Source organism: Leuresthes tenuis, unplaced genomic scaffold (assembly GCF_036924035.1).
Source record: "Leuresthes tenuis unplaced genomic scaffold, fLeuTen1.0.hap1 SCAF_16, whole genome shotgun sequence".
NCBI classification, from domain to species: domain Eukaryota; kingdom Metazoa; phylum Chordata; class Actinopteri; order Atheriniformes; family Atherinopsidae; genus Leuresthes; species Leuresthes tenuis.
The window spans coordinates 20,185,006-20,447,480 of NW_027325370.1; the positions used below are offsets into that span (position 1 = coordinate 20,185,006).

The window sequence follows — 262,475 nt, forward strand, 5'->3', positions numbered from 1 at the left end:
TTTTTTTAGGTGGAATGAAGATAAATACACAAAACTGAATGTGAGCAGAAGCCCCACCTATGCAAGAATGATGTTAATGATGTTAAAGTGTTCATGATAATGTAGTAGCGCAGTCAGAATTTGTGGCTGGACTCTTTGTATTCATGACAGAGCTCCGGGAGGCTTTACGTGACACTGATTTGGAAGAAGTGAATTCTTATTTTTTACTTGTAATGAATGTACATCAAATACTGAAAATCTGTTTTTTTATATGTATATATATATATATATATTAAATTTACTCTGATTTAATGTCATAGAAGATGCCCATTTCTAGCAAGCGCACCAAGCAATGAACTCAAATACATCTCCACCACATATCTGCCTTTGGACCAATAGCTACTAATTGTTTTATGGAATTCTCCTAAACATTTGGAAAAAAAAAAAGGAGGTGATATTTATGTCCAAATCAGAATTAATTGTTAACATCCTGCCCCTCTTCATCCAACGCCCATGTCTAAATCCAATGTTCTCGTTTGCCGCGTCGGATTGTTGAACCCTGCAGAAGGACTGTAACTACAGAACAAATGTAATGAAACAGAGTGAGAAGATACTAGAGAGTTTGTGTGTATGCAAGCTCCTCGGATGAATAACGTCGACATTTTTTATGTTTAGACAGCATCCTTTAAAATTCCAACTTTGTGCTAAAAAGACAATGATATCCCAAGTTTTGTGGGGCGTCTTTTTTAAAGACGACGGAGATGTGGTGGTAACAGTAGGAGCCGATATCTGAAACAGGATTTCCGTAGGAAAAGAAAAAAAAAAAAAAAGATCTTCTGTGTAAAGTGTGCTCTGCTGAAACCACAGCCTCATGTTTATCAGCGGCTTCCACAGAAGTCGAGTGTTGCAAAGGAAACCCAACGTCTTCACTGAGAGGGATGGTTATCTCAGCTGCAAGTGCAAATAAAAACAAAAAAAACAAAGAGTTTGTGGTGTGTGTGGGTGCTCATTTTGGGTCTTTATCATTTCTGGAACCAGTGATCAGAAACTGATTTCGGTGGAGGGCGCATTCACATTAGATTCACTTGACAGCACAGCCCATCGTGTGGCTTAAATGGTTACACTTTCAGATAAAGTTCCGAGGTATTGATCATGAAAACTGATTAACACGCCGTTGATATCCTGCTGAATAAAACGTGACCAACATGCTGACGTTTTTCGCCTCGTGCATGTCACACATGGCATGTCACACTTGCAGCCACACCGACGTAAGATACCCGTGGGATGATTTTTTTTTCTTTTGTAAAAGCTGTTTGGCAAGTAATGACTGCGCCTTGCATGCTGTGAAATCGAGCAGAGGGCAGATAACCTGCAGAGCCACTTCAAGGCTTTTCGATGGCTGCAACTGTACGCTGTCAGGTGAGCCCTTCTGAGTGCTTTGAGCTCGGTAAAAGAGAGTCGAGGGTGAACTGCAACTCCCGTTTGTTTGCACTGCCACAACTTTTCTCAGGTACATCGGGGAGAGCTTACGAGTTAAGCAGAGTGCCATCAAAACGAAAAGGCTGCACAGAAGAACAGACGCAAGGCACGTAGTTATTGGCAGCGTTTAAAAAAAAAATGGCGAGAAACCCGACTGGCAGGAAAAACTTAAAGAACACTGACGGACAACAGTGACTACAACACGACCCAGGATTTAAAAAAAAAAATCATTTTTCTTTTTTATTAAACTTGGTTTTGTTTTTTGTTTATCTGCATATATAAAAGTTCTAAAGCCATCAGCCTGAAACTAACACAGACAGTGAGGCAATCGTGTTTCAGTTAAGTCCTCATTATTGACTGACTAGTGGCCCGTGTGACAGGTATATGTTAACAAAGGCATCAACAAAAAAACAAAAAAAAAACAACACGGACTGACAGACAAAAAAACCAAAAAAAAAACACCGCACAACAACATCTTGTGCAGTCGGAGTGATTAGAAGTAGTCCATGATGAGACAATTGTGTGGATCTTGTTATCAAGAAGTCATTGGAATAAATTACAGTAACGTTGGTTCGCCCACATTCAGGCTGCAACAGTCTTTCTTTGTGCTCCTCTGACAAGAGATTAGACACTAGCACCAGGCCTTTCTTTTTTTCTTTAATTTCTTCCTTTTGGAGAGAGGGGGGGGTGAAGAAGATGTGCTGGTGAGGTGGCATTTCACAGCCATGCCGACAGTGTGTGCCTTTAACACGCCACACATGCATTTCCCTGTTCAAACGTACGCTGACACGTGTGACTGTGTGAGGAGGACGGGGCGAGGCAGACTTGTGTATGCATCATGGTGTAATGCTCTGCTCTTTTTTTTTGTTGTTTGTGTTTTTTGAGTCAGTATAACATTACCTCATTTCATCTTATTAAACATATATCGACCACATACAAAGGACTGTTTTGATTCATGATTCCAAACACAGCATATCGTCCACCATTATTATCAATATCGCTTTTTTTCTCTTCAATTTTCTTAAATACAATATTTTACACATCAGATTAAATAGGGCTTAGTGTGCATGGGCGTGCGAATCTTGGGGCCAAAGTAGTAGCTGCTTTTTCTCACTGGCACGGTTTTCTTTGCGATCCTGGACACGTGCCGAGGACCCGGATATCGTTTTTGTGCGCACGTGTGTTTGTGTTCAGTCGCTGTCACTGGTTTCGCTGCTGGGGTCTCCCTGCACTTTGCTGCGGTGCTGCATGGCGCGGTGATAGGCCACCTGCACAGACTTGCGAATGTTGGATTTCCTCCCCTCCAGCATCTTCTCCTTGTCCAGCTCCTGGTCCACGCCGAGCGGCACCAGCTTCGACCGCGGCAGCCACTGCCTGTGAGAGCACAAACACACTCGCTCGTTACCGCCTTAACATTTCCAAGCAAAAGGTAGAATGCACGTAATATTGCCATGAAATTTAGAAGCAAAAGCCCAAAGACAACAAACGCATATCAGGCAGTACGTGGAAAAAGGAGTCAATATTTTGTTAAAGTGTAATAAAATCTTCTCTGAAGGCACAGCATTGTTTCCTGTTGCATGTAGCGCTCCTGATTCCTGCACAGTGTTATATGATCAAACTTCTGATAATCCCCTTAGGGGAGCATGAAGAATGCAATAAGCACCTGCTGTTGGCATCAAGTTTCCCACACCCCCCCACTTCAGAGTTAGCAAACCTTGAGCATAAGTCACGCACAGCACATGATGACCTAAAATGCTACGTGTTCTTTCCATCCTCTTCAGTTCTCAAAAACCACGTCTGCCCTATTTCTGCTCAATGTTCTGTCATCTTGCGCTTCGGCACAAGTGCTGCAGCTGTCTTTGAAGTTCTGCCTCTCACTTATTTGTGTGCCGACATCCAGTAACATCAATAGCCTATTTTGCTTGCGTCGTGTATTTTTTTCTGTACATCGCTCAATGGTTTTGGGAGACGAGCACAGAAAGTCGGCACAAATAAACACAAGAGAAAAAAAATGAAGCGAGTCTTAAATCTATCAAACATGGGATCTGGTGCACCCACGTGCTGCATGAGGTTTTTTATGGGTTAAGAAGGATTGCTGACAACGCAATCTGAAAAGAAAAGAAAGATAAAAGATCCAGAGCACTGACCAAGTTCTCTTGTTGTCAAAGAAGAGGACAAGGAACAGGTGCTCCCTGGCCTCCTGGGTCATCTGCTCCCCAAGTTTCAGCACATCCAAAGGAGGAACGGGGATCGGGACGCCCCGGTGAAACACCCCCTCCCTGGGCATCTTTGGGTCGATTATCTGCAGACAAACGGTGGCATTAAGAGGATTATACACGCATCCAAGAAGAAAAGAAAATAACTATGCTCACATGGCTGCAGTCTGCCACAGCTGGAACTAAAATGGTGCGTCTCACCAGAGCCGGATATGAGGGATAACCTCTGCACTTGGCCCACACCAGGTCCAGAGCTTCCAAAGAAGAGTAGTCATCAGATGTCATCCAGCATCCGGACCGTTCCCGGCCACGCACCACTGACGACGAAGGAAATAAGTCACTATTATACAATCTCACTCTCTGCCAAAGAGTGGCTGGTTACGTCATTACATTGTTTGAAACTTTGTATCTTTCATTTGAAATTTGTCAGTCACTGAGAGGTTTTTTGTTTGTTTTTTTTCCCCATCAAAGTAGTTCCGGTTCTGGCTCAGAGCCTTACTATGAATCAGTTCTTTCTGTTTCAACCACCAAAGCTCTGGCTCCAGCACCATAAAAAACCTGCGCTACACTGGCACCACTCTTTTTGGGTGGGATTGTGGAGACCTGCCGGAGAAACTGAAATGTTGTGACCGGGGCTAAAAAACAAACCGATTCAGTCCAGCATGTAGTCCGCTTCATTCAAGAGAGAACAACAACAATCTGAGCCTCAGCATGTGAAGCCAAAGCAGCAGCGAGTGCACATGAGATCAGTGTTCCTCTCATGTTCCTGCTGCTGTCTGAGGTCCTTTTATACCGCTCAAAATATCTGGTATAAATCCACAAACTGACACTTGCAAAGAGGGTCCAAAACAGAAAGCAGCTGCTTAAAATGGTTTTCAAAAACTAGACCAGTGATATGAAGTCATATGTTTGCTGGGAAGCTGTTGTTATTTTTAGAAGGTTAAACGGTTTTCTCAAACTGTGGCCTTCCACAGAAACACACAGGGGGGGGGGACAAACATGCACTGGGAGAGACGTTTAAAGTAACGCAAGAACATGGGTCCGTTGTGGCCTATCTGGCCGGTTTAAAAATCAAGCCGGTTCATACCAAGAATCAAGTTAGAACCGGTTTTAGCACCAGCCCAACCAAAACTTTATCCACCTGGTCAAAAAAAAAAGGGGGAGTAAATCCGTGTCCGGTTAAACCGGGCTTGTTGGGCAGCTACTTAATTGTTTTGACCAGTGTTTTACAGTCATTTTAACTACACAAGCCAGGTTTTGTCACGATGAATAAGATCTCTTTATTTTCTCTTAGCACATCTCATTTCCCCTTCATGCAGTCTGGTGGCTTCATCAGCCTCCAGTCAAAACATGAAGCGAAAATGTAAACATTTTTTTTACCGACTGCTTTTGAACCACCAGCCACAGAGTGGGGAACTGTATCTCAGCGCTACATCTTTTACTCGCTGCAGTTCTGTTTTGATATCTTGTATTATATTTTGCATTTTGGAATCCATTCCGATTGATCTGTTCACCAAGACGAAGATGTGCTTTTAGTCCCGGTTGTCTGTCATTTGCATTATGCAGAAACCTCTGCTTTTGAATTTGATGAAAGTAGCACAGGCAAACGTAGAAACTATCAAATTTGGGCGAGGGTCCCCGCTGGTTTCTTGAGAACAGCAAAAAGGGATTGGGAAATCTTGCTCTCCGAGTGCCCTTCTGGCTCGTTTATTTGAGGTAGAAATGAGAAGGTCGAGCTCTCCAAAGATGGTTGCTTTCACAAACCCTTACATTCTTTTGATAAAAATCAGCTCTGGACAAATTACAAAATGATTAAGAACAAAGTTCCGGTGACTAAAAATGTTGATTCTTGGTGATCTAAATCCTGCAGTTACACCAGCCTTGTTACAGAAACCACGATAGTAACAAAAAGATGAATTAGGAAATCATTCTGAGAACAGTCGGTGTGGAGATAAACAGAAATGAAACACACACACACATCGTGGCGGTTTCAGTGGATAAGAATGTGCTTACAATGTGAAACACTCCGCGATCCTCCAACTGAGTAGGAATCATTCTCTGTGCCTGATGTTTCCTCACTGCTGTCCTCGTGAAAGGCGGAGCGAGAGAAAGAAGCCTTTCCTCTGCCCTGCTTCGAGGGAGTTGTGCTGAAAAAATAAATGCGTAAAAATTAAAACCCGAATATTAGGACGCAGGGCTTTATTACAAGTATTCGGGGGTTAAAACGGATGAGTTTGCTTCAAGTGCTGGCATTGAACTACGTATCTCTTCAGTGAAACTACAACAGAGATAGCTGTCAAGTCTGTGGCTTTGTTACCGCAGATGCCAACTTTTACTTTTCAGAAGGTTCTTTGTTTTGCTGATAACACAGTTTGTGTGAAGTAATCACCTGGTCCTGTCAGAGGCTGCACTGCTGCTGCTGCTGGTTGTGGACTCAGAGTCTGAGCTTGAACGAGGGAGACGAGACTCACTTCTGTACACACGGAAGCTTTCGGTTACTGGCTGGTTTCCTGTATCAAAACCATTGCTTGGCAACCCTGAGGGTAGGAGACAGAAAAAAAGTGAGTGAGCCTGCGACTTGGACTGAGAAAGTCCATATTATTAGCATTGCACTGTGCGCTGCCTTCTGCACCTGGCAGCAGGTCGTCATTGTCGCTGTCGCTGTCAGAACTGGAGCTGGTGTGAGGGCTGCGGGGCCTCTTCCTCGGCCTGCTTGGCGACAGCAGGGCCAGTTGTGGGGGACCGATTGGGCTTTGGCTCACCCCTGCTCCGGCATAACCAGCATCCCGGTTCTTTGGAGGGCGTCCGGGCCGCTTGGGGGGTCCGGATATTTTTGGGTTCTTCTTGGAGAAAAGGACTGATGTCCGACGGCCAACTTCTGGTGCTGGGGCAGATGAGGACACACGGAAGTTTTAATGGAGAGAGATTTAGGGTGTTCCTTTCCTTTTACAGCCAGAAACATTCACATCAAGCACAAAATGATATAAATAATTTTTTCAGGACACACCCTTTCCACCAATCTCCTGGCTGCTGCTCTCGCCCCCCTCGTCGTGGTGCCCTGCAGATGATGAGTGATGAGGAAGCGAGGAACCCCGGTCTCCCACAGACTCCCGGCTCCCTATGCTGGAGCCTCCCTCTCGCTGGTGCGCAAGTTTCCTCTTGATCACGCTGATCTCCTTTCTCAGAGCTTTGGCTCTGCGGGACTGACCAATACTGTGCTTCCCTGAGCTGACCTCATCGAGACGTGCCTGCAGGTAATGCAGCTGCTCTTCCAGAGGCAGCTGCCGCCTGTTCTCCAGCAGGAGCAGCTCTGTGAGAGGCAGGGAGAGCAAGTTCTTTAAGTACTTTAAACAGAGACAAGAAGGGGCGTTAAATCATTGTAAAATCTGTCAAAAATGACTGGAAGCAAGCCAGTGGTGTCGTGTGGGCTAGTTCCAAGTGGCTAATAGTTTTGACTGATGAAAAAGAAAGACAGTTGTTATATAATTACCTTTACTACCAGAAAATATGCCTGAATAAGTGCATCTACGAGAACATATCATACGATATATTTGCATGTCATTTATTCTTTCTGTCATGCTAAAAATGTTTTGGCATGCAAAAAAACTTCCAAAAACCAATGAAAGAGGACCACTTACCATCTTCATTAGAAGACAACGGCCGGTCTCGGTCTCGGTCTCGGTCTCTATCTCTGTCTCTGTCCCGGTCTCGGTCTCGGTCTCGGTCTCTGTCCCGGTCCCGGTCTCTGTCTCTGTCTCTGTCTCTGTCCCGGTCTCTATCTCGGTCTCTATCTCGGTCTCTGTCTCTGTCTCGGTCTCTGTCACGTTCCCTCTCCCGCTCTCTGTCTCTCTCTTGGTCACGTTGACTGTCTGGGCTTGGCTCACGATGGAGGTGCATGCCAGTCTCGTAATCGAATCCTATCCGCTCAGCTTGGCGCCTGGCCGTTCTCATGACGGCACCGCCCATCTCTCGGAGCCGCAAGGCAGCACGATAAAACACCGTGTCCTTGGCGTTGTACTTGAGGCAGTTGTTGACAATGAGGCCAAAGTCGGACTCAAAGGCCTCGAAAGTGAGGTAGTGATGGGACTCCAGCAAATTCCACATGGTCTGAAAGTCCATAGGAGTGTCGATGTGCTCCAGGTAGTCTGGTACCTGGGAGCAGAGTGAAGCAATCACATAAGATGCATGACATCAAATTATGGCTGCAGGTTTGACTATATGGGAAAAGTTTCCTTCAGCATAATGTCAATGTACCATCATTAATCTATGAGATGGGCTGTAATTTAAAAAAATCATTTAGGTTCTATTGTAAATAGGACACAAACACATGGCATACATTTACCTGCATTATCAGATTTAATTTCTAAAAATGAATGAATCTAAACAAAAAAAACTAATGACAGTAATTTAACAAACTGTCCAAGATGAATTTGTAAATGTCTTATGTGTTCAGTCACCTCCTCAAGCGGTACGGGCTCAGTGAAAAAGTTGTTTGTGTCTCTTTCCTGTAACTGTTCTAACGTGCTCCTCAGAAGAACCAGAAAGGGAGTCAGCTGCATCTCCAGCGCCATCTGCTGCACTTTAATCTAAACACAGACACAACTCTTTAAACAGCGTACACCTGTCAGCTGAACAAATACACAGAGAAATGTGTGTAGTAACACAAAGGTGTGCTTGTAATATGACCCACTCCAACAGAAATAAAAGAGATGAAGAATAAACACTCTTCTATATCTCACACCGACAATTGCCATTTTAATTGTCAAAATCTTTGCAGTACTATTTCTATTACTAGTATCTATTTTGCCTCACCGTCTCCCTCTTGAGTTTTTCTCTCTTGCGGATGAGCTCCACCAGCAGCCTCGCTCTTTCCAGGTCGTGCCTCAGTCTCTGCCATGCCTTCAGTTGCTCCTTTAAGGCCGTCTGTTTCTCCTCGCTGTCCCTCTGAAACAAATACAGGACAAACCCATCACCATGCTGGGACACATCCACGGACGTCGGAACGATTTTCTGAGATCTGAGGCATCTTTATTGTAACTAAATCAAGCCATATAAGGAACATAACAGCATTATTTGTAACCCTGAATGTGTCGATTATTCAGCAGCGATACTTAACATACCCAGGCATAGCACATAAAATACACCACAAATGAAAAAAAGAAAAGTCTGCACTCATGACTCAGGGCTTTCGTGCATTTCCAAAAGTGAACCGTCTCTCAGTTGACCTACTGATGAAAATTTTAAGCAGGGTCAAGACATCGCTTTCATCCATAAGGCCACTGTGAGCGTTCATAATGGCCAAATGTGTTAGTCTCTTCTCTTCATGGTGCTGCACAGCCAGGATTTCAGCCTGCACAAGGCTGAGAAAGAGCGCTCGGATGCAGACGGCAGATATGGGCAGGGCCAGACAGAGCTTAATGAGCTTCTCCACCTCGGACAGCATGGAGCGGGTTTGGGGCTGCAAGGTTTACAGGATGGACACAACATCCTGGATAACTTCTCGTCCCCTACACACATCCCTCAGTATGTCCAGCTCAAGCCTTAGCTGCTCTAGTGGAAAAGGGGTCATTCTGGGGAACCCACATCCACTCGTTTCCCCTGAGCGGTGGATATGGAGGCTGATTGGGTGGGGTGTGTGTGTGTGTGTGTGTGTAAATAAATATCGTGCTCAAGCTGTTGAGATAAATGAAGGTGATGAGTAGAAATGTACAGATACGAGTGCAAAGATTTACCAAAGGAAGTTGCGTGGTGGGCTGAGGTGGATGGGGGTCAACGTGTCGTTGTGACGGCAGGTGGGTTTGCAGCCGCCGCAGGAGAGGCACACCGTTGCGACTTTGCCTTTTCAGAGTCCAGTAGCTGTGAAGTCGCTGCATGAACTGACTTTTCCTCGGTACAGTCAAGTTGCTTGTAATTTTGCTGAGCCTGGAAAAAAGCAAAATGTGATAAGATACAATGCCTCCTTTTTTTTTTTGTCCAAGAGCATGTTTGCCCTGCCTGGACTGGACAGAGGTACGCAAAACCTGCTGTTCCACACAGCTCTGGCCTGACCGTTAAATAAACACGCTGTTTGGATCTGTAGGCCCACGCAGATGTAGTGCATGCCTACCTGTGGGGGGGTATGCAGGGCACAGACACCACTGGCGCCGCAGCTCTCCTCTCAGCTAAGATCTTTCTTGCCCTTTTCATCTTCAGCCTGGATTTGGCCTTCGCCCTCTTTGCTCGTTCAGAGCTCCAGCCCTTGGAGTCTTCGTCATGGCCGATGCTGGGCTCATCATCTTCCTCCAGCTCTCCTTCGCTGTTAGATGACCCCATGCTGGCCCCGCCCACTCCCCCTAAAGGTCGGGCTGATCCTGGAGGAGTGTGGATGTCGCAGTATGCGGTCTTCCGGACGCTGAAAGATGTGCCGTTGGCCCCGGTCTCTCTGACAGGCTCCATTTTCATATAGAGGCCAGCTTGCTGAGCGCAGGTGACGTGGAAAGCCGTGTAACAGTTGGCTTTGTGACACTGGATACAGGCGCCGGAGCCACGCTGTTTACAGATGTAGCAGGTGAGCTTCCAGCGCGCGGGAGGGATGTGCTCGATACTATCGATCGGCTCCAGGAAGACTGTGTTTGCGAAGCAGACCTGAGAAATGGCAGCAGGAATCACTTTATTGTGATATTATATATCACATATTACATATATATTATTATTGATATTGTGAGCGAATGAGACAACAGAGAGGCTGAGCCTATTGAGACACTGAGCTCAGCATTCTCACAGTCAGAGTGCCTCAATGGCACCATGATATGTATGCAGTAGTGTATGGATTTACCTCTGGGATCCAGAGGGCGCACACAACATGAGCCCAGCGTGCATCATCAGTCTGTTTAAAAGCTCCTCCCTTGTTTGGACACAGAGCACAGTCCACAGCTCTACTTGGCGACTGCAGGCAGCGACGACATAACCACTGACCCTCTGGGATATAAGGCACACCATAGCACTCTTGGTGTACTGCCAGATTGCACATGTCACAAAACAGTATCACATTGCTGTTCTGACACTCTCCATCGTTACAGATGCAGCAGACAGCATCCTCGTCAATTAGGGTGCTGGGATCTGCCTGAGACGAACACGACATACCAGAGCAGAATAAATATGTGTATGTTTCAGTGTGAGAATGTCAAACTTTCCTCTGTATATGAGTTCAGGTACCTTGTTGTGGCTCTCAAAGTAAGACTCCTTCTCTAAGCGGTCCATGAGGTACTCAAAGACCTCCTGAGGAATGGGTGGCACGCCGTCACGCCGTCGCTTGTCGTTCATGATGCCGAGCCAGATGTAGTCCTCCTCGTCGATGTCGTACTCTACCTCCTCATCCAGCTCCTCCACTGACTTATCAATATACCTGACGTTCCGAATGGGACAGAGGAGTAAAATGTGGGTACACAATGAGTAATGGGAACAAACAGAAATGTAATTAATTAGGCGTGTCGGAGTGGTTCTTATTTTAGCATTCGGTAGAAGAGTGAAATAAAGAGAGAAGAGCATTAGGAATCAGATTCAATTTACTCACATATGCAGCACTGAAAGTAGGTTTTTTGAACTACTGTCAACTATGTATGTATGCGTCAATACATTTCTTTTGGATACATAAATATAAATGAACCAAATAACAATTCTACTCCCTAACCTGTAGTAAGATGATGGCCGAGGAGGGGCATCGGGTCTCTCTTGGTCCAGTTCTCTAAACACTGCCTCTGGGAGCTTGACTCCAGGACCAGACTGGCTGTTGTGATGATGAGATAAGCCATCCTTCTTCTTTTCTTTACTCTTATGCTTCCCAGTCTTCGGCGTGGCCTTTCCTCCATTAGAGGATGGGATATCTGAACGGTCCTTTCCACTTCCTACTAATTCACCGCCTCCAGCTCCACCGTCGCTACCATTACACACCCCACCTCCACAACTACCCGTCCCAGACGCCGGAGCATCGTCTGCATCGCTATCTTCCTCTGACACCACATCAATGTTCTCAAAGATGCTAATGCGGTGAATACGACCCTGGAACTCCAGCTCCACCATGCTCTGTGCCTGAGCGTAGGTCATGGTCTCTCTCCCCGGAGAGTGAGAGCGGTCTGACCGGTTGGGGCTGCCAGGTGTGTTCCCTTCATGACCAAGTCCTCCTCCTCCTCCATTACCTCCACCGTCATCCGTATCCCCCGAACAAGCCAGCGAGGCGCGAGGAGGTCGCCCCTTTCTCTTCTTTTGGGGTATCATCTGTGCAGGTGTTGGGTTGTCATGGTCATAGTGGTAGAGGTGATACTCAATGCCGCTGTAGCTCTTGTAGACCTTACGACAAGACTCCACGGGGCACTCGTATGGGGGCTTGGTGGCCCGCAGATTGTGACAGAATGTTTTTACATCAAAATCTAGCCCCATTGTGCCAACAGCAGCTGCTGGGACAGACAGTGTTTCAAGTTTACATCTGAAACAGGAAAACGAAAAGGGAGAAGCATGATTTAAAAATGCAATACAGCACAATACTGAGATACCTGGTTGTGTCATTTAATTGTTGCAGTTCAAAAACACCAGTGTGGATAAGACGCACCCGCATGTTGTGCGCATCACCTAAATACTGTGCTTACTTAATTTGAGTATTTCCATTGTATGCTGATTAGTACCTCCACTCCATAACAGGTCAGGGAGAAGTATAGAAAGTTCTCCATCCACTGCATTTGTTTGACTCTTGTGTACAAATTACTTTTAAGATGAGGCTTTGACACCATAAATACTAAAATGAGCTTTCCAAATACAATATTGTCGATAACAAATCCATACTTAAACCCAAAGTTGCGGCTACATCTAGTATTTTTCATGCAATACTTCACTTGGAGTATCCCCCCCATCGCCGTATTGGTATTTTTTTGTTTATGTACAGGAGCTGAATATTTCTTACAACAGTGGTTATGGTCTAACCACGTGATCATGCCCGCCCCCCCTTCTCCCAATGGGAGACAAATTATTATGTTTTGTCTCCAAGTAGCAGGTGCAATTCAGGTCAACAGTTATGATATTTACTAAGTTTAACCATGTTGGGCTAACAGGCGAGGGAACGGTCACACAGCTGACTGTACGTTGGCGCTCGTTCACGTCCCATGACTTAAGAAAAAAGGAAGCAGCAGAAAACAACTTAACAAACAGAGCAACATTGCACTGGCTTGGAACCTCTCGGGACAACCACATAACACATATTTTAAACCAGCTAGCGTCAGCGTTAGCATTTTGCTGTTGTTTACCTCACACAATGAAATACTGCAGCAAACGCTATTAGCCAACATGCTAACAGCAGCTAGCAAACAACAACAACATTAAGTCTCTTTCCAAAAAACACAGCTAAACATAACTTGGCCACTACACACATACACACGAAGTCATTTTATTGCCCTTTTTTCAATCTTCACTGTCGCTCAGTGTTTCACTTATTTCAGTAGACGTGTAATGCGCTTGCTAAACTGTAGCTGTGTTGACGGGTAAACGTTAGCTAAACAAAGACATATATAACGTAAATGTTACAAAGCATTTTGATATTAGTAATAATAAATAGCACGAATAAAGAGCATTTGAAGTTACATACACTACAGCCTGACTGTAACCATTCAGCCCCAGTGTTTCCCTCCATAATGACCTCACCCTGTGAATCCCAGCTACTGTTCAGCAAAATGTCAGTTTAATGCATGATTGCATGACTACGGTATGATGTGTGTTCAGATCTAGCACTCAAATTGAGACCCATTAACCAGCTAACGTTAGTTCTCCATCCCCGCAACGATAAATCTATGTGATGTTTTGCAGTATGATGAAAATCTCCAGGCTTGCTTGTTTTGCATAAGGGCTCTACTAACGTCACTTTGTGTTTTCAGGGCACAGTGGGTTAAGATGGAGAATTAGAATTACCACAGAATCACGCCTGCAAATAGTCCTCAATAGTCAAAATGTGAACGGAATTCTAACAAAAGTAACGTTCAACGTTAACATTAGAGTTCATGGCTGACGTTTTAAACACTTACTACTCCACGTTCCTCAAGAAAGACTGCGTGCTTCGGAAACCTCACAGCAGCTCAGGAGGGTTGCAGTTCGATTTTTAATTCATTAGATAATCCCAGAGGAGACCACAGGAAGCGTAAGTACAGTGAGATGTTTTTTTTATGAAACAGTATACTATCCAGATCATTTCATTGTGAGTGGAATAATTCAGGAACTCGGTCAGACAAAAGGGGCAACCATTGCTGTAACGCTGCGCCGTAGACTCGGTTGACACATTCGCCACGCAAAGCAAGAGCTCATTCAACGCATTTTACATTGGATCAAATGGAGGGACGCAGTGGGCGGGACAACCCACTCTGATTGGTGTTTGAAGTTGGGCTGAGTTAGGGGATTGGTTTGTAGAATTAGGATGGGCTGGGTCAGTTTTTGGAGCTGATCCAATCCAGCACAACCTATTTCTCAGCTTTGGTACTAAAATAGAGCCTATGGTTAAATTTTAACAAAGTTTTTAGAATCCCAAAGATATCCTTGTTGCACCGATTCATAGAGTCTCCCCCAAAAAAATTTCTATTAACTACCAAGGTAGCTCCTTAATGTTGCGAATCTGTGAATTTGTAATAAAATGTCCGTAGTGCGGAAGGGTCTGGCCCTGTATGGTCAGCGGGCTTACCTTCTCGTTTATTCAAAGAGATAACAACTCTTCATCAGGAATTAAATGTTTCAGAGTTTTTAAAAGTTCCATGCAATATTAATCTGTAATCGTGAGTAATGGTACTATTAGTTATATAGACCATCCTAACAGGGGGCGCAACAGGTGAACAGGGGTTAAAAACAACAACTTATGGATATCACATTAAAACTACTCCCTGGTGAGTTAAAACCCATTCTTTTTAACAAACCCAAGGTTTTTTCAAATGTTTGAATATTTTTTGTCACAAAAGTCTTCCAATGTTTTTGAAAAAAATAATAATAATAATTCCATCCAGCAATCTGAAAGAAAAAGGAGAACAGTACAAATACTGAGAAGAAAAAAAAAGGGTTTTATGTGTTGAAATAAAACAGACATACCATCAAGGACAAAATATTTATTTCTCTCTCAACATACAGTCTGTGATAAGAGTGCAGCAGGACAAGGTGGGGTAATGCAGTGGGACATACAGCAGGCAAAAGCAATCCCACACAGTTTAAATACAAGCCTTTGACAATCGTAGCATATTCATCAGGATGCAGAGAGAAGTGATATGTGAAGAGGAAACCGAGTTTGGACTGCTCCCTCCTCCGTGCATTTCAGCTCTCTTTTTTCTCACTGCATCTAAATGAGTGTGCCGGGGATGGTTGTTCCCACCTTTGCTCTCCACTCAGTAGCAGCAAAGGGAGGTTGAATATAACAGACCGGATACAAGTGACAGAGAACAGAAATCTCTTACTATTGGAAGTATTTCACCAAAGCAGAAGACTCTGCATAATATCCTATAAAAGTCCAATTCAAACCGAATTGATGGAATAATATACATCAAAGCAACCCCTCATCCATCACCATTACCCCCTAAACAATCAAAAACAAAATATACAAATACAAGCTACAAGAAAACTATACAATTCACAGCTTTGGCAGGACCGGGGTGCGAGAACCTTGGTAATGCGTTGTAAAGATGTGAGGTTGCCAACCATAATATCTGTACTGATTCGTTGCTTTGTGGAACATTAAAGTTTGGCCATGCTTGTCAGTGATTTGAAGAAAAGACAAAACAAGTACAGGCGGGTGAAACCCACTTATATACACAGTGCAACTCCAACATAGAATAAAGACAGACAGTATTATTGTGCAAATCCCCCACATCAAGTTTTATTTTAACTTTGCGATACGTTACTGAAAATAAATGGGATAAAACAAGGCGGTCATCAAAAGCAACCTGTGAAATCAACACATCAATCTTTCAGCAAGGCAATAACGCAGCTTTTACAAGCATGTCTTTTGTTCATTTGTACCGTCTTAGAGGAACAAAATGCTTAACTGTACAGAGAATCATCTGGAAGAAATAGCAGCAACCCCCCCCAAAAAAAAAATATATTACACAAGTTAGAAACATCAGACTTAAGTGGTAATTGCACTGAACATTTCACATATGCTGAGTGCTAGCTAAGTTGAAGACATATTTATCAGTGGTGAATTCGGAGTTTGCCAGGTGGTTTGTAGTATTGATACTTCGCTTGGTAACGTCTTACTGTTGCTTGGTGATTTGTGACTTTGCTCAACTTTGCAGCTTTCTCCTGTTGCACACGTCAAAGATAAGGCTTGTGGCAAGGCCACGGTCAAAGCTTTATGGAGGGGTTTAAATTGCACTTTTGAGCCTCAAGCCTTCACGTATCGATTGCTACATTCTCATCAAAACACTCCCAGAGGCATATACTGTAGAAACAACTATGTACAGTATATGTATGGCTCCCGACGCTGCCGTTCCTCTACAGCACTGCCAGCTCTCGCGCTGTCCAATGCATTGGTTGTCGAATCAAAACAAAACAAAACAAAACAAAAAAAAAAAAAAAAAAAGGAGGCTGTGTCCAGCTGAACCATTTGACCTGAATGAGGGGATTTTGGCTGCTGGCGTATATATATATATATATATTAATTATTTCCCCGCGTCCCTCATCAGTCACACTTTTACAATTTGTTTCTGCAAGGCATCAGAACATCTCACCACTATGGCATTCCATCTGTCACAGGGGTGAAAAGTAAACAAGAGTTAAAACATGATTCTACTTTTTAAATAAGAATATATGCTGTGTTAACAGTGCAGGACAATAAGGGCATTCGTATGTAAACCAAAACATTTTCTGTAATGCGTTAAAAAAAAAAAAAAACAAGACCGCACTCAAACTACCTTTAAAGAAAATATCTTGGATGCAAAAGTGATTTCTTTCAAAGAAAGAGAAAATAAATCAAATCAATGTTCAAGGCACTACATTCCTGCAAACATTTTACTTGTAAATACTGCTCTGTTTTTGAATACCAAGACAATGGTACTTTGATTCCAATGTAGTGTTTAAAGTGTACACAAAACAAAAAAGGCAAAAAGCAATGTGGAAAGTAACAAAGAACAGAATGAAATGGGTTTTTTTGTGACTGAATATAAAATGTCTTGTATGGCTGAGTTTAGTTAAGACCAAAGCCAAAAAGCACGGGGCATTCAGACATACTTAACATGTACCGTATAGTATTCACACGCACGCACACACAGTTTACTACAGATATATGTGTTGTGCAAAGAATACCAACACTTCATCATGTTATTTACAGCAGACTATGTATAAGTGTGACTCTGGTGAGAAAAACAGCAGAGTGGAGTTGGACTATCCAGCAAACGCAAACAAAATTTAGAAAGCAGATCAGGTAGTCCTAGTGGTTTTTGGAGAGGAACCATTGTTGGGGTTGTGTATGACCAAAGGGAATGCTTGGATTCCTGGGTTTGCCATAGTGGTGTAGGGCATCACTCTCGGAGCCCCAAGCAAGCCTACAGGAACCGAAGAGCTTACGGGACTAGGCATGCCAGGCCATTGCTGGGGGTAAGGAGGACCGGGAACCCTCCCACCATAGGAGCCTGATGGCACAAGGTAACCAGGAGGAAGCATTGCAGAGGAATTCGGTGCTAGGGTAGCGGGCAAACTGGGGCTTAAAGCAGCAGTCATTGGGCATGAGAGGGGCAGCTGGAACTTGTTGGGAACAGCATGGCTTTTTATCTGGAATAGAAGGCAGTTGTAGAAAATAATGCACACACCGATTCATACTTGCATATAATACGTAAAATAGAAAATACACTTAAACTAACAGATCCCCTAATCACTGATTGGAAAGTTGAAATTTAATACCTCATGTGTAACTGTTCCCATCGGCGACAGCCTGCCCTCCAGGCTCTGCTGGAACCTCTGCTGTTTCATCTGGTTCAGGGAGAGTCGGGGTTGACTGGCCGCCGCTACAGTCTCCTTTGTCCAGTCATCGACCAGTTTGTGGAGGTCGTCGGTAAATGTTCCTCTCTTGTTGTTGCTGTTGTTGGTCTGGACCTGAGCGAGCCGTGTGAATGGCTGATGAGAGGGTGAGGCTGTGCCCGCGGTGACTGCTGGCTGTGTCTGACTGGAGGCCGTCTGTGCTGCAGTGGTGTTGAGAGACGACCCTGGAAGAACAAAAAGACTTACAAATCTGCCAGGATCGTCCAAATTTCAAAAAGGAAAAAAAAAAAGTGACGACTTTCGACTGTCAAATCAATTGGCTGCTTGGGGGCAGTTTTAACTAAATTAACCTATATCACAGACATGAAAGCCTCTTTTTAGTGAGGCCAGATAAGTACAGCGCTACAACTGACGTGTTCTGCCGACAAAGCAGCCAAAAGATTACAAAACGCATGGCTTCCATGAAATAATAAAGAAGAAATTAAATGTGTGATTTGCAAGCGGTGACAAATTCCACATTCAAGACACATAGGTACATCGGCATGCAAAACAAAAAGAAAAGGCAAGTGCAACAGTCTGAAGTGTCAGGGACAACGTCTTCCACAAGTGGCTCCACATTTTCAAGTGCCAAAACAATAAAGACCAAAGTGTACATTACAAACATGAAGACTAAAGAGGTTAGACTTAGAAATACATAGAAAAATAGTAAATCAGATAGTTACTACTACTGCGCTCTTTGCCTAGACATAGTCGTTTCAGAGTGGACCCTATAAGAAGGTAAAACAGCACAAGACAGAAACAGTTAGGTCGGGACACACTGCACACCACATGTATGTGGACAAGCTGCTTCAAAAGCACAATCAGCTATCAAAACAATCGGGGAGAGAGAAAGAGGAAAAAGGAGGACAAGGGTTTTAAAAAAAATAATAAAATCTGTGAGGAAGACTGGAAAAACGGAACCTAGGTGCCCCTTTTATTACTTATACAAGCTGGCTGCTAAAAAGTGTACCTGGCAAGCATTAAAGGAAGCACACTTTGCTTTGGATTGTGATGTTGCAATGTTATCCAGCTCCTGCTCCTTCTCAGGATGAAGACATTTATGGTGAATGTAACACTTGTCTGACAGTGTTTTCTGGTCTTTATTTAACAGGGTTGAAAGGAAATTGGGTGAAATGAATCTCAACTGTCTCTCCAAATAGAGAGGACTTCAATCATTTAGCTTTATTGGTCTGCAAGCTTCTGTATGAATTATTGGCTCACTAGCTGGCGGGCAGACAGAGAGGAAAACTGTTTTCTAAGGGAGGAAGGCTGGAGGCTGGATTGAAAACAATGATCCCTTTGTCCATGTGAGAAAGCCTGTGAAGCAAAATGTGAAACCTAAGTAAATAAAATGTCAAACTGAAAGAGACACACAGAAACTAGCTGGAGCTTGTCTAAGTAAGCGCTAGTAAACATGCGGGAGAGGTGAACTGGAAATAAAACAAAACAGTAATATTGATGATACAGCCCTTCATATGGTGGAGCGTGTCTCCATCAGTGCCCTGCCTGGCGCCTGCACCATGCACGTCTTCTCCATCCAAACATGAGGGACAGATAGAGCAAAGGGCCCTGCCTACCAGGGACAGGTTGGGGAGGGGGGGGGGGGGGGGGGGGGGGGGGTTCTCTTGTACACAGGATTGCAGATGTGGGCAAAGTGCCTCAACTTGTAAGATGTTATACAATAAAAATTAACAGTGGATGGAAACACACAACAAATTAAGAGGGTATAAAGACAGTCATTCTCAATAGAACATGTACACGCACACAGTCACACTATTGTTTTAGATCTGACCACAGGCCCATGTTTGGACTCGACCAGCATTTCACAAGCCCAAATGTGCTTTAATTATTATTTTTTTTCTCCCCAAAAGCCATAAGCTCTGCATTAAGCAACTGTATGAGGGGAAGGAAGCAATATGTCAAAAAACTAAATGATTATGAATGTCGCGGGTTAAAAGATAAGAGAAAAAGAAAAACTGTACACTGACACATGTACTTATTTAAAGTCACTTGCAGCCTGGCCACTGAAGACCACACGTGAATGTATAAGAGGCAATGCAGCTCAGAAATGTAAATATTAGCAAATATCAGCTCCGGTTGAATTTGATGGAAGCAATGTTTTTTTAAGAAGAAAAAAGCTCAACAGGGGCAACAAACGCCTGGAGAAGTGGTACTGAGAAGAAACAGCAGGGGGGACATATTGCCACCAATTATGTTAATTAATAACACAACAGTAACATGTCTGGGTATAAAAAGAGCACCTTAGAGAGGCAGAGTCTCTCAGAAGTAAAGATGGGCTGAGGCTGCAACAGTCTAGAAGTTGTGAGGCAAGAACAGAATAATGTTCTTCAACGTCTAGTAAAAATAAGTAAGATTCTGTAATGGATATGACTGCATAGGCTCAGAAACACTTCCAGAGATCATTATCCTCTAATGTAGTGGTTGGGCCTTATAGGCTAAAAAGAGAAATCCTCCTTAACCTATCGTGGTTTCAAAGTTCATTTAAAATAGACACCAGCTAAATGGAAAACTGCTCCGTGGTCAGACAGACAAATTAAAATAGCAAAATGCTTCTTGGAAACATTTGACCCTGCATCCTCTGGACTAAAGGAGATAACTGCTTGTTATCAGCACTCAGTTCAGAAAACTGCATCTCTGATGACATGGGGGTGCATTAATGCCTATCGAACAACCTGCACATCTGGAAAGCCGCCATCAATGCTGAAAGGTACATACAGGTTTTAGTGCAACAGTCCTCTCCCAAAGGTCCAGGAACTGGTGTCATCTGTTCCCAAATATTTCTGGACCGCTATTAAAAGAAGAGAGGATGCTACACAGTGGTAAACGTGACCCTGTTTACCTTTTGTAAACGTGTTGCTGCCATCAAATTCAAGATGAGCAAATATCTTTCCGTAAAATAGCAAAATGTCTCCCGTTAAAGACAGTTTTAATGTGAATTAAAAATAAAAGCAATTTTGGGTTAAAGACATTTACAAATGACTGTTTTAGAATGACCTGCTTCAGTGACCGAACTTTTGTTTTGGTAGCGTGTGCCTTCATTAGGCTACTGTTAGTTCATTTAGCAGATATACAGCAACTAAATTACTAACTTCAAGTTTGCATGTGGCTATTATCCCTCTGGCTGTCAGCAAAAAATATAAATATATCATATGGAACACAATCTTTGAGGGTGTTGATGTTCAGTATGAGTCGTAGGAAGAAAATAAATGTTTGTAACGAGTGAAATTTATGTGAGAAGTCTTGCCAGGAGGGTGAATAATAGTATCCATAGAACGTAGAAACAAACAAAAAAAAAAAAACAGAAAACAAGGTTGGTTAAACAAAAAGTATGGAAATGAGCAAGGGGAAATAGAAAAGAACAAATACAAACAGATGGACAGAGACACAGGTCCACTGAGGAATCTAGTGCGTGGTTTGCTACTAGATTTATAGGTGACTCTCTCTGAAGTTTGGTGGTAAACCGTCCAGCCTGTAAAAATGAATATAAGAGGGAAGAAGAGAAGAAACAAGAGAAGAGACACTTTGTAAAAGTGCACAGAGACTGGGATGAGAAACCCTCAACATCAAAAGCACCAGAAAAGGAAACTGAGAAGGATAGATGGATCAAAATACCATTATGTGTGTCATTCTACCAATTTAGCAGAAGCCTTTTGGCAAACTACTTAGGAGTAAGAAAAAGTTTCATTTAAAACGTACAACTAATCACAGTCTAATCAGGGGTGATTGGAAGAAAAACTTTCAAATGTTGTGCGGGATTTATCATATTTACCAGGTTACCTGCTCAGATTAATATGGACTAAATTAAATAGTCAAATGTAGTAACAAATGAATCTGATAAAAAAAAAAAAAAGAATACTTCATGAACCAGTTAGACAAAGACCTGAAGGCTCAAAAGATGACTGAGGCTAATGTTTAATAAAACGCTTCCTCATACACATCCACATTTAACAGCAGCAGGAGGCTGTTGACCTCTTGATATAGTTTCAGACGTTTAAAAATGTTCCCTCTCGTTGCTTCAAAGATCAGCAGATAGAAAAAAAGTCATGTTTTATCATCTATATGTCGTGAAGAAGTTTTATTTACCGGTCGACTGAAGACAGCTCAAGAGTAGTGAAAACCTTTTGGTCTTTTGCAGTCATCTAACATTTCAACCACTGAGTAAATTTCATATAACAGGTTTTGTTTGATAGGTTTAGGTTGGTTACCATGACCGGATGGGAGGGGTCTAACCTCTGGTGATGTTTTTAGGTATGTTCTTATGTATTTCACAGTTTTTCATGTCATATTATTGCATAAACAGAAAATTCGCACCACAGAAAGACTGCAGACTTGTTTTTAAAACCTGCTAAACGATTAAAGTGCAGGACAACCTTGGTTTCTCTTTACTAACTAAGAAATTCCACAACAGTGAATCTGTATCATTTGCAGAGGAGATGATGAATGTAAGGATACGATGCGATTTTGCATTGCTTACATTGCTACTTTTCCCAAATGGCACCCATCTGGTTGCTTTAAAAAATAAAAAAAAAGAATCTGTATATCCTGGCGTGACTTTAATGCTGCTGGGAATATGTGGTGTAAAATGCTTCGACAGTACATACAGTGTATGTTAAACAGTTGACAGTGAGGTGGCTCTTCATCCTCTAGTTTGCAAAACATGAACCATGAAGAATATGAACAACATGAGCAACTCTTAGTAGTTAACATGGCCCTAATGCTGCTTTTGTAGATGAATGCCATTTCTGTGCAATAACAGTAGCATTAACATGAATCTGTAAAGAGTACCTTGGCCAGTGCCAGCTTGGTTGGCCATTCCATCAGCATGTCGCCCGGCGTAGATGTTATCCGAGGAGAACGAGCCCTTCAACGAACAGGGTTGCTGGGTGTGGACCTGCTCGAGGACTGTGCCAGGCTGCGTGCTGGAGCTGCCACTGGAGTGGGCAGAACCCTCTGATAGAAGGGAACTTTTAGCTGGTGAGCTGGATGAACTGGCAGCACTTTCACCTTGATTACAAAAAAAAAAAAAAAAAAAAAGTGTGAGCCAGTGTGAGTCACTGATTCACACACTCCCACAGCTTTCTAAAAACTGATGCCATTATGGCGTTTTCCAATACAAAATAGGCCTTTCTGATTGAAAATTCTCTTATCACCCCACCATCCCAACCCACACACCTTTCTTCTCAGCACTGGTGGTGTTGAGATTATTTCTGAGCTGCTGCACCATCGGGTTGAGCAGTTTTCCAGCTTTCAGCTTGTGCTTGCTGGTTCTGCGCCGTCGGCCGGTTGGTGGAACGGCATGAAGCAGGCTGACATTGGGAGGCAGAGATTTTCCCAGCTCATTGTACAGACGCTCAATCTCACTCCTCTGGAATGCCTGCAGCTCAGAGATCTCCTTCATGTGTCTATTAACCAGTCACAGGAAGAGAAGAAAGAAATAAGCTTCAAATGTTGTGAATGGCTTACTGACATATACCAAACCCATGATCATTATGCATGGAAGTTACATCCTACATCTCCTGAAGAGAGTCTAATTAACAAGTCATTAACACATAATCCATCAGAAATAAACCAAAATACATAAAATTACAACTGTATGGCATCTTGTTTGCGTCTTCCATTTGGTCATTAATGCTACAAAGAATACTAAGAAAAGACAGTAATCTGTCTGTGCTAAGGTCAGTGGACAAAACTGGATTAAACATGTTCTGACATCCTGCTAAACTCTTGCATTAATACATGTCCAGTGACGGGTTTGCTCTGCTCTGGATAATGTTATGACATTTTCAGCTTAAATCAGTTGATACGGTTGTGATGATACAATCTGTTCATACTGGCAGAGCACTCCTGATGTTCGGATGACCGTAACAGAAAAGAGCCGATATCAAAATTATTTAAATCATTAGTTCAAAAGACAAGCTTCGCTATGCCAAGATAACAACACAAAGTAAAAATTGCCATGACAACCAAATCAGCTTTGTTATCTGGAGGTCAAAGAAAAATATTAAGTATGGATGGTTTGGGCTTTCATGGAACAGCTACTTATTTCTAAAGCAAAAAAAGTAGTTCTGACTGTATGTAGGAGGAAGTTACTTTACTTTTCTCTAAGTTTCTGTAGTTCTTTCTTCATATCTGCATCCTCAAACTCCGAGTCATTATCGCTGCTGATGTAAGATGAGTGGGCATGTCCTGCAGCAGGCGAGGGAGTGTGACCATTCATTACCACAGGCTGTCTGCTTGGTGAATCAGAGCTCTGTTCACTTTTGCTTCTACCAGAGCGCCGCAGGAATGCGACTGCCCTCTTCACAAGGTCACTTCCACTGTGCTCAGACAGGGTATGAGGTGGGGGAGCGGCGTGAGCTGGAGGAAGCGCCATGCTGCTGCTGTCCTCGTCGGCTGAGTCAGAGTAGAGTTGAGACGAGTTTTTACTGTGATGATGGGTTGTACTGTCAATAGTCTGGGCTCTAGGAATGCGGCGTGGGGTGGCTTCGGGGCTGGAAGTGGGGGTGACTTGGTAGAAGTTTGGGGGGGCGGAGTAACGGTTACCACTGTGGTGTTCAGAGGTTTCTGCATACTCATCAGCCTCAGCGGTCCCAGATGACCTGCAAGCTGACGCACAGCTTTTCCCTTTCCTCTCCATGCTGTGGGTATGGCTCTGGGACCCTCCAGAACCACTAGAGGGTGCTGTGGAACCGCATGTGCTGTGGCTCGTCTTCGTTTTCTCTGAAGGATAAATGACATCCTGTGGAGTGGGGATGATCTGGGAGGCAGACAAACCCATTTTTATAAACAAAGTTTAGGCCTATAAACATCATCGACTAATGCAGAGATTAAGCAATAACTGGAACGAGAACAAACACTGACATAAGTCATGACCTAAAATACAATTTATTTCAGTCAAATGACATTTATATTGAGCAGATTTTCTCTGTAAGAGCTTGAAAGTAGCTTCTTACTTGAAAACGGCTTTTGGAGCTGTATGAGCTGGTGCTGGCAGTCGCATCTTTTTTCTTCAAAATCCTGTTCGAGGCTACGGAAGCAGTAATGGGAACTTTCAAAATAAACAAAACCATTTTCAAACTATAAAGTGATATGGGCATTCCATAGATAAAGTTATCTACCTGCCACTGCAGAGTCACTTAACGTGCCCACACTATCCGCACGTTCAGGAATCTGTGGCTAACAGAGAAAGAGAGAAGTGTGTGTGTATGTGGGTGTTTGCGTTTATTTGGGTTGTGACACAACATTAAAACATCAGTGGGGTAAGGCTAGTTATGACCCTCCGCTCAATGAGTCACAACCTGGGATGATTTGGCATTATTTATACATACAAAATAAGAAGAGGTGGCACTGCACTAGTCCCCATGAGAGGATAAATCATCATGGTATATGCAGTCATTTTGTTATCCACTGCTGCCTCTACACTCTGTATAGATCGTGCTTTTCAACAGTACAGCGCTGGGAAACACCAACCGATATGGTCATCAATACAGCTCCAAATCCAAATGCTCACATTTCTGTCATTCACAGGCACAAAACAGTGCATCTTACCAGTTGTTCCATCTTTTTCTTTGCGAGTGGTGCCTCGGTGCTCTGGCTGTCTGAGACTGCAGGGGAGCTCGGCCCCTCTGTGCTGGAGGCATGAGGTTCAGACACGGTGCTTGAGGGCTGGGAGGGAGCGTGCTCCTGGTACAACAGGTTCCTGAGCTTCTCGTCCAAAGTCTTAATAGTACGATCAACGAACTCCACCCTGCGTGGCCCCTCACTGTCTGACTCTCCTTGTCCCCCACACTGCTGCTGGCTGGATGACTGGGAGCTCTGATGTGCGGGACTCTGAGGCTGGGAGGTTACTGTGCCAGGCTGCATAGGTGTGGCATATGGCTGCTGCAGCACCACAGACTGGTGGCTGACCAACTGAGGTGGTAGTTCTCCAGTTGGGCTGGCTTTCTGATTTGGTTGATTGGCTTGTGATGAGGCACCAGCTCCTGCTCCTTTATCGGTGGTATTAACATCCAGAGATACAGGCGGCACAATAGCGCAGCATGGCATATCCGCCACCATAGAGACAGCAGAAATGCAAGGTTCTTCAGCAGGTTGGGAGTTGTGAAGATCAATGCTCCCAGCAGCAAGGGCATTCTTATTAACACTGGGCTGGGTTTGCTGGACCTGGGATTTGCCAGTGATCTGGTCGGGAAGTTGAACCGAGGTGGGTAAAGAGGAGGAGGAGGATGGGCTTTGGGAAGATAAAGAGGTGGCTGGTGTAGTCACAGCAGCTGCGTTGCTGTTGGGCCTGACAGGCAATGACTTCTCATATTCTGAGGAAATGAAAAGATCAGTGTTAATGAGAATGAGAACAGACAGAGTTAATCAGCTAAGGCTATGAGGCAAAGGAGCTAGGTGCTTTGTCTGCCCAAGTGTTACATCATCGCTCGGATTCCCCCATCAGCTTCAGTCAGCTGGAGTAAAATCCTGCACTTCATTTCAGCCCAAAGTCAATGCTCTTATGTATCTGATCCAGTCACACAAAAAACACACAGAAGCACAATCAATTGCATGTGCTGCGTCTTCACCAACAACAGCAAGAAAGACATTTGTTATCAGCCAAGTCCGCCAGAAGTTATGCTGGATATCCACCTGCGAGGCACTACTGCTGCAAAAGCAGTATGCGTTTATACTTCCTGGACATCCTGCGTTTAGACATCCCGGCTGATTTCCTGATACTGATTTCGGAATCAGTCATTATTATAGTCTCATAGTTGCTGTTTTTGCTGCGAAGCGGCAAGTCACGGTTGATCAGCCGCAGGTTACACCTGGCAGCCACACTGCACGCAGTTACGCGGAGCAACACAGATATTTTTCAGTTGAGAAAACTGAAAAATATCCGCTTTCAGTAGCGGTCAGATTGGCTCCCCAATGAGAAGACCCACCAGCTTCTCCAAACAGAGAGTGCTCTGACCGGTGCCAACTACTCCTATACGTCACACAACATTCATTAAAAAAATCCAAACTATCCCTTTAATCTTAAATTTTAACTCAGGCCGGGTGCAAAACAAATCCTTTCTATTAACTAAAAAGAAACTAAGAAATTTGAAGTCACAGGGGAGGCATCAGTAACAGGAAGTGTGCAGCTTACCTTGAGCTGTAGAGGTGTGTGATGAAGTATTATCTTTGTCTTGCACAGGTGTCTCAGCAACAGGGCAGATAATAAACCAGCGCTTGCCAGTGTGAAGGACTGTCGAGGACAGAGACAGATAATCTCATTTATCCATATTGATTTAAAAAAAAAAAAAAACTTCCCTTTTTGTCTTTAAACCAGAAAATATTTGCTTTCATTACAATGAACGAGAACATAACTAGATACTTTCACAACTTACCATTTTGTTGGTACACTAGGTGTGGGGTGCGGGGTTCTGAGGTCTTTAAAGAAAAGGAGAGAGCGGATACATGTGCATCAGTTTGATGAGACATTTTTAAAAGTATAAAAAGATTGCGCCCAACAAGCCAATAAACTGAAAGAAATAAATCCAGTTAGTTCAAAAATGCCACATCAGCAAGGCTGGTAATTTTTTGGCATCGCTGCGAGCGAAGTCATCTTGAGAGTGCTGTCAGGATGGTGTATCCAAGGCAGAGGCACTCGTAGACAGATTGCACCATTGCAACTATTAACTGTCAACAGTTTCTCACCTCTGCTCCCAGTGCGCCAGCTCCTTCACTCGGTTTAGGGCTGCATCCCTGGTCAGAGTTCCTCTCACCCTCCGTGTCCTCACTCAGCATGTCCTCAGCCTTGTCCACAATGTCTTTCAGCTGTTCAATGAAGACCTCTTTTTCCGGGGGCAGAATGAAATCGTTCTCCACCTGAAGAGAAGCGTGGAGAAAAGGAAATCACAGAAGCATTTCACCTGAATAAATACAGGTTTGAATAACAGTGTTTATAGCTTTGAAATTAACTGATATGCTTTACAAGACCATTAAAGGACAAAGAGAAAACAGAAAGTCACTTGAAAAATTCAGGTATACTCTCATCATGCCACGAAAAAGCAAATGTTATCGTCATGGCCTATCGTTTATGGCCTTAAGTTAATCAACCTTTTTTTTTTTTTAGGCAAATGCCTTGGACCATGATGAGTTAGAAGAGCAGCTATACCATTCAATTTCTATCTCTCACTAAACATATTCAGTACAAGTTAGCTCAGCTTTAGAGAAGCGAGAAAGTTTTGAAGGAAGACTGATTTTTTTTTTTTCCCTTTCTTCTTCTTCTTCATTTTGCTGCATTGCAGCTGAAACCAACAGGGAGCTTCTGAACTGAGATCTGAGACTAAATCTTTGACACCATGCTTCCAAAAACTCCTGCAACAACTGGCGTGGCAGCAACACATTTCTCTGACATACCATGTAAGTAGCTATCTCTTCTGGTGCGTCTCCATCCAGGTCAAATTTAAAAGTGACCATTTTATGGTTGTGAGTCTCCAGCTGACACTCTACCATCTTATCCCCAGTGTTACACACCTGCAACATAAGCAAAAGCAACACGTTCATTGTTTACTGTTGGAGTTTTCTTTTCTTTTTGACACGGGCCATGTGTTTGTTGCAATATATGGGTCACCCACGTTGAGCATGTTGAGCTTAGGTCTGTTAATCTTCTCCTGTCGAGAACGGGTGCGCGTGGACCTGCGGTGGTGCTTGCGCACTTTCCCGTCACCCTTGCCTCCATGTGTCCCTTCGTAACCGTCGCTCATCTCCTTTCCTGACGTGGCATCAGAGTTGACACTGTTTTTGGGGAAAGTTGAGCAGTTGCAGTAATCAGTAAAATCAGTCTGGTGTTGTTAGCTTAACACCTAAACACATAATTGGCAGCTGTTAGGTTAAGGTTTCAAGTTTAAAACGTACCCGCAGCGGTTTATAATACTTAAACAGAAACTAAGAAGCTAAAAGAACGCCCGAACGTGTTCAAAACACGCCCTAAATACCTTAATGTGGGAAAGTGATAAAGGGAGATATGGTTGATAAGATAAGGAATAAATGAGAAGGAATAACCTCCTGAACTGAGAAACACAAGGAGGTCTATTATCGCACAACTTGTAATAAGAAGGAGTCTTTAACTCCACCTCGCTGATCAGGATTAGTTATAAGGTTTTGTATGGTTTATCTCTCCTGGAATGCCTGGAGGATTCCAGGAGAGTGATGGCCATGGGTGATGCTGAGCTGCACATGACCTGCACATGACTTTAACGGGCATATAGATTTGTGGGAGATTAACTGTCTGCTGAAAGCGCAGAAGTAAAACTGGTCACCTGTAAGATTAACAAATGCAGTTCAAGTTTTATTCACAGGCTACTTTAGACAACTTGACTTTACATTCACAACATTGACAAACGAGTTGAGTGCTGTTCCATCATTTGTAAGTCATTCTGAATTGAGAGGTCCTAAAACTATTGAAAGACCATTAGCTTGAAAACAACGCTGTTCTTCTGTAAAGATGCTTTTTCAATGATCCTTTTAACCGAATATCTTGGCTGAGGAGAAATAAGCTTACCTGTCATAGCTCTGTCCTCTGGAGTGTTTCTCAGCAGCTTGATCCTACAGATGACAAATTCCAAAAATAAACCAGAGAAAATAATAAAAAACGTAGAAGAGCCTTGCATCTACTGGTATTGCATTAACATTTTATTCTGACAGCAGCTTTAAACAAGGTATAGTGATGCCACATATTAGTAGGCTGGCATCTATGTGGAGCGCTGTAAGACATTAGTAAAGAGAACTTGTAAGTAATTCAGTCAAGGATGCATCCATACCTCAACATTAACCTCTGATGGACCTTGACCTGCAGCTCCTGCAACATTGCTGAGCATTTTCTGCTGAGGAAGAGTGGAACTAGCAGACCCAGATGAAGCTCTCTGTGAGTCAGAGGATTGCAGCACAGGAATTTGGCTTTGAACCCGACTCTGGTTCTGGGCCTGTAGGGGCAACTGGCATGACTTCATATTGTCCAGCTGGGATGCTGCAGTGGCTGTGCGCAGGTCTGCCCCATTCTGCACCGGTGAGGAGAAGACTGCAGGTTGTGTGAGCTGAGCAGGCTGGACGGGCTGAGCACTGGGGACAGGCTCGGGATGGCTGCCGTAGGCTTGCTGAGTAATCTGCAATAAAACATGAAGACATAATCAGTTTTTATAGTTTTTTTTTTGTAGTTGCATCTTTAAAGATTCCGAATCCCATTTAATTGTGTTTTTTTCTTGATTTGAAAAAAATATTCTAGATCTAGGAAGCAGAATATTAAAAATACCCTGAATCAACAAAGACGACACTTTTCTATTTGAATTACTCAATCTGACTGACACATCAAACATAAACTTTGTTTCCTTGTTTCCTCTGAAAACAAAACATTTATGTGTTGTGCAACACTGGCAAAAGAAATATCCGACAGATTCATGTGATCAAAAGTTCTCTTCAGAAACCCACCTTAAACATACAATCAATCAAATTTCACTCCACACCTTTTTAGCAAAATGTGCTTCGTTGCAGCTGTCATAATTACCTGTATCAGAGTCTGAGTGCTGCCATTTATGGGAAGGTGTGTGCTCAGGCACGGCGCAATGTGTGTGTGTATGGGGTGGGTAGCCAGTGCCGATGTAAATGCATATTGTGTATGAGAGGCTTCAGATTTAGCAGTTTGCTGTAGAGCAATGGTGGGTTGGTGCTGTGGGGATGTGGGTTCCACCCTCCCCAGCATATGTGAGGAGGATGGTATGAAGGACACTGGGATGGGTGAAGCTAATGCGTTTTCAACGTGCAGGGGAGAAAGAGGAGAGACCGAGGGAGTGACAGGGAGCGCATGTCCAGGAGAAAGAAAGACATGACTTAGGGAAGAGGAGACTGAAAGGTGAGGATCAGTGCAGGACTGAGGGTAGGAAGAGTCACAGTCAATCACAGTCGTCATCACCTGGACTGTGGGATACTGTGAAGGAAACTGAAGGAAACAGGAAGAGAGAGGAAAATCATATAATCTAGAAAGTTTAAATGAAGAGGGGTGATGCATTAAAATATCTTCCAACTCTTGTGATTGGTCTTCAAATACAGTGTAAGCCAAGAAAAAAAAGAAAAACATCACCTTAAACATGAAAAAAATATATATACATTTGACTAAAAACTGACAATACCTGGGATGGTTGTGATTGTTGGAGTGAGGTTGAAATCTGCAGAGGTTGGAGTTGTTGGTGGACAGTCTGAGCCATTGGCTGCTGAGGAGGAAGTGCCTGGTTTAGTGCAGCTGACTGGTTGAGATTCTGCCCATGGCTTTGTCCATCTTGTCCAAGCTGTGAAATGCTCTGACCAGTGAGATTATTCTACAGTACGAAACACACAAAAAAGGATTACTTGCAAGGATCGCACTTTAATCCCTCATTTCAACTGATTTCCTGCTCTTGAACAAGACAAGTTTGGTCATTTTCCTTCCTGTTCTTATGTCTGGACCTCGTCTGAATCTTTGCACAAACAGACCACACAAGCCTGGGAGGGGTAAAGCATCCAGTGACTAAAAGCCACGATTATTGCTTTCATTACCGTTTCCATTATCTACCAGCTGGCAGGCATCTGAGGAAACTCCTGTTTATTGTTCGATTTTTCATTCAGTTACTGTTCACCAACACAACCGTTTCCATTTCAGCCGAATCACAACACAACCAGGCAACACAGCACAAGTAGTATCAAGCTGACAATAACCCAAATATATGTTTTTTCTCACGTTGATGAAGTGTGCAGAGACAAAAGAGGGAGATCAAATGTAAGAAAGAAATGAAGCAAAGATAGCATTGAAATTTACGGGAAGAAAAAAAGAACTGGTCATCAGTATGGGAGAAAAAAAACAAGACATTCTGCCATTTCACTAGAATGCGCTGAATTATGATCGTCACACAGGAAACTCACCTGCTGGGTAATATGTGCAGCATGGCTTTGCTGGGAAGCAACAGGGAAGCTCTGAGGAGCTACCGCCTGGTTAGTTCCTCCGTAACCCTGTGTTACAGCAACGGACTGTGCCAGCAGGTACTGGTTCTGGCCTGCTGCAGTCTGCTGGGGGGCAGTATGTGCATAACTCTGAGAGACGACATCGGGTTGACCTGGTGTGAAGTAACTTTGATGTTCGGTGGCAACCTGTACAAATGGAGCTGCTGTTGGATGGGGCTGAGACTGGGACACATCCTGGCTCTGTTGTGAAACTGTCTGCAGGACTTTTTGACTGTGTTGCTGAGGAGTTGCAGTGTGTACTTGTTGCTGTGAAGGACACTGAAGACTCTGAGATGGGGGTGTGTGCTGTGGTGCCATTTGATTGTGTAGCTTATGCAACGTTTCCTGGTTATGCTGGTTATAAGTCTGTCCAGCATTTAGTGTCTGTTGTACACCTGATTGAGGATTTTGTGTCGAGGGTAAAGGGTAAAGTGCTGGTGTGGGGAGGTTCAGAGGAGGCTGCTGACTGGGATGTTTAACTGAGACGACTTGAGCCTGCTGAAGTGTGCTAGGAGCATGTGCAGACTGACACTGGATTGTGGCTGTCATGGCTGGGGCACCTGATGCAAGAGGACAGCTTTGGGGTGGCTGCTGTGCTGGCACGGTGGCTGCTGCAGTTCGATGCTGAACTGACGCAGCGTATCCTGTTGCAGACTGAGCCTGCTGCTGAGCTGATGCCACAGAGTGCCCAGAACTTTGCTGGATTTGCAAAGGAAAAGTCAAAGAGCTTGCTGCTGTTGCCTGCTGCTGTTGGTGTCCTGGAGCTTGGTAGCTCTGTGCAACATGTTGTGGCAATGCTGACGTTGCAATATTTACTGCAGCTTGAGTTTGCTGCTGAACGTTTATTGAGCACAGGCTGGCTGGAGCTGGTGTTGCAGCACTGTGCTGGCCAACATATAGAGCAGCAGGGGGGTAACTCTGTTCATGCTGAACGTACTGCTGTGGTGCATGTACAGCTGTGCTTGAGGAGGGCAGGCCCTGGACAGATGGCTGATTCTGGTGACTTGCAGAATTGGCCTGAAGACACATAGGAGAGCAAAGTTAGACTCTCATGGGAATGCATTTATTTTCTGGACAATGATAGAAATCTCACAAAAGCCACATGTACCATTTACATTAAGTAACACCAGATGCAAGTATAATGAAAGGATGAGGACTAAAACTAAGTTGATGGAACATCGGTTTCAACATTGAGCAGACATCGACAGGTATGAGTTGGACACAAAGAAGAAACGGGAAAGATCAAAAAGGATCAAAATCACCCCCCCTCTTCTCCTTGAAATATCTATCCATGGCAAGCTAAGGAGAAAGTCAGCTGTTGCATTAGCCCAGCAAAGCACAAAGGAAAAAGTTCAAATCTAGGTTGTAGAATAGGTTGGTTAAGGTTAATCAGAAGGGAAATGTAGTCTGTTAGAGGTTGCACCATTCTCCCCCGACAGTAGCAAGCTTCTAATTTCTAAGCTGGTCAGCGCTCAAGGTCTTTGAAGGCAACTACGACAGGAGATCGGCCCGGCTCCATGCAGAATAAAGCTACATTTCCTACAGGTTGGGAGAAATTTGTGAAGCAAGATTTGGCTCCAAAACAGGAAGCTAAAGCAACTTGTTTGCTACTGTGACCTACCACTCCCACAGCAGTGGTAGTTGTCTGCTCTCTGGAAAAGTATCCATCTTCACACTTCTGGGGTGATTCTCGATCCTCAAAAAAACTGCCAAACTGGGAATGACTCCTGAGGCCACAGTCTCCATCACCGTGGGCGGGTCTTTGGGCTGCTGAGGAGTGCAACACGGAGGTGTGGCTGGATGTGGTGTGACAAGGAGCTGGTCTGCGGCTGATTATATTAAAGAGGGACTGCTGCAGCATGAAGAAGTTTGAATAATCACTTGAACCTTTTGGTTGTCCATGACCAGTGGTGCTCATTTTTCCACCTGATACCGAGTGGTGTCTTAAGTCACATGGACACTGATGTTTCGGCATGACAGATGGATGACGGTGGTTCCCATCTTGTGACTTTAACAGAAGCAAACAGAGGCAGGCCTGGCACATGGAACTTCTATGCATTGCAGAAAGGTGCGTGTGATTTGATGTTAGACTCAGAAGACTACTGAGGTCAGAGTGTCTGCGTCCACTTGGCCCAGGGAGAGCTAATTTCTCACTGTTGGCCCCTGACGACGGTCTGATGCAGGTATCACTAAGGCGGCGAAACTCAGAAGGTGAAGAAACAGGGGAGACTTGAAGCAATGGCACAGACCTCTGGGAGGGAAACCCATCCTTGGTCTCAGAGTGCGGCTCTGTGGGGCTGAGTTCCAACTCGGTCTCTGTTACCACGAGGGTGGGACTGATTGATCTATGAGACTGAATACAAGCATGGAGTTGAGCAATTTGGGCTGCCCTTTGAGTATCGATAACAGGGGCACTTCCCCTCCGTCCTCCAGTTCCCAATCGAGTCCTGATCGGTGGACTCAGCGTTGCCCCCCAGACTTCACCATTTTCACAGGAATGAGGTCTTTCGGTCAGATAAGAGCTACCACTCTGGCACTGATCAAGGAACAAGCCAAAAGCAGAACATGTTACTCAAATGAACAGGGTATAACCAAAAAAAATTGAGGACAAACAAACTTGTACATATTTGCATTCACGTTGGAGGACTAATCTGTGTGTATGCATGTCGACCGCTTTAGTTTGAGAAGGCAGGTTCAGCTCAGAGCTCATGAGCATATTAGCGAGTCTGGAAGAGTATGTGCATATGTGTTTGTGTGCGAGCGTATCTTAATAAATCTGAATGTGCATCGTCTACTACGATGTGTAAACTCCTGATACAGACCTGTTGTGTTGCCATAGCAATAGGTTCCAGCAGGGACTGGTAGAGGACACTCTGCTGGCTGCTGTGGGAATCTGAGTACACAGTGGAGCCCACACCACTGTCAAGTGTGCTGTCTGCTGCAGAGACACAAATTATGTACTCATAAAAAAGTCAAAGATTCAGGTGGGTGTTCTGAGTGGGCAAGAACAGAATCTCTTACATGTCACTGAGGTGGCACTGGTTGGCAGATTATGCAGTCTGGTGTGCTGGTCCACCTCGAGCTCTTCTGGTTCCAGCAAAAGGGGCTGTCCCACATGTGGCACCCCAACAGAGGGGCCCTCAGGTGGTGCCATCTTGATCCTGTGTCCTTCAGTCTGATCCACTGGAACTGCAATAGAAGCTGCTCTCCCTCTTCTCCATTTGATCAGTGCAACGCGGTCCTTGATGGACTTTCCCACCGTCTTAGCGTCGCTCTCCTGGAAAAAGCCCGACTCCACCTGACAAAAAAAAAGGGGGGGGGTTGGAATGAATTTTCAGGATATTTTTAGCACTGAGTATGTGAGAAAAGAGAGGGTGCATTAAAAAGGGGGAGTGTGAGCAGCAGACAGAGAGAGCAAGGAAAGGAAAAAAAGAACAAAAAGGAAAGAAGAGAAAATCTATTTAAAGAGGTCAGGGCTGTGGGGAATAATTCTCTGTCAGCAGCTTGGTTCATTGCTCACAACACAACTGGCTAGAATGTGTCTACTTCACATAAAGATGAAGAAAATGCACCAAACACCTGATTTTCAATCTAAAACATAAAAAGGATAGAGAGAATTAGCAGTGCATGTTAGAACTAAAGATATCTAAATAGAATACAAGTCAGTATGGTGTAAATTTAGTTCAATTAAAACAAAGAGTAAAGTAATTCATCATGTTTTGTACAGAAAACAGATTTAACAACTCAAAAGGAGATCAGAGCTCCTTTCATCTTGGATGTGGTTAGGGTTATGGTGTGACACAAGGGCATGCTGGACATACAGCCTCTTTGTGTCTAATATCATCCTGCATGATCAGGGCTGAAATGACACGGACGATTTGAGGAGAAGAAAGCAGACACGCACCAGACTGCTCAATGAAAGGAAAACAGTGGTCATGCAAGTTGGTTATATGGTTAAATGGTTGGTTATTCTCCTAAACAGCGCATATTTTAGCAAAACTCAATGTTCACGTTCTCTGTCTGAAGTTTTCCCAACAGAATTCATCCAATAACTGTGTAAAAGACATTTTAATGATGATGACAAATGCTGAGAGTTATAGATCAAAACCAAAGTCGCTGGTATCTCAGGCCCAGGAATGTGCATAACAAAAGTTGATGTACATCGAAACAAGTCAGAAGCACATCGTTCAAAGATTCAGAAACTTCTCCAGTGTTGCTTTGTTCTGCATCAAATTTTTATGCCTGGTACTGCGAGTATCTCATCTGCTGAGACATACCGATGAAAACCATGTAAACAAAAGCAAAAAAACAACAACCAAAAGATCAAAACTTAATAACTGGATTCCTGAAACAGAACTGGAAGTTATCACCAGCAATCCAGCCAGATATGAGCACTGCCTCAGCTTGAACACATTTAGCCCCTGAGACACACGAAGCGTGATAAACTGTAATTAGCAGGGGTTCAAACTAAGTCCTAAAGCAGGAACACAGCGCATTTGGAAATGGTCACTCTTGTCTACATGACATTTCAGTGTCCTTAAGACACACAAAACAATGGTAATTATGGCACAGTATTCCCTCTCCCGCTCCTCCTCGAATGAGCAAGTTGTTTTAAGCAGAGTATGACTGTTACTATGAATAATTTACTCACCATCTCTTGTGCCACAACGTCCGGAACCTCCTTCTCCAAGTCAAAAGTGAACTCGATGGCTCCACTCTCCTTGTACTTTCCTTTTAACTTCTTGTGGTCCTCCACCCACAGTTTGAGAGCTATGGAGGTCTTTTGTCCATCGTCCTCCTCGGCGAGCTCCACCCTCACACCCGTGTCCTCGGCAAAGAAAGCGTGGTTCAACAGGTCCTTGATGGTGTAGCTGGGCGAAAGAACAGGGAAGCTCAGACTCCGGCACGGAAGAGATACAGACGATGCAGTGCTGCCACTTAAATTACTGTAATGTAAAATGTTTGCAATAGCAGTAGCTGCAGCTATCTCGATCAAATATTTTGAGCTAGACTTAGTAACTGGGATTATTACCTGTGCTACCCTATAATGACTTATTAAATAAGTCATAGTCTGCAGAAGCTTGTCATGGTCCATTTCCCCCTTGTACACAAAGTCATTATATAACAGATCTAAAAGATTCCCAGCAGATATAGAGGGAGACTGCAGTGCTGCTGAGATTCCAACTGTCAGCGCCACCGCAATGAAGCAGGGGAGGCGAGACAAGGCATGAAAGATGAGAGGGCACCTTGCGGGCCTTTTTTGGCTGGATGCTGGACAATAAAGGGGGGCAGTCACTCACCGCTCCGCTTTCTTTTGGCAGATACATTCACCAATGATCTCCTTGATTTCAGGATCCATGACCTTGTTGTAGCTGGCTGGCTTCACTCCCTGAGGAGATGGAAATATAAACAAAACGCACAATCAGAGGATACTGAGCCGATGACAAATATTGAAAGAAAAACAGAGTGTGTGGGTGTGCTTGTGTTTTGATTTTTTTTTTTTTTTGGCTTATTTCCTTGATACCCAGTCCTCAACGGTTTTATCTTTAAGTATGTCAGGCACACCCTCTGGTCAGTTATAGAATTTATAATCATAAGCTATAATTCTTGTCAGACTCCAAAGAGCATAAAGTCGTCCATAGAAACCTCTCAAACAGCCTTTAGCATTTCCACTTCTAATGAAGACCAGTTCTGTGCCTTTTTTCCCAGATCGCTTTGCTTTTTATTTGAGCTGCTGCTGCAAATGCTCCCATTTGAAAGCCTCTAGACTTTTCAGCAAGGCGCTGGTTGAATCACAGTCGACACTTTTAAGGAACCCAATCAAACGGGGGGGGGGGGGGATTGCCAATTCCCGTAAAAGGAACTTGTACGATTTGTAAAACGGAAATGATCACAACAAGCACAGAAAAAGCCCAGAATATCAATGCTGCTGGTGAGCGCCGTGCTCTTATCGTAAAAGCGACGCTTCAGAGCAGCAAATGCGCAGCATCACTGATAACTTCATTCCACTTGGGGACGGTCCTGCTCTTGTGCATGCTGGTTCACCGTTTACAGCAGCACTACAAAAGGAAATTTGTTGGAGATTTCATGTTGTACCAAGTCAAAATGTCTGCTATGGAAAAACCGATCCTCTCAAATTATTATTATTTTTTTTAAATAAAGGTACATTTTTATCCTTTTGAAGCATCAAATGTGGCACTTTTTAAAATCTGTTAAATCATCAATTCTTGAAACAGGACTATTTCTACATCCAAAGTATGGATTTACACGGCAAGCATCACCTCTTCCGATTTACTTTTCCTCAGAATTACGCAGCCGGACACCGTCTCTATTCACAAGTAGTATAACGGTATCAGAATTTCTTTTTGATTAATTTCCTATTAATACCCTGCAGTGGTATGCAGAAGCAGCAGGTAGAGACAGCTGCTCACGTGATTTATAACCATCGATACGGGATTAGAGCCCCTCGCCATTACCGGCACGTGAGATGATCATCTTTTATCGTCTAACCCCGACAAGTCCCAAGACAGGGGGTAAAATCAATACTTCTCATCAAATCAGGAAGTCCATCATGACTTCAGACACCCCTAATCAGATAATAGTTGGCAGTATGTTTTACCAGGAGAGGAAGACAAAGTTAAATGGCATCTCTACCCTCTCCACCTGGGAATCTAAGACTGAGGATCAGTCTATGTGAAGACAACGCAGATCCTGTGTTCTGAAACTCTCTGAAACAGTTACTGTGTGAAATACTAACTAAAAACATCCAAAAGTCCACCAAAAAAACTCACGTTGATACTAAATAAATGCCATCAGCAAGGTTAATTAATGTTTTGCTGACAGTTTTTGTATCCGAATTCTAGAGATATATTGCATTCAATGTGTGAAAGTTTTTATGTAAAAAAGGACCAGAAAGTTGTACGCAGTACTGATGAACACGAATGAGCCATTAGTGTGACCCCTTTGTTTTGTTATTGCATCATTTCTTCCCTAGAAAACGCAGGAGCAGAGCTGAGGGTATGCGTTCAGTCCAGTTTTGTAGCAGGACAACAAAAAATAAAAAAAACTACCAAGATTAATTTCACAAAAATGGAACAACATGAACCAGTGTTTCAGATAAATGATGGCAATAATGTGCATACGCAGCCATGAAGACAGAACAGTGACGCCTGAACTACAACATACAGAGAATGTGGCCATTCTTCAGTATGGGCAGCATTGTACCTTTATATCGTCTGATAAACCCTTGTTTGCTGTTTAATTCATGTTGAAAATCCTTCCAAGCTGAACCTTAAACCCCCCAGATCCAGTATTGGTCACCTGCTCTCTAAAGACCCTTCTAGTTTGTATTATATTGTCACTCATCTTATCTCTATAAACATCTTGATGAAACTGCAACCTAAAACCACCCAGCACAAAATGTCCTTTTTGGAATTAGATAATTATCTCAATTCATGATTTAATCCGACTTTACTTTTCTTCTAATTCCTCAATATATGTCAAAACAACTGCAGGACTTCTGGGTTGATCCCAGCCAGGGACTTTGATAATTGCAAAATAATCGCAAACTGATTGGCTGGTGGACTCACACTCGTCACTTTGCGGTAAATCTGAGCAGCATTTTGACACTCGGAGTAGGGATATTCTGAGGTGGCCATCTCAAGCATACACATGCCAAAGGCGTAGACGTCCACGGCCTCGTCATAATGCTCCTCATACATCTCTGGAGCCATGAACTCTGGAGTACCTACAGAGAGAGAGTGTGCCCAATGACCCGAATGAATCATAAATCTGCAAAACCACACGGTTAAGTCTCATGCTTAAGTTTCATACCTATGACGCTCTTTGCAAATGAAGCCGCTTTAAGTGTTGCCAATCCTAAGTCCCCAATCTTGACTGACCCTGTAGGTCCAGTTATAAAAATGTTGTCACATTTGAGGTCTCTGTGGATGATAGGAGGTGTCCTGGTGTGAAGAAAGTGAAGGCCTTTCAGGATCTGCCTACACCAGCTTCTCAGCACTTTGGGCTTCATCACCTTGAACCGCTTTAGGTAACTGTATGAAGGAAAGGGAGAGGTGTTAACATGACAATTAAAAAAAAAGGCACAGACCACTCTTATCTTTATACGTACGTTTTCAGTGTTCCTGACGTCATGAGCTCCGTTACTAAAACAATGCACTTCTTCCCTTTAACAGGTGACTCCCAGAAGTCATAGAAGCGAACGATGTTGGGATGTTGAAGACCCTTCAACATTTCTGCCTCCTCCTTAAAGCGCTGACGTTCCATTTTGGACAGCTTACGGTCCTAAAGGAAATGGCATTTGCAAAAGAAATATTCAATACTGAGTGGCAACAATAAATGCTCATCGGGTGTGCTTTTGCAAGTGGAAAGAAGTGAGAAGTGAGAGAGAGGGTGTGTGTCAGTCCATATGCACACCTCTAATTAGAACATATGTATAATCAAAGCTCAGTATGCCGTCAGTATGTGGAAAAACAAACAAAAAAAAAACATCCCGACGAGTGACAGACAAAAGTTGAGCCTGAATATTTTCCATCTGCGTGACATTTAACATACACATATATGTCATATCCAGCAGAGATAGAGGGGCGATAAACAGTGAGACAATGAACCCAGATACAAGCACGGTCACACCCACAACACGCTGCAGCTTAAGGTTATGTCACTGATCTCTTCCATTTTTCTCAGTCTCCTTCGTATGCGCGCTCGCTCTCCCAACCAATACCTTTAGCTTCTTTCTCCCCTCCCCCTACATCTGCAACCCATCCCTTTCTCTGCACCCCTCGCATCAACCACTCCCTTCTCCAACACCATATATTCCCCACATACGCAGAAACATCTTCAGTCACCCCAACCTCTCCCTGCTGTTGCTCTGCTGTTCACGACAACACTGACCCCACTCTGGCAGCACATTGCTTTATGTGGTGCTAAGTAGAGTTAATTCTTTGCAACATCTTATATATGTAAAAAAAACAAAACAAAAAAAAAAAAACAACATTAACACCTTGCATAACAGACACAAAAGCACTCAATGCAGGACACTGACAAGAAGCAACCCCCCCCCACCCCTCACAGAGACTGGCAACGCTGTTGGAGGAATCAGATGAACACAACCCAGTGGGATCTCATCTATGCAATCATTAACCAAAGTTAATCAAAATAAGCCTGCGCAACCTGAAAAATATAACAAGGAGGCAAAATGTGTACAGAAGTGGAGGGATATGGTGATAAAGCATGGAGAGTGTGTGAGAATGTGGCATATTAGGTTTTGTGTGCAAGCATGTGGGGGGTGGGGATTTTCACTGCACTCTTCTGAAGCTCCATGAATAATTCAGTTCTGCAGAGAACTCTTTCTACAGAGACGGGCTGAGCAAAGGAGGGCTGGGTCCCAAGTTGGGCTGGGTTATCCCAGAGTGCTCTTTACTTGCACAGATGCAACACATAGTCTGATGTATGCCGGAAACATCTCTCAAAGAGGACACAGTGAAGCACTTTTAGGCAATGAACGCTGCAGCTCTCCCTTTAGGCAATGCACTTTTTTGTTTTCTCAGTCTCTTGCCTCCTTTCGTCACCTATGCTGTCATCTTTTAGAAGTCATGCTGCGTTTATTAACCCTCAACTCAGAGTGTTCCGTAAGTCCCAGTCACACTCTCCTCACACCCAACACTTACTCCCTCACTTCTGTTTCCCTCTTAGCAGACGTCAAGGCATCTCCATTATTCAGAGGCCACGTGTACTGAAGACTCACATTCATTGCATGGCAAGATGCACACACACACACACACACACACAGACACACACAGTGCAGCCTACAACAGGAAAAGCATTCTTATCATGCCTGTGTTGTTTGAGGGGAAAAAAGACTCGGGTTTAACATGGCAGAGTTTCTAACTGCCCAGGCAAGGTTAAACACACGTGTGTTTACACACACACACACAGAGAAATAAATAGTGGGCAGCGAGGACAGGAAAATGGATAGTGACATTAGCAGGACACAATCCTTAAAGCTGTGTTCCACACTGCTGCCACCCACTACATCAGTGTGCTGCGCTCTATTAGCTCTTCCAGCTCATACAACACAGACAAAGTAGAATAAGACGTCACAGCAGTGTTTCCCCATGCAGCTGCGGGACCGTGTATTAGCTTAAAATATTAGTTCTGGGAACTTTTCTGGACGATATAGCATGTAACTGCAAAACAGAGTCAGAATCACGTCTCCCGTACTGCATACGGTTTATTTAAGAGGGACCATCAGCCCAGCTAATTCACCAGAAGATTTAGGGCTAAATAAAGCAAAGCTGCTAAATTATTTTACATTAAAGACTGTAGCCATCTCCCTGTCAGCTACTGAAGTCTGCTTAATCTTTAGGCAGAGCGGGGATACTGCTGTAGGATTTGTTTGTCAGTTACAATGAAGCCATCTATCCAAAAGAATGTACAGTATGCACTCATAGATGGTATCGCTCTAGATGCCTTACAGTGCCATCAAAATGGATTCCTGGGTAAGTATACATTGATGTAGGGGTGAGGGACTCTGCAAAGAAGCAGGCTTTCTCCAAACTAACTGCTTAGACTGAAAACTAATGGAGCCTGACCAAAGCAATCATGCCTATGAACAGCCTTCGTTGGCAAAATGCTAAGTGCCATTTCTCATCTTTTGTCTACATCTGTGACTCTTATTTATTATGCCATCTCTGCATGAAAAAAAAAACAACCAATGTCGATCAGACTAAACCTTTTTTTTCTACCACCACAATGCCTTTGCCAAATTAGATTATAAAAAAAATAAAACTACTCTGAAAGTACTCTTATGGCCTTTATAGTCAAGAAGCAACCGGTCCATCTGGTTAGTCAGTTAGATGTGCAGAAAGTGCGCATGCCGCAAATCTATCAGTATAAAGAAAAGATTGTGCAGGGGCTCAAAAAAGAAAAGTAAGCTTTAATTAAAAAGAAAAAAAAAAGGGTCAGTGCACTTTTACACAGGTTTTATGAGCTTTCCTCCACAAAAAACAGCTGAGCAGCTGCACTCATTTAGTTTCTACAGTGGAAAATTCAGCTTTTGACAGATCAGCCAGATATGTTGAGCTTAATTTAGAGCTCACTTTCAAAGGTGGCTCTAACCAGACCAGATCACCTCCGTGGTATCCGATGGTCGACAGAAGCTCTGCTCTGGAGAGGATTACCTTCAGGGTGCTGGATTAAATCCTTTGTAAAGAGTAGCAGCCTTTCGCTAATTCTGCTCCTTATTATACAACAGATCGCAAAGTCGGATAAAAGCCACATTAAAATGTCCTCAGCAGAGTCCTGTCTTTGAAACCAAGTTCAGATATTATTACTTATCGAGACTTTGAGTAAACATCAACTACGAATCGCATAAAACCTATTTTATGATACAGCCATCAAACTGTAAAATCTGTTTTGCTCTGCCACAAAAACCAATGCATTCAGAGAAATGTTCTCAATTTGCTGACTGTTCCCTTTCTCACTCCTAATACTGCAGCGGCAGACACTTTAGAATCTGTTCAGCCATCATCACAGAGAATAATAAATCAATAAAACGACTTTCAAACGAAAAAAACAAAACTGTCCTCGTCACATATCCTTCACCGCGGGACAATGTCAGACCTTAAGGCATTTATTGAAGATTAAGTTTCTTTGTAGCTTTCCTCTTTTGCAGCAGTGTTGCTGCAGGCAGTTTTTTCACAACTCTCTATTCCTCACCCGTGCCATAATTAAGTGAGAAGGTAGAGATGTCACAAAACGTCAAATTAAGACACACGTCTGTACTGTCCATCCATGTGTTAATGTGACTGCATGCAGTCACAGTCTGTAAGGCTGTAGCCGACTTAAGACCCCATTTAAATCGCCATAGTTAAATATGTGAGATCAGTGAACTAATGAGATCCACATCACAAGCACCAGTGCATTAAAAGTTTGGCATCTTTCGGCGGTTAATCTCGTTACGTTAGCTAAGCTACACACACACACACACACACACAACCCCGTCTGGATGGTCCACAGCTGTGTTCCTAATCACAATTTCCGCTTTCCCTGACCAACTTGACCTCATCTTGATCCTTTGTTAACAAGCAGATTAGCAAAGTTTGGACTCGGTAATAGTGTGACAGGGATTTATATTCAAAGTTGTCAACAATTTCTACCATTAAATAAAGAAGCGCACTTAGTGTACTCACAGTGTCACAACATGTGGTTAAGAAGATTAAGATTAAGAAATTTCCCCTGTGGATGTACGGGATTTGAACTATAAACTAACACCACACTAACACACTGAAACCACTGAGCTAATGAGTCCGACTAAAGCTTTCCCAACTCTGCAATGAAGGCCAGGTTCATTCTTAGTCTCAATAACAATGAGTACCTTTCTCAATCTATACCTTTTGCTGGAGGTCAGAGTGCTGCAGAACACCTCTCTAACAGCCATATCTTTCTCAGTTATAGACATAACAACAAGGATGTTTGGGATCATGGAAATCAAACCCTGCCTGCCAGATGGAAGAAAGTTTGATCATTCACTTGGCAACAGCATGCGCCCAAATGATGGTTGCAGTGCTTTCCGTTTCTGTAACAAAAGCTGGTGCAGGGCGAGCCATGAGCCAGCAGACTGCCAGCAGATGACTTCTGGCCCATCGTTCAGGACTGCAGGAGGCTTTGACCGGCAGTGGAGCGAGTTGCTAAAGGAAAAAGAAATATGTGCATCGTCCAGCTTTGTCAAGATAAAGCAAAAAAACAAAAAAAAAAACAACACAGTAATCCCATCCATGATGGCATGGAGATGGTGAAACAATAAGCAAACAGTTCCCTGTTTGGGCATGAAAAGAGTAAGCCAAGAAAACAAAAGGGAAGAAACTAGAGGGATCCGTGGAGGAAGGCATGCATGACAGACACTTTCAGCACGGGCTGAGAAAGCAATTAGGTCACTGCTGCGTCAGCGAGCAGAATAAACTGTACGGGAATTAGAAAGATATTTCAATGTTGCATGGGTGTTAAAACATGATTTCGTTAACCCAAATTGTAAACATGAGTTAAGCCAACGTAGACTCTATTTTTGTTTCACACCAAGTGCCTGGGCTGCATCTGGCACACACCTTTGTTTACAGCGACATCTTTTCACCACTCCAGCACCATTTGTTTTAAGTTGGTTTCCAATCACATATTTATCCGGCTATATTCATTTTGCTACATAAACCAAACAGAGCATTTCTAGAAAGGTCCTTTTCAAAGAAATGCAACAATAAAAAGGTGAAGAAAACTATCTCAAATTGCTAAAATATGAGAAACCAGGAGAAAAAATAAAAAGTACAGTAAAAAGAACAGGCAAAAACTGTCATTAAAATAAATCATATGCGTGTCTACTATTCCCTGATAAACTTCGTTTCTTTGCTTTGACATTTCTTGGGGTTTATCTATTCATTTATCCATTTCTTTCCAGGACAAGTTGCAGCATTAGTCCAGCAGAACATGAGGCATGACAGCTGGCGGGGGACATCCTAAACACACACTCTTACATAGACTCCAAACATCCATGCTTTACGATAAACAAAGCCCCATTGTAAAAATAATAGGGTAACTAATACAATCAGCAACAAATCGCTGTGGTGCTGTAACAGCCATGGCAGCAATTCTACCCATCTACTCTCAACTTGAAACAAATATTGGAAAATGCTTAATATCCATGTAAATGCCTGAAACCTCATGACGCCAGTTTGGACTGGCCAAAACGTAAGGGGTGGTCATTTTGAATTTTCATAGATCACTGATGATGATGGGTGGTGTGCCAAACAGAAATGTCCTGACTTGAACTGGGTGACCCCTCTGCCCATTGTAACAAGCGCTGCTGTGTGTGAGAACACAGGCAGAGACAGCCTTGACTCAGCATAATAAAGCAACACGACTAAACACTACACAGGAGGAAAACAAGCGCTTGTGTTTTTATTCATGGAGGATTTAAATACATCTACTTCCCTAGATCTCATGTGTATTCATCAAAATCAATTGAAAGACCAGCGCACTTATATTAAATGCTGCAACTACTTAAAGATGGATGTATGCAGTCATCATAACCCGGCAGACTTTTTTTATTTTAGACATATTGGATTAATTTTTTTTTTTTAAAATACTACTGGGGCATTATCTCACAGTATTTGCTGACTTGCTCCGTGTCTCCTCGTGCTTCGTAATGACAACTTTTTACTGTTGTTAAGCACCGGCATGCGAGTTTGTTGCTGTTGAAGTGCAGCAGAGATTTCAGACACTATTGGCTTCTGCGACAGCAGAAACAGATGATCTCTGCATCAGCTTCCAAAGGCCGTTATCGACGTGAAGCAGCGAGAGATGCAGCACGAAATGCAACCAGTTCCATTTTCTGCAAAGGCTTTCTGGCACAGTTTAGAATCTCTCTTGTTCCAGGGAAGAGGGAGTCGGACACAACTCAATTAATATGCAGGGTTTGCTCAGTGGAAGCCGTGTACTTTAGGAACGCCACAAGATACCATGGCTGACATCTGCCATCAACCAGAGTTGGAAAAAAAAAAAAAAAAAAAAAAAAAAATGGTTGAGCGAGTTAAATATTCAGCTGCTCACCAACACGGTGCCAAAAACAAATACCCATAACTTGCTTCATCTTAAGATCTACAGCTTTACAACAAAGGCTTGGATTTACGATACAAAGCATGTCATGCTATCATGTCAATGTTACTGAGAAAGCTACATCTACACTATACATTTCACCTATGGTGAAGTTGAGGAAGCCTTGGTTTTTTGGTTTTTTTGGAAGAAGTATACATGTTTGGGCTGCATTTCGGGCACTTTACATTTCACCTAACAGAGTTTAACAAAATGTCACTTCAGTGTAATAGGGTATACATTTAGCACATGGCGAGGAAGCCTCGTTCATAAATAGACAACAGTGTCATTTTGATTCAATTTGACTGGGAATTTTAGACGTTTATGCAGATTTTCTTATGATGTCTTGTTTTTTTGGACGAGCCTGTATCAGTACCGTTGGATAGACTATGCCTTTTTTTCCCCATAAACCCTATAAATACAATATTTCCAGAAGCTACACATGCACTTCACTCTGCATTTTTCTGTCATCAAATACATATTGAAATGAATACTCTTCTGTACTAAACCAAGATAGTTTTGTATCGAATCAGGTGACCTTAAGATTTAAAACCCTATGCGTCGATTCGCATCAAAAGTTCAACGGAAAAAGATGTAGTCATACAAGCTCTTACATGTGTTTCTTAGAAGGTTTCTTTCCACTTATCTGAAGGGAAACCTGTCACGGAAGCATAACAGTGAGCATTACATAAAAAGCTTATTGACTTAGAGGTCAAGTAGAGTGGATAAAAAGTAACCCTTGTTTTCACCCCACAGAGCCTAAGCAGGAGGCCTGGACAGGATACAGAGGTGCGTTGGTTTGCTCATAAAAATAACCCTCTTAAATTCCAAAAGGGATTATTACTCCTAATGGGCTGACATTTTCTATTGTAGGGCGGATGAAACAGGGAGGTTAAGGGGCCTCTTGGCTGAATCTTCAACTGTACGGTGCAATGCTGAAAGTTGCTCACTTAATCCTGGTATGATCAATGAAGACAGTGTTGTTGCTATCGGTTCCATTATAGGAAGTGAGATTTTTGGCCACAAGATAGAAACTTTAGGGCTAGCACTCTCACCGTCTGACAGCTTGAATAATAGTCTGACCACTGGTGTATTCAGGGGAAAACATGGACAAAAGAGATCAAACAGAAAGCTTACATTTGCTGGGATATTTTATTGTAGCCAAATAATTTAGAAGTGCCACTTCTTGTCGATTGACAAACCAATCGAAAATTACTCTATTAAATAGGCAATGAATTGCCCAAGTAAATGAAATGCAAAGCTTTAGACAACGATACAGTGTAGCCAGTGAGTGGAGCAAAGAGAGAATTCATTAAGCTTGTATCATTGCTTACCCCCATTGTGTTATTACTGCTGTGTGTGTTGGTGAACACAAGTACCATATCGTAGGATGGCTCAGACGCTATTACCTCGGCTAACGGCAAAGTAATTATTTCACTTCAGCAGGTAAAATCAATGCCATCTCCCAAGCAGAAACATCACGAGATTCTGCAGTCTCAGTATCTCAGTAATAAGGCATCATAGTCGCCAGTATTTGACCAACAGTCTTGTTACAGTCTCAGACAATTCAATCCAGTGGGATATTTAGTCCATAAAACATCATAATATTGATAGATATGAGCTAAATGCTGCTTCCATTACTGGCATGAAGTTAGCCAGTTTTCAAAGCCTTGTCCACAGGCTACAACAGCTAACGCGAGTGTTGTTGGGGAGCACATGTTTCTCTCCCTCCACAATCCAAATGACATCTGACAAATCAAATGACCAATGTGACTCATGTTTACTTTGTCTGAGCGTTGTTATAAGTTACCCCCAATGGAGGAAAACAGTCATTCAAAGGCAGTCGGACATGTCACGCTCTGAAGTGTCACTCAGGTGTAGCAGAGCGCCACAGATGTCCTGCTCGCCAGTTTGAGCTCCTCTTCGTGTACTCGGCATTCTTCTGCGCTCTCAGATTGTTTCCCTAAAAATTCCCTGAATTCACATTATTAAACAAACAAATATCTATGTGCGCTGTTTAACTCCCTTCCATGTGAATTCAGTGCAAGTGTGATTGGTTGCAGCCCAATTTGGATGCACACATTGATAAAAGTACGTATTTTGGACATGGAACAAATATTGTGACGAGCACAGGGCTTAGTGGCAGAAAACACATCTTTATGAATTCCTCTCAGCATTGGTTGTTCACACATGAACAGAGATTTTTGCCATTCGCACTGGTCACGGAATCACATGAGCTCTCCGATGCCATATTATGTCCAGAATCCATTAATCCCTTAACCGACTCATTAACCAGCAGTCGGGTGCGGAAATCAGAGTCTTCCCCCAAGTACTTCAGCTACTTATCGGCTAAGTATTGTTCTATAATGGCGTTGGCTGCTGATAACTTTATGTCGTCACTGAATCACACGATCATTTTGTAATTCATGGGAATAATTAAGAGTTGTGCATTTAAGAGTTTATCAACTAAACATCTTGCTATACGTTCCTGGGAAGTTTCTATTTCAGAAACCACCACAACAGAAATTTGAGCAGCAAACGACTGTAATCACCGTTTCTTTTAGGTCTTAAAAACAGCATACAAGTGACGTGAAACCGCACCCTTTCTCTTTCCCGACAGAGCAAAAAGAATCAACGCAGGCCTGCAATCATGCGTCTTATGCATTGCACCTAGATTTTGTTAACCAGCCACTTGCGACTGTGCCTGCTGCAGCTATACCACAGGCAGCATTGCTGTGCCTCCACAACAGGCTTGTCCTTCTTTCTTTATGCTCTTCTGTTGTCGAGGTGACACGGGAACTGAAGATGGAGCCACTGATAAGGCATTGTTCGCTGTAGTCAGCGGTCAGGCTGGTCAGGCTGTCCTGGGCAGCTCATTACAAAACAGACCTTAACCAATGAAGCCAACTTGAGTATCCCCAATTTTGTTTGATGTTTTTCCCCCATACGAGCAGCCGAAAAGGGGATGTGGTTGTTATTTTCTAATCAAAAGAGAAAGCCCTATGCTACAGTACAACACAAAGCACGTTGGACTCTCCCAACATGGCCAAAACAAAAAAATCTATGCTTCGAATCAAGAGACTGACCGAGTGATTCCAGGTCATGGGTTTGGTTTGTTTGGTTCTAGAAACTCTAAATTTCTAGCAAAGACCAGCGGCATGATATCACTTCAACGGCATCATCAACAGCTCCGCATTCACAATCAACTTGATTTTATCTGCAGAAAAACAAGCCCTCTGCCAAATACCACAGCAAAGTCTCCAATGAGTCAGAGGTTAAGTGTGTGTGCACGAGGGACAGAGCCCCTAACACAGCAAATACAAGAACACGTTGAAAATCGATCCACAGAGCCAGAGGTTTCTAAATTTTAAGATAAAATCTATAATAAACAAAGACACGATAATATGCCACGCAGACAGCGATAAAATGCCACATCCCGCTCTCAGATTAACAGCACTGCCTGAGCCGGAGCCGTCTGTGTTACGCCAGAAGCCTGGCACAGAAAGGGAGATGTGGGGGAGACGGGCCTGGAAGAAGGTTTGGACGAGGGGAGAAAAAAAATTTAAGGGAAAAAACCCCCACACACACAATATTAGATTTAAAAATTTCAAGACAAGAGAATGATGTGACCATGGGAGGGAGGGAACATAGTGGGAAATCATAGAGTCCAGTTTCACAACACCTCATCCTCCACAGAAATCTCAAAATCTCATCATTTGCTGGGCAAGACGAAGCTGGCATCGTGGACATGCAAAACCTAAGCGTACACATGCATAACAGGAATTAAATCTTCTTTGGGCGCAGTCTTAGGACCTGTTGTTACCTGTGCTTGACAATGTTGTTGAATATGACCGAGATCTAGTGTGATTGTAGGCAGCGCGGGTTGCTTTTAGCTCAGACAACCAGTCGGAACAGCGACTTAAAATACTACCGAGTGCACTTCCTCTGATAGCAGTGAGACAGACAATGCAAAGCATTCCAATAAGCCAAAGTGGAGAAACTCAAGTCTCTCATTAAAACACAGCAGTTCATTTGGTGAGCTGCAGAATGCTGGCAAAGCTTCTTATAACTACTCAGATTTTAAAACAAGTTCAATGTACACAACCACACAATGAACGGCTTTAAATACAGTGTTAACGACTTGACACTAATACCACATTCAGACATACAAAGTGGGGTATTTCTGCGGTGGCCAAACCTACGTCACGTCCCTCCTTTACAATAAGGTTGGACGCTGCCCTGCTGTGGTAACCCGACAGCTTTCAAGACCTGAAAATTCATTTCACCAACATTCAAAAAGGTTATCCAACTATCTGAGAAAAAAAAAGTTACAGAAAAAAGGGCAACACGAGTGTCACTCAAGTTGTGCCTCTGCACACTGCGATGGCTTAAATAACGCACCGAATTACCCACAGTCAAGCGTAAACAATTCCATCATTTCTAAAGGTCAACTTAAAAATAACACATGGAGTGATAGATATTTGCCCGAACTCTATCCGTGACTGACACGCACTGAACCACTTGTCACAAACTGCTCAGGTAGTTCAAATTCATAAAAGGCAGGATAAACAAATGCCACTTTGAAAACTGTAGTGATTCAGACACACAAGCACTCGTTTGCTTGCATTTTCAGGGTTTTGATCGATTCAGCAAACCGATTATCTAAAGGGTAAATGACCAAACACATTGATGAGCTCTGCATAATAAATATATTATATTTTCAATCCAACAGTTTACCATGCAAGACTAAGCGTAAAAGCTAGTCCTGCATAGGAGATATGACAATAGATTACATCCTTACTTATCAGACATTCACTCTGACTCAGCTTTGCCGTTATCCTGACAACTCTCTTCTTTGCAACTAATTACTTATCGCTTACAGTTCTGACACAACCATCTTAGGAGGGAGGGTTTATTATGGAGTTTGTTCCCATTTGTTGGTGAGTTTTTAAGTGACCGCTCACCACCGAATATAGCTAGCAGACGTTCCAGGGTTCTTTTGGTGGACACGTCACTCGGACATCTCCTCAGCTATCAACAAGCTGTACCGGATTCCTACAAGATAGAAATCAGGGAGTATTTCTGAGTTCACAGGCAGGCCCAGTATAGGTGCGTTTCTTACTATCATGGCCCCATCTTCATTCCTGGTTAGATAGGCAAGTGCATGTTATTGCAGGTTTTGTTAGCATGCTGATGAGTCATACGAATCAGAGGAGACTGAGGGAGCCATTCACCAAAAGAACTGCTAACCTATCAGTCTTTTATTTATCATCCAACTCTCTGTGGAGCGATACAACACTGTCGGACCTGAAAAGGACCCGAACAAACTTCAGCTCACCATTTAAATCTTGTAGGATTACAATACAAGTAGTTGATGGGTTAATAGAGCTCGAAGTTGGGTGGAAAACAATAAAGAAATAGTGATGTGAACATTATTTGACTTTAGTTTCAACCAGTTGTTTATATACATGCGAATACAAATGTTTGTAATAATTATACAAAATGACTGTGGTTCAATAAAAAAAGCAACAACAATCAGGCAATTAAGTAAAAAGGATGTTAAGTCCAATGCTTAAGACCATAATTGAAGCAGACATCCGCTACTGAACTAAAATACAGTGAACTGCCTCCAGTTCTACTTTCTAGCCTTCACAGAGTTCCACTGCAGCTCTGTGTTGTCAAGATAAAGAAGACATGGAATTGCTCACAAGCCGTCGACATGACATCATCCAAACTCAAGCTACACAGCTATTGTAACCTGACTCACTCGTATGCAAAGGTATCGTCAGAGCTCTTCCAAGTAATGAGATGCATCACTGCCCTGCAATGCTGCAGTTATACATAACAGGTTTAGTTCTTTTCAAGGGAAGCAGTTTGCATGCTTTCATCTTACAGATTACTGACATTGCATGTTTTCAGTTCCCCAAGCAAAGTATGGAGGCCACTGGCTGCCACACGGTTCCCAGCAGGCAACTGCGCACTTTCAGCTGCTTCCTGTCTCTCTACCTCCTGTTGCATAGAGGGAGGGATGCAGGGAGTAACACCACTCGTGATTTTGCAGGCAAACTGCTGGGAGAGAGAGTGCACACATGCATCTCCTGCTCTGTCCACTCCAATAACTGCTCAATGTCATTACACTGTCAAGTGGCCAAATCATTACAGTGAAAAAAATAATACATATATATATATGTATTTATATATCAAGGTTGGTGGAACATAACTACTGGAAATGAATCCTTCCCAAATGGTGGAAAACTAACATGCTGTACAGGTTCACTTTCTTTGAGGGGTCAGTCATGCTTACTACAGTTCCCATTAAGCCTCCTGGGAGACAGAGGGAGAGAGAGAGATAATCCCTGCTGCAGTATCCAAAGGACAGAAATAATTAGTTAATACCTTTGCACAGTCATAAGCTTGTGATTTTCCTGTCTGTATAATGAGGAAAACAGAATCTCCCCAGAGTATTTGCAAACCTGCAAATTACTATACATTAATGGTAGTGGTGCCTCCACACCAATCAATTTTTCTTGTGAGAACCATTTAAAATTCGTGCGTAAATCCATTTGCCACGTTGAGCACTCATGCTCAATGATAGCTCCCTAAAGACATCTTTGTCACACAAGCATGCAATGAGAAAATAGAGGAAAAATATGAAGAGCTTCCTACGGGAGTCAGGCATTCTTCCATTCACTTACAATTTATGCATATTGCCAATAGATGTAAAAGAAATTGTAGCTGATTAAAGATATACCTGAAAAAGAACGTTAAAAGTTTAAGCGTCTTCACCAGACAGATCTTCTTCGTTTACTGCTAACTGACGCAGAGCTTCTGAAAGCGATGGACAATTTTATTACTTTACCTGCAGTTCACACCAGGCCACCTCCACCCAGGTCTCAGTATCCAGGCCTTTGTAGACCGTTTTGAAGGACCCTCTTCCCAGCTCAATGTCAAACTTAAGGAACCTTCCTCCTGGTGATGTAGATACTGCTTTCATCTCTGCTTCCTCCTCATTTTCTTCACTGGCTGCCTTTAAGGCAACTTTACCACCATCACTGCAAGTAACGTTCAACGAATTTCCACCTCTGTCCTTGTCCTCATCAGCACTGGCGCTCTCTGTTGCACTGTCTTTGTGTCCACTTTGACTTTCAGTGCTGGAACTCTCTTGTATCCCACAAGCAGTTCCACGCGTCCTGTCCACTATTGTTCTCAAGTTAATGTTTAGGACCTTACTCCTGTTTTCGCCTTCAGGTGCTTCAAAGGCCTGATCATCCGTGTCTGAAAACCACAGACTTCTCCTGATGAATCTCTGATGCACATTCCTCTGATAACTGGAAGATGGGTATGCGCTGGGGTCACTCCCACCTCTCACAACAGAGTCCACAGGATTAACACTTCCATCACCCATGGCCTCGTACATATTCATGCTCAGTTCACACTGAGATTTGGGTACAGATGTATATTTGTGCTCTTGATGGACCTCGGAGTTTGAATTATCCTTTGGCTCCATGGTGATTTAAAAGTTCAGTCACTTTGGTTTCCAGGTCACTCGTGCCATGGCTTCACTTTCCAAATGCAGATTTACAGATGAATACCTGCAGCGCCCACCCGGTGACGCAGTTTGCCAGCAAAGGCCCTTAACTGCACGGGGATGGATGACATAGGCGAGATTTCAGATACAAGAACTGCAAAAGAGACGTTACCAGTTAGACAAACAAAAATCCAACGGTTTCTAATGTTTAGGGCAAAGCTGAAGCCATCTACTGCCATGATGCGTGCCGATCATTTCAAAGACGAAGTTAGCTGGTGTCAATAAATGCGGGTGGGTGACAAGCAAGACAAGCCCGTTAATTAACAACAATATTGTTTGCAGAAGCCGTGGACGACATACTAGCAAGCTAGTTGTGGCGACACAACTTAAGTTGAAAACAAGCTAATGTTCGCTAGCGTGAAATTACACTCAGCACACTCGTATTAATTGCTCCCCTGTCACCAATATTACAATTACACCAAATGAAAGAAAAAAAACATGACATACCTTGCTCAAAAAGAGGAGAAAGCTGGGCAAACCACCCAGGTTAAACTTGTGCTAACGATACACACCAGAGGCGAACCTGTCGGGTCCAGTATTAGAAAAACCTCGCTAACGTTAGCCGACTGTCCACGACAAAAGGTGGACTTTAAAAACGCCCTGTCTGAATATCATCCCCATTTCCACGCACAGGGGCGACCGCAATCACGGCAAAACAAATCCAGCTTCAGTTAGGGCTTTGCAAACTGAACACAGACCCCACACTGAAGGGGGGAAATGTCACGAATGTGTTGTATTTATCTCATGTCAAGTCCTCGCATCCCTTTTTGCAGACCCAAATACATACGTCCCTCCACTGCTTCTTCTTCTTCGTGGGTGCTGCGTGCAGAGCGAGTAGTTAAATACTACACAGGTCGCTTGAATACGCGGGGATTTTTTGTTTCCTTGTTGTCCCCTCGGCAATTAACTTAAACAGACAACTGTTTTCGCTTGTCATCGGCTCTCTCCATAAGGTTTGTGAGCCGGTGAGGCTCTCAAATGTTTCCCATTCAGTTTGCTCGGCTCCACGCCCCTGGTAACGACTGAAAGTACTGTCCAATCACACGGCGCGCTGGGACACCACAGAGAGCCGACTCATCTTATTGTTGCAGCGTGCAATCCAGAGATTGACACATATCTCAAATTAAAAGACAAAATCTATGCTGAATGGAGACAAATAAATCAGTTACAAAGCCAACGATTATACCTCGTTAAATCTAAAAGTGTCTGAGAAATGTTTCTCACGCCTATGTCTATCCCACTGTGATAGAAGTGTTTCCAAAAAAATATTTTAAATTGAATTTGATAAAAATCTAATAAAAATTCACCTATGCTGTGTCACCAAAGTAGAACACGTGCAACTGTTTCTTTCTCAAATACATGCAAGTCCTGTTTTCCCTGTCTAGTCAGCATTACACTTGGTGGCAGTTAGAGCTGCAGCCTGCAGCTGAGGTGCACGAGCTCACTCGTGGAAAAATGATGAACAACAGCAGCGGCAACAGAGGAAGTGGGGCTGAGGTAAGGGTAATATATATTTTTTTATGACAAAGAAACACGAGGCTTTATGTGTCATTTTCTCAACCACCATTGTCGTGACTATTGCTGCATAGCTCACAACTGCAAAAATCAAAGCAATACTAGAAGTATATCTTGATGGAATATGTTCTCCCAAACAAATGTTTCTCATTCTTGTTTTCTGGCAATCCCTTTTACAGTGAAGAATGGGTATATATATGTGTATAATATGCATTGGAGATGTGATTATATTCATTAGCCACAAAGAAGTCTAAAATAGTTCTAAATCGCTTGGATAAATAAAGCAGCACTTAAAAATGGGGCTAAATTCAATGCAGGAGTCATGCAGTGAATGTTTGTAAGCTATTAGCGTTAAATTAATGCCAAGTGTATAGTTAGTTCACTCTCTGTAACCGATATTTGTCAGGGTGATTCTTTTGTGTAAGCTGATGATGTTCAACTATCCACCACCTGTGGTTTCTGCATTTTCATTCCACTTCGTATTTCAGCCCATATGATTTATAAGAAATGGGGAACTTTATGAGCTCTGCAGTACAGACGTGATGTTTACTGATTTCATGTCCACACAGAAGCAGATCAATCTGCAAAAAACATTTAAACAGAGATCCTCACGTCTGCTGAAGGCACGCTGGGTCAGATGACATTCCGGTCCATCTGAGGAGTGAAGTATTGTTGACACCTAAGTGGCCTTATAAATAAAGAATGGCCTCCTTTGTTTCCACTTCACCAGCCTAAATATATACATGTAGACACACACACACATACACACACAGTCTTACCTTTATATAATGTCAACTTCATGCCACAACTAGAGTGCTGCAGGATAACTGTGATGCTGTAAGAGTGTTTATTAGGCCAATGGTTTATGTGGCAATTTAAGTTTCCATTTGATAAGTAATAACAAAATGCTGTCGCTCAGAGCCACATCCTGTGTGCAATATCAAGTTTTACAATGTAACGGAATGGACTGGGGGGAATTCACTTTGTCATTCCCCCCAGTTAATGTCTCAATAGCGCTATTTAATTTCAGGTGGATGGATGTGTGCATGCGTTTGTGTGTGTGTGATTGTGGAAGTAGGGAGGAGGAAGGGAGATCCTGGCTTCCAGAGATACTTCCATGTGACTGTCAGAGCTCAGCCAACAGATACAAAGTGTAACACCCTTACGCTCGATAAAATGGACGATCTCATTTACAATGTCTCCTCCCGCCCACCCCCCACACTCAGCATGTACCGATGTGCCAGGAATTAATTCATGGTCGCTTTGTGGAATGACAATCTTATCTGCAGATGTTCCACAAGCTTTTAATATCCTGATCTGTTTTACACTGAAATCCAACACCAATTGGATTCTGTGTCAGATTTCCATACAGAGCTGGAACAATCTTGTGCTTTTGGTCTTTTTTTTTGTCATAGGTTTTACAAAGCAGCCCTTTCTAGAACAAAAGTGTGTGTCATTCTTTAAGTGCCATAGCTGAATGGATCCCCTTCTGAAACAACCATGTTTGCTTTGCTCTGTGTGAGGCTGTAAAACTAAAAGCTCTACAGAGAATCATGGAAATTAGATTTACAGTTTGGTCGATCCTCATCTGGAAGACTGCCAGAGTTTGAGGTGAGTGAGAAGAGAGGAGTGCTGATGCAACATGATGGATAGAAAGCAAAGAAGTGCTTATGTGTGAGAGGGGGGGTGGGTAGGAAGAGACACCCATCAAGTTACAGAGTTAATTTGGTCTTTCGACAGCTAGATTATTCAAGTACATAATAAATGCAGGGTCCTAGAATGTCTTAAGTGCATCACATTGTTGCTGTAAAGAGCCCTCTACATTTCAGATACAGAGCTTAGTGGTACAAAGCAGTAGCTGCAGCATGGTCTCTCTGTAAGTGACATGGAGGTATTTAGCTTACGGTGCTGTATTCTGTGTGGGAACAACGTGGGAAACGGGACAGGTTTAGGATTAGGTGTGGGAGTTGAATGAGTTCAATTCTTTTGCTAGGAGGTTAGCCAAAACTAGATGGCCTCTGAATACACAAAGAAAATACAGTTTTTAATAGATTTAAAGGTTTTGGTTCAATCTCAGGTATTTACAGACTGCAAAATTCTCACTGTTGTGCAGCTATAGGAACAAAATATGTTAAACTTTCAATCCACTCATGTGTGAAAATGAGTGTAAAGACACAGTATATATTCATTTCTCTGCCTAACTTGATGTCAGTGTTTCCTTGTCAATGTTTTCTGAAATAGCCTAACCTTATCCTTGATTTCTTATAATGGTATTTTGTTATTAAATTGATCAAAGTTCAGTTTTATGTGTTTTTTAAACTTGCTTTTGATTATTTGTTTTTGAATTGAAAATGCTATATTAGAAAATTAGATTATATTTGATACCTTTAATGGATGAAAAGACTATTTATTGATGATTTTACAACAATAAAAGTGTATATTTTTCCTTTTGGTTCACTTTTATCACTTTAAAAGGTCTTACAGCACATAAGTGAATTACTGAACGTCCTTTTTCCTTTCTCAGGAACAGCCACTGCAATGTCAGTGACATCTGATCTGACTTTACAGAAAGAAGGACGTGTTAAATATCATTTCATGAATCCATCTGTTATTCCACTGTGAGGCACAACTGGGAGTTCAGTCTCGTTCAAACAACTTTTTGCCTCTCCCAGCCCTCCCTCCTTGCTTTCATCTCCCTCACCGTCCTTTCCCTCGTTGTGTCTTCTCCTGAGCCTGATTCGGATAAGAAATGCTGTGTGAATAATTCATCACAAAATAAGCATTGAGCCTAGAACCACAACAGAGCAACCGATTTAACAAGAACCTTTCTTTTGTTTTACATAACAATAGATGTGAAATGGCTGGTCTGCCAACAAGCACATTACTTTATTTGGGAATCAGAAGTCTTCTTTCTTAATTCATTTTTTCATATTGAAGTGAAATTAAAACTTGCATCAGATGCATCCTTTTTTATTATTTTTTGCTAGTCTAGCAAGGTTTACTCCCCAAATGGCAATTCAAAATAACAAAACATGTCCTGCACTCAGTGTTTTTTTGTTTAACGTCTCCTTTTCTGCCGTTAGTTATCAACCTTTGCTCTCAGCCTTATGAGCCAAGTAGACAGATGACAAAAAGCTCAGCCTTACAGGTCTGGTGTCAGTAAGTCTCTTCACTGAATCCACATAAGGAGGTCGTTATATTCATGGGTGATTTTTAGAGAAAAGTCAGCTGCTATGTTTCTAGACACAGTGACTCCATGTTTCAAACCTGTGATCTCACAACAAGCATTATCTCACTGTGGTCTGTTGACTCGAGGATAAAGGGCTGTCTTTGAAAAGCCTCTGTCAGTGTTTGAGAGCAGAATGGCTGACCCCGACACGTCATGACAGTGTACCATTTGTGGCGTTTGGCCCAAATCACAGTCACATTGAGACTAGACCACACTGCTTTCCAGTGGAATGTAGGGAAACATGTTTTGAGGAGTTGCGATGAGTTGTAGCACGAGTTATTATGACTAGGAGTGAAAAGGATTTTGAGTAAGCCAGTGGAGGGTTTTTTTTTTTTTTCAAGGTCTGTTGGATGTTTTTGAGGATGTCTTTTTCATCAAGCTAAGCCAAATTATAAACTCTAAACTAAACGGTACGCTGCCAGATGAAGAACTTGGCTAGTGACACATGTAATCCATGTCCCAAAAAGCAAAGGTTTATTATGAGCATTAAACATGGCTCGAAATAAAACTCAATCAAAATAATTGCTGCTGCATAGCTTTAGCTCTTCTCTAACCCCAATAGCCACTCCTTCTGCTCAGTTTGTACTTCCCCTAAAACATCAACTTAACCCATGCCAGCTGATTGTTGTGAATATCCTAAAGACACTGTAATTCAGCTGTTGCCTATTCTGTGGCAAATTAAAGGGTGCAGCTCTTCTTTTCTCTTCTCTTGTCTCCGTCCCTGTGGCAGAGGGAAGACAGCTCATAGCAGCTCAGTGGTTTGGTTAATCTCTGACAAGCTATGCTCATTGCACCTACAGGAGTGTGTTGTGAGAAAAAAAGGGGGAGTTTTTGGGACTCCGGAAGAGGCTGCTGATTATTACCGAATGCTCACAGAAAGTGTCCAGGCTTTGACCTTGACACCATTTAGCCTTCAGAAGCATTGCTCTGAGGTTTGCCAGGCAACACTGAATGAAATTCAGCAACAGCGCTCTAAATGAAAATCATTATTCCACATTTCAGAAGGTGGAGATTTCTTAGTTATCAATAAGCAAACTATTTCTCCAGCACCTGCAATGCCCAGCTCGAGATTGACTTCATATGGTACAGAGTCCACTGGGATACAGTGGACACACACACAAAACCAAGCCAGTGATTTGTTACATAATCGTCACCCACACATTAGTCAATTCTCTGTAATACTGAGTTGTTGTTTTTTATTCTTTAAGTTGCTATTACTTCCTGATGATTCATATAGATCTGCGTTTTACTTAGGCTTATTCTGTAACTAGAAGATTCTGTGCTAGAAGAGACTGAGATATGACTGAACAGTCACCGTATCACTCCACACGACCAACATGATTACAGTCGCAGGACAGTCAATCATCGCTGCTTTGATTTGTAAAATCAACAAATTGTGGAAGAGAGGAGGGCAGCCCAGGCTTACGGGAAACAGTGCAACATGCCCGGAGGTCATAATAAGATCTGACCCTCGGGGGAAAAAAAACCAAAAACATGAAAATATGCAGACTGAAAGAGATTGTTTCAAACCATAGGTACAAAATGCACATGCTGACTTGTTAATCTTCACTAGCTTGCCATATTCTTATAGCTGTATGAATGTTCTCTTTTCAAGGGTCACTCCTCGGTAATGCTTGCTCGATGTGCTAATTAGTTCAGAATGGCAAACAGATCCTCACCATCCGTGCACAGGAAGCACAAAATTACTGCTTGTCTCATCAACATGCTGCTTTGTTCAGCTGGGAGAACAAAACACAGCAAAGACTATGCTTTTCTGTTTATTTCCAGGCATTCTTCTCTCAGGCACTATCTCCAAGCCATAAACATTTTTTTTTCTGTGCCAATTACATTCTTCTCTTTTCACAGGCCACCCATCCAGATGCTCATCCCAGCAGCCCAGCCCTTCTCAACATGAACCACTATACCAATAAGAAGAGTGCAGCTGAGAGCATGCTGGATGTGGCTCTACTGATGGCCAATGCCTCCCAGTTAAAGGCAGTGCTGGATCAGGGGCCAAACTCTTCGTTCTACGCCCCCACCCTCACTCTAATCGGCATTTCTATCTGTCTGCAGGTCACAGTTGGGGTCCTGCTTATATTCATAGGTGAGAAAATTAACACAGCCTGAGCTCTCACAACCTTCAAGTTTAATACTATTCACCCTGCCCCTCAGTAAGATTGCTGCTTACTTTTTTCCACATTTTGCCCATAAATTGAATGCCCCCGTCACCAAACAACCCCTGAAAAACAACCCATTACCTACCAGACTTTTGCTGTAACCATGGCAACCAGGTCAGAGTTCACCAGGTTTTAGTTTGTCAGCACGTATGAGAGTCAATGGAGGGAGGTCACTTAAATTGTCTGCAGTGTACGTGTGAAAACATTTCAATATGTGTCTATGAACGTGTTGGAATCAGCAAAAGTCATCAAAAGGAGAATAAAGTCAATGTAAAAGTACCATCTATTAGTTAGGATGAGATGAAGCAGTGCAGGTTAGACTCAATATTTTTTGACAGGGTGAACAACAGGTTGGTGAACTCTGGCCAGGGTCATGCTGATGAGTAAATACAGGGAGGTATGTAGTTATTTTCCATATCTGGAAACATTTATATCTCTCTCCCCTCTGAATGTATAATTGTGATCATTTGAAATGATTTGAAAGAGTGTTTCTCGGGGAGCCCCAAGTGAGTGTTGGATTGATTTTTTTCCTTTTTCACAAAAGATACCTCTTATGAGTTAAAAATTGTCAAAACTCTTATTTTTCTTCACTTTTATACTCGGGGCTCTTGTGTTTATATACTTGTAAATTTCAACAGATTGCCAGAGAGAACTTTGATAATCATGTGACAGTCATCACACACTTATTAGGTCTTTCACCTCTCCTCCGTCCACTCGAACAGCCAGAATAGCACCCGCCCACCCCCACATCGCCCCTGCATCACCCTTTGATTCAGCTCTGTTTAATGGAGGCAGTGGTGCGAAATGTGAGTGGCCTACATGCTGCTCCCACAGCCCCCTTCCAGCCCTACCCATGGAAATCAGACGTACACACACAGGTTCAGGCTGGGTACCTGCACCATTTGACCTTTGGTAGTCGTCTACAAATACACACACACACACCCTGTACCCCCACGCACTCAAATTTTTAGAAAAGCACATTCATTTGAGCATTATTCATCGACCAGTCCCTGTGATGATGAAGATCCCATGTTGTCATGTCATTGTCGGAATGTGGATTAGTGTCAATTTGTTTTGATTGAGGTCTTTAAAAAGCATATTATGAACGGAAGCTGTGTAATGTAGGAAATGCAAGCTTCCCATCGTTAGTTTTTATTCTTTACCAGTATTGTTCTGTCTGTGTGCTGTGAATCTGACGGCTGCTTCCTTAGTCTTCTTAGTATATGTGGCATCCGCCATCTATATTTGTTGAATATACATGGAGTTTCTAAAAAAAAACAACACAGTTCATCACATCAGATTTGCTCCATTACGTCACTTTTTTGGTTTGACTTAAGATGCCTTTGTAATTGCAAATTCACTTGCCTGAAATGGCCCTTTGAGGCCAAAATAAAAGCATTTTGAACTTAAATGAATTGAATAAGAAATGTGAGATGTTGTGCAACATTTTGGACCACTGGTAATCAGATTTTTAACAAACAAACAAAAAGTGAAACAACAAGAAGCAAGGACAAAATTGTTAAGGATTTCTTATATCTTTTATAAAGGTTTTTGACTAATAGACTGAACAGCATTTCCTCTGGCTTCAGCGAAAAGCTGAATAATTTACTCCTTTTCTTCACATTTTCTCTTGTCACTTACAGACATATGAACTCTCTGAACCCAGAATCAAGTATAAATAGATATGTGCTTGACAGTAAGCCATAATGAGTTGGCGTAGTTCCCAGAATAAATTAGATAGCTTCTGTTTGATTAGACATTTGCTGAGTGTGTGTTGTGAAAATGTGTTTCCTGGCCCTGTCCACAGTGCGATGGAACCTGAATGATGAGCACAAACACTGGAGGCTTAACTTCATGGAAAACTTGGCCACTGGCCTGGTTTTTATCATTGTGGTGGTCAATGTCTTCATCACAGCCTTTGGAGTCCACCGACCAAACCGCAGCGACTGACCAAGAACACACGCAGGTATTCTTGCGTATTGTTAAACGCATATGTGTGACAAATCAGAGAGAGGAAAAATAAAACATTTACGTGTGGGCCCTGATGGCACATTAACACTGAGGCTACGTGTCTCTATGTAAACTCTAATAATGTTGGGGTGGAACAGCATTCTTCTATGAAATTTTCTCTCATATGGTGTCTCTAAGGTGTTGGTGGAGAATTGCTCTGAAAGTGTCCCTGGATTGAGATTTGGCTTAAAGACATTAGCCTTGGATTTCCATCATTTTTATACTCATTGAACCATTAAGGAGCATATCCCTTACCCGTCGGAGTATATATCACACATATATTGACTCTTTTCACTGTTTCACCTGTTTCATTGTGGAGTTTGCTCCTGAACACATCCATGTGGTCAGCATGTTTTTGGCCCTCGACTCTTCTGACCTGGCCGGCACAATCCCCAACCTGGCCTAGAAACACACCGATCTCTCCAGGCTCTCACAGATGTTTCCACCAGAAAACAACTCAAACAAATTCCAGCCTCTGTCCATTTACCAGAGAATCATTGTCCTGCTCTGCTGCAGGCCCAGCGAGAGAACAGTGAACCTGGGAGAAACAGCCGTGGTGGCAAAGAGGTCTGGCGAAGAGAAAATAAATGTGTTTCTCATGGACAAACAGGAAAGTGGAGACAACAGCAGTGAGTCACGTGTGACCTCGCACTGTCTGTCTCCTCTGCTGTCCTGCAGTGACCCCAAGCACCGGCCGGACACAGATGCTTTGTATCGCTCTCAAATATGAACACAGCTCAGTTTTTAATTGCGCGTTTTGTTCCAGACAGCTCGGACCAGAAGGTTTCGATGGGTCTGCTGAACACGTGGATGCAGAACAGGGTGCGCCTCATCTGTCAAAAAAGCGTCTGACCCACCTCTGCAGACACATCTGTGCCACAGGCATCATACCTACCCAATATTCAATTATAACATTTGGTTTTGCCATGAATCTTTCTGCTATGGGCAAAGCTGGACTGTGTCTGTGGTTTTCTGGTCTGGCAGCAGCTGGTGAGTCAGAGTCGACACAGCAAGGACCCCAGCAAAACCGCTTGTTAAAATGGAAGCTTTAATTAGACTGTGTTTCAGTTATGTCACTTAAACCGCAATTAGAGCCCAAGCCAATATTCATTTTGTACACTTCAGTGTCTTAAACGGAAGGATACAAAAGCTGTTTGAGTCTAATTTTATATATATATTTATAAAATACCTGAATTGTATGCATGCTTGTATGTGTCTATTTCTGCAATATGACAGTGATAAAGCACTTTTCAGCAGACAAACCAACATCACAATCTTATCCGTTTTCCTCCTCCACAACTGTCACTGGTAACCGTGGAAACAGCAAGAGCCAGATTGATGATACACACGGCATCACTCAGGGCAGATCTGTGACTGATATTCATATATATACATTATGTAAACTTATGGCACCTACTTTTCCAGTTCCGTCCCAATCATAAACAAAGTGACTCTGTGGGGGTCGAAGATCAGAGGATGCTGATGATCAACGAGAAGCTTTGGCTCTTGTGAAGCAAGGTTATTAGTAGCTCTCTCGTGGGAATGCGGATGCCAGTTTAACAAACTCAACAATCGCTCATGGTGACATTTCCAAAGCCCTTCAGCACCTCCTCGTCCCTCCTCCCTTTCTCTGACTCCCCTCTCTCTCATGGATTGCAGAAAAGTGCTGCTCAGAGAGGCAGATCTCCCAAGTTCACACACCTGAGGTCCTCTCCACATCTTTGATGGGACTTTGCCTCTACAGACTATTTATTACAAGAATGTGATAAAAGCATTCCAGGGCATTTAAACTGTATCCATTCTGCATATCTCTTTCTTGAGCAGTCAAGTAAATGGCATATATCATTCCATTAAATTAGCTTTACCCAGTCATTCAATTTGTCATTATTAATTAATGTGAGCAGCCTGCAGCTTCTGATGATCATTGATTTAATACAGCAGAACATTTTCCATCACCTTGTACCAAGTGAGGGAGTAGTGCCCTCTAGTGTACATTTTGATGTTAAGTCGGTGACACAAATTAGCTATGTGTTCATGTTAACAGTACTGGTGACTGGCAGACTCAACAGTGACAGACAAGTCCTAGAAAATCAGTTCACTTTACTCATCATTACCCCCAATTTCCCTTTGTAACTAAATTACCACACAGTATATGATGTCAGATATTAATGATAAACAGATTTCTATGAATATCTGTCATTTGTTCTACTAGATAAGAAATATGATGCAACCCAAGGTGATGTTAGTTTTCATGCTTTATTTGAAGAAAAGAAAACATTTTCAAGGTGCACTTCATTCAGTGGCTGGTCGGCAGTCTATCCAAGAGACTATCAGAAGGCACCGGGAATAAGTTAAGGTGTTATTGTGCATTTAAGAGACTGTTACGTAGGATGTGTTAATATATGTAGTGCTGAAAAATTCAAGTTATTTTGTTAGCACACGAGCACACGAACAGTGAACCCACATGGGTCCTTAAACTTTGTGCCCAAACAGTGTCAGTGTGCACAGACCACACTTGGTTTGGTTGTTCCTGGCAACATTTTTCCGGTGACAGTTACATAAAAAAAAGGACACAATCTAGAGTTATGGGAAACAGCTTTGCTTGTGTGCAGATGTGGATATCCATGCTTCAAGTGAGCTTTCAAAAAGATATTTCTACCTGTACATTTACGAGAACTCCGACACATGTTACATGTCTTAAGACATATCTTATTCAATTCTTCAAGTGACAGGTGAGAGCTGAAGGAATTCCTGATAGAGTGAGTCATGTAAATCTCCCGTCTTAAGCATTTAAACATGTCGGTTGGTTCCTCATATTTTAAATACGGTCATGTAAAACACAAAGTACATCCTCTTTAAATTCCAAGGTTTCACTAATCAGGTAATTGAAAAAAACACGTGGTCGTTTCCACGTCTAAAAATGTTGTAAATATAACCTCAGATGAACAACAACACATAACATGTTACACTGCCATACTATTTGTTTAACAAAAAACAAGCAAAATGCAGAAACTCTGTGTGAACAACTAAGTACATCCTATCATTCAACAGCTTGTAGAACCACCTTTAGCAGCAATATCTTGAAGTAGTCGTTTTCTGTATGACATCAGTCTCTCACATCATGGAGAAACTTTGTTCCTATCAGTTAAGCAACAACTGCCTCTCCAAGATCAGTGCTGACGTCTTTCCTCCTTGGGTTAACACACAGCTGAATGCCTCAGACCAGCAAAATTTCAAAACTTCTGCTTTTACAGAGGTGGCCACACATGCTGATGATCAATTAATCAAGTGCATTTGATTTGCAACATCTGGCAGCTACTTAACCTCTTAATTCCTATGGAAGCAGTAAGGGTGGACTTCATTTTTCACACACTGCTTCTGCATTTTGGCTTAGTTATTGTTCAATTAATAAGGTAATGGTGAAATATTCCATGTTGTTATTCATCTGATGTGTTATTTACCTAATACTAAGACCTAATAAGGACCAAATTTTTTATTATGTCCTAAAATGTATAACCTTAAAATTGAAAGAAACTGTGCACTTTCTCTATCACATGACTGTAGTTGGAGGAAATTGCTCCTCAGCTTTCACACTTTAGACCTCTACCTTAAAAACATCCCCAAATTCAGTAAGCAACAGCTCCACAAGTGTAAGGCTGACAGCTGGGAGAAACCTCGTGAAATGAAGACTCCCTTATCACTAGAGCAGAGTGACATATTTGAAAATGTCCATTAAAACATTGTTCTTTACATTTCCACCAAAACAAAACTTTAAATTTGAGCAAATAACCGCCTTACTAACAGTAGTAAGTCAATAATACCAATGTTATGAGCCTGCTTTCAAAAAGTGCAGATCTGCCATATTTGTTGTATAGAAAATAAGCACACTAAATGTTTAATTCAAATTAGTCATTGAACTACTGGTCAAACTCATCAATCTGAACATGACATGCTTAGACAACTTATCTTTGTATAATTAACAGATGCCCCACAGAGGAGGATGTTAAATTGGTTTGGCACAGCAAAGAGGCAGGTTCCATCGCTGGTTCTTCTCTTAGAGCGATTTTCTGAAGCATTTCGGCACCTTAATGGCCTCATTATTTCTACTTTCCAACCTCTGCATAGGAAATGAAAACATCCTGAGCATCCTTACTAAGTCTTGCTGCAGAGCAGGGAAGAAGCTCTCCAGTGCATCTCAATGTCTCACCCTCTGTGTGCAGAAAGAGGGGTGAAAAAGAGTTCAAAGAAATACACAAGAGAGTGTGTGGAAACAAAAAACATGAAAAGTCTTCAGTTGCACCACGACTCTGAACGACTCACCTCCATAATAGTAGAGAACTGCAATGCCAACTGCAAAACTGAAACAGCACAGGAAGAACATTGGTCCTGCGGAAGCAAAGAAAAGAAATTAATTACTCTTGATTGACTACTGACATCAAAATGAGTATACGGAAAGGCCAGAGTCAAGAGTCCAAAGGTACTCTGGGAAAATTGCTATCCTGTTCAGCGACTAAATAAGTCCTTGTTTCATTGTATGACGAATGATTGAGAGTCATTGATGACCCCGATGACCCATTTCCCCACTGCCATACGTTTGACCTAGAGGCTGAATCCCTGACAGTTGAAAAGAATGCAGAACTGAGGAAGCCGTTTTCAAAACTGACCCACAAAGCCACAGCCCTGGATGTAATGGGACGATGAATGGTGGAGCAGCACAGAGCAGTGGGGCCCACATTCTGCCATAGGGGTTAAAAGGCTCAGCAGACCACTACCTCTGCTGAAGAGCAAAGATTAGACGAGCTTAAGGCTTATCCGTTGATCAGTGAGGGATACAGAGGCACACCGATTCACACTCACACAAACAGTAAGCCTGAGACATTTAAAAAAACATTGTAGCTAGTTTTGTTCTTATTTAAACTCTCTCTGTAATAGGTATCCTCCAACTTTAGTTTTCTGTCAATGCCAGTAATTAATACCTCAGTCCAGTCTCAGCAGAAAACCTGTACTAAAGAGGTTTTCTTACATGTCAAAAAACACAGCGCTTTCAAAATCCATGGTTGTAAACACTGAGAAATGGCAACATAACAGCCTGTTGTTTTCAGCAGCATTAATAGGACATGACCGTAACCTATGAATAGTGAAATATGCAAGTGCTAAGCCTTTATATTTTGTAATATGTAAACCATACCATAGAAATGTATTCAAATCCTAACCATGTACTTTTAAGTCCTAACCCTTATCATTTAGGGACGAGAGCACAGTAGAAAATATGGGAATCACGAGTGGGCAGGAGGTAAAAAAGTGCCATAACTGTAAAAAAAGATTGTGCAGAACAAGTCTGGAACTTCTTTAGATTAGCATCTTTCGCCATTCAAGCCTTCATCTTGAAAAGAGCTTGTGGTCAAATGTATGTTACTGTTGCCTTATATGTGGACACCCTCAGGTGGAGGAACTTATGGAGACCTAGCACCCTGATGTCTTGATAAAAATCCAAACATAAGCCGCATCTGTGTATAAAATGGAGTAAGAAAAGTACAGAAATGAGAAAACTGCCAGCATTTATTGTCAAACTTCAGCGTTTTTAAGATATGGATCAAACTCTTTCATGTTATGTCGTGAGACCAAGCTGAATTTGTAGAGCTTTGAGAAGGAAAATAAATGAACATAAAAACAACTAAATAAATGTATCCAATGTATTTTGTAATGTATTTATGCTATCTGCAGTATTCCTTGACGCACTAGGGAGGAAGCCTATTAGCTCTTAGTGGCAGCTGTATCTCTCATGAGGGCATCATAAACTTAATAATAACTAAAGCGGCTTAGTTGCCTGCACATGGATTACCCATCGAAACAAAGTTTAAATAATGTTTTATTGTTGTGTCAGAATAAAAAAAAAAATTGTCTAATTATTAAACTTGGGGATGTGAAACAGAGAACCCGTTATTGTTCAACTGCAATCAGCTCTCAGATGAAGGTAAGATTTACCTTTGTCATTAAGTACTTGTCGCTCTTGGAAGATTGTCACATTGTTAGTCCATTTAGCATCTGCCGTCTCTATAACAGAGAGTCAAAGTGGTTAAATGGCAACAGCAACACACTTGAACAAAACTGCCAGCAGTCCTAGCTTCACACCAGCTGCTCTCTGCCACTAAAACAGGATAAGCCTGCAGCTCACTTCAAACATATGGGATAAACTGGGAACATTACACATTTAAACACAATAGACATCGGACATCTCTAAGTTAGAGAAACTAAGAAATCCACAAGATGTGTTTGAACACTGGGGTGGGACTGTGACACATTTTTGTCATTTTCTGGTTATTGATGGATGTCCCACAAGTAGCTCCCAAAGTGTGCCCTTATTGACATCTTAAACATAAATCAATCTAAATTGGTCTAAAACGACCTGAGTGTTTTACCTCTTCGCCTGACTCTGGTAGGCAGGCTAGCATAGACTTCCTCAGCATGGATGTGAAGTGCTCGGTAGAATTCATGACATGCATCTTCACCTTTTGCACGCAGGTGCTTCAACAACTCAGGTAGCCGCATGCTAGTGGGCACACTCAGTCTCCTGAACTGCAGGGAGACAGAGGCTGAGTTGAGTCCCTATATGTGCAGTTGAAAGAAATGTGAACTTTTAAGAATGATCAGGGTTTCTGCACTGATGTTTCACACACTGTGCTTTGATTATATGAGCTTACTAACCAGTAGTAACACAGCCTTTCTGCATCAGTTCAACTTAAATCGAGTTTTAATTTGGTTCCTTTTTGTTTTATAATGTGAATCAATATTGAATGTTGGAATTGAGAAAGGCTAAATGTTCTACATGAGGGGAGGAAAACGTCTTCTTTTCCAGAGGGCCGTATTGGCGTTGATCGAAGGGTCACACGGTAGACGATGGAACTGAAACATGGGCACGGTCTTCCAAAGATTCAGTCACAGAAAGGCTCGGCCTATTTCGCGAGCTTGAATGACATCACGTAACTAACTCTTGTTTCGATTCTAGGATGTTTGACTTGACTGGAAATAAAAATTGGGAGACAATTTCAAGACTTTTTTGTCGCTTTCAAGACTCAGTGGCAAGATTTATGCATAGTTTAGCAACATACATATCGCCTTTAAACAGACACTACATATATTAACAGATTTCATGTTCCCTCTTGGGTAAAAGCGTATCATTCAAAGCCAGCCCTTCTCTCTTTTTAAGCCTTCAACCTTAATCTGATTCTGCCATTATAACTGCCAAGGTCACTGGCAGATACTAATTTTAGTAAAACCTTTAATCAACTGTAACTTCGTGGCTTGTACTTTGTTTTTACACCTTATTCAGGATTGCATATTGTGCTCCTGGTGTGATCAGCGCAGGACATCGACTCCTGAGGAGAGTAACTCCTAAAATTGTTCCAATTGCAGAAGAATGGTGGGAACGTGGACTGATGGAGCGCAAGGTCTTCACATAGGTTTTTGTACAGTAGCTATACAGATAGGTCTATTTGTCCTTCTCCATAGGTTCTCTGGGAGTTTTTTTAAGTAGGTAACAGTTGCCATCTTACTTGGTAAAAGAAAACTTTGTCAAAAACAAGACTTTGTTTGCCTTTATCTTTAGGGAGGGCATCTCTACAACCTGTTCTTCCAATCTCATGTCCTCAACATGAACATCTGACTCCCACTAACTTCAGAAGAAGAGTTTCATGCTGAGTTTCACTTCTATTGTCCAACCTGGAGTTTCAATGATTACATAGACACAGACTAATGTTGGTTTTAAAGTTGTTGCCAGACTATGGTTGTCTGTAATTATGACTTAGACGGAGATTTAATCAGTAATATCAGTAATCAGTGCAGTATTCACGCACTTCATTTTGCACCTGTATCTGCAGGATGTGCTTCTGCTCCAAACTTAATTTAACTAAATCAAGTCCCCCAAAAAAATAAAGATGAGACTAAAATCTGGATTTTTCATTTCTCTCTTTTGTCTGTGCCCCATGTAATCTGTGGTGACCTTGCAGGCTTCCTTGTCACAGAGTATCTGGGGGTGGATCCTGTTGAGCTGCAGCACCAGTCTGTCAACCAGCTCAGTGTTCATCCTCTGATCTGAGCACAGGAACGGGGCGTCGCTCTGGAGCTGCTCATCGTAACCTTCAAAATCTGATGGAGAAAGATTGAAGAGACGGCGTTACTCACCTCAGCTGATCTAAAAGCTGCTGCACTGTAATAGTGCAGACGCGAGGTCACAAATAGGTTATGACTCTGATAGCGTGCAACAAAGCTCTAATTGATGCCGTGCAGATTTCATGTCTCGTCTTAAGTAGTTTCTTAGTAAGCTGGCCTTGGCATTAGCTGTGCTCTGAAAATAAATTACTAAGAGGTTTATTGCCCCTGTTTGTGGGGGTGAATGCGAATGCAGCAGATTTGTAAGGCCACACTTTTCTATGGATGCATGTTATCAAAGCCTGCAGTCTGGAGGTGAGCGATGAGGCAAATAACGTTGCTGCTGTGTATCCTTAAAGCAGCTAACATTAGCAGTGCTTAATGGTAAGAAACAGATTCTGTGTTACAATGTTTGATCCAGCAGTTCCACAACATTTCAGAGGGCGTAATTGTCCCTCTTACACAGCTATAGTCGGCCTATTACTATTACTTAAGAGATAAAGATATTACACAATGGATAAGATAAAAAAAAAGTTTAAATACTAAACATTCTGATTAAACATTAATTTATTGCTTTCCTGTCTTTTTAGCCACCCACATTATACTAGAATCAAAGTATAGTTAAGACAACCTTTGCAGATTTCTGCAAATCAATTCAATAATCAATACACATTTATCTGGTGTCTCCTTGTATATAAAACTGTATGTACATTAGTTTCAGCTGCAGCAGCTACAGAAATGATGTGGTTTCAATAGAATATTTTGGCAATGTAATTGTGTTATACATATTGCTATACCAGTAAAAGGGACCGGACAAGTAATTTTACATTAATAAAATAATCTTTCTCTATTTCCATGTCTGTAATTATCTCTAATGCTATCACTTATGCAATGTCTGGTTTGTGAGAAAAGGTAAACATAACTTAATTAAATAACCTTCTCAGTGAGTCTGTACCCAGAACAGATTTTGAGATGTGAGTGACAGAAGCAGCAGTGCCACCTTACATCTCTTTAATAAACGGCTAGATGGGCTCTGATGGGAATCATAGTTAACTTAGAAACAGAAAGTGTGTCTAACAAACAGCCCCCAGTCTTGTTAATAAAAATATATTTGGACAGTACATGCAATTATTTCAAGATAATTAGAATTATTTCGGACTCGGACTCATTACTTTCTGCAACAAGTTGCGCACCCACACAGCGCAGCCTGCATATTCGAGCAAAATGTCCCAGAAAGTAAACTATCCACAAGGCAAAAAAAAACTTCTTACCCTTAAATGCCATTGCAAATACACTCCGTGTGGGAGTCGCCAAGAGAGTCCTGGTGCAGCCGGTATCAGCTGCCCGGTCCCGCGAGCGCACTCCCATACAGAGCCGCCACACTACTGACCGAAGGACCACGTGACGACGGCCGGAAGACAGTGACGAGAGATAAGCGCGGACTAGTAGCAGCAACACTAAATCACAGAGGTGCTAAGCGGAATGTAAAGGCAATTACACCGTTTATCTCTGCACACTTCAGTGTATCACTCATTAGAAGTAGAACTCAATTTATTTAGATTTCTTAAATCTGATATTTACATACAGGCCTATGGCCTTGAAAGCAGTTTCACAGTTTAATACAATGTGTTGTGGCTCAATAAACACCTCAAATGTTTCTCTTAATCATTAGGCTACATTTTCATTCAAGCACAAATTTTTCCACCATTCAATTACACGTGCTGCTTTCCACATCACGGCTGGTGTCCTGAAAGTGCAACGGCTCGTCTTTTCCGCCAGAGGGCAGTGTGCCATTGCAGTTCACGCAAGGCACATGCAGTAATCCTGTCAGATCAATGTGTCTATACAGTTGTCATACTTTGTAGCACTGCAGACAATATAAAAAAAAAAGAAAAGAAAGAACCTGACAAGACATGCTGATATGGTTATTACAAACCCACGATCCTCATGCTGGACAGATTTGGCCAGTAAACAAGATCTTGATGGATGGTTTTTCCCTTTGTGGGCAATATGTTCTCACACTGATATAATCCTTATGGAAAGTTCTTTGGGGTTTATATTCCTGTTTGAGTTTGCATTCTTCATGCTGGAGTCTGTGGTTGGTGGGGTGGCTTCTGATAGTCTGCTGTGATGTCCTCCATACTGCCACACCAATCCAGACCCTGCTGCTGAGACCTGGACCAGGTCCGGGCTGATAGTTTGACAGGGGGACAGAGGAGGTCCAGGGTACTGAGGTGGATGAGAATCCAGGTTTCGGGGTAGAAGAGGCCGGTCATAGTCATGTCCAGGAAGAGCACCAAGAGGAGGTTGGGGGCCATAGGTGCAAGCAGGAGGACCATAGGCGTACTGCTGCTGACATCTGTAGAGGAAAAGACAGAAAGGTGTATTGTCAATGTTTACATGCAAGTTAGAATTTTTACCCTTTTAGGAGCATTTTGGTGAAAAATAGTCCACACCTGCAGGGTCGCATGTTTTCACACAGGGCTGGGTTACCGGTGTCCCACAGAGGAAGCACCTGCTCCTGGGCGTTGTTGTTATTGTTGTTCCGACCTTTATGACTGTAGTGATTTCTGTTGTCGACCTGATGTCGTTCCTGCTCCTCCAACTGCCACACATCTGATTCTCTGGCATAAAAATGAATTGAGACCTGAACGTCAGAAGTTCAGTATGAAATGCAGCAAAGGAAACTGGCTGATCTGAGCCTTTACATTCGCTCACGTTTCATCCTGAGGTACAATTTGTAGTAGTTGTGCTTTACTGAGGCCATTTTACTCTTGTTTCACTCCAATTCAGTGGAAAATATGGTATAATGTTTAAAATATGATACTTGGGTAACATATATATATATATATATATATATATATATATATATATATATATATATACATTGTGTGACATATTTTTCCAAGGTTAAACAAGTGACTCTCAAGCTTTCTGGCTTGTCATTCTGAACAGCAACAAAAAAAAAGTGCTTAACTGGGGACCCCTTGTCATGTTTCTGTATATCTTTGTTTTTTTTTTTTGTTTTTTTTTTTAACTTCCTCCCTACTCCCACTCCATCTGCACCAATTTTCCCTTATGATCCTCTTGAGCGTCCCCGCAGCTAGACTAGACGTGACTACAAAACACATTTCTAAGAAAGTACTTCCATTTCAGCCTCAACCGCTACTTATGTAGGATGCATTTGATAAACTGAAAGTGAGTGAAAAAAATGTTTTGTACATGAGTGCTTTTGTTCAAGAACACGCACATATTCAGTTCAGTAGAGTTAAAAGAAGAATGCTTTTGTGTTCTACAAAAGTAGAACCTTTTCCATCTCGCCTTCACTCACCTCTCCTTCGTTTTCCTTTCGTCCTCCTTGATGCAGTCCAGCAAACAGCAGGTGATGAAGGCAACGGACATGAGCAAGATGATGCCCGAGCTTACAATGGATGCCAGGACAGCCACTTGGAAACCATAGTCCTCGTAGGAAGACAGAGCTGGAGTGAGACAGAGAAGGAGAATCAACGCATTTATTGACTTTTTTATGCACTCCGCAAATTAGATGTCATTCGTGATTCTGCTAAATCTGTGTAAAACCATTCCTAATCTGACACAAAATAAAACATAACACGGTTATCGGTTTATAGATATGATGTGCCACCTGGACTGCTCAAAAATGTCACAAATCCTTCACTGTCATAATCAAGAACAGACTGGCAGGAATAAAAAAAGTCATTTTGAAAGAAGGCGCTCTTGCCAGCTCGTCATGGAAAGGTTAAAAACTCAACTTTTACTTAATTTCAGTTTAACATCAGACGGTTTATTCTGTTCCCTCAGGATTGATTCTGAAATATAGTTAAAAGCCTGCTCTCTGTTTTTCCACCGACAAACTGTGCACCTGTGACTCTGAATATATTAGAATTAATACGATCATTTAATGAGCTCCATCCACAAGCAGCAAAATATGTTGTTTCTCCTCAACGTGTTTTCACACAATTTAAAGTAAATATAATTTTTGAGGACAAGTACTACTTTAAGTGTCTTCTCATAACTTTGTTTGCACCTATTGCATATTTAATGTTCTATATGTCCTCTTTTTCAGAATAATGGGCTGACAGTTCACAGAAAGTTTTGCAGCCTCTACAGTCTACATCTGCACACACACTCACACACACACGCACAAACATGTTGGTGAATAAGAATGAATGAACAAATAGTTGCATGAGGTGGCAAGACTACAGCCATTAGAAGGTCCCCAATACCTTCTTATAGCTGTACTCTCATTTAAGGTCCCAGTTTGAGGTCTCAGTTTCTGTTTTTCTACTTACGTTTACAGTAGGTCTCCCCCACCCAGTGGGTGCTGTTGTTGTCCATGACACACCTAAGGTCTTTGCCCACCAGTGTGTGTTTGGCTGGGCACTGTAGGGAAATGACCGTGCCCACATTAGTCCCATTGCCTTGGATGATCCTTTGGGTGCCCAGGGCTGGCAGGGATACAGGGGTGCACTGAGCCTGCGGATGACCTGAAGCAGAAGGCTGGTGGTCACATGTTGAGGAATCAGATTGTGTACAACAAATACAGCTGTTGTAGCCGAACTGCTGTATGTTGCAATATTGTGCATAAAGATCACCAAAATGTTGGATACATGTAGAATTCACGCATCTTTAGGGGAAACTTGTATTCTCAGAGATAAGACGACTGTCCAGTCATGCTCTCTTTGGCAGCGTTTCAGGGCCAAAACGTGAACAAAAAAATCAACAAGAGAGTAATGCAGAGAAGAATGGGACAGTCATTCCAAAGCTATCAGCACTGAACTCCTGGTGGGCTGCATAACACTGCGTGACAAAACGCAGCCTCCCTCTAACATCCTTGTGCACGCTGCATTGAGTGCAACAGTATCGAAGCAGGATACGTGACAAATCAATAAAGAAAAGGCCTGCAAGGTTTGTGGGAGCTCACAGGTCATCTGGAACCAAACTGAACAACCGGCTATCATTCAGAACAGCACCGTGCTGAGCATATTACAGTAGACGAGGACACTCACTGTGTGAGCTCAGTGCACCAGCAGTCTGGCACGATGAGCATACAACACCAGAGAGTGGCCTCACAGTGAAACAAGCTGTTCCAAGGGAAACAAAGACACTGATATGAATTTGCTGGTTTCCTGTAGAATTATGCAAGATTACATGATCTGGTCCTGGAGAAGTCAAAGCTATTTTGTTTCCTGTGGGAGAATATATTTTGGTTTACAGCTGCTAGGCTAGTAAAAGAATTTCATCTGTGTATTAATGCAATTAAGGAAAATATGAAAGGGAGCGTGTACTGCGTAAAACCACGTGGTGGACTTAATCACCACAAGATACATTAAAACTTATTGGTTTAATTGTCAGATCCAGGAAAAAAAATACATTATCAAACGAAAGATGATGCTACTAAGGCAAGAAAATACATATGACTCCTCTACCGCTCAAAACTTATTACAGGCAATTGGGTGACTCCCTTGTGATGAAGATCTTCAGCATCGTCTCACCACATTAACATTTATGTAACACAAGGACACATTTCAGTGCAAATAACAGGGCGCACTTTATGTAACGCGCGCGTAATTTGCGTGAGCTTGTTGTCCAGCTGTGCATCAGCCTCTGGCATTAAAAAAAGGACAACAGTTTCACTTCCTCTTTCTTTCTTAAATAATAAAATGTAGAATAATTCTGATTTAACCCAACTGATCTTACCTAATCCAATAAGTAGCTTTGCATGCTTTGTGAAAAAATATAATTGATATCACACACACTTGAAAGAAAGGCAGTTATCCATTTAATCACATTCCATATCTTGACAATTAATCCTAATGCAGTTGTTGGGAAACTGCTTGCAGAGCAAGTACTGTAAGTCCCTGAGAGGATATTGCAGGTGGAGAAAGTCATCATTAACTCTGTCTTTCACTCACACAACACACTACATCTTTACTAAGGTTGCAGTGGTGTCTCAGAGGCAATGTTTGAACAAGAGGCAGGACTTAATTGAGCTGGCATGAGTGCAGAGTGCCAAAAACAAATCTCCCACACAGCTAACACGTTGGATTGGAGGATGAATTAAGCACCATTTTGTTCGGTTACTCGTTCATCTATCTTACCTGAGTTTTTCCGGACATCTTTATTCGTAAGCTCAGTCCTGGACACGTCCGCTACAGAAGCTGTTGCCGCGGACATGGTGGTGACAGACAGACTCTCCCTCTGTCAGCTCTTTTGGTTGTGCGTAAAGACAGCGCGCCTGTACTTCTATGTGCCCGGTAGGCTACAGGATAAACAAAACGGGGACCGGTTAGGGGTTTGCGCTTCTCTGTGCGATGATCCTCACCTCTCTACCTTCGAGCTAACAGCGTATCAGTCACAGAGTCCTCCCACAATCCCTCCTCGCCTCAATTAATCGGTCTGGGTTTCGCGCTGCTGTCGCGCAAGCGGATGAGCACTCGACAGGACTGATGAAGTGAACAGTCGAGACCTTGTCGAGCAAAGCAGAAATGACTTTGTGGATTAAATCCGGTCAGCAACGAATCCTGTGCAAAAATCCTTGTGCAACGAGAGCAAGATGCGGAAAAGTGTGCAACCGCAGCACAAAACAGTTCTAGTGGGCACAATGCCGCGCGGTTGAAGTCAGTATTTGCTGCTGCAGGGTTGAAAACTTGAAAAACGTGAATATAATCCATGGCGTAAATCTAATCTTTAATGTGTGGGGTCATCAAGACATATAGGCTGTGTTTACAATTGTCACTGCACAGCTTCAAGAAGCCATAACCTGCGTTTGCAATTAAGCTCACCGAAACCGCGAATTAAGTCCCCTTGAAAAGTTATTCTAATCTATTTATTTTTGTCTTAATTAGGCCTAATATTACCCTTCCGTAACCTCACAAGTATGGATATGAACATTTGATTAAATAATCAAACTGGAAAAATCGACAACCACTGAAGAATTCGTGGTTTCTTTCACCGTCAAATCATAAAAGTCATTATGTTTTCTAAAAGTTAGTTAGTGTTTCCAAATTGATGAGTTTATTGTGACCATCGCTGCTGCTTGTGCGTCACAACATCACTTCTGTTTCTCCAAAAATAACCACAGTAAACGATACTGAACATCAGTGTACCTCTGACTGAGGTAGAAGCTTCTCGCTTCCTCTCTGACTGAACCCTTCAGGCTGACCACATAAACCTGTTCAGCACAAAATGTTGACTAAGTTAATCTAACTGAAGCTTCCTGTGGAGCGGGTTATAAAATGCAAGCGCAAAGCTGTGAATGGCATGAAGTTACAGACCCTCAGGAAGTACGTAACACATAAGTGTACTTAGACATGAGGAAAATCTTAAAGTTCCAGCGAACACACAATGATGTTGTATGTTCACAAAAACGCCATAAAACACACGTACACGTACACACACAGCACGCAGTTCCTTTTCTCATTTTGCGTTCACATCACAAGGCAGAGGCGTTCTCTTTCCTCAACCGCAGATGGGTCTAAGGTCATTAAGTATTCTGGACATGCAGACTTTTTCTGCTGTGGGTCATAAGTGTCTCCACGGGCACAGCCCTGTCCACCTGAGCAAACCCTCTCACACCTTCTCAGACACATTTGGGAGTCTTTTCCCAAACTGCAGGTTTCTTCATCACTAATAAGTACTCTTCTACTTAGTGAAAACAGTTAGGAGATGCTGATACTGTCTGTCTTGTGAGTAATGATGTTGCATTCTAAAAAGATGTTGCTTAAAGCAGAGAGTAGTGTCTGAGCTGCATGCTTCAGAATTCAAGAATATTTTACCTTCAGCGGAATCATTTTCAGAAATGAGTCTGCTGAAAGTGTTCAAGTTGTTCTCTGATTTGGTTTCTACAGCAACAGTTAATGTGTTCTGGCAGTGGGTACAGTTTGGACTCCCAGTGCCTTCCACTTTATTCTCCAACTGGGCTTGAGTTCTCTGTTCTCTGCACAATCCAATACACAGCCAGGGGGCTCACTAATTAGGATCAGGACCGCCAGTTATGCCTCTTTTTTTCTGTATTAAAGAGGGATAAAGCAGATATTTTGTATTTTGCCTACCAAGTGGCATGACTGAATTTCTATGTCGAAAGAAGAGCAGCACAGAAATGTGACAGAGAAAGTCAGAGGCCAAAAAAAAGAGGAGGTGAAAAGACCAGAAATGAGCAAAAATAGAAATGGAAATTAATCTGAGTTGACAAGAGAGACAGGTAGAGGTGAGGCAGGTGAGACTGGTCAGCTCAGAGTGTCCGCCCCGCCCCTGACACAGTGTGACACAGTGGCTCTGCTGGGGGGGACCACTCCATCACACAGGTAATTAAGTAGAACAGGAGGGGGATCATCTCACAGTGCCAGCAGCCCCATCAACACTGCTGCTCTAACCAGGCCACATATGGCTGGAGGTCTGGGTGGAGGAAACTGAAGGTGACCTCTCTTTGTCTTTGGCTGGCTCCTAAAACAAACGGCTAGTGAGTTGTTGATTTTAATAGCTTGGCTACTCTAAAGTTACAAGTATGAGTCACACAAAACAGTGAAAACAAATTCTAGTTGAGATAACTGAGTTTTCTAAATTAAGGAGGTGTTTCAAGGAACCATCTAATCCTAACATCTGAGCCTCGTGGCTGAGAAATGCATGGGGTTCACTATACTTCACAGACATAGAGGAGACAACTTCAAAGAGGACACCCAGCTTCTCTCTCAGTCTCTCACACACTGATGAGCCATCTATCACATCATTAATGCACATTTTTCTGTTGTCTATCTCTGTATTCTCTGAATTGATTGCTTTTTCAGGCTGGACTGTGGCCATAAGCAACTGAGCCGCTTCATAAATCTGCACCTCCCGAAGAGTCACTGAGAGAAAGAGGGTGAAATAGGAAGAAAATGGAATGGGAAAGTAGCAGCAGGTAAAAAGGATGAGATGTTATGGGGAAATTGGGTTGATCAAGCCTTTCTTTGGCACAGAGCAACCTGAGACGTGCGCGGCTTGTAAGGCAGGGGATACGGACGCACAGCTCAGAAAACACAGAAGCTGTATTACTGTGGTACAGGTGAGGATTCGGGCCAGTAAGGTAGGGTGATGCTACCTTAAAAATCCATAGACTTATATGTGCCCTGTTTAATGATCCAATGAGTGACCAGTTTTCAGGATACTGTGTGTACAAAATTATTAGGAAAATTACATTTATCAGGATTTCATTGTTGAACAGACACGGTGCTCTAAGTTAGTCCAAAATGTTTTTGCACTTACAATATGAACGCTTTACAAAGTAAAGGTGTTTTTTTCTAGTATTTTTCAGGTGAATACATAAGCTTGAACATTTATTAGCAACTGCAAATAAAAAGTACATTTCCTAATTTCTAGTTCACTCTCAATTTTCACTTGACTGTTTTTTTATATATATACTTTTGCACATTATTTCACATCTCAGAAGTCCAGCTCCAGTTTTAAGAATGTTGTATCGAAATGGCATTTTACAATTTCTTACTTTTTATTGTAAGCTAAACCTAATTTTCTGGCACATTTTACATGGAGTAATGGTGCTGCCTAATGATAATGAACTTCTTTCCTGCCTTTCTCGTCACTTTAAAATGATTAAATCAAGTAAGATATCAAGTTTGTGTGTTTTGTGTGCATTACTCCATTACTGCCACACTTTTAAACTCAATACATCAACCAACAGCTCAATAGCTCCCCTAAAGCCTTAAATCCAAAGCTTTCACCCCCGCTGATTATAGAGCGGAGAAAAACACAAAAGTCATCAGCAGTGAGGGAGAAAGTGAAGGAAAAGATGAAATATAGCACGGGAATTGCATAATTTTCTCTGTGTCAGCAACACTGCAGGTGGAAATGCTTCAACGTCACGTTTGCCAAGCAGTTTCCAAATAACTGTGCTAATCTGGGAAAAATTCCCACTGAGGCATCGTCAGAAAGTGAACAACACAACAGTGCTTCAAACGACAAATTTAAGATGAAAGAATCGTGACGGTGGCAGAAAGATTTGTATTGGCCAAAAGAAAACGGTAAGGCAGCTCGGCCTGAACAGAACATGACAAATCAGCATCTTTAAAGTAAGGTGAAGTGTTGCATGAAAAGCTGTTCATTTAGAAAATAACAACAAAAAAAAACCCCAAACAAACACAAAAGGTTTCTCAATTTCATTTTGTAAACTCATCTCAGACAGGGACCAGCTACTACACCAAGTCTGATAACAGAGAAACACTTATATCAGGGTCTGGTGGCGTCACTGTGACGTCCATCTTCTTCTTATCTCCAGCCTGGTTCTGTGTGTGTTAATTTCCCTCCATTCACAGACCAAAATATGATCACTACACATTATTATTGATAATGTGGCTGCACTACTGCTCTCACTTAAACATCCTCATGCTAAAGGTCCCCTTTTGTCATTCCAAATAACTATTCTCTTTCAGTGTGCTTTAAATTTAGCCCCTTGTCATTTCACAATGTGTTATACAAGGTGATGGGATGTTGGGTGTTCTGTATCGCACAATAACAATCTACTGTTTCCCAATATCATTTGTTCAATGGCCCCGGAGAAGACATTGTTCAGTTATGAATGGCGTTTTCTTCATTAGACATGCTCACCCAAGCAGCGGTGTAATTTAATTTAGTGTAAGTGTGGGAATTCATGCATATTTGTGAGGCTTTCAGAATTAGAACAGTTGTGTGAAGCTTGGAATAACAAATGAGATCTGAGGTTTACTAGAGAATAAAGAGAGAAATACTGTATTAAATGATGTTGTTTTGTCTTGTGGGAGGGTGTTGCAAGAAGGAAGAAGAGAGGCAAAGTTATGGTGCTCTAGCTAATGGAGCTATAGATGATACAGCTATTCTGAGGCCTTTATGGTCATTTGCTTAAATAGAGCTCAATTCATCATTATCAAATCCATCTTAACGATTTCTAATTATAATATAATGGAAGGATGACCAGTCCTCTCAAGTGGCTGTGAATCTGAAGAAGCATCCTTTTTTTACCCTGACGGCCATTCAGGCTACAAATGAGACAAAGAATGATGTTGCCTCTGGTGATGAGGAGTTACTTCTAGGACATTTCATCACCATGAAGTAAATCTTTATTACTGACCTTTAGATGGTTTATTATAAGCAGGACATTTCCTCAGGGAACCTGCACTGTAATTTTTGTCTCAGACTGGAAGAAGGATATATAATATGTAATGTAATGTTAAACAAGAGGCCTCCATTACATTGCTGTACTAACAGAAGCAAGAAGAAATCATTGATCTGGAAGTAAATTAAGATAGTGGATAAAACCATGAGATATTAAGAAATTAAGGATACACAATCTCAAAGTTATCAGCCCCTTTAAAAACATATCCATGCTCCACTAAAATGTATATTTCAAAGTTAACATGTCAATATGTTAATAAGGTAATGTGCCTGCATCTTAATAGGAACAGTGTTTATGGAAATCTATGCAATGTGTTTTTACCCTTCAGAAAGTAATTTGTTAGTTTGTGGTGAAATATGTTGTCCACCTGCTATCATCTGCACTTTTTAGTGTAGTTTCACCCGCAGGTGTACGTTTTCCTGTTTCAGAGATTTTTGAAAATAACACAGACGACGAAACCGGGGAGTGGTAGTGGTACACAGAGAAATTAAAACACAAGAGTGGCAGGAAACTCTTACCACGGCTTCCTGTACCAGAATGGAGAACTGTCTACAAGTGTTATCAGACAACGCAAAGAAGAGGTTTCATCATTTGCATCCGCGTGGGTGTTGCTGCAGATAGGATTGCAAAGTGCAACATGATGCAATGCATACCGACGATGGTGCGTATTTGACCCTTGATTATCCAGTGCCTACTTTCTGAGTGAAAGTTCAGAGTGGGAAAACAGACAAATATAAACGGAAAGAAATTATGCTTTTTGTTTTATTTTACTAGTGGCGACAAAAAAAGTTAGGTTTGACTTAATGGTGATGCCAGCAGTAAAGTATTTGTTTCAGTCTTCCCCAGGCAAAATTCTTCAGTCAAAAAGCACCAAAAAAAACCCTTTGCACTACCTGCTTAGCACTACATTACAGACGGACACAGTTTACAAGCAGCTGGTTGATTTAATGGAGCATTTAACAGAAATCATATCTGAATGAATAACAACATTCTTCTATGATTTATATAGCAAATAGGCCTCAGCAGCTGTTTACAAATAGGTCATATAAACTTTTCAAATCCCGAGGCCTGTGTTTTCAAAGTTTTTTTTGACACATTTCAGAGCACTATATTGCAAGTCGTCTAATTATCTCAGACTGCATAAAATCTGTAAGAATAACCAGTGCGTCACATAAGTCAGAGAGTTCAGAAAAGAAGTATAAATTGACCAAATAGAAGAGAAATATATAGTGTAGGATAGGCAGATGGTCATCTATTCTTCCTGCTTTCCCTGAATTGGTCAGAAATGGTGTGTGTTCATATGTTTGGCAATGTAAAATGCAAATGTTTCTGGGCCACACAGATGCATATACACACACATAAACATGCACACGCGCACACAAACAGCTGGTAAGAGGCTTACGCTCCAGTAGCACATAACAGCTTTCCCATTAAATGCATTCTCCTCCGTTGTTGTGGGAGAGCTGTGCAGATTTGTGGCCACAACCTGAAACGCGGAACAAATATCAAATACTAGTGCTGGTACAAATCAACCACTGCTGCCTTTTGTGCTCATTCAAAGAGGAGTCTGCCCTTGGTGAATTTGCGTGGTTAAGAGAAGCCTTTGGGGCCACTGGCAGAGGTCAGTTTGATATGTTTCCACTCCACTGCAACCTTGGTAGAGTCAGCCGTTACTGGCAAACACATCAGAGAGAGACGCTTGAGACACAGGGATGTACACGTCTGAAAATGTTTCATAAACAATGAAGCAGAACCTTGTTGTCAGATGAAATTTCCCATTCTGGTTTTGTGAGAGGAGAGGAAAAAAAAAAAGTTCAATGTTAGTTTGAAAGAAAGCAAGAAAGCAGAGACTTGAGTTTTCTTGGAGAGAACTCTGGTAAGATGATGAAAGCTTATCTCAGCAGGGTCAGCTCCTCATCTTGCAGCAGACACAGTACCCACCCTGCTCCTCTCTGCTCTGGGTGTGCAGCTTGTAAAACTACGGCAGAAGGCGGCAGTCAGCACTTTGCACCACGGCTCATAGCTCTACAGAGACACCGGCCTTCCAATTCATCATTTTGACACTTCGTGTTGACTTGCTAAATAAAGAAGTTATGGTTCATCCCAACCATCAATAGCTGTCCGCTTTCTGCTTTTTTTTTTTGTAAATGTGCACATCAATAAATGTATGCCAGCTAGAACTGCAAAAAGTATGTGCAATTCTAGCACAGCTGCAAAATACAGGCATAACACGGGAAGAAGGATAATACTGAATGACATCAAGATGTAGAGAAATGAACTCTAGGCAGCTGCAGCAGCATTCCACACCTTTGATATACGCATACATATCTATGAGTTGAAATCACACAGTTCCCAACTCTTGTATCAAGTTAGATTTTCCTAATCAGATTCTTTTCTGTCTTGATTTTAATTCTGTTTTGTTTTTACGACGCCTACATAAATTCAATAACCATAATTTGTTGATGTTAAGAGTGTTTTGACCATGCAATCACCCTTTACCTTCTGTTAAGGTTAAACTGTATTGTTTAGATGACACACTTACTACAAAACCCTCCACCCCATGACACACACAGGCAGCTGTGGTTGTCTGGAATCATTATCTTCTGACTACAGGCTGAAACAGCAGTAAAGAGATGACCGGAAAGTGCTCTGCCTGTCTTGTTCAGCCCTTGATAAGATTGTCATTTGTTGCTACAGAATGGGGAATTTCAGGGCAGTTATCATGGTGACAGCTGGTAACACTGAGGCAACACCGCAGGCTGTTTTTTTTTCTAAGAAACAGAGCACTTGACTTCATGTCTGGCTTTTGTTCCAGCAGTTGATGGAGACGTATTTTGCTCAACACTTTACACCAGACTTTTAAACCAGCTCTCGTGGCAACTTGACAATGCACGGAACGAAGAAACTGAAAAGCGTGACATCTAAACTGAACACATCGCTTCATTTACAGGAACAGCACATGTTCCACAGAAGACAATCCGGTTTCATATGTGGTTTTGAGTTGAACAAATGTCTTCACAACTGTTGGTGGACTGTCATTAAATGTGCAACTTCTCCTATTCAAAGTTTTCAGTGCTCCGTTTGTGAGGAAGTTGCACTCCTACAAGTGTAAATGATCTCACATTAGCTTGTCAGATAGAGTCTGTTTAGAAATACTTTAGATAGCATCCAAAATGATTAAAAAGTAAGCACATCAAAAAAATACTAAAAATAAAAACGTACGCAAGACTAAATTATACGTGCCCTTAAGACTGAATGAAATGAGATCCTCAAACAAAATGGTTGACGAGTAAAACTCACTATGGCTTAAACTTCAGCTCCAACATGATCTGAATGACTTGACAAAAATGGCTGATGGTAAGTCTTTTTCAGAAATATAAAAAAAAAAAGAAAAAGAATTCCAAAGGCTAAAAAGAAATTTACGTAAGTTATAACAGACTGTTCCTATCAAAACTGCTTCAATAATGTAGCTCTGAGAAGAGACGCATTGAAAGAGTGATGATCTCCAGGTTGACCTGGAGCAATCTGGTGTGGTGGTTTCAGACTGTGCCAAATCCTGCACAAATCCTGAAACAGAGCGAAGGCCAAAGACAGCCCCAATAATCAAGAGGCAAACAAAAAAGCAAGGCTAATGATTGAAGAGTTACAGTCTGTTCTAGTAAGAGAGATGGGGGGGGGGGGATTCCTTTAGGAATGCTGTGCATCGTTTTGTTTATGGCTGATAAAATTAAGATCATCTAGGAAATAACCTAATAACTACGGGGAAACTGCTGAGTGGTTTTGTTTCGTTGTCTCTGGTACTGGTGCCACTGAAAGTATCACAGAAATGAGAACAATGGTCTGCGGCACCCACCCATCTGCATAAAATAAATGGTTAAAACAAAAAGAAAAAGACGGGTTGTTTCCAGAAAGTGAGAAATAGGCCTTTCAAAGCACAGGAACTTTGTCATAGTTTCTATAATTGTCGGGGAGGAAACGCACTCTTTTTTTCCTTTTAACACTACGACTCTACTTAAAATTAAAAAGTGCTTCATACTGAAGTTGACCTAACATTTTAAATGTAAAAACAAAAAAAAAACTGAAATGAAAACAATGGTCACAAAAAATTGGAACCAAAACTTATCCATAGTAACTCTGGCAGCGTTTCATTTGTTTGACATCACTCACATTATATCTCTAGTTTTTCATTAGACGAAGACTTACTTGTAAATAGAAACTCAAGACATGCAACGGTCTCATTGGACTGTGTGGCGCCGAATGAGCCACACTTGTTTATTGATGATATGCTTGACTGCTTTTCCACCGTGCACAATCCACTCAGTGGCGACTCTGCTCACTTACAGTACAACTTGAATGAATTCTGGAGCATAAAAAGAGGGACGATGGCAAGATTTCATAGCATGGTGTACAAATGTGAGTGAGTTTACGTGCACAAAGAGATCCAATGACAAGTTTATTTGCTACTTTTGTTTCAAGGCTGGTGCTGATAAGAGAAAGGTACGGAGGGGGGCAAGGCAGTATAAACAGTTTTACAGTACAGTACTTGGTTTCCATCACATCACCAAAGGGAGAGAAGCAGGCTGCTATGCTGAGAAATAGGACTAGAAAGAACCGGCTTATTTAGCATGTGCACAAGTGGAGATTTTGAGACCGCAGCACAGGCTCAGAACTAAAGCCAAGTGGTGGCATTCTGGCTCTGACAAGTAAAAACAACGAGAGTGGAAATGTGGCAGATCAAACTTAGATTAAAGGTCTCAGACTCTAACAGCAATGATAGCGAGGGAATCAGTACCAATGTACTTGAGTTTGAGACGACAGGGACCGTAAGATGGGTGCTATAACTGGGAGCATCAGGTGGCCAGCCACAAATGTACACATTTTCTTTGTCTTTTTAAGTTAAATGTCTTTTATCTTTGTTTCCTTACATCACACTATAGTATACATACTGTACAAGACCCACTGAGCCACCACTGTGTCCCCAGTCAGAGTGAAAACACCAGAAAGGTGCCTCGGGTTTCTTACACTAACATTCAATACTTAATAAAACACGGAGGGGACTCGCACTGAATCACATACATACGTACGCACACTTCCACACTAATGGAAACACAAACAAACAAAGAATTAATGCTTCACAACAACATGGAATAATATACAAGAACTTCATCTTACAAAAGAAAAAAAGAAGAAAAAAAATCATACAGGAACTTTCTTCAGTTATATTACAAATAAAGGTTCTTCAAAGATTTGCTCCAGCTGTTGAAAACACTGAGGAATAAAATATACTGACAAGTGGCATTGGTAGCTTGGTAGCATTGTTCTCGTTTGTTTGAGAGACGGAAAAAAAATAAAGAAAAAAGGTCGTTGTGTGGGCATTAGGACAAGATTGAAGTGGGATAGGCAAGATTGAAAGTCCTTTCAAAAGGAGGGGGAAAAAAAAAGTGCCAAGGTAAAGTGAATTCAAGTAATGTGTGCTCTATACACAGGACAGAGGGAGGGGGAGCGAAACCTGTGGCTCCAACATGGCCACTACTGGCTCTTCCTGTGTTCAGTCACGCTCGTCGATGCCTCTGTGGGCGTTTCTCCACGAGCAGCTTTGGAGAGGATGTCCACCCACTTGGCCTGGAGTTCTGCATCTTGGGCACTTAAGAGCAAAGTTTGCTGCGTGTGACTGAGCCGGAACACGTGCTTGACGTCAGACTTGTCAGCTGATGGTACCGTGCTCACCTCAAACCCAGGGAGAGGTACTGTCCGCGACCCTTTGGAATCCTACAGAAAAGTAAATGTAAAAGAAAATTTTTTTAAAAAAAAGAAGAAGAAAAAAAGGCTTTTTCAAGTGATTTGTACGAGAAAGGAAAGAAAAAAAAAAAAACAAATGATGAAAGTGACAGCTTGTCTCATCAGCTGCTGGAGAATAAATTCCATGAGGAATGTACAATAAACCCTGCCCTCTTCTCCCCCCCCCCCCACCCTCTTTCTTTCTGTATAATCAGAAAATGCTCATCCAACTCCCATTAATCCTAATCTTTGGAATGGCAGCTCTCTGCAGTGGGATTGGAATATTAGTCTTGGAAATTAAACCTGGGGAGTCTTTAACAGAGTTTCTTCACCAACCTTTTAAATTTAAACAAGACTCAGTGAAAATCTAGTATGTGGGTGGAACCTTTACAGTTATGATATGAAAGTGTGAACAGTTTGTCGCAGGGATAGTTCATGTCTGTAATGTGAAATCCTGGATATTCATATGCCGATTCTCTGCCAGTATGCTGGCATGCAATCGGAACAGACAAACAGAGAGGGTATTATCGAGAATCTAATCTACTTTGTTTGGTTCTGTGTTGCGGGACCTTTGTTAGGCATGGTAAATGGTACTGCTACTCTTACCAATACAGTGTGTAAGAGGGTTTACTATCAATATTTATCTGTTCTTTTCATCATTAAAAAACTGAATAATTGTTGTGTTGCAACTGCAATTTTAGGAGTGGGTTTCTACATATTCAAATAGGTAAATTCAGTTTGAACTTTTATCTCAAATCAGTGCACAGTGTGTCACAGATTTTACTTGGAAAATATCACGAACGAATGTGGGGCAATAGTACTCAACTGAGTTCCCTACATTATATAAGAATCTAAAGCTCCATGCGGATCAGATGGTAAGCACAATTAAGCTCATAGTGCTGATAATACTGCTCTGCCATTCTGAAAACCTGAATGCAGGACTTTTTCTGAGACAGTGTTTTCACTGTGCTGAATTCATCGCACTTAAGAAAAAGGTTTTGAGCTCTTCTTCCATCACTGCTAATGTTCAGGTAGAGAAAGGCTGAACATCAGCTTTTAACTGCAAGCCCCAAATCACTAAATCCTCTCAGTTCTGAGCGCTCTGACACCCAGTTTCTGAAGGAACGCTCAGATGACGCTGTGATCATTTCAGACAAAATCCTGACTCCTGGGCAGCCAGCATCCATATTTCACCTGGGATATTGAGTGATATTCATGTGCAGCTTTCCATATACAAGTGATGAAGGTTCAACATAAGCTTCAGCTTTTGTTTCAGGCAGAAGACATTTATCCCTCTCCACCATTAACCCAAAAGAGTCTCCCTCTCCGTGTGTACGTGTGTGTGTGTGTGTGTGTGTGTGCAGATGCAGTGCTGCCCCTCACCTCACATGCAAGCTCAGAGAGATCGAACGAAAACATTTTGAAAGAGCAACAGCAAATGGGACAAATCCAACATTCTGCTGCTTGTCAAGTGGTCAGACAGACAGTGGCATTCAAAGCTATTTGTGACTCACATCTCAGAATGTGATGAGCACATTTACTGCTAAGGGGAAAGATTTTAAGGGTCAAAAGGAAATCCAAGTTGTTACTTTATCTGATCAGATCACACTGAAACACAGCAGCACTGACAGCAGCTACGCCTGAGGTCAGATTCAGGATAACAAAATCCGCCTGGTCTAAATCTACAGAACGCAGACACAACTTGACACAGGCAGGCTTAGATTTGACATACACACACAGTCGGTGAGATGTCCAGGTACAGCACCGCACAAATCTTCCTCCTCAACAAATAGAACATAAAGGAGGGGCTATTTTAGTTTTAATCTCACCACCAAAGCTAAAGGTTCACAATTATAATATTTTTGTCTCATGTATTTAACCGCGTTCTTATTGTCTACTTTCAGAACTTGCGTGAAACACTGATGACATTTGGAGCCCGATTTGCCAAAAAATTAAAAAAAAGGAATTCTGCATGGGATCCCAAACCTTTGAGGATCACTTTAAAGCAAGATCAGGACACTACGCAGAGAGAATGTATGTGTGTTCAATGGTTACCTGTCCACTGCCTTGCAAATACAGCACCAGTGGCTCAGCCTTGGTTACAGCCATCCACATCTTGGTCCAGCTCTTTCCCTTCTCCTGCACTTGGAGGTAGCCACACAGCAGGCAGTTTTCCCCCGTTAGAGATATCTGTTTCTGAGAAAGAAAAACAGAAAAATAAATACAAAAAGAAAAGGGTAACAAGAAAAGCAGTGGTCACTGGATATCTTATTGGAAAACTTTTAGATTAATATTCAAGTGCGTTATTGTAACATTTTGGGGGTTGGAATTTGAGGAGACAATGACAGTGCAGATCTGCAGATCTTTCACTGTTCACCATTACGTAACAACAATGTAGGACACAAGGAGATTTGTACATGTACAGGTGCTTAAGCTCCTGTACACTTCGTGTAAATGCTGCATAGCCTACAGCTCCCCCTTGTGGAGGTTATTCTTACTGCATGTGCGTTTGCTCCATGCCTCACAATTCTGATACCGAGACAGTATGAGCAGGTAAAATCATAATGGGACCTTTTAAAATAGCACCATATGTAGTCAATGTTCTCCGGTCAGGTTTACAGTGTAAGCAGAGTCAACTACACATCCAACAGACAGACAGACAAGAGGCAAAGACATCTAAGGCCACCAGACTGTTGGGTCAGCAGAGACGGCTGGTCCTCCTTAAGCTGAAATCTCATTATGATATTAGTCATCACAGAGGGATGAGCTGATCTTTCAATGTGAAGATGTTCATTAACAAGTGCACATAGACTGTATGTGTACAATGTGTGTTTTCAATTCTGCAAAAAGACATTACAGGATATAAATGACCTCTTCTGTTTCTTTGTTTCTATTTTGCAGCCAGCTGTGCAGTGTGGGAGACGACACTGCTGTCTGTCTGGCCTTAATCGCTACGATTCGATGTGCTGTTCTATCTCTTTTGTGTTTTTAAAAAGACTTGCTTCACCTCAAGTGCAGCTTTCCTTCTCTGTTCACCACCGCAGAGACTCTCCAAGCTGAGGCTGGCTTCAAAACATTCAGGGCACACTCTGCTTGTTTTGTTGTCCAAGGTCTTTGAACACTTTGCACAGATGGCCTGCAGAAGGACACACAGAGCATAAGACAGTTAGATGTCTAGTGTGATTTTCCACTTGTTCCCTCACTTCATCCAAATCTCGTTCCATCTGTGCTCACCGCTCCGCAGGACTTGCAGTGATGTTTGCGCTTGGTGAAATTGAAGCTCTCATTGCAGCCTTTGCACGTTTGTTTCTCTTTCTCCTTTTTCCTGGAACTCTTCTGAAAGTAAAAACAACAGAAGGTGCATCAAGGTCTTCAGTCCGTTCAAGTTTAAGTGAAGCAGAATAATGTCTGACAGCTTGTTTTGTTTAGTCCTTTGTTTGTCCGTCTGTCTTTTCTCATTTCTATTAGCAGACACAAATATCCACACTATTTCCTGTCTGATCGTCGTTGTGGATATGTGTGTGGAAAAACAGTCATACTAATCTCATCTTTCAATGCAGTCTGTCCCAGAAATGTGGATCAGTGGCTACCATCAGGCAAACATTATCAAGATCACAATCATCCAGCCTTAAAATCATTATATCTGTCAGTATAACCACAAAAATGTTGACAACAAAACCATAAACATAAGAAACAAACATAAAAAAACCCAACTTTATTTGTTTTTTAGCACACAGGTGCAATAAAGACTGAAAGAAAATATGGAGAAAGAGAGCAGGGGATTGGTATGCAGCAAAAATATTTCTTAGTCTGGATTTCAAAATAATTCCCTGTGGTATACAACATAACTGCATGGTCTTTGGATCCCCCACCAGAGAAGAATCCATATATTTCACTTACTTCAAAAAGGACCAACATGCTTGAGCTCACACTTTTGTTTTTCCTGACTTAGTCCTGGTTAGTCAGTTTTTTTATGGCATGCAGACATGCAGGCAGGCAGACATGCAGGCGGGCAGCATGCCGACTGTTACAACCATGTATCCAAAGTATTTGGGGCAATGTGTAATATAAAAATTACCAACACAAAACTTATATTTAACTGAAAGAGGTACAAACACTCCGTGGGAAATTGTTAAACGCTACCCATAAAGTTGCGGCTGGGGCAGCAGAAGACTGAGTTGATACAGAAGTTGCGTAATGCAAACGCTTGGTTGAACATCTCACAGCTAATTAGGTAAGCACCTTTGGGTGAAAAGATCATTCCAGGTGGACTGTATTTTAGAAGTAAAGATAGGGAGATGTACGAATGAGCAATTCACTGAATTACGTTAAAATTAAAGGTTCAGAGAATTCAGAGAAATCTGTGCACGCAGGGGACAAGGACAAAAACTAATATCAAATGGCCATGAACTTTACAGCCTCAGGTGGCACTGCATTAAAGTGCAGAGTGGTGGTTATCAATGCATGGACTCAGGAGCACTTTAATCTCCCTCTGCATTCATGAATGCCAGCTGAACCTCTACTGAGCAAAAAAAAAAAAAAGAAATATATAAGCAAGACCCAGAAATGTTAAAATCCTTTTCTGAGTACAAGCTGATTCAAGATAGACTAAGACAAAGCGAAAAAACATCTGAGAAACTGTTAAAGCTGGTCTCCAAAATACTTAGAGTGTTGTGAAAAGACGAGGTGTTGCAACACAGCGTAAACATGCACCTGTCCCAATCTGTTATCCCATTTTAATTTAAGTTTAATGTAACCGTCCCAAATGATATTAATCTGGTGATCACTGACTCTGTGAAGCATCATCATGCCAGAGACAATAAGTCAGTATTTTACCCTTTCATGTAGTCTTTCACCATCTGAGTCAATGGAAGTGTTGGACCAGGGACCCTGAGAAGAAGAACAAACAAGCTAATCAACAGCAGCCTCCTCCTGCAGTAATGCCCCTCCACCGCTAGGTGTCAGTATAGACAATCTGAACCTGGTCCTCTGGCTTGTGTCAAGCAACTGCTTGGCTGGGGTCCAACTCAGGCCAGCCCAAAGTGGGTCAAAGCAGACGTGTAATAGTTCTGTATAAACTTTGACTTGGGCTCTCCCTATTAGGTCATGAGAGAGCTCTGGGAGAAGAGACTCACAGACACTACATGTGGAAATAAAGAGCTTCTGTCTGTCAGTGTTTTGTCTGTATGATACTATCACATCCATAGATGGAGAGCTGTTCAGGCAGACAAAGGCCAGACTATGAAAAAGATGTTTGGTGTTCCTGTAGTCTCCCATGATTCATTGCGCAGCATGACCCGCCAAGTGACCTGTCAACGAAGTGAGTGGTTAAATGAGAGTAATACTGACCGGTGACTCAGGCACATGGTCATCTTCACGGGAGAAGGAGCTGTTGAAAGCTTTATTGAACGTTTCGCTGTTTTGTTTGTGGCGTTCAATAGTGGCCTTGATCACCTGAGAAACACAAGAGATTTAGGGAGGAAAGAAAAAGAAAACTGATCAGACATGTCAGCATATGGATAATGTACAAGTGTGAGATCTTACATGCCCTACAGAGTATGTTTCTGAGCTAATGATAGGGCTCTTTCTATCTCTTTCTGAAGGGTGAGCCAAGAAAGCCATTGCACCATGCTGACGGGCATGCAATTTACAAAAAAACTGCTAATGAATGACGACGGCCATGACATCAGTGCTCCAAAAGAATCCTGGTCTGACTGCTGCAGCTTTCTTTTTACTTTCCACCATTCGTCAGCCTTTAGAAAACGCTACCTCTGTTACGTTCTGCTCCTTTTTCATGATGACATGCCAGCTCAAATCCCCCAAGCTCTCTGTGTTAAATGGCCACCCCCTCTAGTCCGAAATGCTTTAATCAGCTTAACTCTGTTTAATGGGTTAAATGAGCAATAATGATGGGAATTAATCAGTGTAAACTAAATATACTCAAACACTGAATGAAAGTGTGGAGGACATTTTTGCCAATTCCATTTCCCAATTAACTGTAATGACCTAAGGCATAGGCCCACAGAGTTGCATTATAGACTCAGACCGTGTGTACATATATGTGTAGGTATGCTATTGTGTGATCCTTGCCTGAATCCAATCCTCCTTCTCCTCTGCTGTCCTATAGGGGGACACAAGATAAGCATAATAAAATCATTTCATGTTCACAAAAAATAGTATTAATAATAACAAAAAAAATGACATCACCATGAAATGGCTTAGTCCTGAAAAACAAATTCATGTAGGGCTTAAATAATCCCATATTCAAGATAAAATTACAGGTCCTAACCCAACTTCGTAAACCAGTTTTGTTCACCGTTAGGTGGATAGCATGTGCTGCATCGCAAAGCTAGCTATGCAGAGATGTAAAATGTGTTATCGTTTACTAGTAGTTCATTTAAAGCAGCAGCTTGCGGGTTCAATAAGAAACATGTTAAGAATTATTATGCATTAGTTAACAAAAACTAACTGGCTTGTTTGGCTTGATGCTAACAAGCAAAATAACCAAGGTAATTAGCCAACTAGGTTTGTGGGTTAGGGCTGTTTTTCAGTGGGTATTGGTGTTATGAAACAGATATGAATTACAATGAAAATAATTAAAAAAAAAATGTGATAAACATTAGTCGAACTGTGACACTTCCAATCTTGTAAAATTTCACAATTAATCTATACAATTAGATGAAATACTGTGTTTGCTCTTAAAAAACGTATCACTCTAATATGGACCAAACTCCAGTTTAAAGTCAAGTGTGTCAGTCTTAGATCTCTTTACCTGGCCTGCAGCTCCAGTGAACGCTGTTTACCGATGATGGCAAATGTGTGCGGCAGGTTCTGTTTCACATTCTCCTGCACCTGTAACGAATAAGTGGAGGAAATGTGATTTGCAGTCAGGAGAATAAACCAAAGAGGAAAACAAAAGACATGTAAAGGAGAACCAGAACCATACCTCCATGCCAGCAATGTCAATCCTCTCTCTGACACTAAACTTTTGCCCCATCAGTCTGAGTTTAGGCACACAGTATAGCACCATATTGTTGAACTACATAAAAGAAAGAGATAAAGTAATTAATAAACCATACAGATATAAAAACACCCCTCCTGTGTGATATTTCTCAGATTTCACAACCCTCTCACCAGGTAGAGGTATCGGTCTTGTGCTGTTCCATTTTTGGCTGACATCTTCTTGATATGTCCTTCTTTGATGAGCTCATTGGCTGGGTTAACTATGTCCTCCTCTCCACCGAGCCTTTCATAAACCTCTAACAGCTTGTGCATCTTCTCCTGAGATATGATAAAAGAGGATAAGAGAAGGGAGTGACAGAAAGTCTGTGAGGACACTGAAGTCAGAAGACAGATGGAGCTCCACTCTAAACTCTCTCAATAAGTGTTGCTGAGTTTGACTCTCATTCATTCATGAGCTTTTTCAGCAAAGCAGAAAACGGCTCTTATATTTCTTTATTGGTTCATAGACACATTTGTCTGTTTAAGTTTCTTTGAAGAACACATAAGGAACAGGTATCATGGCCAGACAGGTAAAAGAGATGAGGAGGATAAGTGTTAAAGAGATACAGTCAGGCATGACATTCGAGGCAGGAAACAGCAGCTTCCTGTCTGTCTTAATGTTTTGTTGCTGACTGGGAGGCAGTATCAGCAAGTCTTTGGTTGGGTAACAGAGTGCTGGTTCTTACAAAGCTCAGAAAGGGGTGGAGAGATGAGAGTTAAAATAAAAAACCAAAAAAAAAAAAACCAGAGCCGTGAATTTTTGTGTTTCTCAGAGGATTTTACCATTTTCCTGATTGCTGCATTGGAGTGGTTGGCTGCAGTAGAGATCAGCTCCAATGCTTCTGTAATACACACAGACAGGTACAAAGACGTGAGCAAAAAGTCCCGAGCTGACAAAAAACGTCATCTTACCGATAATATGATCAGAAATTCAAACAGTGACTGATAATAATCCATCTTTTACATAAACATAGGTGTATCTAGAGTTCTGTTGTTCACAGAAGATTAATCAATGAGTGTTACAATAATTACGTTACACAGGTTCACTGAGGTCAAAGACTAAACATGTGCACTACAAATATGAACTGCATTAAACCATTCCAACTAATAGTGAGTGTAACACAAATGGCTGATAGCACCTGAGTAAGCTGTATTAATCATAACCTACATAAACAGAAGTGACACACAGAAGGGGGGAAGTGAGGCCCAAGCAGCTGGGATGAATTGCTTTTCAGCACGAGTGGATGAGAAACTCCCTCCCAGACTCCAAACAACACGGTGTGGTAAATTTAAGGCTTAGGTAACTGGACACAGGGATGTAGGAGGACATAAGATCATGTGAAACGTGTAATTTGTCTCTTCCAGGGTGCATAATGTGCAATCCAAGTTTATTTTTATCGTGCACCAGCAGAAATATCTGTATTTCAGTATATAATGTTTTTTTTGTTGTAAATTGCATGCAAAACCAGGCTAAAAGTTCTGGTTACTTTACCTCACTGAGTGTAGTTTACAATTTGTCATTCATGTGACTTACTGCCCTCAGTTACCCTCTGGGTTAAATATTCATGACCTTTTTCATTACAAAGTTAAATCAAGGCATCATACTAAAAGCTTTGTAACAAAAGTCTACTGACTGTCCTACTTTTATCGTTATATTTACAGTACCTGAAGGAGACATTACTTAGGCTGCTCCCAAACGTCACAAGAAATTATTATCATTTAGAGGAACTCCTGAACCTGTTTTGTTGCTTTTAGAGCTTAATACATACTCACATTCTGGCTGTTGTGTTATTCAAAGAGATGATTGTTTTTCTCATCATTTCCTGGAAAAAGCATTTGCTTCTTTGTATCCGACTGGTCAGATAAGCCAAGCTCCCCCCCCGCAATGTTCCACAATATTCTATCTGAGAGGAGCAAACTTGGATGCTGTACAAAGGCATAAGTGTGGAGGAGGCATTACAAAGCTCAAGTTTCTGCTAAGTAATTCTGAATCCAATCCTGAAATCAAGTTTTCAGTTTGTATCACATGACTTAATATTTTTAAACAAAGTGTGATGATTTGCATCACAAAGTCAAATGTGAATTATAGTAGAACATGTTGGTGAAAGTTAAAAGACTGATTAACACTAACGGAGTGAAGTCAAAGCAGAACAGCATGTAACTCATAGCTCAGAGACTTAAGCGTCACATACAACACAGGTGAATTTATGGCTCCTTCTAACCTCAGGAGCGCTTCTACAGTTTGTGCCTCTAAGCTGTGAACACTCCCATGGGGGGGGGGAGTTTGATGTGACAACTGATACACCAGTTCTGAGTATAAAAACTCAAACATTGACAGTTTGGCCCAGACTTTCCACTTCTTCTCATACAGCAATTGTAGTCACAAGGCATGCAACTACCTGGCTCTGCCATGATTCAAGTTCTTTCAAGGCGCTCTATCAATGCCTAATTATTCCATAAATATCAGTTGAATAGCAGCTGTGAGAGGATGATTAATATTCAATGGGTTAGCAATTTGATTCCCAGCCTGTCCACATGCTGACGTGTCCCTGAGTTTTTCCCAGTGGCAGTGAGTGTGCCGATAACAAATACACTGTATGGAAAAGGGCATCGTGGTACTAGTTTAAAGGAATTACAGGTGAGATCTCAGACACAACAGGCTCACAGGAAGGCACACATGGATGATTTCTTTACAACCTGCAATTAACCAATTGAAACAGCAGTGTGAGTGTGTGTTGCAGTCAAAACAGTGGCTTTCATGTCTCACTTTCTGCGTCTTTTCGATCAAGGGCATCATCAGGCAGCTTCTTTAGGTAGTCTTTGAGCAACAGCTCGTATCGAGGAATCCTTTGGACCGGCTCCAGCATGTGGTGCTGCAACGTCAGGTTCCCACAAACATCCTGTTTCTGTTGATTCAAAGACAAGTATAATAAACAAGAATTAGATTTTGTCCAAAATATCATTTTGGTGTTGGAAAATGGAGAGATGGTTTCAAAAGGACATTCAATAAAAGAGCTTTTGAAATAAACTTATTCTTGGACAAACAGCAGGGGACGAGACATACAAACACACACACAAACCTGTATGTTCTGGACAACACTCTTGAACTGTGAAGACCTCTGTGTCCAGGTGTTGACCAAGTCCATGGCTCGGTCAAAGTTCTTCACATATTCTCCATACATCTTCATGAACGGAGCCAGTTTCTGGAGAATATCTCCAATGCGGGGTTTTAAATCCCTACAGAAAAAGAAAAAAACTTTAGCACTTTAGTGCCCAAGAGCATCGACTTTTAAAAATCTTTATCCATTTCAAAGACACAAAAGGAGAGTCATTCATTTGTTTTTTTTAAATAACCCCCTGCAAGCTTTTACTTCCATCTAAATCGAGCCCTGTTTAAAGGAATTACAAGTGAGATCTCAGATACAATATTCTCACAGGAAAGGCACGCATCGATGATTTCCTTACAACCTCTAATGACTCAGTTGTAACAGCAGTGTGTACGTGTGTGTATCACATACATAGGTGACTCTATATTCCGTCACCTATGTATGTGATAGGAGTGGAAGCTTTGGAGAAAAAATACATTTTCCAGCACACAACATGTGACTGGTAGTTTAATGTTTGCTTTGTCTGATTATTTTAGATATTTCCCCCTGAGAAGACAAAAAAAGAAAAAGAAAAAACACTTCTATTTGTAATATTTGCAATGTATTTTGTATGATAAGTTAATATGCGTGCTTATCAGTCAGAAGCAGTAAGAAAAAAAGGTTAATAAAAGATGAACACTTTTGGCCCAATGCATAAATTAATCCCAATGACTTTCTCTCTGAGGTGCCCTTTTCCAAAGTCTCCTGGTAGCGTGTTATTATTTTTTCTTTCCATCTGAAAAAAACTGAGCCGGTGAATTTTAATGAGTTCCAGAAAATAATGTGAACGGGACCATTAAGTGACAGGTGATGTCCCCGAACACAGCCCTCCAGAGGAGTCATTATCAACTAAGGATGGCTGATGTTGGCACAACGTCCCACACCAGAGATACATTTCCTGCTTACTGTGAAAAACAGACTGTGACCTCGATCTGCAACTCTGACATAAACAAAGATACACAACCTTGCAATACGACACCACCTAGAGCCTGGCAATAATGCCCCCCACTGCCACCCTGCTGTCCTAAAATATCACAGCCAGCATTAACAGCTTAACTGGTCTCTACAGGCTAAACTATCTCTTGAATAACTTTACACCAAACCTGAGCAAGTCCAGCGAGTCTATGAAACTACTCACCATTCTCCAGTAATCCGTGTTTTGAGCTCAGGGAGCAGGAACTTATCGTGGAAGCAGTAGATGGAGGAGATGTTTGAGAAGATCCCTGTAATGACGTCCTGAGGGATTCCAGCCTCTGTGAGCTTAGTGCAAAATACCTGCAGGGAAAACATGTGCACAAAAAATAATGTGAAAACTAGAGCAGCCTCAAACTCAGGGTGCAGACACATGGACAGATGAATTTCCATCCTATGTTGATCAAAAGGAATGTTTTGACTTCACACCTGTGATGAGCAACAATAAGCACTAAGATGACATTTATGCTAAACTAAATGTAAACATGGCTGCTGTATCTCATCAAGTTCATTTTGGCTGACAGAGCAACTATAGAAGATTGTCAATGACAAGCTGAGAATCATCTCAATACTTTTATATATTGTACAGGTTGCAATTATTCCATCACCGTCACTAAACAGCCAGTTCCCGCTGCCCAAAGCCTGTTTTCCACCTTACTACGCAACAAATGGTTAGATCTGAGATAGTGGAACCAGGAAATTTCTCCAATAAATCACTTGTCTAACCAGTCAAAATATATTTGCTAGTCAACTTTACTCCGGCTGTGTGGCCATGTTGGATTTTGAGAACTGCCTGGCTTCGAATTTTCCCACTCCAAAGACAGAAATTCCTACTTCCCTGTTCAACCTGGAAGGCACTGTAGTTTGGACTTGGAGGTTTCAAATAGAAAAAGAAAGAAAAAGGTAAAAGCAAACAGCATCAAAACCTACAGATGTGTAACTTCAACGATATAGAGACAGGAAGGAGGGAGAAAAGCTTTTATGCTTGGGTTTTGAGTGTCAGTAAAAGATCACTGTTATAACTGATCTTTTAGTTTTAAGTTGTTACAGCGTTTTCTGGTGTTTATTGCTGTCGCAAGTCTGGCTTTTTGAATATGTTTTTAAGGCCAAGCTCAAATAGTCTTTAGAGGAACTTTAGAGTTTTGTCACTTCTGCATTGGCTTAATTTCTCAGCCAAAATCAATTACTACTTGTTTAAGCTACGCAATAGGAAATGCACGATCCAGTGTTAATGGACCTTAAGGAAAACCAGGGGTTACATTTGGGATATTATAGTGTCTGCAGGCAGGTTAGACTTTTATAATTGTATGTCTGATTTGTCATGACTACTGCGACCAACTTAACACTCATGCCCTTGTCAGTCACAATCACAGGTGGGACAATAGGAACCATTGAAACAAGTGCAGCAGCACTCAGACAAAAACAGGAAGCTAACTATGAGGGTTTTCTGCCCTCAGTAGCAAATAAACCAGAGCTGCTCTGTGATAGGGCAGCTGTTTATCTCCTCTACCACATGAGCTGAGCAAAGAGGAAGAAGACTCAACCACTGACAGAGCATTATCATCACAAACACCAGTCAACATGATAACACTGTAGGTGCAAAAAAAAAAAGAAGAAGAAGAAGAAAGTCAAACTACTATCCATCGACTTGGTCGCTGACTGTAAATGGTTACATGCATCAATTACATTGGAGAGAAAAAATAAAAACACTTCTATCTGAGTGTTCTGATATTCTATAGATCCATTTGATGCATTTAGACAATATTTCTGTAAATCCGAACCCACTATTTAATGCCTGTTTAGTAGTATTGTTTTAAGGTCTCACAAAGAATTAACATGGAACTGAACAGTGCCTTTTGATTTGCGCTGTAAAATGTGTTCGTAAAAAGCAGAAGCAGGTCTGTGTCATTAAACCCAAAATGTTAATCAAGGATGCTTTCCAATTATAAACCCAGCGGAAAGCTGGAAAACACATCTTTAATTCATAAGATTCACGCACACACACAGATTCTAGACTGTGGGAGGGTATGATACTAAAGCACATACACACAAATAATGTGTGCCTCACACCAGACACAAGTTCATGCTCAGGTTTGCGGTGACAAGTTCATGTTTTGCTGAACGTGTATAAATATACTTCCCATACACACACAAAAAAAAAAGTCTCTCACACACTTATGCTTACACGACTTTCAGTAATCCAGTCAGAGTTCGATGGGTGTGAAGTGGATCACAGCGCTAGTCGTAATCCAGCTCAGCACCGATCTTGATCACTAACACCACTGACACAGTTCAGTGAACCATATTTAATCTAATGGCACCCAAACACGCCATCACCGTCACAGATAAAGAGACAGACGCTGAGCGTTACCTGGTCGAGGAGGTTGAGTCTTTTTACGTAGGCCTCTTCAGTCTGGAGAAGCTCTTTGGCAATGTTCAACAGCTTCTGAGCCTCTGAGCACTGGGGAAGACAGACAATCACCGTCAGACAAGCAGGTAACATTTGAGGCATGAAAGCAAAAAGAAAAAAACAACAAGGCTTTAAACCAGCTCTCCATAAATACGTTATTTCCCACACAACTGGCCCCTTCTCCCTGCAGCTGTTTATCTGTAGACACCCAACTTCTAATTATCATCTGACTACAATCCAGTGAGCATTGACATTAAAGTCAGAATAAAGCTGCTTCAGAGATTTGCAAAGAAACATGTTATAGACAGCAGTTGCTTAAAGCATGTTAAAAGCCAGAGAACTGCCTTTTACTGAATTGAAACTGTGATCAGCTCCGGATTATTAGGGCTGGTCTAAAAATCCCAATTCCACGACACGGTGGGATTGTATTTATAAAGCAAGCAAAAGTCGACACAATGTCTAACACTTTAAATGTGTTAAAAGGCATACTACGATGCTTCAGTGTTGGATGAATAACCAGCTAGCTAACTGTTCGCCTTCATCACAGAAATGTTTCTTCCCTGGATGTCAGAATTGGTAGAACTTGTACTGTCAACTTAAGTAGCAGTGGAATAATGAGAATAAGAAAAACTGGATTGATTTTTTTAAGAGAGGGGCTTAAATACAATAATATGCACCAACGTAGACCTGGCAACACACCAGCTGTGCCAGCAACACACCCCAGAGGTTTGAGGGGAGCACACCTACTGAGAGAACCAAACTTTTAGGAGTAAAAATGAGCAATCAGTGGACACACTATGGATTAACTGTGTGCAAACTGAAAAAATAGAGAATTCTGAATCACCGCCAACATGCCCCTGTTTTTCCCTCTGGTACTTTTGAAAACTTTGACAGGAGATAGCCGGTATTAATGCGAATGCTGGACTGTCTTGCTTATAGCCTGAATCCTTACCAGCTTTTTTTTTTTTTAACCAATGCTGATTACTTATTCCATAGCTGGAAGGTCAATAAAATATCAAATATCTGCAGCAGGCAATTACGGTTGAAATTAACTCAGCAAGTCTTGCTGATCTCTTGCTGAGCTGTGATCTGTCAGTCAGGATGTTTTGCAGACACAACCTGAGCATCCAAGAGCAGGGAGGGCTGCTCACTGTCCTGCAGTATAAAGACCTAATTCTATTTACTTGGTGATTGTTTTAGTCATTCGTATTTGGCTGGGTTGTTAGCAAAAACTAATTCAGAACACAGATTTATTATTATTATTATTTTTGCTTGACTCGTGGACTCGGTTAAGCAGTAAAGCAATACCTAAGCATTGCTGATAGAAAATTTGGATTTTAAGAACTATATAAAAAGAGAGACTTCTATTTGCACCAAAAATAAGGTGATGGTCAAAGGCGATAATGCCACTAATAAAAAAAAAAGACATACTAGTTAAATTCAATCTCTGTGACATATGAAATAATAAATGCACAAAATCATATAATTCTCAAACTCACTCTCATTTAATTTTTTTCTTATTCCTCTGCTATAGAGAAGAACATTACTTGTGTTTTTCTTAACCTCCGTTTAAAGGTGTCATGTGCAATCTTAGAAAACCAGTGGGTGTCGCATTAGAGCAGCAGACTCTAACAAACTGAGCTTAAACTGAGAGAAAGCCAACTTGGAGCTCATAAACAGCTCATAGACCTTTATAACCTGGTTAAAACCAACCTACAGGTATATGGACTTTTAAATCAAAAAGGTTGCAGCCAAGAAAAAGCTAAGTTTTCGACTCATGTGCAGGAATACATCTGCATGACCCTATTAAAGACTAACAACATCAATACGCCAACATATCTTCACATACTAAGCGGTGATTTGCAGCTGCACAATGGCTTAAAATATGAAATGTTTGAATTTTGGGGAAAAAACAATTGAAAGGTATCCTGGTTCATTCTGCAATATCTTCTCTCAACACCTCTCACACCCTCTCAACTGCTCCAACCCCCCCAAATCCTCTACAGATCAAGATAACAGAGTTTTTTTTGTTTGTTTGTTTGGTGAGGTAAAACAGTAACTATGATTATAAGAATTTTAAAACTTCTTTTTTTTTTTTTGTGGGAAAAGCCTGTGAGAACAATGTCCTACAGCAAGCCTGGGAGGGATATCTGACTTCAATAAATACTCAAAATGTTTACGAGTGTGGCTGAGTTAACAGCATCAGCAGCAGATTACTGTAAAGCGATGTGCATAACACTCTTCTCACGGTTTAATTTTAGCAATAACCTGTGAAACTGATGAGATATGTTACTCGCTGCTGGGGTGAGAATGAAGAGATGCTATTTCTCTTTCTTGCGTTCTGACTTTTGGTAGCCAAGATGACATTATAAACACGTTTGAGTGAACATTATCGACTGCGTTACCGATAAAGTGACTTAACGCGCATTTGGGTCATGAAGCATGTGGGTTTCACAACAGCTCTCTCCCATCTACACAAGCAAACCTGCAGACACATTTCATCATTTTACGTCACCACGATGTAGTTTGACATCAACCAAAATTTCCCCTTTATCGGGAGTTTTGAGAACTTGCTATTTTGTCCTCAAAAGGAAGTTGTGTCCCTGCAACGTAAACAGATTGGTACTAGTACAAACACACACATTTGTGTACACAGCTACTTAGACACATGAGAGATGGAACTTTCCCCACACATTTTACAACGTAAGAAAATCTGGCATTACCAGCTCCTATAACGCTAACAAAACTAAAACTCAGAAATATTCTGCGTTTGCAAGGTGGATGCCACTCAGCAGTCAGCTAAACTTGTTTTCAGTCGTCCTCCTGCAGTGCGCATCACTAAAAAAAAAACTAAAAAAAACCAACCACATCCTCTGGCTGCCATTATACAGCCATCAACATGTCAGATGCTGTGTGAGACTCACTCGCACATATACAGACAGACCGGCAAGCACGGACACACACATATCACAACACACCCTTCCTCTGCGCAGCAGTTTCGGGATCAGGAAGCGCTGAAGAGAAGAGATACCTTCCCCTAAAACTCTGAGGGTGTGGACAGACACCAGCGTCTGTGTTGGTGCTTTCATATGACTTGCTAGAGATTGGTGTGTGTTTCACAGCATTGAAACTATCTAAGGAAGAATTTTCTCCAAACAACTGTGACAGCAATTTGTTTGCTCTTAGTCTGATTTTTTTTGTCTTTGAAAGCTCCTCTAATTGGACCTAGTTCAATCTTGTCTTTCTACGGATAGTAGATAAAGTTTAGCCTGCATCAACAGGAAAAAGGTATGCTGGTGTGAGTGTTGTTTACAATCAATAGCCAAGCTGAAATCTTAGCTCAGCTGTGGGAAGACTTGAGTCTGTGGACTCTCATCTAGCAATAAGCAGCAGCTCCAGTTACAGCTTCTGGGCAGGTATTCATCCTTTTATGTATGGGAAAAGCTGCTTTTAGATACCAGTCAGTCACTTGTGACCAGCAAACTGAGGCTATAATAGTGTCTTATGTTTCATGCAGAAGCATTCTTTGAAACTGCTCACCCAAGCTGAGATAATAATAGACACATGCTACTTTTTCCATTACATGAAAGGCAGTCTGAGTGTCTGAGATGAAGCTTTTAAACTTGCAGCATGAAAATTATTGAAAATTACCACACAACATGAAAATTAAATAGTGAAGGTTGTACAGAGCCAGACTTGAAAATTATGGCTTTTCAGGTTTATGGGAATGACTGGCTGAGGATGAGTATGTGTGGTACTCACTTTGTGTGCCTCTGAGTGTGTATCTGTCAGATAGCCAGTTTGTGTGTCTGTCAAAGAGTGTATCTCGCCACTGCTGCCCTCGTCTAAGTCACTGTCCTCGTCCTGCGTTGAGTCTCTCTTGTTGTCCAAGGTTACACAGCAAGATACACTCTCTGTTTCAGTGACGCTGTCGTAATGATCCTCCTCGTCGATGGCATCCTCGTTGGGGAATACCTCCCCTTCAACGGTGCACGACGGGCTGTCAATGCCGCTGTCCCGGTTGGGAATCTTCCCATTCTGCTCCGAGGAGTCAGGATTGTCCAGGAGTTTATGGGAAGAGCCTTCCTCGCGCTCTGCGTTATCGAGGCAACCGACCCGGTGCGTGATGCCATCCTCCACGCCATTGTCCAGCGTAGCGTCGTCCGAGCCGTCGATATGCATGGAAGCCAGGCAGGAAAGTTCAGACACTTCGTCTGTCTGTTCAGAGGTGCCAAGTGCAAGTTTGTCCACAGCAGAGGAGTCTTCTGCAACCTGTGCAGTGGAGTCTGAGCCGCAGGGGGGAGGGATGTCAGAAGCAGTGTCCATTGTTAGGCACAGATGCAGCTGTGATCGTGGAAGCACCCCCAGGATGGGGACCCTAGGAAAACAAAATGTGCATTATGAATCATAACCAAAGAAGAACTCATAATTTGGACTAGATGGTAGAAACTGAAAAGAAGAAACAAGATTTTTTTTCTTTTAAATTATCCCACCAGCTCACATATCCATGAAACAGGCATGATTATCAGTCTGCTAACAAATTCTATATGAGAAATTAATCAATCTAGACTCCAAAATGGCTTTTTTTCCCCCCCTTACCTTGAGTTCTCAAATCTCTCGATGAGAAGTCCAACTTTCTGGGCCTCTCTTTGTGGCTGTGCTCCCAGGCCAGGAGCAGTTAAACAGGGCTTTGGTTTGGGTGGAGGAGGAGGTGCAGGTAGAGGTCTTGAGGGCGCTGGGGGTATCCTCTTAGGTTTCTTGTCTTGCCCGAGGGCGAGCAGGTGCGCAGGTTTAGGGGGCACTACAGACGCACCGGCCCAGGCAAAGCAAGAACAGCAAAGCAAGAGAGACGCGTAAGGCTGCTGACACTTACAGAAACAATCAGGTAACACCAATAAATCCAAGAGAAAAAACCTCCATGGCTGAGTCCATGCGTTTAACTTGCAAAACCTCAACACAAAACTTTAAGAAGGAAAAAAGATCATTGAAATTATAGCAGCACGGCAGAGCAAGATCGACCGTGAGCGTCAGCTATCTGCCAACTTCCTTATTACAGAACAGGATGCTGAGGCCACTGCGTGCGTAAGTCACCACACTTCCAGACAAATTAAAAAAAAGAAAAACTAACACAAACGGCACAGCCTCTAAAAAGCAACACTGCCCCCATGGATGCTTGCACACCTTACACTTAAAGAAAAAATAAATCAACTCTCGAGGCCTGTATATTTACATATATCTCATTTTAGGAAATGCACTCGTTTGAAAGCAGGAAATACGGTGTCATGTCACGGTGGTTCGTTTGAGCACTTCCTCTGCCTGTCTTTGTGACTGACGCAGGACAACCAGAAGATCTCCACACATGTTATGATACAGATGTGCAAACGACATGTTCGTCTCAGCTGTCGCCAGAGTGAAAATGATGTTTTAGTTTGAAAAGCTCCATATGTTATCAAGACAAACGCGGTTTCAAACAATGGAAGCACAAACATTGCATCAAAAAGTTATTTTGTGATTGAGGAATAAGTGGTTCAAGGTTTTCGACACCACAGAGACCTTTCCGGGAATCTTTTGATGGGCTTCATGAAAATGATTGAACCTGGATTTTGATCAGACAAACTCGGATCCAATCAGACAATTAAAGTAGTCGTCCCTTACTGCAGGTACTATTACTGACCTGTCAGTGCTCTCAAATAGTAACTCCCTGTGGATAACATCTTGATTCAGATTTTCCACTTTTAAATCTATTTTTTTTTATCTTTAAAGAGCAGAAACTGTTTGAATTCCACGTGCATTTGCACCTTTTTCCGTTTTCTATTAGGAGGACTGAATTTTCCGTTTTCACTTCTGCTTATTTGTCTGTCTGTCTGTCTGTCTGTCTGTCTGCCGGGATTACACAAAATCTGTTTCATTGAACTGAACTAACCTTGGTGGAGAGATGGAGTATGGGCGAAGAAGAAAGATAATAAATATCGGTGCTGATCCAGATTAGCTGCTTTAAAACTGTGGCATTCAGCAAAGCATTGCATTTGAGCACTGGGCTGAATAAGTGAATAACTCTCAAAGCCCCCTCTATGTTAAACCACAGACAGGAAACACAATTTAAGCACATAGAACAAATGAGCACTGAACTTAGTTTCAGCCATTTTCAAAACATATGGTTCTGGCTCCTCATTGTTTAAGACCTTTTGCTTTTCTATACTTCATATAATTCTAAAATGGACACCTTTGGGTGTCTGAATGTAAAAGAAAACACGAATTGCATGAATTAAAATACTAATCATGGCTCGATAATTGTGATCAGTAGGGATTACTCCTTCAGATAATTTGGAATAGTTATAAACCTTTTGAATATTTGGGCCAAGTCTGTAGTGTAATGTCCTAGTATGCTACTAGGTTAACTCCCTGAGCGTAGCACATGTTGTTCCTATTTAGCATTCTTCAAATGGAGCCCAAACAACAAACACTTGGGAACCGCTGGCCTCCTTTACACCAGCAGCTTCTGCAGAGGTGACCTACAAAGCCGTGCGAGTGGCAGAGTGAGGCCAGGCGGCCGGCATGTACCACGTTGTAGAAAAGCGTTTGTCAGAGCAGAATCAATGTCAGCTTAATAGCAGGGGTCTGATTCTGCTGCACCTTTCAATTATAATGACAGCACCAATGTCAACGGGGCAACACTGTGTCACAGGATTTCACCTTGAGGTTTCTGCGCAGTTGGTGGCCTGGGCGAGGTGGAGGGCTGGGGCCGCGGTTTGATGGCCGGCCTGTCGTGACATGGTCTGGGGGTCGGACCTTTCTTTACCAGCCGTGGAGAGCACAGATAATCCACTGATCCACACGGGTACTGCAGAGAAGAGGCGGCCAGATCTGCAGAGGAAGAAATGTATAAAGGAAAACAATATTTATTTTGAGTCATTGATCACTTTAAAAAGATTATTCTAAACACACATCTGAATCCCAAAATAATCCTGCCATCGTAATGCAGTGGTGTGCAGCGAGAGGATGGCCGGTGAATGACCTTGAGAGCAGTGTGTTTCAGGCTGTCGACCTCAGAGAGGAGAAGACGGCAAGCTCTGAAGCATCAGTCCTGCAGAGAGCTGCGGGACGCATATTAGTTTCTCTCACACTCAGGCCTGACTGAGTACATCTGATCTGCTCTGAACATGGTCTGGAAATAGATATGCGTGTGTGAGAATGTGAGAAAGAGAGAGCACGCCGATTAGAAGAGCGTCCTTTTGGAGAGCATGTTTTTCATGCGTCTTCGATAAGAAGCACATTTGATTATAGGAATAGCATGATGGTTCCATATATTTGTTTGTCCACTAAATTCCATGACAGGTCCTCAACAAACATCCATCCCAGTTGCCAGAATAAATTGTTTTAATTTTTCATTTCTAGTAACCATGAAAATATGTACAATCTCTGCTATTCTGAGCTAAAATACCCTGGCAGTTCTCCCTGTGTCATACTTTGTAAGGAATGTGCTTGGCTTTGAGAGGCTGTGTTTAACGCCAAACGATGATTTTCCTTCCAAAGCAGTTTTCCTGTCTAAACTTATCGGAGAAAATAAAAACAAACAGCTGTCTCGCATTTGACTTTCAACAGAAGGAAGCTCAACTGCTCAAGAGAAACTATCTGCCTTTTCACACCTGGCATCAACACGCACCTGATTACAGACCGACGGGTGAACACATGCGGTACAGACCGAGGACGCAGTGCGATTAAATCTTCTGTCATCATTTTGCAAAATCATACGATCATAACCGATGTCATAACCGATGCCCTTTTATTGATCACCACTTGATGTGTGTCATGTGAACCGAGTGTTTATTCACCCAGTGTAAGGAAGTAAGAAACATTAATCCCTCAGACTTTAATACCAGGTGTGTTCCGATCATGTGCCAGTAATAAACAGGGTTCAGCTGAAAAGAGGTCTGATAGCTGCATTTGTTGAAGGGTTGATAAGACATGTGCACAAGCAACCTGCAAGAGCATTTGCTGAGAAATGAAGAGATATGTGGCCCACAGAGTATTATTCTGGTAACTAAACTAAAAGTGCTTAAATCAGACAAATGAAAACGATTTTTAATGAGGTTTCTTCATTTAAAAAAAACTAAGAAATATGTACCATCTCTAAAATGCACTGTAGTTTTTAACACACATTCCCCAAAAATCCTCAGGATTTGGATTTGTTGCAGTAGTATTTTTGCTATATGGATGGTATATTCAGGATGACCTCTAACCAAGAAACAATTTAGTTTATCGATGTGTTTTTACGTCCCAAACCTGGACAACAAAAGGGGCTTAAGTATTTTCTTTTTGGCTGAGGCAACACAGCCAGTTGGATCAGCTAACTGCTAAAAACAGAACGATTTTAAACTTATCAGCACAGTCAGCGACAGTCAGCATGGTTACATTTTACATCAGAACTATGTACTTTCACACAGGTTTGAAGTTTCAGAAGTGTTACGGAGGAAATATGGCAGTGACCACACACAGGTCTGCTCTTCAATGGTTTAATTTGCAGCGTATACCACAGCAGGGGGAAGCTCGTAGTCACCGATGTGCCTGTTCATTCAAACAAAGCGATGTCCCTCAGCAGATTATAATAACTGCAGACCACCATCACATAAGCTCTGTTCTCGATTCGATCGCGTCACACCAACTCTTGCTCAAAACTGCTGGCACATCTAATTTGATTTTTCTTTTTTTTTTTTTAGATGTGCTCCCGGCAGTGAAAGGAGAAAATTCAGTCAGTAATTAGTCCTGTTACGCAGCCTGCTCCATATGGCACACTGGAGGCTTTTCCACCATCTCTGCACAACAGCAGAATAAGAACAAGGCAAAGGGAAGAGTTCCCCGGCTCTATAGAATCCAGACAAGAAGAAAAATGTTCTCCACAATGACGCTCACAAATCTACCTTTGGCAGGCTAACTAGGTGATGTCATGTGAGGTGAGACAGAGTGAAAGCTTGACCTATGATCAAGGGAGCAAACACGTCCAACAACCATACTGCCAAGAGAAGAACATTTTGACCCAGGATTGGTCATGGTCTCTCCTGGGAAAAACAAATAGCAGTGGAAGACTGAGGCACACGGGCTGGTACCTATGGAAACACAGTGTGGTCATGGCTACCTGAGAGGGCAATCTGGCCCTCATACCAAACTGCTTTACACCACACAGGAACTTGATGAGACAGCAGTAAGAAAGTAGCTAACATCGACAGTTTTTCTTTATGAAAATCACCACAAAGCAACGATCAAGTGACACAGCTCAAACATGGTTTCTGTCAAATCTGTTAGCAAATAAATGAATCATACTTATTATTCTGAGAAAGGAGCCTGTTGAAAAAAAAAAAAACATTACCTTGTGTCCTGTCTTTCAGGTTTGTATACCCAAAGTCCAAAGAGTAAGTGAATGGAAAACTCTGCCACACAACTCAGCAACAGTCAGTATCACAATAAATCCTGCCCTCCCCATTTTCCAAAGTTCAGAGACTAGCTTTTGTGGCGCACAAACAAACGCACACACCCTAAAAAGTCCTTCAAAGCTCAGGCCTGCATTGTACCCAAACACGCACATTTACCTCTCTGTTCCCAGCTGTATTCTAAGAACTGCACCTGTCTGCTCACCTGTTAAACTTGATCCAAGTACCTCCCCTCCTGGGGCCTGAGTGACAAGAGTGCGTGTCACTGTGGAGCCTGGAAATCCCAGGGCAGCCTCACAGCCTGCCCGTAATAAGTGAACTTTGCCCGTGACACACAGCAACTTAAAAGACACTTGAAGAACTAACAATTATCAAAGCAGCGTTTGTAGTGTTTGATCCAAGAGATGGAAAAGTTCAAACTATGAGTGTATTCTTACAGAGCTTTTGGATAGAAACTAAGAAAACGTATCCGAGTTCATTTGTTTTTCGTCTGTTCACTTCCAGTTACTGACAGACAAATAAATAGGACAATCAGCCAGACAGTACACGTCTGAGAACATTCTTGTCAGAGCACCCGTTAGGGTGTGCACTATCACCTTAACCTTCCTCTAAAGAGACAACAAATAACATCCCTTTCAGTGGATGAACAAGGCAACAAATAATCTCCTGTCTTACCCGTCTATTCATGGCCGTAGTGTGACTCACTTTCCAGAAGTGAAAAAGAACCCCGAGAGCACTGCAAATATTTTTAGTTAAAACCTGAAAGACTGCATTACAGTGAACTGTTGTGTACATGACTGGCAGAAATATCCAGAAGCCTTAAGGCATTTCAAAAGGGACAAAGAGTAAACACAGAGACGCTCTTTCTCAAATCTGTGGTTATATAATGCCGTCATGGGAGAAAAACCTAAGGAACGTTCCTCTTATGTTTCATAATAGTAACAATATGTATGACTGAGTACATTGACATTTGTGCTACAGAAATAACATATGGCATGAAATAAAGCAAAATTAGATTGGTTTAATAACATGTTAATGCCTCATTTTGGAAAAAAACTCCACACTGTTCGTCTTTTCATTTCCCCAAACACCCAAAATACACAGACTTCAAACAAGAAGCTGCCTGTCAATCACTGTCAGCCCTGAGGCGACCCCCCCCCACAGTCATTTATCACCCATCATCCCCTGAGTACAGTCCTCTCGCCTCAGCGCAGTCTGGGTGACAGATCACTCAGACTCAGCAGAGTCTCCCCACTCTGCCAGCCAGTCAATCGGGCCGCCCGCCTGCAAACCGAGCCTCGGCAAAGACGAGCTGACAGCCGCGCTCCGATAACTTCAACAACCCATCCTACCCGACTACGCACCAGGACATCACTTCCTCCTGAGTGTGGCACCTCATTATTCCCACATCATCATCACATTTCCCAGTTTCTCTCCCCTCATTACACCTGCTCGACTCTTTTCATTCCGTCTGTGTCCACGTATCTCTCTGCTCTGAATCAGATTTATCTGATTTCCACAGCGTTTTGCCCTGAAAGGAAAAAAAAAAGGGGGGGGGGGTTCTTATCTAGAGGCTCTCAGATTTGTTAACGGTCACTGAACCACAAAGCAAGTTCTCCTCTAAAATCTGACAGACATACATGGAGCCTTTTTGTTTGTTTTACAAGATTAAGCAAACAAAGAGAGATGACAGGGAAATCAATCCAAACTATCATTTTTAGAATCATTTCATCAACTGCTACATACTGTACATCCAATCCTCATATCCTCCTCCTTTCCCTCACTGTGCAGCAGACAGTAATGGGTGCTCTGACCTTGTTCCACAACAGTTACTGCATCACCCTGACGGTTTAAAGCCAGACAGAGAAATCCACACAGAAATACAACTATTTGAATACATATAAACCATATAGAGGCAATGGTATAAAGACACAGCTGATGAAGCAGAGAAGCAATATGTAGATGCAATGCATGTATCAGTGCATTCTAACGCTTTCAGACTCAGATTTACTTTATTTGTTGCCATGGTGGCATAGCAAGACAGGCAAATTCCCAATATTCATACCCCACAAAGGGTGGAGCTTCCCTTTAAGAGGATCATTACCACACACACGCACAAAAATGGAAGAAAAAAGAAAAAAAAAAAGAAAAGAGGAAATATTGGTGTCGACAATGTACAGCAGCTGTTGTAGGATCTACAGTAGGACAGAGCCTCCACTCTCGCAATAAGCAGATTTACTCCATAAACGAACAAAGCTTCTACTCCCAGTTCACTTCAGGGTTAGACAACACACACGCACGCACATGCAGTCATGCACGTACACAAATACAGAAGAATCAACAGCTATCCAATCATCTACAGTATGTAGCAGCAGATTACAAATCTGTAACCATCCATTTCTCTTTGGGCTTTGTTATACAGCTATTTGTTACAACTAAGTCCTTTTGTCAACACATCCAATACCGTGGAGCCTTCTGTGGAAAAAAAACTTATTGTGCTGTTTAATAATTAGTGGCGCCTGAAGTTTCACTGGTATCAGGGCTTCCCAGGCGCTGGGTGCAAACGGGGGGGGAGGCGAGTCATCTTGTTAGGTCTGTCCTCTCCCCATAATTCAGGTCAGCAGGCACAGCAAGCTCAGTGACATGTCTCCCACACTAACTGGAAAGATTTCAGCAGCTCCCATAGATTAGTACCATGCGATTTTCAGAGGTGGGGGGCGGATAAGAGAGGAAGAGGCTAAGAGGATGAGGGGGCAGCAGATGGCTGGAAAGTGTTAATGAAAGTTATAGCCTACTCCAGCGGAGGAACATAACAAATACAGAAATGCAACGGACTGAAAAAATAGGGAAACAATTTAGAGTCTGAAGCGCGAAAGAGCCACACGCAGCAGTAATGAGTTGTGTTAGCGTGTATGTATGAGGCCCGAGCTGTAAACATTTGCTTCCACTTCCTGTATTGATGAACTGCAACTGTCAACAAGTGGAGAAAGCTAAACATAACCAGTGACTGGCAAGTTAATCACAGTGGCACCCCCATGTATGTCCCAGACTAAATGAAGTCACTCTTCAGTGCTCCAGTGTGCCCTGAGAAACCGAAGAAGAGACTATTGCCATGGCAACAGTGCTGATTTATACTACTAATATAGCCGGTAGGTCGTGGTTTACTATAAAAAACCTTACCTTTGAGTAGAAGCACAATGAGTAGAGGAAAAAGCACACCAACGTGTGTAGAAGCAAGCAGAGAGAAAACGCCACACAGCAATCTGTGAATCTACTGAACATGTGCACAGGTCAGACAGTATCTTTCATTTAACAGACACAACTGTGCCCTTGGTGGCTGGTTGTAGGAAAAGCAGAGGAAGAGATATGACAAACTAACTGACCTTTTCCCTACAGCATGAGTCAAGGCCTTCACAATCAGCAGTCAATCACACAAAGTATTAGTCACAGGAAAACACTCAGTCTACAGTAAGTGGCAAAATTATGTCTGGACAGAAAAAAAATGAGAGTGATTAAAATTGGACTTTTTTTTTTTTTTTATATATCAAAAAGTGTTTTGAAACAAAACGGCTGCTCTGCTAAACCACAACAACGGGACTTTTAAGAGCCTCTGACTAATGAATACACCACCCCTTTATTCAAGACCCGTACTGAAAGAAAAAAAGAAAAAAGACTGCCACAGAATGACAATTAGGACAACACAAATACGCACAGACAGGCACACACACACACACACAAATGAAGACAAACCTGCCTGTGGTGATGACTGGCCAACTGTCCCAGAAACCACTGAAGCCTTACTGAAATCAACTGTAGCAGCTCTCAATGGTGGCTTTTCACTGTGTAACAGAAAGACCCAACTGGACTCTGTAACAGCAAATAGGGCAGAGCTACACAGGGGAGCCCATCTTCTCCTCTGCTGGTGCTGGAAAATAATACTCCAGCTCTTTCCATTCCCATAGGGGGTGGGGGAGGTTGTAACAAACACAGGTCTGCTCCATGAGTCATCAGCACCCAAAGCCTGAAATAGCAATTTCAAAACAATTTTCAATCATTCGTCATCCTTGGAAGGGCATATGGTAATGAGTATAATGCAGGTTAATCTTCTGGATTGAGGCTTGATCACTCCTCATACTGACTAAGGATTTTTGAAGTGTGAACGCATTGATCATTTTACCATATATTGACAGCTGGGATTAACCAATCATTGTGGTGGACAGGACCAGCCAAAAACTGCCTCAGTGGCTGACTGCATGATTGATTATATGCTGACTGTTTGAATTGACAAGTCTCCGAGAGCTAACACACACACACACACACACACTAATCACACGTTTATGCATGTCAACATGCACACATTTACTTATATATGTCACAGAGCCCAGTCTGAATTTATAGCAAGCCAATACAGACCAAAAAAAAACAAAAAACTAAAATCCCTCTGAAGTAAACACTGTAATTATCCCACTGTGACATGTTAACACTTCACATCAGGCTGCAAAGTGTTTCGCTGCGGCCACAGAAAAACATTCGGCAGCCACCAAAATCACAGCCGACCAAATTATTCCCTTTTTCCGAACAACGTGCAAACCCACGCTGAGAGAACACATCCCAGGCAACCCAAAAACACACCTCGTGTGGCTGCAGAATTACACCTCTGGAAGAGCCAGTCTCCTCCCAGCAGAGCAAGAGTGCACTGAACCCAGCTTTTCCAGCACACAACAGTTTTAAGTAGGAGAAAGTAGGAAAAAAAAAAAGATTCACACAATTAAAGAGTATATTTTGGCTAAGTAAGTGTGACCAAAGGTTACAACCATTTTACTTACTGGGTGAAATGAGCTTTTTTTTCTTCTTTTTTCCTTTTTTTTTTTTTTTTGCTGAGCTGAAGCTTGAAGTCGTTTCACGGAGCGACAGGAAGAGTCTGCAACTGTTCTGAATGCTGAATAACTGCTTTAGTTATTTTTAGGCCAAAATGACAAGCAAGAAAAAAAAAAACTGTCAACATTTCTTTGCCACATTTTTATCAATTTATGGACACAAGATACAATCTCTTTCCGAGTTTTGCTAAATTCACTCATGTGAGAGAAGTATACATTCAGAGAGAAAGCATAAAACAGAGGCCATTCTCCAGGAAGTGAACAGCACACTCTTCCACTTAATAACAGATTCAAACCTCAGACATAAGGAACATAAATGGAGCAAAACATTGTTCAAATCCAAAGAAGACACATCTCATTTTTATCATGAGAAATTTCTAATTCACAAACTCTCACAAAGCAGTTCATGGTTTGTATTCTAAGGGGTTCAGTGTCACGGCCGAGGACCCTTTGGTACGTGGAGTGGCTGGGGATTGAACCTTCAACTTTCAGGAGGACAACAACTCTATCAGCACCAGTAACATCACTTACTCGTTAGTAAATCCACTCTTCCGAGGTGTCACGACAGGATCTCAGACATCAGTCAGTGGGTCAACATGATGAGATTAACTCGATTATAGCTATAGTTGGGTTATGCTCCTTATCTGAACAAAGGTAATTATCCTTGGATATATGGCGGTGAATGAATCGAATCACTGGCACAAAGCATGCAATACCCCGGTACGACAGGCGGCGCTGTACCCATTTCAACTATCGCTAATAGAGCCACTTCCTGACGTCTTCATCACCAACAACAAAACTAAGGCATTCGAGAAAGATGGTGAACGAAGAGCAAGATGAAGCTACGTCCCTCTACATTTATGATGAGCTGGTTATGGCACAAACACGATGCACAACGGCGCATTCTCCATCGCGTTGTTTGTTTCTTTCCGACAGCGGCGACAACGACAGTAATATCGTCTCTTTCGACTTCCGGGTGACGATACTGAGAACAGTAAGAAAACGATCCATTAACTTCACCAAAATAAGAGGAGTTGTGTGCAGTACTTCATGTCACTCAATGCAGAAAAAAAAACACTGCTTCAAACACTGTTTTTTCTACTTGGCCATACATTTTTGTCATTTTTAGCTACGTTTTGGTGAGAAAACACTTGTGTTTAAAGATGAATAGAAATATACTGGACTCTCTCAAAACAGACGAAATTCTCTTTTTAATACCTTTTTTAAATTCTCTCTCTCTTTTTTTTATTTTACTAACTCGATCCAGGTGTTGAATGTTCTTTTTCTGTGTTTTTGTCCCCTGACACAGCCTCCTTTCTCAGAGCCGTGTGCTAGGTGAGGTGGAAGGATGCCCAACACACCGCCCTGCATCTGCTCCAGGCAGGATGGATGTCAGCATGTGCAGAGGAGTGTCTGTGAAGCTGCTGACAGTCAAACAGTCCCAGAGCGAGCGAACCCTGCCCAGCACAGGTCAGCATGTTGCCCATTCCAGTCTGGTTCATTCCAGTCGGGTTGGTGAAATCCAGAAAGGGTGTGTGTGTGGATGTGAAGGGCTGGGTTAATGAAAAAGAAAGGTTGAGGGTGAGGAACTGGGTTGCTGCTCCTCTGTGCTGATACACATTGGACTCATACCAACATACACAGAGAGAGAGTGAGAGAGAAAGGTCATCCACTCTCAACAAAGATGGATGTTTTTTTTACGTCAGAATCGTTTTCAGAGTGTCACTTGGCTCCTGAGAGGCTGAGTCAGCAATGAGATCCTCCAGCAAGGAGCATCTGAGGCAAGCAGCTCCTGTCAGCCTGTCTGAACTCGGAACAAAGTGCCTGACACGAGCTCACTGCAGTTTCAGGATGAGTCACTCAAAGTTTGAAAGCTGAGAATACCTTTAATTGCCAGTGGGGGAGATGCCTAAATAAACGTTTTGTGCAGAAACAGCCTTGAATAGACGCAACTGAAACCTTTTCCAAGCTGAGGTTTGTGGAGGGCAGAATTAGCCAAAGCACGAGAGCACAAAGCCAAGACGTACAAAGAAACATGAGAAAACACTTGCATACAAATCACGGCACAAGGAGAGGCTTGTTATAGGAGCCAGGTGTACAGTAGACAGCCTAATAAAGGTGCCTGCTTCCTCTCTAATGGCTCCAGCACTTCTCCTTACAGCACCTCAGCTCAGACACGTTCACATTCTCACATTAGAGACAGAGGTACTGCCAGAGTTGTTGTCCACTGGTCAACATCCTGGGATGTACAGAAGCAGCTAGCTCTTTCTGTATTTCCCTGGATGGATGTGAGGCAGTATTTCATACACTTCCTCGAGTGCTGTTAAACCCCAGCTGACTTGACCTCACTCGTAAATGCCACAAGATAATAATTTTCTTCCTTTCTTCCCCATTTCCTCGCTCCCCTGTGTCTGCAGCTCAGAAACATGAGTCAAGCTGTGCGAGGAACAAAACGGGGAGATCACGAAGAACAGATTACCGTTCCTGAAATTTACCATTTATGGTAGCTCCCTACAAGCAGCTGTATGTGTGCACAGGTAGTGACTTTCTACTTTATGAGGAGACATCAAAGTCCCCTCCAAACCTACCACGATGTGTACATGGTAGAAAATGATGCACCATTCGAGATTCTTCATGGAAAACATATTTTCAAAAACTGCCTGGTGATTCACAGGCACACAGGCAAGTATGTATGCAGGGATATAAACACACCTTCACTGTGCACACACACCATGCCCTGCAGCAGAAAATCATTAAACATCTTGTTACTGGCCTCTGGAAGCCATCCCTCGTCCTCTCCACAGCAGCAGGACACAACTACAAAGCAACTTTTAACACTGGAACCCTCTTAGCTTTTGAAGTAAGCTGTGATTTTACAACGGGAGGCCACAATTAGAGCCAAATGGCTTCCCCCTCACATTAAAAAGATGCAAATGTTGCTCCTGAGTCTGACTGGCTTTGGCAGGGCGGGGAGTGCCGCTTGTGAACGCTCATGTTTGCGTGTGATTTTTCTATTCCTCCCGTCTGATGCCAAAGTCTTGTACAAAGACAACACACATGCTTCAGTGGAGACAAGAGAGCACCTAACACTTTCCGACTGACTGCTCAGACCAAATGGAGAAGAAAAAAGATAGACACACAAATATGCACGCAAAGATGCACGGACACACACACACACACACACACGGTACAAAGTTAAAACTGGATGATCAATATCACCAAAATCCCACAGGAAGCGTGCTTTATTTAGAAGGCAGAAAGATGAGATTTTTGTTTAACAAACAAAAACTTAAGTCAGTGGCAGCAGAGACTCTGGTTCCGTTGTTATTTAAGCCTGTTATTATAATTATCAACACAAAATGCCATCACTAGCTCCAGGTGGAGGAAGAACCTTGGCGCCCTGGGTTCATTTCAAGAATGGAGCACACTAATCAGGCAGACTGTTGAACATGGTGTCCGTACAAGAGTGCATTTTCCTGTTTGTGTGCGTCTTGGTCAGTGCCACCACAAGTTCTCCATCATCTCTGACCAATATGAAGAACTTCCTTCCTCTTGAATTCAACCGAGGAATGGCGAGAAAACCACAAGCGTGACTTTGAGGAATTTCTGTCCACATAGGTGGACGAAATAAGGAGAGCGACCTCGCACAAGCTTCTTTCCATATAAGGGGAAAAGTTTCAAAGAATTGCACAGATCTAAAAACAGATCAAACAACAATGCTGACAAAGTGTATCAGATAACACCGCATCAGCTGTTTCATCCTCCGTGTATGAGCACGCTTTTTGAAAGTTGCAGTCAGCAGAAATGTTCCCACCAAATTGTCTAGTAAATGTTTGAAACGTTGACGAATAGAAAATGTCCGTTAGGCACATGGCCAATCGTTAGCTTGGATTAAATAAAGGCTCCAAGCAATGGCATTGCTGTTGTAAATAAAGCTTTTTTTAAAAAAAAAAAAAAAGAGAGACATAAACAAAAACAATTGAGTTTGCCACAAGTTCAAAACACGTCGTTTAAGCCCTTTACATGGATGTTTTACCACATAGCAGCCATGTGAGCTCCCAGATGGACATTACCCAGCAAACCCGAGCCCTTTTCACACAGACGTTGCAGCTCACCGGCACAAAAAGACGTCCTCTTTAAGCGGCTGCTGTTCTTCCTCAGCAATTCACACATATTAGAGAGCGGCAGATCAACTTGTGCTCATAAACAGCACGCCGGTGTTGCGGAATCAGCTGAGCGATGACTGTGTTGTTGGTAGGGGTGCAGTGTAATGCCGTAGTCACTATCAAACGTGGTCATTATTGTGATCTTTTCAAACTCAAAGACGTTTTTCCTCCGACTCAAACGGCAAATTAAAATGAGATTTCCTTACAGCTCCAACCCTTAACGCAGGCTTTGCAGCTCTTTCTGATGGCAGATATTGCTGTCAGTGTTGGTTCAGAACCTAAAGGATTGTTTGGATTTGATCTTTTCCTTTTGTGTTCCATTCAAAATGACAAAGATGAGTAACTGGAGGGTCTCTGAGATTTTCAACTTGAACTTATCAACATACCAAGACAAAAAAGGTTAAGAAACGTAAAGTTTCTAGGTGATTAACTTTCTTTCAACACCACAGAATTGCTTCTCTCATGAATTACAGACCCACCCCTGTATTAAATACTTGTGGACACTGTGGGCTACAGACATCCTTTCCTTTGGCTTCCTCTAAAAGTCAACCTGCCCAGACACAGGGAAATTGGTGCAATATGACTAACTACTTTTTCCACTGCCCAGGGGTTCTGGGACTTTGCCTTTCACACAGGGTTACTGTGTAGGTCTTGTTGGCCTTGAGTACGGGCGGTTTCTACAACATAAGCTTCACCATAAGTAACAGCTTATGGTGTTCCTGGCTCGTCTTAAAATCTCATGGTTACATGTTTGTGTTGAGTCTGTGTCAGAGAGAAGCTGATTCAGGTTTTATCCTGAAAAACAAACAAAAAAAAAAAAAAAAAAACGCTTGCACTGAACCTCCAGTAGGAGTTTCTTACTTTAAGAAACTGTAAAACAGGCATTTAAAATGTCATCATGTATTTGCTTGGCTTTTATTTTTTCTTTCTTCATTTCTTTGTCCATTCAAAAAGCTTGTGTGATATTAGCCACTTTAAGGACGGTAAAAATCAGGAGATCCACATACTCTGAGCTTACAAGCCCTTTAATTACACTTAAAATGAATCCATCTACTGCACGTGATTATGTTGATACTTTGCATAGAAATCCTGCCTCTGCACTAACGCCAGTCTAAGAGGATCATACCACTCCGAGCCAGAGAAGCTTGAGGTGATCCAGGCAATCTAAGCAGCTGTAACACACCAGTGTCTTCTTACAGCATACAGTATAGGAAATATATGCCAGATTCTGTGGGTGCTTGGCTCTCCATCCTCCCATTGATCTGGGTCAAAAGGTTGTTGATTAGGCCGAGTCTTGCAGTCTCTAGGCAATGCCATAATGTCTGCCACACATTCGGCTTCAGCTCGCACAGCTGCTGCCGGTCGTCATGGAAACACTCAGACTCCCCTCTCCTAAAGACGACTCCCTCGTCAGCTACATTATAGTGTGCCAAAAGAAACCAAAAGACACTGAACACAAACACTAACATATCGGCGGTAGATAACCAACAAAGCACACAAGTGGCTGCTATGCAGAGTCTTAAGCTTTAAATCATCTGTTACACTGCCTCGCAATGACACCATTGTGCTAGTTGTGCTCACCTCAGCCGCTGTGTTCGTGAGCCTGTCAACTGGAAGTTGTAAAATTGTCAGACAGAAAATAATCTGAGCGTTGCTTTACTAAAGAGACATCACAGGGGGAAGAGACTTTGGCACTGCTCACCGCTCCCAACATTACTCACCACATATAACCAGCTCAAGGAGCCAGAGGGCTCAGCTCTCACTCCTAATTATCTACTGCAGCAGGGATGAAAGAGAGAACCAAACAAACTAGAAGTAAAGCACACACACGGTGGCAGTCAAAAATGAAAAGAGAAACACTGCCGGGAATCCAAGAATCAAGACAGCAGAAAATTGCCCCAGATGTATGTTGTCAATAAAACATGCAGACGGACATGTATATTTTAAAGGGCAGCGAGAGTTAGCCCAAATTCTGCAGACAGCTGCAAGCCCACACACCCAAACATAGTCCAGACTGAGGTTTGGTCTGGAGGAAGATAGGTACAGTTTATAAAGCAGCAGCACCTGCCACATGCTGCCATCCTAAAGCTTAAATCCTTACAGAGTAAAAGTAGAGCTAATGTTTATGCAATACACAAGTGTGCACATGTTCATTTTCACAGATACATAACGGCATGAATTGTGAAATGAACAAGTTAACCAATGCAGGGAGACAGTGGAGTGGTATCAGTAACTTACCAGCAATACTCAGTTTGCCATTGACCTTCAAGGTTTGCTCAGTTTTTAGTCTCTATAAAAAATGTCGGTATGTCCAGTCACGTCCTGCTGCGCGACACAAATATGAACACAAAAAAAAGCAAAACTAGTCCAGCCTGAAGCCGCAAGGATGCTGTCTGAAAAGTCTGGATGTTTCAGTCGGAGGGGCACGGCTGGAGTCTGCTGCTACTACTCCAGTTCCCTCATCGACTCCGTCTAACCACCACGCTGCCTCTCTCTCTCCTCCTCTTTACTCCTCCCCTCACGGTCTACAAACACTGTCCCTGCCCTAAAAAAAAAAACCGAATGAGAGAGAGAGGGAGATGCGTTCCTCCTGTCCTACGCGCTACCCGTCCTGATCCCCACACTATTCAGAGCAGGGGACTAAACAATGCCTCCGCTGCCGCCGCTCTGAAAGGAGCCCAGGAGCAGTTCTCAGCCGGCGATAATGCCTCCCCAACTGTCACCATGGAAACTAATGAAGGCCCGGTCTGGCTGGGAGGAGGGAGGGGACAAAAATGGGTAGATGAAGAGGGAGGGGAGAGTTAAGTGAGAGGGAGAAGAGTGGAGGAGGGAAAGAGGAGAAGAAGTGGTTGAATGAACGATGGGGGAAGTGTGCGTAAGTACAAGTGGGTGTGACTGCACAGTTGTTGCCTGTGTGTGTGTGTGTGTGTGTGTGTGTGGGTGGGAGAGAGAGAGAGAGAGAGAGGATATGAGTGTGCTCAAGGAGGGAAGGTTTCTGATGAAATTCCTCTAGATTTTTTTGGAAACGTGGTGCCTGACACAAGTGGAGAAGTCCTCCGGAGACACAAAAATGATATAAAAACAGTTAACTGCTAGTTTTGTCCTGTCAATAATCCAAAAGCCAAAAGTATTTCATTTTCAATAACGTAAAAGACCGAAAAAAGACAAATACCCAGAATCAAGAAGTATTAACTTGGAACATTAGGCAATTGTCATGTTTAATGACTCATAGAAAATAAATTGAAAATTGTTGTTGCCTTTTGCTCTTGTCTTGTAGGTAATAAAGAAAAGCAGCACATCTCCAACCTCAGACCTCAGACAATCTCAAGTTTCTGAGTAAATGTCTGATCCTTTTAGCACTTGCTCTAAAAAAACATTTGTATCTCTGATGTGTACATAAACCATGTTGTATCTATTTGGAGGCTCCTTTGCCAGAAGTCTCCAGGGAGTACATCCGTATCCTTGTGTGACTTCCCCCCACAGACATGTGGATCACAAAAGCTGCCAGGATGACGCGGCCAAGCTGCTTCAACCCTCTTCATATGCACATATAATTACAACCACCCCCCTCCCCCCATATCTATCCGAGTTACCCCCCCCTTAATACTCAATAGCTGACATCGCCCTGAAAGACGGGGTGACATTGCCCGACACCGGCTCTGAACCCACAGACGAATGCCAGTGATAACCATGGAAACACGGCTGGAATATCCACAGCTCCAAAATGATAGCGGGGCTTTAAAGCAGGCTGTGAGGAGAAGAGCGGAAGAGATGGAAAACGCAAAGGGGGGATGGGGGTTTTATTTAAATAAAATTTTTTAAAAAACGCTGGGTATATAAAATCTGAGGGCAGTTCAGAGTGGCTGAGAGTGGGTAGAAATGGGCCCCGATTGATCCTCTTGTCTTGGTGACAATAACTACATCCTCTTGTGTAAACTCTTCACCTCCAGCAGCTTGTTCTCGGGCACCTCTTGCAGAACTGATTGAAATTCTTAACACAGTGAATTATGCATCGCACTGGATGGGTGGAACAGGTGCTGCTCTCCTCCGCAATAAAGCTTGCTGCTCCTCCCAGCAGACCTGGAATATTCTCACACGAGAGAGAAGCGAGATAGAGAATCAGCACTGCGGCCACCCTGGAGGGCAATCCAAAAAGAGGAAAATAAGAATAGAGCCTTGCCTTTGTGGGTTATCTAATGAGGCATACGGCCCATACCCCCTCTTTACACCAAAGAGAGGAATGTGAGCTATGGGTTAGGGTGGAATGTTGAACCTTTCGCCATCTTGCTACCTCTTTTTAGCTTCTGTAAAGCTCAATGCAGACTGTGGCTTTAAAAAGAGCAAATGAAAGGCTGATTTTCATTATATAGTGAAATATAGATGAACTCACTGACAGGAACTAGAGCGCAGAGGAGACACACTGCAAGCTGGCACAGCTCTTCCGTCCTTCTGTCACTCTTTCCTACTTTCAGTAATCACAACAACAATCTCTTTCCATCTGTCCCCAAAGAAGGAACGTTGCGTGTCTGTCGCACACAAAACCACAGGAGTATAGATGTTTGACATCAGGCTAAATCTTCCTCTCCCCACTGACCGATGTAGGGAGTCTGTTGCACATCTGCCGAATGGGATCACCACCGAAACATTTCCTCCCATCACTGAGATCTAACTCAATTTCACTGGTATGAGAAATATGACTTGTTTTTAAACTGAAAGTAGATGCGTTTCTAGACATTTCTCTATACTTTCCTCTCAGTCTATGGGCGATACTGTCCAGATATTTCATTATATGCTGCCACGGCTCTTCACTTGCCAAGACTACTATGGTCTAGAACACAGGACAATGCTATAAACAATAAGTAAAGCACAACATTGATGCTGTGTGAACACTTGCCAACATTGTGTCAATTTGTTTTCAAAGGGTTGCACGGAAGTTCAGCAGTCAAACAAGACACACATTGCACACATCTTTCCTCTAGTGCTGCACCGTTACAGACCCACTGAGGACTTAGCACAATTAGAGCATGGATAAACTAACAAAAAAAATGTTTTTTTTGGCCGATTCTATTGCACATTCGGTTTGGTTGCCTTGGCACGCTCCCTGCCAATGACAGCCGGAAAAATGACACCTGGCTGTTGTCATGGAAACAATTCAAATTCCACCGTATGCCGACTTGACTCCAGAACTTTTCCAAAAAACGTCCTCAAACAGACGGAAAATACATATAAATAAATCTCCCACAGACCCACTTACTATACAGACTGACAAAAGCTTAATCTAAGAAAATAGATAACTCTCATTCACAAATCTCTCCCAAGGTCCCGGAGTGCTGGGAAGATACAACAACCACGCAAACACTAGAAGAAGATGGAGGTGGAGGAAGGATGCAGCTTTAGTCTTCTGTTACTCACTCACTAAGCCTCCAGATCAGCTTTCACTGAGGGGAACTGCACTCACAAAGACTCAACTCAAGGATCAATTAGAGCCTCCAGAAACAAATTAGATCAGATTATAGTTTTGAATGAAGACGTGTGAGCTTATGTGCCAGAGTTATGTGTAAACCCGTGTTGTTCTGGTACAGAACATCTTTAATGGCCATTCCAAAAAATATCTACCCTCTTAAATATTAAGCCTAACAGCCACCGCAAACATTAAACTATAAGAAATCAAAGAGATGCTTTCAACTTCAATTAATTCTCTAACAAACACCATTCTTCATATCACCATTTTTCCCCATGGAATGTCTCTTAAGAAGAGGTCATTAATAATTCACCCAGAGGAAAATCTTTCGATTCATTATTAATATTTAAACTGATCTACTGGAGGAGAGAGGGTCCTTATATGAACTACAAAGAGTCTGGGGCTTTGGATAATCTGTGTTTCCCTGCTACCCCCCGGATAGGAAAGTCATGCAATAGAACTGTTAAAGCTGCACAGGCTGTTGGTGGTGAGATCTGAAAAATGTACGTCTATACTGATCTCATGCTGTGTGTGTGTGTGTGTGTGTGTGTCGGGGGGGTGCTTGGCCCAAGGGCAGTATTTCTGACAGCTCATCAATACATGCAAATGAAGCATTTCCATACAAAACTGAATATTTTTTGAGTTCATGAACAATCACCAACAGCAGCAAAAAAAACAAAAAAATTAAATAAAAAGGAGAACTGGATGATGAAGGGATGACGAAGAGAGAGGAAAGTACTGCATAACAACTCAACGGACTGAAAGGCAAAGCGTACAAAGGTCTTCAAATCCCTGTTGCGGTAGCTCTGTTGTAACCTTATCAAGAAGTTTCACAGTCAAAGATGCTGCTGTGTACCAGAACACTGTGAAAATCAGAAAATAGTGCTGTTGTAGAAAAACTACAGTGCTTCAGGCTGACGTGAAACAATCTGAAAGGGTGGTTTCAGCCATACACTGCACACAGAAACAGGAAGCAATCCAACTGAATCCATTTATGTTGACATTCAGTATCTGAACTCTTAATTAGATAAGATACAGAATTTTGCAATTGGTCTTTCTTTCTTATTTTTCTTCATGGTATACTGAGAAATTATAGACATTTGTCAATTACATATATCATATGATTATATCTATATATAATTGAATCTTTAACAGGAGGACAATGCAAATTAATTAGCAGAACTACATAAAGGCACGATCACGGTTACCACCATCCTTGATCTTGCTTGCTCGCCAATATTTTGACTCTTATCACCACTCATGATAGACTACAAATTACAGCAAATAATTACACTGCTGATGTGTTCCAGTTTAAAGCACAAAACTCTGTGGAAGCATTTTGTCTAATGATCTGCTTTCCCACACTCAAGATATATTAAAACAGTGGGGCACACTTTAGAATTAGGCAGCAGTCAGCATTTCCCTAATGATCTGCTCGAGCTCCTGAGCAGCTCATCTCACAAGATGACAGGAGACCAGGGACAGCAAAGTAATATTGGAAACAGCTGAAAATAAACACACAAGGCACGTTATTTGGATTTGATGTCTGTCTGGAGGTCAGATTATTGAATTTCTGCGTAAGCCTCTCAGAACAAAGCCAAATTACAAAGTCCTCACATTTCCAAACATTTCATTTAGATGGTTTTGGAAACTTTCTTTTTTTTTTCCTGACCCGCTTCACTGCTTGGTTGCGCTTGAACATCATCAAAGTACTGCATTCAGCCTGTGGGAGATCAATTCTTACACTGCTACGCTGTTTATTTCCACTGCGCTACACCACAGCGCTTTGTTCGGAATGAGCGTCTGTCCTTGAGTGAGGTCTTGAGAGGTGTGATGGACGTGAACGACCCCATGGTGGTTTGTTGCTATTAAAGGTGTGGCTGCGCATGTATGTGTGCGAGGGTGCACACAGACAAATGTGCATCCACCCACGGTGGGTTTGGTCATCTGATGAGCTGCGGGCTCATCTCTCCCTACAGCGCCCAGATGGCCTGTGATTATGTGCAGCTCAGTAGAGATTATTTTTGCAGCACAGAGAGAAAGAGAAACAGAGAGAGTGAAAACATGGCTCAAATTAGAATGAATTCGGCACAAAAAAAAAATTAAAGTGTATGAGACCAAAGAAGATGAGTAATGAAAGAGTGGGGCAAATAAGCAGAGAAACCTCCCAAAACCTCCTTTGTGCAAAAACAATCAGAAAACCTTTTTACCCTACATTTTACTTCCACTGTCCCGTTTCGTTTCCACCTTCACTGCAAAAAACACCTGCAGCCAGAATGATGAGCTCGGGTTTCATGTGTTCAGGGGTACGAGCTGATTTATGTGTGCACTATTGTCAGATGGGAATGTTTCTAGTAAGGAATACACACAGGGATATTTGTCACCGGCAGCAAGGTGACATGATGGATGACACACAGCCAAGGAAATCACACCCAAAAGAGCTGAGTGAAAAATGATCAACGCTCCACTGAACCAACAGCATTTAACCTCTCCATGTGTTTATTGTCACAGCTTCACCTGAGGAGAAATTCACAGAACGTGTTCAACAGTAAATGGCACATATCGAGTACCTTTATTTATTCCCCCAAAATAGAAGAAATGCATTTTCATTCCATGCATAAAACAACAAACCTTTACAGCAGCGTATTTCCCTACAGAGGAAACAGGATCCCCTCAGAGAGAATGCAAAACAGCCAGAGCATCTGTGAATGAGTCAACTCAGCGCTATCACAAAAACTGAAGCCGGTAGTAGCCCTCACATTTCTTCCACTGGACCAGATATAACAATGATGCAACTCTTCACTGAGAACCATTTAGACACTAAACCATTTAGAGCCCACACGCTACTTATGTAGTATGTGGGCTAGTTTTGAGAGCTTTCCCCTCAAGTGCGCTGTTAGCTCGCTGTCCAAGCTGCCGCACAGATCAGAGCAAAAGGATGCGTCCCTTCCTGTTTTTTTTTTTGTTTTTTTTTTCGTTTATTACTTGCTGAACGTGAGAAATCCAAAGTAAGAAGCTGCATATTAACAGATGACAGTTTAACAACTTAAAGTGCAAACCAGTCTTATTGCAAAGATGTTTTCAGAAAAAATGTAATTATGAGAATTTAGCTTCAGGCAAAGCTAAGGCAAACTTTTCAGGTAAGCTGCTGACGCCAAGCTTTTCAGGTAAGCAGCTGACACAAATACACGCACACACACACACACACACTGAAAACACAGATGTTAAGCTGCCCCGGGCAGTTTGTTGTTGCATTACATTTTGACCTTTCAGAAACTACGTAAATCTAATTAGGAGCTTGTTAGTGATTTAGGGCTTCAAACATTTTTTTTTCCTTAAATGCAGAGAAAAAAGACAGAACATCTGAGATATCTGTTAGAGGAAGATAATCCACAGTGGGTCACAGGAACAGGATCCATCTGTGTGGATGTAGCTCTCATCTCCTCATTAGACGCAGGGTGTTATGGCTGTCCTGTGATGAGAGCTGTGACATGTGTAACAGTAAAGTGGGCAAGTTCAAATCCAGAAACGGTGTCCTCACACAAAGTTAGGGCCTAGGTGGCCCATCTTAACGTCAGGGTGGGAAAATCCCCAAAGTGTTGAAAAGTCATTTCAAACAGCAGCCATTAAAGCAGCAAGTCACAGTGCAGGTATCCCTTTCATATAACACAGCTATCGTGTTTCACAAACTCATTAGAAAAGGAGAGCATGATAAATGGCTGAGGGGCAGCGCAGACTATAATAGGAAGCGGGAGAGGAGACGATGGAGAGTCGGTCTGCTGTTACCAGGGTGACCTTCAGTGCGAGGTACGTGGATGTCACCCTGAAAGACAGCAGGTCAGCCACTGGGGGCTTCGTAAGCGTCCGGAACGCCGGGAACATTGTGCCAGCAGGGATTGATGCCATTGCCTCAAAGATGATGACCTGAATTTGCAAATATCACCGATTCATTACAATTAAGAACTTTTAAAAAAAAGAATTTTCGTGGACTTAGATTTACTTATCGTTTAACTGCATACAGGATGTTGAGATCAGTGCTCCATCATGTCAAGTAACATTTTACTGAAGCGAGCTCTTCATGTCACTGGATGCATATTTAGGTTTGTTGAGGTGCAGGAGAAAGAATTCATCTGTGAGCAATCAGATGTCTCTATGACATTAACTTTAGCACAGAGCTGAATGTCTTCTGGCAATTTGTTTTTAATCCATAGAGGAATTTGTTTTCCTGTTTTCAAGATGTCTTTTGTAGGCCTTAACTATATATTTAACCAGCATATCTCTGTATGCAACTTTGTTGCAGATGATTATCATTGAAGCTCCTTTTGGGATCTCAAACACTGAGTCCAAACATTTAAACAATAAAGAATCAGGTCAGTCTCCTGTCTCCTCTTCAGGTGATGAATGCACCGCAAATAATATTACACCGCCATCTAGTGGTGCAATAACAACTGTACATCCAGAATGTATGTAGACATGTTTTTTTTGGGGTGATGCTATAAGTTAGTGACCTTTTTAAATCCTATGTGTAAATAATGAATAAAAATAAATGAAAAAAAGAAGAAGAAAAAAGTAAAATACTGAAATTTATGTAAGTTATGGTATCTGGCTTCATCTACTTCAAGCATTCAAGCAACAATAAAAAGTCTCGAAGCAACCCAGTTTAGCTGCGATAGACACATCTGCCATCAAAATAACATTTTTTGCAAAGTTTTGAAAGTGAAAGCAAAGTTTCTCCTCCTTAAGTACTCAGCAGTTAGTTTTGTGACCATGAAATGCATGAATCCAACACAGAAAAAGCTGCAAACACGACTACAGTTTATCACACTGGCTGGGCTTTTTACAGCACTAAATGAGAGCCCTGTTGAAACAGCCGTGCCATTTGAAAAGGAGCGACTCAGTGACAGGCTAAGGCTGGTGGTGGGGAGGAGAGACAGAAAGAACAGAGCGAGGAAAAGTTTAGAGTTTCCTGCTGACTGACAAGCCCCAAGGCCGTGTGTGTGTGTGTGTGTGTGTGAAGTCCACTGGCATAAATTATTCATTCAAAACAGTGTGTAAAACATTAGGCAACTCACACAAGCGTTGACTTTTAGTATGTAGCAGAGTCTTAAGCTAGATCTGATTTCTTCATTAATCAAGATATACAGAGTTAAGGGAAGGAAGAGGACAGAGAGGGACAAGGGTTAATCACACCAGACAAGTAGAGCAGAGGGGGGAGGGGGGCACCCAGGGGAGAGAGCATGGGGAATTGAACACAGGCTGCCTTTGTTGGCTGCAATCAGCCAGACTATTAGGACATTTACAACACAGTTTATGGTGGCATCAGGTGAGTGAGTGTGAATGGAGGAGTGTGTGGTGATTAGGAGGAGGGTCAAGTTAACAATCATTACAACAGTAAATATTACTGCTGACCGTTCTCTAAAGCACTAAATGGTTTCTAAACTTTCAAACAATCACTGTGGTCATCCCACTAAACTTTTCCTCCGCTCGTACTATCCTGTGGTATTATGATAAAAAAAAAAATTCAGTTTTTGGAGATTTCAGATGGTTAATCAATAGAATTGTCGATTTGTATGTGGAAATTATGCTGGCGGTCAATGGTTGGTAGGTGAAGACAAGCAGCCACAATGAAATCCATGAAATACCTAAACTCAGATGTCCATGTTTGGTTACTGACTGGTTTGATAAAGCAGCACTGCTGCTAAATGCATGTCCTTGAAGTTTCTGGTTGCTTTTCATAAACGGAATAACAAACAGGAAATATTATTGAACTGAAAGATTGCGAATAATACACACTACAGTCTGACCAGTGCTGGATAATCACAGGTTATATATTGTTGTTTGACCATCTAAAACAAAACTAGATGTAGACCATATGCATTTCATGTTCACTTTATTAAATGTGGAGAATTTATTATCGGGACGATCAGTGTGAAATGGGTAATGTAAAAATTCTAGAAATGTATGGAAATATGGCTGGAGATACCGTAATGTCGACTGGTTGGTGTTCCATTGTTTTGAAGCCTCAAGTTCAGCATTTAGTCATCACTACCTCTGTGTTTTTTTGAGCCGGAGGCGATGTGCACGATACATATCTGATTGGGAATCAAAGGATATCATTCATGTCCTTTCATCGGTCCTAAAGCACCCCCGCTGATCCACAGGTCAACTCATCATTCACGTGTCAGCCAAGCCTGAGGTAGAAAGTGAGGAAGCCGCATTTCACCGTACTCAGGATTAAGGCTATTTACTGGTTTCATCTGACCCTTGTTCTGTCACTCTGTCTCTCAACCTTGCACACATACATCTGCAGGTCTGCTGGAATTTGAAGTCCTGGCTGCTAGAAAAAAAAAAAATCAGTGGATTAACCACGGTCTGAAGGAACATTTTAGCTGCCTGAAAGTAGTACCCACGACAGAAATCATGGGGCGGAAATGTCACAGCAAGACATTTTAGGGACCAACTACCAAAAGGAATTCTCCAACACTGCTGGCAGACCAATCTTGTTGTGTTTGAATACAGTGGACCCTTAGTCCAGCCATAAAGCAAAAAATAAATAAATCAGCATTTTAAAACTTGATATGAATCCTTGGGTATGACATCCATTTTGATGTATGTCGGTTGTTCAAAGTTAAAACCCCTAAAGGCTACAATAAGGCACATTATGTCCTCCTTGAAGTGGTAATGAAAAAAAAGCACAAGACACAAAACTTAACTACTCTTTGTTTGTCTATGAAATCCTTACTGTTATCTGTTGCAGGTTTTTTTTTAAACTTAATTTATTCCCTTTGCTCTGTTTTCTTCACAATATTGTTGTGTTGATGAATTTGTTGCACGTTCAGAATTTCATCCAAAGCTTCATTCGATTGCTGACAGTCTGAAAATCCAACTTTTTGATACAAGACCACACTTTCAGAGCCGTTAAAACCTCAGTTGGACAGTCTAGGACATTCAGAATGACCATTTTTGCAAAAAAAAAAACTATACTACAACCAATGGCGAAGTAACACGAAATGATCAATGTGACATGGCTGTCATTTTGAAATTAGATTAGATGGATTACATGGAGGTGAAACATACAGATCCATTTGTGGGGGATGGTGTGTGAGAAGAAGCCCTGTTTTGTGCGACGTGTCCTCCAGCTGTTATCATGACCTCGCCAAAGAGCTTATGACATGGAAAAAAAGTGGAAGAAATACAACTGGACTGTAGCTTTCAATTCAAGTTTTATAATCAACATGTCAAGCTCAAATGTATTAGATTCACATCACACAGAGCAGCTGAAGCCTCACAGTCTGCACGCTGCTGAAAGGATAAGCCAATACTGAGGATGTAAATCTAAATAAAACATAAAGATCATGAATTTTTAAATCAAAGTGAGAGCTGTCTATTTTTCTGAACATTGTCAGGACAGGAAACTGATAACAGATGTAAGCTACATGAAAGTAATTACAGCAGACCAGTGTAACATGCGATGCACTACAATGGTGTGGCTTGTGGTTTTTGGACAATGATGGACGTCTATGGCAGACAGGAAAGAGCCATACCACTCTTTGTATGTACAGACAATAGGTCAATTCTTTGTTGTCTTCATTTTTGCACAAGGTTTGTTGGTAGTTTGTGGGGAAAAAAAATGAAAGTACCAAGTACCAAGCTTCTAAGTATATAAACGTTAAGCGATAAGTGAATAATATCAAGCATGGTGGCCATCTAACCTAAAGGTGACCTCCACCTGGTTCTGTCTTCTTCCATCCTCCTCTTCCTCCCCACTTCCCTCCTCTCTTTATCCCCCTGCCTCACCCCAGTGTGTACAGGAAGCTGTGATTCCAGAGAGCCCTCTCCTCTGATGATCAGAAAGGAAAAACACAATGCCTTCAGTGTGCTAGAAAAGAGCTCAACTCATAAAATGCACACACATACACACACACACACACACACACAGAGGGAGAGAAATAGAATGGAACATGCTTTTACTATTAAGGCCCTGTTTTTTTTTTTTTCTTTCCATATGACTTTCCCAGGAAAATCCCCCTCGCCGGGGAAGGTCCAACCAGACAGACAGCAGACTAAAGAAGAGAGACAGAGATACAGCCCGACACAAAAGGCTGTGGTGAAATTCTAACCCCATAACTGAGACACAGATTTTCAGGGTGTGTGAACTTGGATCAGATCTCAGTGTGAAACTGCTTATTTAAGACTTTTTTCCTGTAGTTTTACAATATCTGTAGTCAGTCAATTGTCCTAAAAAAGGCACTCCCACTCTCAGAAGCTTAAAAGTTTTCTAGAGAAGCATCTGGCTTGCATACATTTAGCACATTTACATAGATTACCAGCAGGAGATTAATATAGACTGCTGGTTGGTGCTCAACATCTGACATTTGAGTCCTTTATTGGGCGACACCGAGTAATTCTTTTCATTTCTAGAAGACCTCAACAGTTGGTACCATTTAGGAAAACTAGGTCACTTCCGCCTTCTATGTGCGCGTGTGGGTGTGTGTGTGTGTGTGTGTGTGTGTTAGCCAGACCCTAAGCCAAGAGACCTCCAGTATAAACATATTGTGCAGGAAGAGCTGCTTCTCTGAACAGAAACATCCTAATACCAAACTGCATTTGACTCATCACTTCTGTTATCCTCGCTGTCAAACTCTAGCAGACTTCTATTAATGTGCAAAAACACTCAAGCAGCACGAGTTTCAGACACGACATCTGTTATTTAAAGCCCCTGCTTATAAACGGGGTGGACGAAATGACGGAAACGTTGGGACACTGCCTCCAAAACGATCCTAAAGTTGGATTAACACATCACAAAAACACGTTACGGTGTCATTTCATCAGTTTTTTTTACTTGCTGGCAGCGTTTTTAGTCACTAAACTATAAATATTATAACTCTACAATGCTGGCCAGAGCCTGATCAATATATTGCTTGGATGAAATGATCTGACAATACTTGCCCATCTCAGGTATATATTGCATCATTGTATAGGTTTACTGAAATTAAATTTTATAAAATAAAATAATTTTTTTTTTTTCAGAATATAAAGCAGAAATTCATTAATTGAATAATGTAATTTAGAAATGGTTTTTATCACATCATACTTTCATCATACTCTCAGCAGTGTATATGGGTGCAGTTACAAGAACAAAATCAAGGCTACTCAAAAGCCTTGCCAAAGTTAGCGACTGATCTGGCACAAACTGGTGCTGGTAACCATTAGGCCGGCAGTGTGAAATGAGAAGGTGACAACTCATTGGACCAACCCAGCAACCACACGCACGCTGGCAAACCCATTGGATGTGACTAACAAGTCAGCCAATGTGCTGCATCTCTGCAGCCAAACCAGCTCACCTTTGGCTGGTCTGAGACTCCAGTATTCAGAACTTTATAATAAATCCACTGGGAAAACAAACAACAAAAAGTTCACCTAAAGTTGCAATGTGTAGCATTTTTGGGGAAACTGTTTGGATAAATGCAACATTCACAATAACGTCTTCCTTTGTTTAGAAGATTATGAAATCAGATCGTCTTTATGACTTCGATCGAGCAATGAATCTCTACAGAATGCAGTGTAACATGCTGGTGTAGCGACGTGACCAGTGACATCACAGTGACATCACAGTGACATCACAGTGACATACACACACTCACACACACACACATACATTTCTGTTAGTTGAAATATTAGAGTTATAATTTTGTAAGAAGACAGAACAATATATTAAGCAACAGGCAATTTAGAGGCATTTAATAAGTAAATATATGGACACATTATGGTTATATAACGTTTGCCACTTTCCACTACAGGATACGGTTCGACTTGACTCTTCTCTGCTTTGTTTTCCACTTCAGACAACACCGCCTTAAACTGGGCAGACAATGGGCAATGTGCCGTTAAGCTACAGTGACAAAGAGACAGGGCGCACAACCTGTGTGAGCTCAGTGGTTAATGAGGTAGTACTGAAAATGATATCAGCTATATGGGACTAGCTATGAGCTTTACTAAAGCGTGCAACGGAAAAGCCCCAGCGATGACCGCGACGGGCTCGGATGTGACGGTAAACTTTTTACTCACATACAGATAAAACTGATGAATCATGTCTACAATACATTTCAAAGCGCACCTGTCAAACCGACTTGTCTGTAAATGACGCAATAACCTGTTAAACGGGAGTGTAAATGATCTGTTCAGTGTTGTTATAGCAGGCGGTAGCAATATCAAAACCAACCTGTTTCTAATCCGACCAAATGCAATTTATTTGTCAAGTGGAATTCCTTGTTCAAGCATGTATGCGAATAGACGCAGACTTATGTCACACGCCGCATCAAACCCAAAAAGCACTCGTATGAAGTGCAAGGGAAGACCTGAAATGATTCCACAAACTGACAAGGCAACAGTCTACTAAAGCTCAGACAATTGTGTTTACATGTGTGAAGATTGAGTACACAACAAGTCGTAACATGACTTGGACAGACATCTGGAATGGAAGCGTTTATGCTCCGTACAGCACGCTTGAGCTCAGCAACTGAAAACCGCCCCCTGTGCACACCCCTTACTATAGATGGAGAACTCTTTTTGCAGTGCAGAAAAGAAACACCCATCAGAAAAATGGGCCATCCCTTCGCCAGCCTCTTTTCCACTTGCTAAAACAAACTCCACATATCGGGTTTGAGGAACTCTTTGCAACAGCAGGACACACACATGACCACCATTAGGAAAATCAATGTGACACTCAGGACGGCGAAGAAAGAGCCTGGAGCTTCCCAATGGCCCTGAAACAGAGTCATGCTATCTTACGCAGACATAACTAGATAAGACATGAGATGCTGGAGCAGTAGAAAGATGTAGGGGATTTGTTAGTAGCTACAGGACTGGCATTATTGAAAGTAGTCTCAGATATTTCACTGATAAAGGCCCTAACAAATAAATTAGGTACCAATATTATCTGTTGCTTTAAGCCCTTCACATACATGAATATAAGCCTTTGTAGACAGTAAGAAATGTCAGACGTATTAGCTGTTATATAATCTGCACATAAGAGCATAAGAGGCTGCGAAGGCCGGTGTCAGCTGCTGGCAGGTGGAGAGGAGTGTGCTGCCAGATAAGCAAATTCACACATCCCTGTTCACTGGATGAAGAAGAAATAGTGATATTCTGAGCAATTTGAAAAGGCGAAAAACTTCAAAATGTTCAATTTGGGTGCACACGGATTAGATCTTAGAAGATTTATAACTGCTGGAGCTGGACTTCTACAGCTAATGTTAGTAGCTAACTATCGAGCTAGTTTAATACCCTGCTCATTACTTTCTGAATTAATTACACCTGCTCAACCACAACATTGAGCGTGTGCGTTTACTTGGTTCTGGCATCGCGTTTTGTGGTTTTACGTAAAAAAAAACGTACTCTGCTGCTGACCCCTGACCACAAAACTTTTCATTGGTCACGTGTTCTATGAGCTGTCGCAGCGGGACCAGTTCTTCATCATCTACAGACTGCAGCCATTAGGATAAACAAGACAGTCAGGGTTGTATGGCCCTCGTTGACTGCACCACTCCTTCCTAAACACTCAGGAGAAAAAGTTGATCCCTCGAACTGTCACCGTATAATTCCCACTGGGACAATACATTATATTGCATGGATCATTTTGAGGTCTACATCATCGCAAAACTAAACAATGGTCCTGCCGTGCAAACTGTTGTGGCCCCCTTTTTCAGCTTGGCAGATAATATTCTCACCATCCTGTTCTCAAACAGGATCCTGTGCTCTGTGTTTATCTAATGCAAAAGGGAGAAACGTTTACATTGGCTCCATTAAACAGAGAAAGGCCCCAATAGTTTTTGTTCATGATAAATAACTAAAGGATGTCCATTCATGCATGTCGCTGCCACGCATGCACCGCCACTGTCCTGCATTTGTGGTGGGGACATCCACCCACTGCTTAGCGAGACGTACAGTAATGAGTAAAGTTAGTCGGAAAGGTTTAGAAAAACAAGTCCGAGGATTGTGGTGGACCTCAAACTGGGAGGCACGCTATCTAGCCCACTGCAGTTTATTTGTGATGTGGTTTATTATAATAGATTCTCCAATGATTCGATACTAGCAGCCTGTAACCTCTGTGACCCTCCCATCGTAAATACAAAAATAAGCAGCAGAGAGTGCGCTGGCTGGTTAGGGTTCCCATGTGGAAGTACAGTGGGTGGGTGGGGGGGGGGGGGGGGCATCAGAAAGGGAAAAGAAGAAATATTTCATATGATCACAACAACAACTATAGCTGTGTGTGTGTGCGCCTGCTGGAGAGATAGGAGGGCTAGAGGCAGGCGGAGAGATGAGGAGGCAGACATTGATCTGGGACAGTGTGGGAGAGAAAGAGGGACCAGCACAAAAAAAAGAGCAAGGCCTTGGGAATGAATGTGTGTGTGTGTGTGTGGCGGAGAGAAACGATACACTGCTGAACTGCAGGGAAAAGAAAGTCAGCCAGGAGGACGGCAGATCGATTCCTCCCCTGAGTCTCACAACAAACACAGTCTCTTTCTCTCTCTGCATAGCTCCCTTCTGCTCCAGCCTGATATCGTCCCATCAGCACTTCATCTCTCTCACTCTCTCCCTGTTAATACCCTCCCCCTTATTTGTCTACAAGCTGGTTCCAATTCATGGTTTCGGAGTCCAGCGTGAAAGAAATTGAGATGCAGCTTAATTTTCCATTGAGTTTCATTCAGACGGTTGGCTGACAGGACTATTGAGCCCGATCTGTCTTCTGAGGACCATGTGAAATAGTGGAGATAACAAGCGATAACATCCACAAACTGGCAAATAAATAACACCTCTCGACAAAAGAAAGACAGAAAGATGGAGGGGAGGGGAGGGACAGCAGTGCATGTTAGGTTCTCATGAATTTCTCACACCATTAAAAATACATCTGCACCACAATGCTGAGAGGAAAACCACACAAAAGACCGATGGGCAGACTTTAAGACACTTTTAACAGACCTCCAATGCAATGTGCTCTGCCTCACACACACTCCTACACTCAAATCACATTCCTCACAGGGACACTGAAGAAGTGCACGAGTCCTTTACTTATCATCACTGTCAAAAACTGTGGTCACTGTTTGATTTCCCGCTTACTTACTGCAGAGATAAAGTGTGTCTTTATATACATTTCTCAGAAGGGGGGGGGGGGGGGGGGTGCGCTGTATCAGACTGAGGTCAAGGCCTTTTCTGTCAGGGTTTGGCACGGCTTTGCTCCTATTCTTGCCCTTTCAGCTCAAGCTTCCAAGTCGCCACAGCATTAATGCTCCTTTTTGTTGTGTTTTAGAAGCCGCCTAACGAGCAAAGCAACTCTTTGAGCCGAGTTGGTGCCAAATAGATGCGGGCCTGCAGCTGTCCTGTTGACAGCTGGCAAAAGCATTTTGGAATCCAAGTCCTGTGCGCAAAACTACTGGTAGCCATTTGGAAACTTAAGAAAACCTCAGAGTTATTTTTTTTTTTAATAAAGACAGACAGGAAGAGCCGCGGGCAATTCACTTACCCGTCGCTGAAACCCCCTGCATTTTTGCACAGAGTTGCTCTCAGATCCTTCTCTGCTGAACCCGTCCTTTCCTCGGAGGAGCCGACAACAGCGGCGGCTCCAGCGTACCGTGGACTAAAGTCGACTCAGAGGAGCGCTTTGCACTTCAGAGCTCCTCTTTTTTCGTTCGCCAACAAAAACACACGGAGCGACTAAGGACACTTCATTGTGTTCTACAGGGCATGAGAGATGGTATCCGGTTCGGTTTTTGTGCAGAAGAAGAGCAGCATAGTCCTCTATGTAGCCCTTTCTTCTCCCTCTCCAGGAGCAGAACTCTCTCCTCTCTGTGCCGCTGGAAAAAAAAAAAAAAAAGAAGAAGAGAAATGCGCGGTCCCGCGCTGCTGGCGTGAGCGCGACACCCCCCAGCCCCCTATCCATTGAGCGCTAGAATAAATACTTAGAAAACGAATGGGTAAAAAAAACCCAGCTAAAAATGATCCTAAAAACAACTTAACTTGAAGCAGATAACACAACCCGGGCCGCTCATTCTATTTACTTGAACTTCTAATTTAATTCATCATGTTTTCTATTTTTGTACACTGCTGCTTTTTCAGCCATGACATGCCCATCGGCACAGAGGCATGACATGGGCTGTCACGTGAAGTCATGAAAAGGATGAAGAGGCCTGTTTCAATAGATGGCTCAGCTCAGAAAACTCCACATCTGCCCATTAGTGTGGAAAAAGATCCTGGAACAAAAACTGGCACTGGGTTTCCATGTCACTGCTCAGGCTTTCCCCTGATCTTTTAACTCATTATCTTGAGTTCCTGGCCTGTTCAGCGAATGCTGTCTCGGTGGATCACTCTAGAAAATAATTTTTAACTGAGAGAGGGAGAAAACAACGCTTGAATTTGTGGATTTGCCATAGTCATACACCATCATTTTCTGTTGTCTCTGACCATGTTTATCCAAGTGTTCAAGATTAACGCAGCTGTTTCCAAAGGTATTTGGCCTTAATAGAACCTCAACTTAAACCTTTTGTACTTTTAAGCACATTTACTGTTAAGTTTGCTTTACTGTATACCAGCAATGTTTTTAATTAAACATTTCAGCTAATCTTCTGGAGCATGTGGCTGCCAACCCTCCATACCCCTCTGTGTCTGCTTACACACACCCCTCCTCCCCATCTATTTGAAACTTGTGTCTATTCAGCTATGCACCATTAACCCCTTTGTAGCTGCCGCTGTTGCTGCACACTTCTGATCGGGCTCTGATTAACACAGACACGTGGGGTCTTTAAAGTTGATGTCTGCCTGTATGGCTGCTTGCCAGGCAGAGGGCCACTTCCCTGACCTCTGCTCCCTTCTAATAAGCTGTTCCATTTGCCTCACCACATTTTATTGTTTAGCCAACTTGCACATTGCAGACAAGCAAACAGAAATTAAAAACAGATTCTTCTTTTGATGTAAACTTCTACCACTTTAAATTTTTCACTTTAGAGATGAATTGTGATTGCATCAGTGCAGATTATGAAAGGCAAAGTGTTTTGCGAGTGATTGAACTTGTGTTTAAAATAGACTTGGGGGCCCAGAGCCTGTCAGTCTGACTGGTGCATGCTGGTCCACAGAAAGCAGAGCACCAAACAGCTCTATGGGATACATCCTCTGCTCCGCTCTCCTGGGGCTGGTCCACTCACAACAACAGAGCAGAGAGAAACAACAGCATTCAGAAAGAGGGAGGAAGGAGGCGGAGAAAAGGGAACACGATTAACAGAAGGGAAAAGGTGAGAGACTACCGGAGATACAAGACAATTAAGACTGTTCTAACTGGAGTGGAAGATGAGCATCCAAGCAGAACGATGGGTGTGAAAGTCAACGCATATGTGTAAGATGAACTACCTTGAGCTTTTTACACTTATCTGAAGGTAACACCGTGTAAATTCACCAATAATATGACTGATCACACTCTGGAATGGGGTGTCAGTCTTTTTTTGTTCACCCCGTTTCAGGTGCAAATTAAAGCTTCACACTGCTTGAATCAACACTCCATCTGTTAGTTGAAACAGGCAAAGCTGCCATTTTGAGACCAACAGCTGTGTGGAGATAAGACACGCAGATCCATGTGCATCAGTGGGGAGGACACTCACACTCTGTGTCCACTGTCAGGAGTAAGGAATGAGGCTGAGCTCACTCTCCACAGGTCATAAATTTAACATATTCAATTCCATTATTCTTGCTCTTCAGAAATATGTGTATCTGTGTGAATTTGAAACCGGTCCATGTGAGGCATGTGTGCTGTTGGTGATAGATGCTGCTCATTCAGACCAGCTGATCCCTGCTGTCTACTGCTTCAGGCTCCACATGGATTTATCACATGACGGCACTGGCGAATACACATAAAGACGACTCTTTGTGAGCACAAACAAACACTGGGCCTCTCTTTTAAGGCAAATAATAGCCTTTTAAGTTACTTATCAGAGCTCATGCTGGTCATAAGGATGTCAACAGTTGTAGTATAGGGACCCCAAGTGGTGTAGTTTAGAAGTGCATTAGCTGAGATATGGAACATCTGCTCTGTAGCACGAACCCCCCTCTGTCCCGAGTGATTTTGCAGCACCTGCAGATTAACGGAGCAGGACTTGTGCCATGGAATGAAGGCTGTGACCCACATTTCTTTCGTCAGTTGAAGATGGATGTAAGAGAAGACTGGCACCAACAAAAGCTCCATTACAGTTGCTACGGTGATGTCAGTGAATTGACCTCTCTTCCCCGGCTCACATTATTCCTCTAATTTTCAAAGTCAGACAGCCCGGCATATGGCAAGTGGTAGCAATTGGTTTAAATGTGCTAAATCCCAGCAGTGTGCAGAGGTGACATGATGGATTCCTCGCCCAGCTGATTTCAGGGTTAATCTATAATATCCCCAGCAGATTAGCAGTCATGAGATTACACATTGTAAGGAGAGAAGTCTCCAGACTTCAAGCTGAATTGACATAAGTCATGGAAAGTGCATTAAGCATTTCCATTTTTATTTTGATAAACTATAAAAAATAGTTCCTTCAACTTCTGCTGCTCCAATTTGCCATCTTTTTTATTCTTATATTACCAATTTGTCCATGTATTTCCTTTTTTCTTTCCCCATTTACTGGTCTAATTAGTCAGAGCTGGGGTTCTAAATGCTGGCTTCGTTGCCAAAGTTTCAGGGAGAGCTTCACTTATTTATAAAAAGACGAGTATCTTTATCTGCTCTTTTTTTATTTTATTTTTTTAATTTTTTATTATTTTTTTATTTATATATATATATATATATATATACATATATATAAATATATATATATATATATACATACATAATCCATCCCACTCATGGGTTCTGTTTGGAAGCGAGATCGTATTTCATGAGCAAAGGTAAAAATCATATTAGGCCTCTAGGCAATGATCTGAGAGATGCATACTGCGATATTCAAGAACTCTGATGTATGAAAATATACACAAGGATCAACTGCTTGGAATAATTCTCCTGTGAGCAACAAGCTTGACTTGATAGAAGATATATTTAATATGGAAAAAATTCAACCATCAGCTTTTAATTAAAGTGGCAAAAATCAGCTGTCAGAAACCTGTCACGAAGGCATGACATACTACAAATGTTTACAACAACACTCTGAACCGAGCTGTGTACTGAACTTACTGAACTTATCTTAACTGATAACTCAATATTAATAGGAGAGGGATTTCTATGTTGTTGCTACAAGCTCAAGGAGGAGCAATTAAAAACAACTGATAGAAAACAAAGGGTAAGTGGGGATAGCCTTCCACTCTTGCTACTTCTGATGAGTACTTGATCAAAGCTACATAAGTGGATATTTAATTCTATCTGATAAGACGGATAAGGCTACATCAGACAGGAGGTTGGAATCAGCAAGTTCTAATGGTTTAACAGTCTGTACGACGTCTCCTTTCTTTGTGTTTTTCAGCTTTTTACTGTCAGAGGGCCAATCCTCTGCACATTTTAAATGGAAGCACAAGAATTCAGCCAGAAATTTTAAAGTGAATGTTAAATCTTCTGCATATGGGCTATGAAGATTTGGGCATTTCTTTTGAATCTATTGTTGGTGTAGATTCTCAGCCATCCGGGCCTTTGTAATCTCAAGAACTTGTCTCAGAGCAACTGGACTTCTTTTTCTTGTTTTCATTTCCAGAACTGAACAGGCCTTCCAGATGAGAGGTAAAACGTTTAAAAGAACCAAGAAAAACAAATCCCACTGCGCTTTTTCAAGCTCATAGGCTTTTTAAATTATTATTTTTTTAAATCTGCTGTTGAAATAGCCCCAAATCATTTCTCCACCCTTGTAAATCAGTGCAGCATTAATTGGTCGGAGAGCCGGTCCCCAGAGGCTGGACAGGAAATTCTGGGTGTACCAAAGGTCAAAAAGAAACCGAGTCCGATCAGTGTGTGGGCGTATATCCTGAAGGAAGGGGGAAGAAGGGAAATGGAGAGAGGCAGAGGAGGGAGGGGGAGGAGCAAGATTTAAGTGAGACAGCAGAGAAAAGACAGAGGGACAAGGATTGGGAAGGGGGGTGGAGGACTTTTTGTGCATTGTGTGAAATGTAATCATGTCCTGGAGACAGCTGGGAAGTTCCCCTTCCCCAGGCTTCCAGCTGGGAATACTCTGAGGACACACCAGTGCTGCAGAGCATACACTCCCCTGATTAACCCTTTATCTGCCCCTGCTGTGCACGAGCTATAAATAATAACGACACCAAAACACTTTGGAACTTAGGTCACATTTATTGATTTTAGCCAGTATGACTACCCTTACACAGCCATAACACCTCTCAGCTAGAAAACAAACAAAACACTTTCATAGGATTAGTTCAGCAGTAATACATCAGACCCCAAATGCTTCTCAAAAACAAATTTTTTTTCTTCTCAATTTTTTTTCATAACACTCGATAAAAGTTTGCCTGTTTGTTTTCAATTCTGTGTAAAGGTCCCATGACTGAGAAACATGCATATGACATTTAGCTTTTATCAATATGCCACTAATCATAATGCACATTATTGATAAGAATACAGTACTGCATGACGAGTCAAATAAATACCAAACATACAGGTGAAGTCGTTATTTCATATAAAGATATCAAACTCTTATTATGGATCAATACTGAAACACAATATGACAATAGTTCGCACTGCTAAATTTATTATCACAATGCTATAGCTTCCAGCAAACAGAAAACCTTTAAAATGTAAAAACACTTCCTCAATTGCACTTTTGTTTTTCGTCTTCTCTTCCATATTGGTAACTTTAACGCCTCAACAAACAAGCAATTGGCTATAATGGCACGATTCAAGCTTGTTGATGCAGATATTTTGTTTTCTGTTTCCTGAAAACATCAATATTTAAAGATGAAGTAAAAAAAAGATTCAAGAATAATATAAAAAAACAAAAACAGAAACAAAACAAACAAATTGGACAAAAAGAAAAGGTAAAATGCGCTCCCTGCACATTTTTTTTTTCAACGATACTATTGATGTCACGTGACCTTCACCAAACAAAGCTAGAGATACGTCGATGTTTCCAATGGGACACTGGTCCACCCCAACACATTACAGATGCGTGGAGCATTTTTGTTCAATAACAGGAGGCCAAAGGAATTATTTTGGTTCCCAAAGTTTAAAAAAAAACAAAAACAAAACACAACCATTTCACCCCTGAATTTCTTGATCGGATCACTGACCTGCACAATTCAATACAATTTCAGTGTTACTGAGCTAATTTTAAAACTATCGTCTCGCTCGTGCAGAAAGAGGGGGGGAATCCCCTTTGCGCTTATTGCTGCTCACAGTTAATTCAAACCCAAAGTCCTTGCCTATAAAAAGACAAATAAAATACTAATCTAAGATTCTCCCTTGAAACAATGAAAGGCACTACTGGTCAGAAACGAAGAACTAAACAAAGCAAAAAACAAAGGTAGCCCCAGCGACACTTTCCTCAGTGACGGCTTGTCTTCTGTCCGAGTCTTGATTCTTTTCGACCTAAACGGTGTACCAAGATTTGGCACGATAAACAAAGAGAGAATGAAGCAATTCCAATTTGGAATTTAATTGTCGCCCTTGCAGAGAATTCTGAAGGCCAGTGATCGCGTTTCAGTGGAACGCCCTCGGTAAGATGCTAGGAAAAGCTTATCGCATCCCTCCAATTTTTCCCATAACACAACTTACCTATTTGAGTCAGAGCGTCGTCAAGTTTCATTGCATCATTTTGAACTATTCCTAGGAATAATAAATACATGAAAAAACCCCAGAATTTGATCACCCTGGATTTTTGTATAGAACATGGCAGTAGAACAAACATAAAAGAAAACCAACAGCATGACATGTAGCATGTAGCAAAACGAGTTCAAAATGATTATTAGATGGATAAAGTCTTGTGGACAGAGTCATAATAGCAGGTTTGTGGAGCATTTACTCGAGTAAATAGCATCTGTTACTGAAATTCAGATAATTCACGAGTACATTGTATAATCCTGTAACCTACAGTGGATAACTCACAAACCATAGTACTACCATGCTTTCCTATAAGGTTAATAATAGTTTATCATATTCCTATATAATGAAAGTGCACAAATTAAGAAAACTACAAAAAAAGAGAAAAAAGAAAACAAACAAACCAAAAAAAAAAAGATGAGACCAAACAAAACACCTTGTTGATTTACACTGAGAAACGACCACACATCCCCTGGCTTCTCATTGGAGGGTTCGATTAGCCAATCACAATCTTACGTTCAGAATTTCAAGTTCATTGGACTTGTGAGAATTGTGCTTCCAGCAGCGATGCATATCTATGAGGCCAAGTGTCAATCTAACATATGCCACATTTTAGTGTTCTGACTGAAAAAATATGTTGCTATTCAGCATTTTCACTTTTGTTTTTGCTGATTTTGCAGTGTTTTTTCCTATTTTTTTTCTTTATTCATGTTCAAATAGCCTACAGCGCTAACCCTTTTTCGCCAAACTCAATCAGCCGCGATAGAGAGGACCTTGCGTTGGCACTTCGTCGTCCGCGCAGAATTACTGTAAATTACTGCAAAATGGAGAAACAAACAGATGATCAGCGTCATTAGCATCCTGGTCATTTGAGAGCGACTGTTAACAAGGTTAGCAGCTGAGGCCACACAGATGGAGGAGATGGCGGCTGTGGTTAGTCAAAGCAGCAGAGGGCGACGTTAGGAGCTCCAAGCCAACCAAATGTTGCCACACGGGGGTTTCACGGGGAGCTGGTGTGAAAGCAAACATGACACCGGCAGGTGCAGTTAGGAAGCCATAGACTCACAAGTACCATGACCTTTTATTCGTAGGACTATGCAGAAGCCACATCTCACCACCCATGTCAAAGGAGATGGGTCTTTCTCGAATGCCATGCAAGTTAATGAAAAATGAGTTATGCTCTGACATGCAGGCTTACAATAAATCAGAAACAAGATGCATCGTGTGAAGTTAAACTTAGAGGTGATGAGGGAGGAGCCTGCAGGAAGAGGTAGGCGGAGTTTTATAGGTGGCATATTGTAACGACACCGGATAAGTCAGACACTGATTTCCTAGATCTAGGGAGTGGGGATTCTAGTCACAATCACATCCTGAGATCTATCTACTCCGCAGTGAATCCACATAGCATGTACAAGGGAAAGAGTTAGGTGCTCAAATAAGTTGAATCAATGCCATCTGGTCGATTGAGCATCTACTTGTCAATTTTTTCTTTTTTCTCCAAATATCAACAGGAGTTTCTCCCTCAGGAAAATCCTGGACTCCTTTATCATCACAGTATCAGAGTGAGCTCTCAGCCAGACATCTGGCTTTCTTCACCAGCATGTCTGGCTTTCTTATCTCCTCTGTCGGGAGCTGGTTTACAACATGAGTATGTCTCCCTCCTCTACTCCCCAAAACCTTTTTCTTTGTCAGCGCAAACTGATATAAAACTGAATGCATCGCCTTTGTATGCGAAGTGAATCTCAAACATAAGCGTGACTAACCTCTAAGGAGGTTGTTTTGCTCTTTTTTCTCGAATGTGTACGATAGCTTTGTCTCCATGCTGTGTGCTACGGATGCACATTCAAGCAGGGTTGACCGCTGACACTTTAATAAACGGTCACTCCATTTTGAGAGAAAGGAATACTGTAGTAGGATCCTGCAAGATCGCAACCTGAACATGTTCGTATTAAGAATATAGAGTTTAAATACAGCTTTGTAGTCGTAGAAAATGCTAAATTTTAGAAATCTTGCAGGATTTCCTTACATCAACCCTGCTTTTAGCATCATGAAGCTTATGTGTCTATGATCCACAAGCAGTACATGGATTTATCAAACACAAGCCCCACTTATATTTTCAATATATGCTGAATACTAGCTCGCAAGGATTTAAAGCTATTGTCAATACTAAAAACAGTACATTGTTTTGTCCTCACACGCCAAACAACATAAAAAAAAACATTAAAAAAATAGGGGGGGAGGGGTGAAAAGCCCTCCATCAGCATTGGTTAAAAACATAATACACACCCGAGGGCCCTTCACTTCAACACTGAGTTACACACACAGGCAGAAACTGGCAACACAGCGTATGCGAGGACATTACCTGACAAAAATATTCAGAGGGCAATTTTTTCCCACAACTCCTCATTCTAGTTAAAGGGTGAGTGGCGATGCTGGGGGAGCAAGCTGCTGACAATCTACAAGAGAGAAGGTCGTTATAGAGACCACGCAACAAGACACAGGATTAGAAATGCAAGGAAAGGGCTTTTTTGGCCACATAACCTCGTGAAATTATTTGTCACTTCTGAGCAATTTCCCAAAAGTAGAACAGGGAGATGGTAAATGGAGGGGGAGAGAGAAGGAAAAACAACGTTTTAGTTCAAGTTGACACACAAGGACAGGGCTTTACATCAACAGATAGAGAAAAATATCAAGTGTTTGAATCGACAGGCACTTTTGCCGAGTGGACGGTTGGTTTCGTTTGCAATTTCATTTTCCAGAAGTGAGGACCTTTTTTGATTTGTGCTCTTCCATGATTTGCTCAGTATTTAGAAAATAATCATTTGATCAAAACTATATTGTATCTCTGTTCACAGCAATCATTTTATCCATTTAAACTGAAGTAGGAACCTGAGGCACCTATGCCGAAGTGCACTTAATTTAGAATTTTAACTTTCTCTTGTAATATGGCTCTGAACGAATCCATCGCAACGTAGTGGGTCACATGGAACACAGATCGAAGCCCTCCTGCATGTCATCATTCACCAATTGATTAACTCTTGTTTTTACAATGTAGAGCCCTGTAGAACATGAGTTTATCTCATACCACACACCCGACTACAGAAAAACAGTTAAAAAAGCTCATAAGCATTTTCAGCTGCAAAGCCATGCGATTCTACTGACCGTATTGTATTGGTGTGCTAGCATCACAGCTTTAAAATGATCCTGAAATAAACACCTGTGGTCACAGGTGCTCCTTTTCTGCCCAAACAATTCCTTTATAAAACCACAAACCCCTTTCTGAGTTTTGAATTTATACGTAGAATTATATTATGCTCCCCTAGCCACAAAGCAGAGGGAACTTGCATATTTTAGTTCATTTTTCTTGCTGTAAACATTAAAGAGTCACTTGATTAAAAAGCGTGCTGCTGGGCACCGGTCGGTCCTGGACCAGGACGGACAGGAAGGAGAGAGGTGGGGGCTTTTTTTTTTAAAGGAGCACCAATGCCGACAGACAAGCCAAAGAACAGAGGATGTCACATTAAGTCAGAAGACTATCAGAGAGACATCATCTTTACAAGCCTCCACCCCCCACAATGTGTTTCTGTTACCAGGCAAGAAACCCACAAGCACAGAAGCTGCCACCTTTCACATCATATGTACAGCACTGTGACAACGGAAAGAATAGACACTCCATAATATCCACAAGCCCCCCCAATAAAACCAGGGCCCTTTAAACCACATGCCAGATATGTCTACTACAGTCCAAACGTCTAGTGCACACTGTACATACATCTGCATTCCCCTAAGCGTTTACACTAGCACACACGAGCAGCTGGTTAGTGACACAGCAGTCCCTAGAGGAGCGTAGGCTGGCCAGAGAGCTAAGCGAGCGAGTGGGGCTCTTTAACACTAAGGCAGGGAGGGTCCGGCCCCCCTCCCCTCTGTACACAGCAGTCCATGCAGACGTTTAAGCCGCCTCTCAATCGCAGTAGATCTTGTACTTCTCGCTGCAGAAGACGACAGGGCCTCCCAGAATGCCATTGGGCACAGCATTGTTGTGCTCTGGTCGGCCGGAGCCAGAGCAGGTGAGACTCTGACTTACGTGGGGGTTGTTGGTGGCGGTGCTGGCGGCCTTGCTTCGTGCCTTGGCACGGCTTGCGGTGCCTCCCCGGCGGATCTGCTCATGATCGAACTCCAGATCTTCCAGACGCTGTGTCAGGGCCAGCTTCTGCTGGATAGCCATGCGCAGCAGAGTGTTAAGGGTCTTCTTTTCGTCCTCTGCTGCAGCCAGCTGCCTCTGCATCTCTTCCAGCTGGGTAACATATTCATCGCAACTGCAAGAGACACATAGGTAGAGAAAATTGGTTACTTAGGTATACATTTGTTCTCCTTGAACTGGAGCTGAGAAGAATTGGCACAAGGCTTTCTAGTGTCTAGTGTCACACCCCAAAACCTCTCAACTGCTACTGACATCAACAATGAGTGAAAGGCTGAAACAACAATTAATGCTGTTTCCCTTATCTACAGTTACTTATATCGCCACTAGATGGAGTTATTGAGTCATGAAGCACAGGCCTGAAAGCCTGCAGAGCTTCTGCAATATTAACTTCAGACTCTATCAGCAGTCCCTTTCACCAAATTCCACTGACATTTGTTTCCATCATTGAGTTTTAGTGAGTTGTGCAACTCACTAAGATGTGCAGATGTGCAAATTCTGTCCACATCTGCAACCATTTTGCTATTTGAATACTAATGCCTTACTTTTTGGACCATAGGCTGCTGCTACAGGGCATAATCAGCACTTATGAGCAGATGAGACACCTGAATGCAGCTGGCAGCTTCTTTGAGTAGTATCAGGGTATCTGTAGTGAAACACTAGGTCACATGCACATACAATGACAGTAGTGATTGAGGAGATCTTTTCTGCATCACCTGAGGAACAGGCTGAGAAGGCTAGTAAGACAGGAGGAAAATGAATATGGGGAAGAGAGGAATGTGAAACGTCGCTCCAGGGAGCTATTAACCTGATCTTCAGTTCTCAAGTCAGAGTATCACATTAATCCACCTTTCCATCTCCCATCTGTGTGCCAAATAGCACAAGATATGAGGTCTATACTATTCATCACCACTGGGTGCTGCACTGCGGCATTATCACCTGCGCTCAGTGTCCTTGCGCATGTGCATGCGTTTCAAACTGGACAGGTATAAAAACTGGGTCAACCGACGGGATTTCAAGTGGGGGTTTCCTATCTCCACTCTCCATCTGCTGTTGTAGAGCTCGTATTTCATTTTCATCCTCTTTCCTGAGTCTTATCTTGCCTTTCAAGCCCCATCATGTCCTTGCTGCTGCTTCAATTAATCTGCCTGCATCAGCCACTTGTCCTCGCCCGATTTTGCTCATCCATACTTTCTGTGTATGTGAGTGAATCTTTGGTAATGACTGACACAACTCTGTGAAGGGAGGGATTCATTATGAGAAACTCCAACTGATCAAAACCATTAAAATGTAATTTACCTGGTAGGCATCCTCACCCTACTACCTTTTGTTTATCTGGTATTTAAGTGTTTACTTTATTAGGGAACGCCCTTTTTTGTGGTTATATTCCACAAACTGTTTTAGCCTTTGAAAAAAAGAAAAGATGGCAGAATTTTACTCATGTCACTCAGCTTGTTTTGTATTGCCTGCGAGTGTAACTGCCGTTTTCCCAGTTGGGATCTTGGCAGGATGACCTTGTTTGACTTATTATTCCAGTTTGTTCTAAACATTTCACGTGGCAGTTTAAGTGAGCCTTGCTTCCAGACAGGATAACGACAAACAAGAAATAAAAAATGAATCCTCAAAGAACAAACTGAACTGGCCGCACCATCTGAAAAATCTTTCAAGAAAAATTTCTGTAGGCAGAATCTAAGAGCATCAACAGTTGCAGATGTTTTTGTTGTATGCGGTGCTGCTCGTGGTCGTGGGCCATGTGAACTCTGCCCTTGCCAGACCACCATACAAACATAAAGCATGCCCTCCCTTCTTGTGTATGCAGCTTGATTCCCTGTGGGACACACACCCAGACAAAGGGGATCAGTGCTACTTCATTAAACCCTGTATGAGATCGGGGAACGACTCTGGGGGTGTGGGGTGTTGGTGTAGTTCAGTCAGTCTTGTATGGAAGTGGGAGGCCGTGTGATTTTCCCGGGAAAAAAAGGAGGGTCTATTCTTTCGATTTGGGTGGGGATACAATAGGAGACTTTTAGGCCTGCTGATGGGGTGTTGCAGCACAATGGATGAAGGAAACCAGGAGGAGGCTGCCGGTCTGTTGAGCGTGAATAGCTGCTGCGTTCACAACTCTTAAAAACAAGCACGTTATCTGCAATCTTAGTGAAGAATTACAGTAGCTGATGGCATTTAGTCGGCGTAGCTGGTGAAACAATCATATGGAGATCACTAATAGTAAATCATTTTCCCGCAGCACACACACAAAAACCTCTTCAGGTATGGTCTAGTCTGAAGCTTGATTTGTCTTGGTGGGATCTCATACAGGCAGGGAGCTGAGAGGAGGAGGAGGAGGAGGGAAGAAAATAATGAAAATGGATGATGGAAAGGGAGTACAACAGACAACAATGTAGCTTCAGACATTTGAGAACATGTGACTAAGATTTGACGGTTAATAGGTCGGAGTAAGAGGTGAGAGTTTGCTGAGGCATGTCTTAGGAATGTGAGAGGCAGAGCTTACTGTTAACATGACACCAGAGACTGCAGCTGTGGAGGCGCAGACACACAGAAAGACAGAGGGGAGCACATACACACTGAAAAAATATGCAGTCCCGTGTCTCTTTCTCGGCATTCTCAAGTGTCCAATTATTTCTACAATTTACTACATTTAATTTGGGCACAGAGTGTAGCGCAAAATCGCACAAAAGCTTACAAAAAACATTCTTTGCATTTCACTCCACTTCTCTTCCCCTTTGTGTATGGACTGGATATCATTTGGATCTGAGAGTTTTTCACATCTCAGAAATCCATCTTTACATACTATAGGAGGTGATTACCATGGGAAACTGGGCTCGTGTAGTAGGATTTAAAAGAAAGTCTGCTCCTTCCTCTCATTCTTCTCCAGACGACTGGAGAACCGGGTGTTTAGTGGCGAGGAAGGACGGAAGGGGGACGGGGGGTACAAGAAGGGGGAGTGTGGGAAACCTCACTCAGGCAAGTCCCCCAGCCTCTCAAAGAGTTCCCTGACCCAACTCTGTGCGGTATAGGACAAAATTTACATACCAATGCATGAATCCCATAAACAGACTGAATGTAACTCTGCAATAGTGGGGAACAACTGGGGTCCGAGATTAAGGTTAAGATAGTGTCATCGATGGAAGTGTTTTGGCTACATGGAAGAAAACATGTTTTGGTGCTAGTGCTATAAAGAAAGCTTTATTGTGTTAAAAATCTTAAGCCTCTTCAAAAAAAAGAGGCTAAAAGAAACAAATATGATCTCACGCTCTTGCTGCATTGCTGTACGAATGAAACGTTGAACTAAAACACGAGTAAAAGTAATGCCACTAGTAGGTGAGACTTGGTTCCAAATTAGCCCTGTTTGCCTTTTGTCGCGGATTCTGACGCTATCTGGCTCTGCAGTACACCCCGAAACCCATGACAACTCAAATATACTTACATTTGTAGACAGAGGAGTTCTTTTCCCGTAACTAACTGATTAGGTACGTGGAGTTGACTTCAGCAAGTCAACAGAAAGGTAATCAGATCCTGTTCAGACTTCCTGTTTGCAATCTTCCTCGTACAATATCATCTCTGACCACCCTACTCATTCTCTTTTCCCCCTTATGCAAAACTGGAACAATGGTGTCCATTTCAATAGAGCAGCAAATGCAGACGGGAAGACCAACTCAGGATCCCAGCGCTGCCATCTGTGCCCCGACTAGCACTTGCAGAAAAGTGGGAATCATCATTTAATACAAAATTAAACTGAAGTTATCCTCAAGTAAGGAATCAGTGAAATCTCCATCTAAATGTACCATCAACTCCCCGTATACCCCTGACATTTAGCTACTTTCTTAAACCTAGTATATGCCTGCTCGTGCATGCAGACGGAAATAAACAAACAAGCAGAGAGTGAGCACTTCGTCTACTATGTGTTGAAAGCATAATCCAGACCAAAATGAGGTGGGATTATGGGCGAAACCTTTGACCTGCTTCTTTCGGGAATCAGAGGAGATTAGTGAGTCATTGGTCAAAAACAATGCTTAAATGACATATTTAAGCGATATCCAGAAGAGATTCCTTGTATGCTCTGTAGTCAGTTTCTGTAGCAACAGCATTCCTTACTTTTCATTAATGAGGCAAACTAGTCATGTTGCGTTACAATACCATACAGACCCAACATATGGCAAGCATGGATTACATTATGACGATAATCCCGTCCTTAGCTACCTGGTTATCGTGTGTATGGTCTTTGCCTGCAACAGCAGTATTAATGATCAACACCAACCTGCTGTTTTACCACAGCATATTAATCTACAGAAATATTAATCTAAAGCAGCACGACAGACAGTGATTAAAATTCACCAGTCCTTGAGGATAAACAAAACGGACTGCTTGAGCGGCGACGTCTTCTACGAGTACAAACTCTAAGCTTGTGTCATGCTTGTGGATCTGTTGTGGGTCCTGGATGTCAGGGTGTAAATACTCGCTTCAAGTGTGCATGTGGGGGCACGCTTCTTACCGTGTGGCAAACATAGCTCGGAGAGAGGAAAAGGTGGCGGCGTCTTCTTTCAGAGTTTTGAGCTCATTCCTCAGTTTCATCATGGTCTCTGTCACCATGGCCTTCTCATTCTCGTACTTGCTCTTCAGATTGGCCAGAGCCACTTCAGCAGTCTGTGAGAGGAAGAGAAGAACAAAAGGCTCAGAGCAGCCGGGAGACGTCTGGGGTATTTTTTCCTGTCCAAAGAAGCCTATCTCTGCTAGTGTGGACCACATTGCCTATCTTTTCCATCATGTGTAAGTCTTTAAGGTAGCCCAGAGAACTGTTTTGGCTGCCAGCTGCTGATGGTAAAACTATAGCTGGTTTATAAGGTGTTTTTCGTGCGTTCTAACGGTCCCTGAGAAGCCACACACATAGTTTAAAGGGCTGCCAGAGCAACTGTATACACACCCTGCCTTATGGTTACAGTTCTTTGTGCTTTCCAAAGCTGTCCTTCTTTCTGAACCCCACAGATACTCAAGGCAGCTGACGCCATATGGCCTCGGTCTCCACTATAGTGTTTGTTATAGATCTAGTCTGCAATGCGTTTGCTGGAACAGCTGAGTAGACCTGAAATAGCTCCCTCGTTCTCTGTTTCTGTCTTTCAAGGACTTTTGATAGCAATATCAAACTAGCTGAATAGACACGGACTGTGAGAGACAAAACAAGTCAACCAACCTGCTTGTTGGCCTTGAGGACAGTGCGTAGAGTGGCAATCTGTTCCCGCTTGGTGCTGAGCAGGGATTTCAGTTTGAGGATCTCCTCCATGCAGGCTTCCTTGTCCTTGTCGGCCACAGTGCCAAGCTCTAGAGACGCCACCCTCTGGCGTGACAGCTCCGTGGTGCGATCCACAGCCAGCTGCAGGTGTTTGATCTGGTCTCTGATGATAGCCACCAGATTGTAGATGTTCATGGGCTCGCGTCGGTGGTCAGACACAGGAGATGGCAGGGAGGAGACCGGTGAAGGGGCTCCTTCGTTGAGGTCGGTCCTACCGGGCTCAGGGAAGAGACCCTTGGTGAGCAGGATGGGAGAGCGCCGGCCGCGGACCTCTGGGCTGCTCCGACCACCTTTACCCTCTTTGTAGAAGTCGAGCATGACACGGTTGGGCGTCTCATTGTTGCACATGCAGACATGGTTGTAGAGGGTAGCCAGCTCTTCACTGAATGTCACCAGCTCATCCTGAGCCACACTCAGGCTTCCCTGGGATTCACCTGCCACGTCGCTTAACTGCGAACACATGAAAAGAAAAAAAGATTTAAAAAACGCTTAAACAGCAAAGAGCAAAATTATCATCATCAAATCAGGTGTCTAGCTGTTTCACAATATCAAGAGCAGCATTTCACCTTTCGCAGCTCTTTCTGTAGCTTGGCCTTCTCTTCTTTCTCTGCATTACTGGTCTTCTCCAAAGACGCCAGCTTCTCTCCGAGATTTGTGACATCAATCTCCAGGCGCGTGCGCTCCTCTTCGTAACGTGACTGACAGGACTGGTATTCTGCTTTCAGAGTCTTAAGTTCCTCCTTCAGCTCTCCTGCCTCGGACACAGCCACCTAGATAAGAAAGAACACGACCCGATTTGAATAAACTCAAAACGTGCAAATATTTCAAGCTTGTTTAATCAGACATTTTGCGCTGCCCACTCTCAGCTACCAGCAGCCAATTACCTTGTACTTGCACTCCAGGATTTCAGGTCCGTTGATGTCCACCTCGTAGTAGTCTCCGTCTTCATGGCTGTCACGTTCTTTCTCGTTGTCTAAGGCAGACTGGCGCTCCTTGCTGGCTTGGAGCTTGCGCATAGCATTGAGGTTCTCTGTGAGGCGGTTGACCTTCTCCTGATGCTCTGACAGAGCCCCATTAGCCTGCTCCAGCTGTTTCTGAGAGTCCTGCAGATTGGTCAGCAGGTTGACCTTCTCACGCTCCATCTGAGAAGAGACAAGACAAATAATGAGAATTATTACACACAAGTTATTTCGTGTTTTTTTTAGTAATCTCATGATAAAGGTGATGGACTTCCTATTAAGATGGATAATATTAAATCAGAGGCTGATCTATCCTGTGCCAACCCTTATTATCAGAGGGCACTGCCAAAGAATGCAAGGCATGTTGCCAACGAGCTCTGCATCAGTTAGGATGACCTTGACAATTTTGCTGGACTCAACTCAGCCCAGCTGTGGCATAAACCCTGGAAGGGTCATCTTACACACATGCACGCACTTGTGCTTGTATCAGCGCTGAGCTATGTGCCACAGTAATGCAACATTTATTCAGGCACAGCGCATCACGAGGGTTGATTTTAAAAAAGAGGTGGCTCGCTTAACATGGCTTGTCAAGTTGGACAAAAAAGCTACTCGAGCATTACTGTAGCACATCAGCGAGACACTCTGAAGAATCCACAGTACAATGTTAAAAAGGGTGATATTCAATGATTTGACATCCAGAAAATGAGAAAAACAGAATGAGAAAAGGGCAGGAGAGAAGCAGCTAAATCAGTTAAAAAAGCCTTTGATCTCTTTAGCACTCATTACTGTCAGGAATTTGTGGAATGACCTGTCAGAAAGCTGTTGAGGGCACCCTGACGTGTTGCTGAATCATGATAATTGGGGATAATGTCAGACTTCACTAGTTCCTGCATCATAGCGCTTGATAGAGGAGCAGAATAGCTGCCGTTGCAGGCAGTCACCACTGCACTGCGGTGTCCACTGACAAGTTCACAGGACCTTCTGGTGACCATGGTGCCCATCCAGACGTGACCTTGGACTCACGTGGTGATGAGGACGCAGATGGCAGGTCCTCTGGTGCCACCACCTGCTGCCTGGAAGGCCCAGTGGAGCTATGAGGAAGTGTGCGTGGGTCTGTGTCTCTCTCTGGATTAACTTGGTTGTAATGGGATTGAGATCTCTGCAGCAGACTGGGGCAAGATACAGCAACACACTCCACTGGGAGACACACCTACAGCTGATGCAAATCTCCTCTTAGCTGGTACTTTTATAGCATTACCACTTTACGCTAATTCCATCAAATAAAACAGTTCTTGACAAACTCTACTTTTAATATCATGTTCATTGTTAGTTAAGGCCAGCTGAAAAGGGGGTTGATGAATGATATTTGTGGTTTGCTTTTCAGCAGTTTTGCACTATATTATGCTACTTAACTTTTGTTCATAAATTAAGTCTACAAAATAATAAAAGCACCATGTGACAACGGAGAGATATACAGTTTTTTTTGGGTGGAAACCAACACAAACCTGCATCAGCTGCTGTTTGAGCTTCTGGATCTCTGAGATGTTAAGTTCACTCAGCAGGTCGTCAACAAGGCTCGGCGCGGGACGGAAGAGTTCCTCCTTCGTGGGTGTGGAGATGCGGTTGTCGTCAGTGATGGAACTGGCCAGTTTGGCGAAGCCACTCTCATACTCAAGCAGAGCCTCGTCGTTGTTGGGTTCGGTGGCAGCATCGTCGCTGAACTTCAGACCATCCAGAGAAATGCTAAGAGGGCTGAGAGGAAAACGTGGGAATCATCTGTGTGTCATTTGGAATTGCTAACCATGTCTGCTGAAACCATAGAGCACTTTGTTTGTGTGGCATCTACCTGTGGTACAGAGTGTCTCCGATGTTCATGTAGTGGGAGAGTTCTTTCCTCAGGGAGGCTTTCAGCTCACGCTCAGTCTTGATGGTCTCCAGAGCCTCACTTAGCTGACGCTCGGCGATCTCTTTTAGGCGGATGGCATCCTCCAACTGGCTGTTAAGGAACTGAGTGTCTTCCTCCAGGCGACGGATCTCATGCTTCAAACCCTCAAACTCCACCTGGACACAGAAAGAGGCAACAGCCCTCATGAATTTTGGAATGTCAAAGCAAATCATAGACATAACAATGAAAAGCAGCAGAATAAAAAAATAATGAGATAACTTGAGATGATGTTAAAACAAAACATCCATATTTGATTTCCTGACAGTCAATATTCAAGTTAATTTAGCTTAGTCTGTAATAGAGGTTTATTGCATCTTTTGCTTATTTTAGCTTATTTAGCACTAGCTTATTTTAGTGTTGCAGAATCACCAGAGGATATCAGGAGAAGGAGCAGCTCAATCCTCCTTGCTGGAATCTCAGCTGCACCTAATATGTGTCGGAAGTGTTTTCAAGTGTATCATAAAGTGTTGAAATTTTTTCACATAACAGACGACAGTCAGTCACTTTTACAACTCTGAGGCGACTGAAAAAAAAACAAAGCCAGCTGATTATATCAATGGTAACGGAGGGTCTTTTAAATATCATAATTAAATCATATAAAATAAATTAAGTTAGAGCTGGTGAGTGGAAGATTAGAGCTTGTTCTGGGCTAAAAAAAAAAGATGCCCCAAGCAACCAGTTTAATCAAGCTCCATTAAAGAGGAAGCACGATGATAAGAGGGATGTTCTTTCCTTCTTCACCTCCCCTTCCCTTCTCATTTTGACACCACCATTCTAACCGTTTATGTGGTCCAGACTTGGCACATGAACTGGCTGCAGCACCGCGCCACCCTCACCTGACTCTGCTTGAGCACGGAAACTTGCTTCTGTAGTGAGATGTTCTCCTCCTCCAGCTCGGTGTAGTCCTGCAGCAGAATAGTCTCCCGTAACTTGTACTCCTTGATGTCATCACGCAGCTGATTCCTCTGGAGCTCCACCATCTGGCTGTTCTGTGAGGCCGAACATAGACAAAAAACAAATGTGTGAAAGAAGGCACTTCACCGATTGATTGATCGATCAGATTACTGCTTTAGTTTAACCGTTTATGTCAGATTGGCCGTTCAGCACTCAAAATCTTGCTAAATAATAAAAGTTCCCATCTGTCTGAACCAAATGCATGTATGTCTGTTTGAAAGGGAGGCAGCAGGTGTCCTTCCGGGCAATGGGCCACACATGTAATGGGCCAAATGTGTGCTTGCCTGCCAGTTCTCATAACACTAGAGAGATTGAAGCCCGCTTATCTCTTTTTTAGGTGTAGGTATTCAGTCGATGAGTAGCTCTGTAATGGTCTAATTTTCAAAAGCAGAGTCTCACTGGGATCAATTCTCCGTATCAGTGGGCTACTAAGCACAAGTGAGGAAATTGTTGAAATAAGAAGTGGTGCAAAAAATGTCTGAAATGCTTTGGGTGTGTGCCAGGAAAGAAAGGCACACATACATGCAACATAAAAAAGACACTTTATTAACCTTCTGTTTGCACTTACTAAAACTCTGTTCCTAATATGTTGTAAATGCTTTTTGATCTCTCTTGCTGCTCAGGAAAGGCCTAATTAGCAATGTTAAGACTAAAGAGGTCAGAGACATGCCCTTCGGCCAAAAGGATTCCATCAGGCCAACTGAGCCACGAGTTACGAGTTAATCTTGTGGGGTGAAGTCTTTCCACTGCTGTTTTCTTGTTTTAAAAAAAAAAGGTGGTCGCTTTTGGTGTGAGCGCCCAATTAGGCTTTATTATGTGTGTGTGGCTTTGCAGGTGCGATGCGTCTTTCTCTTGGGAGAGCTGACGGAGATGACCTCATAGCAGGCAGACAGTTAACCTCCCAGTCCCTTTACAGTTGGCTGCTTCCTCCCACTCCATCACCACGTGGCCTCATCACAATCCCAGCTCTTGGATCACTCAGAGGCCACAGGAAGTCCCTCCTGAGGTTTCACTTTGCATCTCAGCATTGCCATGAGATTAAATACACATCACTAGCATAATCAGCTGGAACAAAATGAAACAAGCTTGTGCTGACAAGACATTCCGACGGTTAGAACAACCTTTTTAAACTCACCGGAAGGTCAGGAGTTCGCTGTAATGTGCTCGGATCACACACAGCTCACAACTACCACATCCTCAGTGATCAACAATATGTCCCATTTGCTTTGATTTTGACAAAACATTTTGATAACGTGACTTAGGAGAGGTCAATGCTAGAAAAAACAATCTATTTTTGTTACCCTTTTTTACAATTGGACTTTCCCTGGTTATCATTTGTTTTTATTTTTGTGAATTCCCCGCTGATAAGGAGTACATGCTCCTTGTTAACACTGTGTAATAATTGATCACTATGTGCAGAGCTTCACTGAGGCCGTCATTCTAAAGTGCATTAATATTCATCAGGGTATTGCGCATGTCTGATGAGTGTGGCTGTTTGCTGTGCTGAAAGCCCTCCCGTCGGTGTGATACTAAATAATGCAAGAGCTTACAGTGAACGTCAGTCTGACTAACATCTTCTAAGCAGTAGAACCAACTTCTAAAAGAACACTGTATTAAAGCAAAAGTGGAAAAAAAAAAGGATTCAAAACCTCATTAGCTTGGTAGTATCAAACAACACACTATTAATTTATTATGGCTGTGAACACAACATTGGATTGATGTCTCTCTCCTCTTTTTCCCCCCTTAATTTAACTCAGCACAGCTGTGCCAGCTGGCTGCTGAGGTCCCCCCCCCCATTCAGGGTTATGTGCCTCAGCTGGAGGGTCAGTGCCGTTCAGTCCAGATGAATAATAGCTGCCACTGAGCCTGATTAGGATGAGCCTCCAATTTGATTAAAATGCACACAGGGGCCGTGACCTTTCCTTGCTTCCGCATCCACTGATACACGTAGCCCGTCAGAGCAGGAAGCAGGGCTGATGAGGCCATGTGCGCCACAGTTCTAAAGTGTGAATAACAATAAACTGGGTGAGGGGCAGAGGACTCTGGGGAATATTTCTGATGAATCGAACTATGTCTTTGTGTCTGTATGCGTCTGTAAGAAGCGGGGTGGGATATTTTGAGGGCACGCTGGTGCCACCTATGGAGCTTTTCAGTCAGACGTTGATTAGGACCACAGGCTGGCGTGAGGTCAGTGGCTGTAACTTTTGTCACCACAGGTGATGTCTGGACAGCTGCCTTAACAAGCCCACACACATACAGAAAAGCGACACTTCCGTGAAAAGTGGGTGGTAACGTTAACATGTTTGTTCTGCCAAACCAGTAGAACATGACGGATAATTAAAACACAGTGAGGGCTACAGTCTGCATCTGCATATTCCTGATAAAGCATATGATCAAATTAAACATTTTAATGTTAAACAGTGGCAGTGGAATGTCATCTTCCTACCATACTACCCACTCTAACCCCCCACCCCAAGTGAAACTGTTTTTGACAGCATAGTGGAGCTGAGGCCGACTTAAATCATACCACAGCTCAAAGTAAATTCTAACTGAGTTCATAACCTTTAATTCTATAGAAGTCATTGAGCTCAGTCACTCAATAAGCCTAAGTGACAAAGTTTAAGGCTTAACACAAGGGTAGATTATGAATGTTTAATGCTTTTTCTAAAGACTCTGCTGTGTTCATAATAACTCGACAGAACCTGGCTTGAATTTGTAAAAAAAGAAAAAAAATCCATATAACCTCTTACCCTTGGTTTGGCTCCCTCAAAGGTGAAGCCCACATTCCCAGATGGAAAAAGACTGCATTATTTATATGGAAAAAAAGTAGTCTTCCTTCTTTCTGTCCCTTGCCCTCCATTTCACTCTCCACCCTCCTCACTTTGCACTTCAGTAAAATGCAGACATGCCGGCTTCATTTTCTTCAAAACCATATCCCTGCAAAGTGCAGAAGCTCCCAGATGGCATGATGGAGTAAACGCCAACTCAACAGCGATTTTTTGTTTTTTATACCCCTTTCTTGACTTCCCTTCTCACACAGCTAACCTCCATTTTGCCATTCCACCCATTTTGCTGCTCTGATTTTCCAGACCCCACTGAGCCTCCATCTTTCCAGTGTTAGTGTGCTCTTAGATGCTATGCATCAGTCACGGCTGAATTCCTTCCTTGTATTGAGCTTTAGGTTTATCTGATCTGATAAACAGAGCAGCCACTTTTCTTTCTCCCAAGATGTCTTGACTGAAACCGTGGAGGATGTAAGTTAGTTGATAAGGAAAAACTAAAATGGCTAACAGGCTCAGTCCGTATTAATTTAACTCTACCAAGCCAAACCCACCAAACAATTTCCTTTGGGTGAGACAAGGAATGAATAGCTGAATGCTGTGCAGCTTTAAACAAAGAGGAGGAATAATGAAGCTTGGGGGCATCGTGCCACTGTCAAAGCCAGGAAAACGGGTGAAGGATCTGCTTTGAGCCCCTGCTTCTGCTGCAGGCAGCTGTCATTCTATTCAGCCAACCCAGACTCCATTAAGGAGAAAAGACACAGCCAAGGTCAATGAAAGAGTTAAAAATGAAAAAGTGAAGGGAATCTTGCAAGAAAGTGGCTCGTGATACTTCGCCCAGTGCGCGACAGTTGAAAAGCCCACAGGGTGACACTGTCCCTTCCTGCACTTAACTGTGAATTAGTGATTTTGAGGTCATCTGGATGAGAGTGGAGAAATGTGTTAACACCCATTAGTGGAAGTGACTGTGTGGGCCTGTGTGTAAGTGTGTGTGTCTGTGTGTGTTATTGTTGATTTATTAGTATCCATTGATCTGGCATGGAAAAACCTCTTTAGTCCGCTGAACCAGTGGCTTGAATGAAAAACAACCCATTACTGGCATAATAAGGGATCAATAGAAGCCTCCTGAATGTATTCTAGAGTGCACCCTATAAACAGACATCAATCTGTTTGACACGTGGCCAATAAGGCAGCTATCTGAGGTGGGAGCAAGACTCGGACCCAGATATTATGTGGAGAGAGTTAAGTAGGAAGCAGGTCACTTGTGGCAACAGTTGTAGCAGTTGCTGTTGCAAAAACAGAAGCCGTCTGTAGAATAGCTTCGTTCACACTCCTTCTGCCCATATTCTATTCTATTCTGCTCATATTTCCCTTTTCAGAACCAATTTTCTTTTCCATTTTTCTACCTCACCTTTTCCCATCATTTGTCTTCCCATTCTCCCCCCTCCTTCCAACTAGCACAGAAAAGGAGGTGATCCGTCTTGGCTTTAATGTCACAAAAAATAATAATGCAGTCAGCATCATCACCCCAGAGCACTGGAGGGCTGGGAGTCCTATTACATTAGCCTCACAGCGTCAGATTGATCATAAAAGGGGAACAAAGCGCAGCCCTCCTTGGATCTCAATGCTGCTCAGCTCTGACCTTTCAACAATCAAGGTGACGCTTCAGCTCTGCTGCTGAAACTGCCCTTTTACCCATCAGCTCCACCATGTCACCACAAGACAAACCTGAAGCTATGTACTCCAATTTCATCAGAGTGTAATAAAAACTATGGTATTTCCTTACAATGAGCTTCAGTGCCTACCCTCTTCCTTCACATGGAACTTATTCCATCAATGCAAATAGCCCTCCCCACTTCTGTCAGGTGTTATTTTCAGTGAGTTGACAAATCACTTAAATGAAGGGGGCCGCACAGTGTCTGAGAGCTTCATGCACCTTCAGCATTTAACATTTGAAATGACTGTAACTTAATAAAAGCACTGTAATTATTGTGTGGAAAAAAAGGTGGCCCAAAAAAAAGAGTGTTATTTCAGGATAACAGTGATGTTTAAATGGAGGTACAGTGAGGATCGATGGAACTACGCTGCTAACATTTTTGCAATTTTGCAAGCATTTTTATCTTTGGCTTTGCTGGGTAATTTCCAGAGAGGCAGCATGTGGGACTCCCTATTCTGTGAGAATAACGGCAGGCATCACTATAGGCACATTCCTCTCAAGACATAAGATTGAATTTAATGAAGTCATGCCTATTAGAAAGCGCCTCCTTACAATGTTACTGGCTCTTTGTGAGGATATAATCCTATAGACCGTTCCACAGCAGTGAAAAGTGTCTTATCTGTGCTTTGGGCAATCGGTTAAGTCTTTGACATCAGAGGGAGAGTCTGGGAGGTTTAAATGTGACATATGTAACAAATAAAATGTCTGTTAGTGAATCGACCGATGCAGTAAAAAAAAAAAATCCATTTAACTGACTAAAGCTTCCAGCTGTTTGGAATTATGTTGCCCTTCAACTGACTGATCTACTGATCTGTGCACAAAACACTGTCGAATTCGGATTCCTGCACCTTTTAAATGCCTTCTTTCACATGTGCTGATTCCGTAAAAGCTCTTTTTCAAATACATCATGAGCTTCCGAGGAAGTTTGTGGGGATGCATGGGTAAAGTTAACACTCAATTTCACTCAACACTCAATTTCAAACAAAGCACAACTGTCAGTGGAATCCCATGATAAAACTATGTCATTCGATTACCCTCCTGACTCTATGTGATTAGCCATGCTGTCTTAAAAAATAAGGACCATCCGTCTAAATCTACAGTTTAAGCCTCCTTCTCTCCTCTTTGTCTCTAAGTGTCCTCCTCCTCCTCTCCCAGCCTGAGCTTTTGGGCTAATTTGAAATCCTGGAGACAAAGGCTTCTTTCAGGCCTGTTGGTGTGGTCACAATGCCAGCCTCGGTGCCCGGGCTTTCTCAATTTGCCCACCACACACACTCCCAGCACCCACCCAAGTGCCATTAAAGCGGGTGTCATTATCTCCCATACATGGGGCAATTTACACCTCCAGACCCCTTTATCTGACCAATTAGTGCGGTCTGTAGCATGGTGTTTACAAAGGGAATGGCACTGGGAGTAAGGCCAACACGCAGGCACAAAATCCATAAAGATATCAGGACTGAATAACCTTAGGTGGCAGTTTTAGGCAATGTAATGGTTTGTAGAAAGTCATCGTGTTCAAGTTGATACTTGATCCATGACTGGAGGCTGCAGTGGAACACAAGCGCAGTTTCAAAAACATGTCTGACGAGGCACATCTGGCATCAATAATACCATTGAAGCCAGTGTAAGTCTCCAACAAGACTTATACCAAAACAGATGAGCAGCAGCAGCTGACCTTATTATGGGGGAATCTGGAGCTTTGCAGAACTTAAGTTGTTGTGAGGGACGTGCCATTTTTAAGGCTTTTGCATTATCACAGTAATAAGCACTGCTGACATCTGCGGTGACACACCAAACACTGCAACTGTCTGCCGTACCAGAAGGAGATGGGTATTTATCTTTTACTACGTGCCCAAGTTTTGAGCTTGACCTGCAAAATGCAGGACTCAGCTAAATCTGCTGCGTACAAACATGGCAAGAGGGGCTTAACTATCTTACAGCCAGAGAATCAATCAGGAGACGGAAAACAAAAAAAGATAATACCATACTGCAGCGTGTAGAGCCAGAAACACAATGTTGGCCTGTGCTTGATCCTTACGCAGCCTTTGGGTGGAGGCATATGCATGATATATGTATAAAAGTACTTATTATATGACCCAAAAATGCAACGGTGTCATTAAAACTAAGAAAGAAAAAAAAAAAAACTACACGTTTGATACAATACCAATCAAGGAAAATGCAGTTTGAGCAGCCTGTTCCTTCTATTCTCATAAAGTCAAACATCTCCAACAAGCAGCTACCTCAAACTCCTTGATTATTATTCCAGCTTTGACTTGGCAGTCAAGGGAGAGTGGACCTCAGCATCAAAGCAACCTGTCTAAAGGTGGGAGGCTCCCTCTACCCTCTTGTCACACTCTTTTCATCTCTATTCAACCCTCCATGTCTCTCCGTCTTTGTGTCAAACATTCTTCCACAAAGCTCAGTACGTCTCTCAGCGGCATTTCAACCTCCACTGCTCCCTTGTTAAGATAATGTCCTCATCACGAGTGGCACCGCACACCACTGCACGTACAGTACATAACCACTGGCAAAGACACACACTCTGCGCCGAGCGCCTGTCTCTGCTAATGAGGTCAGTTAGCTCTGAATATATGTAAATAGCAGCAGTGAAGAGGTCAGACATTGTCCAAAATGGAGCACCAACAATGATGGTCTGAATTATATTAAGACAAGCTAGTAGTAATGTGCGTTCAGTTTAATAGAAATGGTTTAGGTGTGAAGAAGCCAAACAGTAAACGTCCTTGTCTGAGGTGGCGTTTTAGAATTAAAGGAGGCAGGTCTAACGCCACTGCAGAGGCAACATGTTGATCACTTTTTTGCATGCAATGGTTTGCAGCAATTTAAGAGAATAATTGCTTGATCATTCCATCTTTTGTAAAGGGGAATATTTCCCATGGCCTCAGTGTTATTACTGAGAAAAAAAAAACACTTCACCCTGGATCACAATAAGGGTGGAGGACATCAGATTGTGCTTGAAGGCAGGGTGTTTCTCTAGTCATTACGGTGAAATTAACCTTGTCCTAACATGTCAAAAACACACAAAAGTTTGTGCCTGTGCGATCAAACCCGAAATGATGACGATAAAAAACATCGGATACAAATATGGGTGCAGTGAGTACATACAACTCTATATTTTGGCCTAAAGGCTTTGGATCAAGTCATTTGTGGGCTGAAACTAATAAAAAGGGAAAAGTGTACCAGTTCCCTCCTGGTATACATGGCTTAGAATTAATCAGTGATGAATATCTTCTTGTTTTCTGCAGCTTCAGATAAAACGCATTAGATGATAACATCAATGAACACACTTGTTCTCATTAGCTGCAAGCAAAAATGAATAGTCTAAATGCTTCAGCTTAAAAGTAAGTTCATTAACAAAATACCAACGTAAGCAAGGAGTCGCTGGAGTGCAGTGTATCCTCATGAGCAGCAATAGTGCTTTCAGGGAATTCACTCAGCCCTCTCATGGTGACACTTTGAATACAAATGTAAGGTTCTTAAAAAAAAAAGGAAAAGAAGAGTGACTTAGATTTGGTATCTGCCCTTCTTACCTCTTTCATCTCTTGGGAGATGGCATTAAGGCGTTCATTCTCAGACTGAGTGTTGATGAGGATGTTTCTTGTCTGCCGGAGCTCGGTCTGCAGCTCCAGGACCCTCTGCTCATAGTAAGCCTCCTTACTGGCTGACTCCTGGATCAGAGACTCCTCTCGGCTCTCCCCGTCTGCTGCCACCTTCCTGTGGTTGGAATAAGCCTGTCCAAAGGCCTGGAGATGCAGAGAAGGAGTAAAAATGGTCTGCTTGTTAGTGTTAACTAATCTATAGCTTGTATTTATCAAGAGATATGTGTTGGGAGTATTACAGTTGGGTGACATGTTATATTTGAATATCAAAATTGTAGCTGACAAACATTTTGTGATATGCAGCCATTTTAAAGTGACACTGATCTCTTCTTCTAAGGTTCAGCTGAGGGCTGCGGATCAAAACCGCCCAAAACACTGCAGTTGCTCTGTAGAGATTATCACTTAGACTCCATCTGGGCTGCATCAAGAGTGTCTTCCCCCTTCCCCCCATCCCTCCCTCCTCTAACAGCAGGATGTTGGCCTCCCCTGCACGTGCTCCACAGATGGAAAATCAAATAGGAAAACTAGAGCAAATGGACTAGAGTCTCAGTAATCATGAGAGGCCTGTTTTCTAATGCTCTTAATACCTTAGTAAGGGGAAGGTCACTAGATGAAATGAGGAGTGGATGAACTTTATGAAGATTAAATAACTATAGAGAGTAATAACTATTGTAGGCTAAGGCCTACAGCTTCTGGAGGGGGAGATTCACAGTTAAAAGCAGTGAACTTTCATGGAGTGGGAATAATGAAAGACTAATAACCATTATTAGTAATGCAGTCTTCATTTTGACCTTAATGTATTATTAGCCTGCAAGGCAGTCACAACCAATCATGGACAAGGCGACAGACCTTCTCCAGCAGAATCTAGGTTAGATTACGCTCTCCGTTCTTATAATAATCACCCTCCTGACAACAGATTTGATTTCCAATCCCGTAACCGCTGGTGATCGCACGGAAACTCTGATTCTCGTCTTGCCTCATAGCTGGTGTGTAGATAGTAATCTGAAATCACCGGAGGGACCGAATCCGACCTTGTTTGCTGCTGCAGTGCACGCTCCCTTCTCTGACCAGCTACCCCATTACACTGCATGTGAGACGGTGCTGCAGGATTTTCTCCATTTGACAGAGTATCATAATAATCCCAACTAATTCCTTCGTGGAGAGGAAAATGAAAGCTGTTGTGTTTGTACTAGTCAAACTGACCTACTTTGCAGAACTTGGAGGAATATGTGAACGTGTAAAAGTAGTGTGACGGGTTAAAGAGGCGAATCACGTAGTGCCTTGCGCATTGTAGCCAGACTATCGCTTACATTTCATCAAGATGACGACTCAAGTGGAGTTTGCATGGAAGAACAGATTAAATCTCACAGTGAGGAATGTAGTGTTTTATCTATAAGCATCTCTGTTAAAGTTGGCGCCATCTGCCAACAAATTAAAATAGATTTAAATGTCTATGTGCAGACTTTCTACAGGTAAGTCACCATTTACAGCGCCTGGGAAACAACGTATTATTCTAATGCAACAAGAATGCTTTTTTTCACTTTTAAACCTGCGGATAACAGCCAAGGTTTCATTTTGAGGAATAATTCTTGTCTGACATTCATACATCGAAAAATTATCATATTAACTGGCCATCTTGCTTTTTGCTCTGAAATTGTCATGGATATGCATTAAAGAAAGTAGTCCTGACACCCAAGTTGCTCGGAAGTGTTTGGTCAGTAATTACATAACCATGACCAAAATGACCGTTCAACAATGATCAATTAGTCTGTTAATAAACAACTAATGTTTGTAACTATAGATAAAAGTGTCAGTCAAACAGTATGCATGCCTCCCCTAATCCATCCTCTAACCCAAAACCACACCAACAATCAGCAGGAGGCTGTGTTTGATTAAAAAGTCATTTCAGGAGACAGGATTAACCCAATCAGAAATCAGGGGAATCCAATCATTATATCCAATTGTGATGCACAGTTGCTTCTGAGATCAATCAATTCAGCTCTAAGGGAGCCGTCCTTCAAACAAACAGAGACCCCAACCAAAACCCTCTGACCCAGTGGCTTTAATCTTAGCTTCCCTTGTGTGGGTTTAGGCTACTTTTAGGGGGGGGTATACTGAGGATGCACGCGACCAAGCCTGTAATCTCACAGTGAGCGGCCCACCCAATTTATAATTAATCTTCAACTTGCTATATGCTGCAGGTTTTTGTTTTTCTTTTACACTGGACATGTGGTCATGGATTGTTAATCTCTTGTAAAGCCAATCAGGTCTCTGGTTATTAGCGTGTTCTCTGGACTGGAATGCCTCACAGATGACTATGGCTGACCTTTTGATGCTTCAGAAGGAAAAGTCAGTAATCAAAGAGATCAGAACACAATGTCTCTCTCTTATGGGAAGTTAGAGATCCTGCTGGGTGCATTTTTTTTTTTTTTTATGCTCCGCTGCCATTCAGAGACCAGAGTTCATAATAGTTGTTATCACAAAGCTTCACATGACCGAGAGCTTGACCAAAGAGTCCAGTCAACCCTGACTGTAGCAGCTAGTTTTTTTCCTCAGCTGATTTTTTTTCATGGGAGATGGGAGCATTGACACAGACTGACTGAATTAAAGAGTGTGTTATATTAAAACACTGGTGTGTTGTCCTGGTGCGCTAAACTTGCAAAAAAACGCAGCAACAGAACAAATGCTGCAATTAAAGTATTATCTAATAACGACTGCCTGTGAGTATGAGTATAACACATGTTGGAACATGGGGTGTTACTGCATTGTCCTCTAATCTGACAAAGGACACGGTGTTCAGAGGTAAAGTCTTCTGATTAGAAGGTGGGACAAATCAGGAGTCAAAAGGTGTATTGCATCTTTCTGCTTTGTGATCTCTGTTCAGGAATAGAAGGTACAATCGCAATGCGGGTTTCTGGAAACTTCAGTTCCAGGCTGTAGTCCAACATCCTGCAGAGAAAATATAAGCCAAAGGTCACTTTGATTTTCTCAGCTCAGAGGCTTCTTGTTCATGCTTCACCAATCCTGAGAGACGAGAACAAAAAAGGGTGATGGGCTTTGAGCCTCTGACGGGTAGCAAACAAATCAATACAGTCGGTCTCAGAGGCGCTGTGGAGCTGACGCTCACATCTACAATGCTACTTTCGGTCTTAGTATTGCAGGCAAAAATTTGCGTTTCGTGTGACATGAAGTGAGAATGGCAATGGGTCTGTCAAACATACTGTGAAAAACCCCTGAAAAGGAGAAGAGGAACAACGATTCTACACAGGAGGTCAGCGGCGGTTCAGTGAAAACTTCTTGCTTTGAATAAAAACCTAATCAAAACATCCCGGACATACAGTAGACTGTTCTATCTCTGGTCAAGGTCTAATCACCTCATTGTTTAAGCTGAGTTCAACCCTGTATGGACTGTACTTGCACCTGATGGGAGAACAAAGACCAGAAGGAACAGGCACCAGTAATAGATGATGATGAGAAGGCAGAGGCAAGAATAAGACGGCCACTTTCCTGCTGAAAGACAAACATAAGCATAAGCTGCACCTTCCACCTTCTTTGTTTTATCATTAGGCAAAATAATGATAAAACAGAAATAAAGTAAATACATGATGACGGATAGAATAGAACAAGGTATGCCTATGAGGCACTACCACACAACACCCCCCTGACTTTAAGTAACAGAATGTGGGAATGTATGCCAAGTCTTATGGACCAGAGTGTAGGCAGATTCTCCTCAGCAGCATTTTTGGGCTACGAGAGCCTGTGAGAACGCTGAACAATAACGCTTTGGATCAGCTCAGTTACTCATATGCAGATGGTTAGAGTGGCGGAGTTGACCTCGGGATTTCAAAGCAGTGATTCAGCAACACTGAGGGATGGTCAGTGTTGGGACTGTAGTGGGCGACTGCAGAGGAAGAGAGGTGGAGCGAGAAGAGGCATGAAGCTCCCCGTTGCCTCGTGAATCACAGCTCACGTGCACTCTCAGTTTGTGATGATAAGCAGCCAGTCTCTCTTTCTCTCTTTTCCTTTATGTCTTCATTTCCACTCTCAGGCCACTGCGCAGCCATCACCTTCAGAAAGACAAATCGCTCCGAGGTGCGTGTGGGTTCTAAATTTAGCCGTCCACTATGAAGTGCTAATAATACAGAGCTCTTGGCGCTTGAGGTTAAAAGCATCTGGAAAGCCAGTCGCTTCCTTTAACACACATATATGACTTAATGTCGGGGGTGACCCACTACTCTAAAACACTATGCAATTAATTTGTCCTCAGGTAATTTCTGTCAACAGGCTGTCTAACACAATTCTGTGAGCGCCGAACCCTTTCACATGGATGTGTGTGAATTTTTTATGGTTTGCTGAAAGCATTCTTGCTTATCTGAAAAGCCACTGGCATTTGCTGTAATGTGTAACATAATAGCTAATTATTTACTCCAGACTTTACTCTTCAGTGGGGGTGGGGTTTTAAATGAAAAGACACAGATTCACTTTCATCCTTTGACAAATCTGTGGAGGTTATGATTAGTTTTCCGCTGCTTTCTTGACGTGGGGCGCTAATCTCCCTCTTGCTGCACTGACAGTTGTTCGGCGCGCCGGCAACTCCAAATTTAGACTTACAGAAAACATTCTATCGAGGGAAAGACGGCCATGTTATCGGCGCACTTACAAAGTATGAAGAGAAAACTGTTACATTTAAGAGCTGGATGATGGTGTTATTTGTGCAAAACAGAAGGAGAAGGAAGGAGAGGAAAAATAGGGGGGGGGGGGGGGGGGGGGGATGCTAACCAGAGAGGCAGAGATGTTTCCTGGCAAAGAGCCATATTGATTCACTGCATAGCACAGAGCCGTTAGGCTATTATTCACACACAGGCCTGGGCAAAATTCACAGAAGAAACACACATACACATATCCCATTTACAATTCTACCAGCGTGCCTTGCAGCCAGCCATACTGCAGCAGCTGGTACTTTAGCCAAGCTGAAGCTTGTCCTCCCATCTGAAAGGAGGAGGTGAACGTTCAAAGTCTCATAGGGGCTTCCGCAGCACTGCGTGCACTCCGTGCCATCAACACATTCAGGCAATGCAGCGCATACTAATGGAAAGCAACATTATGCAGGGAATGAAAGACAGCAGAGGTCAGAAAAAAAAACTGAAAAAAAGCCTCGAGAAGCTTGGCGGAAACTTTTATCCTCGTCATGAGACTCTCGTCATGAGAGTAAGGCATGAACCTCCTAAAAACAACCACAAAGCTGCATCGGATTGCGGATCGATTGTGTTGCAGGCAGAAATAAGAGAAAATATCTGAGCGAATATTGGGAGAAGATGCACACACACAGGACCCTAAGTGCAATGTACTCAGACTCATGAGGTTCTTTAAACAGCGAAGTGAAGGACTCATCCTCAGCCATGAAAAATATCAGAATAATTGGGCAAGAGGTAGTCAGTGATCCAAAGCTACTGCATAACTTACGCATGCTAACAGAAATGAGTGCTTTTAACGAGAAGCTACATTTCATATTTCATTCCGCCTTCAGAAATCTGAAGTCGGCATTAGAGATTCTCTGTGAAGTCAGTCTTTGGTCAAATCTCACTTTCATATTCAAATGTGATGCTAGTTGATATTTATGCTGCCTTTACAAAGACTGGCTCTCTGAGAAAATGTATCTTCTTCATAAAGGTGAAACATCTGTTAAAAATAGGACAAACCCACTGCCTGGACACTGTTTCAGGCTAAAGGCTCCGTGCCGTGCGTGTTCAAGAACTGCTCCTGTGTTATAACACAGTCATTATACCAAATCAGAACAAGCTGAAGAATCAGTCGTTTGCTATATGTTGTTTGGCCAGAGAGAGATATAAACCGCAAGGTTTTCAACTCCATTTTTGTCTTCAGTGTCTTTAATCTAAGGAGTCAATAATCACAAGGAAGCATCTGTTTATCCTGAGCTGTTGGTTGACTCCATTGTTCAGCATCTCAACCAGCTACAGTATGGAGGAAAAAGCCTCAGTCTCTGGGGGTAGTAGCAATTCAATAGGCCCCTCTGCCACCATATCGGCGTCTGAGGTTGAATCTGGGTCCTTTATCACTGTTCATATCACTGCAGTGTGCTACAACGGCAGCAGCTCTGCGCATTCACAACCTCCATCATTTGCAATGCAAAGACAGCCTTATCTGTGTCTGCCTGTAGTCAGCCTGCTGGTTCCCCTTTTTGCCAGACAATCTGCCTAAGTGAGATCTTCTAGGTCCACGCGCCTGTACCCAAGGGGAAGAGCCGTTGTTATGGTTACTAGGCCAATTACAGTGACAATGCGAGAGGCGGTCAGCTAAGGCAAGGCAAGGCATGCCTCTGACACAGATGGCTTTGCGGAGCTCAGCAAGCACAGCTTGTTCTCCGTACCCGTTCTCTGGCAGCAGTCAGCAGTCCACAAGTCCTCTTCCTCTCCAATACGTAACTTGGTTATACAAAGAATACGCTGGTCTCCAGTTGCAGCGATGACTCTTTTTCTCTGTGGATTTCCCAAAAGACACTGCTCCCTGTGGAACCTTCACATATGATCTCCCCAGCTGAGCAGCCTCTTGTTCTTACTGACATAAATGACCGAAGTGGGGAGCAGCTGGGACTGCAGCGGGGGCCTTCCAAACCCATACATGCAGATATGTGCATACATTTGTGAGCTCAGGCACACAGAGAATTATTTTCCTTTAAAGTCTGACATTAGGTTTCCAGATTGAAGAGGCACACTGAAAAAAAAGTTATTGGAGAAGCCTTTAGCATTAAGCCTTCATTGGACTAATGTTTTACACAAGACCCAAATTCATATCCAGACCTCTTCCTCCTCGTCTTCTGTTAGTAACGAGACGTATCTTATCTGTCTGAGTGAAGCGTTGACATAATGAGGGAGGGACAGCAGAAACCTGATTTGCCTTTCCTGCTATTTTCAATTCAAGATGCCTCATACATCATCACTTGAATGCAACGACTCGTCATCCCAGATTCACTCCATTACCTCCACAACAGTCTTGAACCAAGCTAAAGTTATCACTTAGAATTTGCATGTGTGGTCCTTAACGCCCCTCTCCTACCTCTCTATTCTCTTATCTCTCTATTCACACTCCCGAACCCAGGAGTCTCTGGAGGGTCTGCCTTTCGTCCTGGCCAGACAGAGAGTAATGACCCCCACCTTGTCCATTTACATGAATTCAATTTCGTATGTGACCGTGTGCACGTTCCCAGTACCATTAAGGATAAATCTCAGGTCACAGAAGTCATGTCATCCATATGAGACCATGTCAGTTTGCAAAGAATAAGGTGGGGGCTCAGTGAGCTCACCACCACTCCGCACATAATTAATCATATTTATGTGCAAATACAGCAGTACGTCACATACAATTCAGTACTTGTTTACAGCAAACAAATTTCTGTTTTTCATTTGCATTACAGCACACAGTAAGTTCCTCTGGCCACACTTGGCCAATTCCAAATGATTAAACCTCTCTTTGACACCAGATCTTTCAGTAAAACAGAGAAAGGAAAAAAAACACGCAGAAGGTCAAAATACAATGTCTCAAACCAATGTTGAACAAATTTGTTCAGCAACATCTAAAGTTAATTGAGACACATATCATTTCCTAGTTTATGGTTATCTAGAACAATTATAAGCGGGTAGCCTTTAAAACTCATTAAGCCAGCTGATAGAGGAATACCCATTTGTCTCCCATCTAAAATAACACTTCCTGTGGTTCCCATAGGAAATCCATGTACTGCCCAGTAACCCCTCCCTAAAAACCTATTTCCCCTTCTGTTTCTGCTACCCCTGAGAGGCTGGTACACATCCAATTATAAAGCCACCTATTTTCCATGTCTCCAACCCAGAACTTTAATGTTGTTATTGCTGTACCGCCTGTGCCCTGCCTGACTTCTTCCCCTCCATTTACTCTTTTTCTACTACCTTCTCTTCTAATCAGTTATGGCTGAAGGGTTCGAAGTGTGGGCTCCATGAAACTTGGATATATGGCACACTGCAACATGGGGGACCCAGACCAACTAGCCTATTTACAATGGGGGCCTGAGGGGGTGGGGGAACGAGACGAGGGGGAGAGGAGGAAAGTGGCAGGGAGTGAGTATGACGTGTTAGAAGTAAGTAGACACACTGCTGTTCTCTATACCCACCCCCCCTGTGAAGGGAAAACCCTTCGAGATTGGCTTTGCTAATATTTGAATAGATGGCCTATCAAAAAACGAGACGCTTTTAGAATTCGCCCTGTGGTTTGATTCATTTAGGTGAGATAGAAGGCACTGTTTTGCAAGTCAGTGAATAACTACAGCGCTATGGGTGGATTATGAAGAATTTCAGAGGAAGTAGAGACGGGTGGGACAGAGAGTAATCAAGTCATCAGAGAAAACAATCTGTTTACATCTTGATCTTGTCATCTACTGCTTCAAACCCGAGAGCAGCCTGGAACAAACTGCAGTGAACAAAACTCCTCCTCAGCGGGAGGACATGGGGGTGGGGGGGTGGGGGGTGGCATGTCAAACCCTTCAGATGTGGGTGTATATCTAGGGGCGGGGTTGGGGCACACACCATCTGTTTACTAACAGCTACCCCAAATTGATCCCCTCTGGTCATGTGCAAGAAGCCTGCACCACCACCTCTTATCATTTGTTTCTGGAGGGATGCTGTATGCCTCACAACTTAAAAATACCCCCTGAACTGGAACAATTGAACATGCCTTATGTCAGGGCTCAAAGGACAGTCAAGCAACCTCAAATGTGGCACATCTTACTGTGATGAGTTTAAAGTCTGCAGACAAAAAAAAGTGTCGAGTTTGAACTGTTCCCAGTGCATTGGAAAACCTTTTGATGACCAAACAAATTTGATTTACTTTAGCACCTGGGGAAAAAAAAAGAAGCGATGAACAATATTTGTGAAACCCTGAACAATGAGCCATGAAATCCAGGGACAGGTAAACATATTTCTCTCATTTTAAAAGAAACAATTGATTTCTGAGACTGAGCCCTCGTAATAGAGGTGATTTGCTTGACGAACCGCATGTGGTAATTTCCTCTGATCCACTATAAGATATCCGGACTGAATCAGAGCCACATTTCATATGCTTCCTGTCTGCCATAAAAAGACTTCTCACAAGTAAACAGGATGCAGAGCTGGAGGGAAGGGGAGGTGAGTTTGGACTTCATTTCAATAGGCGGAAGAAGAAAGATTTGATAGACTCTGAGGCCTTGTGATAACGCTTAAGACTTACTATCATTCAAAGCTGTAAACAGCTGGAAACCTGGAGGCCTTAAACATGTTTTATATGAGGGTGCCATTCTGTGTCAGCTATGTTGTTTGGATTCTAGCTACGATGACATAGATGGCTTGTAGGCAATCTGGTGCAGGCCACAAACTTAATCTTTGGGCTCTTTTTAAGGAATTATGGAGGCGGAGTTCATAACAAATACAGTCACAAACCTATGCTCTACCCACATGCCCAGCTGATTCATCTGTTATGTAAGGCATCACAGTAACCAAATGAATAGCGGCTCACAGGCCCCAAACTAACAAGACCATGTGTCTGAAGAGAAGAATGGAGTATCTACCACACAGATTGTATAACATGGCATCTTGAGTTACCTCAAGCTTAAAAAGTAAGGTTGCATTACAGTGCAGCAAACTAACGAAAGCTACAGGCTAGTGTCCTGACAAAAAAAAATATTTGTGGCTCTTAAAAGCTCGAGTAATACTAATCACATCAATGCAAAATATGAACCATTATCTTTGGCGTTGACGAGGTTTTCATCAGCTTGTGAAAGTATACAATGTGATCCAAAGGACACACTGAAACTACACAGTAAAGATAACTGGCCACGTGGGAGTGTGTAAGTAGCCATTGTGTTCCTCTCACACATACAGCTCCGCCCCCCCGCATTCACACTGCCCATCTTTGTTAACAGATTTCTATCTGCTCATAGCCAGCGTGCAGTTTAGAAGAAGGAAAGCTGGAGACTGACCTTTGCCTGAGCGAGCCATGCTGTATTGTACGAGGCACACAGTCTTGACTATGACCTCATCCTCTGCTTTTAGCCTGGACTCCTGCCTGATCTGGATCTAGTCGTCAGTAATTGGATTACAGTAGCAGAATCATGACCCTGCTGGGCTGCCATAATGTGTCCCCACATACATGTCTGACTTGAGTGAATGTTCGTGTTAATTATTAAAAAAGACGGTATTCCAAAAGAGGAACTTAGTCACATCGTGAATGTAGGCTTTAATTACTATGGATCTGTCAAACGTACTTTAAAGCTCGGCAGATTAAGAATATACTCAAATTAGCCATTTAATTGTAGCTTAACAATGTGACATGATGGCACCATAAAAATCAGAAAAAAACCCACTCACAATTCAACTATTTCTGGCACGCCTTCAGATCTAGTTTCAGTGAGAAACCTCAGCCACGTCAACACTCAGTAAACTGTGACTTACAGGAGTATTAAATGTTCCTTCTGCACCACCAACCACTAATGCTCGGCTACACAAATTGAATTGAACTGTAAAATACCTAATTAGTCCCAAAGAGGGAAATTATTTGTGAAGTGTAAAGAATCAACACAGTTTTTAGTCATTAGTCATGGTAAAAAAAGTCATTGTGCAGAGTCATTGCTGTTGGCAAAAATGACTTCCTGTAATGTTCTTCACTGCAGTAGAGCTGCAGAAGCCTCTGACTGAACACTCTGTCGTATCATTACTCTGTTATGTAGAGGCTGTGCTGCATTGTTCATTATGTTGAGCGATTTTTGCGACATTTTCTTTGCATAATCAGCTCAAAAGCAGCACCCAGCATAGAGCCAGCGTTCTTGATCACTTTGTTAGTTTTTGGGTTTTTATTGTTTTTTGTCAATGGTTCTGATGCCACTGCTCCAACAGATGGCTACAAATAAGATTACACTCTCTACGCCACAGACTGTGAAATGAGTTTTTCTATTTGAACCTCTTCATTGTTTATGTGTTGAGCCTAAAAAACATCCCTAACAGTCCAAACAATGCACTCACTAAGGTCAGCAAATCTCAAATATCCATAAATGTGACCCCTGTCTGAACTTTGGAGGGGCATCTGTATATCAGAGTCAAGGACAAAAGCGTTTAAAAACATTCCGAATTAGCAGTGGACCACTTCGCCGAAGGTTCTTTTACTACGGTGTGACAGAATGTGAGGAAATATTGGACATAAAGAGGGCTGTCTGGAAACTTAAAGGGTTTGCTGATGATTTCATTGTATTATTATAAAGTAATAACATTAGTAATAACTTTATTGAAACTGAGATTCGTGTGGGAGATTTCCACGCCTGCCAACAAAGACAGACAGACAGCTGGGCTTGGCAGCCACTGCAGTAGGCTAATGGACCAAACGACGGAGAACAGAGCACCTGCCAGCCTTGTGCAGCATTACCCCAAAAACCTCGTACCTGTCCCCGGCTGTGGAAGCTGCTAGTAAGAATGGCTGGGCCTGGCAGACTCCCAGACTGCTGTAAGCCCTACACATAGCGGCTGGGATTCATCCTCTTATGCCCAGAGTGTAGGGGATTTGGGACTTTATTTAGTGCCATTTAGAAAAGATTACCCTTCAACTGCAGCTCTGCCATTTTGCAAAATAAATCATGAGTAAAAGGGCAGATTAGAATATCCAAAACAATACTGAACGGTTTAGCATATGCTAGGTGCTAGATGACATGGCTGGATGCAGATAGAAAGGATTAAAAAAAAAAAAAAGATGATGATTGAACAAGGGGTGGAGAAAGCCATTAGGGAGGCTGAAAGTTACAGTATCTGGTTTTATAATGCATGAATAGCTGAAATAAGTAAGACAGTCGCAAAAAGAAAAAGACAAACAGCTGGTGGTGAAACAATTCTGTAAAGGGAGAATGACTTTATTTATGACTCTTCATATAAAACCCCAGATGGGTTTTGTGTCCTCGTATTTTCTACTGACGTCCAATCAGCATCCATATTGCTTCATAGAAAAGGCTTAGAGTCAGACCAGATAGCTTTGTTTAAGAACACTGGCACATATCCTTTAGCAGTTTGCCATTTCAAAAGGGACAAAAGTGACAAATCCTTTCAAATGTAACCACAATGGAACGCCTCTCTCAATCTCTTCTTTGTCACACACTGTGTTTTACTGCCATTTAACCCTCTCTACATCTGTGACACTCAAGACCAGCTAACCCCAGTGGGCTAAAACACACAAAGGGAAAGAGGGCCGAGCACAGAGATCCCAGGTTTGACTGAGCTTGACAACATTTTGCGTTGACTGCCTGGTTGATTTCCACAAAGCATTACACAGCTGCTGCTTTACTGAAAGACAACCTGTGATGTTGTCCAATATCTGACGCGGGCGGCACAGCGAGACAAGAGGAGTTCAAGGCCTTCAATGAGGTCGAAGTCTGAAGGCCAGAAAAAGATAGAACCAGTCTGATCAAATAAATGAATTCAAGAAAATAGGTCTGTTGTCTTTGGAGAGAGGATGACGTCTTTGTGGCCACTGAGCTCATCACATGACACACAACACGGGAGGGCTAAACGTCAAACTCAGCACAGCAAAATCTCTCCAGGTCACAGGAGCTTGTATATCTCTCACACCTGCATTGACAGCTGGGAGTGTGGCACATGATGGCCTCTGTTAGTGGCTTAAATAAAGTAGCGACGAGCAGCTGAGGGAACCTCACCTTATACTCTTAAGACAGCTGCAGCACAGTATGATGTCATGAGCTGCTTTACCTTATGACTGAAGCTGTACTCTGCAATCTGTATGACTAACTGTCCACACTGCTCAGTCACATCTTAATAAGCAGCCAGGCAGACCAAGGTGGCTTTTTCAGAGCACTGTTCTGTGAGGGAGCAGAGTGTTATATACTAATTATATGCTTATATTATGTTTCCAAAATATCCTCGAGGAAAAATAGCATAATCACTACAGGATCATTATAGGGTGCATGGTCAGGAAAGCATACCTATAAAGTACTTTCGTAGTCCAAGACTCTGGGACAGAGGACCAAGTAAGTATACTGTAGCAGATGGATAGCTCTGTCCGGCAGGGCAGTGGTGGCTGTTACCACAATGTAGTGCATTTCAATGACCTGACAGTTATAGGAAGGATTAGGGGGAATCAACACACATTTGCTGCACCTTCCTAATGCCATCAGTCAATACACAAGGAAATATCTGGAGGGCTACGAAGTGATAAAGAAAGCGGAAAGACAGCCATCAGAAATTATACCTGATGGTAACCAACTGCTTTTTGTGTACAAGTCAAGTCTTTGCTTATCATACTCAGTCAGCAGCACCTGCTGAAGAAGCAGAACGGCCGTTGAAATTAAGGCACCGAGAAGGGCTGTTACTAAGCAACCGGAATGGACAGAATTCCTCCATCTCCCTGCCTCAAGAGCAGTGTGTGCGTGTGGGTGGGTTTATGTGTGTGTTGGGGAGGGGGGGGTGTACATGCACAAGTGCCATGTCCAAGTATGAGCGAGGAAGTGAAAACTGGCCAAATGGCAGCAGTTCACTCTGTTATGTTGCTTTCTGATGTAGAGTTCATGCGCATTAAAACTGCTATGAGCGCTCACAAATCTTGAAGATTTGCTTTAGTCTTGCGTCTGCACATGCCAGCAAATATGAGAAGAGGTGGAGGGTCACTGGATGGGATCCTGTGTGTTTAGCAACTCTGCAAATCTCCCAGACAATCTTTTCAAGTCCGTCTGAGTCTTTCAAAAGAGCAGGAACTCTCAAACATTGCTGCCACCAGTGTAAACAGTATCTGTGTACCCACGGCAGCATAGCATTTACACCTGACCACACAACTCAAAGCTGTAGAAGAATCATGTTGGTGAGTTTGACCAACAAACCCCCTCACGTATACGAACAAAAGAGGCCATAAGGGTGATTGATATGGCATTTGGCATTCACATCTGTGACGTGTTGAATTCTAAGTTGTGCATGGAAACTGAATATTCCCTTTTTCACCGCAGTTTGAGACAGTAGCTAATGTTGTGTTGCTCCCCACCACTCGATGGTCTACGATAGACAATAAAAGAGGATGAGGGGAGGCATGTCAGAGTGTGTTTATGCTCGTCTTGTGATAGCATCAATTCTGCCCTTCATACAGAGGCTGGCTTTGGGGGTTGGGCAGTGGAGGAAGGAGAACATATATGAGGCCTTCTAAAGGATCTGCTACCAATGTAACCTACATCGCGCCTAAAGAATAAAACCTCTGCCACAGCTTTCAGCTAAGAGATGAGATTTAATACCCACGCAAACGGTTGTCTGGACTCCATTATGAGTCAGCTGACCAGAAACAATCTTTTGAATTTTAGGATGTCTTCCTTTGACACGATTTCCGCAAAACAAGAACAATTCTCCAACAGTCCCCCCCCCGCTTTTTTGAATTTGCTTCAATTCGGTTGAGTTCTTCTGACCGTTTCAAGCCGGGTTTCTTCTTTTCAGAGCTTTCTGCTGTCATTCCTCTGTGACAGAGCTAGATCTTCATGCCAAGAAAAAGGCATGGGAAAAACGAGCAGCAGTTGCTGCGACAGCCCAAAGACCTCCTCCTCCTCCTCCTCCTCTGGGCTTTAACAGCCATTAGAGAGAGGGCCTCAGGAAGACACAGACAAGAGGGAGAAGCAGAGAGCTGGAAAACATTGCTATGTCTCTCAAAAACCCAAAGAGGCGATGAGCAGATTTCTGGCAAGGAGCGAAGGGAGATACGATGAAGTAAGCTCTCTCGTCAGCTATTGGTTGGTTTGCGAAGAGAGAGCCCACATGAGGAACTCATACATCAAAGGAGGATGTGAGCACCCATGAACAGGCCTGTGTGACAAAGCTGGAATCTTTTTTTATCCCCATGATTACTCGTGGGTACAGAAAGGAAAGCAGCAGTTGATGGGGCTTTCTATCTGACATCACTCTCATGTCATACTTCTCCCCATTGCAATAACAGTGCAGTGACCAACTCCTGCTCTAGAGAAGAAAATTGGAAACAGCATGATACGACGTGGAGAATAAGCTGGACTATTGTTCAGAAAAACAGACACATCCTTTATCTGACTCTCAAGGGCCGGTTTAACCATCACCCTCAACATTCTTTCCATTCCCCAACGGTCGTAACTTGTCTGGCTTCCTCTGCAAGTTGCTCACTTCTTAGCGGGAAGGTTCAAAAATTCAAACAAACCCACGCCCTTCCCAACTGAAGCACCAATTCAGGGCCTGCCTGAGCTCAGGATAAACCGTCCTCAAATGTTAAATATGGCCTCAGATGACATTTCAAAAAGAAAATCACTAAAAAAAAATTTTTTTAAATACTCACACTAGGCTAAGAAGTCAGCCAGTCAATGATCTTTAAGAGGAGGCCTCAGAGGTGCATAAATAAATAAAGGTGATGGTGCAGTGGGGACACCCTGAGAACAGAGGGGATGGGGGTGTAGAGTCGTCCAGACAGGACGTATTCCATCCTGCACTTGTAGTTTTGACTTTGTAGGATGAGGGGCTGATGATTGCTCAAATATGACAGCAAATAACCTTTTATGAGCGTGGTGATTAAAACACTGAATATGACTGATTGGAATGAAAGGATCAAAGGAACTAATAAAAAAAATTAACAACGATGTTGAGGTGTTGCTTTGGTAATCCAAAGTAAGATTGTCATTTGGTCGTCATATTGTGTGATCTGTCAAACAGCCTTACCTCTTTCAGTTGGTCGAGCTCCTGTCTGATGGCCTCGTACTCGACCTCCAGGTCATCGTACTGCTGTTTGATCTGCTGCTTCTCCTCCAGGACCGCCAGCCCGTACTCCGCCGCCTGGATCTTCTCGTTGGTGGTCTCGCTCAGCTCCCGGGAGAGACGCTCGATCTCTGCCCGCAGCCACTCCGGCCGTGCCTCCAGCAGCAGCATAGCGTCGGGGTAGCCCCGCTCCTCCACGGACATGATCGGTACCGGTGAAGATCAACCGACGTGCGCTAGCTGATCTGCGATGAGAAGATGATGGGGCGTCTTCAAGCGGTATAACCTTGAAGAAGAAGCGGTTGCTCAAATTCGTCGATATTTAAATTGCATGATTTTTACATCTGGATTTCTCGTATCCGTCCTAATTTCTTTGGTCATGTGGATGACCCGGATTATTTTTCTTTGACAGCGGACTTCGCTGTTATCTTTTAGAAACGCTCCATCGTTGCGCTCCTGCGTTTTTTCTCTGCCTCTCCCCGGCTTGTCGGAGATATAGAGCCGGGACTCTGAGACTCATCTGCCCAGATCCGAGACCAGATATGCTATTTCCGGTTACTTGCTTTCAAAATAAAATAAAATTTGACCGGATAAATTAGCCTCCAGGCCACATTGTGTGAGCAGAATTACATTTGGTTTAAAATCGTAGACACAACGGCACAAATTGTAGGCTTGAAAACTATTTGATGAGTGCAAAAATGGTCGTTTTTTTCACTCTCGAACTAACAAAAACAATATGCTTAATTTTGAAAGCAGCATGACTCAATTTCCGGTAGTCTTGTTTGAAACAGCTGAACTGTCCGTGTGCTGAAATGAGACGCCCACGCAATCAGCTGGGGGAGCTCCTGCCCTCTCGTAGTGCTTCTAGGGAAATGTAGTTTAAGTAGAGCTGATAGTCGTTACCAGTAACCTGCTGTCACTGCCTTGTGAACTCATATCCCATGAGTCTTTGTGACTTGCTTATGTGGAGCACGGAAACGTTTTAACCGAACCGGTTGTTGTCATAGAAATGGAACGAACAGACGGGCTCTGTAAATTGTAGACGTATATCTGCTGCCATCTGTCGGAAAGTACTTCATTTAAGCTTTTGACGCACAGGTAGTGCATATTCACACACAGTTTATGTGGTAATCACGCATTTAACAACTGGACAATGACACCTTGTTTCTCCATTACTTAATATCTTAAGAAACAGGTTTCTTCTTTATAGCTGACCGTGGTAAAATATTCTATTCAATTATATAATTCTTTGTTAGTTGGAGTTTATCATATATTAGTTTTTTAATGTATAAGCATGCATTGTATCCGACCTGACATTTCATAAATATGTCTAATCTAATATTAACATTTAAATCTGTGTAATTTATTTAAAATTATTCTCATCACATGTAAATCTCTTAATGACCAAGCTCCATCAGATCTTAAAGATCTCATAGTTTGATATTTTCCCAACAGGGCACTTTGCTCTCGGGTTAACTTGAGGTTCCTAGAGTTTCTAAAAGTGGAATGGGAGGCAGCGCCTGCAGTTATCAGGCCCCTCTCTGTGGAACCAGCTGCCAGTATGCGCCTCAGAAGTGTCTTTTAAGATTAGGCTTTAAACCTTCCTTTTTGGTAAAGCTCAGAGTTAGGTGTGGCTCAGGTGACCCTGAAACATCCCATAGTTATGCTGCTATAGACCTAGACAGCTGGGGGACCTCCCACGATGCACCTCTCCGCCCTCTGCTCTTTTTTACTCTCCATGTACATATGACATTATTGCTGTCATTAACAGATATCCCTGGCCTGGTGTGATAGTGCTTGTTGTCCCCTCTGTCCTGTCCTCTCAGCTCCCAGTTGACGGAGGCAAATGACCGCCTTCCTTTTGACAGAGGTTTCTCCTTGTTAAATGTTTTGTTTTCTTTCCGCCGCCACATCTTGCATGTTCAGGACAGGGAACTGGATCAAAGAGAAGTTTCAATGCAATCTGTTAGTTTACTCTGCAGGGCAACTTTTTGTATGAATTGGACTAATTTAGAATCAAATTCATTTGATTAGATTACAATGAATTGGATTGTGATTAGTTTTATTTGCACAGCATTTTCGAAGGGATTTGTTGGGAGTTTGGCACTATATAAATGTAATTTAATTGAATTTTCAGGGCAAAGATTCTGAAGCTGTAACAAGACAAAAAAAGTGTAAATAATGGTATTGAGGTATTTTTTGTGGCGGGGCAACTTGCAAACTGGCTTACGGGTTTTCCTTCTGTATATAAATGGAACAAGGCCATTTAAAGTAATGATAATAAGAAGACATTTATAATATCATAGCAATACTATGATATTATAATACATTGTGATTGTCGTGTAATATGATATTCTAATTATATAATTATATTTTGGATAACAGGAATTGATTTTACTGATGAAAACATGTTTGTTAATTCATTTTGAAACAATGAATATATTTGACTATCTTTGCCTTTGCTAAATCGTTGAAATGTTGCACATGAATGTTTTAATCCTTTTACTCTTGATACTTTAGCTTGTAATACTTTTCTACTGCCATTCAAGCAGAAAAAGAAGAAAAGACAGTGTCACGCAGTAATTCCGAGGGGGAGGATTAACATATTTCTTCCATGACTGCTGATTGTTTTACAACATGACTTCCATAACAACTTGGTTCATTACCAGCAAAAAAAAAAAGAAAAAGTGACACGTTTTTCCATTGAGGCTGGCCAAGCCGGAGCATTAAGATTTATGGTCTGAAAGAGTTGCTCACAGTGCTCAGATGAAATCTAAAGCATTGCACAGCTGTTTAGAAGTTTCACAAAATATGTCTCTTGTGAAGATATTTCTGCTGTCACATTTGTTTTTCTTCTGGAAAAGAAAGGTTGCAGTTATTGTCATATTGCTGCTTTGCTGGCTCTTGTCCATGCACTTCAATATATAACTGAGTGTTGATGAAACGAAACGGTGTGCCTTTGTCCCTGGTTTTTGGGTTACAGGGAAAATGTGGTTTAAGAGGGGGGGAAAACATTGCGGAAAAAATCATCAGAAATATATTTGAACAATTTCCAAGATCAATAATATTCACAGATTTTTACACATGATTTTATTTAATGTTCACATTTTGCCGGTTGTATATTTTTCTATTATGTTTTTGTCACTTAAGCTCAAATAAGACAGTAGACTATGATTTTGGAGTTCAGTGAGACTTTCTGAATAATTTCAAGTGAACAGAGAGCAGGATATTCTTCAAAACATCAAAATTAAGTCAAGACACAAGAACTGACATCACCTTTAAAGACATCAAAAAGACACCTTAGAAGTGTAGATGATTTTTTTTACACTGCAGAGATATTCAAAACTTAAATGCAAATATGAATAAGTCTAATAATCTTTTTTTCTGTCCATTTTCACTGCAGCACTCTAGCTGTGCATCCGGATTACAGGCTTTGAGGTCTCTCGGTGCTCTGTGTGATAAACTGATCCCCTCTTATTTGTCTGAAGCTAACCAGCTTCAGTAAGGTGCCAGGTAAGCCAATAAGATTTCATCCACTTGCCATGTCACTAAGGTAACACAGTTTGTAAAAGCACTGTATCAGAGATTAAGTTTGCTGATTTTAAAAATCCACTAAAGCTTCCCATGAAAAATGTCCCAAACAAATTTATGTCATCTGACAACAAAACACGTCTATACAGTTGATCAAATAATCTATCCACACATCGTGGATCTGGTCTGTTTAACATTTAGTCAGGTCTAATGGTAAGTGATGATTATAAGCGTCAATAAACACATTATCTGGTAGACCCAAAGGCAATCCTTATGTGCATTCAGTTTTGTTGAGGAGTGGGTACTCTTTTTTATACCGCTGCGTAATAAGATTAGTAGTCTAATCTGGGAGGAGTCAAGAATAGTCTATTAACCCCCCAGGAGCTGTCGAGTGTCAGAAGGAGCCTTTGCATGGAGCACATTGCAAAGGACACAATCTTTGATACTATTTAACATACTGCCATTGATCTGATCCCATACCTGATTTGTCATAGATGGCCTCTCACAAAATACCACATGGGATCCTGAAGGTACTTGTGCTGCCCAACTTCTCCACGCAGAGATAATCTGTCAAGGTTCAAATCAAGAAGGCCAAGGGATTGACTTCTCAGAGAGAAGTAAAGGTAGCGTAAGAGCCCTGAAGACTGGTATCAGAAATGCTGGCAACTCTAGCTGTGAACCATTTCCATTCTGAGAAAGTGGCCACGAGCAGCTCATCTCAACTACTCAAGGTAAATCATTCCTTTTGCTTAGACGCTATTTTCTTAAATTTTTTTTTGCATTTATGGTTAGACTGAATGTATTTCTTTTAGAGTTATTTAACTCAAACTTGATTGTTTTACATGCTAGAGTGATTCATGTTATACTTAATGAGGCACAGAAGTATCAGCCAAGAAGGATAGCTTGCCAATCCTTTGAAATAGACTATCTTTGCTCTATATTTGACCTGATGAGATTTATGATGCTAATCTTTGATTGTGACTACAAGGTGCTTCTCTGTAGCATGTCTTGACAAAGATAGAAGCATTTTGATCGCTTAACCTCAAACTAATACTGTCACTGTGTATAGTAGTTACGTGTTTATATGTGGGACACTGATGAGACACTAGGCCCAGAAAGATAAGGTTGCCTCAAAAATGTGTTACAATATGATGAAGTGTGTTCTAAAATAAAACAAGGTAAATTATTTGTGTGTACAGGTTCTGCAATGACTGTTAGGCTGAGTGAATGTTCAGATGGCACTCAATGTAAACGCAGCAGGATCTCTGATGGAATACAGTAAGTAAAGATAACAACTCAACAAAATGTACCTTTTTTATGGATAATTTCAAGACTAATCAGGTACAGGTGGGATTTTTCATTGCCAAGCATTTGTTAAAAAGGCATCTCAAATCTGTCAGAGCAGCAGCTATTTTTACTATAATGTCCTGATGACAGATTTGCAGTGGATTAGACACCTCTTAACTATTTAGGTGTCAAAGTACAACCCACATTTGCCAGAGACAACAGATACAGACAAAGATTGTGAGAGTATTCAAATGTTTACTCACTTCAGATAACTCTGATCTAAAAACTTTACTCTACATTTTAAGAGCAAATGAATTACAGTCAAAATGCTGATTACATGTAACCACGTGTTTGTGTGATTTCAGATTTTAATTATTTCCTTTTCCCCTTCAAATAACTACAGTAAAAGCGCCAAGAGCAAAATACACTATAGTAGGAGAAGCTATACGATATGTCATTCCTGGACATATGCAATGCTCAATCGGCTGTGGAGGGGAAACCTGCAAGTACGACAACCCAAGTTACTGGAGTGAAGACCAACAGGCTATAAAAGGCCTCTACTCATCCTGGTAAACAGGCTCATTATTACTTAGTCGCTTTTCCAAATAATCTCTAATAGCTCGACGGAGACAGGCGCGGAACTGTATCCACCCTTCACACACCTGCCTGACTGTTTCTCTGTTGTTTTAGGATTACTGACCATCTTCTTGCTATGTCCAGACCTTCAACAGAAATCATTGAAAAATATAACGTCATTGATCAATTCAAAAGGTATTCACATATTTGTTTTAACGTTCGCAGCTCTCAGAGTTCTTCTCTAAGAAAGCAAAGAAATTGGGAATAATGGACCGTTCTGTGCTCTGTTTGTGTGTGTTTACTTGAAGGAATGGTATTAAAACCGTGATCAACCTACAGATACCTGGAGAGCATGCGAGCTGCGGAAAACCTCTGGAGCCGGAGAGCGGGTTTTCATACCACCCAGAGGTCTTCATGGAAAACAACAGTACGTATTCAAACAGGTCTTTATTCGAAATACAAATAGTTGTATAAGTGAAACTAAAACTGCTACAATTTCAGTTTACTTCTACAATTTTGGCTGGTGTGATTACGGCGTGGCCAATCTCACCACGATGCTGGACATGGTGAAGGTGATGGCCTTTGCACTGCAGGAGGGGAAGATAGCAGTCCACTGTCACGCTGGTCTTGGCAGAACAGGTATAAAACGGGTCAAATAAAATCAATTAACTGCGTTATGCCACTGACAGGCTGATCTTCAATCTGCACACCATGACCTCGGAGTTTATTGCTGTCTTTCTCTTGCCTGCAGGTGTGCTGTTAGCATCTTTCTTGGCCTATGCCACCAGAATGACTGCTAACCAGGCCATTTTGTATGTGCGTGCCAAACGGCCAAATTCCATCCAGACCCGCGGTCAGCTGCGCTGTGTCAAAGAGTTTGTTCAGTTTCTTGTCCCTTTGAGGAGCGTTTTTGCCTGCGCTGAGCCTCGATCCAACCCAGTCACCCTGTCCCAGTACCTGAACCGCCAGAGACACATATTGCATGGCTCTGAGAGGAAGGAGTTGAGGCACCTACCTAAGATCGTGCAGCTAGTATGTAGGCTGCTGTTGGACATTGCAGAGAACCGGGAGGTCATTGAGGAGGATATTCTGGAAGCCCCCGATATTCAGGACATAGAAATGACTCTCAGTGTCATCGAGCAAATGGAACCCGAGTTCCTTGAAAGTAAGCTCCGCTTGCCTGGTTCACCCACCTTACCCAGACATTTCAATGAGCCACCCATCTTCTACCATCGCAAAAGTCTGAGCTACAGTGAGTCTGACTTGAGGCGGCTGGGCTCACAGTTAAACCTCCTCACACAACCTGACCTGACCTCCATTTCTAAGTCGGGGGCTGCTCTCCCAGCATTCCCGAGTCAAGGTCAGAACAGCAATCAATCTGATGTGTCTCACAGCTCAACGGGCTCCCTCTGGAAAATCAAGAATGAGGAAGGCCAAAAAGATGGAACAATTGTGCTGAAGAAACTGAAGAGGAAAACAATTCAGCGAAGCGAGTCAATGGGAAACGATCTACCTATCGTGAAGGGGAGCATGTTGTCCAGGTGGAAGGCAAAGCAGAGGGAAAAGCTGGCGATAAATGTGATGCCATCTAAAAGTAGAGAGGAGGAGCAGTCAGAGGTTCCATATATCACTCTGCAGTCAGAGTTGTCTCTGGAAGCCAGGAGGTTGCTTGTGGCACAGGCATTAGCAGTGGACCTTTTACTTGATGGGCAAGAAGAGCACAAGAGCAAAGTGTTGACCTGGCAGGTAACTAATAAACAATAGTAGCAAATTGTATTTATAGAAGACTTGTAGAAATGGGTCCTGCATGACAGACTGCAGATAACAGCTCCAGCAAAGACACTGTTGCATGTGTCTCACTGCTACAGTCCATTGAAAGACTAAACCCGGCCTAGATTAATTCTGAATTGCTGTAATATCACAGAAACTCTGCACGTAACACACTGCTCCTGCACACATCACCTCAGTGTGTGTTAAGTGTCTAACTCGAGTGCCTAAATGTGTGCAGGCGGAGCTGAATCAAGGTGGTGCCTGGGAGAGGCTGTGCATGGAGCGAGACCCCTTCATCTTGACTGGACTCATGTGGGCCTGGCTGGAGCAGCTTCAAGAGCCAGTCATCTCAGCCCATGATGCCAAATCCCTAAACCCTAACAATCCCGATGCTCAAACTGTTCTCGACACACTTGGCCAGGTTAGACCTCACTCTGTTGCGATTCAAAATTTGACAACAAAACCACCAACCACTGTAAAACTGTCAAGTTTAACCCAAGCTGTAATCTCCTCTCAGGCCCCCAAGGAAACATTAACCTGCATACTGGATTGCATGGCTCAGATGCTGACAATATCAAAAGAGGTCGAAGACGCTTTTCTGTGTCGTACCATCAAGGCTTTCACATGGGTAAGAAAACCAATGAACGGAATTCAGTCAAATTCGTGTAAACAACCATTTCACTTTCATAATTGATTTGTTTCAGCAGATCTATTTTGTATTTTCACAGATGGACATTAATTCAGAGGATGGGAGCAAAGTGTATGAGTCTATGACTACAGTCCTGCGCTGTGTGCTTGAGGACATGCGATATACAGCCATCAGAGCAGAGGACACACCAACGTCTCCCTTATCTTGAACATGAGTACAGCCAGTCTTGTATGTGAGGTGCACTGCATGCACGACAAAGAAAAAAATGCTTCCGTGCCTTTGTGTCAAAATCCTTTAATATGTAAAAAGCCACGTTTGTTAGCATTGAGTTAATACAGATGTTTTCATTAAGCTGATGATAACAAATGCATAACTTATTTGCCTCTGTTTTATTTTCACCTCAGTCTAGAGCGGAGGTAACACATTAAAGAAATAGTGACCAGAATATTCTATGCAACACGTTGCGCCTTAAACCTGGTCTCATTCAGTACCACAAACCTTTGTACAGAGTTATTTCTTAACAAGCATGATCACACAGTTGGCCCTTGCCTTTCCCATACCATTGCGTTTCTTAACTGTACCCAGGATACATTCTCTTCTGTTTTTGTAAACAAGGTCCAACTGAAGAACATGCTGTTTTCGAGTCAACAGTGCATGATAAGCAGTTCAAATGTTGCCCTTTCCAGTGGGTGGTGTAAGCTGCAGGCAAGCGTTTTCCTGCGCCAATCAAGATGTGAAAAAATAAGCTTTTAGGACGTCTTTCCCATCTTTCCCTTCCACTGAAGCCACAATGCTGGAGTAGTCACAGGCGACGAGAGTGAACCCTCTACCACAGATCGACAAGAAAATGGGGAAAATGTCAGATTCTATCTATGTCACGTCAAAGACAGACACTGTTATTCAGCTGATACATCCAGGCAGTGAAATATAACAGAATACAGTACCTGGACATTGTGTGAGAGCCTCCCAGTAAGTGGTACTGACTCTCCAGGGTCAGCCCATGGTCCTTGTCGTTTCTCCATGTCAACACTCGTAAGGAGAGGTCCTGCGAGGCTGTCACCACACGGAAACTATCCTGTAAATATGGGGAGAATAAGATAGATGCACTGATTGCAATTTGGATTTCCAATGTTTTTTTTCAAAGGTCCGACCTGCTGATGCTGACTTTTTTTCCTGAGAACTATAATCAAGTACATAATACAACTGTTAAAAATCACTTTTACATTTTTTTCCAAAACTACAAGAGGCTACTGGGGCTTCTTTCAATTTGCTCCAATTTATTGAATAGAGGTATTTGTTTAAACCAAAATTTAACCAAAGAGGAATTACAGCAAATCCCCCATATGCACCAGGCTAGAACTACTTATCTTAAATAAAAAAAGTGCTTTGAAGAACAGAACACTTTATTTTTAAGCTATAGTGCTATTTTTATACTTTGGGGAATGAAAACTACATACATGCAGAGGAATGAAACCTTTTAGGAACCCTTAAGTTGCACGGAGGTGATGTGCTAAACTGCATATACCGTAACTAAGAACAAGTGAGGGGAAATTTGTCTGAAGCGTAAATGAGAAACAGCCTACCACACATATGGAGGAGATGGGCATAGTGTGATCTTTAAAGCTAGCAAGCAGGGCTCCCTTCAGTGAGTACACCAGCAGCTGCTCATCAGCTGCCACCACTATGCAGTTGCTGCTCTTGGCCTCTAGAAGGATTTTTGAGGACCAGGTGTTCAGCATCAAGGGGAAGGACTCCACCTGCTGGACTAAAAAGGACGAGAGGCTCAAATTAGTCATGGTGAATTCAAGTCTGTACTTTTTTTCTTTTTTCTTTTTACATGTGGATAAGATAAGCAATTAAAGGAATGGTCTGACACACAGTCAAACTGAAGACCCCTACTTGAAAAGCATCTGTGAGTGCACTGTATTCAGGTTTACTCAGGCTGCTACAGGTGGAATGACTGGCATGTCTTACTTCTGTTTTCTCTTGAAATGCCCCCGAAATATCACCGATCAATGAACAAACTCTATAGCACTTGTATTACAAATGTAGTGCCGCCGTTCCAGCTGAGTATTGTTTCCTAATGATCAGGGATTGGATCTGAAGCAGTTTTCAAGTCATTATGCACATCAGGCCTCACCCTGGATCTCTGACTTGTACTTCGTCTTTTTAATGCTGACGTCGAGAACAGAGAGGGCTTTGTTGCGTCCGTGTTGACTGTGGTGGATGATGGCCAGTCTGGCAGGCTGGGTGGGTATGAAGACAGCGGCCTGGCACCCGGTGACTGGCACAGACTGGCACAGAGGATCTTCGTCTTCAGACGGAGAGGTCAAACTCTCAGTGTAGATCACCTGGCAACAAACCACAACACGGAGGTCCACAACACATGCGGAAATGGTTTCCTGCTTTAATATCTATTTCCCTGTGTTTGCACTGAGGTAATGTGGTAAAAAAACAGACCAGAGCAGGAAACACATGCCGTCAACCACAAATACCTTCGGACTTAAGTCATCATTGTCCTTAGTTCCAGCAGTGATCCATTTCTTGTCGGGTGAAACCTGAAGTGTGTTGACTTTAAAGGTGTCACACACCATTATGTTGGACGTTTCAGTCAAAGTTAAATCAGCTAGTGTGCGCACTGATCCCTGACTGGTTCCAACCTGGAAGAGAGTAGAACAAAAAAAAACAAATGTCACTTGACTAAAACAAAAACAACAACTCCAGAATGATTTTTAAAACTGTAGCCGGGTAACTTTATGAACAACTTACTGTCAGGAACCAATCATTGTTTATGTTGTACTGCAGTAATGCACAGTGTGGGGATGCGGTAGAAAAGGAGGCCATCTCCTGGCCAGTCTGGCTTCTCCAGGTCTTAATGAGGCCTGTACAGTCTGACGTGATCACAACTTCACGCTTCTCATCGCAAATAATCTGGGTCAGCTCACTCTGCACAGGACTGCACCACAGGACCTCGGACTGAAAAAAAGAAAAAAAAAAGGTCCTGTGTCATGTTCCAATTGTTTCACTGGGGTTGCAAACCATGTCATATAATTACAAAACCAATTAGTGTCAGATATGAAAACTAATGTCAGCATCTATGTGCGCCATCACACCAAAAAAAACATGTCGCAAAAAAATATTGTTGTATGACTGCTGATTATGCACGATGACGCCGAAGATGTTACACTGACACTTTGGATGTTCCAAGCTCGGACTGTGCCATCAGTGGAAGCGCTGCATACAACGGGGCTGTTGTTCTGGAGGTCTGGAAGCTGGCTGGAAGTCCCCTGCAGGTATGCCAGCCCTACCACCTTACCTGATCAGAGCAGATGTTTCACACACAGATACGATGCAAGGCAAAACAGAGTCATGCACAAGAGATCTGTGATATAAAAGAGGAGGAAACATACCCGTGTGCCCTCTTAGGCTTTTGCAAATGTAAGCTCCCGGCCGACCTTTTGTCATTTTCATCTCCAGGTGGCAACGGCGCAAAAAATATGTCTTCCACGAGTGATTCACATCTTCCCTCCGTATGGCAGCGGGGTTACAGAAACTCCAGCGCTGCAGACACATCCTCCTGCACGGAACACACAACTGGATGGTTTCTTTCTGTTGCTAACTCATTTCTCATGGCTTTACCACAAAATGCATTAAGTTATCAAAAAATCTGGGAATTCTTCTCATTTATTCCACATCACCTAAAAAAGCTAAATCTTTATATATTTGCACCACAAGCTTCAGATGCTAACACACAGTGTTGGAAAAGAAACTGTTCCACGTATCATAGTGACAGATTTTGTGCCATAAGACAGCAGATTGTAATTTCAAAGCCTACCAAGCTGTGCTGTTTTAAGTCACATATTACTTATTGCATTATTACTGTCAAAAATGTGGATCGAGAACGGCAAGAGGAGAATGGCAGAGGGAGGAGGACTACAAGAAGTGGTCTGTGAGGGCTAAAATTATGGAGTATGTGGTGAACCTTTTGGTCTTTCTTTGAGAGAGGCTCTCGGGCATCTGTGGCACAAATTTTGAGGTAAAACCGCAGATGAGATGCGATAACCGCATTTCATGAATGAATTGAGAGAGTAATGAAGATGGGGGGCAGGCAAACGGTAACTTATGTATATTTTCATCTTTGTGAATGAAAGTTTTGTGGGGAGAGATTTCTCCTGTGGACTTCTCGGGTTAGTCCAGGCACTCCAGAAGATGCTTACACACCAGATCTTTATTTTGGAATATTATCAACGCTCTAGAATGTGGGGAAGTCAAACAATTGTTTAAACCTTTGACATTTCAAAACTAAATGACTGTATGCAAAGACATAAAAAGCAAGGGACGCTGAAGTAAACTGCTGCATATCCGACTCAGTTTTGATAAACTGAATATCTGTTTTTAAAGTAAAATCGTGATCATTCAAACTTTAAATGCTCACAGTCAGTTTATTATATTGTTGTGGCATGAGTGGGGCTGCTTTTGTGAGCATTTGTCGCTCCTGTTATTTCAAAACCTTGCTGTGAGACATGTGTGGAATGTTTTGGTGGTTTGACCCGGAGGTGAGACGAACTTTTTGGCCAAGATGCGCGCTGATAACGAAGACTTTTTGAGGGAGAAAAAAAAAAAAGTGGTTTCTGTGTTGACCCAAGTACCTGTTCGCACTTGAATAGAAATGTAATGCAAACATCATTCACACAAGCATCGGCTCGGCAGTGAATTGAAAACATACCGAAAGGGCTGATAACTCACCTCCATAACCATGGACTCTCTGCAGCTTCGTGCCACTCCTGAAAGTACACAGAATAAATCAGACACAAACGATTTCCTTACAGAATATTTCTTTCGGCGACTTCCGCAAATTAGAGATAGCGCTTACTTTACACACGCTTGACGCATTGATCAAATTTTCCTCGGTCAGAAATGTGAAAATGTGTATTAGACAGTCACTGATAAGATGCTGGTGATCCATACTGATTTCAATCTTTACCACCGTCACCAGTTTCCCCACCTTTGGAAGCAAAGCGTCAGCAGCACGCCAAGTTTGGGAGAGCTACGGAAGGGGTGCAGGGACAAGACGAGTGGTTTACTTTGAACCTGCAGTGTCATAACTGCGCCACCAGATGTCGCCGTTGCAAAAGGTAGCTGTTTGCTGAGAGGAGACAGAGGCGCGCAGTCGGTCGCACTCACTGGATGCGTTAGAAAACAAAAGGTGGGATGAATGCTCCTTTTATGTAAAAGCGATGATGATAACAACAAGAATGAAAATATACACATAAATAAAATTAAACAGAAAGATAAACGATAATAGTAAAAATATAACTTTTCACAAATGGCCAATCAAATCGTCTGTCACAAGAGTGGGGAAATTAGCCTCTTATTACTCGCTTGGTCTCTGCTGGAAAATCCTATTTGAAAATTAATACAACGATTAAAGTGGGATCTTCCTTTGTGTTTCTTCGGGGATATCCAGACACAGACCCCAGTGTATGACACACTGACTTACTTAATAACCAAATTAATAACAGACCCAATAAGTCAAGGTGAATTCTCAGCAGAGGACTGTGCGAGCTTGTGTCTGCTTGTGTGTGTATGTGTGTTGAGATTCAGCCCTGGCGGGATTCTTCAGCAGGGCCCCATGTCTCCTGTGAACACGCCCCAGATAGATGAGGCAGATATATAGCTAAGACCTGCGGGTAGCAGAGGAACTGTGAGACAGAGATAATCGCACTTGCTCACCCTCGAGGGTTACCTGTGACACCCTCGCAATGACAAGAGGTCCGAGCGAAAGGGGGGCATGTAAAGGGAGTCTGGATGGTATCCTATTCGGCGGTTTATAAAAGTTCCCGAGCGTCCGCTGCTTTTCGTCATTTTGGACTTCCTTTGGAGTTACCTGTGCCGTGATCGACCGGAGAGCACAAGCGAACCGAGTTATTAATCAGCTCTGCAGATCATTGCATGAAACTGAGAGCTGGGCCGCAATGAGTCGGAGAACAAGACGCTGGATTTTAAGAGTTTTGCTTTGTTTGGGGATTGTTTACTTGAAAATTGGGTGAGCTGCGTTTGTTTGATATCAGATTTTTTGAGTGCCAGGTTATTCCCAGAGACAGGAGACTTAAACAAACTTGATACATGCAGACTTCCAGCTGTTGTTAGTCATTCAAAAACGACCGAGTCCCATATTTCCTCATAAACAGGTAGATGATTTAATAAATAACAAATAGAACGTCAGTAAGGTGAACTGACTCGTAGTAGCTGCGGGCTTACTCATATACCATTTATCACACCTTTTAAAGACGGTAAACGTCATACAGGTATAGTACTTTCCAAGTATGTGCAACTCTAATGTAAAGTAAAGTACAAAATGGAGCTTCTTAACGCATAAGCTTGTTGTTGATTATGTAAAACCTTTTTGGATTGTTTCCATTGACATGTTTAATGAAAGTATAAGAGAGTTGCATCTGACTGCAAAACCTAACGTCAAGTAATAAATGTTAAAAAAATATATATTAAAAAGTGATAAATCAATGGTTGATGGCTTCCTCTCTCAGTCCTGTCCATCTTCCATTTGCAGTGGATTCTCGTCGGTGGTGGCCCTAGGTGCGAGCATAATCTGTAACAAGATCCCCGGTTTGGCCCCCAGACAACGGATTATCTGCCAGAGTCGCCCCGATGCCATTATCGTCATCGGAGAGGGAGCCCAAATGGGCATTAACGAGTGTCAGTTTCAGTTCAAAAACGGGCGCTGGAACTGCTCGGCGCTTGGAGAGAGGACCGTCTTCGGAAAAGAGTTGAAAGTGGGTATGTTGCTGTCTGTTAACGTTTGTTTACAGTTAGAAACCCGTTTATAAGCACAATTTATCACCAGTTTATCATCAGTAGATCAATCACCAGGCCCAGATGCGTATTTTTCTCCGTAGATTTACGCACAGCCTTTACTTTTGACATAATAAAAAAGAATAGAAAAATTAATTGAAATTGAACTGTAAAAAATAGGTTAATATAGAAGGTAATAGATCATCTGTTCTATTGTTAATCTGATCTCTTTTGACACTGAGGCATCCTCTTTTCTATATCTCAGTATTTGTCATCTTCAGTTATGCACTGTACAAACTTCTCCTATAACATAGATCATCAAACATCCTCCACTATTGCACCCACAGTATAAGAATTATCCCTTGAGGAGCCAGTGTCATTTACATCAGGCCTAGTTTTGCCAGACTTTTCCCTGAGTGGCTTTTCTGAGCATGTATAAAAGGTATTTGAAGCCAGCATTGTAACAAAGCTCTTGTGAATGTTGGCAGCCTTTCCTTTCAGCCCGACAGAGTCTCCAGAGGCACATTTTCACTGGTCTTTATCCTGTCTTGCGATAGGTGCTGTGGCTCTCACTGTAAAGATGTAGACCTTACCACGGGTATAAGTTACAGTGAGGAATTGCCAAGAGGAAAGTGAGACTTAAAAAGGCAAAATTAGAGACACAAATTAGTCCAAATCATCGTTCCTGCTACTGAAGTTCACCCTCTAAAGATGGATGAACTTCAGGAGACGCAGAAATTTTGTTTGGAATTTTGTGGCTTATTTTCTGGTTGCTATTATATATGATATGATGTTATAGATCAAAGGCAGTTGATTGATGATATTGGGGATTCTAATACCAAGAAACTTGAACAATGTTAAGTCAAGAATAACTGATGCTGTTTTTATGGTGATAATAAATAGAAGCAGTTTAATAACATCAGAGGTGGCTTTGTAAAACCATTTTGATAAACACTTTTCTTCCCCTAGCTTAATATATTCAAATCAAAAACAAAAATAACACACACACACACAAATACTCCAAGACACAATGGCCAATAGCTTGGGCCAGCTGTTTGAGGCATTGTTGCCTTCTGCTGTTGGAGAGAAAAGATTATCTCTTCGTGCTGCTGAAATGAAAACAGTGGTGTTTGACAATCTGGTCCATTATGAATGAGAGGTTTTAGCCAATCAAGAGTTTGCGTTTTCGTTTGAGTCTGCGGCTTGGACAGCCGTACCAAATAGATTGGTTTCACTGATCAGATTAGCGCAGAAGGCGAATGGTTTTAAATGAATACCATTGTTGGTGCTCAGACTGAGGGAAGCGATGTGGTTTGCAGTTGTTCTTCAAGCAAAGGAAGAGTCATCAGGCTGACATAATGACAAAATGCTTGGATACTATGCACCTTGCAGACTTCAGACATTTTCTGCGTCAACATTTGAACTTCCTAGCTACACTGCGCTGTCTGAGATGAAGTCCATGCAAACAGGTTGCTTGTTGAGAGGTTCATAAGTGATAGTAAACTGCAGCTCTTACTTAAACCTGTGCAGGCTTTTGATACCTTTTTATGTCTTTCCCTTTTTTTGTCTTCTCTCTTTCAAATCTATTTCATCTCTCATTACGAGGTTATGAAGAATTCATACCATCTCTTGTGGTGAACCCGTGCACTCAGAACTGAAGGGGAAAAAATTAACAACGGTGCAGTCAGAACTGACTGACTGCTCTGACACACCTTCTTTTTTGGCTCCAGGCCCATCGAGTCTATAAAAACGTCCACATAATTGATGCCTCAATATGAGTTTTGTTTTTTTTTTTCGTTTTTTTTTTTTCAATGGCAAGGGCACACATCCAAGATGTTTATCAGAAACGTGGCAGCTTTACATAGTGAGCCGAGTGGCAGGAGGAAGCACAAAGAAGGTATGATGTTTGTTTAGGACAAACAGTGACAAGAGGAGTTTATTTACACATAGATATGATGAATGTTGTAATCAGTGTTGTAAGCAGTTTCCTGTTTGCGTGATAATGTATCGTAGATCGTCAAATTATGACCTCTACTTGCTGATTATGCTTAAGAATACACGCTTTTATTCAATTCGAGGCTGTTTTGACATTATATTAGAGGGAAAATGCTTTGCTTTGATACAAAGCGAGTATTCAAAGAAGACATTTGCAGAACCTTCTCTTGGCCCACCATTTGGATTGAAAGCTTTACTGCTGGAATTGTCTACATTGAAGAGTCCTGTCAGATTAACCTTTACCTATTTGTCTTATTTGTCGATATTTCCGTGTGTGTAAATGATTTGTTAGCTGGACATGGGTACAGATAACGGCAGAAAAAAGATTCTGATTTCACTGCCTTATGAGTTCACTCACAATGTTACAGCTTCGAAGTGGATCAATAGCCCTTCCTTGCCGACAACCCTCTTATTCATACAGCTTTGTTGACTATACTGCCAGCAGACATTTTAGTTCACGGGCAGGACAGTTTCCAGGTCAGGTTTCAAAACACTGCAGTCCTTGAGTGATATGTTAGAAGACTGTGATGTAAGCACCCATTCAGTTAATAATTGATCTGTTTTGCCTCTTTTAAAACCCTTGTACATACTTATTCTATTCCCTTAAACAGAGGGAGACACACCAAAATCTTTTCTATTGTCTCAAAATCTGCTATATCTTATTCAGCACCTTCTTTTTCTGCTCCCCTAGGCAGCAAAGAGGCTGCATTCACCTATGCCATCATTGCAGCGGGGGTGGCCCATGCCATTACAGCCGCCTGTACACAGGGTAACCTGAGCGATTGTAGCTGCGACAAGGAGAAGCAGGGTTTCTACAGTAAAGACCAAGGATGGAAGTGGGGAGGCTGCTCGGCAGATATCAGCTACGGCCTGGGCTTCTCCAAAGTTTTTATTGATGCTCGGGAGGTCAAGCAGAATGCCAGAACGCTCATGAACCTCCATAACAATGAGGTGGGGCGCAAGGTGAGTAAAGAGCAACTGCATTATACCTGACTTTAATGATCATGTAATTTAGGTAAAAACTATGCTGCTGTTATCACCAAGAGTCTTTCGGACTGAAACATGGTGGTCAAGTTGATGGATGAAATTGTGATGCTGGTCTCAGTGAGTGCTAACAGTCTCTGCCATGCTTCGGTGTGGGTGAACCTTGCCAAAGCTCTGGGCACCGGGGCCAAGCTTAAACAAGAACCGGAATAAAGAGCTGCTTTTAGGAAAGAGCTGTCTAAGTGGCAGGGTTTGATTACAGCCCAGATCTCTGCACTGAAAACAGATTGACACTGTACAAAAAGGCATTAGCCCAGTCCCCCCATGTTTTGCACCACTGGGACAGTATACGGTTACCGTCATGACAATCAGCAACCACACTTTCATCCCAATCATACCAACCCACATCAAGTGCAGTGTGCTTGCACATCCACCTCAGGGGTGTTTACTGTTATATTAAAATGTGAAATTAACGTATACTTGATAAACTTCACCTGTATAGTAAATCAAATTCATACTTAAATGAATTAATTTGGCGTAAGATCCTAGCAACCAATTTGGCTAGTTTGCTGCCAGACAAAAATAGAAAAATAATCAAATTTTATGTGCAGAAAAAGTGACAAAAAACAGCATATTACACCGTAAAAACACAAGGGACAGCAGTAATATGATAAAATACCAAGGATAAAATCTAGCCGGATTGTTTTCATTCAAATGTTTTTCCTGCATGCATGGTTGCAGAACACTGCAGAGTTACAAAGAGACTCCAGTTGGTCTAGATGTTAGAGACTATGTAGACAAATGTGCCAACGTAAGGGTTAGATATAGTGAAGCATAAAGAGGCAGCGTTGCCCAAGTTAACTGATATCCTTTCTCTGTCTGACTCTGACCAAAGAAAGCCTGATTCACACAACCAACACGTCAGACAGTGCAGCTGAAAAGCCCCTTCAAACACAATTGTAAGGGGCAGATCGTTTTCGACATGCGTTTCAGATCCATGAATTCAAATTGGCTTATCTGGACAGCTAAATTGCCTCCCAGGGAAAAGATTGTACTCGTGGATTCAAACTTTGAGCGGCCTCACTTATGTCCCTTTCTTTCTGCTAATAAATAGACCCTCTGTTTTGATAGTCACCCCTCCTTTATTTATGCTAATCAAAAGCAGTGACACTGAGCAGGAGCGCCGTTCACAGCTCTCCGGTGGAAGACATGAAGACAATGGCTGTCACAAGTGTTAGTCACAGAACAACTGATGGATTAGGGTGTTGAAGCCAAGGTTTTTATGAAGTGGTTTGCTCAGGGAAAAGTTAGTTTTTTTCGTCCTTGTTCTCATGTCTGTATTTGGAGTTTACTGTTACAGTTTTCTTGCCAAGATCACAGATATAAATTTCTCACAAATGGCTTTCGGCGACCATATTGCATACCAAGCACCGAGCATTTTAGAAAAAGGGAAATTGCAATTGACCTTGTTGCTAAGGAAAACTCCAGTGGCACTTCTCATTGTCATCAGCTCAGGGTTTAGCGCTAATCCTAGTCACTCGGCGCCTTGTACAGTCACTCTTGACTTTTGCGGGTTGTGTGTGGTAACTACACACACAGAGCCTGAAATCTGATACATTATTTTGGCTTCTGTGTATATGGTATCACACTGCTGTGTGGTGGGGTTGTATTTAATCCCCAGCCACGGTGTATTTGTAAGTCACGTGTTTAAAAAAATTTCACGTTGTCTCAAAGAGTTGCACTGTGAGTTTATTCAAGGGTCTTAGAATAAATAGACATTAATTACATTTGAATTCCTCACATATTCTGATTATGTATAAGATAACATTATTGAGACATAACACTGTGAGTGCTTCCCAGTTCCAGATTTTTACTGTGTTACCAAGTTGTTTTCCTGTGTTTAGATTCTGGAGAAGAACATGCGACTGGAATGCAAGTGTCATGGCGTCTCGGGCTCCTGCACAACCAAAACCTGCTGGACTACACTTCCCAAGTTCCGCGAGCTCGGCTACATTCTCAAGGAGAAATATGCCCATGCGGTGCATGTGGAACCAGTCAAAGCTAGCCGCAACAAGCGTCCTAAATTCCTCAAAATCAAGAAACCCTACTCTTACCGGAAGCCCCTGGATACAGACCTAGTGTACATAGACAAGTCACCTAACTACTGCGAGGCGGACCCTGTGACAGGGAGCCTGGGCACACAGGGTAGGGTGTGCAACAAGACAATGATGCAGCACATTAGCGGCTGTGACCTGATGTGCTGTGGTCGGGGATACAACACGCACCAGTACTCGCGCGTCTGGCAGTGCAACTGCAAGTTTCTGTGGTGCTGCTATGTTAAATGCAACACCTGCAGTGAGAGGACAGAGGTGTACACATGCAAATGAGAATATTTATTGGATGGTGCGTTTGTGTGCGTGAGAAATGATGTATGTGAGTGTTCGTGTTTTCATGGACCAATTTTACAAAAAAGCTGTTTTTGCAGCCTCTTAATACACAATGAGCAACTACTGTACTGTGTGAGCAGCGAGCAGAAGATGGGTCGTCATGGTTCTTTTTGCACACAAAGCTCTTCAGCCCTCTTCTGGGGCGGTTCGTTGGGATGCAGTCTCGAAACGGCGTTACAAAACACTGTTAAGGGAAAAATTTGACCCTGGCCAATGGGAGTGGGTGACTGCAGTTTGAGTCACCGAAGCAAAATGTCAAGACTTTAAGCTATATGGACGTCTACTGACTTTTTCACTGTTTGGACTTTGCCAATGCAAATGAATTATGGTGGATGTGATGCTGGGCAGGACACACTGCTGAAGTTCTCGCCGCCTGTGCACAGATGAAATGACACAGCCATTTGGAATATTTAACATACTGTATTTAGAGAATGAAAATTATTACTATTAATTTATTCTATAAAGAACTACTGATTTTGTCCATTATGGATCAAAAATAACTAAATGTCATGAGGTTTTAGTTTATTAAGCAATGGAACATGTCCACAGTTAACACACTGGATTTAAATCTTCCTGGAAAAAGATGTCACTTTGTAGAATAATGTTGTTCCAGAGGGAACCGCTGTGGGCTACACAAACTGAACTTCTTGCCTCCTTATGAGTTTGTCTTCCCTCTTTTTGCTGCTAGTCTAGAAACTCCCAACTGTTGAGGTAGAAGGCTAAATGCTGCCATGACTCTCTTCAGTGGCAAGACTCACTTCAAGCTGATTTAACTGGAATCACTGATTAAAAACACAGGCACATTTTCCACGTTTGGTAAATATTGGTTATAGAGTATATATTTGTAAAAGCCTATTTTTATATGAATGTTTTATTTATATCTTTTTTTTTCTTTTTTTTGCATATTCAGAGTCGCATACAGACCCTGAGATTTGTTTTTAAACCCTGGTGAAAAAAAGCTGATACATGTAAGTTGGCCCAAACTGTCACTGCCTTAGTTGTATATTGTAAGAGATAGAGACTGTTTGTATGTGTCTGTGTTCAAACATCTGTGTTTACTGCATTTCATGACTACTACTGATGGAATACAGGAACAGAATAACACTAACAAGACATCATTTCATTATTGCCTCCTTGCACGTCACTGACGTATCAATCTGTTCATGACAGAAATGCAAATACCATAAAGAAATAACCTAAGGGGAATGTTTTGCTATATTTGAAAGAATATATTCGAATAGTTGTGATGCTGTGTAAATATATGGAGAATTTGTTGAGCTTTTGTGCAATAAATTGTCTTAATTGCTCATTAGATGCGAATAGATTAACTACTAGAGTGATTATACTTACTTTAAAGTATACGTAACACTGAATCTTACTTCGATTAATAGTATCCATGTTGAAGTTTGCGCCACTGTCAGGCACTTTAAGGGTGCAATATGTTGTCTAATACCACGTGGTCACCATAGAGATAAATTAGCTCTAAGAGGACAAGCACAATGTGTGCAATACTCGGATGAAAAAGAGATGTTCTTTGAGAGGGGAAAGTTATTCAGGCTTAATTGAGGGCCCATCTTGCAAGCTGGGAAGCAGTTGAATGTGTGCGAGGAGAAAAGTGTTTGTGCCCTAATGGTAGGGTACCGTTGTAATTGATGAGGCTGGTTGGACAGACGTGTCACAGTGATGACTTGCTCAGTTGGGGGAGTGGGAGCTGTCAGGTGATAGATGACTCGCACATCTGCTTCATTCACTCCTGGGCCGCTAGTTGCTACAACAACTCCAGTGCAGCGGAGAAAATGCAGGGCAGTCTCCAGGAGAGGCCGGCCGACGTGTCAGGGAAATGTTAACGACACTAAAGCCCACAGTCGTTACAGATTCCACTCTCATTGGCCTGGAAGTGGGGTGAGGAGAAGGGCCCAAAGGTGTTGATGGAAAACCTGCTCCCAATAATCTCCTCGGACTGACAAATGTAGCTTGTAAAGTTTTCACCTGTGCTAGATTTTTGAGCCCTTTCCCAGTAAAAACACACATTCTTTATGAAAAAGCGGAGAGGAAGAACTGAGAATTCAGGTTTAACTTACAGTAGATAAGCCATATCGTGTATCAGTGTCAGTGATAATCTCCCCAGAAAAAAGGGAAAAGGGCGTGAAGGGATAATAGCAGAGGCTTGTCTCTGTCTGACAAAAGCTTTGGGCTTTCATAATATTGATACAAAAGACTTTTATAAGAAAGGGCAGCTGCTCAAAAAGCTCTGGTTAAAACTAAACTAGGGTTTTGTGTGCAAGACTCGCATCACATTGTCTCATGAACAGCACACTTGCATCTTTGAGTCCTTTATATGTGTCATTCATTTACTTTCACCTGCGGTATTCTAACACTTGAATGGTAGCTTTGCGTGGATATCTTGAATGTGGCCCTCTAAAGTTACAAGCTCCCCTTAAGTTCTAGTAATACGGATTAATAGCCAAGATTAAAAACATTAAACCTGTTATTTCCTGCATGAAACGTCTTCTTTTAATCAAACAATGAAGTTTAGCTACTGTGTCTGGTAATCCACCTGCAGTGTTTCTCAGCCAGGTGCAAAGCACCACCACACAAAGTCCACAGTCACTTCATCCCAGTTGAGTCACAACCACAAAATGCCACCTTCTTTGATATTTCAGCCTATGTCAGACAGCCTGAAGGATCACTGAGATCCTGATTATACTCTTAGCTGTGTTTCTCCATAAACAGGACCAGGCCCATGCCAAGATGTTCAGGGGTGTAATATCCATGTTGCTCTGAAGTGGGGTTGAGTTACCCTTTGGAGTTTTGTTGATGAAGGCACACACACACACAGACATGCTCACCCCATCACCTGCGGTAGTTGGAAATTGGTGGTAGCAGTAGATTTACGGTCGGTACTCTGGCTCACTCCCTTTGTTATTGTTGGAGGTCTGCCACAGCTTCCCAATCTGCTCTCATGACCTGTTACATCAGGGCCGCCCAGCTCTGAGCTCCAGCCAGCAATTAGAGTCAAAGCCGACAATGAGTCTTTAAAACATATTTAAGCAAGACACGTCCTGCTCTGCGTTTTATCATTAGATCAGCCTTGACAGCATGAGTGATCCGATTTATAGCTGACATTCAAATTTATCTGATGATGCTGGCATTTGTTGAAACCAGTAAGAGGATTTGGGATTTTTTTTGCGGATTCATTTACTGAACCTCCATGTAATTACAATCTACAAAGTGATCAGATTTCTTTATGCTGTCTGCTGTCCTCCTTTATATCTTTATGGTAGCAAGTTACATATGAAGTACAGATAACATCTTGGATTTACTTCACCAAAGAAAATCTATGAATACCGGTAATGCCAACAATGAATAATGAAATGACTCATAGTTTTGCTCCTAAATAGCTGTTAAATCATTCATCTTACAGGGCCTTTATTAACCCACAGCTCTGAGTATTCGTGTCAATTATTCTGTTTCAACATTTTCCAGAACTTTACTCAGACAAGTGGACAACGCTAAAGACAATAATTTGAAGGAGGAGGAGCCAGAAAATATGCTCTGCAGTTTTTCTCTCCCCTTCGCTCTCTCTGACCATAAATCTTCTGACACATGATTATGTCAGTCATACTTTTGTTTTTCCTCTGGTTGAGACATGCACAAGCACCTGAGCGCTGCACACTAAATTGCAGAGCACAAGGTTGTCTTTATGTGATTCCAGAGATACTGTAAGGGTGCAGAGCTCATTCATGCACTCTCTTAACTGCGTGCTGTTTGAGACTCTGCGATGGAAAGCGAGATAGTCAACAATATCCACTCTCCACAAGAAGGATCCACAACTGTTTGGCCCTCACAGGGTCTATCTGACTTCCCATGGTCTATCTGATTTTACAGGTAAACATGGTCAAATAGCCTCAGGGCATTGTGTGTGGCTTTAAGGTTAGGACGGGCTGGGTGAGGGATTTTGAGGTTGCCATTTACAGTGATTTAAAGGAGCATACCAGCCCGCTTAACCTGCCTTTAAAGGCTTTAGAAATATTAAAACACAGAGCAGTAATGGATCGGAGAAATGGTGTAATACGAACTTTGAGTGAGCTTTTTCAAAGCCGCCTTTGATGGTGTGTAGCAGTGTATCTCTGCATGATCTGAACACCCCATATGATACTTTTCTTGTTTTTGGAGTGGTTTGGAACAGGGATATGGAGGGCCCTCATACCAGCCCCCCCACACAAGACGTCACCTGAGCTAAGCTTACAGTAATCCTCCGACGTCTCGGGCGTCCTGACACGGGATGTTTTGAACAAAAACACCAAACTCACTACAACCCTGTAAGACTCCGGGACGCTTAGGAAATATCAAAGATCATCATCCAGCATCATGTGCCAGTCAGCCTGTCAGGTGGATTCTTAACCTGACAGCCTTTCCTCACCCTTCCAAAGAAAAAACTGTCAGCTGCCCTCTTTGGTTGAAAAAAACTATTGGGTCACTGGTGAGGAAACATTTTCACACCTTAAAACGAGAATACAGTACAGACATAGAACTTATTGAAAGAGCGCAAAGGAGGACATGTGTATACTATGTAATCAACTAATCAGTCAAATTGATCATGTCTGAATTGTTAATTTTGTCAAATGTCAAATAGGTGAAGGAGAAGGCGTACAAACAAGTTGCTTTGAAGTAAACATCTGCGTGTACTTCACTGATGGTGTCATAGCTTCCAAACTCCTGACTCGTGGCTGAGTTCAGAGGGAGTTGCAATGAATTCTCTTCGAGCATCTTGTAACCTGTCGAGACACGCTCCTAAATGTATCATTGCAGAAAGCCATGAAACAATTTGAGCTGATGCTGCCAGTTTAAATAACTAAACAGTGTGGTCAGAGCTATTATATCATTAATCTTCTCCCGCTCTCCACTCATGCTTTGCCAAGATTTGAAAACACCCTCACCTTCAACCAAAACGAGGTAAGCAAATACCTGAAAGTACTTCTTTTGATATGTATCCCTCAATGCAGGTGACATAAGGGTTTTAAGTCTGTGCCGAAGACCTTTTCAGTCATGTTATCTTCATTTCGTTCCCTGCTGCTGGATTGAAATGCATATTCCAGAAAGAACTTTGAAAGGAAAATATTTTGCTATGACAACACACTGAAAAGATGCTCCGCACAATTAACCATTTATGCGTATGGGTCACAAACCCACCTTACAATGTGGTTAATTGCATACACAGTCCTTGACACTGATGTCATGAACTGTAATAACCACTTGAATGGGAATTTTATGTCTGTGGCTCCCTGTAAATAATAGCCAGTGTTGGCTGTAAACAAGCTGTCTGTCTGACGGGTGGTATCTCAGGTCATTTTGCTCATTCCTCCAAACAAAATATTTTCCATTCGTCAACTTCTAACCCACAATGCATCACTACTGAGATCCAAACCCACTTTAAAAGAAAAGCTGAATTGACACAAGTGGGTAAAGTGCACCACGTGACCTCCGAATCACGGAGGTCACTCTTTGACAGTTGTAGATGAGGCTGTGACAGTGGTGGATGATTCTACAGTTCAGCACAGGGTCAGAGGTTTGTCTGTAGGGCAGGGGGACACAGCTGGATGCTCTGCACTGAGGTCAGCTTCAGTGATGGTAATGAGATAAAGAATAGGACAAAAGGCAGACGGGATAAAGAGGGCATTGAAAGCAAGCTCACTTTCACCGATCTTTAATGATTTTAAAGAGGCTTTATACCTACAGTATGCTGATTTATGGTTATTGTAATGTTATATTGCTGTTATTGTCTTTACTAAACAGAGCTCAGGCATTACAAATGGGATTTTTTTGGGGGGTGGTTGCCATTCATTAGTGAGTGTGTCCTCCTGGCCTTGCAAAATCCAGAATGAAAGCCTGATGGACAAGGACTCTCAATACTGTGCCAGACAATGACAAACACCCTAAAGGGATTCTGGCAGGAAGTCTTTAGATTCTTTGCTCCTTTGCAGCCAAACAAAAAAAATGACCCTGTCAAGCACTGACAGTGATATCATTACGGTAAGTAGAGAGAAAACTTCTCTGTGAAGGTGAAGTAGAGTCTCAAGCTTTATGTATCACCTATAATTCCCACAAGCGGAAGGAGTAAAAACATGATCTGGACTACGATCCGATGTCACCTGCGACTCTTGATGAGGGAACAAAAGCAGCAGGAGCATTGTCAGCTGGCACAGATACCACAGTGATCGCTTCCATCATAAATCACTGCTCCTCAAAAGGATAGGTGTCTGGTGACAGGATGAGCATGCCAAACAAAGCGACGTCTGCTGTGACAGAAACTCGCATAAAATGGAAGTGGATTTTTGCAGCTCTAGAGCCGACTGCCAAGTAGACACCTGCTGAGGAGACTGTGAGAGTGGGGACAGATTCCTTCAGAGACAGTTTCCTTCCACTGGAGGCTAGATTACATTAGCAGGTGCTGAAAATATACAAAGGTTTTAATTTTAAAACATCTTATCTTTTTTTAATTAAAGGTTATATCTTTGATCTGTGACAGTTTAGACCACCACATCCTTATATCATTATCAGTCCAGTTGTTATCATAGCCAAAAAAATGCATGTAATTACATTACATGGAGGCAGTGAAAACAACCTGTTAACACAAAACGGACAACTTATATAAGCCAAAAGCAAATAGCTGCTTATTTCCACATTCAATGTTGTGGAGCATTGGTGAGCAACATAATGATTCATTAAGAGTTGAGTTCCTGATCATCCAATGTCAAATTTTCACTGAATAGTCATTATTTTGTGTGTAAACAGCTGAATGCTGTAGCATAAATCTACAACTAAGTTTTAAGGTTGCAAGCTGTCAACCCAAAACAATGGCTGGAGAGGAGGGATTCTGTAGAGTCAGGTGATTATTCTCGTAGTAACCTCTTTCACATCATGTGAGCCATTGCTTATACAGATGCATTGATTACAGCTGCTTAAAATAATACATAATCAACAAACCAGCAGGCGACAAAAAACTAGCAGGTGTTTCGGCTCTGGGTGGCAGGCTTACAAAGGCAGCAGTGACATAAACACTGCGCTATATCGTATTTTGGGAGTTGTATGTAGCCATTTCAAAGTTATGAGCACCCGTTGGGTCAGTTAGGTCCAGACAGATAGACTGTTGATCAAATTTGTAAAGTTAATGTGAAGACAACTTGGGAGAGCAAACATGCTGAAATAGCTGTTGTTCAATCAGCTAGTGAGAGATAAATGTCTCCTTATGGATTTATACAATTATACTTGACAGAGAGAGTTTGTGGATGTGACAGGAAAATATGGTTCCAATGACAGCATCTGAGTGATTTACTTAGACTTGCGATACATCAAAGGGTAGTTTCATCTTACTTTTCAAGCAGTTGCATAGCTTACTATTATTTAGATTGGATAACAATGGCTGAAAAAGACTAAGAGTAATGAGAATCAAAATGAGTATCCCCTGCTGTGTTGCACAGTTTCTGCGAAGAAATAAAAAGTAAACGAGAGTCCGAATGTGACAGGTTTGTCAGTGCTCTAATGACAGGTTTATCTTGAAGGGAGACAGAGACAAACATTACCTCAGTGCTGCTGCAGACTTGCAGAACATCCAAAAGCAGCGTCAGTTCACCAAGTCTGCACCAATCTGTCCTGGGGGAAATTCCTTTCTACTACTGTCCCTCTTTGCAGCAGACTGTAGTTGTCAGTGTTGGGCCATATGATGATGTATTTGCAGGTTTCGATAATGGAAAAATTCCGCTGCTGTGAACACATGCATGAACAGTGAGGCTAAAAGCTCAGTTATGTGAGGGATTTAAGGTAATGTGAAAAATGAAAAACTACTTCCTCTTTCAGTTCTAAGGTTTGATGTATCAGGAAGTATCAAAAATAGTCTGGACCTTATTAGAGTTAAAAAAAAACAGACAAATGAGCCCTATACCTGTACAGTCATACAGGTGGATTTGTTGTCATGTTGAAGAGGTCACAAAGACGCCATCGAAAGCCAACAAAAAGGACAAGCAAAACGGTATAGTGCGAGCTGGAAACCAAAGTTGTGAACTGTGGAATCTCAGCCCTCAGGAGCTCCAGGGCAGTTTCAGGCCTGGGAATGTGCATTACAAAGGTGTACCTAAAAAACAGTCCAAAGCACATAGTTTCAAGGTTCTTAAACTTCACTGGTCTTGCTTTAAACCTGATACTAAACCAGAATGTGGAAGCAGTGGGCGAAAAACTAAGTACACCCTTACTGTGTTCATAGGATTTGAGAGGGTAAGTAACAGTAATTGTAAGTAATCAGACGACACAGTTTGTAACAGAACAATTAGAACAAGACTGAACAAATACGTCTTGTTTGGAATGGTTGCCAAAGAGAAAGCTTCTCTTCGCTCTTAAAAGAACATGGCAGCGCAGCTTAGGTTTGTAATGTTGCGTCTGAACAAGCAACATGTCCATGACCAGAGTGGAGAAGTTTGGTCGTAATGGACTGCCCCATTTTTGGTGAAAACTTAACACAGCATATCCACACATATGCCTCATACCAACTGTCAAGCACAGTGGTGGAAGGGTGATGATCTGGGCTTGTTTTGCAGCCACGAGAACTGGGCACTTTAAAGCCATCAAGTCTACCATGAACTCCTCAATATGCCAAACTATTCTAAAGTCAGATGTCTGACAGATGTATCAGAGCTTCTACATTTGGTATCAGACATCTGTCTGATACCAAATGTAGAAGCTCTGATCTACAGCTGATCTACAGCTCAAATCTACAGCAGAATAGCTTAAAAAGACAAGAATAAAGATTTTGCAGTGCAGTTTTTGTTTTGCAATTTATTAAACAGTTTCATATGTTGAATTCGTCATCTAAGTTTTCATTTTAAGTCTTGTTAAGAATCAGATGTTTTTTTTACATATATTCACATTATCATTTTTATTTTAAGATATGCCCTGATGTGTAAATATTGAAATTGAAAGTGGCTGTGCTTTCATTTAGACATGACTGCAGATGGGAACTAGACATGTAAGATAGCTGTGGTTGAATCTTGTGGGTGGACTGTTAAGTTCTGGATCAACTGTAATTTCCCTTCACGTAAGAGAGAGGTATCGGGAGGTGCTTATTCTGTTCAACTAGCCAGTGCAGTGGCACACCTATAAGAACTCTTAGAAGTGTCAACACATTGGCCCACTGACTGAAAGTGAAACGAGTGAAATTACCTTTTGCAAACAGTAATGTGCTATAAGGTGTAGGAAAGACTCTTTCTCTCATCTCACAAGATGCCTCAAAGCCAGTCAGGCAGGTTTTCTGTAATTACATGAAAAATGGCTTTGGTTCCTCCGGGGTTTTGGCCACATTAGAGCGACAGAAGAGGTGTCTTTGCGTGCTTATATGAGCGTGTGTGACTAAGAACAGAGAAACACTGATACTCAAAAGAGACTTTGAGAGGTTAGTGTGTGTACAAACCTGATTGGTCATCTCATTTTGCTTACCTGTTTTATCATTGCTGGAAGGTTCTCCATGGACTTTGATTATTTGTCAGTGTTTTGTTGATGTAAAGTAAATGAGAAATAGTAAAGTTTTATTCGGACATCTGTAAAAACTAAAACTCCACATCTGTCAACATCACTGACAAGACTAGTTGTACTGTTACGTACTGTGTAAAACTCCAAATGCCATTGGCATCAAGCATCCCTGTGGTTTATCCTTGCCGTCTTTCATGATTTGTGTTAGATTGTGTGAGATTCCTCCCTAAATCCTGGTAATCAGTCAAAACCTTTCCAAAACATGCCTTGAGCAACATATTCAGGAAAAACCCTGCTTAAGTGAGAGCTGTGGTGGAGAAGCCGAGGATGGTGTGAACTTCCTTGGGTGAATTTATGATTAATTAAAGTTGAATCAACAAAATCAATATTTTGCTCTGCACAAGAAACAAGCTTTGAAATTCACAATGTCAGCTAACTAGGCTAATCTATGACCCAAACAGATGGTGTCTGTGGTTTGATAGATTTGGGCGAGAGCAGAATCTGTCTGGAGCTCAGAGGCCTGCCAGATGCTTCTGTATCAACACCTCTTTTATCACCTGTAGAGAGTCATCCTTGCCAACTATGACAGTAATTCTATCTGAGAGGGCCACACTGACAGAGAGCATGGATGAGTGAGATTGACTGAGTGCATACATTAACATTTGAACACATGCTTTCTGAGAACTCTCTCGCGTTGTGGTGAGCACTGTCTGTCGATGTTTGGACTTCCTGAATTTATGCATTCAATAAAAAGTAGAGCAGCACATTCCGTCAGAGTTGTGTGCCAGCCTCCGTAACTGTATTTGCACATGGACATAGTGTTTTATGTGTGGGAGGAGGGCATTAAATGGGTTACTATGATGTCAGGATAATCCTCCCACATTAACACTTGACAACATTATGATTTTACATCGAAGCTCCAGATGCTTGCCTCTGAAAATAGCGAAAGACAGTCAACACCTGATGACTTTCTGGCTTAGGTAAACAGAATGTCTTATGGTACAAAGAGTTCTTCTACACCCGCCTGGTTATACAAACAAATATGAAGTGCGTCTCATGGTATAATCAACTAATCAGGCGCCCGCAGTCAATAGACATGTACTGCACTGAACGTGCCAAAATGCAGCAGTGTGCTTTAAATAGCCTCAGGGGTCTACCTGAGTTGGCAGGTGCCCAGTTGTATTGGAAGATAGAGGGTCCCTGCACTGACAGAGTCTAATTGCAACTGCTACTCAGAAATATGGTGAGCAATTGAGTTAATTTCCCACTGTTTATCTGTTTCTTGCTTATAAAAACAGGAGATTTAGCAAGTTTTTTGTGGCATACCTTTACCTCATGTGCAAGTCATAACTACGCCTCATGTTAAGTGATTCCTGCCTGCTCTTGTGTGCAGCATCTTAATGTTAAAGGGTTCAAGATTCAGAATAAGAAATCAGTTCCCTTCGGTCCTGGAAACAGATGTGGGTTGTAACAGACTACACCATTTTTGAAAGCCCTTTATGAATTGACATGTGTTCGTTACTTAGGGATTAAGCAGTTGTAGCTAACAAACTACAGATTGACAACATGTGTTATACTATTTTTGGATTTTGGACTGACAGATTTTTTTGCAAACACCACACGCAAATCTCTCTCCGTGTTTTCTCATGAGTACAACATGCCACAGCACGGTCCACAGCTGTAGGACGATTGCACCTTGAAGAGGAAGAATGCCTTTAGAAATAACAAACACTTGAAGCCGGCTCATTACTTGGGTGACATTGTTTCTTCCAAGGCAAGCCTCAACTCTTCATCATTAAACAACTCTGCCCATTGCCTACCCACAGAAAATGTATCACCCTCATTCAAATTCACTCACAGCAGACAGTATGCATTCCATAACTGGTTGGCTGTGAGAGCCAAGCAGTTTGAGAAGAATGCCTTGTACCAGCTGAGGAGATAACAGGTATGAAGCCACACCCCCATTTCTTTGGACCACAAATAGATCACTGCTGTGTAATTAGTGCAGGCTTTCAAGGACACAAAATGATTCCATGTTTGTAGCAGTAACAATAACCTACATCCATGCTAGCAGGTATGTGTCTCATTACTTACAGTAAAGTACATCATGTCATGGTCTGTGGGTTTGTGTTATAGTGTTTTGGAGTTGTTATGATTTCCATCATTTTTTTTATGTTAGATTTGGTCATGTTCATTTCAGTTAATCTGTTTTGTCTCATGTGCTGTATTCTTGTTTTTATTCCTAAGTCTGCTCTTCAGGTTGCCTCAGCCAGTCTTGCTCGCTGCTATCCTTCTACACTTGGATTCAATCGGCCAATTACAACACTTACTCTAAGTTGGTGTCATCTGTATTAATACTCCCTGGTTTTCTTTATACAATGTCAAATCCTAAATGAGGATCTAGCATTGTATATAATGTTCAAAAAAGCGCAAAATTCTGCACCAAGGGCTCTGATGAAAATGAGCATCATGCTTCTCCAATTTTAGCCTTAAAAGCTACCTACAAAACCGACAAAAGAAAGTACATTTCTTCAGACCGCATATCAAGCCCTCAATGATCAACCTCCATCATATCTTACAGACCTTGTGGTCGCATATTCCCAACAGAGCACTTCACTCTAAAAATGTTGGCTTACTTGTGGATCCTTGTCGTCCTTTCAGTTGTTTCAAGGCTCATGCAAATCAATCTTGTGGTTGCTATCTTAGATTTTACTTTCATATTTAAAAAAATGTTGCCCATCCATCAATAAATCCCTGTTTGGCTACTTATCCAGGTCAGGGTATCCAGGACTGTAGCCTACTCGGAACTGCCCAGAATTCCCTCTCCCCAGTCACTTCCTCCAGCTCGTTTGTGAGGTGTCACATACTTGCCCAGAGACATAAGATCTGAATGAGTAGTCCTATTTTATTTTTCTGTTTACATTGTTTTATTCATACTTGCCTAGGAAGGTTCCAATCTGAAATAAATGACCAGGAACTATCTAAGTAGTAGCCATGATAAGAGCTGTTTGAATTCTATTTACACTGAGGTAGGGGCTTCAGTGCTTCCTTTACTATCTTCTTTAGCATTAGAAACACAAGAGCATCCTTTATGAAAGACAGGGGCTAATTCTGTCCCACAACTCTTTGTGGCTGAAACTTTCAAAGCAACACTTGATTATAATGTCTTCCAGTCATACCAACTGTGATTTGTGTGGATAAATATGTGGACAGGAGGGTGTGTATAAGCAGCCTGTGACAACAATATGTTTAATTTTCAAGCCTTGATCCTTTCCTTTCTTAATTCCGAAGCTTGATATAAATTTAAATGTTATGTCCTATCATGCTAGTAAACATATGAGATAGCTTCTGGGTGAAAACATGATCACATTAAGTTAGAGGAGATTTTCCTACATTTTCCTCAAGTCACCTGCTTCTTAAACAGTAACTTTCCTGACTGTAAAGTAAAGTTCTATTTAGTTGTACTTATCCATGAAGCCAGGTTAAACCAATCAGCTGATTAGACTACAAGTATGTATAAAAGACCTGGATGAATCTGAGACTGTTGTTGTCCTCAGGAACATACTGTCTTGTTATCTAATGACTTTAGTTGCTATTACCTTGGCTTTCAGTATGGCAGTGAGGAACCTTAGAGGTTTTTTTTTTAACCAGAATCTGTCCATTGACATAAGCTTATAGTTAACCACCCTCTCTCACCTAAATAATTTTATTAATAATTTTTTAAATAATAATTAGGAACATCCAGTCTCAGAGTGGCGCATAAAAACTGGACTATGCCTTTCTTACTTCAAGATTGGACTATTGCAACCCCTTATTTGGTTGTTCCAAAAAATTCCCTAAAAATTGTCCATGTAATCCAGGACAAGGGATGGAATTACACTAAAAATTTGATGCAAATGTTGGTCTCTTTACTATTAGTTACTTTTCTTTTCTTTAATTGGCAATTAATATAATACTATTAATACTATTTTGAATTTTGTCGATTTGGACTGAGTTCGATTAGAACGGATTTGATTGAACTAGATTGTTGTTGGTTTACAGTTCATTGCATTCAAATTAGATTAAATTGAATTTATTTTTTCCTGCAATGCTGACTTGGATTAAGCAGGTGTACAAATGGAGAGATTGATAAATGATGATTTTATTTTTTTTCTAATAAAAATACCTCAAGATAACACACAATGAGAAAATGAGCCAGTATATGAATAAAACTGAATCGAACTGAAATATTTACTCATCATTTCTGGAGTTCATCTACATTTTTTTTTCTCCCATATACCAAAAATTATTTGGAAAAGTCCCAAAATAGATATAGAGTTTGAAGTGCTGGGATCCCTCTTATATATGAAATAGTAGAAGTGTATATCTGGAAGATAAGATTAACATGTCATGTTAATGCAATGTTTTTAAGATGAATGTGTTTTTGCACAAAGAGTACATAGTATTGAGATATTCATGGTACGTGGGGGATGAATCCTACTTATTGGTAATCCTGTGATATCTCCTCTATCATCATCATGAGGATAATATTTTTATTAGTCCAGCACCTGGCTCATCACCACTTTGTGTTTACTGTCAATAAACCAGCTTTGAATGATGGCATAAAACACCAAACTAAGATGTTTGAGTTTAAAAAAATATTAAACCCAGGAATTAGCCTCCGGTTTGGCCATTTTTCTTACTTTATGAGGGATATCCAAGTGTGGTACATTGGTGGCTGCTCACCGCTATGCTCTAAACTGAGGAGGGAAGCTTTTGCTACTAAGACTTGGACCAACAATGTCTTTCGTCCATGTATAGGAGCAATTCCGGCCTTGTGCAATAATAATTTCTGAACCTTGCAACACATCACAGTACTTTAAGTGGTGTTTAATCTCCCTAATGTGAGTAAAGACCGAGACTGGCCAGACCGGATGCTCAGCTCTCAATAAGGTCATGAAAAGTACATGGTACTTATTGTTCCAACTTCATTGCAATCCAGAAACAAGCAGAAATTATCCTTTTACCTTGATTGCTGCTACCTATTCTGTAGGAGCACAGGTTAACCAATAGGCTATCCGCAGCCACACACTAATTAACGATTCAGCACAATTCAGTTACTTTCAGAAAAGTGTGTTGTTTGCATGTGGAGGATGCATGACTAGGTGTAGGCTGCAGTACACACAGTCATCAGGAGCCTCGAGCTTCCAATATGATCACAGTAACACAGATAAAAAATTTAACACGGGCGCCATGACATTTTTCCCGCTTTCATGTTTGCCACATCTACGGCAGTTGACTTTGAAGTTTGGAGCATAGTCTGCCTGAATAAATGGCAACAAATCCAGTTGTTTCAGAACACAAAGATCCGAATTTTCATCATGCATCTTTGAAATCATTTTGAGTCATCAGCTCTTGTGGGAACAAGTTCGAAGATAACCCATTCAGGAAGCCCATAGTAGAGTCAATGAGGCAGAGTAGAACAAAAACACAGAAAAGACAGCCCTGCAGGTAAAAACTCTCCTGCAAAGAGGAAGCTTGAAACTGATTGACTGGACTGCTATGTAAAAATGGAAGAGCCACGTCGTTAAATGTCTGCAAAACAAGAAGGACGAGTACATTAATATTTTTTAGGAATATAGCAGCAGGATATTCCTAAGCCAGAGAGACAATTCATTCAGACCAAAGACAAAGAGCTTTCTGGGGATGAGGGATCTCTTCTATCATGAAGGCACTCACAGAAGGGTCACTTGAATTCAAATGTGAAAAGTAATATACGATAAAAAACAATATGTTTTCCGGTTCTGAAACTTCAAAGCCTAAGTAAGATTGATGTGCGGTAGATAGGCACAGTTACATATCTAGGATTTGACTTTCAGGAGCCCTTTTGAGGCCACCCAGTCCTCTATGTTTAACCAAAGAAATATCATTTAAGGCAGATAAGCACTTATCTTCCAAAGTAAAGAAAGCTGCGTCATCTTTCTTTCTTTTTAGATGCATAGCATATCACGGAAATTAGTTGTAATTCACAAACCCCTTTATTCACATTCACCTTCTGTACATGGTAGGTTTTTAGAGATCATCAGGTCAGTGGCACAAATGCACCTAAGTAACGGGATAACACTTGCTAACTAATAACAGCTTGTTTGTTTTCTGAATAGAAAATAAGGAAGATGTGTAGAAGTGTTGAAAAGCTTGTGATTGTACAAAAAACAAAAATAGAAATTTAAAATCCAAAGCTGAAATTTTGAATTCTAACGTTTCTTTTTGCCTGCTGAGGTACTTTGTCGTCTTGCCTGTAGATATTCCTTATCAGCAAGTTTACTTCACCTGCAGCCGCTTTTATTTTTTTTATTGAAGGTGATCCAGATTTGCGCGAACTGCAGGGCCAGACTTACAGGTCTGAATCTGTCGGCACTCCAGCTCCTCTCAGCCTGGCTGCCTCATATATTTTGCATCATCCAGACTGCATCCCATTTTTAAGCTCGTCTGTTAAAGAAAACAAACGCACACTTTCAATGCTACATCATGTGCAATGAAGTCTGAGTGGTTGCCAGCCCCTGACCGACCCTGATTTTTGTGAACAACCTTTTGTGCAGCAATCAAAACAAACTTATACAAATGAAAGAAGTTAACAAGAACATATTTTTAAATAAGAAAGCAAAAAAATCTTTGACTTGACTTTTTGAAGCCCATCCACTGTCTAGTCAGTACAATGTTTATCATTTGAATGTGAGTACAATCAGCTGTTTTCAGGACTCTGAGCAGATATGCATCTGGAGACTGTGGCCTCACTGGAGGGCTTCCTGCACTGAACTATTGGCTCAGGGCTGCCCCCTCTGTGCATACCTGTGTTTGTGCAAGAGTCTGCTTGCATGTGTGAATCTTTGTGTTTGTTGCTCACAATTTACATGCTAAACACCAGGATCATGAAGCTTGAGATAGAGAGATGTGTGGATGTGATCGTTTGTATTACTGCGCTTGGTTCTGTTATGTGAAGTTTGGCGTTATGCTGTATACTGAGCTGTCTTTGCTTTCTAAACTTAGCTTTCTGCTTCAGTGCCCCAGAACAGACTTGCAGAAATCTGCAATTAAGGTACATTTCCAGAACGGTCACATGACTTCCCACTTTTTATAGACATGGTTTTGAGTGTCTCCTGCTTCTTCAACAAAATGCATAAAAATATTGATTTACTTTAAAATATTCTCCCCATTTCTAGCTTTATAAAAGACTCAATTAAAATAAGATTCAGATATTCAAGAGAATAAACGTCTCTTTTAAATCAGGCAGAAAGGAATGCATATTTTCTCTTACCTTGCCTTGGGGGGCTATAGCCTGCACCAAACATGTTTTTGGACTGCAAAGAGAAGAATGGTTGTGCTTACTGCTGGCTCCCATGTATAACTTTGTATCGTGAAATGTTGTTATGGCACACCTCCAGTTCTTTTCATGAGATTAAAAGCACATTTTTTTTCAGATCATACACAATTTATTAACTAGGTACAAACAGTAGCACCTGACATAAAAGCATAGACAGAGCTAAATGACTTGATATTCTCAGACTAAAAAACTAAAAAAGAAAGAGACTTAGAAGTCTTTGAATTTATGTAACTTTGCAAATGCTATATTGTTTTTGTCACGAATTACCCTGTAATTAGTTTTTCTTTATGAAGATTTGATACTAATCTCTCAAAGGCTGATTCTTCTTTCCAGAGCTGACTTTTTAAGCCTATAATGAATCTGTCCTTTAATTTCAAGTCAGAAGAAGTACTGTCATTCCCTAGTTATGTGTGTTTCTGTGTGTATGAACACATGCATACAAGTGGAGGCATGAATGTGTCTGTATACTTTTACCAATTTTTCCCAACATGTCTGCCTGCTTTTATCCTTTTACAGTGTAGACATGTCTTTTCTTTGTAACCAGTGAAATCCGGAAGATGCCCCACTAATGACATGTGATTCTTTCCAAGCCCTTTTCTGATGTAAATAGCTCTGTCCAAAACATTGACACTTCAACTGATCTTCTTGGAAAAGCTGTGTGTGAAACAGAGGAGACACGCAACCTTCCCAGCGCTGACACAGCTTTAATGAGCTTTCACACTTTAAGCTTCCCAGAGAAGGAGAAAAAAAAAATCAAATTAAAGACTTTCTTAATGAAACTATGACTAAGGTTTTCAAAAGGGGAAACCCCTCTCTCATTAAACTTTTAACCCAGATAAGTTATGCCAAAACAAAGGGATTTCACAAAATAACACACATCTAAATTAAAACGCTCTGTTCATGGGAATAATTTGAATATTGATAATAACAGGGATACAACTTAATGTCTTGTGTGTTTTCTGCTTAGAGTCTGAGAGGTGATATTACCTATAAATGAGCAAAAGCCTCGATGAAAAAGTTTGAAAAGCTTCTTCAGCTTAGCCTTAACCTTAATAGTGGCACTGTGGGGACACCTAACATAGAATTAAATGCAATTATGAAAAAATGTTTCCAACCCAAGAGGTGCCTAAGAGAGGAAAACCAAAGAGGCTGTATTCATTTCACACAGCCCCGGGTGCTGAGAGGATATGGTTTGTCTTTTCATATTGGCAGCTGTTTGATCAGACTAACAGTGCACCTTAGCGATACCATAGCTTCAGGTCTGATCTAAACTCCCCATCAGATTCAAAGGAGACACTGCGTCTCCAATGCACTCCAGGCTCTTTCCATAAACACAGCTGAATTATTCCTTTGAGCAGGCTTGCTTGATACTGGCATCTATTTGTCTTTATGAAGGTTGGATTTGTCTCAAAGTGGCAGAAATGGAATAATATCTCATAGTGTCACCATATCTTCCAGCAAAGGTGTGAAATGTTTGCCATCAGATAGCCTGCAGATCGAATCTGACTGATAGTCCGCTCTGTGAAAAGCTGGGACAGAATTCATCACAAACGTTGACAGTGAAAAGAGATGTAGCTCGCATGGCTCTGTGTTGATCATGGTTATCAGAGCCATGCGAGATGACTGATAACAGAGGTGTGCAAGTGTGTGTGTATGTTTGTGTGTGACTGTGTGTGTGTTTGTATGCGTCAATGCGATCTGAATGACTGCACAACAAAGAGTCTGAATGGATTTAGTCAAAGCTCAAACGCTGATGCAGCTGCATTCCAGGAGGTTTATGATGTGAAACACCAAAGGAAAGGAAACAATGATCACATTCATGAGATGTCATTTTCTTCCACTTTTATCTCCGGAATTTGTTGAGCCCCCCCCCCACCTCTTTTTTCATAATGTAACGTGTCCACCTTATCCAAAGTCGGTCTTTGTTAGAAGGTTTTGTTTGGAAGTTTGACCTCATTCTCACTAATAGGTGCATGACGGCTACCTCTGCAGTGCACCCTGACTGACATAACATGCATTGTATTTAGGTACACTGCAATATGTTTACCTGCAGTTGAGATTTTTTTGCAAATTCGTCTGGTGAAGGGGAGATATTTCCTGTCTCAGCCTAGTCTCACAAGAAAATATGAAGGTACAATATTTTACATTATTAGCTGTTGTCCAATGAAGGACAACATTCAGGTGACAAGAGCCAAACCACTTTTTAAAATGAATATTGAATCATTAATATTTGAAAAAAACACATTTATTTATTTAAAACTCTAAGAACGTCCAAATTCCTGAACAATAATGGCTCGTCTATTGCGCGACAGCTTGCAATGCACTTTTGTGACATTTTCATGTAATGCTAAACATAGGTGTGTTGCAGTTTACTAAGAAAAACTTCTTTGGCAAGTAAAGATTTAGTCTATTTAACATTTTTATTTATTACATTTACCGTAAAAAAAAGGGCTACATTTTGTTCCCTGAATAATGTAGTTATCACACTTTGTTGAGACTTTGTTGCCTATTCTGCCTTAAATAGGAGATGGAAGTGGTTTGAAAGTCAAACAGAAGAAGAAACTAGATTTTCAGCATCTCAGAATGGATTTTCCAATTAGGTAGAAGACATTGGGCCTTTAAACATTTTTTCTTTTCTTCTTTTTCAAATTAGACAGAAAGAAAGAAAGAAAGAAAGAAAGAAAGAAAGAAAGAAAGGAAGAAAGAAAGAAAGAAAGAAAGAAAGAAAGAAAGAAAGAAAGAAAGAAAGAAAGAACTGAAAAAGAAAAAAATGAGAAAGAGTCGAACATGAGAAAAAGACTAAATATTTTACAAATTCCAACCTGTAAAAGTTGTTTTTTTTACAGCTTTTTAATGGAAGGGTTCTCAGCTGTTCTGATAGCAGAGTCCAGTCTCATAAATATTTTTTTTCATGAAACCCAGCATTATTTAGTAATAACGACCCAGTTATACTTTTTAAAGCAAATTGTCTTTATTGTCTTTACCTCACAAACACGCAGTCCTCTTTTCAGCATAAACTCTGCTTCAGATCTTTGTCACATTCCAGAAGACCAAAATGTAAATGTTTAAAGTCTTTGGTGAGGATCCCTCAAATCATCATTACAAAACACTTAAAGTTTAGGAGACAATTATCTTGTTTCACTGGTAATATAAAAATGCATGAATCTATTTTCATGCAAAGTAGTTTCATTCCAAAATATAAACTGCCCATTCAAAAAAAAAATTAAAAAAAGGCTTGTAAACGGCATGCATTCTCTGTGGCATCATTTCGATAAGCTTCTGCAATGTCACAACATTTATTGCCATCCAGAGTTGCATTAATTTTGCACCAAGATCTTGTAGTGATAATGGGAGAGTCGGACCGCTGTGCAAAGTCTTCTCCATCACATCCCAAAGACTCTCAATGGGGTTAAGGTCTGGACTTTGTGCTGACCAATCCATGTGTGAAAATTATGTCTCATGCTCCCTAAACCACTCTTTTACAATTTGAGCCCAGTGAATCTGGGCATTGTCATCTTGGAATATGCCTGTGCCATCAGGGAGGTAAAAATCCACAGATAGAATAACCTGGTCATTCAGGATATTCAGGTAGTCAGCTGACCTCATTCTTTGGGCTCATAACGTTGCTGAGCCTAGACCTGACCAACTGCAGCAACCTCAGATCACAGCACTGCCGTAGTTAAATAGTAGTATTGGTAGTTATAATTTTTTCAAATAATTTGTACAACTTAAAAAAATATATATAACTAAGACAATGAGGAGCAGAGACAGAGACAGAGGGAGGATTATACAAACAAACAAACATGAACCAAGAAGATTACATTGACTGTGGAATATAGGTGTGTCAGGCAAATCTGACATGTAATGGTTCCCTAATTCAGCTCTCTTCTTAGCAGTTAAAAAGCAGAAAGCCACTGAAGGTTGTTCTGTGATACTGGTCATCCCAAACCTCTCCATCAAACTGTATAGAAACAACATCACCAGCTTCTAACTGCAGCACTACTCCATTGGACCCACTGTCCTCAGTATCTGTGGACTGGGTGGGACGGTCCCCTATGAAAACCATGGGCTGTCCATTCTTGACCAGTCTCATCCTCATACCATCCTTGCAGAATGCGATGTGAGCTGTGAATCTGAAGTAATACACTCCTCTTACTGGTGCAGTGAAGTAACCTGAAACACAAACACAACTGATACGAGTGATGTTGCTGAAAACAAATGTTCACATAAAAGAAGCCTAATCAGCCTACCTGTGATTGGGCTGTAGTGGTTTCCAGTGTTGGTAAAGACATTTCTGTAGATGAGTTGGATGAAGTCCTGGGTGCTTGTGTTACCTTCACTGTCTGCCAGAAGAGAGGTGGAAAAAGCCACTTTTCTCGCTGTGGCGAAGTGTAGAAAATGATCACACAATTAGTTGCTTGCTTACAGTACTTAACATATGTACTGACTCAAAGATAAATATAAAGATTTTACCACTGTTGGTATTTTGAAGTTCTTGCAGTGCCACTTTTTGTCCTAAAATCAAAAGGTTACAATTAGTTTATGCAATAACCATTTACACAGAAATCATAGCCGACATCATAAACCTTTACCTTCCTGCTGCTTCTGCAGGTCCTCTACTTGATATTTGTTGACCGTCAGCCTTTCCTGTATAGCGCTGAGCGTCTGCTTAGCAGCTGCCAGCTCGGCAGCTTGAGCTGAGATATGAGAGGAGTGTGTTATATTGTGAAGGTTTACAAGTGAACACAACAGTACCTCAGTCAGGGTTCAGTATTTACCATCTTTCTCCATCAGCAGTTCCTCAGCCAAAGTCTCAGCGGCAGTCATCCTGGCCTCCAAGGCTGTAAAATGAGACCAAATGTTAGCTCAAGTGTATCTTAGTTATGAAGTGAATGCTTCATCACTGTATACCTGTATTGTCCTTCTGCAAGGCTTCCACCAGGATATCAGTAGCTGTTATTTGTGCCGTTAGCTGATTTAGCTCTGCTCTTTGCTCCAATACCATGTCTCTCAGATTCCTTAGCTCATACCAAATGATAGACAGATCCAGATCATTTTCATCATCTTTCTCAGTCACATCCTCACCATTCTCAACACTGTTTTTGCTGTGCTCTAGGGCTCTGTAAAAATTGCAGAACATTGCAACCAGTAAGAAGGTCAGAAAAGTCTTCATCGTCATTCGGAGAGAATGAGTAGTCTGCTTGCTGGATGTCTGTGCGCAGTTTGCACTGTGTGCACCAATTTATGGGTGACCTCAAGGCTAAATGTGCCAAGTGGATGGTGATTTGCCAAGGCTGTGAGAAAGCACACCTGTGGCTTACCATAGAGTTAGTGTGGCAGCTGGAGATAATCTATAAAGAGGGTGACACTGTATCCAGATGGCAAGACCAGTGGGTATGATAAGCTGTTGTATTTGGTAAAGAACAGGGGAGAAAATTAGAGCAGGTTGGAAATGCAGAAATCAGTTTTTAAAAGAAAGTGGAACAACAGAAATAGATGAATGTAGAAATAAATGTAATAATATAGAGGTAGCTCAAATAAAAATGATGACAAGTGGGTATAAATTCAAGAAGTTGATCTGAATGTGTCCTTTTTCATCACCAAACTGTAAATTTATATCTATGGATATTTTATATCTTCCATTGACGGCAACTTATTTGTTTACAGTGGTGAACTGTAATGCAAAACCAGTACAGAAGTTGAGCCATAAACTCTTTTTCAACAAATCTAAAAATTAAACAACATAGTTTTTGAAACAATGGCTAATAATAACGTTTAAGATTTTGTCGATTTCCATGATAATTACGAATAATAAAGAGAAAACATCAACCGCATGAAAAAGCCACAAAATAATTCCACTGTATGGAAAGTTGTCTTCAAATGGTGCTGACTGACAATTTATACAGGGAAGTCCACTCAAACAAATTCAGTTCAAGAGTTGACCTTCTGATGCAAAAAGAAGTCACCATGAAGTCCAAAAGATTTGCAGCTGTTTAAAATTCTGCATCTACAATCAGAAAGAGCTTAGGAAGCGTGCCAGAAAAAAAAAGCTTTTGCCATCCAAAAGGAGCCAGTTAAATGAGGCAAAAACTTGGAAATATGGGATGACGTCTTCTGAACAGATGAGTCAAAGATAGAGTTGGTTGTAACAGCCGACCCATTTTGCCCAGAGCACAGGCATCTCAAAGCCAATCATTGGATTTGAAAGGTGCAGCAGTTGCGAGATCAACCTCAAGCATCTTGCAACTGAATTTGCTTCTTTTGCAAGAACGGTCGAGAACTTTACCAAATAAATAACTCATGTAGCTGAAACTAATTTCTATTATGTGTTGGCATATTTTAAAAAAGAAGTGGGCATTTCCTTGACTAAATATGTCAAAAAAGGTGCACTATGACTGAATTTGCTCACAGGACTATATATGATTGATATAGAGGTTGTAATTTTGCTGGTGTTGAACTGAAATAAACCCTACAATAATTGGGCTAAAATTGGGCTACAGCAGTAATAGTGAGGATATGTATGAAAAAGCTGATTTTATTGCCCACTCTGTCACTCTGTGACGTTGTTTGAACATGATGAGAATTTTCACAGCTGCACTGTTGCTTTTTTTCTCATTCAGCCCGAAAAATGATGACAGGTGGGCTTTATGTCCTAGAATGGATTTGGATGTAGACACATGTCAAAGGCTTTGGGCACTAACGAGCATCTACACTGTTTCTAAGTTATTGTGAAGAGCTGGGGAAATTTCCCTCTGCAATAAGACCATTATGTGGGCGTGCTGCTTGTGAGTCATAAGCATGTGCATCAGTGACAAGTTAGACAATTAGACAGAAATAACAACAAATCAACCTGACGTTGAAAAAATATTTCTTGAAGCGTATAAAGCGGTGTGAGTGACATGATTTATGCTGATTGCTGCTTGTGTTTATGAATAAGAATACTGAGCAGCTGTCAGTCAGTGTGAAACTGCTTACAGCCACATATAGCAGGATTTACTCCAAGTAAGCACACAGGCATTAATCTCTCAGTGAAAACACTCCCAACACTCAGGTGGTGGGCAAGAGAGCATAACTGAGTGAGAATGTTGTTTTTAGTGCAGCAGCAGATAAGATTTGACAGGATGGGATTGCCTTGATATGACTTGTCAATCGTATTTTCCCTTATCTGTCTGTAAATTAAAAATCTGCAATAAAAACGCTTCCCTTCAGGGGTAAACACAAACAAATGTACACATCCCACAGAAGTTTTCAGGACGACTCTTTTTGGAGAGCGAACACAGGGTTTTCTACGCTGCTGCCGGAGGGGCAGAGATAAAGAGAGTAATAGTTAGACTGTGGTCACATTGGTATGCAGACAGCCATGAAAGCAGCACAGTACCTGTTGCTTCTTGCAAATTCATTTGCTCAATATTGAGAAATTTTACCACTTAAATTAGATAGCAACAACTAGAAATGATTTGGTTTACTGATAACCAGCTGATATACACCTGATAGCTGATTAATGCGATCCTCACGGTCAGCAACATGATTATGCCATCAAAGGTTGATTGTGATGTGCAAATACTAAGGGCTGTTATGTGAGAAATGGACAAAAGTGTAAACACCATATAAATGGAACTAACACTGCTTATTACCTTGTTTGGGTCTTCTCAATGCAGAGATTGGAACTTTATGTATAAAGCAAGTAAAAACAGATGCAATTGTTTGCAAATCTTTAAGTCGTTGTATGCAGTTGTATTATTACAGAAACAATGCATCAAATCTAAAAACAGCAACATTTTTCAAAAGAGGTGGTACTGGGGAAACAGCAAATTGGAAAAAAATGTTCTTTGCAACACAAAGAAACAAAACAACAAAGGCACTCTGAGAATTGGGTGCCTCTGCTAGTTCTGTATGAATTAATATCTGATGGACAGTAAAAGCTGATCCCACCTAAGATTGGCCATTGCAGCCACTGGTTATAATTTCATACAAAATCCTCGTACCCCAACGAATCAAGTTTATAGGCAAAAGATCAGTAACACTATAGCTATGAAAAAAAAAGCTGATTCTTTCAAAGGTAGAAATGGAGTAGAATTTCACCACGTGAAAGACGGATCACAGCAATGTTATCTGTTAACATTAAAGTAAGAAGAAATTTGGGGAATTCATCATCGGTGGTACATGATGTCAAAGACAGTTTCAGAGAGTCTGCAGGTATTACTGTGTGCAAGGAAAAAGACTGAGAACCCTGAGATGAAGAGAAAACAATGAACTGAGGTGACGTGGAAAACCATTCTGTGGTCTAATGAATGAAAATGAGAAATTTCTGTGCACAGCACGCCAACACAATCTCTCTGAAGTGTTCGTCCAACTTGAGAGGGGAGTTGAAATTACCTGAAACTGGAATTAGATATTGGAATTTCTTTTAGATTTTGAAATCTCTTCAGGTAGGCGAATCATTCGTCTGGTTCTTCTGAGCCCACTATCTTAAAATATTGCCTCAAAAATATGGACTACTAAAACCAAGGGCTAAGCTGCATAACTTGTTTGAACCAACCATTAATTGCACAGTTCCCAGCCAAGTATAATCCTATTTCTAGAGAGTTAAAAGCAGTAGACATGGTTAGTGGTGTCAGAAGTCACACATGCCAAAGATGTCTCACATAACATTCTGTCAGGGAGGTAGTTAACAAGGCAGTGCAGCATCTGGGACTCCTCTCCTGTTGGTCAGAGAGCATGTTTCCGAGGTTGTCGACCTGTGATTAAGACTCCTGTAAATTTTCCCACCCATGGAGAATTGGAGAGTTTCCACTTCAAGCAAGTCCACTCCATTAGTGATGAGTTTTACTTTCTTCCTCTATCTGTCCTTGAGATTAAAAATACTAACCTGGAAAAATATTGTTCTTCCAAGGCGTTGGTAGCCTTTATCTCTCTCAATTCACAGAGGTATCATATTAGGCACGTGGTGCAATATCTCAATAACTGTGATAAGATGACACGTAGGTTAAGCTATCAGATGCCTCAAAGTGACAGGCAACCTTGCATACATTCCTTTATTCTCCTCTCAGGCAAATTCCTCTCCCTCTGTCTTTCTGTCTTCCAGTGCTTCTCCATTTTTTTTTGTTCTTCTAACTTTTCAGCAGCAAGACAAGCATAACATGTCGCTCTGAACTTTTTAGGTTTTTAGTTTTGTTGGAGTTTAATCCCACTCAGTTTATTCTTTTAATTCCCTGTGCTCATGTTGTGTCTTTTTATACAAACCACCACTTGGTATTTTTGTCATGCTGAAGTCTTGAGGCATTTCTATGATCTCCTAATGTAATTAAATGTATACATTTCTTATGCATGTAACATACTCAGAGTCACTCACGGCACAGACTGGTCAGTCACCCCTCTGTGTTTCTGGATCCACCTCTCCCCAATCGAGTATGTAGAGGACAGGGGTTCTGTGCACTCTGCTACTGTATGAAGCGGACCTGACTGCAGGTCGTTAGCTTCAGCTTAATCTAATGATGCATACTTCCCTCTGTTTATGGCAGCCACTGAAGAGGGAGCACTAGCCTGTGCTTGTCTGCTGCTGAGAATGCCCATTAATGCTCTTTTCCCCCTCAGGTGATGACCACCTGAGCTATCAAAGACAAGCTTGTCTGTGACACCACCCTCCCCCTCCTCCCCATCGCATCATACTCCATCTCCACCCCACCTTCGCTGCGACCTCCGCCCAGACACATGCTGTACAACTGTACAGTAGATTGTGGTTGATTTACCCTTTGAAAGAGGATGTACATTTCTTATAACATTATAATGATGAGTATCATCATTATATTTTTTAATTTCTTTCTTAGATAATTAATTGCAATTTCATTGAAAGCTGACATACAGTTACATAAATGCCACACAATATAAACTAGCATAACGGCACACCGCATAGAGTGATCATGTCCCTACTGAGCTCATGTGCTATCCAGCAGTGCAGATAGTTTTGACTCTATCTCCTTTTGGGTTTTAGGTTTTAAAATTTAAAAAAGGGAAATTCTTGTTACTTTACACACAAATTTTTGGTAAATACATTGGCTCAAAATCTGGTATCACACAGGTTTTAGAAGAGAGCTGACGAAGGAGACAGGGATTAGGAGTGATTAGGTAGAGTGACACAATGACACACTTGAACCATTGATATTTCTCGGTCACCCGGGCACCTGGGCAACCAGCATATGATCATGTTGAGTGGCACTCGGTCAAAACTGATTCAACAGATTAAATCGACGAGAAAACACACTTTCTTTTGCTTTCGCTACAAATCTTTTTCACTGGAGCGATGTGGAGTGAGTGTTTTTCTCTAGGGCCTAACATCATCAAAAGCTATCTGATCTGAGGGCATTCCCCATTTATCTTCTTAAGCCAGGTTTTCCCATACTGTCTTTTGTGTTAAATTCTGCTGTTTAATGCCGCTATAATCAAAATATTAATCAATAATAGTCGATATGAGTGTGTAGATTCTCAGTCATCTAGATCGTGATAATCCTGAGATCTTATACAAAGGCAACCAGACTTATTTTCTTGGTTCTGAGAAGAGAACCAAGAAGAGAACTGAAGCTGTCTGAACTCAAGCTCTCAGTAATATCACCAAGCACATTAGACATCCCACTGCTATGTATATCTTTAGTACAGTTACTTTGCACCTCTATTTCGGTCTCTTTTATAGCTGCTTATTCACTCTTTTACATTCTCTTATAGTCCATCTTTCTTTGTCCAGGATATTTCAAAACATCCTGCCAGTGAAATCCATGATAGATGTGTGCATCTTCCCCTGTCAGGGATGGATGATTCAATGGCCCTGAAACACAGCACCACCTAATCTTGGCCAGCAGATAAAGCTAATTAGGGTAAAAAGAGACATCAGTCACTGTGCTAGGCCCTGTTATGCACTGTACATAGCAAGAGTGGCATCCCAGTCTCTGGGTGTGTTTAAAAGCTTGACTCATTCGTGCACACGTAGCTATTATTGTGAGTTATGTCAAGAGGAAGGCCTCAGACTCTAAGATTGTGAAAGCCGCATTGAATGTTTCCTCTCTACTTTAGAGGCTAACCCGCTATTATCGGGTTTTTTTTTTCTTCAAGAAAAAGGTAAAGGACTAAAATTAGTGCAGAAATCACAGAAATTACTCTGTTCTGTCGAAGTGACCTTTGGCATTATAACTCATCTGGGAGAACAGAAAACTGGCGAAAGGTTCTGTTTGGATGTGCAACATGCATTAATACAGCTGTCACAGAGAAACACACACACCCTTTCCGATGATTAGAGCAGGTCCAGGAGGTTCACTGAGCTCCAGACACTGGCAGGTTGCTTCAGAGCCTTAAGGGGGGGAAGAAAATCATCCTCACTTGTTCATTTTTCTTTTAAACATATCTCAGTTGTGACTGGTGACTTATCCACAGTGGCAACTGGAGTAGGCTCCAGAAAGGATTCTTCTTTTTTTCACCACTGCATTTGGCCGATTTGAAGGTGTAATACTCAATTTATCCTGTAGGTGGAAGTATTAGATCCTGTTGAACTACTATAGCTCAGACATTTTGAAAAGACAGCAATAATTCTACATATAATTCTAAACACTATACTATGACCAGTACCCATTACTTCTATTATTACCAGCCAAATTAAATGTATGCACATGGAGAGCAGTGTGATGAAGACCACGTTGAGCTAATCAGCAGACTGTGAGAAGGTATGTGAGTAATAGCATGGAGATTCACTGTGTGACATGGTACAACCTATTTATCTTAACAACTTTGAAATATATAGAGATATATAAGATAATGCTGGTACCTAATTAAATGTAACATGAGAGTGTCAGGTAAAAAATACTAGGAAGTATTATATCATCAAACACCCATGAACACAGATTTATCAAGCACTCGCAGTCCTTTCTTTTTTAAATACTTTACTAAAATACTTTATTGCTATTTGACTCCAGCATAAAAATAAGATACATCCATCCATAATATGTCTCATTAAAGGACACAAAATACACCACACAAATGGAGTAACATTAAATAAGTTTCTAAAATACTTCAAGGACAGAACAAAAGCAGCACTGAAGGTTAAAAGCAGTCAGACATATAGTTGTAGAAAACTGATTTCACCCAAGGAATCATACTACAAATATGATAACAGGATGATTGGAAACACAGATATGTAAAAGCTGTAATTTTTCATGTTTTACGTACATATTAACTGGATTCTTATCAAATACTTTTTGGAAATATGGAATGTGTTCAATGTGTGCAATCACAGTAAAAACACTAAGTGACAGAAAGCAGTCAGCGTCTCCATTTCTCTTACAGCAATGTTTGGATACTAGCATCAGCTAATGAGAGCAGGATTAACTGTTCAAACTCATCACAACAGACGGTGGCATTGTTAAATAGTGATAGGAGAAGTCCTCATGAACTGTGCTAGGGTCCATACTGGAAACACAGCACAGCAGCTGTTAGAGTGAGTTGGCTGTGATGAAGACATAGATCTTGGCCTGGAAAGTGGTAAATGATCCCTGTCTCCAAAGCTTCATCTCTACGGTGACTTGGAAATCCCTTGGACCCTCAACCTGTCGCTGTAAATACACAGCACCCGTGTAGGCATTCAGCTTCCTTGTGCTAAAGTAGTTTTCCTCATTTCCCTGCGTGATAGTCACAATGACATTATCGCCAGAGTAGGCAGGAGAGGGTCCAATGCGGAAGATCTGAGCGGGGATGACGATGTTGGATTGGAGGCTGAGGTAGTAGTAGGTGATTCTCAAAGGAGAGTTTTGACACTCCAGGTAGTTGGGACAGCTGATCCGCTCACAGCGCCTACAAATGACACAGGAAAGGAAACCTCACTTTCAAAGCACATTTAAACAATGCTGCAGAAGTCAGGGGAGACAGGATTAATTGTACTATAGTGAGGTTGGACACTAAGAGAATGATTAAAACAGAAAAGCATCATACTACAAATAGATAATCATAGAAATTATGATCCTATACATTAATAGGGCAAAAGGTAAAAAGAAAAACATATAATATAATATCTACAGAAAGACTGATGAGGCAAAATAAGAATACACATCAATAAAGCAGATCATTCAAATAGCTGATACCATCAGACAGATATTTACTAGAAATTATCTACTTAATTTGGCTTGTTTTGTCTAAAAATGACAAATCTCATCAGCAGTTATATAGTGCACTTAACTTAAGAGAGAAATTAGCTAGTAATGCTACCTGTACTATGTCTAATGATGATAAGGAAATCCAACTTCTAATAGTTGTTCTTAATTTTTTTTGTTGGAAGATGGAAATGTCAATTTCCAATTTGTCTTCTGCCATTACAAAAAGAATTTTGAGCTAAGCTTAGCCCATGTAAGCAACTGTTTCTCACATAAGTTTCTCCCGGCTGGTATATGACTTCAGCCTTCTTATCTGCAGTGTTTCACCAACCTGGGCCTGTTTATTACATAAGACACAATGAGATTGTGCCTAAGAGACCAAAACCACCTAAGAGACCTAAGAGATCAAAACCACCAGTCTGTGGTTGAAGATGTGCGAAGCTGACACATTTGAGAATAAAACTGCCTGTCAAGTATTCTTCTGACAGACTGGTGTGTGATACACTGAGCATGTTTGTTGTATGAGCTCCTACTGTGTGCTCTGTGTACTTCAAGGGTTAGGAAGTGTAATTTCCCTCCACATTTCCATTTCAATGGTAGCTCGACGCTGTGGGGCAGTTTTAACAGCGGAATAGAGTGAAGTGGGATTGAGCTGTTCACTTCTCTTAAAACTAGTAGCAATGAAAAGAGTTGTAAACTTATGGTTTAAAAGAGAAGTGTATTGCATAACTGTGGTATTTTGAACAAGACATATCACAGATGTTTCATTAAGACCTCGTAATTAAAAGGTACTTATATCTCTTCTGTTTTAAGAAGCTGTTAGAACTTACGTGTTGGACACTTTGTTATAGTTCGGTGGACAGCTCAGAGAAAGGCAGCGGTACCCTCCTTGGATGTTGTAGCAGGTCTCAGCTAAAGAGCAGTTATGGGCCCCTGTGGCACACTCATCAATATCTAAAACACAAGGAATTCACAAGGGCCGGTGTTAGTCACAAGATGGTGGAAATATGTAGAAAATGACTGTTCATGTAAAAAAAAAAATCTAATTAGCAACACAAGATTTTTGAGCCAATAAAATTTTATAGAGCGTGTAATTACTACACCAATATAAGGCTACTAATTATACCTATTTGAGCAGGATCATTACTGCACAGTCTATGAAGAGTTAAATGGGTGTTGAGCAATTTTTTTTTAATCAAATTTCAATGCAATGCGGCCCACTAGCTCAGGAGGAGCTGGAGCACTTGTGTTTGGTTGAGGGTACTCATTCATCACCTCTGCAAGATCGTCCATTTGGAGACATGGTGTATCCATATTCAGGACAGGCACACTGATAACTCCCTGGAACATTCACACACTTGTAGGTACACAGATGGCCAATGGTCTGGGAGCACTCGTCGATGTCTGGATGACAAAGAGGATAAACTGTGTGAATCTGACTTATAAATATGGTATTAAAGTGATGTTTTCAGTATTTAATAGAACGTGCCTCACCTTCACAGGTGTGCCCATCCTCCCTGAGGTGGTAACCCTTTCTGCAATAGCACTGGTAGGAACCATAGAGGTTAGCACATTCCTGACTGCATGGGCTGGCCAGACACTCATTCACATCTGGTGATTAGAGGTTAGTGCTCATTACTGTCACAATTCACTTGATCAAAGAATCTTCAATGTTTCAATCCTGACACATAAACAAGATGTTGTTATTAAGCCAATTATGCCTTTACTGGTTCCAGCTTGAAGGCATGGCATGATAAACAGTAAGATACACTAATACATCAGATCATACATCCAATATGAACTCTGCCCTGAAAGCTGTATGGTTTGTGAACACACACAAGTCTGATGCGAACACACACACACACGCATATTTCCACACACAAATTCACAAAAACATGCATCAACATGCACACACACACACCCATGCCGACTGACATTCACACAAACACACCTTCACAGTTCTTGCCATCAGCAGATAAGCGGAAACCAGAGGTGCACGAGCATTCGTAAGAGCCTGGGGTGTTCTCGCAGATCTGGGCACACAGACGGCCTGGGTAGCGCCAACACTCGTTTACATCTAGTTGGAAGCAGCAGAATCATCATTGTACTTGGGTAGGGGTATTTTTTTCATTTGTGTGTTTGCACCCATGTGTGCAAGTGCATGTGTGCAAGCAAGTGGGTGCAGGTTTATTGTCCTGCACTACTGTGTACATGTGCAAGCCTGTGCAAGTGTGCGTGTGTGTCAACGTGAATATGATGTGAGGGGACCATCTGTCTGCTTATAGTCTAAACACTTGTGTGGAGTCCATTATTATGAGAGTCACAACACAGCACAGTGAACCACAGGCAGTGGGAGCAGCAGCAGAGGCAGGAGACGTGATCGGTAGCACAGTGGCTACTGGGAAATAGCAGCAGCTCTCTCTGCCACTGAATAATAAGCAGGACTAGAGGAGGCAGACAAAGAAAATGAATAGTGCATTGGAGTGAAAAAGAAGTGAAAAGCAATAGAATGGGTAGAACACCAGAGCAAGGAGGCAAAACCAAAAAGGTCCAATTTTCTTGAGCAATTTAGCAAGCATTCTGCCACAGATGACACATATGATTTCCAACTCACCTACACACATCCTCCTGAATGAGTCATACTGGTAGCCTGTCTGGCACTCACAACGATAGGAGCCGGGCAAATTTTGACAGTGCTGGCCCTCTCCACATTGATGCAGGTTGCCCTCACATTCATTGACATCTAGAGGAGCCACATGTAATCAGTGAGGTGATAGCAAAGACATCCAGCTCCCATCCCTGTCTGATTTTGTGAACTCAAACAGTTCACAAAATAGTCATCGAACGTGATTATTCTTTGTCAGAATTTCAACTATTTGATGTCCTATCTAGTTTGTTTAACTTCTTTATTATTATCATTCTGTGTGAGTGAGATAAACTCAAACCTCTGTTGCCTAATAGACATCTACTGCACTGAGTCTGCGTATCAAATCTGCTTAAATATGCTTGTGTTATTACGAATCTTACCATCACATCTGGATCCATCAAGACTGGCGTGATAGCCCCGGCTACATATTATCCTTCTGTTGCACGTGAAGGATCCTGCTGTGTTGATGCAGTTATAACCTGGACTGCAAGGCTGGGTCAGAGCACCACACTCATCAATGTCTATTATGGAGAGACACATAGAGTTTAAGATAAAGATGAAGAAAGCTATAAGAGGAGGAAAGCCCCACAGTCTCAAAGAGAAGGCATGAGAGACCAGAGGGCATCTCTTTAGCCACACTGTGCTGTGATATCAAAGCAAGCACACATCACACAGTTGCATTCCCCTGGATAACTTTGTTGTGTGCGTGTGTCTGACATTTTCTACATTTTGTCATTTCTCAGAGCATTTCTCCAACACTATAGTGGCGTCGGCTGCCTCAACATGCCCCAGTTCCTGCCCCTGGGGGCTAATTCCACAGCATCAGTTTGTACTGGAGAAGGACATAGGATTGGCTTTTATCCACCCCTTTGCAACCCCTAACAGCAACTTCTCTGATCTCCTGTCTGTGTGGCATTTAACCCCTCTGTCACTGCAGCTCTTCTGATTCATCCGTGGGGAAATTTCTGCACTTGTTCTCCCTATGTTTGGGAACAAGATAAGGATCTCTAAACATTTCTTGTTGTGGGATGTAAACACAATGCAGCAATCTCTTTGTTTCTTCAGTGCGTGTAGTGCAGATTAAACTAGATAGATTTTTAAAAACATTTTTTTATTCATTTCCTTTTTTTTTTAATAAATGAAAACCTTCACACTCCCATCATTAACAAAAAGACAGGCTACAATTGCAATTAGTACTGACACAGAAAATGACTTAATTAACATATTTTGTGTATGTGAAAAGCTACAAATCTATAATTACCTTTGGATCTTGACTTTATTCATCTTATCATGCATACTACCTCCTGAGGAAGTGGAGTCAGGAGGATAAATATATGTAAAGTATCAACAATGGGCTTTTAAAAAGTAATTGCAGAAAGAAAGGAGAAAATCAGAGAAAAAAAATGGCTGTGATACATAACGTAAAACCCCCTTTTTACATCATGTTGTTTTCGTATATTTTTTTTCTAAATGTTACATCGATGAGCAACAGAACACACCCAGCGCCTACATGTTTCTTCTTACCTACACAGTTGCCTTGTGTGTCCTGGCTGAAGCCTACAGGACAGCGAGGCTTGGGCCTGCATCTGAATGAACCCTCTATGTTCACACAATCAAAGCCAACTTCACAGTTATGGGTTCTCTGCTCGCACTCATTGATGTCTGTTGGCAGAAGACAAAATTCCAAGTCAAGAAGCATTTAGAAGAAATTCACAGTTGTGACTGACTATGTATGTATGTAATGCTACATTTTCCCACTGAATGGCACTGTGGTTACATGACAGATCGCAACTTTTACTGCAGTTATGACAGCTTATGAAACATTACATTTATTAATCAACCAAAATGGCCTGAATGACAGCTTATTAGATGAGTTAGATTAAGACAACTTTTGGAACAAAACAACAAAAGTCGAAATCATTCTTTATGTGCAAAGAGTCAGCGATCAATGCATTACACTTCCCCAGTGCTCTCTACCACTTGCCAGTTGGGGGATTTCCCTCCTGTCAATCAGCTCTTAACATCTGTTACTGCCGTATGAACCAAACCTGGGGGGGAATAAAAAGCTCAAAAGACTCACAAAATGCAATCCAATATAGTGTGCTTATGTATGACTCAAATATCTTAAGTTTTCAAGCCAGTTTGCAGGGTTTTGCCACTGTAATTGCTGTAAAGAGGCCCAAACCAGCTCTGGCTGGCAGCCCTGCGGATATAGGATAGGTCTCTAAACAGGAGATAGTGATTGAGCATCTTGCGTCTGACACAAACCTGGCAGAGCCTGTGAGTAGCTGAGTGAGCCTGACACCGATGAAGAAAGAGAGAGGAAAACCGGGAGGTAGGATAAATGTTTGAAGGATTGGCTGTGATTGCCCTCCCAGTAAGGAAGGAACTTAACAAACCAAAAACGTAAAAGTCTCCACTTGCTGATGAGAATTCAGGCCCTTTGGAGTCCTGAGAGTTTTTTTTCTTGTTTCACTCCTTTTATTTCCACACCTACAATACGTACATACTTGAATACAATATTACTATGCGGTGCACAGGCTATAACCACCATGTTGAACATATCAGGGATGTTTCAGACAGATAATCACAAACATGTTTTTGCTATGATCTCCTCACCTGCTTTGGTTGGTGTAAATGGAAACTGTGGGCGACACCCGGAAAACTGGGGAGTGTCAGTGTTAGTGGAAAAATCTATTTTGATATTCAGTTATGAACTCTGTTCATTTTAGCTTCCTGATCTGATTTCTCACATTGGATTGGGTGTAATGTTTTGTTTTGTTTTTTCCCTTTTTTAAAGGAAGGTTCCTAACAGAGTGAAATGACCCAGAATTATCTAAGTGGCAGCCATTATCGGAGCTTGTCAAATCCTCCGAATGATAATGAATAGGGCGTTAATTCTTCTTTTGTTATCTCCTTTGGAACAGGAAACATTGGACCATTCTTTATGAAAGAAAAGAAGATAATTCCATCCCACAGTTCCGTCAAACCAAAACGTTTGGTCAATGATTATTTTCATAGAGTTCAAACTGGGATTCATGTAAATAAATATAAGAACAGGGGGGTGAGTATGAGCAATATCTTTCACTTTTCTGACTTTTAGTTTCCTTTTTATATTACCAATCTAATTAATAAAGTATTTTTTATCAAATCTTTTTATACATAATGATATATGTATATGGCATTGCCTATTTGTAACAATAAAAAGCACTTTTTTTTCTTTTTAACAATTATTGCGCTTGTAGTTTCAGTGCAGCAGACCTACATCAAAACTGAGTCTAAGTTCAGTCTGATTGTCATTGCAGACTCCTCGTCTTTTCTTACAAATTCCTCCCACCATCTTTCATTAACTTTATGATAATTTTCAATAAGGTCAAGGTACAGCAGCCCTTGGTTTTAACTGGCTGATTGCTTCAAAAACCCGTGTTTAGTCTAGTACTACTTTCCAATGTATATGTCCTCCCTCTTCCTATTTGTTTACAGCCAGATCCTGGCCTTACTTTCAATCTGTGTCTTCTTTTGGTTCGATGCTTTCCATGAGTTTTTTTTTTTAAAAAATGGGGGGGGGGGGGGGGGGGGGGGGGGGTTTGTTCTACACCAGCCCACCTCCTGCAAATGTCAGCATGGATTTCATGTTAGTTGCATTTTTCTAAAAAGATGGAATGGGGTAGCAAAAGACATGGAAAAGCAGTGAAAAAAAACCCCACCTAGTGATATATCTTACAGTTAACTAAGTTATCTGGAAGCAGGTCTGTAAAGTGATCAAGTATATGGAAGTTATGAGAGGGATCACCCTTCTGTGACGAGGCTAAAAGTTAAAACAGTCCCACTTACATAATACCTTTAAATATTCGGAGAATCCAGAGAAATTGAAATATGAAAAAATATAATTTCTAAACTGCAACACTTCATATCTTTCCATTACACTCATTACAATTACATTGAGGCTTAAAGGAACTTTCAGATTGCTGTGTCATATTTCTGTTTACTTTTTTACATAGCATTTAACCATCTGGGGTCTGAGCCGTGATGATGTCATGTGATCTGATCACGCCGGCGTGATCATAGACCTCAGAGGGTTAAACTTATTGGGGAATTTTTTTGGACTCACCACTTTTATCAGTGGCTTAAAGTGACAACTGTTTGGAGGCTGACAGATAAACATATTTCACTTGTTAAAAGACATGCATGCATTAGGAGTGTAGATTAGTTTATCTGTATTGTCTGTGTGTCTGAGCCACATAAACCCATCTAAAGTGGCTAACAGCCCTTACAGCCCTTCTTCCGGAGCAGCTTTATGAATGGGGCCTCTGAGCAGACCCAGTTTTTGGTCCATGGAAATAATGAGACGTATTGGGAGGTTTACGATTACATGCCAAAGTTGGGCACCACCCACAAAGACAAGCCAGGCAGGTCCTCATAGAGTTAAGGTAGAGCAAATAAAATGAGAAAAGTAAGAGTAGGATATTCTATTATTCCCTCTTCTTTTTGCTTCAATATGTAATCAAATCATTATAGGATGGGAAGGATTTTCCAAATATCTAACGTTCAATACTTAAGTCTCAGTGGTGGTAAAAGTGATTGTTCCTGAGCAACGCACTTTTCTCACATTCTAAAACATACGTCAATACAAAATACTCCTTTCAGTTCTGCATTGGAAGTAAAAAAAAAAACTTTGATGTTTTGATAAGCATAACAGTTGATAAGGTGTAGAGTACCTTCACAAATGTCATTGTTGATCTGGTATCCGGGGGGACAGGTGATCAGTCTCTGGCAGACATAACTCCCTTCGGTATTCATGCAGCGCTCATTGAACTGGCAGGCATGTGCAGACAAACACTCATTTATGTCTGGAGAAAAGAATCGAGACAAATGTGTGAGTGTGAAGAGACGCTATAAACAACGAGAAGTGCACAGATGATGAGGTTGGGAGAATAGATTTAGAGAAAGCAGATAACAACAAGTACAATAAACGTCAAGCACTGCGTGGTCTTTGTGTGTGACAGTCAGTGGTTAGAAACAGATTAAATGGACAGGTCGGACCCTCTTCTTGACGAGAGATTAGGGATGTGGCACTCTGGGAAAAGCCCCCACACAGTGAGAAGTTTGTCTCCATGATGAGCGACTCTCTGTGTAGCTGCTGCCACAGTTTGCTGCTGCCAAGCTGGAGACAGATGAGTGGTTACGGCTCAACTTATGTATATATCCCCTGAGAGACAGCTTAGACACAGTGCAGTAGCTGATTGTCCTAATGATGAAACACACAGTCCACCACCATTCTGAGTGGAAAATAATGAGTATCTATGGTATGCAGTCGGTGAGATATATCATGACAATGCATGGATAGCTGGAATAATCCCTCTGGTATATAGACTCAGTTCAGAAACAAGATGAAAACTTCTCCCACAAGGGATTAGAGCTGTATCTACACTGCAAATCTAGAGGCGCTGATGAGTGAAAGAAGACAAATCAGTAGCAGACTGTCTCGCCAAGAAAGTCTCTTCAGCTGGAACCAAATTCCTCTGTCTGGAAAAGAAAACTAGGAAGACGGCTGAAATTTGAGCGCCCATTGTTCACGTCGGTTGCTGCACAAAATTTCCACATGCAATCAAATTGTGATGTAAGAAAACCTGTTTTTTTTCTCTGAATTATCACAAGGTTTTAGTACCTTACCTTCACAAGAGCGCCCATCATGTCTAAGTGAGAATCCTGGCGAACATGAGCACTGTGGCTGTCCGTCCACAGGGGTGCACTGTTGCTCACAGAGGCTGTTACCTGTAAATAATACTGCATCGTCAGGTCAGATAAATTATTCCGTACCAGTGCTTCACACAGTACTATTCACACAGAAACAGAGGAGAGCTTTGCAGCTCAGCGTGGGAGACATGACAGTATTTATTGCTGGGTCTTTGCTCGTTTCATTTTTCCAGGTTGATCCCTGACCTGGACATACTGTATTTCTTTCTTTTGGACCAGAGTCAAGGGGACCTCCACCCTGGTGTCATGGAGACCAAACAAGAGCAACAAAATGCGACCCCGCACAGATTATGACATGGAGAACCCATGAGAATGAGGCGTCTGATCCAAAATGCTCGTTCTGTCACATTTCATGGAAAGGGTGAGCTTGAAATAACAATGTGTCAGTCCGTGGCAGCCTGTGCTCCCCTTTAAACACATTAAGCTACTGCAAAATTCATGCTCTACTCTAATGAAGACATACGTATCTCCCGTGATTAAGCTGCATGTCTAACCTTCACAGGGGTTGAGTGAGATAGCCAGCTGGGAGGGAGGCGGAAGTGGTGAGGTGGCCTCCATCAGCACTCTGTCAGCCTCCTTCAGTCTGTTCTCTTCATCCACCATCTCTGCACGAACATGAATAATGTCAGCACAGGAGCAATGAATTGCACTGTAATCACCAATTCCACCTCTCCATCATCTTCAGCAGTTAGTTACAGACTTGTGCAATACCTACGTTTTCATCCGCTCATAAGAGGCTAGTGGCTACGGATGAAAGTTGTAATAGCAATGGAGGTGAGACAGGAAAAACTGTTGCCTGCAGACATACATTTGGTTTTATTAGTGTGCTCCATACCTCACTGTAATTTGCTGGCATTAGTATCCTGTTCAGACAGGCTTGTGTTGGTAAAAGCCACTGTTGATTAAAGTCTGATTCGTTGCATAGGATTACCTGAAAATACCCCTTAACTGTACATCTGAGCAGATTTTAAGCAGCAATGACAAACAAAAAGTGAGAAACAGAGCTGAAATGCTTTTTTGACAATGGCAGAATTGTGTGTCAGATCCAGGAAAAGGATGTCAGTGCAAGAATAGCAAAATTATTATTAGGCTGTATCAGACTTTGCAGACGGAAGGAACTCAACCAGGACAGGAAAATGATGCCGAGTAAATGTGTAGAGCAAAATGGGTGTTTCTGATTTTTCAGCATGCAGGCTGTATATCATATTTTAAAGAGTAAATGGAACGGAGAGAGGCTTTACTGTGTTTTAGCGTCCGTGGAAATAAGATTGGTGGTCTCCACTTTACCTTGTGCGCAAGTGAAAGCATCCTCCTGCAGCACGTAGCCGGGGAAGCACTCACACCGGAAAGAGCCAGGCGTGTTGATGCATTTGTGGTGGCAGATGTTGCCCTCATATATCAGGCACTCATCCATGTCCTCCATCTCAACAGGACCCTCCACTGCATTCTCCCCATCCTGTGCCTCGCCGATGGAGAAGGCCTCTTTAGAGTACAGGCTGTCTGATTCTACAACACAGGGAAAATTATTGTGGCAGTGACCTTTGTTCACACAGGCAAAAAAAAGAACATAAAGGAAAACACATTCTAAATACACAGTTAATTACAGGGAAGAAAACCTTGTTTCAACAATGCACAATAACAAAGAGGTTTTCTTTTGTTGTTTTTTTCTTGATGCAACCACAGCCACATACCGGTAACATATCACTTACATCCCATACACGTTTTCAAGGGCAATCATTTAATGGCTTTTCGTGAAAAGACACAACAACAAGAAAGAAAAATGCACCAAAAGATTGGAGCTTTATTTCCGATACTGTTTCACACATACAGTAGCTGTGAGGTGGGCCAAATGTTTGGCATGAAATCTTAAATTCGAATTATCATCCAAAACAATTGTTCCTTATCGCTTATGACCACAAGGCAGAAAATGCTCTAGAAACAGTTTCAGTATTAGTATGACATGAGCAATGTTTTTCAGCTTGCAGCAGCCAAAACAAATCAGTGTAAGAAAACGTTTTGTTTATTTTTTTACAAAAAAAAGGACTGAAGTCAATGCCCAGCAGGCACGCAGACAGAGCTCTTAGAATTAAGAGATGTAATGAATAGAATAGAGTGTGGGCTGAACAAAGTTAGTTGGTGCACTGTTTTTTTCAGTGGGTTGGGTGGATCTTTTCAGAGTTAGTTTAAAGAAAATGAATGACTTTTTGTTTAAATCTGTACTTTCCCCTGGCAGTGGATCCTACCCTAAAACACCTCCTCTTTCTGTATGTCAAGATTGCTTATTAGTGCATGTGAGTATTTGTTCATAATACCTTTTCTTGGAGGTGGAGTGGAGTCCAGAGCAGGCCTCTCTCTGACAGTGTGCCCCCTCCTCTCCTCCCCCTCACAGCAAGAGAGAAAGATGTGCTGGCAGTGAAAATCCAGGTATTGGTGGGCTTCACAGCGATGCCCCTCTTTGAGGAACTGCAGACCAAGAGCGCAGCAGCCACAGCACTCCTGCAGTTCACAAAAAGCAGGCTTTGATCACATAGTCTTGGATCATGTCAAGTCTTTGGAGGGAGTGATTTACATGGGGAAGCATCCAAAAAAAGCTATTTTATAAAAACACTCAGTACTAAGTACCATACTGAGAGTAAGAATTGATCTTAATAACTCAGCTACAAGTGGACAAAAACAACATGAGAAGTTTTTCAAAGAAATGTCTGAAAACTAGTGCCAAGAATTGCCAGGAAATTTTGAGGACAATCATAGTGGCCATACAGTTAAGCCTAAAGGGGCATAATGATAGGTCTGGCAAAAGTGGTTGTTGTAAGTCCTTTTCTATTGTCCACAACTTTAGTCTTTCCTAGCTCCCTCATTTAGCTCTGCATCTTATCTCTCTCACCTCGCTAACCTTCAACCGGAATTGGCAGATTGTTTTCTTTGTTTTTCTATTTTGTTCATTTAAATGGTGATCATTTCTCAGCTATATTATAAATGGAGCCTTTACCTCCACATACATGTAGTTAGGTTAAGGTTAGAGAAGATCCACATACTAAAAAGCACTGTCATCTCAGGGACAGCCAGTGTCATACTTCCACATTTTGTTAAAAAGAGCATCACTTGAGCAGAGTCACAGCAAAACACACATAGCCTATGTCATGATACATCCTGACTGAAATAACTTGGTGGCTCTATGACAAACTTCATGGCATGAAACCTATGGTTTGCACGAGACAAGAACTAAAACTTTGGTGATAATCTGTTTTTTTTTCTCATCATGAGACTGATAATCATGACTGGGATCACGTAAAATGCCAAAACATGCATACAGATTTCACAACAAGCTTTATATTCCCCACAAGATGTGCTCTGGTTACTTTAGAGATGCCTTAACCTCAGCATCATCCAATGTGTTCCTATTCCACCAAAACAAATTATATTCCATAGTTCTTAGCCGTACTCAGCATCGTCTGATGCACATTAATAACCATATCTGCAATGAGTCATACATTTTGTAGGTCTTGGTAGTTGTAAACAGTCCTCGTAGTGCAATTTTAGAATCATAAAATATGGAGATGGATGTTTGTCTATCCATCTCTGATGTCTTTCCAGTCCATCAGACAAGTTAAGAACATCCTTAAGAACTGTAAGCGAGCGCAAAAGGGCTTCAGCTGGTCTTACTTTTTTATACCTTCGGATAGCCTTATATGACTTATTGCCTGTGACAAGTTTCATCAAAACACAATAATCCTAAGTCTCAAATACAATACTGACTCCTCTTATCTGGCAACCATTGAAGCGAAAATGGCAGAGCTACTGGCTTTTTACCTTGGTAGATTTAACTTAAAGTGTAGAGTTTAAAGCAAGTCTCCCTGGAGCACAGCCTCGCTCTCATCTAAGCTAGATCAGCACTGCAAGTGCACAGTGGCACGGCGAAACACAAAGCTAAAGGCTGCTATTTTATAGTGTGGTTGTAGATGGCATAATATTACTAAAACTACAGGGGTACCTCTCAAAGGTGGTGAAAGGCCAATATTCAACAACTGTAGCACACTGAAGTGTCAAAAATGGTCTCAAGGTGCTGAGGTGTCCCTGAACAGATTCATTCCTTCAACACAGCTCAGATGAGTGGCTTTGGGATGAACATCGTTCATTCAAGTTAGACAGTCAATTAGTCGGCCCTCATTGACAGCCATTATCAAGTACTAAGTACCAAAGCTACTGTTTCTAGTTTCAGAGAGGCCAAATAATTTAAATACAAGATTTCCCCTCTAATTTTGACATGGCCTATGAGTTTTGACACATTTCCCTAATCTACTTTTAAGATGTCCCGGTAGGACAGCAGGAATCTTTAAATCTAACATACACAGACTAATTTTGTCTAAATGGGTAGGTCTAAATCAAATACAGTGGGAAAGGGAATTGGCACAACAGCAGTAATCCTCAGAGAACATGCATACACAACACAGCAGACTATAAAGTTGGTGTGTTTAAGATTAACGTCACAATTGACCCCTTTGCCATGTTACCTGGTCACTGATACTTGCCTTGTAGGAATCAATCCCACATTTGCTGTTGTCATCCTCTCCACACATATTTCCTGCTCTCGCTGTGTTAATTCCAGCCAAGCACTGGCTTTCTCTCAGGGAGCCAAGGCAGCACTGTTGTTGGGCAGTCCTGACAGAGAAAAGCACGCGTGAGAAACGACTACAGAAGTGTTTGGACTGCAACTGAGGCCTCAGGAGCAACAATTTTCCCCATGTAGGTTGCCACAGAGCTGAATGAACGCTGTTCTCTGGTTTGTAGGAATTTAATTAGAAGGGGTAGCTGAAATGACACTTTTAATAATTAACCAGTCAAGACTCTGAGGACCATTCAGGGTTCCAAAGAAAAAACAAATGAAATATGGTTAGTCAGAGGAGAAAATACAATAAGAGTTTGAAGTTTCTTGATTCATTACTGTTTGTTTTCTAATTCTCATATTCACTTTGTTGATCATTTCAATGAATGAATGTTATATAATGGGCTCACCAGCAAATAGAGTGCCTATCTATCACGGGTAACTCCATGTTGTTGCAGTGGCCATTTGCTGAAGCCCATTTTTGCCCGGTCTCACAGCAGGTCTTCACCAGTTCTTTGACAGACACTGCTAGGAAATCCAAACACAAACAATGTCAATGTATACATTTATAAAATGTGAATTCAGTTGGAATAGCATAATCAAACTTTGCCATCTGAACATTCCATCAGTGAGATGCTGTGAAATCTGGTTATTGATCCTTTCTGGGACCCTTGTCTCCTAGAGATGGTCTCTTGATGGAGAGGATATGCTAAGAAGTGCAGGTACTATGTGTGTTTTTCTTTTCAGACTCCTCGACTCTGCACTCACTTTAATTGGCAAGGAAAAGTATGAAACCCAAAACTCTATGAAATCCCCTCCAAAGTAAAATTGCTCTTGTAATTTATAGAGACTTCCTGGTTAATCACGTCTGGAGTGGAGTGAAAGGCTAACACATTAGCACTTCATTTCAAATTGGGGCAAGGAGCAGACAGAGAGAAACGCACATCTTTCATTTTACAGGAAATAAAAATGCACACGTGCTTCTTCAATAACAGGGCAGTGCATTCCAGTGTTGATTTGTGCCCCCCCCCCCCGACTACTGTACAAGACCCAACTCATGGCAATCGTGTCTTCTTTGTCAGACAGACCATACATGATTAAAACAACGAAAGACACCTGAAATGCAACTTTTATTTTTTACTCAAATCTTTTACAACAATAATTAAATGTTTTGTTAAATGTATCCATACAATTCTACACAGCAACACTGCTCTCCCTGCTAGAGTTGTTAATGATAGCATGGGAAAAAAAATAATGCAGTCAGTCGTTGAGGAGACTTTTCTTTCAAAACAACAATTATTACATCATAATGGCGCTACAAGATTGCAGGTCTGAGTTGAATTTATCAGGCAACCCATATAGCACTTTTCAAGGTAATTTAGTTTGGACCAAAGTGGAGGAGCAGTCAGTGAACCAGCTGACAGCCTTCCCTGGAGATATGCCACTAGCAAGTCCAGAAGAGGAAAAAGAATATATGCACAACCCCCTAAAAGCTTTAATTGGTCTTTCACAGCATAGTCAGCTGCAATATAAGCCTTAAATGAGGGCAGAGGTCATAAAGAGGAAAGCAAAATTCTTGCTGCAATTCTAAATAGACAATGCTCAACACAGATTCATGTGAGTGTTTAAGGTCTGCTTTGCACTTTAACTTCAACATCCACCAGTTTTTTGCTGAAACCCCCCCCGACATCCCTATATAATAAGACCTAAGTCATTACTCGGAGCAGAGCAACCAACTGCAGCAGTGTGCATAATTCAAAGGTCTAGAAATAAGAAAATCTAAACCTTGAGAGGGACAATGAATCTTTGATACATAACTAAATTTCCTCTGCCAGCTGTGCCGTTAAAGAAATCCCTTGGAACTTGTGTGAAAGTAACTCCAAAGACAGTGACATAATTATTCGCCATCATTCTTTTGACACCCATTCATTTTCTCTTGATGAAATCATCTTACTTGTTGTGAACAAACACAAAATTTGCTCCATGTGTCTGTCTTGAAATCCTGTACACTGTTACAATACATACAGTTCATGACCGTGTTTCCATTTTGTTTTCAAAGGAGAATACGTCAGCTCCAAAATAACTACTGGAGTTGAAAACAATGACAAACATGTTTAACCAAGCAGTGTCTAATCTAACCACATCTCTTCCTTTCTCTTTGACAGTCCCTTTAATTAAGCCTGTATAGAAATGTATCCCATTGCACTGTGCAATAATTACACTACCTTGATTTACTGTGCTTCCAGAGTTGCTACAGATATACTTTAAAGGTGGTTGAAGAGTATCTCTCTGTTCCAGGCCTGTCATTATATCTGTGTATTAGACAAACCTAAACACCAGATGCTTTGCTTCTGTCTAAATCCAAAACTGGTGACGTCACACACTCTGGAAATATGGAGCTTGAATAACAACCAAAAAGGGCAACTCTCTACATGCCTGGAGATGTCATAAAGTGGTGCGTTGACCCTAATCAAGGCTCAAGTGTATTTTCTTTTGTGGACTTGGCAGTGATTTACAATACAGGTGGATGAAAGACAACTCTACCAACTATGTGAATAACAGCACATGCAAACGGTTCTGGACACACAAAGTCACGTGGCCGAATTACAGCCTAAACACATGTCAGTCTACCATTGTGTGTGTGTGTGTGTGTTTGTCCTTGAATGTGTGCGCAGGCCTATGCTGGGGGGAGGCGACACAGTGTTCTTCCCACCTTCAACATGACTACTTACAGAGATACTGCATCTTTTGGAACACATAATAACTGTCCAAGAACAGCTGGCTGTGACATAACAGGGAGGGCTCTCCTGCTATCACTATGACCTCATTTCCAAAACAGGCAATTCACTTCTCAAGAATTGCCAATTTTTGCCTTAATTTCCCCGAGATTGTGAGCCAGTAATCGTGCAATCAATCTTTTTTCCACTTTCTGCAAGCCCACTTAGTCTTAACTGAGGACTTTGAGGCCTTGAGGACTTGAGGACTTTTCACATATTCACTTCCAATCCAAGAATATATCCTTGTGCTTAAATAATCTAAGTGGAACCCTAATAACCACTTGTAAAGACTTGTCATTATTGGTGTGTTAAATTATCTGGACTCAAAGCTTGTGCTACCCAAAGGAGCCACACATTTCCTTGACACACCCAAACACATATATTTGTATGAATGTTGAGCTATGCAACATCTGCATGAGACTGTTTTTTTTTTTTTTTCTCGCACATTAAATTGGTTTAAATATATTCTGCTACACGCCTCTGCCAAAACATTTGCCGCAGACTTGTAATTTGAACCTGCTCCCCCATTGCCTTATTATGCCATATACATTCTAAGGACTGTTCACAAACCAGAATATGGGAAATTGCTCACTTCTTGCCAGAGGAAATCCATCCAAATCCTGATTTTGGAGCTGATAGGTAAAAATAACATTGAGAGAAAAATTCCTACCTAATTAGTGGTTTTCAAGTTTCATTAGTGATACATACTTTCTGTAGTAGAAATCAATACACCAGTGCAGCCTGAACAAAACAACATTGTATGAAGAATTCATTTATAATGTATTTGGAGGAGAAAAAGAACTGCTCAGATCCTGTTATCCTTTTACTTATACTGTGGTGTCTTTTATTAGCGGTTTCCTGCATCTGGAGCAGATAATCTTTTTTTATTTTATAAGTATGGGCGACATGTGCATTGGGTTGTTTTTAAGTAAGGACATGTTAAGGATGAAAGACAGACCAAAATTACTGCAGATGACCTGGAAGACACCATGGATTAACCACGGTAAACTATCATCTTCAAACCGTTCTTAACAGCAGTGGTACAGTAGGAATTAACTCTTGCATGGCCATTTCTGGAATTCACCCTCCTGTTTCATCCTACGGAAAATTATACATTGGTTCAACTCACTCCCAGATGCAACATGTTGTGACAGCTTTGTTGATCAAAACAAGGGCTTTTCCAGTTTACTTAATCTCCCCTTAGATGATTTTTACCACTTGTTTGGACCTAACATTCTAGTTTAGTTCAATGTGGTGGTTTGTGGTTGCTAAAGAAGGAAAATGGGTGAAGGTGTGCTTCAAGCGAAGTGTTTGCCAGAAAGAAAGACGGGCAAACCAACAGCCTTGTGGGAGATGGGTAATCACACTGACTCGTGAGGGAACAGGGACTAGTGTCTGGCAATCAAGCGATAACAGCAGTCTCATTCATCACATGGGTATTATGCTGCTCACAGGTACAACCCCCAAGAAATCCTATACCAGGTCAGCTTAGCATCAGAACGCCTTAACAATCCCATCCCCCATCTGGGCACACAACACAACTGTCTGGAAAGAAAGAGGACAAACGAGCAGGAGTTATAAACCGAAGAAAAATAAAGAAATTATGGCCGTGTGCCACAGCAAAAGCAACTCTTTTGTAGAAAGAAAGGCCACGTGCTTGTTATACATACTTTCTCTCTTCCTGTGCAAATAACTTTGACATCCTCTGCTAATAGCATTGATAACAGCATTAGTCAAAGCCCTTATCAGCTCGGTTTTTCCTGTTTGTGCTTCCACAGGTCACTGCACTCAAAATCTTGCTTTAGCCCGTTGCAGTGAACTCTCTGTGTCATTCCATCCTGCAAACTGCAGACCAGAAAATTTGAGCACCCTATCCCTGGAGGAAAAGACAACCTCACTTTGACTTTCACTTTAACCTCTTCATGAAGATCAGAATTTAGTCTAGCTACCTACAGACAATTTAGAAATAGGTTCTGTGTTTCTATATTGGCTCACTGACATTTAAACAGGTTTCAAACCTATTTTCTTCAGTTTTACCACTATAATAACTACTGTAATACCCCCCCCCCCACACACACACACACACACATACACATAGAAATGGCATACACTATACATACCTGTAGGAGCAAAGTGCTGAAAGAAAAGAAAAATCTTGACAGGTCTCAACAAAAATCATAGTGTTGTAAAGCAGGTTTACTACGTACCTACAGATTCCACTTTGCTGGAGAAAACATAAATAATAAGAAAGACTTGTCAGAGTCCTGAAACAGATTCTTCGATAATTTCACCAGAGAATAGATGAAATGGTGTAGCTAAGACATTATACTCATTCATTATTTACTTCACTCATAAGGAAGCATTTGATATAGAGACTAACTGTGCTTTAAAACAATAAAGTACAATACATCTTATTTTTGTCCTCTGCCAGAAGTTTTTCTGTGCTTAACACTTATAGTACTGCATAACATCAAATTTTTGATGACAACATAAATTTGGATAATTATATGATAGTCTATTCGAGGTACAAGCAGCAATGCTGCAAGAGGTCTCCTGCTTTTGACCTTAATCTTCTCCTTGTATTCCTTTTTTTCCCCTTAAAAACAAAAAACATAAGTATGAGAAATATTGAACTTTACCACATGGTCTCAAATACCTGCCACAGCACAAAACCCAAGGCCTGAGGTACTGCACTCAAGAGTGGTGGGGCAACAATCAGGTTTGTATCCAATTATCTAACAAAAAATGGCTTGGTTTGAAAATATATATATTGTTTTAAATAATTTTTTCTCAGTTTCCCATGAAAACCGATTTTCAACATCTTGTCAGACACTGTGGGACCAACAGTCAGACAAATGACAGAACATAATCTATTCAATGATCTGTTCTCATGATTATGAAACATGAGAGCTTAATATATTACTCCAGTATGTTCATTTCAATATCAAAGCTGATTAATTCAAATAGAAATAGATCATTTTGATTTTTTTGTTTGCTGTAACTCATTAATGTGTTGAGATATCAACTTGACATTTGAGGCACATGTCCAGGAATATTTGCCAATCTAAGTGCACATTAGACCTCAAGAGATAGTGTTTTTCAAAATAATCTTCTCGACATCCTTGTAACGACTTCATCATTTCTTTTACATCCCAGTGGCAGCAGTATGGCTGCTATTATAGCCATTGGAGGGATGCTGATATGTTTGGTGTCACTAATACAAAACAATATATATACTAACATCTTCACTTTGTCTATCCAAAAGACAGTGTACTAGAGGTCTTGTGGTTTGTTCAGATAAAACTTTGCAAACCTAAGCCGTGGTCCCATGTTCTTTTTAGAGAGAAGAGGCTTTGTCCTGCAATCGTTCCAAACACATCACACTTATTCGGTCTTTTTCTAATTGGACTGTCATGAATTTAACGTGCTAACTGAAACCTGTAAGTCTGAGGTCTTGGCTTTTTAAAATCTCGTTGAGCATTGCACAATCTTACCTTGGGATGAACTTTCTGAGATGTTCACTCCTGGGATGATTGTCAACTGTCTTGAATGTTTTCCACTTGTGATTAATCTTTCTGATTGTAGAATGATGGACTCCAAATTGTTTGGAAATGGCCATATAACCCTTCCCAGATTAATGGGCAGCAACGACTGCCTCTTTAAAATCATTGCTGATGTTTTTCCTCCCGACAATGTGTTAACACACCCGAATGCTTCAGACCAGCCAAATGGCAAAATTTCAGCTTTATCAAGTGCATTTAATTAACAGCTCCTGGCTGTCACTGACCCTCTCAATACCTATTAAAACAGTAAGCTTCAGCATTTTGACTTAGTTTTTTGTTATATTAATAATGAAACAGTGTAATGCGTCATGTATTGCTCTTCATCTAAGGTGGCATTTACCTAAATTAAAGAGCTGGTAAGAACCAGATTATCTTTATCCACTGGAGCTAAGTATAGAGATAAATCAGTTTCAGTGGCTATCAGAATATGAAAGCAGTGCTTATTACTTGTTCACTAAACCTGAGTACATGAAAACAAGTATGTTCTAAATATAGTCAGTTCCTCTCCTGAGCTAGGTAGATAAATGCTATCTCAGGAAAACAGATTTTCCACAAGCAATTGTTTTTCCCTGGATCTCTGCCAGCCTGAATAGAGTGAATATGAATTCTACTTCAAAAGACGGGATGTGATGGAAGAACTAAATGTCAATTTATCATCACATTATGGAACTGAATGAAACAAAACCTTTTATATTTCAGATTTCTAATTCAATGACTTTCAGTCATTTAAGTCAACATTCAAAGGAGTTGTGCAGTTGATTATGAAAGGTCAAACATACTTCAGACTTACCTTCTGTGTCTTCCTTCATGTCCTGAGACTGGTAGTTGTAGAGGGTTTGAGGTTGTCTTTGAAGCTCCTCACCATCCTCCCTCAGCCTGATCGGAGCTCTGCTGGTGGCACTGAACTGGACTGTGGGTTTTTTACCCTGTTCCTCTCTGGACTGGACTGTGGGGGTTTTACCCTGTTCCTCTCTGGACTGGACTGTGGGTTTTTTACCCTGTTCCTCTCTGGACTGGACTGTGGGGGTTTTACCCTGTTCCTCTCTGGACTGGACTGTGGGTTTTTTACCCTGTTCCTCTCTGGACTGGACTGTGGGGGTTTTACCCTGTTCCTCTCTGGACTGGACTGTGGGGGTTTTACCCTGTTCCTCTCTGAACTGGACTGTGGGGGTTTTACCCTGTTCCTCTCTGGACTGGACTGTGGGGTTTTTACCCTGTTCCTCTCTGAACTGGGCTGTGGGGTCTGTACCATGTTCCTCTCTGAACTGGGCTGTGGGGTCTGTACCATGTTCCTCTCTGAAATGGGCTGTGGGGTCTGTACCATGTTCCTCTCTGAACTGGGCTGTGGGGTCTGTACCATGTTCCTCTCTGAACTGGGCTGTGGGGTATGAACCCTGTTTCTCTTTGCCAAACAGGTGACCCTGATGCTCTAATACTTTTTCTTGCCGTGGACGGGAGTTTCCATTCCTGGTATGAGTAGTCTGACCATTTTTGTGCTGGCCAAAGTGCCGGACCCTTGTATTGGTACGGTTAGTATGTGCGGTGTCTTTTACAATCTCCTGCACCACTTTGTCTCTGTTACTGTGGCGTATCATGGTTCTGTCTCCAACCTCCTGTTGGAGCCTGTTGTTCTCTGTAGTCTCTCTCTCTGTGGTTGTAGGTGATGTTTTCTTACGAACCCCTGTAGAAGTTGGACCTATGCTTTGTCTGACCTCATCCTTGTTGCTCCTCTCTGGATTTGGGTCATTTTGAGTTTTCCTCAGTTCAGGTCTCCTGTCATCATGAGAGATGATGGCAGTATAGCTGGACTCTGGGTAAGCTGGAGGTACTATAGTAGATTCCAATCTTTGGGCCAGCTTTTTAATTGTGGAAGATGTCGGTTCTGCCAGTGTGTAGTCATAATCCTCTGAGCCAAAACTGGGTGGGTCCTGCTTATACAGTGGAAGAGTGTTTCTCAATGCAAGCTTGGAAAATGGTTCTCCAAGATTGACTTGTCGTGTGTCATGACCGCTGCTAATGTCTCTCAAAGGACTGCTGTTCTCAGGGGTTGTTGCCCACATGGGCTTATTAACACTATGGAGGTCACAGCCAGGGATGGGTGAGCACATTAACTTGCCACCTTCATTTGGACAGTGGCAAACTCGGCACTGGTCTACCTTAAAGGAGTGTCCTGCCTCATACTTCTTATTGCCATAGGCACAACCAATACGCCTACATTGCGGACATCCATCTGCAGGTTGTAAAACGTCAACACAGTTGGGGGGGATTTCAGCGCATGGAATAAAACGGCAGCTTATATTCCCTCCTCCCAGGGGACAGGAGCATTCAGTGCTTCCAAAATCCACAAAGTAAGATTCCCCCTCTGGGACTTTCCCTCTCTGGAAGCCTGCTTTGACGCAGTCATAGTACTGATAGCCCTCACAGGTGCAGCCCCTTTGTGTGCATTTGGGGCAGCAGGCACCTTTCTCTAGAACTGTTTCAAAGCAGTTCTGCAGAGCAGGGCAGTCTATGCCTGTGCAGTCTCTCTGGCTTAGACACACGTCCACGCACAACATCATCAAACAGAAAAACAACGTTGCCCTTTGAATGTTCATTTTGTCTAAAAAGTTAAAATCTCAATTCTTCCAATGTCTCTGCACATTAGACTTTATCCCAGACAGGAAGGAATTTGGCGTCTTTTAGCCTGTGAAAGCAAACAAGTGGTTAACAATGTATTTACAGTACATGAGTTCTTTGATATTCAGCCTGATAAAAATTGGTCTCCTATCATATGTTCCTATTATCATTGAAAACATGTTTGGTTTCAACTTAATAGCTTGCCTTTTTTAAATTTGATCCCCTGCCAAATACACATTTTTCCAAACCTACCGCTTTGACACCACAGGGGAGGAAGGCTCTGCTTTATATTTGTCTGCACATGGAAATTTGGCAAACAGCAAAGTTAAATGGAGGAAATACATACAATAACATTCACCCAACAAATTGCTGAAATGACCAAACATCCCATCACACAGTTTACCATACGATTGAACTGCGTTTGATGTTTTGTAAAGGGAACAGCTTATCTGACTCTCTTCTGCATCTACTGTATTCAAATGAAGCTGTCTACATCCTTACAATCTGGTGAGAATGTTGTTTGATCTGGCTGTACATATCTGACAACAGCAGCTTAGTAGCTTGAGTACAAAGTGTTTCAACAAACCGTGCTCTTGCTACTATATATCCTGGCAGAGGTTCAATGCACTAATTATAAATGAATTTGATGAGTTCTCTAGGGCTCTTATTTGTAATAACATACTGCACAGAGATAGACTGGGAAAGGCAGCAAGACAGAGTGTGTCAGGCCTTATCCTGTAAGCAAGTGATGTGACTTCAAATCAGAGAGCATACTGGAAACCAGGTGTTTTTATTTTACTTTCCATTTTTTTCCGCACTGCTTGCATTTGTGCCAGTAACAAAGACTTATGACATTTCCTACTAAGCAGTTTAGTTCAAAATTAGAGATTAACCCAAAGACTGTTCTGCATGACAAACTTGTCTGTAAACATTTACATGAAAAATGTTTCAAACTGATTTAAGTACTCTCTCTAAACCTTACGTTATCACATTTGTTCCAGACTTCATGTCCTTGGAATAGACTCCCACCAAAGGAGTTTCTACAGAGGGCAAAGGACACTTAAATCACTTTTTCTGTTACATTAACAGCCCACCTGTCCTGCTCTATTAACAAAGGAGATCCTGCTGCAAAAGTTACTACACATACTTAGATGTTTAAACCTTGTTGTTAGTCATGTCAAGTAATCTGTCAAATCTGAGCAAAACATGAAATGAATTCACTCAAGACAACGTAAGAAAATCAAATGCACTGTAATCACCTTCTACAGGTCATAGAAATAAATCTAACATCTGTTTCTGTTCCTCATCGTTCAGCTACAAAACAACACATAGTGCACTGCAGCCCCATTAAGGGAATCAATGATGTCTTTGTGTGCAGAGGGAACAAAATCATTTTACCAGCCCTGCACTGGCACAGGCCCACTGCAATCGTGCTTTACCAGTACTTACCTCATCTTTAAAGAAACCTAAATCCAAAAGCTGTCTCTGTGCGTACAACTTTTAAAGTAGATGACAGGGAAAATGCAAAAGAGACAAAGGACCACGATTAATAAGAAAATCAGCTGAACTAAGCAAGAAACTAATCTGGAGGTATCAATAAAGACTCCAAAGGCATTATAGATACTAAATGTGAATAAAAGCGGTATTTTGGGTTGATGCTCGATTGGTAAGTGCAGGGAAAGTCTTACAACGAAATTCAAACGGCGAGTGCTTTGCAAAAAAAAAACTAACCTTTATCCTCATGCTCACGGTGACACATACCAAACGCACGTGCAAACTCTCTTTTAACGCATATGATTCCTTAAAGTCCGCGTAAACACAAAGGACGTCAATACTAAAAGCCAGACAGATCTCAATTATGGTGACGCGTACCCTTACCTAAATAATTTATGATGAGGAACTCAGCCTCAAAGGTAACTTTATCATCTTAAATTCACTCTAAATTAAGCGCTTATTTCATTCCCGGACTGTCACGACATAGCCTACATGGGAACAGCAGACTTTCATTAATTCGCCATGAAAAAAAAGAACACATGACACAATACGCCGCTAAACATTTCTGTATTTGTCCGTGCTCATGTGACGTCCCGTTGAAATCAACGTTCAGATCATAATATTGTTCTCTGACTTGGAGAGTTTTAATTCTGTAAGAATGACGCTGCTTACCTCTGGTCCCCGGTCGGTGTGCTTCTGAGGGAAACTTGTGCGTAAAGTTTATTGCCCTCAATCCGACTCGGGAGGCTTGGAGCACCTCTGCTCCTGAGGGCGGGACACACTTTGATAGGGGGAAAAGAAATCCCATTTTCTCGAAGTTGTTTCTGTCTCCTTTTGCGAATTATAATACTTCCAAATGACGGTAAATGACGACATGGAGTCGCCTCAGAGGAAAATATGCGTCGTCAAAAAGTGAATTAAGATACTGTGCCAATGAGAGAAGATTTCTGACATATCAATGTCACTGCGATATTAACAGAATATAAAGAATGCAATGAAAGTCAGACTTGTCCTCAATTGTTTTTGTACATATTTTGTTCTTTTTGAAAGCTTCGACTTTCAGTTATATGCCCAATGATAATCTGATCTGCTGTCGTCTACTTGAAAGACCAGCAAGCTACACTGATAAATCAAGCTCATAGACATCACATGTTTTCTGTGAACCTTTTCAGCAGCATTGTGCAGAGGTTAACTGTATTACAACTGGAATGTCTCCGCTCAGATTCTGCATGCTACTGCCCTAAATATACTAGTGAATCTTATCTTTTTCTCTACCTCTTGAGTTTTCCCCTAGTATGATCTTAAGGGTCATTGAGTCACTTGTGAGAAGACATACTGACAAAAGCTGCCTCATTTGCTGAATGGATTTATCAGGCTGGCTCAAGGGGCGGTGGGGCCGGGGCCCACTTTGTCTCAGGGTTCTCCCTTGAATGATCAATGACGGGGATGAGTCAGTGACCCTATTATTGGCTTTCCCTGTTTGTTTAATTTAAATGCAGACACAGCTGCACAAATCACATGCTTTGAAAGAACCCCTGGGTTCTCTTTAATGTCTTTCCTGGTCCAATGATGTATATATGTATCATCTAAGGCACAATTCAGAAGATACTCTGTTTTGACGTATGTGTGATTTGAAGGAATGGGGACCAGCTTAATACAATACTGGACAGATCTAGGAACATACAAAATAACTTTCTATTGTAAATCTTTGACATGTCAACAGCTGGGTTTTTTTTTTTTTTTTTTTGTGCTTAGGGTCAAATATAATGTCAACCCAACCTGAATCTGGTTGTCAAACTCCACTGAAGTCAGGTTCATCCCACAAATGACCCACTAATAACCTGATCACATGAGCTGAATGGCTGTGGAGCTGTCTGCTTCTTGAAAGATGCTATTGTCGCTCCTCTGTGCAGCAAGGCCCTGATGTGGATGCCAAACCCATAATCTCCTGACTGCTAGAAAGTTAGGCAAGTGAAATTACCATCAAAGGTATTAGTCTTCATAGGTATTAGTGTTTGCTCCACATATATTGTACAAACAACAAAGATTATACAACTTTCCCACGACCACCTGCTGTAATATGTCTGTTAGAAATACTGTGGAATGTTTTGTTAATTACCAGCTTAGAAATGAATTATTCCATATTTCAACAGCTGCGTGTTTCAGGTCCCATTTTTACCCCATCAACAGTTTTCAACGTGAAAATAAATCATTTCTGTTATAAAAATAAAAAAGCAGTACTTGGCTTGTAGACTTAGAACATCTGAAGCCCTTTGACACCGAAGAGATGTCCACATGGGGCAAGCAGGGACCAAATGATGTGTTTCCCCCCCACAGTAGTTGACCCCTCCTGACACTCTTGGGGCTCGAAACTCTCAATGCCATAATGGCTTTCAGTGAGTGAGATAATGTCATCTGACACGCACTGATGTGGGAGAGCTAAATGAGCCCCATGCTGTTGTAATTTCTCATTCATGCATGTTTGAATGGTGACTTATGCCACTGATAATTGCCAAAGCTCACCGACTGCACACTTACCTTGTAATAATCTACCTAATGTGACATTTTCACTTTGCAAACCATTCTGGATTAAAGTGATTCTGGAGACGATAGCATATCCTTCATTTTCTTTTGAGTTATCATTAAACTGATGCATGTGATAGTGACATCATTTTCTCCATGAGCCGCCTAATGCAGCAGGCGCCAATGTTATCTGTCCATTGTGCGATACATTGTCTTACTCTTCTGCCTCTGTTTAAACAGGTGGATTGGATCATGTTTGCCATAACCTCTGTTAAGTCACAGAGACAGAACGCAGTAGTGTATAAAGTGATCCTCAAGGACTAACTCCTCAAGGACTTACTGTTACTGGAATCATCCTTGGAATCATACGTATACATACAACCTCAGTAGAGTGTTGTGCAACATATCAGTCCGAATCACAGCAACAAGCTCTTTCAAACATAATAAACCACACTCGTGTTAGGAATATTCACTGGAAACTAACATCACATGAGGGTAATGACCAGTAAATGTTGTAAATTCTCCAAACGAAATTTTTTTTTTTCTTGTGTGCTGGAACATGTTTCTTATCACTGCATTGCTGCGGGTCCTCAGAGTGAAGAGAGGAAGTCTTTAACTTAAACCAGCAAAGACTGGGCACTTAGGCTCTGCAGGAGGCTACACCATGGGAAATTAAAGCTCAAATATAAAGTGGTGAAAGTGACTCCCCACCTGTGTCTTGTAAAGACTTTCCAGGCTGTAGTTAAATGCCAAGTCTGGTGATGGGTGCAGTCCCACAGAGCAGCAGCTTCTGTTTTTAACTGAGTATTTAACACAAATAGAGTGCAATGTCAGCACGGTCAAGGGACAATCATCTTATTTCGCAGACTAAACTAGGTCATTATTTGTGTTAAATTCACACAATAGTGAGATGAATAACAAGTGCCTCATGATTAAAAATGTAATAATGTTTAAATTGAATCACTTTAGCAAAATTGTACCTCCACTGTCTATGATCATGAATGCATAGAGCTGCAAATGCAAACCCACTCAGCTCTATCCACTTACTGGATATGCCAGGGAGGTGGAAAGGGAATTTAAGGCATGCAGTAGATTGCGTAAATTGATTTAATACTTACAGCAAACCTCTGCAGACTTGCCACATTCTCCCTGCTTTACTTTATGTTCACCGTGTTAATCTTTTAGAGGAAAGGTCTATTACTTCTTCAGGAAAAAGTTCATACCGAGTAGTATTCATAAAAACATCACCCAGCATAAAATGACAGAGGAAATGAAGGAGTTTGGACCCTCTGGGCACAGAGGTGAACTGTGGTAATAATTTGAGCTGGTCCCACCTTCGAGTCCTCTTTTACATTTCTTGGAACACACAAGTGAGATCCCTGAGGCAAAGGCTGATTTCACAGGACAGTAGCACCTCTTATTATGCCTACCTACAGCAGTTTTTATTGTCCCTCACACCAAGGGGACCTTTAACTTGTGTACTTTCCAAACTATTCAAAGCAGTGACCCTTCAAAGCCTATTACATTTCTGGTGAAAGCTGGAAACACTGCCACTGAGTAAATGCTTAAGTAAGAGCTATGGCCCTCTGGACTCACTTGTCTAGACCAAGCCGAGCATGGTGGCCAGAGCGTTCCTGAAGGAAAGATGTGACTGCTGATGCATGCCAGATGAGGAGACACAAGACAGGACTGCAAAGCAGCTTCAGCGATTTGTGATGCAGAAAGACATTTCATGTGCAGCATATGGTTGCCGGCATGTTTCCAGTCTAAGAGTAGAGGTGAAATATTTGATAGTTTCAGATGTGGTACGTGGTGCTGCACCACTTGGTGGACATGATATGGTACAGAACAAATTGGATTTCTGAAAGGTCAACTTTTGAGAAATTATATTTCACAAAGGTGCCACAGTCAATAATTCTACTCAGCAAAATGCAATTAAAAAAACATAATTTTCTCAACCATTTAGGAACAAATGGTTTGCTATTTACTTTTTTGTATGTTTTTGATCATTGGTGTCAGAGTAATCACATAAAAACCTATTCAAAGCCCAAATGCATTACATTTCCCTTGGAATAAGTTCAGTCTTGCCTTTTCCCAACATGTCTTCCCTGTGCATGTGAAGAGCTGGAGCCACAGAGCGTAACATTCAGGTATTGTTTTCCATGTTAACAGACATTACATCATTCAGTCCTTGCATCAATTGTGCATTGCTTGCCCATGAAAAAGGTACAGGGATGAAAATGAATGCTGGGCTGGAGCCCACACTGTGCAACCTTGTGAAAAATAAATGAAAGCTCCATTGTCTCAGGTTTCAGTCTCAACTGGCATCATTGTACTGAGGAAAGATGTGTCATTTAATTTCAACCCTCAAACAGCTTGAAAAAGCCATTACCTCTGTTGTGTGAATGTACATTAAAGGCCCCGTCTATCACATGTGTACATTGCTGTAGTTGGATCTATATGGCTGCTATTCAAATCAGCAGATTGGAACACAGCACCAGTCAGTGATGGGCTTTTATTGTTAAGGCGCTTTGGCTCAAACAATATGTCCCCTTTGGCACAGAGCAGCATTATGTAAAACACTTTAAAACTGCAGTGTTCCCGCTAATCAAGTCATGCTTTTCTCTGTTTATGAGCCAGGAGAAGCATTGCTGTAGAAACTTCAAAGCAGATGAGAGGATGAATCAGACATAACACTGCCAATTGAGCTCAGAGTGTATAATGTGTGTAAAGAATGAATGTTTTATCTCAGGACCAATTGTAGCACCAGAAAATGATCTCAAACACAAGCAGACTCAGGGGGAATTCAGATGTTATTGTGCATTGCTCCTCATCCTGCACTAAGTCGCGCTGCCATTGAACACGTGAACTTATCTATATGTTAAACTCTGCATCTTCTGAAGGGAACTGATGATATCAAATTAACTTTCAAAGTACTACTGAGTGAGATATACAGGTAGCCATCAGTGACACCTAGGGGTGAAAAGCTGTGCATTACATATTCTTGACTGATGTTTAAAGACCAAAACTGTTAGTTGTTGTTGAATCCAAAAGATGCAATGTCAGAATGACTGGTAGCCAGATGTTCACAATGTCTGCCTAGCCAGGTTTTTAAGGTTTAATTTGGTAGTTTAATGTAAAAATATATCATAATGTACATATTGCTCAAGTTGTTTGTGACAGCCAACTTCACATATGACGATCTAAGACTTTGTTAAAACAAAAAAAGGTTTAAAAAACATGAATGTTTTCAGGTAAATGGAAGACTTTCCACTTGAACCTTTTATTTTTCAGCCTCAAAACATGAAAAAAATTAAGGTTAAACCTTGTTTTATTGTAAATTACTGACATAGCCCTTATGTTGATCAATATATGTATTTTTTATTGATCATAATCGTATGTGTGTCTTGAAAATGTTTATGCAATGTGGGTGCTGTTCAATTCTTGAAAGGTAAAAGTACAAATAAGTTGCATAAGTTTATCTATAGGTTAGATGTAAGCTGCACAAACTATATACAGTCACCTGTTTATATAGAGCAGGAATTCATTTTTTTTTTGTACAGAAGTCTGATATTTGCATTAGACTCCCATCATTACACAAGGCCCATCTATATATCTACAATATGTACACAAAAAATCTTCACATCAGTCCTTCTACTTGTGGGAACTCCCCTCAGGTCCTTTTCTCTGGAACTTTCAACCTATATCAGACGCCTGGGAGCTTGAGGGTCCTCCGCAGTATCTTAGCTGGTTTTAGGACTGCGCTCTTCTGGATAGAGATCCCTGATGTTGTTCCTGTGATCTGTTAGAGCAACTCTCCCAGTCTGGATCTTGAAGTCACACAGGATCTTAACCCAGTTGTTCTCCACCACCTTTGGAGGTATCTCTTACTTCCAACCAATAGTCAGTAGATGTTCCAGTACACTATTCCTGCCACCTGGTTTGCTGTACCTGCCAGCATTTTACACTCCTGTATTGCTCTTGTGCCTCGGGCTTGTTGTTTGTGTTGCCATGCT

At 41.8% G+C, this 262,475-nt stretch overlaps 12 protein-coding genes across 22 annotated transcripts; 3 read left to right on the plus strand and 9 right to left on the minus strand.

The window, feature by feature from the left end:
- Positions 1–1,710: 1,710 nt before the first annotated feature.
- Positions 1,711–13,962, minus strand: brpf1 (bromodomain and PHD finger containing, 1). Of its 2 annotated transcripts, none has more exons than XM_072366441.1 (16): positions 13,718–13,962; positions 11,344–12,135; positions 10,869–11,058; positions 10,489–10,776; positions 9,781–10,298; positions 9,407–9,596; positions 8,487–8,618; positions 8,132–8,260; positions 7,313–7,826; positions 6,682–6,984; positions 6,307–6,558; positions 6,064–6,211; positions 5,688–5,821; positions 3,876–3,991; positions 3,606–3,760; positions 1,711–2,832 (listed from the first exon to the last, which is right to left on the minus strand). In XM_072366441.1, exons 2-16 carry the CDS (start codon positions 12,087–12,089, stop codon positions 2,649–2,651), a joined length of 3,999 nt encoding a protein of 1,332 aa, XP_072222542.1. In that variant the 5' UTR covers positions 12,090–12,135; positions 13,718–13,962; the 3' UTR covers positions 1,711–2,648. The 2 variants fall into 2 exon arrangements, with proteins under 2 accessions (XP_072222542.1, XP_072222543.1); XM_072366442.1 differs by lacking the exon at positions 13,718–13,962 and adding an exon at positions 13,285–13,653.
- Positions 13,963–14,764: 802 nt separating this feature from the next.
- On the minus strand, positions 14,765–54,950 carry LOC140271146 (serine/threonine-protein kinase WNK2-like). Of its 2 annotated transcripts, XM_072366240.1 has the most exons (30): positions 54,391–54,950; positions 53,215–54,037; positions 39,826–39,998; positions 39,528–39,748; positions 39,284–39,441; positions 36,995–37,083; positions 36,346–36,565; positions 34,716–34,992; positions 34,517–34,632; positions 33,316–34,230; positions 31,617–32,711; positions 30,851–31,036; positions 30,229–30,660; positions 29,489–29,830; positions 29,230–29,273; positions 28,304–28,463; positions 28,086–28,202; positions 27,381–27,551; positions 27,071–27,113; positions 26,830–26,928; positions 25,248–26,011; positions 24,818–24,875; positions 24,653–24,726; positions 23,795–24,456; positions 22,872–23,101; positions 22,485–22,703; positions 21,070–21,168; positions 18,362–18,406; positions 17,562–17,863; positions 14,765–17,432 (listed from the first exon to the last, which is right to left on the minus strand). In XM_072366240.1, exons 2-30 carry the CDS (start codon positions 53,860–53,862, stop codon positions 17,082–17,084), a joined length of 8,310 nt encoding a protein of 2,769 aa, XP_072222341.1. In that variant the 5' UTR covers positions 53,863–54,037; positions 54,391–54,950; the 3' UTR covers positions 14,765–17,081. The 2 variants fall into 2 exon arrangements, with proteins under 2 accessions (XP_072222341.1, XP_072222342.1); XM_072366241.1 differs by lacking the exon at positions 33,316–34,230.
- A 416-nt stretch (positions 54,951–55,366) lies between these two features.
- Positions 55,367–62,816, plus strand: LOC140272180 (ninjurin-1-like). Its single transcript, XM_072367539.1, has 3 exons — positions 55,367–55,440; positions 60,554–60,791; positions 62,672–62,816. Exons 1-3 carry the CDS (start codon positions 55,399–55,401, stop codon positions 62,812–62,814), a joined length of 423 nt encoding a protein of 140 aa, XP_072223640.1. The 5' UTR covers positions 55,367–55,398; the 3' UTR covers positions 62,815–62,816.
- A 2,317-nt stretch (positions 62,817–65,133) lies between these two features.
- LOC140271841 (caspase recruitment domain-containing protein 19-like) lies at positions 65,134–72,476 on the minus strand. Its single transcript, XM_072367147.1, has 6 exons — positions 72,294–72,476; positions 70,874–71,019; positions 69,294–69,450; positions 68,860–68,928; positions 67,195–67,260; positions 65,134–67,084 (listed from the first exon to the last, which is right to left on the minus strand). Exons 1-6 carry the CDS (start codon positions 72,388–72,390, stop codon positions 66,978–66,980), a joined length of 642 nt encoding a protein of 213 aa, XP_072223248.1. The 5' UTR covers positions 72,391–72,476; the 3' UTR covers positions 65,134–66,977.
- Positions 72,477–72,555: 79 nt separating this feature from the next.
- Positions 72,556–77,525, minus strand: susd3 (sushi domain containing 3). Its single transcript, XM_072367146.1, has 5 exons — positions 77,142–77,525; positions 75,333–75,527; positions 74,354–74,501; positions 73,479–73,646; positions 72,556–73,381 (listed from the first exon to the last, which is right to left on the minus strand). Exons 1-5 carry the CDS (start codon positions 77,215–77,217, stop codon positions 73,039–73,041), a joined length of 930 nt encoding a protein of 309 aa, XP_072223247.1. The 5' UTR covers positions 77,218–77,525; the 3' UTR covers positions 72,556–73,038.
- Positions 77,526–86,416: 8,891 nt separating this feature from the next.
- fgd (faciogenital dysplasia) lies at positions 86,417–139,258 on the minus strand. 3 transcript variants are annotated; one of them, XM_072366216.1, is made up of 19 exons: positions 138,943–139,258; positions 108,185–108,355; positions 106,091–106,292; positions 105,254–105,869; positions 101,453–101,542; positions 99,248–99,384; positions 98,044–98,200; positions 97,731–97,869; positions 95,747–95,805; positions 95,096–95,242; positions 94,908–95,000; positions 94,734–94,813; positions 94,052–94,082; positions 93,311–93,415; positions 92,798–92,851; positions 91,196–91,297; positions 90,969–91,097; positions 90,017–90,151; positions 86,417–87,952 (listed from the first exon to the last, which is right to left on the minus strand). In XM_072366216.1, the coding sequence occupies exons 1-19, from the start codon at positions 138,962–138,964 to the stop codon at positions 87,713–87,715; spliced, it is 2,709 nt and encodes a 902-aa protein (XP_072222317.1). In that variant the 5' UTR covers positions 138,965–139,258; the 3' UTR covers positions 86,417–87,712. The 3 variants fall into 3 exon arrangements, with proteins under 3 accessions (XP_072222317.1, XP_072222316.1, XP_072222318.1); XM_072366215.1 differs by having other exon boundaries at positions 90,017–90,157; positions 138,943–139,257; XM_072366217.1 differs by lacking the exon at positions 92,798–92,851 and having other exon boundaries at positions 90,017–90,157; positions 138,943–139,257.
- Positions 139,259–143,692: 4,434 nt separating this feature from the next.
- Positions 143,693–182,932, minus strand: LOC140272408 (protein bicaudal D homolog 2-like). Of its 4 annotated transcripts, XM_072367842.1 has the most exons (12): positions 182,389–182,932; positions 166,598–166,810; positions 158,438–158,590; positions 157,503–157,717; positions 157,162–157,408; positions 155,582–155,839; positions 155,264–155,467; positions 154,599–155,147; positions 153,903–154,054; positions 149,279–149,510; positions 147,557–147,650; positions 143,693–146,011 (listed from the first exon to the last, which is right to left on the minus strand). In XM_072367842.1, exons 1-11 carry the CDS (start codon positions 182,626–182,628, stop codon positions 147,603–147,605), a joined length of 2,511 nt encoding a protein of 836 aa, XP_072223943.1. In that variant the 5' UTR covers positions 182,629–182,932; the 3' UTR covers positions 143,693–146,011; positions 147,557–147,602. The 4 variants fall into 4 exon arrangements, with proteins under 4 accessions (XP_072223943.1, XP_072223944.1, XP_072223942.1 ...); XM_072367843.1 differs by lacking the exon at positions 147,557–147,650; XM_072367841.1 differs by having other exon boundaries at positions 143,693–147,650.
- A 3,520-nt stretch (positions 182,933–186,452) lies between these two features.
- Positions 186,453–190,552, plus strand: ptpdc1b (protein tyrosine phosphatase domain containing 1b). The gene is made up of 10 exons (XM_072366524.1): positions 186,453–186,686; positions 187,155–187,233; positions 187,646–187,811; positions 187,933–188,013; positions 188,127–188,245; positions 188,320–188,457; positions 188,570–189,564; positions 189,827–190,009; positions 190,106–190,216; positions 190,317–190,552. The coding sequence occupies exons 2-10, from the start codon at positions 187,191–187,193 to the stop codon at positions 190,443–190,445; spliced, it is 1,965 nt and encodes a 654-aa protein (XP_072222625.1). The 5' UTR covers positions 186,453–186,686; positions 187,155–187,190; the 3' UTR covers positions 190,446–190,552.
- A 65-nt stretch (positions 190,553–190,617) lies between these two features.
- Positions 190,618–195,265, minus strand: fbxw12 (F-box and WD repeat domain containing 12). Its single transcript, XM_072366525.1, has 10 exons — positions 195,111–195,265; positions 194,984–195,021; positions 193,648–193,814; positions 193,429–193,553; positions 193,007–193,213; positions 192,733–192,897; positions 192,378–192,588; positions 191,821–192,002; positions 191,182–191,312; positions 190,618–191,063 (listed from the first exon to the last, which is right to left on the minus strand). The coding sequence occupies exons 1-10, from the start codon at positions 195,201–195,203 to the stop codon at positions 190,964–190,966; spliced, it is 1,419 nt and encodes a 472-aa protein (XP_072222626.1). The 5' UTR covers positions 195,204–195,265; the 3' UTR covers positions 190,618–190,963.
- Positions 195,266–195,889: 624 nt separating this feature from the next.
- On the plus strand, positions 195,890–203,586 carry wnt7ab (wingless-type MMTV integration site family, member 7Ab). The gene is made up of 4 exons (XM_072366526.1): positions 195,890–196,283; positions 196,806–197,032; positions 199,734–200,005; positions 201,931–203,586. The coding sequence occupies exons 1-4, from the start codon at positions 196,213–196,215 to the stop codon at positions 202,411–202,413; spliced, it is 1,053 nt and encodes a 350-aa protein (XP_072222627.1). The 5' UTR covers positions 195,890–196,212; the 3' UTR covers positions 202,414–203,586.
- Positions 203,587–222,325: 18,739 nt separating this feature from the next.
- LOC140271852 (uncharacterized) lies at positions 222,326–224,554 on the minus strand. Its single transcript, XM_072367160.1, has 6 exons — positions 224,264–224,554; positions 224,131–224,193; positions 223,945–224,049; positions 223,826–223,867; positions 223,603–223,731; positions 222,326–223,525 (listed from the first exon to the last, which is right to left on the minus strand). The coding sequence occupies exons 1-6, from the start codon at positions 224,529–224,531 to the stop codon at positions 223,242–223,244; spliced, it is 891 nt and encodes a 296-aa protein (XP_072223261.1). The 5' UTR covers positions 224,532–224,554; the 3' UTR covers positions 222,326–223,241.
- A 6,705-nt stretch (positions 224,555–231,259) lies between these two features.
- Positions 231,260–256,708, minus strand: LOC140272461 (fibulin-2-like). 4 transcript variants are annotated; one of them, XM_072367932.1, is made up of 17 exons: positions 256,609–256,708; positions 252,617–254,509; positions 245,897–246,011; positions 245,413–245,542; positions 243,196–243,379; positions 242,171–242,389; positions 241,378–241,488; positions 240,800–240,901; positions 239,845–239,976; positions 236,651–236,788; positions 235,507–235,647; positions 235,094–235,222; positions 234,431–234,556; positions 233,974–234,090; positions 233,755–233,883; positions 233,310–233,433; positions 231,260–232,183 (listed from the first exon to the last, which is right to left on the minus strand). In XM_072367932.1, the coding sequence occupies exons 2-17, from the start codon at positions 254,418–254,420 to the stop codon at positions 231,826–231,828; spliced, it is 4,059 nt and encodes a 1,352-aa protein (XP_072224033.1). In that variant the 5' UTR covers positions 254,421–254,509; positions 256,609–256,708; the 3' UTR covers positions 231,260–231,825. The 4 variants fall into 4 exon arrangements, with proteins under 4 accessions (XP_072224033.1, XP_072224031.1, XP_072224032.1 ...); XM_072367930.1 differs by having other exon boundaries at positions 240,800–240,913; XM_072367931.1 differs by having other exon boundaries at positions 245,897–246,014.
- Positions 256,709–262,475: the final 5,767 nt, after the last annotated feature.

Coding starts and splice junctions, on each gene's coding strand:
- brpf1 (XM_072366441.1), bottom strand. CDS start 12,089: ATGGGGCTAGATTTTGATGTAAAAACATTCTGTCACAATCTGCGGGCC. Junction 6,559..6,681: donor CCAGGAGATTGGTGGAAAGG/GTGTGTCCTGAA, acceptor CATCTGCCCCAG/CACCAGAAGTTGGCCGTCGG. Junction 6,212..6,306: donor CAATGACGACCTGCTGCCAG/GTGCAGAAGGCA, acceptor TCCTACCCTCAG/GGTTGCCAAGCAATGGTTTT.
- LOC140271146 (XM_072366240.1), bottom strand. CDS start 53,862: ATGGAGCCAAAGGATAATTCAAACTCCGAGGTCCATCAAGAGCACAAA. Junction 28,203..28,303: donor CTAAGCTCAACATGCTCAAC/GTGGGTGACCCA, acceptor CTTATGTTGCAG/GTGTGTAACACTGGGGATAA. Junction 24,457..24,652: donor GCTCCAAAAGCCGTTTTCAA/GTAAGAAGCTAC, acceptor TCTGCCTCCCAG/ATCATCCCCACTCCACAGGA.
- LOC140272180 (XM_072367539.1), top strand. CDS start 55,399: ATGATGAACAACAGCAGCGGCAACAGAGGAAGTGGGGCTGAG. Junction 55,441..60,553: donor ACAGAGGAAGTGGGGCTGAG/GTAAGGGTAATA, acceptor CTCTTTTCACAG/GCCACCCATCCAGATGCTCA. Junction 60,792..62,671: donor GGTCCTGCTTATATTCATAG/GTGAGAAAATTA, acceptor CCCTGTCCACAG/TGCGATGGAACCTGAATGAT.
- LOC140271841 (XM_072367147.1), bottom strand. CDS start 72,390: ATGGGAGTGCGCTCGCGGGACCGGGCAGCTGATACCGGCTGCACCAGG. Junction 71,020..72,293: donor ATTTGCAATGGCATTTAAGG/GTAAGAAGTTTT, acceptor TTTCTCCATCAG/ATTTTGAAGGTTACGATGAG. Junction 68,929..69,293: donor TACCAGAGTCAGGCGAAGAG/GTAAAACACTCA, acceptor TCTCTGTTATAG/AGACGGCAGATGCTAAATGG.
- susd3 (XM_072367146.1), bottom strand. CDS start 77,217: ATGTCCGCGGCAACAGCTTCTGTAGCGGACGTGTCCAGGACTGAGCTT. Junction 75,528..77,141: donor AGATGTCCGGAAAAACTCAG/GTAAGATAGATG, acceptor CTTCTGCTTCAG/GTCATCCGCAGGCTCAGTGC. Junction 73,382..73,478: donor GAAAACATGCGACCCTGCAG/GTGTGGACTATT, acceptor TTTCCTCTACAG/ATGTCAGCAGCAGTACGCCT.
- fgd (XM_072366215.1), bottom strand. CDS start 138,964: ATGCAGGGGGTTTCAGCGACGG. Junction 95,806..97,730: donor TGATCGAAAAGACGCAGAAA/GTGAGACATGAA, acceptor TGTGTATTACAG/AAGCATTGGAGCTGATCTCT. Junction 93,416..94,051: donor AGAAGGAGGATTGGATTCAG/GCAAGGATCACA, acceptor TGTGTTTCTCAG/GTGATCAAGGCCACTATTGA.
- LOC140272408 (XM_072367840.1), bottom strand. CDS start 182,628: ATGTCCGTGGAGGAGCGGGGCTACCCCGACGCTATGCTGCTGCTGGAG. Junction 155,468..155,581: donor TCCTGGAGTGCAAGTACAAG/GTAATTGGCTGC, acceptor TTTCTTATCTAG/GTGGCTGTGTCCGAGGCAGG. Junction 149,511..153,902: donor CGAGCTATGTTTGCCACACG/GTAAGAAGCGTG, acceptor TGTCTCTTGCAG/TTGCGATGAATATGTTACCC.
- ptpdc1b (XM_072366524.1), top strand. CDS start 187,191: ATGGCACTCAATGTAAACGCAGCAGGATCTCTGATGGAATACA. Junction 188,246..188,319: donor GGTCTTCATGGAAAACAACA/GTACGTATTCAA, acceptor CTACAATTTCAG/TTTACTTCTACAATTTTGGC. Junction 189,565..189,826: donor GCAAAGTGTTGACCTGGCAG/GTAACTAATAAA, acceptor AAATGTGTGCAG/GCGGAGCTGAATCAAGGTGG.
- fbxw12 (XM_072366525.1), bottom strand. CDS start 195,203: ATGGATCACCAGCATCTTATCAGTGACTGTCTAATACACATTTTCACA. Junction 193,815..194,983: donor GAGAGTCCATGGTTATGGAG/GTGAGTTATCAG, acceptor TGTTCCGTGCAG/GAGGATGTGTCTGCAGCGCT. Junction 192,003..192,377: donor GTACAAGTCAGAGATCCAGG/GTGAGGCCTGAT, acceptor CGTCCTTTTTAG/TCCAGCAGGTGGAGTCCTTC.
- wnt7ab (XM_072366526.1), top strand. CDS start 196,213: ATGAGTCGGAGAACAAGACGCTGGATTTTAAGAGTTTTGCTTTGTTTG. Junction 197,033..199,733: donor CGGAAAAGAGTTGAAAGTGG/GTATGTTGCTGT, acceptor CTGCTCCCCTAG/GCAGCAAAGAGGCTGCATTC. Junction 200,006..201,930: donor ACAATGAGGTGGGGCGCAAG/GTGAGTAAAGAG, acceptor TCCTGTGTTTAG/ATTCTGGAGAAGAACATGCG.
- LOC140271852 (XM_072367160.1), bottom strand. CDS start 224,531: ATGACGATGAAGACTTTTCTGACCTTCTTACTGGTTGCAATGTTCTGC. Junction 224,194..224,263: donor CTTGCAGAAGGACAATACAG/GTATACAGTGAT, acceptor CTCATTTTACAG/CCTTGGAGGCCAGGATGACT. Junction 223,526..223,602: donor CCACTACAGCCCAATCACAG/GTAGGCTGATTA, acceptor TTTGTGTTTCAG/GTTACTTCACTGCACCAGTA.
- LOC140272461 (XM_072367929.1), bottom strand. CDS start 254,420: ATGAACATTCAAAGGGCAACGTTGTTTTTCTGTTTGATGATGTTGTGC. Junction 236,789..239,844: donor CAACAATGACATTTGTGAAG/GTACTCTACACC, acceptor TTCTGCCAACAG/ACATCAATGAGTGCGAGCAG. Junction 233,434..233,754: donor AAATGGACGATCTTGCAGAG/GTGATGAATGAG, acceptor CTTGTGTTTTAG/ATATTGATGAGTGTGCCACA.